This window comes from Lissotriton vulgaris, chromosome 6, assembly GCF_964263255.1.
Source record: "Lissotriton vulgaris chromosome 6, aLisVul1.2, whole genome shotgun sequence".
Taxonomy (NCBI): Eukaryota; Metazoa; Chordata; class Amphibia; order Caudata; family Salamandridae; genus Lissotriton; species Lissotriton vulgaris.
Window position 1 is genome coordinate 1,257,802,326 of NC_141694.1, and position 288,358 is coordinate 1,258,090,683.

The window sequence follows — 288,358 nt, forward strand, 5'->3', positions numbered from 1 at the left end:
AGTCAAAACAGTACTACATCCAGCAAAAAGTGGGGGTAACCATAAGAAGCAGATCCTACTTTCCTACAGTTGCCCCCACTTTTTGCCTGTTGCTAAGCTGTTATTTGACTAGTCTGACTAGGATCCTGCAAATCAGGACCCAGTCTATCTGCTTTCTCCATTAAATTGTTGTGTTAGTACTTGGTACATCCCAGATTGGATGCTGTAGTACCCTCATCAGTCCCTCGTATATGGTACTAAGGTACCCAGGGCATAGGTACCCCAGAGGTCCCCATGGGCTAAAGCATGCATTATGCAACCCATGGAAGACCATTCCAAATGGAGCTACAAGCCTGCTGTGCTAGCACCCTTACTAAAGATATAGGTTTCCTTTATCTAGGGACACTCAGCCACATGCATCAAGCTAAAAACCGGTCGCAAACGGGCAGATTCTCAGAATCTGCCCCTTTACGACCGGTGTTTTTGCATTTGGGATGCATCATCCCAAATGCAAAAATCGCAATTTAAGGAATCTCTAAATTGAGATTCCTTAAAATGCAATTGCATTTAAGGAATCCCAAATTGAGATTCCTTAAATGCAATGCATCAAAGTAAAACAATTAGCAATTTCGCTAATAGGAGTAGCAAATTACCATGAAGTTGAACTTCATGGTAATTTGCAAAAACTTTGAGAAATGCACTTTTGTGCATTTTTCAAAGTTTCATGTTGCACACACACATGCCCTTAGGGCATGTGTGTGTGCAACAAATGTGTGCAACAGGGTATCATTTTGACACCCTTGTACCCTTGAAATTGCATGAGCAATTTGCGAGTACCTACTGGTACTCGCAAATTGCTCATGCAATCTCCAATTCATTCCTATGGGCCTGGAGGCCCGTAGGAATGAATGGGACAGCATTCCATAATTGCGACTCGCAATTTGCTTAAAAATCGCTATTTAGGAATCGCAATCGCTTCTGTTGATGCATGTGGCTGACTGTGCTTAAAACCTATAAGTCACCCCTATTGCAGGCCTTAGCAATCCTGAAGGCACAGTGTGTGGTTCTAAGTGTGAAGGTACCCCTGCATGAGCAAGACATCCATACAGCCTATGGAGTCCATTCTCCCAGATTGTAAGAGAAGCAGCCATATACCATATAGAGGGGCACCGCGTAATTACACGATGACCATCTCAAAACTGGCTGCAACAAATCGATCACATTTGGAAAAGCCCTCCATTAGGCTCGCAGTGCTCCTGGTGCCAGCCTTCTTTACCCAGACAGCACAAAATGGTTGATGCCAACCAGAGACACAATTCTGTCCTACTGCTGCTGAGCGAAGCTGAAGCAGGGGAAGGCAGAACAATAGGCTTCCTGTCAAAGGGAGGTGTGACCACCTCCCAGACAGGATTTAGTGTATTGGGGCTGGGTGGGTGCACTTGCCAGCGCCACGCAATCTGCAGGTGGGGCACATTTGGTGTCCCCATGCATTGTCCAGTTCAAGCAAAGCTCTGGCGCAAAACTGGACAAAGGACTTGGGAGTAACTTCCCCCCGGTCCAAACCCTCCCCTGGGACGGGCCCCTGAATCATCCCAACCCTTTCCCTAGGATACTTAAGGGCTTACCTGTGGGTGGGTCCCTGGATTCGTCAAATTGATTCAGATTGGACACCACTTCTTCTTCTACCAACTGGCTACTCTGGACTTAGCTGGACTTCCTTTAGGCTCGACTTTGTCTACCTTCCAGTCTGCTGGATTATCTGTGCCTCTGCACCATACAGGAACCTTCCAAGGCTTGTGGGCATCAAAGACACCTGAAGGAATCTCTCTTGAAATGAATGAGCCACTTCCCTGCATTCACAGGCACCACAACTAAGTCGACCTGTCTGCTGATCCTGAGCTCCTCCGGACTCCAAGAGGTTCTGCAACACAGGTGGTGGTTCTCCACAACTCTTGAGGCCTGCCCTGCCCTCTCACAAAGTTTGAAGCCAGAATCCCTCGTGGGGGCTGTAATACCTAAACCCCTATGCACCACATCAACTTGCAGTTCTAAAGGCTTGTTGGCTTCCTTCAGAGAAGATCTTCGGGCTCCAAGTAGCTCCAACCTCGAGTGACCAAAATCTTTAGCCAGACTGTTTTGTGTGCATTGTGGCCTGCATCTTTTGGTAAGCTGCTTGAGGTCCTCTCGTGACACCAGTGCATTCTGCCTGTGGATTGATATGAGGGTCACCTTTGCTTCTTTTGGGCTCTCCTGATTGCTCCTGGCCTGCCTTGACTCCCCTGCTTGTGGTGAGTCCCCTGGTCCTTGCTGGTTCCAACATTGCACCTTCTTCGACTTTTGCATTGTTGCTTTTTCCAAGGCTTGTTGGTGCTCCCACCGGACACCAACCCCTCAGCACTCGACATCCGACAAGGGACAGCTTGTGCATGGCTCCTGGTCTTCCTTAGCATTGCCTGGTCCTCACAGCTGCAGAGTCAAGGTCATTGTCATCTTCCCTGTAACATCCGACATCGGAGGGCCTTCGTCTTCCAAGTCTCCTGGTCACTCCTGAGTAACATAGACTCTGTCCCCTCTGCTTGCAGGTACCTCTCATCTAGAATCTTCGTATTCCACCGGACACTTTCTCCTTCTTCAGCAGCGGTACTTTCCTGAAGTCCTCCATTATGTTAAATTTTGGTTTCAGACACCAATTCGAACCTTGGTGCAGGTAACATGGGTACTAGGGTATCCACAGGTGCGGTGGCTCTCCAACCTTCTGTATTCTATGGGGTTTCTTCAGGGCCCACTGGGAAGGGTCTTTAATCTCTAAAAATCCAACCAAGACTTACACGTAGACTCGTACCGAGCACGGGGTCGTGTTACCACACTTCACATGCTCTCCATGGGGTTCCCTGTCACTAACCTTGGGTGGTTCCTTGGGTCCCCAGCACTTCTTCGTCCTCTCAACATTATCTTGACCTGAGTCGTGGTTCTTATACCACTTTCTTAGTATATAGATAAGCCCCCCCCAGGGCCCACTGTGTAGTCTGTGCGATTTGCAGTAGTTCTATGCAAAGTATTGTTTGCATTGTGTTTATCTCCGGGTAGGAGATATCTAAACAGGTTAGAGAGTATTATATAATAAATACCTTGTGTGGTTCTTTTTCACTTAATTAATACTATAAGATTGCATTCTGTTAAAACAAGCTGCTTTATACTCCAGATGGACTATGCCTGAAGGCTGCTCTCCACAGCTACCACTTAGAGAGCTTTCTAAGGTTGTCTAAGACCTCTTAACCCTTTCACTGCGGCGGCTATTCCGCCGCAGTGCTAAGGGGCAGGGGGGGCGCACGGCGCTCCCGCGCTGGTGACGGAACCGCTCCGTCACGCCCCCTGGGGTGAGCTGTGCTGGTGACGGAACGGTTCCGTCACGGCCTAGCCCGCTCAATAGAACGCGCCGCACAGGCGCGAAATCAGCGCCGCGCAGGCGCGGCGAGCGGGCCGTGTCGGAACGGTTCCGTCACCAGCACAGCCCACCCGAGGGGCGTGACGGAACGGTTCCGTCACAAGCGTGGGAGGGGTTAAATCACCATAAGGGTTGTCTGGAATGGTGCAGGGTGCCCACTTACATAAGTGGACATCATATACCAGGCCAGCTTCTCACACTGTGGGATTCTAGACATTGACTGGAGTCCCTTGGGACCCTGCCCACCCTGTCTCCTCTGGTGAAAAATCTGGGCATTCTCAAGGATATTAAACTCCCCATGAAATCAGGACTAGAGTCACTCCTATGTGCTTTGCAGTTCTCAGATGGCTGAAAAAGATTCTTTGGCTGATCCCTTTAGCAGCGCAAAGAACCAATCCAGGCCCTATTCGTTTCCAGACTATTGTAATATGTTGTACCTAGGCGCTAACATGATTTCTGGTTCAGCGACCTTCAGGTGGTGCAAAATGCTGCAGATAGGCTGCTCTTCCACTTACCAAAATCTGCCTCAGTCTCCCATCTGCTTCGGGAATTGCATTGGTTGAGGATCATTAAGCGCATTGAGTTTAAAGCATTGTGCTTTATGTTTAAAGCAAAACATGGCCAGGCCCGGACCGGGAACGCAAACCAGCCCTGGCAATTATGTCGGACCAGCCTGGGGTGGGGAGGGGGTGCTGGTGGGAAACACTGGTGCTGTGCTTTTGTTACAGGGGGTGATTTTGCAGCACTGCTGCAAAACTGGCTCCCAGTAACAAAAAAGACCCTCACCGGTCCAAAACCAGCCCAAACCTCTCCAGCTCACTAGGAAAATGCCCGCTACGGCTAGTCGGCCCTGGACATGGCTTAGGACCTCAATACATCCCTACCAGCCGACTCGTTCCTTAAGATCTTCAAATCAAACACTGTTCTCTGTACCGAGGTTTCGTCTAACCCACATGAAAGTCCGCTCCTTTGCATATCTAGGCCCTAAACCAGAGGTCTTCAAACTTTTGGATGCCGAGACCCCCCTGTCATAATTTTCAGGCGTAAGGACCCCCTCCTGACAAAACTTTCGAAACTTGTAGGCGGGGCTACTGGAAATATGAGGCAGGTGAGGACCATATTATGCAACAGGCTTGACGAAATTGTGTGGAATGGAAATGTAAATAATGTTCTATGATGCCGCATATTTTGGGATAGCATTGCTTTATTATTTTGAAATTTTTTAAACACATTAACACTGAGGAAAGATTTTACCCCATCATTACCACTTTATAACCAAAATACAGCAATTAACATCAGAAAGATGTCTAGTCAACCTTTGTGAAGGGCCTCCCACTCCGCAAGGAATACGTGCTGCCACATTAGAAGCTCACCTGGCCCTGGCCAGGAGCAGCAAGGGTCCCTTCAAACCTTGGCGGTCTTATGCAGAGTTAAGCAGTTTACCCATGCCCATTTCCTCTCACCCCCTACCCTCCATCCCTCTCTTCTCTCCTCTCCCAACCCCAGATCACTCTCTCACTTTGCAGGCCATTTTCTTTCACCCCTTTTTACAACTTCTGAACTCTCCCCATTCAACCTCTCACTTCACCTTTTATCACCTCTTGCCATTCTGTTTTTTCACTACCCTCATCTCTAACAGCCTTTCGCATTTATCTCATGGCCTCTCTAGCCCCGTCATCTCCCATGCACCTCAGCACTTCTCATTCACCTCAAGTCTCTCCATTCAAATTTTTGTCTATTTGTATCTTACACCTCTCCAGTCCCCCCATTCATCTTTCACATCTCCCCTTTGTTCTTCCACACCTTCTTGAACCAACGTCCCTCTCCCCCGTTACCTCAGCACCAGTGCCTAATTTGAGCAGGTGGTTTCGGCACACTGTGTGCTCCGCACACTGGCACTATGAAAGTCTTCCACTTGGTGGCTCTGTCTGTGTAATTTAGAGATGAGCAGAACAGCTGTTTATTAATTCAATATACACTAAAATTGATAAACTCCTGACACTCATGCTTAAGTTTTGGGGGCTTGAAATAGTCTGAATAGTCACACTTGTACAAGTGTTAGGGCTGGTAGTTTCATAGGTATTGTCCTTGACTGTGCAGGCAAGGCACAGGGTGGGTGTTTAAAATGCAATGGCCTACTGGTGAGGGCCATGGTGTATGTTGTATTACAAATTAATCACTGCTCAGCTCCCACCCCAGTACTCCCTCTCTTCCCCTATCACTGCTGTCCCTCACCCATGTCGCATCAAATTATCTTTTTAGGTTACAGATCATCTCTCAGCTATCTTATCTCACAGTCTAACAGTAGCCCTTACCTTTTGCTCACACTCATTTCTTGCGTGTCCACACTTCCCTTTGGCACTTCACATTTCAACTCATCCCAGACCTCTTCAATCAAATTCTCCCCCTCCCTTGCTGTCCTCTCATCTCTCCTCACTGAGCATACGGGTCGGACTCGAATACGGGTCCCGTATGCTCCTCTCGGCCTGTGTCACTCTGCTCCTTGTTCCCTAAGTCAGGAAGGCATGAATTGTCTATCTCGCAGTTTTGGTGAGGGCAACGCAGTTATGGAACTTGCACCCTCCTTGGCTTTGCTCCACCAAGAATCTATTATCCTTTAGGAAGATATAAAAACCTGGCTCTTTGCTCTGTAGGTTACCCAAATTGTCTGGCTCGCCTTCCCCTTCTGTGTGTTTCTCGTTTGCCTTCTGCAGCAGATGGTTATTAGCCTCAGGACACCTTTTGGTAACAGTAGCGCATTATAAATGTAAATATTAATAGGCAGAAGAAAGGGATCCACTAGACCCGAACTGCGAGGGGGGGTGCTAACACTCCAAGCCAGGGCTGGCCCTAGCACTGGTCGCACACGGTGCCACAGGCTTTTTTGGTGCTCCCCCGTTTCCTCCTCGATGAATTCCCTCACTACTATTCACCAACAATACACCTCATCTCTCTATAGCACCCGTCTGACCAACATTTCATTTTTTTAGTGCTACTCATAGTTTACTCACACTCCATGTGAGCGCACGGTGAGCGATGCAACAGTGTGAAAGTAGGGTTAAAGGAGTGATTACGGGGTGAGTGAGGTGACCATATCAATTTGGGTGTGGATGTAAGTGCAGAGTGGGATGAATTAATGCATAGTTAGTGATGGCCTTGTTTGAGTGAGCTACAGATTGAGTAGTGAGGGGGTACAGGTGAGTAAAGTGTCACATGAGTGCAGCGTGAGTAGTGTGCTCGTGTGCCTGCAGGGTGAGGTACAGGGTGAACAACGCAAGCGCATTGCTAGTGCAGAGTGATCACTGTGAGTGCAGGGTGAGCGGGTGAATGGTGTGAGTGCATGGTGATCAGTGTGAGTACATTGTGATCGCTGTGAGTGCAGGATGAGCGTGAAAGTGAAGGGTGAGAATGAGGAGTGAGTTGTCTGAATGCAGGGTGCATTCCCAGACACCTGAAGCATAGTGCTTCAGATGTAAGTTAAACTATTGCTATTATGGCATTAATCAGGGATCGAGGGTGGAGAAAATAAATAATGTGCTGATCCTGCAACAAACTTCCAGTCTTATGATTAAGGTTATCTGCTCATTATTTTGAAGGCCCAGACGGTACAAAAATAAGCAGTCACCTAAAGCTGTATTTTTAGCACTTATCTGTCCATACGTAGAACAGCACATATGAATAGAAAGCACTTTTAATTGTGTTCTAGGGCTGCCTGAATGATCCATGACTGATAATTAAAGTCTAGAAAGACAGAAAGTCACATTACAAATCAATACATACTCTATTTATAACCCTATTTGGTGTCAAGACTTTAAACAATACACAGCAGGCATTTTTCTTTTGGCAACCCAACTTTATATTCCTTTTCATTAAATGCATTCTCACACTACAGCAGTAAATGAAAAAAGTACAAATGCAAGGAATAGGCAGAGGGCCCAGGGGGTACTGGAACCAGAAAAAAAGCTAAGCCTCGGTAACAAGTTTACAAAGGCATGTAAATATGCAACTGGTCTTTAACCCCTTCGATGCGTGTGACAAGGTCAACTCGTCATGGGCGTTACCTGCATTGTGCGTGTGACGAGCTGACCTTGTCACGTAACGCGGGATTTTTGAAATCGCAGCGCTCAGCGGGAAAACCGCTAGCGCGCATGCAGTTAAAGACCTGTGAACAACTCTGGCGTGCTGTAGATAAGACTCCTGACACTGTCCAGCCGAGCCCCGAGCAGCTCGAGCTGCACTGCAGCAGCCCGGGCTGAGACACAAGAAGGGGGAGGAGGGGGGCTGAAGCCCCGTAGGCCTGGGCAGAAGTGTGACTGGGAATGCGCGACCCCCTTCACATCCCTCCATGGCCCCCTGGGGGTCGCGCCCCATAGTTTGAAGACTCCTGCCCTAAACTGCGGAGCTCTCTCCCCTCCGCTTTAAGGAATTGTAATCCTCTCCTGAGCTTTCATAAGGGTCTGAAAACCTGGTTATTTTAGCTTATCACATCGGACCTATGCATTATCCTGTGCCTGTAAACACTCTCGGATAGCTGCATGCATTACAAATTGCATAATAATAATAAGGATTGGAAGGATAATATAGGAAGATTCATTTAACCAAGTTTCTGTGATGAATGTGATGTCAGGGTTGTTGTTCAGGATGGTTTTTGCCAGCTCTGTGCATGCTTGATGGCCGATCTACAGTTTATGAGCATGCAGTTTGAATTGCTGCTGCTTTTGGGCTTCTGGGAGAGGGGTACCATCGGTATTTTGATGTACTGTGCTGATGGCCTGGCAAACTGAGGAGGGTTAAGGTCTCATTCTACACCAGAAATCACCTGTATCTTGAAGGTGGGGGTGTCCAGAGATGTTGTAGGGTTGTATGTTTTTGCTAGATCCATCGTCTCCCTTAGAAACATCATGCGGCTTGATATTTCGGCCTGTGAAATTGGTTATCGAGGGGAATTGTGTGCCAGCTGTTCATCTGGGTCGGAGGTAAACATAGGGGTTGCCTGGTGATGTTGGAGAATGGTCGGTTTGATTGTCAATCATATGCAGGGTGGGTTTTAAGAATCTTACTGATGTTGTTCATACCCTTTGATACTGTAGCGGGTTGACTCTCCAAGTGAATTAAACGATCAGTTATGCCGATTGTGGATATATAGTTCGATGGAGATAGTAATTCGAGTTGACTTTCCATGCCGAGTTAGGCATTTTTTCATGTCTCTTGAGGGTTATTTTTCAGTGGCGAGAGTATGGAGGTGTTGAGGGTCGAATTGTCATCTCTGTGGGGATCTAGGCTCCAATTCCCTTAGAAGCACAAGGGGCAAGAGATAAGTGCAATTTTCAGATGTTTCAGAATATGGTTTGCCCCCTACACTGATAACACATGTTTATCATATAAGGTGGCACGACTAGTTCTCCACCGTTTAATGTAATTAGATGCTTCTAAGTAACACATTTGCAAACATTGTGATAGTCTCTACCCGATTATCTAAATTCAGGAACTTTCTGACTTTACACTTTCTTTTCAGAGATACGGGGCATTTAGCTCACCACAGGAGCACCATGAGTTAGACATGATTAGAATACCTAGACGAGGGATGTGCAGCAGTTCTCATTAGTTTCAATTAAGGTCGAATGTTACTGCTGATTATTCATACATCCATGTTACACTGGTCAGAGCATTTATTAATGCATTGATAGGGTATAAAACATATCTAAAGTAGGCTAGCTGCATAAAAGATTGTATGAAATATTAACTACAGAAATATTTGCTACTAGAATATCATAGCAAAAATATAAAAAAAGCAAATATTGTGGAAGTATAAATAGGTAAGTGCGGATTTACTATTAATTCAACATTCATGTACAGTAAAGATACAAATGTCATAGGTACGTGTATGTGGAGTTTAACAAAGCTGAAATAATCTATAGTTATACCTTTATATACTTGTGTTCTGGCTGTCAATTCGTGCAACAAGTTTGCAATGCATAGAAATGGTCAGGTGGACGTTTTGCAGGCTCACCTACATCTAGACCTGTGTCAGCCACTTTGAGGTTCCCCTCGTCAAGGACATTATAGATAATAAGCTTCACTGTCTAGGATAAGTGAACTAACTTACTACTCTTAAAAAGAGACAAACAAAAAACCCAGAAACAACTGCTCAAGTCGTTTCTGCAATCCTTCAGGTGACAAGATACCTTCCCCCTCAACTATCCCTCCTCCACATCCCAGACGCTGCAGTGGGCTCATTGATCACTTGTTTGACAAGCATCCCCTTTTCGAGGTGTAGCAAGGAGAGATGATGAGTGTAGTGAGGAGTGTAGTGAGGAGTGTAGTGAGGAGTAGCATTCCTGACCATCTCAATCTTGTTTACAGGATTCTTTCCCTCATAAAGAATAAGCCCACTGAATTAGTAAAAAAGGCAAATGTCTTGATTCTCAGGTAGATTATATAATATTCCTAGATCTTATGATGTTCCTTCCTCAGCACTCGGGCACATATCACTTACTAAGTGATGTGTGAACACTTGATCTGAGTAATTTTGTGGTATGCTTTGAGTGCACCTGTGAAACATCTTATTAAATAATATCCTAATTGCTCATCGCTGCAATGTGTTACTCCAATGCTATGTGCTTTGGTCTGCATAGACCATCTATCTTCAAACACACACTGCACTCATTTCAGTATTGCAGTGCAGTTACTCCATGCAACACACACATACATGCATTGTGCCTTGGGCTACTCAGGCCTTCTACCTTCTGTCACTATATTCAAGGTTTACTGATGATGGTCTCCCAACTGTAGTCATAGACATCATATTCAGGGATTTTTGGCACTGCAGTTAGGGGGATCTCTTTAAAAAGTCACGCAGAGCAGCCCGCAGCGAGGCTGCACTACGTTGCATGACAGAGAGGGAGCAGGAGAGGGGCTCTCTCCCCCCTTTCCCTTGTGCCGGCGCTAATTTCAGCAGCTGCGCACCATGCACACACCTTAGCGCTGCAGCGCTAGGGTGCGTGCATGAGTGTAGCATACGTTTTGTACAGAAAGGGTACCCTTCCTGTACAAAATACTATGCTAGGCATGATGCAAAGCTTTTCCCACTTTGCAGATGTGCAGCATGCATGGAAAGTTGGAAAAGCGTAGAGAAATGAGAGCATTTCTCCTGTTAGCGCCTCCTTTGAAGGGGTGTTAACTTTTGGTGCAAAACCATGTCTACAAATCTATGTAAATATGGTTTTGCCCCAAAAGGCTTGGGTGGTTGCATGGGAACACCCATGTACCACTCATGTAATGCCCCCTCAGTGCACAGTAATGCAAAGCGGAGCTTTGCGCTGATTTGCGCTACTTATAGGGTGGTTTCCAGCACAAATCAAGTTTTGCGCTGGAAAGAAAATAGCAAAAAAAAGTATTCACGCTGGTTAGCACCTCTTTTGTGGCGCAAAATGTTTGAAATTCTCCCTCTTAGTATTTGACAACAGCTATGTTCCCAGCCTCAAGTTTAGATATTACATTCTACAGAATTAAAGATTATGGTCTGCCGGTTTGATACTAGGGATTGTTTTTTTCTTAAAAGTAGTCGGTCTTCATTGCTAACTGATCTCCCATAATCTTGAACAGCTGTCTGAGTTCACAGACGTGGAGAAAGTTGGATGCAGAGTGATGGTGGAGCTTGCTCGCTGGCTTCCCAGCGTGGTACTTAGGAACATCCTGGATCTTTTTGACATGGAGACCATCCCACATCCATATGTTGCGTTGTGCCTCAAACAAGTCATTCACGGTCACGGTAAGTTGCCTGGCATTTGAGAGATCCTTGCATCAGGGAAGACCATGCTAAGTGAAGTGGGAAATGGATTAAGTTCTGTTGGACACTATTGGTACAATGATCACACAATCCAAGATAGACAATATTCAAAGCACAATGGGGTAGTGATAGCTACAGACATGGGTCTCCGGTTAGGAGAGTACAGCACTGTGAAATTTCAACATCAGTAATTCTGGCAGTTACGCTTAGAACCATAGGGTTTAACAGCAGATAAAGACTGTTGGGCCGTCAGCCTGCTTACTGCCTGCTTCTCGGAAATGTATAATCCAATCTGGTTCTCAGCTTCAGCTTTTCCACTTAGTACTTTTCTTTACTTGTCTCACTTAAACATTTTAGATTAAGTTACTGATCCATACAATTTCTGGCAGAATTTTACTCCGCATATTTGGTACTCTCTCTGTGATATCATTGTTACTCGTTACGCCCTCCCCCTTCCACTTCAGTTTTACTTTCTGACTCTAGTTTTGGGGAAATTGATGCTCCCAGGTTCAGGGCATAGGGAATTCATGAGCAACCCTTCTAACAAGTATGGCCTCTTGTACTTGAAATACTAGTAGCCAGATACTACTGTGAGATCACAGAATAAAAAGATACTCCTTTTAGACTTTGACTCTCAGGGAATTGGCTGTCTTTTTCCCAGAATCTCCTACAAGGAAACACAGCCAGTCTCCAGAAAGGACCTAAGCAAATACTCTTCTAAATCTTTGTGTGCCGCCTGTGTCAGATCAAAGGAAGCCCAAAGGCTGCACCGTCTCTCTGTTGGGCCACCCATCTCACTTCAATGTACACCCCAAGGCTCTCCCTTTATATTGTCCCACCCATGTAAGTTCAAAGTACATATATTGGATCCAAATGGGGAAGGACCATATCACTCCCATGTACTTATGCTATTTCAATTGGTGTTATGGTCGTTGGTGTAAATTGGTAAATCCTCCTGAGTATGAGGATGATTTCAATGAATGGTTTCCGTTGCTCCCTGGGCGGGAGGGGGTCACCAATTGCACTCCTTTGGGCATGATAAGGCATTAAAGTATAAAAAGAACACATCTTTGTATTACTGAAGAAAGTAATATGACACAATGGAATAAAAAGCAGCAAATAATAAAATTGATTTGGAAAATAATTTAAAAGAGTGAATAATTTATTGAAATGTAAAAGAGTGCAATTTGAGACTTCCTTCCGCCCAGGGAGCAACGCAAACCATTCAGTTCAAAGTACATCCCAGTCCTAAGGTCTATTTGTGGTATGTTTCAGTTTGAAGGGCACTACTGGACTCCCATCTCCGCTGTGTCACCTGTGTACACCCGGGCACCACCGGCTTTTACCTCCTCTATGCAACCAGTCTGAGCTGTGTTTTTTGTTGTCACCTCACAGTGTCCACAATGAAGTATTCTGAGGGTTTAATCCTTGAACGCTTTCTACCCATCATGAAGAAAGCAAGAACTTTCACTCACTGTTGGTATTTCTGCCGTGGTAAGTATAAACTAGTATTAGGAAGCTTCTCAGAAACTGGATGGAGTGAGTACCCACTACAAGAATACTTGCAATTTTTCAGAAAAAGCCAGGGATAATTTTATATAATTGTATGTTTCATTTTAATCAACAGCTGCAGAGTTTGTCTGAGAATTTTTCCAAAATCTTCTGAGTGTTGAATTTATCTCTGAGAAATTATTTCGCTTTTCTTCATAAAATGAACAGATTCTGTACATTGTATGTAAAATTGATATGCTCTGTATTATTTTGAGCAACAGCTGAGGTATTAGAGTGTGTTAAAAGTCATTAAAAACTGCCCACCCTCCCCTTGATTTTTATGAACCACAAGCATGTATTCTGGGGAAGGGGAAAGTTGGTAGGGTTAAGGGTGTATATAGAGAGAGCATAAGTGGGCTTTTGGACAGAACTGATTTGTATTTTCTCTGCAGCCTTTGAATCCTTAACTTGGGCATTTGCCCAGAGCACAGACGCAAAGCTTGTTCCACAATATTTGAAGGGCTATGTTATCTGCAAGGTCTATCTTGACATACCATGCATGAACACCAAGGAAAAGTGCAAGGTAAGTTTTCAAGTCAGAATGGATTCTTGAGAGAGACAAAGCATGCTACTATTATCTACTGAGACACCAGTACCACATACTTTACAAAAATATGCAAAAGTCCCAAATGTAATATCCCTTTTATCACTGTGGATCATTTGAGGAAGGGGCCATGATTCACAAAAGACAGAGCCTTGTGAGGATCATGATGCCCCTCTCTCTGCATGAACAGTAGCAATAAATAGCATGCAGCTGTCACTGAGTGAGCATCTATGGTGCTTCACTGAGAAACACTAAACAGGTCTTGGCTGCTACTACTGGAAGATGGCTCAGACTGATACCTTGCTGTTGGTTACTTTCTGTCTTTAGTAGCAAAGTCAACAAAAGACTTTGGACTTGAATTCAATCCCAATTAATTACCAATGGGTTAGATTAAACCTAGCACTCCATTCATCACTTTTTTTCTAAGTGAGACGGCCTAAGTGCTTATCATGATGGCTGCATAAAAATGGGGACGCCCTAGTCCATTGTGCCATAGGCCATATTCAGAGCAGCACTAATGGGGCCCAGTCAGTCATACATTGGTCTGAATTTTCATATACTGACATTCAGTGCAAACATTGAACAAATGAAATGTTCCTATTGTAGAAGGACCGAGAATGATTTGCAAACTGTTGATCATTATCTGTGGTGGCAAACTGAGCAAAAGAGTGATGGATTAGAATGCAACCAAAAGTACAAATGATTTAGGTTAATCCATTCTACCCAGCACATCTGAATTTACTCATAGGCATATGCCATGCTGTCTTTCTTGTGTAGAAGTTGTCAAAATACTATTTAACCATACCAGAAAGTAAGACTTTAACTGGCACATGCATCAAGGTAGGCTTTTGCGATTCCTTAATTGCGATTATTAAGGAATCGCAATTAAGGAATCGCAAAAGCCTAGGCATGTAGGAATTGCTATAAAAATAGCGATTCCTAAACATTCCTCAATTACTACTCGCAAATTGCGAGTCGCAATTAAGGAATGGTTTCCCATTCATTCCTATGGGCCTACAGGCCCATGGGAATGAATGGGAAATTGTGCATGCAATTACAAGGGTGCAAGGGTTTCAAAAGGACACGCTGTTGCACCCCTGAAGTTGATCTGTGCACACATGTTGCGCACACACATGCCCCAAGGACATGTGTGTGTGTAACCTACAACTTTGAAAAATGCACTTTAGTGCATTTTTCAAAGTTTTCGCTATTTACCATCTGGTATAATTTCTCTGTAACTAGCGGACCCAAATAGCTAAATCGCTATTTTGGGCCAAAAAGGGGGGCAGCACAGACCACAGACTAGCTTGTTGGTGTGAAAAAGGCCGCTTTATTGGAAACAGGTGCACCTTACATACAAGTTCCCTTGGCCTGTGCCGTACAAAACTAAACCTCACTTCCTACTTTACCCCCCACCCACTCCCCTAAACATGTTCCCCCCTGCAACAATTATAAACATAACTTGCAATTTATTAACCTTTCTACAACTACCTAACTAGGTAAACTTCTTATGTTCTTTCATAACTGTAACTGTACATCATTATACCACAACTGACCTAGGAAAAACGCCCCAAAGAAACATAGCGCACCACACCAGCACCTGTTCCAGCGACAACCCCAATACAAAATTCCCCCCGTTGCACCTGCTCCCAAGAAAACTACCTAGCTGAAAAAGTAATGAGCTATCCAACAACAAACCCCGCAAAAACCAGCTGGAAGCTCGTTCCCTAGGGAGGGAGGGCGGGACAAAGCTAAACTGCCCAGTGTCCTCCCTGACAGGCTGTTGTGTCACAAACACCAAAATGGAGGCTAGTGACACAAGATGGCCGGTTATAAAACTCCAAAGCCCAAAACTAGCCCAACCCAAGCCCAACAAGCCCAACGCCAGGTCAATGGAGCCCAACCAGCCCAAAAGGCTCTGGCTGCCCCGGGCCCAAAACCCCCCGGGGGGACAGGCCTACCGCTGGTTGGACACCACCCCAAAGCCCTATTGGGCCAAAAAGGGGGGCAGCACAGACCACAGACCAGCTTGATGGTGTGAAAAATGCAGCTTTATTGGAAACAGGTGCACCTTACATACAAGTTCCCTTGGCCTGTGCCGTACAAACCTAAACCTAACTAAATATTGTCTTCCTACTTTATCCCCCACCCCCTCCCATAAACGTGTTCCCCCCTGCAAGAATTATAAACACAACTTGCAATTTCCTATCCTTTCTACAACTAGCTAACTAGGTAAACTTCTTATGTTCTTTCATAACTGTAACTATACATCATTATACCACAACTGACCAGAAAAAAAGCCACCCGGAAAGTCGACCCCGGTGGCTTTCCAACCCCCCCACTAGGACTCTGATGCTTCGGGTATCTGCACACCCCTATCGCTCTGTCCAAAGCCTTCTTCAACTGCACTATATACAATTCCATGCCATAGCGGGACATATGCAACCCATCTTCCCTGAAGAAATACACTGCCGCATAGCGCAGCTCTGGATGTTCCCTCCTTCCAAACCCTTCTTTGTCACAAAAAACTCTCATGACCCCATAAATCTTTCTTCACGCCCGTTCAGCCTCTCTCCAACATCTCTTCAGTATAAACTCAGACCATATCACATGACAGCCAGACCATTGTAGCTGAATCTCCAGCAAATCCTGCTTCATTTGTTTCAGCAAGCCTTTTCCCCTAAATGAATAACCAGAACATCCGGGCAAACTCCCCCCTTAACTACTTTACTCAGGGCTGGAATTAACTCATGCCACCTCATGCCCATCTTCCCTTGCCAGTAACAACGAAAAGCCTAGGATCCAATGCTAGATTCAAATTCCTGGTCTTGTCCCATTCATATCGCTCCACTTGTTTCATGAAAGAGTGTCCTAAGATGAGGATGGACAATCCTGCTATGGTCGGTTCCGCCTCCGCACCTGAAAAGACACATATGTGAGACAAGCAAGAACAAATCAAGCCTTCTCCTCCCTGAAACCCCACATCCTGATGTATGTCTTATAACAGTCCGATTTCCAGCACCCCAGTTGCATCAAATCCTCCCTCCCCACCCCTTCTTTGCCGCGTCTGTTGTTGCGCCTATACGAAAGGAGTGTGCCCAAACAGTCTGGTGTTCTCACCCATAGCGCGAAGGGCATGCTGCAGAACCCAAAGCAGTTGCGCCGCTGACATTGGCACAATGGAAAGCTTGGGTCTCACACAAAGAGTCAGGGGCCCCACTCATCGTGCAGGCCACTCTCTTGACCTAATCTTTACTAGTAGTCCTAAAATTCATATGGAAGATCCCCTCCCCATGATCTGGACGGACCATTATCTCTTAAAGTTTAGCTTTTCATATAATATTTTAATTCCCCCCGTGAACAATGTCAGAGTACGGATTCGTCCATGGCATAAACTTACACCGCAAGTATTCCAAGCCTATTTTAAACCTGAAGATTGCCCTTTTTCTTCTTTAGAGCAAATGGTAACTAAGTTGGAGTCCTCTATTCTACAAGCCTTAGACCAAGCCATTCCGGAAACTACCGTTAAAGTAAAATCGACAGCATCTCCATGGTTTACGGCCAGTTTAAAAAACGAAAAACTGGCTAGTAGAGCTGCTGAACGACACTGGCGGACTTCTAGAATGGAAACGGACAAAGCTAAGTACAAGCGGCTCCATCTTAGCTATATGAAAAATATAAAAATGGCGAAGAAGAATTACCTGACGCAGCGAATAAACACTGCAGCGAGTTCTAGTAAGGAGCTATATAAGATATTAAAGGAATGTCTGTCCCCCCGCGTTGAGAAATCTTCGTTTAGCCCTTCCATAGAATGGGTTGAGTCAATGGCGAATTTCTTCGAGAATAAAATCAAAAAAATATATTCTGCATTCCCTATTTCAGACTCGAATCAACTCCCGTTACATAGGAATCCGGTAACGTCCTGCTTGCAGCCAAGCCTTCCATTTAACTGAATTTGCCCCCATCACCGTTGATGAAACCCTGAAAGGTTTAAGTAAAATAAAGTCAGGATCGCCTATGGACCCATTCCCTCCCCGCCGTGGTACAAAAATAATGCCCCTGCTTGCAGAACCCCTTACAGCCATATTCAATGCTTCGCTTGAGCAAGCGCACGTCCCCACTAAATGGAAGCACGCCCAAGTAAAGCCCATTTTGAAGAAACCCTCGGATGATCCCACTCTACCATCCCGTTATCGGCCAATATCGCTGTTACCTTTCTTTGGCAAAGTGTTGGAGCTTCTTATTAACAACCGACTGACGGCCTATATAGAAGCGTGTGGTGCTCTTGACCCTTCTCAGTCCGGTTTTCGGGCCGCCCATAGTACTGAGATGGCTGTCGTTGAGATAGTGGATAACATCAGACTTGCGGTGGATGGGGGCGATTCGGCCATCCTCATCCTCCGGGATCTCTCCGCGGCCTTTGACACCATTTCCCACAGCATTTTGGGCATTTTGAAACATCGGCTGTGGGAGATAGGTGTCAGAGGGGGGGCCTTGGGGTGGATTGAGGACTACCTTACCGATCGTCTCACCACCGTTCGAGTCGATTCCCTGGTCTCCGGCAGTCGCTCTGTGACTGTGGGGGTGCCCCAAGGGTCGATTTTGAGCCCGCTGCTCTTCAACCTATACCTGACTCCTCTGGCTAAAATCATTAAATCATTTGGCTTTAAAACTATGTCATATGCTGATGACACCCAGCTGCTGATCACGTGTGGTGCAGATTCTATAGACACCTGCACTCGCTTTAAAAACTGCATGGGTGAGATCAGCAGCTGGATGCGAGATAACAAGCTCCAACTAAACGTTGATAAGACAGAAATCCTCCTGTTTGGCAAGGCTGAGAAGTGCTGGACCCGGGAATGGTGGCCCGCCGAATTGGGGATATGTCCCGCCCCCAAGACGGCTGTCCGCAACCTGGGAATAATTATTGACAGCACTCTGTCTATGAAAAATCATGTAGCCAAGATGACGGGCACCTGCTATGGAATAATGCATCGCCTCAGGAAAATCTTTAGGTGGCTCCCCATTGAGGCAAGAAAACCTTTGGTGCAGGGCCTTATCATTAGTCGTCTTGACTATGGTAATGCCCTGTACCATGGCCTGAATGGGGATTTACTGGCAAAGCTGCAGATTCTGCAGAATACTGCCGCCAGACTAGTGTTGGACATGCCACCTAGGACAGCTTTTTCGCCGTGCCTGGAAAAATTGCACTGGCTTCCCGTCCAGCAAAGAAGCAAATTTAAGATCTTGAGCTTGGCCCACAACGCACTATACAGTAAAGGGCCTCGCTACCTTAAAAAAAAACGTACTTGGTATGTTCCGAAAAAACCTTTAAGGTCTGGCAATAATTTTCTGCTGACACAACCCCGTGTGCGCTCTTCCAGGTACGGCCAACGCTCGTTCTCCTACCTTGCCCCCACACTCTGGAACAAACTGCCTACTCACCTACTTTCCATCGTGGAGCACCAGAAATTCCGTAAAGCACTGAAACTGAAAACCTAGGACCCCCTGTGCTGTTTAATCTCTTTTTTCTTCTGTTTGTCATCTTCTTTCCGGTTCCTTGTGCTGCAAGCGCCTTGAGACCTTACGGTGATAAGCTGCGCTATATAAGAAACTCTGACATTGACATTGACATTGACACCCAGCTACCCTCGGCCCGTTCAAAAACCTCACCCGCCTCATCACTCGCCCTGGACGCCAGCATCTCACCCCGCACCGCGGGGCACACCGCCCGATCCGCCACACGTCCCATGACAACCCACTTCCCCACTCCCCGTTGATCAGTCTTCGAGCGCCGCAATTAAACCGCCACCTCCATGGTCCGCAACTCCACCTCCCCCCACCATACCCCCTGTTTCCCTCTTGTCCCCAGGGGCTTTGACACCCGAAAAGCCCCAAAATACATCCACAACATTAGCGTGGGAAACAGAATAGCTTCCTCTCTTTTGCGGCAAATCTCCGGAATGAGCCTTATCAAGCCGACAAGAATCCCCGCCGTAACGGGCGTCGCTGTGAGGCATTGGCGCCTCATTCCCGCGCCAATCCTTCCAATAAACATGCACCCAGTTCACCCGCCGACGGTGCATAGCCTTACCACAATTTTCCCATGAATGCTATGGCCGACTGCTTGCCAGCGATCGTCACCTTGGACATTCCTTTGTCCATCATTGCCAAAATGAAGTGCACCACCTGCTCACCACTCACCCCATGACTGTCTAGCCGCGTCGCCCCACTGTCCAAAAAGTCCCGCCAAGCCTGCTCGTACGCCCTCCACGCTGAAACGGCCACTGACCCTTTTACCGGTTGAGCAACTCTTTCTCTCCTACTGATAACATCCCTGTCGGCACCGGCATCTTGCATTCGTCCGCCTCCGTGGCTAGCCCATGGAACCTCTGCCACTGTGAACAAGACAAAGCATCCGCTATGCCATTGTCCACCCCCGGCACATGCCGGGCTTGAAACAAAATGTCCTATTCCAAACATTGCAGCACAAATACCCTAAACAACTTGAGCACCTGTGGGTCCCTGGCCGACTGATTATTCACGACATGTACCACTGACATGTTATCCACCTTAAAAATCACCTTTTTGTGTGCCAGCTCCCCTGCCAACACCGTCACCGCCACCATCAGGGGAGACTGTTCCAAAAATGCAATGCTCCTTCCCCCGTTCTGCCACTGTGGGGGCCAAACCTCAGCGCACCACTTCCCCTGCCAATACAGTCCAAAACCACCCACTCCACCGCATCCAAGGAGATGGTCGCGTCCGATTCCCACTCCTCTGGGGGGGCCAAGGGAATACCATTAAATCATTCCAAGAACGCACGCCACATGCGCAGGTCTTCCTTGGTACCCACCGACAGGCGCAGATGATGGTGCGGTAGTGTCAAAGTGGACAGGGACATGCCTAGACATCTGCAAAAGGTTTGCCCCGCTCGCACCACCCGGCAAGCAAAGTTCAAGTGCCCTAAGAGAACCTGCACTTCCCGTACCGTTACCTTCTGCTTGGCCAACATGGTGTCAATCAACAACAGCATATGCACCTTCTTATCTCCCAGCAAACGGGTCTCCATGGCTACAGAGTCTAGTTCTATACCCAGAAATGACAGCCCCGTGCTTGGACCTTGAGCCTTCTCTGGTGCCAGGGGCACACCCAGGTAGCCCATGAGCTCTGTAAAACTGTCCAGCTGCTGCTGGCAGTCCACCGAACCAGGCAGTCCCACCAGGAAAAGTCATCCAGGTAGTGCGTCACCGTCTCTTTGCCCATGTGCCACGAAAAAAGCCATAGGCATAGCCATTCTTGGGGAGCCGCCTCTCTCATCATGTCCCCTCATACCCCCTCCCCTGCCCCTTCCCCCTCCTCCGTGCTGTCAATAAGCAAGGGGGAAGACCCCCCGCTGTTCACCATGGTGGGCGCGTCCCCCCCGCTCCACCCCTGTTCTGGGACCACAGCACCTCTCTTATTGCCACGTTTCCTCTTGTGGGCGCCACCCCCCCTCGCCCACTTCACCGCCACGTCCCCTGCCCCTTCCTGGGCCGTGTCTCCCCCTCCCTAAACACCAAGGTAGGCTACGCAACAGCGCCCCACTTCCCACCCCGCAGGCGTTTGACAGGCGATTGCCACTCCCTGCGCTCCTAGAGGGTCTCACCATCACGTCGGGCCGCAGCATGTCAGTGCGGTCCGCATCCTCTAAGAGTTGGATGGTCTCTCGGACACGCAGATCCTCCAAGCGCACTATCCCTCTCTGTCAATGGGCCCCGTGCAGAGACGCTCCTCAGATCTCCTTGCTGAACACCATTCACCGTCCCTCACAGCTGGTGACCAACGGCTCCCGCTGCCACTATCACGAGAAACGCACAACAGAACGCCACCACACCCACCACACCCACCACAAAGCTAAACAAAGCTAAAGTCAACAAAGCTAAACTGCCCAGTGTCCTCCGTGACCGGCTGTTCAATCAGTCATTTGTTACATGCACTACATACCCGCGAGGGTCTGAAAGGTGCTGGGGGTCGCTACTGATTGAACAGCCAGGTCTTTAGAGTCCTCCTGAAGGTCAGCAGGTCTTGGGTCTGTCGTAGTCTCAGTGGGATGGTGTTTCATGTCTTGGCGGCGAGGTGGGAGAAGGATCTCCCGCCGATGGTGGTTCTTCAGATGCGCGGGACAGTGGCGAGTGAGAAGTCGGCTGAGAGTAGCTGGCGGTTGGGGGTGTAGAAGGAGAGCCATCTGTTGAGGTAGGCTGGGCCAGTCTTGTGGAGGGCCTTGTGTGCGTGGATGAGGCGCTTGAAGGATATCCTCTTGTTGACGGGGATCCAGTGCAGGTTTATCAGGTGGGGGTATGTGGTGATGTGGCCGTGTCATGGTACATCGAGGATCAGTCGTGCCGAGGCGTTTTGGATGCGTTGTAGTCGATTGATGAGCTTGGTTGGGGCTCCCGCATAGAAAGCGTTTCCGTAGTCGAGTCTGCTGCTGACGAGGGCCTGGGTGACTGTCTTTCTTGTATCTGTCGGGATCCATTAGTAGATCTTGCGGAGCATGCGGAGGGTGTTGAAGTAGGAGGAGGAGACATCGTTGACTTGCTTGGTCATTGAAAGTGTTGAGTCGAGAATGATTCCCAGGTTGCGTGCGTGGTCGGTGGGGGTCGGGCTGCCCCCAGTGGCGTTGGCCACCAGGAGTCGTTCCAGGCTGACGGGTTAGAGCCGAGGATGAGGACCTCCATCTTGTCCGAGTTCAGCTTCAGACGGCTGATCTTCATCCAGTCGGCGACGTCCTTCCTTCCTTCATGGAGTTTGGCTTTGGCGTTGAAGGGGTCTTTGGTGAGGGAGAGAACCAGTTGAGTGTTGTCGGCGTAGGAGATTATGTTGAGGTTGTGCTGTCGGGCGACGTGTGAAAGCGGGGCCATGTAACTGTTGAACAGTGTCGGGCTGAGGGAGGATCCTTGGGGTACGCCGCAGATGATCTCGGAGGCTTCGGAACGGAACTGGGGGAGGCGGACGCTCTGGGTTCTGCCGGAGAGGAAGGAGGTGGTCCATTCCAGAGCCTTGTCTTGGATCCCTGCGGCATTGAGCCGTTTGCTTAGTGTGCGGTGGCAGACGGTGTCGAAGGCGGCGGAGAGGTCTAGGAGGATGAGTGCTGCAGTCTCCCCATTGTCTAGCAGGGTCCTGATGTCGTCGGTGGAAGCGATGAGGGCGTTCTCGGTGCTGTGGTTGCTGCAGAACCCTGACTGGGAAGGGTCCAGGATTCTGTTCTCTTCGAGGTATCGGGCTAGCTGTCTGTTAACGATTTCCTCAATGACCTTGGCCAGGAAGGGGAGCAGAGAGATGGGTCGGATGTTCTTGAGGTCTCTTGGGTCTGCCTTGGGTTTTTTGAGTAGGGTGTTGATCTCAGCATGTTTCCAGCTCTCTGGGAAGGTCGCGGTCCCAAGGGAGAGCTTGATGACATTGCTTAGGTGGGGTGCGATGGAGTTGACTGCTTTGTTGAAGACGTGTTGCGGGAATGGGTCCGACGGAGAGCCGGAGTGGATTGTGCTCATGGTCTTGATGGTGTCATTAACGCTCACGCTGGCCCAGGCTAGCAAGGGTACGTGGTCGATGGTGTGCGGAGGGTCTATTGTGTTGCTGTCAGTTGGGGATGTCTGGGTGTTGAAGCTGTCGTGGATGTCTGCTATCTTGCGGTGGAAGAAGGTGGTGAGGGAGTCGCACAGGGCTTGCAACGGCAGGATGTAGTTGGTGTTGGAGCTGGAGTTGGAGAGTTCCTTCACGATGTTGAAGAGCTCCTTGCTGTCGTGTGCGTTGTTGTCGAGGTGGTCTTTGAAGGAGGTCTTTATGGCAGCCCTGCTGAGGTGGTGGTGGTTGCGGATGGCGTACTTGTGTGCTGCGTGGCTGTCCAGAGTTTGTTCACTGTGCCATTTCTTCTCTAGTTTCCGACAGGCTTGCTTGGAATCTAGGAGTTCTGCGGTGAACCAGCTGGCCCTCTTGCTGGTTTCTCTGTGGGGGTTTTCTTCAGCGGGGCGAGGGTGTTGGTGCAGTCCTCGATCCAGCGTCTGAGGTTGTGGGCAGCGACGTCAGTGTTGGAGGGTTCTGTGGGGGGGGCTGAGAGCGAGGTTTGCATGTAGTTGGCCTTCGGTGATTTTGCTCCAGCGGTGCCGGGGGATCTGTTGGGTGCGGTGGTGTGTGGTGGGTTTCTGGAAGGTGAAGTGGATGCAGAGGTGGTCAGTCCAGAGGAGTGGCTGACGGAGACATGCGGGCTTGAGGAGAAGATGGGGTCGAGCGTCTGGCCGGCGGAGTGGGTGGGTGTTGTGACGAGTTGTCTCAGTCCGAGGTTGGCGAGGTTATCCATCAGGGTTGTGGACGTGTTGTTGTTCTCAAGGTGAAAGTTCAGGTCTCCGAGGAGGATGTAGTCGGTGGAGGTCAGGGTGGAGGTGGTTGAGGTCTTTCATGCCGGGTGGTTCGCCGGCACTGTGGCTGGTGTAGCTGCAGTTCCGGCAGGTGAAGGGACCGTGTGTGCGTTTTGGGGCGGCCTTGAAGCAGTTGTGGGTCTGTCCGGGGTTGAGAGCGTGCAGAGTGCTGGCGTCGTAGTGGTGGCGGTCGTCATGGTGGGTGCGGGGGCCAGGGGTTCAGGGACTGGGCGCGGTCCAGGCACGAACAGGTGCAGCAAGCCAGTGGCATGTATGGAGAGGTGGGAGTGAAGCAGCTGGGAGGCAGGGCAGCGAATAGGCAGTCAGGGGGGCGGAGCCGCAGGGGATGCAGCAGCGGGGGCGGTGAGGGGTGACAAAGGAAACAGAAGGCAAAAGGGCACAACAATTGAGGGGGAAAAGAGTGGCACAGGGGGCAGAGGGGTCACAAAAAGGGCAAAAAGGTCACAAGAATACAGGGGGAAACGAGTGGCACAGAAGGCAAAAGGTCACAAGAAGGGCAAAAAGGTCACAGAAAAAGAGGGGAAACAAGTGGCACAGAAGGCAGAAATGTCACAGTAATGCAGGGGCAGCTAAGCAACAGAAGGCAAAAACTGGCAGAGAGACACGGGGGCCGCGAGGGGACCAGAAGGAAAAACCGGGCAGAGAGACATGGGGGCAGTGAGGGGAGCAGAAGGGAAACCAGGGAGAGAGACACGGGGGCAGCGAGGGGAACAGAGGGAGAGAACGGGCACAGACCACATACAGGCAGCGGGGAAGACAGACAACAGCAGTCACAGACAACAATGAAAATGCAGTCACTACAACGGGAGCAATGAAAGAAAATACAGGCAATACAATGGAGGATGAGCATACCTTCGGCCTACCACTGGTCACCAGGGATCAGGCGCAAGTGGTAGCCTGCGGGTGGAGGAGGGCCTCGAACTTCTTCAGCAGCGGCAGCTGGGCAGGGAGGCACAAGCGGTGCTGTGCGGAGGGGGATGCAGGGGCAGCTGAGCAACAGAAGGCAAAAACGGGCAGAGAGACATGGGGCAGCGAGGGGTGCAGAAGTGAAACCGGGGAGAGAGACACGGGGGCAGCGAGGGGAACAGAGGGAGAGAACGGGCAAAGCCACGTACAGGCAGCAGGGGAGACAGACAACAGCAGTCACAGAAACAACAATGAAAATGCAGTCACTACAACTGGAGCAATGAAAGAAGATACAGGCAATACAATGGAGGATGAGCAAACCTACAGCCTACCACTGGCTACCAGGGATGAGGCGCAGGTGGTAGCCTGTGGGTGGAGGAGGGCCTAAAACCTCCTCAGCAGCGGCTGCTGGGCAGGGAGGCACAGGCGGTGCTGTGCGGAGGGTGAGCGACCTACCTGGAAGGGTCAAGGGTCGCTGTTGTGTCATAAACACCAAAATGGTGGCTAATGACACAAGATAGTTACAATAGAAGTGGTCAGAGTCTATCGGTTGATGAGAACAATAAATGTTCATCAGACAATTAATCATATATGAAACAAAACAATGTCATATCACAAAGTGTGCTTATGCTATTTATTTCTGAATTCAGCACAATGTAGAACAAGTACCTGGTTCGCTTCCAGAGGTACCTAAACACAAGAGATATCTTTACATGCAGACACAGGGACTACAATATTCAATTACGTCATTGAATCATATGTACACCAATAGGTATTATTCTCATATTGAGTACACCGCTTATGAGCTTCATATAGAAAGAACAAACATATTACACCAATTATTTATATGAATGTCGCGCTCAAAGTGATAGAAATAGGGAAACAGTTAGGTGGGATAGGTGTGATAGGAAACATGTGAGGACTGGGTAAAGGTGGTTGTGACTAAAAACAATCACAGTGGGATAAAATAAACCCTTTACAGTCTATGAAACGATCTGAAGTTCCAATATACACATATACATAGGATTCGTGTTAATCCGTTGATTGATCCTATGATTGGCGATTGGTTGTGATATGGTCTACGTTTCGACCCCCAGGTTTAAAGGGTAGGTTTGATCCTCATAGTGGGGTCTTCATCAGGACAGGACAAAACGGGAGCACTTTAGCAGAGGCCCTTACGTGGCCATCATGGGGTTCTTTCTTTCGGAATGATTACTCCACCTTCGTTGGGATAAAAGCCTTCCATCCAAAAGGTTGTTTCTTATTTCCAAAGTTCACGGTTAAAACACCGATTGTGTGCTCATGATTCTCGCACCACACGCGATTCGTTAAGTTCGGACAGCAGTGGCTGTCTGTCAAGTGCTTCTCGCTCGTTTGCCGGCTGTGTCTGATCAATTTTCTCAGACACGGCCGGCAAACGAGCGAGAAGCACTTGACAGACAGCCACTGCTGTCCGAACTTAACGAATCGCGTGTGGTGCGAGAATCATGAGCACACAATCGGTGTTTTAACCGTGAACTTTGGAAATAAGAAACAACCTTTTGGATGGAAGGCTTTTATCCCAACGAAGGTGGAGTAATCATTCCGAAAGAAAGAAACCCATGATGGCCACGTAAGGGCCTCTGCTAAAGCGCTCCCGTTTTGTCCTGTCCTGATGAAGACCCCACTATGAGGATCAAACCTACCCTTTAAACCTGGGGGTCGAAACGTAGACCATATCACAACCAATCGCCAATCATAGGATCAATCAACGGATTAACACGAATCCTATGTATATGTGTATATTGGAACTTCAGATCGTTTCATAGACTGTAAAGGGTTTATTTTATCCCACTGTGATTGTTTTTAGTCACAACCACCTTTACCCAGTCCTCACATGTTTCCTATCACACCTATCCCACCTAACTGTTTCCCTATTTCTATCACTTTGAGCGGGACATTCATATAAATAATTGGTGTAATATGTTTGTTCTTTCTATATGAAGCTCATAAGCGGTGTACTCAATATGAGAATAATACCTATTGGTGTACATATGATTCAATGACGTAATTGAATATTGTAGTCCCTGTGTCTGCATGTAAAGATATCTCTTGTGTTTAGGTACCTCTGGAAGCGAACCAGGTACTTGTTCTACATTGTGCTGAATTCAGAAATAAATAGCATAAGCACACTTTGTGATATGACATTGTTTTGTTTCATATATGATTAATTGTCTGATGAACATTTATTGTTCTCATCAATCGATAGACTCTGACCACTTCTATTGTAACTACCTATACTGACCCGGGTCAGAGATTTCTTAGGGTGTACCCCATTGAAATTTACTAATGACACAAGATGGCTGGTTATAAAACCCCCAAGCCGAAACTAAAATAACCCAAGCCCAACAAGCCAAATGCCAGCCCAATGGAGCCCAACCAGCCCAATGAGCTCTAGCTGCCAAGCCCAAACCTAGCCCAACCCCAAGCCCAACAAGCCCAACACCAGCCCAATGGAGCCCAACCAGCCCAATGGGCTCTGGCTACCCCCCCCGGCCCAAAAACCCCCGAGGGGGCAGGCCTCCCGCTGGTCGGACGCCCCCCCCCCCCCCCCCCCCAAAGCCCCATTAAAAGGCATCTTGCATTGCATTCAAGGCATCGCAATTTGCGATTCCTTAAGTGCAATTGCATTTTCCTATTTTTGCATTTGGGATGATGCATACCAAATGCAAAAATAACGGGCGCAAAGGGGCAGATTCTGAGATCTGCCCGTTTGCAACCGGGTTTTCCTTTGATGGATGTGGGCCTAAATCCGGACATGGGAGCAAATCAAATTGCGTGGGTCTTGTAAGTATGGGGCAACCTGGCTTCCTCTGCAAAGTGATTGTAACATGGGATAAATAAAACAAGAAACTGTGACTTCTTCAATTAGGAAATAACTGTTACATTCTGACTATGGTAAGAACTTCCTGAATGCAGGCACATGAGTACAAGTTAACCCATGCCATGACTTTTTTTTATGACAATGCATAAACATGCATCTCCACCACAAGTATTTTGCCATACAAAAACAATCAGTGTCCCCTTGCTTCACATATACAGAGGTCAGAGGCATGTACTCTCTTCTGTGTTACTTCCTGTAGATCCGTGAACAGGTGTTACTGACACTTGGCCCAATGGCGACTCTGCTTCCCCCAAACCAGCTGGCTTTGGAACTACCAGGGGTGTTCCGAGAGATATTATACCTCCAGGCAAGCCTGCCGAAAGAGAACACCTTTGGCCTGATAAAGGTATGTCTGGGGCAAATGTACCCCTCAGAAATATCTACTGTATGCTTGAATGAATTATGTCCATGGTGTATCGAAGAGAATCATAAGGGGGTGTCTAGTGAGAAAATGTTGTGTTTGGGGGTATTCTCTGCTTGTCTTTCAGATCTCTGCTGGATTTTTCTGTAGCTTTCAACACATCTGACCTAGAGCCCAGATCTGAGTGGTCATTATCTGGGTCTTCTCTTTTTTTCACCAGGGATATCATAGTTGGGCCTTCATTACAAGTGACACAATAATTCTGATTGTACAGGTCTCTTTGGAATCATGAGGTTTGGAGGAATATGGCAGCTCTGCTGTGTTTCCTCAAAAGCCCAGGGAAAAACAAGTACAGTAAATGAAATGTGACGCCCATATGTTATTGCTCCCAAAATTTGAGTCCTTGTTATTTGCCATTCCTGGACTCACAGTGAAATAGCAGATTATGATAGGTCACTCATAATGAGGGTCACAGTAATGCAGATGGAATCTAAGGAATTACAGAAATTATTTACACTGGTGCATTATTTTTTAAAACCCTTTCATTTTCAATTTTCTTGGGAGAAACTGCCTTTTTGTGTGGCCAGTGCACCACTACATAGAAGAAAGTATTGCTTTTGGAGATTCATTGTGTCAAAAAAGTAAAACTTTGAATCAAGACCATGTCATTTTTTCTTCCTTCACTTTATTAGCCTTCCAGCCTCACTAGGAGTTAAAACAAACTTGTTCACAACTTTTTAATGTATAACTTATTTTTACTTTTTCTATAACCCCCATATTCAGACAGAAACAATAACCAACAGGTTTTATTGTTACAATTGTACTTGATACCACCCATAAGAATTGTAATCATTGGCCCCTTCTAGGGATCCGGATCACTTCTTCCCTTTAACCTCCATCGTTGGACCAACACCTACCTTATTTTTCATGAGTTGGTTTATATACTTTGGAAAAGGTTTTCACATTTTTTTAAATCTGTCCTTGTATGTTTTCTTAATAGCTATAGTTCACATGTGCCTCATAAATGTCCTATAGAAAACATCTAAAAGCTTGGGAACTTACCATATACACTTTGTAACATCCAATTTCACCCTCCCCCCAAGAGTAGCCTCATCAACAACTTCTATCTTAAGATTCTTATCAACTCTCCCCTCTGAGAATTCTGATCACCTCTCCTCTCCCTTTTGGGTATTTGCATCAAATCTCTAGGGATCCTGAACTTCACTTGCCACAGAAGATCAAACTCTCCTACCTCTTGAGGATTCTCACCCTGTAAAGCGTCTGATCACTTCTTCCTTTGTGGTGATACTGATCACCTCTCCCCAGTCAACCACTGACCACCTTGAGAGTGTGGATCGCCTGGCCGCCACAAGGATCTTGATTACTTCAATCCCCTTGACTGCCTTGAACTCCTTTCCTAAAAATGGAGCTTGATCCTTTCCTCTAATTTTTAAAGTGATGCCTCTTCATCACTGGGAAGGGCCATGTCCCAAGTGGTGTCAGATGGCTGTGATTTCGTTGCTTAGTTGGTCAAGATCTGTTGTTTATGTGCAGTAATCATTTAATATAGTTGGAAATGAATGTGATAAATGAAATTGAAAGCCATATGGATGAGTGATCTCTTTCTAAAGGCTCCTCCCTTACTAATTTCATGTTCTTTTCCATTCAGCCTCTCGAACATTTCCTTAGGGCTGGTGTCACAAAAGCTTGCAAGGAGGCTTCTTTACCGGAAGGGTTTGCAGCACTGCACAATATGGTAGGGGATTTTTTGAGTAGACTCTTCGATCATGAAATCACTGTATCTTCTGAACAATAAAGATGATCAGCTGGTGTGATGGACACAAATCCTGATTAGATAGTAGAGATGTGGATTCCACTCCTGCCCATTCACTGACACCTCTCATGAGAGAGCACTAAAAAAAGTACCCTGTTATCTTTATCACAGAAGGCTGAAAATGCCACCCATTGTCTTTAAAAACCAAAGGAAATGATGGATGGAGCGTTGACAATACAAGCACTCACCCCCAGTCAACGGATCTGGGTTTAATCCATCACCCTTCTTTAGCCCACTCTGCCACCCCAGTTCAGACATGGCCATGTGCAAATCAGTCTGACCCTGTGCCTCATGGGAACAGTCCAGCCCGAACTGCCAAGCCTGCCTTTCCTGGACCAGAAACAAGCTACCGAGGACCGGTTTCTGGCATTTCAGCCGTCTTCAGCCTGGCTTGCTTGAATCCAGTGGCAAAGTGAGCAAGGGACTCACGTCTGAGCATACCCTGCTAACTTATGGCGAACAAAGAAAAAACAAAGGAAATGATGGACGGAGCGTTGACAATACAAGCACTCACCCCGAGTCAACTGATCTGGGTTTAATCCATCACCGTTCTTTAGCCCACTATGCCTTCCCAGTTCAGACATGGCCATGCGCAAATCAGACTGACCCTGTGCCTCATGGGAACAGTCCAGCCTGAACTGCCAAGCCATGCCTTCCCTGGACCGGAAACAAGCTACTGAGGACCGGTTTCTGGCATTTCAGCAGTCTTCAGCCCGGCTTGCTTGAATACAGTGGCAAAGTGAGCAAGGGACTCACGTCTGAGCATACCCTGCCAACTTATAGCGAACAAAGGAAAACCAAAGGTAATGATGGACGGAGCGTTGACAATACAAGCACTCACCCCCAGTCAACTGATCTGGGTTTAATCCATCACCGTTCTTTAGCCCACTCTGCCACCCCAGATCAGACATGGCCATGTGCAAATCAGTCTGACCCTGTGCCTCATGGGAACAGTCCAGCCCGAACTGCCAAGCCATGCCTTCCCTGGACCGGAAACAAGCTACCGAGGACCGGTTTCTGGCATTTCAGCCGTCTTCAGCCCGGCTTGCTTGACTCCAGTGGCAAAGTGAGCAAGGGACTCAAGTCTGAGCATACCGTGCCAATTTATGGTATGATTCGGTATTTAAGAGTAGGTAAATCGAGATTACCACAAAAACAACTAGAGAGTGAAAGAACAAACCACACTTAAAAAGAAATTAAGGTGTAAAGCAAGAGATAGACAGAAGGTGAAGGAGAACCAAAAAGGTTTTGTAAGAACCCTCACTCACCACCTAGTGGTGACATGCTTCATCACTGGTTTGTTCTTTCACTCTCTAGTTGTTTTTCTAGTAATCTCTTGGGGGTACAAGAGTGATCTACTATACCCTTACTCTCTCTTTGTTTAATAGTGAAATCGAGATTACCTACATCTGGACCCGAATCCTTATTTTAAGGAATCAGTAAATTACTGAATCCTTAAAACCTATGTAGGTAGCGCTCAAGTGAGTGCATTTTTGCTTTAGGATTCGTTATTTACCATCAACTACAAGTTGGTAGTAAATACCGAATACCTTTAAAAAAACAATAATTTGCTTTTTTCAAGGTGCCATGTGGCAGACATACATGCCCCTAGGGCATGTATGTGTGCCACATGTGCACACATGCACGATTCAAGGGTACAACAGGGTGTCAGTGTGACACCCTGCTACCCTTGAATATGCTCCCACTATTACCGATTCTGTAAATACCGAATCGGTAATAGTTAATGGCTTCCCATTCATTCCTATGGGCCTCCTGCTCCATAGGAATGAATGGGAAGGTATTTCTCATTACCTAATCGGTATTACCAAATCGGTAATAAGAAATATTACCAAATCGGTAAATTTTACCGATTCATTACCTACATCATATTTACCAATTCCTAAATACCGAATCTGTAAAATTCTGTATTTAGGAATCGGTAAAATGAGATTACCTACATCTAGCCCTGAGTTCCCAATTTATAATCATAATATCCTGTTCAGTCTTTGTAATGATTGCTGTCACTGTAATGTTAATCATGAAATGTTGACTTTCAATAAAGATCTATTCCTTTCTAACTGGAAAAAGGCCAATGCTATCATAAAGAAGGGGACGTGAGTACTGATACCTCTGGAAACACTGTTCACAATTCGCAGTCTGCGATTCACTCTCATAAGAAGCGATGGGTTAATGTTGTGCTAATGGCCAGGATCTGAATACCCATCCACTTACCAGATTTGTATGGCCATTACCATACTGCTCACAATCAATATCTGATCCCAATCACTATAAGATGATGACCAGAGGGGAACTTAAAAAAGGCATTAACACATGAATATTAAAATTTTCAGTGTTCATATTGAGAGGTTTTGCCTAAAACCGGTTTGCCTACTAGTTTAAGGTTAGGTTTTTGATAGAAGTTGCAACCCCACATGTGCTAATGAGACTGGGTCAACAGCTTGGTGTGCAGGAAGGAAAGATCTTGATAATGATGTCATATAGTCTGCCTAGATGTCTTACTTGCTGAGGAAGTTGACATGAGGTCCAACAAGGGCAAAAACTCAATTTTGCTAGCAGAGGTGTTAGACTTCTGCATAAATTAGCTTTATCGGGGGAACGCCTATGTATGTTGCTGAGGAATGCTCCTAATGGTGGTCAAGTCACTCACGGTAGAGACTGGCCTGTGTTCTATGCCAAGCAGATGAACAATAGTGTGTACTGTGAAATGACAGATGGAGGGTAACTTACCGAGGTGAAAAAAGCAAGGGTTTACACAGAAAGGTAAGTGCACACCTGGCAGAGTTAGCACTCAGTCCACCCGTACAAGGAGGTTGATCATGGGAAGTCTCAGCAAAGAGGTAAAAATACTTTTTTTTCATATTCTGGGACAGCTTGTCTGAACTCCTTGGGCTGTCAGGTATTTCCATGAATAGAAGGTCTGCAGCAGAGCAGAGCAGGAGAGCTCATCAGTTGGCCTCAGCTCTACATTCACAAAGGTACTAGCACCAGGTGCGACCGGCACAGGTAAGTGCGGTGGGACGGGCAGGTAAGGGGGGAAGTGGGCAGATGACGGGATAGAGAAAATAAAATAAATAAATAAAACCACCTCGATGAGGTGATGCGGCAAGCGCAAGGTAAGCAGTTTTATTGATTTATTTATTTATTAATTTTACTTTCACTATTCCGTTGTCTGTTCTCTTCCCCTCTCGACCGCCTGCTTCCACACCACTGCCCCACCGCCCCACCACGGTTACCTGTGCCGGCTGCACCTGAATAACACAGCCTTGTTGAGGTGCGACTCTTGAGATGGAGGGAGCCTCCATAATATATGCACATTCAATGGCAATTGCACAGCAGCATTTTTAACATTAAAAGTATTTACTCTGCCATTGCCTGAGATCAGCTTTTAAAAAACAGTGGCACACACACATCACACTCACAGATGTATTTTCACCAAAATGCTCAGGGGTAGTGTTTTTGACATCTCAAACCCTTTGATCGCCCAACGTAATGATTGGGTTGTTTATTTGTTTAAGCCTCAGCCCCTAAGCTGCCTTCTATTTTCCACTGTGGCCTCATTATGAGCTGGCTGCAAATTGGTTTGAGGATACTGGTTCCCGGAATCTATAATTCTTGACTGTTATCCCGCTTCAAATGCTGGCTATCCTGAGTTTTCACTAGAATGAGAATAACAACTTGGACCCAAAGTTACCAAAATATTTGGGATAATAAATATGCATTTCGGCTCCTAAAAGAGAGCTGGGATTGTGAGGAAGGTCTTAAGTACACACAGCTCTGTTATCCACAGTATCAGAGATCCTCTTGTTCTGCACATTACAGTTTAACCCCTTAAAATGTTCTGGAAAGTCGGGGGTCGTCTTATACGCCGGGTGTGAAATTTGAGAGTATGTTTTCATGCGTTTTTACATAGCGCGGACTTCACCCGAAGGTGTCAGACCGCTTCTCAATAGGAAATGGTGCATTACAGGAGGAAAAAGTGACATGTGTGCAAGTAGAGGTACGGTATAATACTGCAATAAATGGAGGGCACTCAAACACAAGAACTAACGTTACGTAGGCGATGGGGGCACTGTGGAAGTATCAAAAGCAAACCCACTGAAAGCGGATCTGAAAGAGGGAAATAAATTACAGTTACGGTACCGGTACCGGTAATCTAACAATACTAATGTGGATAATGGCAATGTACAACACAGGGAAGTGGGGGGCACATCTGGTGAGGACATTCTATGATCCAATATGACAGAATTCACATTACATTTTGAATTGATTTTGGATGAAATGCCAAAGAAAGGATATCAAGTACCGTAAACCAAATATCAGAAAGAATGCTTTGGGTGCAAATCTTATGCACAATTCTCCAAATGGCTATGCAGGACTGCGTTGGAAGTGGGGGTAGTCTTATACGGCGAGTACAGCACTAAACCTACATTTTATCAAGAAAAGTAGGGGGTCGTCTTATACGCCGGGTCGTCTTTTACGCCGGAAAATACGGTATGTGGGACCATAAATGATAATCGCCCCCTCACTAAATATTGTCTTCCTTTCTTTGGCAGATCTCTGCCCAGGAACCTCTGTCTCACAAAGGGCGAGCAGCTAAACAGACAGCAAATGAGCTCCTCCTTCTGCTTGGTGAGTACAGGATTGGTAAATCCTCAAACCCCATTTATTTTTTAGTCTAAAAATGTAATTGTAATTGAAAGAGTGAACTTGTACTATTCACTTTTGCTTCTGGCTGTGCCCTCCCCACATATCTCTATATTGCCTCCTTTGCCAATGCTTGTGCATTTCTAGTTCCACCCATGCCCTTACCACTGCTATTGCCAGTTTCTATCCAATGCTTGCTGATAAATCACATGAGTGCATCTCCACTGTCCATGGATCCTCTGAACATAACCTTCGCTCTTGTCTCCAAGCTCATTCTGTTACTCATAACTTTCCTCAGAACCTTGCAAATGCTTTCTCTGTCGATGCATCTTCTACTCACGCTGCTTTAGTTCCTTTCTCTCTGCTTCCTCTGCCACGCCTCATCAGTAAACATTAATCCCCTCCTCACACCCTGTGGCCATACATCTTCCTATTTTCTCATCCCTTCTTTCCTCTTGCCTGCAAACTGCCCTTGTTCCTACACAATACCTCCAACAATGGCTGTTTATAGACGCCTCCTTTGGTCATGTCTTCTCTCCTCATGCATGTGCCCATACATTCTCTGTTATTGCCTTCACTGCCTTACTCTTTACTATATCTGTTCAGTTGTATTTTTTAACAAGTATGATTTCCATCACAACTAGATTTTGAGGCTAAACAGGAAAGTGGTTGCCAAAATTCAGTGCAATACAACAAGTAAATCTTTATTTGTAGTACTTTGTCAAATGTGATGATGGTGAACATATTCTCAAACACTTATGACAAGGGAGGGCTTTGGACTGCTATTGGTTATCAGCCTGAATTTAGAGACCAAAATCTGATCTTTGTTGGCAGTCTGGTATAGATCTGGGAAGCCTAAATTTAGAATCTTTATTCTCTACCTCTAGCCTCGTCGATCCAGTCTTTGGATTCCTATTTACATGCACCTCAGTTTAAACCTAGATTTTACCCTGTCAACGAGCATCCTGGTTGCAGGCCTCAATACTCATGTTTTGCATCTTGGCAATATATTTGTGAACATCAAGCAATAGGCTTAGGCTATGTTATGTTAATATGATTTAATATCGCGCACAAGTCATCCCAGGGCTTCATCATCATTCAATTATTTTTTCCAGATTGAGTGTCCAATGTTTTTTAAACTTTTGGAACCATAGAATAGGCATAGACTACCAGGCAGGAAATGATCTAGATTTGAATACCAGAAAACTGACTAACAGGATGTTTTTCAGTTCAAACAGTTGCTAAAACATTTCTGTAGGTCTAGGTCCACTTGTCCTAGCGAGAGGTTGTCTCTTGAATGTACCTTAGGTTCTCGACTTTGAGAACTGAAAGAAATCTTGCTATGTATGGATATGCCCTTGCTGGTATGATGTTCCTGAAATTATGGCTTCTGGTTTACAAACTGATTTCTGATTCAGCCTCTTGGCGTGATCAGCACTCGCTGCCCTTGTGTTTCCAACTCCTGTTGGTGAGCATTCTGCCCTCCTCTTTTCTTTTTGAGGGTTTCTTATCATGCTACTGATCTCTGCCTCTAGGTTTGTTTGGCCAGCAAATATGCTCTTTATAATATTCCGACTGTGAATTGGGCCGTGATCTCCTTAAAAAGACTAGGGTGCAATAGGGAGAAGACACTTCTCTGGATGCATGCCGCATCTTTATGACACTCATCTTGTTGCACTGCTATTCCAGGTCTCACGAGCTATTGTGTTTTATAGTAAACACAGAAGACATTTATATAGTATGAATATTAGAGTTATTGTGAACAGGTGAGAAACATTTCCATTTATTGTTCACAGCTTGTTTTACATTAAACCCTATAATTGGTGATAATCTGAAACCAAAGACAATAATTCAATAAAACAGTCTGATAGATCAAGGGCCTATCATCTGGTTAGAAAAGTAATTGCTAATTTTAAATATCTTTTGCCTCTCTCTAGAGACAACTCAAAATAAACTACTGGATGCCGGAGCCCAAGCGTCTGGTATTGAGGTAAGCAGTATAAGGCTGTGTCTCCAGAGAGCCTGTGCCACAGGTTAACATTTAGGGGAAGGCGCAGCAGTTTACAACATGCTTATCAGGATCTAAGATGCCTAATTTGTTTCATTTAGAGTGCTAATTTCCCGGTTAGCACAAGGGTTATGTAGAGAGACAAACTGAATAGTTTGTTAGAGTTTCTATGGTGTATTAATGTTATGGAAAAAGCTCTAGAGCGTGAGTGTGAAATGCTTTCATGAGTACTCTCTTGACCATGCAGGTATTACAAGGCAGGTTTCTTTGTGTTTGGGATACCAACTGATACATGGATGAAAGCAGAAAGGAGTAACAATGTCAACACACCATGTGGCAACTAAAGAGGGATTCTGGGACAGCCCTTTGCCTGTGTGGGAGAGCTTCCTTTAGGTATTGGCCTGATGAAATGTTTGTCATGTTTTGGTATCAGTCCAATGCATTTTGTGGTTGTGTATATTTCCTGCTGTTCGAAATTGTTTTGGAGAGTGTTTAAATAAAAAAATCTTTTGTTTTGCTCTTTTAATGCTGCCATCATTATGGAGTGCATAAAGCTGCGCTAGATCTTGAGAGTGGTTGATTGAGGGGTAAAGTGTCAATTGCTTTGCTCAGTAAGTTTTTTAACCCCTTGGGTGCGGCCGCGATTCTGCACCTGTGCGGCCGTTTTTAAGAGTTGGCGGGTTCATGACTGCTCCCAGCCGTCATCAGCACACGAGCACCGTGATGCATGACGGCTGGAGGTCGTCATCAGCGTGGAAGGGGTTATTAAACTGCAAACACTTGCAGTGTTCAGAGTTTGGCTTTTCTATTCTGACTTTATTATATGACTTTTGAGAGCCCTCTTTCCAGGAGGAGCTGCCTGAGGGAACCTAAGGCCCTTTCATACATGACTGTGATGTTTCAGTGCAAAACCAAGCGTCTTTTTAATGCATTGCCAACGTTTCAACTTGGCCGTGTGCCTATTGCATTGTATTGTAATTGCATTTGTATAGCGCTTACTACCCTGATGAGGCGTCAAAGTGCTTTTTCGACGAGTAGCACGCTACTCCGGGAACCATAGAGGATTAGTGTTGAATTAGTATTGTGAAACATGCAAGTAAATTTTAAGTGGTGGATAGGTTAAGCAGTTATTTGTTTTCGGAAGAATAGCAGAAGGATAGAAGAGGAAAAAGGGGTTTATATTTATATAGCGCATGCTACTCCTGAAACCCATAAAGGATTAGTGGTGAATTAGTATGGTGAAATATAAGAGTAATTTGAGTGGTGGATATTACTCAGTTATTTGCTGTGTGAAGGATAGCCGAGGGATAGAAGGGGAAGAAAGGTTTGCATTCATATAGCACCTGTTACCCCTGATGCAGTTTTTAAGCACCTTTTTGGCAAGTGGCATGCTACTCTGGAACCCATAAGGATTAGTGTTGAAAGTTAGTATGGTGAAACAGGAAATTTATTTGAGTGGTAGATATGTTAGTCAGTTATTTGGATTGGGAAGGGTTGGGGAGGGGTTAAAAAGGGGAACAGGTTTGCATTTTTATAGCACTTGTAACCCTGATGGGGTGTTGATACGCTTTATTGCCGAGTAGCACACTATTCTAGAACCCATAAAGGATTAGTGGTGAATTAGTATAGTGGATATGAAATTTGAGCAGTGAACATGTTAGTCTGTTATTTTGATTGAAAAGGATTGGAGGGATAGAAGAGTGAAGGACTTTTTTCTTCTTCTTTTGTTTTTGGTCATAGCAGTAGGAGGAGGCTTTTGGATGAGTAAAAAGGGCTTTTGGAGGGGAAGAGTCAGAGGGAAGAGTTTAGAAAGGTTTGTTTTGGGGGATCGGTATAGTAAAAGAGGTGTCAGATTATGCAAGGAGGGGTAGAGTAGGAGAGAGTCTAGAAAGGTTTATTTTGGGGATCATTGTAGTGATATGGGGTTTGGGATAAATGGGAGAGTGGATGTAGAGGATATATTGATAGATTTATAGGGTGAGAGATAAGGTAGTGCATTGGAAAGAGTAGTAGAAAGTTTGAGATGAGTCAGAAAGTTGGCCTAGAAGATATATTGAGAGAAGTGTAGGCTGAGAAATAGGGTAGTGCATTTATTTTTCTAACAACATAATTATTCTACATGTTTATACAAAGCAATACACAAAGATAGGTACATAACTACAGTGAACATAAATGCTTATATACAGAGGGATATACTGTAAATTTCTGTTTGCTTATGGTGCTTTTGTGGGTAAGACTCAATTCTTGAGTACTTTTCTGAAGATAAGATGGTTGTGGGTGGATCTTATGTTGGGGGGTAATGAGTTCCATAGCTTTGCTGCTTAAACAAAGAAGGATGTGCCACCCATGTTTTCTTTTCTTGTATCTTGGGATTTTGAGGCGAGATGCCTCTTTAGAGAGGAGGTTCCTTTGTTGTAAGTGTTTGGTGATTATATTCCTGATGAAAAACGGTTCCATTCCATATATTGCTTTGTGGGTGATACTAAGTAGCTTGAACGTGGATCTTCGCGCAACCGGTAACCAATGCAGGTCTTTCAAGGCAGGTGAGATGTGGTCTCGCAATTTGATAAGCAAGAGTAGCCTGGCAGCCGAGTTCTGAATTCGTTGTAGTCTTTTCATGGTCGTTAAAGGTGATCCGTGGTAGAAGCTATTGGCTTAGTCGAGTTTCGACAGAAAAAGGGAGAGAGTAGCTTGGATTTTGTGTGGAAATCCCAAATGAGGGTAACTTTGTCGCAGCTTGATCTTGCTAGTTTATCCACTTGGGCATTCATCGATAGCATTGAGTGCTTGGTAATTCCTAGGTTTCTTACTTCCTTTAATACGTTAGGCGGTGATCCTCGTTCATCAGGCCAGGCGGCTATGTATTCTTCCAAGTCTTCATATACTTTTCAGACAGCACAGCTCAGAAACTGAAAGGTGTAACCTTTGCTCACTGCCAACTATAAATGATGCTGTGAGACATGCTGAGTTATTGATATACATTGTACACAGTGCAAAATGCATATAAGCAGACGCCTCCAGTGTCGAAACGCGTGTCGAAGAAACCATCGTTATTTGTACCAAATTGTTGATTTTGCAATGAATTTTAAATGTATTAATGAAAATCATCGACTGCTGTTTTTAAATGTCAACATCATTTGCTGAAATAATTAAAATGTATGATTTTTTTAATAATTTTTTCTTGAACTTTTTCTTCACATTGCTTTTGTCCCATATTGCCTGGGAATGTTGTTTTTCATATTAATAAGAGGCAGCGCCAGAATTAAGACCAGGGAAAACCTGGTCTTACCCTTGCGCAATGTGGAGAAAAGCTTTATTTCTCCTCGTCTTTGCTGTTTCCATATGTGCTGCCTTGTGCAGCACACATAGAAACAGCAAAATGCAATTGATTGTGTATGTGCAGGAAGGTGTGCCTTCCTGCACATAAACAATCATTGAAAAAAAAGACTTTTTGCAACTTCTATGTGTGCTGCATTAAGCAGCATACATAGAAGTTTCAAAACCCCATGAATGAGTGTTTATCTGCAGGAAGGCCTCCCTTCCTGCACATAACAATCATTAACATTTATTATGCACTATGGTACAAGGGTGCGTGCATTGGCGCTAGGCAGCTGCACTCAGCACCAGCACTAAGGAATACGCAGGGGTGCACCGCATTCTTGTGAATACGGCGCATCCCCGTGTTTTCAGAATGAAGAAGCGTGGCTTTAGCAATATTTGCTTAATGCCATGCTTCTCCATTCTGTTGTAATTATGCCCTGAGTCTCTTGTTCTCTTTGAATTGTTTGCCAGCAGATCACTGTGGCGGAAAGGGGCATATTTACAGGATGTCATTAAGCCATGTTGAGTGGCTCAGCGCCACCTTATAAATATGAAAATGGAGTTAGGCCACTGTAGCGTCCACAAAAGTGACGCTCTGGTGGCTATAGGGCTTGTACATATGCTCCTAAGTGTCTTACTGAAAAATAGGTTTACATTCCCATGCAACATGCAGGAAATCCCTCTTTGGTATTCTGTGTCCCTGGTGTCACTCATCTCTCCTGGCACAGCATTCTTGATAAAATATTTCTCCTGGCATTGTGTTTAGATGTGCATTATTTCTGTGGAACAATGTCGTATATTGGCACAATTATTCTAGTACACTGAGTTATCACCAATCAAGTTTGTGGTATTTAGCCATTTTAGTGTGCAGCTACAGTTTATAATTGACAAAAATAATCATTATGGTCTCATAAAAACCTTTGTTGTGACGCACAAAAATATCCTGAGGGTATTCATGTACTTCTGATCGTTACTTGCGTGACTTTTCAGCACACAGCTCTCTGGAATACTGTGGGAAATCTAGTAGTTGCAGAGTTCTATCTCTACTGCAGAGTAGAGTAAGCTCTTGCTTGATAAGAGCTCAGGCAAAAACTATGGTCTTGATAAATAAACTCAGGGAATCTTGATGTATTTTTAAGATGAGACAAATCCTAAAACTACTGTGCTCTCAATACAACTTTTCAAAGTTGTTAACTATGTTTGAACTATATAACAGTACATGCATTTCATTCCCATTTTCTTTATGTCAGTGTACAGGTGAAAGGCCACCAGTCTAACTCAATAGGTCTGGTTATAACTGAAAATGGTGCTCAGACCTCTTGGCTTTGCCAATGTTTGTTAAACTTGTATTTGTTGTTCATAAAACTAAAGCTGTGTGTGGGTTGTCCCCACAGTTTCTCAAGGGAAATGCTGCCTGACTATATGATTTTTCAGCCTTGGTTCCGCCTCCTTTTCTGCATTCAAGAGGCAATGTTGGGTGTCCCTGCTTTATGATTCCGTCTCAAATCACTTAGAAAAGATTTCTAGAACAACTTTCTCTCATCAAAGGTTTCTGCAACAACTTAAGACTTGGTTGTTCTACAGTGTTGAATTTCCTTTGATTTCCAACATGCAGGATTCTGTTACATGACAACCCTGTAAAAACATGGCATGGTATTTAAAATGGTAACATATTTGTGTAGTGCCTATTTGCTTAGTAAAGTATATAACAAAACGTAACATAAAATTACATTGGATTGAAATTTAGGAGACATACACTCATGGGAGCTTACAACTTAGGGGGCTTAAAATCACAAGTTCTACGTGGCCCAGGGTGGTGATAGGTATGACTGCTGGATGCTTCATGGGGTCATATATTGCCTATGTGATGTAGCCATTATACTTCTCTCATGCGCCACTGTCTCCAATAATGCTGTTTGGGCCAAAAAGGGGGGCAGCACAGACCACAGACTAGCTTGTTGGTGTGAAAAAGGCTGCTTTATTGGAAACAGGTGCACCATACATACAAGTTCCCTTGACCTGTGCCGTACAAAACAAAACCTCACTAAATATTGTCTTCCTACTTTACCCCCACCCCCTCCCCTAAACATTTTCCCCCTGCAACAATTATAAACACAACTTGCAATTTCCTGACCCCTTCTACAACTACCTAACTAGGTAAACTTCTTATGTTCTTTCATAACTGTAACTATACATCATTATACCACAACTGACCTACGAAAAATGCCCCAAAGAAACATAGCGCACAAATCCAGCACTTGTTCCAGCAACAACACCAATACAAAATCCCCCCCCCGATGCACCTGCTCCCAAGAAAACTACTTAGCTGAAAAAGTAATAAGCTATCCAACAACAAACCCTGCAAAAAACAGCCGGAAGTTCGTTCTCTAGGGAGGGAGGGCGGGACAAAGCTAAACTGTCCAGTGTCCTCCCTGACCGGCTGTTGTGTCACAAACACCAAAACGGTGGCTTGTGACACAAGATGACCGGTTATAAAACCCTCAAGTGCAAAACTAGCCCAACCCAAGCCCAACAAGCCGAAAGCAAGCCCAATGGAGCCCAACCAGCCCATTGGGCTCTGGCTGCCAAGCCCAAAACTAGCCCAGTCCCAAGCCCAACAAGCTCAACGCCAGCCCAATGGAGCCCAACCAGCCCAGCGGGCTCTGCCAGCCCCCGGCCCAAAAACCCCTGTAAAATCTGATTGACTCTGACATGTTTATCTCCCTTGATTTGCTTTCAGCACTTTAAATTGGTTGCTTGGAGCAAGCTATTTTTATTAGGGAAGGGTTGAAACTGCAGCTGTTTGTAGTACCTATTATTACCAATTCTTCAAAATATACATAGGGTAGATGTTGGCTTCACCCAATAGAGTACTTCTCTTACACCTCAGAGTATAGTTGTTTAGTGTATTTTTCTGCTTCCTATGCAGTGTTGAGTGTTTTACATCTCAAACATGCACTATATCGTGCACTGGCAGCCGGCATGGATCGGGGGGAGAAGGAAGGGGAATGTAAAAAAATGTAAATATAAACCAGTAACCTTATCGCTGCATCCCACGTCTCTGCTCCGTATCTGTCTGTTGCAACAGGGACCAGGAAGCACACCCAGGCTTCCCTGACCAATCACAATGCAGCATTGCAGCATTGTGATTGGTAAGCACCTAGGCTCCCCTGACCATCATAATACTGCAATGCAGAGTTGGGATTGGTCTGATTGCCGTGGTTCGGCACTCAGACATGGACTAGTGGCCTGGGAATATTCTTCATCCAGGCTGTAATGCAGCGTGGACGGAAAACATGGAAAGTGCGCATGACTGTTTGGACCAGCCCCAGAATGCCAGCCAAAGTATCATGCACCCTTCAGTGTGCCCACCACTCATCCCGTGCCATGCTCTTACAGCAGAGCAGGCCCGACCACCCGCTCGCAGAGCAGCTGTAACAAATAAAATGATAATAACATTCAGTTACTATCATTTTATTTTTCCTTTAGTCACACTGCTTTTAAAAGCAGTGGGGTGGAGCTCCTCCGCCTTGGCGAAGCAGCCCCCACTGAACTCATGATACATTGAATTCTTTATCACATAAATCCATTGTATATCAAAGCAGGCCTTTAAAAAATATTTTATTCAGGATTCAAAATGCAAGCCAAACCTAATGGCTATATCATTGTTCGTTTAGCTTCCTTAACAAAACTATATTCAAATGGGCTGGAAAAATAAACATTGCTATTAAATGTATCATTCCTAATGACTATGATGAATATCCATAGTCTCTGATGAACTTACTTCTCAGGTAGAGTATCCATGGGACTCTAGAACAATTATAGGAGATACATTTTCTGTCTTGCGGAAGGGAGTGTGGTATATGGTGGTCCCTCGATTGGATCCTCCAGTGTTGAATGATTGACTGATGCCCTCTTTTGGTATCCTCACAGAAGCCGCTGGGATCTGCACAGGATACAATCCAAAATAGATGTCTTGTACCTTATGGTGGCCAACCTGAAAGGGTAAGTGGAAGGGGGTGTGAGTGAATGGGGGATGCGAGTAATTAACAAACCGACACTATTGTCCTCTGCTAGTAGACCCACTATAAGCTCAATGTCATCCTTAGTCCTTGGGTCAAGCTTCATAACAAAAGAGCCTAGTTTCCAAAGTTATCATTTGCATGCATCCTCAACATGGCTTCAATGCCTTTTTATTATCAAATCAAATTCAAATTTAAAAAACATTATTTTTCCCAGATCATCCTCCTATCTACTAGCACATTCCCTGCAGATGTCACATTGATCCTTCCTAACCATATAGGCGTGCTTCATACTTAGGCCATGCCTCCCACTGCTCCTTGTTAGCCAACTACTACCTTTTCCTGTTTTTTCCCGTCATTTCTGGACGTAAGGTACAGTTATCCCTCTCCAAATCCTCTCTCATCTACCGCGCCTTATTCCTCACATCTTCACCGAAATGGATGTAGAATAGAACAGATTAATCAAACAGCAACTATTGGTGATGGTGACTCTGAGTTCCATTTTACCATCAAGAGAGGATATTTGTACCATAAATCTACAGAATGTATATTTGGAAAACCAGGCTCCTGAGCACTCAAGAGGATTTCTCAGATCTAGTTTGGTCACAGAGCATTAATTGAAAGTTCTCTCTTTTGGCCTGTGATTGACGCGTACAGTTCTCTTGATAGAGACAGTGCATGTACTTGTGAAAGGATACCTTATCTACAATGTCAAAATGGCTGTCTATTTAGAGAAAGATCAAGCAAAACGTTCTAGTGCACCCTAATGTGCCTGGGTTGTAATTAACTTGTGATCTCTAATAATACCACCTCCATTTGAAGCACTGTTAAAGATGTTCTTTTTGAAAACAATACAATTGCATATGAATCAACAGTTTAAAAGATAATGAAGCATAGTGCCATAGATATAATATCCCTCCGATGACCCTATTACAGAGAGGGAGCTCTTTTCCTTTCAGTAGGTGTGCCGCGCACAAACAGGAAAAGTGTGCCCTTTTATGAAGGGACAGCGGTGAACTTGTGGTGCAGTGGGGGCAGCACATTCAAGTGAAATACAGAGTAGCTGTTTAAACGTTGCTCCCTGTTTCACTTGCAGGTGGCAAACCACCTGCACGTTTAAGAGGGATTATATATCCCTTTGTAGAGAGCCCCTTGAAGGCGGGTGCCGTGAGGGACTGCACCCACTTGCAAGGGGTTGACAAGGAGGGGCCCATAGGAGAGTGCGCCACTGTTTTGTGGCGCACTTTCAGTGTGCCTCCTGACAGCTTCTTTTCCTTTGTGTCTGTGTATATAATGCGGCATCGGTGCAAAGATAAAGAGATTCCCTCATTTGCATGGGGTCCACACCCCAATACACATGAGGGATCGCCCTCTAGAGATAGCACTGCCGCTACATGTACGCAGGCACTATCGGTATTATGGAAGGAACCGAACAAGCATCTGCCGCCCCTATGAAATACCAAATTGCCCTGGGGGTGCACAAAGCGTATGCGCAAGCCCGTTGCACCAAGGGGCTGCTTTATGGAACACGGCTCATGGTAGTAATAATCCAAAACCGATAAATATATATGCAGATAAGCATTTAGTTTCCCTCAATTGAATTAAGCTGCTAAATTAAGTTAAAAAACACAGAGTAGTCAAATTCAGAGAGCATGGAACACAGCAAAGACCTGAGGTTGACAGAGCAGCACAAACGAAATATAAGTATTTATTGCAAAAGCCCCAAAGTGTTTAAAAATGAAAAATTCTGATTGAGCATATATAAGTAAAGTATTAGCAATTGTGGAGGAGAAAGAACTGTATCTTTGCCCCAAAACTAAGGTAAAATGTGGTTAGGAGGTATATGGGAGGATTATTAAGGGGAACAGGAGGGAAGGAAAGAAAAGGATAGAATAGGTGTGAACAGGGCTTCAAGTGGGACGAAAAAGCTGGGGGGTCTCTTATAGGGGCGTGATTGCCGTAATTAAGGGCGTGGCTTAAAACACTTAAGCTAAAAATCTGTGCTCAGCATAGTGTGCTGCCCCACTGGTATTTTGCTGCTTCTGTCCATTCATCCAGATATATAACACAACAAGTAGCATTACACCTACAACAAGCCAGGACTATCGACATTGTCAATGGTTGTAAATTGCATAAGATAAATCACCAACAACTATGACTTTGTTGTATATAATATTTAAAATGCTACTGATCTTGTGGGTGAGGTTGCGGCGTAAGTCTAGAGCTGCTGACTTTATAGCTGAGAAAGTGGGTTCGAGCCTGACGTTGGCGCAATATCCTCTGATTCAACAAAGGAATATGTCCTTGTGTAATGTAACTGGTACTCATGTAAAGTGCTCCACGTTTGTGCTGTATACAACTGAAAACTTAGTTTCCTTGAAGTTACATCAAAAGCAGTGATGGCTAGTAATATTGCAGAGTTAAGTTATTTTATCTTCCACCCTGAGGGTAAAAATGGAGAGCCCGATAGGGACCTGTCTTGGCACTTGCTTTTAAGAACTGTCAGTGCTGAGCACTAGCAGGACCCAGCCCACTTAAAGCCCTGGGTGTGAAGGAGGGTGGGAGGAGTGATGTAGGAAGGCCGGGCGGTGGTGATAAAAATGGGTGGCAAGATCTTGTGGTAGCACAGGCATCTCACTAGAGTCTGTGGGCAACCAGCGCAAGGATGTATTATCCTACAGTGGAAATCTGGGACACATCGTTTTAGGAAGAAACTCCTAAGGAATATTATACAATATGCAAAGCATTATCGGCGACCCTGCCTCAAGAATTCACACAGAATTCAAAAGAAAAATTATTAACTGAAGATGAGCAGCAGATCTCAGAAAACAGAGCGCATCTGAGTCCAACACTATCAAGTGAAATCTCTCTCTCTCTCTCACTATATATATATATATAAATATATCCGAGCAATCCTGGCCGCTATCGGCGTGTACTCAAACAGGCGCGGACCTCTTCTCCTTGAATTCAGCTATTTTAATAAAGCGCCATCACACCGTCAGTCGTGTCAGCAGTGGTGTTAGCAGCGGTGATTTTAATGTTAGCAATCACGGAGCCAGTGCTCTCCTCGACGCGTTTCGCTCCACAGGCGGAGCTTGGTCACATGACGCGCCAAAAGTAGGTGTTGCATTATAAAGTGTTTTAAAAGCACAATCACCCATAAAAAAAGGATGAAATGCAAAAATAAACATAATGTCATAGTAGCAGCTGTACAAACAATCATGACAAGTTGTATAAAATACAGACAAGATAAAGTGCAAAACAGCAGTGAGAGCAAAGTGCTCCTATCTCAGTTTGATAGTGTGGCCAAAAAGAATTCTCGCATGATGGCAAGTGCCTGATCGCAGAGATTAACAAAAGCGAAATTATCAATAACAGGTTAATAGCAGTACAAACAAATTATCACCAGAATACAGTGCAAGTGCATCATTCAATGGAAAAATATACAGAGGATACACTAAAAACAGAGTTCATAAAAAGGTAAAGTGCAAATGCATTCATTATGGCCACCAAACTTCAAATCTGAATTGCCAGATAGAGAACAATGCACAGAAGCTGCTACATGCCACTTCCACTAAAGTGCTAGTGTCTAATGGGTGAAAAAATAATTAACTATAAAAAAAAGTGACTTAGGCGGCTGAGACACAAAATTATTCGACCTACCAATTCGTAGCAGAATGTGTGCGCCTAACAATCAAGAATTTCAAGGAACTTTCATTTTCAAGTAGGACCAACAAAAGGAAATGACACTACAGAAATATATATATATTCTTCCAACAGTAAATAAAACGATCATTCCGAGGTATTTAACGCCACCAGATGCCACAGCAGGTTATATATGTGGATATGTGTATAGGTATAGGTACCTATATACACACACACACACACACACACACACATATATATATATAAATATATATATATATATATATGTATATGTATATATATATACACACACAGGAGATAGAGCCACTGGAGACCAGTCTTAGAAAGGTCACGTTGCCTTTCCCTCTCTAGCTCCTCAGGGTCTATTTCAGCATTTATAGAAGGATCATAAGCAGAGAAAGGGAAAAGGAAAAGAGATAAAGATTATGGAAGAGCACAGACAGAAAGACTTTGGAGAGAAATTAGAGTGGGTGGGTACAGAGAAGACAAAAAAATGGAGGTGGAAGGAAAGAGAGGAAGAGGAGAGGAACCGGGCTAGTCTGAAAATATTTGCCTGTGCAGCTTTTAATTTCCAATCCAATCATGCGACCGGTGCCAGTAAGCTGTGATATGTTAAGGATTGTGGCACAGATCAAGAGAACAAAATGTTCAATGGAGTAAATTGCTCCTATATTGGCCATACATTTTCCATCCTAGCAGTTCCACATGCATTGTTTGCTCCCTATAATCAAAACATGCTGATGAAACACAAGGGGAAAAGTTGTCTCTAACTCTATTGTCTCACATCGCAGGGGCACGGTTCTTTGAACTATAGTTGTCTGGCATGAAGAGTGTGAAAAGTATAAGACAAGTAAAACAAGAGCAATATTAGGTATGATTGAAATGGAGAATTGCCATTATTGCATGCAAATAAGATAGTGCTCTAAACAGACTAGAAACCTATGGGATTAAAACCTGGACATTGCTCTTTGGTTAGTCATCCATCATATGCCTTAGGTGGGCAAACCCTTCCAAGATATTCGGGCATGAATTGGCAAATTTTGTGGCACAATCATGGAAATTGTTTTGCACATTTTGCAGCACCTTATTTTGTTATTCTGCATATAATAATACCCCCCTTTGGGCTGTTGTTTGCCCCATGGGTGGTGGGCCCTAGATTGCAATCGGTAAGTACTGAATTCTGCTCCATTTTAGATGTGATAATAAGGAAGCTATCAAAAGTAGAGAGGGAGGAGGAGGAATAACTAGATTCGGCGTCCTTAATTATACAATTTTAGCAAAACAAAGAACCCAGTAAATTCAGAGAGGAAAGCGATGGACATACCCTCCACAATAAGAGAAAAATACTGTTTTTCTTAAAGACCCCTCACCCACCAGGGTAGCTCCTTGGTGGCATGCTTCGTCCTTGGGGATCTTCCCGATCCGCTGCGGATCGAGGCGTGCTTCAACCAGACGGAATACGTAGGAAGCACTTTTTTGGTTTTTGTTTATGATGAAAACAATGTTGTGGGAGGGGAGTAGAGTGCAGGTGCTAAACAAATTTAAAAACACCTGACTAGTAGGGCACCATTATTTTATTCCCACCTCTAGATTTAAAATCAAGGGAAAAGAAAAAGAAGGAAACGGATATCAATGAATCTATTTCTTGCTTATCTGGTCAACATGTTTCGAGCCTTGCCTCTATTGGCTCTTCATCAGGACCTAAGGATCCTAGTTCCTATCGGTACCACAGCTCTAAAAGTTTCTTAATAGGAACGTATCAAGTTACAAAACCGCAAATCACACAACCTACATATGATTTTATTCCCAGGATAATGTCACTGCATTACCATAAAAACGAGAAAGAGGGTAGAGTTTCAAAACATTAGCTGTGGCTGACACAAAATAATGTTCAAAGCAGTGAATATACGAAACACCCAGGTGTACTTATGCGTCCAAAATGCGCAAAAATCAGTGGTTATACTGTAGGTAGTGCGGAACAACCTTTAGCCTAAATGACTAACGAAAATACTTAACAATAAGATGAACACAGTGAAAAAACATACGAAAAAAACATACATTTTAAACGCTGTTCTCTGGCTTCATGATCCCACTGGGGAGGACGATGCCTGTAGTCAAACCCTGCAAGACAGGAGGTAAAATGTCATCAAAACATTTAACGTGTATTTCCAAACAAAGGAGGCTGGGTCTGTTCGAGCTGTTGACCCTGTTGTGCAGTGTCCTATTAGAAATCCTTTTAGTGCCCAAACTGGGAGCTAACCTGCTACACTTCGTCAAGGCTGCCCCTTGCCACTGCATCTGAATCGGCTCACCGGGGACCGCATCCTGCTGGTGTGCATTCCAGAAATGGTGTTTTGTGCCGGCAGGTAGCGGAGGACTTCCACATACGTGTTTGAATTGCGGAACACTATACAGCTTGTGTCACTTTAAAACTGCATGTCAACTTTGGATCAGAATCAGATCCATGTTGGAAAACTTAAGTGCTCATACACTTTTCTATATTCTCAAAAGCTACAAAACAGGCCATCTTGGGATAAATAAATGGCTACCAGCATTGCGAAAACATGAAAAAGATTCAGTGGACAAATAGTCAAGGAGTGAGATTTTGTGCATTAAAGAAATCTTCAAAACAAAAAGGGGGGCAGAAGGTTGGGGAGACAGTCCGGGGGGGGAGGGAGAGAGAATTGAATCAAAAAAACCTTGTGAAAGTCTTATTACCAGGTTACAAAAAAACGTCTTTATTGATCTAAATAGAGGATATTTCATCAACGGTCTCAAAGAAGAAAGGAGCTTATGGGTAAGGTGTTTAAAAAAAAAATTCTACTTTGGTTCTATGTATCTTCATTGTACACCAATAGCTTAGGGAAGGTAAAAGTTGCGCTACACTTCTAGAGTTATTGGCCCCATGAGATGTTATCGTTGAGGTGCCGTGTGTCTGTATTGAGTTTGAACATCCACGTTGTTCCTTTTGGAGGATTCTCCTTTCCAGAATGTCTGTGTCTTTTATACATTCCGGGACTATCCATTTCAAATCACTGGGTGTGTGTTTTAGTTCAAGATAGTGTGATTAGATTTTTGTAGTAAGCCGTTGGCATCGTAAGTTTCTGCAGTGTTCGTAGATCCTTTTTCTGACTTTTTGAGTGGCCATGCCCACGTAGTACAAATTGCAAGGGCAAGTAATCAGATAGACCACCCTAGAAGTATTGCAATTTGTTAAGTTTCAGAGTTGCCCAATCATTATATTGTTAAAAGATACTGTTTTAGTTGCCTCAGTGAAACAGCACACAATGCAATTCCCACATGCATAATGGCCAATGGTTACCATCTAAGGGATGTTATTTACAGTACATTTATAGAGAAAGTCTTTGGCCCGCACTCCTTGTTTCTATTCCTTTTTATCAATGGTAATCTCTTTGGGGGAGCAATCCTGCTTTGCGCTACGTCCTGAAGCGCTGGGTAAACAACATCGCCATCGCTGATATGGGTAATATCAGTCCCAGGATGCATCTCGCCATGTAAGATTAAAGAATCATCGCAAGCTAATTTAATCAATGTTCCATGACTTTTATTGTTCGTGAGTTGTAGTTCCAGAACGAGGTAATTTCAATTTTCAAATGTGTGCATTATGCTCAATATGCCCATATCAGCGATGGCTATGTTATTTACAGTACATTGCAAGTGTGTACTAACATGTCCCTCAAGCTCTTTATTTTTCTGTGGGAGAACACAAGTTTAGGCATAGACACATTTCCACTATTCGGAATACACCAGTGTTTCTGGATAATTTGGGGGACCAGATTAGAAGCTATGCTATAGGTTGTGATACAGATAGGTTGTGATTCTTGATTTTTCTGTATAAAGCGTGTTTCCAGCAGGGCATCTCTATGGTTGTTTATGGTTGTTTAATGCTCATTTTTTAGCTTGGGCCACCATTCATCTGGGTAGTTCCTGGCTATCAATTTTTCAGTTAGTTGTTCTGCTTGTTTCCTGCAGTCTTTTTGTTCGGTACAGTACCTGATCCTCAGGAACTGTCCGAATGGTAGATTTAAATGCCTGGGGTGAAAGCTATCAAATAAAAGGAAGCAGTTTTTTGTTGTGGGTTTCAAATTTGCATTGGTCTTCAAAGTGCTGTTTTATACAAAAATATTCAGATCCAAAAATACCAACTCCTTTTTTTCCCATGGTGTGTGTGAACTTCAAAAAAGTATTTTGATCATTTAGCCATAATAGGAAAGCATTGCCTGTAGTCTGGTTGCCTTCCCAAATTAGTAAAATGTCATCAATATAGCTCTTCCACAGTTTGATATGTTGAAGAAAGGGGTTTGCTTGATTGAGGATTCTATGAGTTTCGAGATGATGTACATAGACGCCCGCTACACTGGGGACGAAGATCTCCCCATACTGGTTCCATGCTGTTGGAGGAATAGAATATCCTTGAAACAAACTTATGAGAAAGATTCAACTAACTGCACCTTGTTATAACCTGTCAGTGGCATAACGCAAAATGAAGGCCCCCCTGCAGAATGTGATGAAGGGCCCCTGAGTCTCCCCTATCCCACCAATATTAATTGCTCTTTGGCTGAATGGAGGAAGGCAGAAGGCCTGGGGCCTCCTGCACCGCATGGGCCGTCGGGGCCTGTGTTTTGGCCATGGCTGTGGCTGAGAATGAATGAGCGTGGGAGTACACTTATGTTGTCCACACTACAAAAAACTGATCTCTTCGAGAAATTACTCCAGACAGGTTCATGCAAATCTCACAACACTAATGATGCTTAGCTCAGTGGTGGCCAACCAAATAAACCTCACTCGCTATGGCCACTAAACGAGGACTCTAAATTGTCCAGAGGACACCCAAATCACTCCTGGAGCCTTTAATCTCCACTTCCTGTCTTCTAGCACAATAACTCTCTTCCAGAGACGCGTGCTCATTTCGCTTTACCTTCGTTTTAATTCCTTTCTCTTTAAAAAAGTAGGACCTACTGTTCACCTTTCATTTATGTTTTCACAACCTTTTGTCAGCCTCTTCACTCAAAAAAAAACATCAGATCACATTCCCCAAATGTAGTGGGCACTTTTGTAAAATGAACAGCCTTTTTACAAAACTGCAGATTTTGCGACTTTTTTGCGAAACGCAAAATCCTGGAGGGTCTTGTTGAGTATTTTAAAAGTTTATAAACTTCAAATATTCTTTCAGCAAGGAAGCAAAAGCCACTGCTCCATCTTTTACATAGAGGAATATTTACAATGCATATTGTACAAGATAGTCTTCCTATTAGAGGTCACTTCAGGAAGAACATTTGAAGAGATTGATTAGTGACAAAATCAGAAACACAAATAGAGTGTGGACAGACTATTTTGTCAAAAATATCGATGACAAGAATATCGAGTAGGTAAGTGCAAGTAGGTAAATGTAAATTTACTATTCTTAACTCCAGATCTACGTACCTTGAAGATTTATAGATATATCGTCAAGGTACATATATGAGGAGTTATATGTAGCAAAACTTTACTTACCCTTAGAAACTGACATATATGATATTCTTGTCCTCTATATTTTTGACATGATATTCTGTCCCACAATATTTGTGTTTCCGATATTTTGTCCAAATACCGAAGAGGTGCGAGCACTTTCTAGGGTCAGGCCTGTACAAAGAAGTGCCATATGAACATAACTCTGTGTATAGGTACCGTAGTGATATCTACATCTTAAAGGAGTGTAGGTGTTAGAATAAGAATAAGTCATCTAAATTAAATTTTCTATACTTAATTATCAATATTTCAGTTAATAGTTTTTCTACAATAATATGGTAGCGCAATATTAAAATTGTTATATTCTGACAAACAAAGTTAAGGGTGTTTATTTGTGGGTATAGAGGAAGTGTGGGTCTCATTACTAAAGGCGGGGCTTGGCCTTGATCTTGTCTGAAATGCTTTTTGTCTTCTTGTCAGCTTCCTGTATTGCCTTCTGGAACCACCATGAGACAGAGAAGCTTCTCACTGTTATACAACCCCACACGCCATATTGCTGGGAGAAGATTGGTAAGAGTAAGGGTATTTTAATGGATATAAAGGAGCTGTGTATCTGAGCCTTTCAGTAGCCATCCTTGAATGTTATTTGCAGTTCTCTTACATTGAATCTTTTTTTTTTTTAGATAACTATATTTCGGTCAAAGACCATAAAAGTGCAAGTAAAATACATACAAAAGAGGACGAGTCAGTAAAACAATAAATAGAAGACAGGTCAATATTAAAAATAGATTAAACTAGATAGTTATCAAGACCTGAAAGATAAAAATTCAAAATTGGACACAATTAAACACAAGAATTTATCCAAAACTTTTCCTTCTTTCCACATGCCAAATAGAAAACGAGATACAGCAAAAACAATGGGGGTGGGGTGAGTATCATACGTTAAGACCCTACATGCCTGAATACAATATCTGAACCCTGGATTTCTACATAACAGAATCAGCCAGCATTTCCTTATAGTTTCATACACAGGGCAAAAAAATATAACATGGCAAACATCTTCGCACTTACAGTTACATGCCGGGCAGGCTATATTTTCTGATTTTGCCCATTTACAGGTGAATGCTCTGAGTGGTAGACTGCCATGCCTTAACTGGATGTAAAGCTTCCTCGCAAGGGGTGGATAAATTACATCTAAGAATTCCTCCGCTCACAATTCAGTTTTCACCAGGAGGAACTCTGCTGACCGTCTTCCTAGGGAACCTGATCTCTGTAAGGCTAATGAGTTCTGCTGCCTCAGCTGACTTTTGAGTTCCAATTTGGATATCCCCGGGCAACACACCTCCGGGGTCTCCCAGAGCTCAGACAGACCAATCCGGATGCTAAGAGTCTTGATGTGGTGAAACCATGGAATATTCTTGCCTTTTAGAAGAGCCCAGACCTCTAAAAATTCCTCTATATGGAGCCAGTTCAGGCACTGACCAAAGTCTCTTCCAGTAGAGCATGGGCCGTGCTGCTACTAGTTCTTCTATTGATTCCAGCCCCAGGTCAAGTCGTAGAGGAATGAGTGGTGTGCTTGGTGGCAAGCCCAAAAGGCTCCTCATAAAGCCCTGCTCGACACTCAGGAGATTAGATGTATTTTTATGGCCCCAAAGTTCTGCACCATACGTCGAGGCCATTCTAGCCTGGAGTCGATATATTTCAATGACCGGGGCTGCCGGCTTAAAATCCGAAAATCTGTGGACTTTGCTAATGCCCCCCATTACTTGGGATTACCTAAGAGCTGATTTGGAACTTTGGGAACCCCAGTCAAAATTTTCCGTCAAGGTAATGGCCAGATAGACAAAAGTCTTAACTCTTTCTAAGGTAGAACCATTGAGAATGGGGTTCGGGCGGGTTTCTTTGGGAGATTGAAAATCATAAACTTGGCCTTGTCCAAGTTTATCTACAATCCTCGTGAAGCATAGAATGCTGCAAAGTTGTCCAGAGTGCGCAGGATGCCCGATGATGTTTTAGATAGCAACAAGGTGTCAGCCTAGGGGCGTCATTGTCAATTACACCAATTAAATGGTCCACAAGGCCATTGATGTAAAGACAAAATAACGTTGGCGCCAAGACGCACCCCTGGCGTACTCCCTTCGAAATGGGGAAACGTGCTGAGAGATCCCCGTGACTCCCACACCTAACTTGGGCATACTTTCTAGTGTGAAGCCTAATAAGGAAGTTCAATAGATAGGATGGGAGACCCAGTTCTGCTAAGACTTTCCATAATTTTTCCCTTGGAACTAGGTCGAAAGCGGCCCGCAGGTCAACAAAGTTGAGATAGAGGCTGCCACCCTCCACTATCACCGTTTTCCAAAATAAGACCTGCAGCCGAAATAATTGATCCAAAGTTGAAATACCCATCCTAAACCCGGCCTGGAGTGTGGTCAGTATCTAATTTTTTTCCATCCACCCCTGGATCCTATCAAGGATGATCCTGCCCATTAGTTTCTGTGCGGTGTCTATGAGACTAATAGGCCTATAGTTTGATGGGGTTAATGGGCAGCCTTTCTTAAAGATAGGGACGATCTGGGCTCCAAGCCAAGAATATGGCGGGTCAATACCCCTAGGATTTGCATTATACAAAACCACCAGATACGGTGCCCATATTTTGGGTTGGGATCGGAATAAATCCCCGGGGATTTTATCTAGGACGGGGCCTTGTTAGGTAATAGTCTTGCTATTGCAAACTCAACCTCCTTCAGAGTAATTTCTTCAGGCTGTTCTAGATGATACACATCCCCAACAAGCCGGGAATCCTGCCTCCGATCACCATCCAAGGACCCCACCAGTCGATACTCGTGGCTTGGCCCGGGGACGGCCAACAGGGGACATGCCACAGTTTCCCTTAAGACCAAATCTTTCGTCCCCACCGGTGTATGCTCCCGGAGAGGATCGGGATTGGGAGGGAGTATGGTCTCTTCACCCGAATTGGCATTTAGCGGACCGAAGTGCCATTCCCACACTGCGGGTGCTATATTCGGGGTTGTAGCCATTCCTCACCCGCTCACACCAGAACTCACAATAGTCCAAAACGACTTGGAGTCCTTTTGTGAGAGTGCAGATCTAAGCTCCTCCTAACTGTTCTCCTCCCATTGCTTCTTTCCCCTGATAATGGCCTTTTTATAGTCCCGGCGGAATTTCTTCATGTTAATTCTATCTTTATTATTTATTGCAGAAAGCAAATCTTTTTTTGCTTTCCTACAGGCTGCGTCTTACCAGGGATGTGTCCTGGCCTGGTGGGATTTTTCCCTTCCCACAGGACTAAACACATCCACAAGCCTGACAGCCAGCTGTTTGTGAATTTACACAGCTCTACCCTGGGAGTCTAGATCCAAATTGTCAATGCCTATATCCCCCATATCTGTTAGCAGCGGTATTGCTATCTGGTATATTTCAGCGAGTTTCATGGGGGAGTCCTGGAGGTAGGGCCATTTAACCCTCCGCCTGTTGTTAGAAATCAAAAGTGGCAACAGCGGACTGTTAGAATCAGGAGCATGGTTTGTTAGCCCAAAACTCCCAGGTTTGAGTGTTAAGACAAGGGCATTGTGGTCACTATCTTGTCGTGGGTAGACCCTAAATTCCAACAATTTATCCCAATGTCTGGCTTCCATCATTATATAGTCGATGATAGAAGTTTGCCCCAGTCTGTTAAACGTGACTGATCCCGGTCTGTCGGGCTCTAATCTCCCATTACACGCCCGCAGAGACGTTGAGAGGGAGAAAGACATAATTTGAAGGACCAATGGGGTCCATGCTCTGACAGTAGGGATCTGCGGATCGGGAACATGCCAGAACCGGTCCTCATCATCCAGCTCTCCCATATCTGAAATCACGAGGGGCTCACACTGGCAGTTGAAGTCGCCTCCAACTATTAGGGCGACTAAGGGGTCGAGTGAATCTATAACCTGCTTTAATGTTTCAATAGTATCGGATTCTTGACCACTCTTAAGAGGTCTTGAATAGATGTTTAATATGGCCGCCGGGGACCTATCTTGAGGTGTTAAAAGAATGCATTGGACATCAAGCGAGTTAGTTGATATTTGAACTGCCTGGACACCCAAATGCGTGCCCATCCATATTGACAGGCCACCCGAGGGTCTCCCCCTACCCTTAGTTGTTGCCAGGATATCAAAAGTGGCAAAGCCGGCCCTTACACTCTCCTCCAGTGCCCATGTTTCATGCATCAGGCAAATGTCGTGCATTGCCATAAAAGAGCCCCATTCAGGTAAAGCCAGTTTCTTTTTCATTCCGGCCACATTCCAGGACAATATTTATATACCTCTATCAACTGGCCTGATGTTAATTGATGGTTCACCCTTACTTTGGTCCGGCCCAGAACTACACAATTAGACCTTGGGCTGTGGTGCCTTTTCCCTTGCCTCACCTCTTAGCATTTCCTCGGAGGAAGGACAGACCCACACATTTGTAGTGCCTGCCCCCGATTCCATCCCTCCCTCTGTGATGTTGTTATATGTTGTTAGGTTCTCAGGGATACTACTGTCACCATTACCCACCAAAATCGCTGTTTGGATGCCCAGACTGCTACGTATTTGGGGTAAGGGACTCTGCCTCACAGGGCGTCAGTCGACCTTTTCCAACAAGCTAAACCTATTTCTTTGAGGGAATAGTGAAAGTAAGGGAATATACGTCTGACAGCCCTCCCAGGATGTTATTCCCTGTTGAATTCTGGGTGGTAAGATGTTCAGGCCCCCCTCTTGTCGCATACCTCTATTCTGTCCAGTTCTCCGCTGGGGAGTGGGATAGAAATATGACACGTGGAGGGGGGAAAATGTGGGCGTTAGACCAGGATGGCGACCTGCTGCAGATGTATTCTACAGAGCGTTTGTTCCTAAAGTTAATCACAACACAGTTTCCCGCAATAGTTTTAGGTCCAGTCCCAATCCAGTCTACTCTTCTAACACACAATATTTCTCCAGAGACATTAGGGGGGAGAGGTCTGTTGGAGTTAAGCCATTGTATACATTTGTTTTTTAATTCAAAATGATCCTCACTTTTTCCCTGGCTTAAAGGAGGAACTCCAGCAAGGACCACAACATATGGTAGAGACTCAGGAGGGAGATCAAGGGAGGACAGGACAGCTGGAGACCCCTCCTCTGAAGTATTTCTGCTAGCTTGGGCTTGTTGGTCCAATAAGTTTGCTCTGACTTCAGTGGCCCCCCTCGGCACTGTTGTATTTCCAGTGTCTACTTTTCCAACCCTGGGCAGAGGTAGAATAGTGTAAGGGGTTGAATTGCCAGTTACCCGAGCCGGTACAGCTGGTATATTTTTACTGGCTGGTAGAATTTTAGGGTTGGAAGTGGAAGTGGGCTTAATAGTTCTAGGATTCCCCGATGGACTAATCGGCTGGGTTCTCCCTAGACCTATATTGTTGATGGTGGAAACTAATCTATCAAGCCTAGATGTCAGTGATTTAAAATGTGAACCAATAATCTGTTCCATATGAGCTTCGAAATCAGATAATAGATGAGTGACCCAAACAGGAGTTCCCACAGAGGACAGAGAAGGACCAGCAGCAACCTGTGCACAGTCAGGTAGGGTCGTGGATCTTTTAGTTAAGTTTTTTACAAGTTTAATTTTCTTACTATTAGGGCGCAGTTTGGGGGCCTTTCTGGCTACAGGGTGTGGAGGGGAATTGGCAACCTCTGGGGTATCATTTACATCAAGAACAATCTGTGCACAGGGCAGCTCTGCAAAAGAGCACATAAGGGAAGAACTGTAGTCAGGGGGATTAACAGTAACAGATGAAAAATTCCCTACAGACTGGAGAGGGGTTATGGCCGGAGTAATTGATAACCGCCTCTCAGGATTCTCTATGGCAGATGCCACTACCCCGATCGTCTTCTGTAGCATCTTATCAAAGGCAGTGAGGCTTGGGAGAGGTTGTGCCGTGGCAGCCTGGTGCCTAGTCATGGGGCGAGAGGTAGCAGGCTTAGTATTTTTACCCTTGGCGGTCATTCTTACAACCGGGTGGACAAACCCCACAATGCACAATACTTAATACTTCCGCCCCACAATATTCAAAAAGGACTGATAGCAAAAAAAAAAATTTGCATTGACGGTCCTGCGGCGAAAAGTTTTAGAGTAATTAAATGAAATGTCCAAGATGGAGTGATTTTTAAAAGTACCTTTGGGTATAAATCAATTCCAGGGAAAATAGTGGAGATGTTAAGGGGGAGGTCCAGCCCAGCCTCCTCTGGCCTCTGACGGGCGCAGACGGCCCCGCCCTTATCCTGGGCTTCTCCCGGCGCGTCCCGCGCGCATCTCCCGTGGCGAGGATTCAAATTCTCCTTTATACGCCTCCTGGCGCTTGGTACTGCCGTTTTGCGAGATTGCTGGGAGGTGTAGTCAGAGTGTTTGGCGGAGCCAGGCCCGGCCAGTTGGAGAGCAGAGCAAAGCCCGGCCTGGAATACAGCCCCCAACCAGGATGCAGTCACTCGGCGGAGCCAAGCCCGGCCAGGGAAGCAGCGGAGGGAGACCCAGCCCAGAGCACAATCCCCAAGCAGAATACAATGCACAGGGGACTCGGCTGAGCCAGGCCTGGCCAGAAGCAGTAGTGAAGCAGTGTCCAGCCTGCTGCTCAGCCCCAAAGAAAATAGCAGGTACACAGGGAACTCGGCCCCAAATTCTCCTTTACACACCTCCTGGCGCTTGGTACTGGCGATCTGCGAGATTGCTGGGAGGTGTAGTCAGAGTGTTTGGCGGAGCCAGGCCCAGCCAGTTGGAGAGCGGAGCAAAGCCCGGCCTGGAATACAGCCCCCAACCAGGTTGCAGTCACTCGGCAGAGCCAGGCCCGGCCAGAAGCAGTAGTGAAGCAGTGTCCAGCCTGCGGCCAGCCCCAAAGAAAATAGCAGGTACACCCCCCTGCAGAATGTGATAAAGGGCCCCTGAGTCTCCCTTATCCCATCAATATTAATTGCTCTTTGGCTGAATGGAGGAAGGCAGAAGGCCTGCGGCCTCCTGCACCGCATGGGCCGTCGGGGCCTGTGTTTTGGCCCTGGCTGTGGCTGAGAATTAATGAAAGTAGGAGTACACTTATGATGTCCACACTACAAAAAACTGATCTCTTTGAGAAATTACTCCACACAGGTTCATGCAAATCTCACAACACTAATGATGCTTAGCTCAGTGGTAGCCAACCATATAAACCTCGCTCGCTATGGCCACTAAATGAGGAGTGTAAATTGTCCAGAGGACACCCAAATCACTCCTGGAGCCTTTAATCTCCACTTCCTGACTTCTAGCACATCTCTTCCAGAGACGCGTGCTCATTTCACTTTCCCTTGGTTTTGATTCCTTTCTCTTTAAAAAAGTACGACCTACTGTTCACCTTTGAACTTTATAATGGAGATACTTTGAAAACAATTACCATCCCTGGCCACATGATGTCCTAGTTTCCAAAAAGTTGGGAATTGAGAGACGAAAATATCTGTAAGTTATGTTTTCACGACCCTTTCAATTATGTTTTCACAACCTTTTGTCAGCCTCTTCACTCAAAAAAAACATCAGATCACATTCCCCAAATGTAGTGGGCAGTTTGGTAAAAAGAACAGCCTTTTTACAAAACTGCAGATTTTGCGACTTTTTTGCAAAACGCAAAATCCTGGAGGGTCTTGTTGAGTATTTCAAAAGTTTATAAACTTCAAATATTCTTTCAGCAAGGTAGCAAAAGCCACTGCTCCATCCTTTACATAGAGGAATATTTACAATGCATATTTTACAAGATACTCTTCCTATTAGAGGTCACTTCAGGAAGAACATTTGAAGAGATTGATTAGTGACAAAATCAGAAACACAAATAGAGTGTGGACAGACTATTGTGTCAAAAATATCGAGGACAAGAATATAGAGTAGGTAAGTGCAACTAGGTAAATGTAAAATTTACTGTTCTTAACTCCAGATCTACGTACCTTGAAGATTTATAGATATATCGTCAAGGTACATATATGAGGAGTTATATGTAGCAAAACTTTACTTACCCTTAGAAACTGACATACATGATATTCTTGTCCTCTATATTTTTGACATGATATTCTGTCCCACAATATTTGTGTTTCCGATATTTTGTCCAAATACCGAAGAGATGCGAGCACTTTCTAGGGTCAGGCCTGTACAAAGAAGTGCCATATGAACATAACTCTGTGTATTGGTACCGTAGTGATATCTACATCTTAAAGGAGTGTCGGTGTTAGAATTATAATGTCATCTAAATTAAATTTTATATACTTAATTATCAATATTTTAGTTAATAGTTTTTCTACAATATTATGGTAGCGCAATATTAAAATTGTTATATTCTGACAAACAAAGTTAAGGGTGTTTATTTGTGGGCATAGAGGAAGTGTGGGTCTCATTACTAAAAGCTGGGCTTGGCCTTGATCTTGTCTGAAATCCTTTTTGTCTTCTTGTCAGCTTCCTGTATTGCCTTCTGGAACCACCATGAGACAGAGAAGCTTCTCACTGTTATACAACCCCACACACCATATTGCTGGGAGAAGATTGGTAAGAGTAAGGGTATTTTAATGGATATAAAGGAGCTGTGTATCTGAGCCTTTCAGTAGCCATCCTTGAATGTTATTTGCAGTTCTCTTACATTGAGTCTTTTTTTTTTTAGATAACTTTATTTCGGTCAAAGACCTTAAAAGTGCAAGTAAAATACATACAAAAGAGCACAAGTCAATAAAACAATAAATAGAAGACAGGTCAATATTAAAAATAGATTAAACTAGATGGTTATCAAGACCTGAAAGTTTAAAATTCATAATTGGACACAATTAAACACAAGAGTTTATCCAAAACTTTTCCTTCTACGCCACATGCCAAATAGAAGACGAGATACAGCAAAAACAATGGGGGGAGGGGGGGGGTGTGAGTATCATACGTTAAGAACCCTACATGCCTGAATACAATACCTGAACACTGGATTCCTACATAACGGAATCAGCCAGCATTTCCTTATAGTTTCATATGCAGGGCAAAAAAACATAACATGGCAAACATCTTCGCACTTATAGTTACATGCCGGGCAGGCTATATTTTCTGATTTTGCCCATTTACAGGTAAATGCTCTGAGTGGTAGACTGCCATGCCTTAACTGGATGTAAAGCTTCCTCGCAAGGGGTGGATAGATTACATCTAAGAATTCCTCCGCTCGCAATTCAGTTTTCACCAGGAGGAACTCTGCTGACAGTCTTCCTAGGGAACCTGATCTCTGTAAGGCTAATGAGTTCTGCTGCCTCAGCTGACTTTTAAGTTCCAATTTGGATATCCCCGGGCAACACACCTCCGGGGTCTCCCAGAGCTCAGACAGACCAATCTGTATGCTAAGAGTCTTGATGTTGTTGTGCTTCTATCTAGGATCCTAATTCGATATTCCCGATTCATGCCCTTATGTGGTTATAACAAATAATATCCTTATAAAGGCATAAGAATCATATCCATATTTAGTAATAGCCTATGCAGTCCACATACGGCAATGCTACTCCCATAGACTTCTAGAAAGTACAACGCGTTCTTTAAACAAACCAAGCCTCCAGCAGCCCGGGAAAACCCCCTGCTTTTGTTTTGATTTGCACAAGAACTCCTGGAGTCCAGAAAGAACTGTTAGTTCTTAGTGACGTCTTATGTCCAACCTTACGTCAAACCAGGCACCTTTCAGGTATAAATATACCAACGTTGCCTTAAGCAAACACACGGTGGTTGGGAGCAGAGCGACGTTCTACTTGCCCGGGAGCCCAGCTGTTGCGAGAGCCGAAGGAAACCGCCCCTCCCTTTGACGCACTGAGAGAGACGCTGTCTTTTTCTCCAGCCGAGAAAATCCATCTCCGGTGTTCCCAAGTCACCCTCGCGGGTTGCTGGGAGATCGAGTCCTGAGAAACGAGATACAAGACCTCCTTCATTCTATAACCAAGGTACGGAGCTGATTAAAACCTTAGAGAGAATTCTTCATTCAGATTCTTGGCAAAAAACCTAACTTAACTCAAAACTGCAACTTACTTACTCCTTCCCACGTATTAGGCTTAGGTCAGGTACACCGGGGAAGGCGTATCTTAGAAGCACCAGTTGAGTTCGTTAGTCAATGTTTTTATTTATGTATATATTTTATCCATTTTAAAGTATCATATGGCTAAGAAACCATATCAATGCTTTTACAGTATTATTTCATAATACTACTTTTACTGTACGTACTTTACTTTATGATAAGTATTGCAATTGTGGCAATTCATTTCTCTTGCATGAGAAAGAAGACTGCTCAATAAAATAACACCTTTTATTGAAAACGCCCGTCTCTCTATTTCTCAGCACTCTGGTGAAATTAAGCATGCACCATTGACTGAGTGAAATAGTGGTCTATTGTTTTCACACAACTCTGGAGATATACTCTTTATTCTGAGGGAGCAAAGTTGTCATGTTATATGGTTGTCAGAAGCTAATCCCTTCTTGTCTAGATCAGGGAAGTTAACCCCTCCCTATTCATTTGAGAAAGTTTCTAGTGACCTCTGAGCTAGCTGGCAAAACTAATTAAGTCTAACATAGTCGGTAGAGACCTAGATGACCTCAGTCCTACGTCTACACTGCTGTTTATGTTATTCCAATGCGCAGAGCCTATTGGGAATATAGGAACTACACTACAATGTGGTGCTGCCACGAATTGTTCTTGCCTTTTAGAAGAGCCCAGACCTCTAAAAATTCCTCTGTATGGAGCCAGTTCAGGCACTGACCAAAGTCTCTTCCAGTAGAGCATGGGCCGTGCTGCTACTAGTTCTTCTATTGATTCCAGCCCCAGGTCAAGTTGTAGAGGAATGAGTGGTGTGCTTGGTGGCAAGCCCAAAAGGCTCCTCATAAAGCCCTGCTCGATCCTCAGGAGATTAGATGTATTTTGTATGGCCCCAAAGTTCTGCACCATACCTCGAGGCCATTCTAGCCTGGAGTCGATATATTTCAATGACCGGGGCTGCCGGCTTGAAATACGAAAATCTGTGGACTTTGCTAATGCCCCTCATTACTTGGGATAACTTAAGAGCTGATTTGGAAATTTGGGAACCCCAGTTAAAATTTTCCTTCAAGGTAATGCCCAGATAGACAAAAGTCTTAACTCTTTCTAAGGCAGAACCATTGAGAATGGGGTTTGGCCGGGTCTGCTTTGGGGGATTGAAAATCATAAACTTGGTTTTGTCCAAGTTTATCTCCAATCCTCGTGAAGCACAGAATGCTGCAAAGCCGTCCAGGGTGCGCTGGATGCCTGATGATGTTTTAGATAGCAACAAGGTGTCAGCCTAAGGGCGTCATTGTCAATTACACCAATTAAATGGTCCACAAGGCCATTGATGTAAAGACAAAATAACGTTGGCGCCAAGACGCACGCCTGGCGTACACCCTTCGAAACGGGGAAACGTGCCGAGAGATCTCCGTGCCTCCCACATCTAACTTGGGCATAGTTTCTAGTGTGAAGCCTAATTAGGATGTTCAATAGATAGGATGCAAGACCCAGTTCTGCTAAGACTTTCCATAATTTTTCCCTTGGAACTAGGTCGAAAGCGGCCCGCAGGTCAACAAAGATGAGATAGAGGCTGCCACCCTCCACTTTCACCGTTTTCTGAAATAAGACAAGCAGCCGAAATATTTGATCTAAAGTTGAAATACCCGTCCTAAACCCGGCCTGGAGTGTGGTCAGTATCTAATTTTCTTCCATCCACCCCTGGATCCTATCTAGGATGATCCTGCTCATTACTTTCTGTGTGGTGTCTATGAGACTAATAGGCCTATAGTTTGATTGATTAATGGGCAGCCTTTCTTAAAGATAGGAACGATCTCGGCTCCAAGCCAAGTATCTGGCGGGGCAATACCCCTAAGAATTGCATTATACAAAACCACCAGATACGGTGCTCATATTTTGGGTTGGGATAGGAATAAATCCCCAGGGATTTTATCTAGGCCGGGGGCCTTGTTAGGTAATAGTCTTGCTATTGCACACTCAACCTCCTTCAGAGTAATTTCTTCAGGCCGTTCTAGATGATACACGTCCCCAACAAGCCGGGAATCCTGCCTCCGATCACCATCCAAGGACCCCACCAATCGATACTCGTGGCTGGGCCCCGGGACCGCCAACAGGGGACATGCCACAGTTTCCCTTAAGACCAAATCTTCCGTCCCCACCGGTGCATGCTCCTGGAGAGGATCGGGATTGGGAGGGAGTATGGTCTCTTCGCCCGAATTGGCATATAGCGCACCGAAGTGCGCTTCCCACACAGCGGGTGCTATATTCGGGGTTGTAGCCATTCCTCCCCCGCTCACACCAGAACTCACAATAGTCCAAAACAACTTGGAGTCCTTTCGTGAGAGTGCAGATCTAAGCTCCTCCTAACTGTTCTCCTCCCATTTCTTCTTTCCCCTGATAATGGCCTTTTTATAGTCCAGGCGGAATTTCTTAATGTTAATTCTATCTTTATTATTTATTGCAGAAAGCAAATCGTTTTTTGCTTTCCTACAGGCGGCGTCATACCAGGGATGTGTCCTGGCCTGGTAGGATTTTTCCCTTCCCACAGGACTAAACACATCCACAAGCCTGACAGCCAGCTGTTTGTGAATTTCCACAGCTCTACCCTGGGAGTCTAGATCCAAATTGTCAATGCCTATATCCCCCATATCTGTTAGCAGCGGTATTGCTATCTGGTATATTTCAGCGAGTTTCATGGGGGAGTCCTGGAGGTAGGGCCATTTACCCTCCGCCTGTGGCAACAGCGGACCGTTAGAATCAGGAGCGGGTTTTTTAGCCCAAAACTCCCAGGTTTGAGTGTTAAGACAAGGGCATTGTGGTCACTATCTTGTCGTGGGTAGACCCTAAATTCCAACAATTTATCCCAATGTCTGGCTTCCATCATTATATAGTCGATGATAGAAGTTTGCCCCAGTCTGTTAAAAGAGACTGATCCCGGCCTGTCGGGCTCCAATCTCCCATTACACGCCCGCAGAGACGTTGAGAGGGAGAAAGACTTAATTTGAAGGACCAATGGGGTCCATGCTCTGACAGTAGGGATCTGCGGATCGGGAACCGGTCCTCATCATCCAGCTCTCCCATATCTGAAATCACGAGGGGCTCAAACTGGCAGTTGAAGTCGCCTCCAACTAATAGGGCGACTAAAGGGTTGAGTGAATGTATAACCTGCTTTAAGGTTTCAATAGTATCGGATTCTTGACCACTCTTAAGATGTCTTGAATAGATGTTTAATATGGGCACCTGGGGCCTATCTTGAGGTGTTAAAAGAACGCATTGGACATCAAGCGAGTTAGTTGATATTTGAACTGCCTGGACACCCAAATGCGTGCCCACCCATATTGACAGGCCACCCGAGGGTCTCCCCTACCCCTAGTTGTCGCCAGGATATCAAAAGTGGCAAAGCCGGCCCTTACACACTCCTCCAGTGCCCATGTTTCATGCATCAGGCAAATGTCATGCATTGCCATAAAAGATCCCAATTCAGGTAAAGCCAGTTTCTTTTTCATCCCGGCCACATTCCAGGACAATATTTGTATACCTCTATCAACTGGCCTGATTCCTGGTTCACCCTTACTTTGGTCAGGCCCAGAACTACACAATAAGACCTTGAGGTCTGGTGTCTTTTCCCTTGCCTCACCTCTTAGCATTTCCTCGGAGGAAGGACAGACCCCCACATGCGTAGTACCTGCCTCCGATTCCATCCCACCCTCTGTGATGTTGTTATATGTTGTTAGGTTCTCAGAGATACTACTGTCACCATTACCCACCGATATCGCTGTTTGGATGCCCAGACTGCTACGTATTTGGGGTAAGGGACTCTGCCTCACATGGCGTCGGTCGACCTGTTCCAACATGCTAAACCTATTTCTTTGAGGGAATAGTGAAAGTAAGGGAATATCCGTCTGACAGCCCTCCCAGGATGTTATTCCCTGTTGGATTCTGGGTGGTAAGATGTTCTGGCCCCCCTCTTGTCGCACACCTCTATTCTGTCCAGTTCTCCGCTGGGGAGTGGGATAGAAATATGACAAGTGTAGGGTGAAAATTTGGGTGTTAGACCAGGATGGCGACCTGCTGCAGATGTATTCTACAGAGCGCGTGTTCCTAAAGTTAATCACAACACAGTTTCCCGCAATAGTTTTTGGTGCAGCCCCAATCCAGTCTACTCTTCTAACACACAATATTTCTCCAGAGACATTAGGGGGGAGAGGCCTGTTGGAGTTAAGCCATTGTATACTGTAGGAGAGTAGGGTCTGCTATCCTATGGTCACCCCAAATCTTTGCTTTTTGCTTCACTGGTTTTCGACTTAATGTGGCTGTGGGCCTGCTAATCAGACCCACAGCCTGCTGTTCTCTCTCTAAATTCATATACATGTACTATAGGTACATAACCCAATTGGAACTGGACACTTTGGCCGCCCCTGTACCATGCACTATAGGTGCTCAGGGCATAGGTGCCACCAAGGCCTACCAGGGGCTGCAGCATATCTTTTGCTACCCCTGGCTGGCACTTAAATCGACACAACTGGCTGATCACTCAGCTGGGGCAAGGTGGTGTAATCACCCGTTGCTTAGATATAGTATACCTATATCTAAACCTAAAACTGGACACATATATACCTATCAGTCACTCCTATGGCAGGCCTTAACAATCCTGGAGGCAGAGTGCTTGGTTTTATGTGAGATGGTGCTCTAGCATGAGCTGAGCCTGTCTGCAGCTGTCGGGACCAACTCCCTTAGCTGTTCCGGGATAATGCCATTCCATATACTCTTAAGTGCATTATAATCCTCGCGGTTATGTGCTAACTTTGGTTTGGCTTTATCAAAACATGTCATGTTTGGTGTCATACAACTTGGAATACTACCCCCTCGCCAGTCCTGGCGACGGGGGTAGCATTCCACCCTTCTAGAGGGAAATGACATGTTACTTTACTAAAACGCGGTTACTCCTTACCAGATCCCCAGCATCACAAAATAGATGCTGTTGCCACAGACATGAGTCTGACCTCCTGCTGCTGACCGAACTTGGCAGAGGAAGCCTGGACAAAGGGTTTCCTGTCACAGGGAGGTGTCACATCACCCCAGACAGGAGATAGTGGATTTTAGCAGGGAGGGTTAAAAGAAACTAGACACTGCCTGGGGAGCACAAGGCTTCCCCTTGCATAATAAGGTCAAACCGGTTCTGGGGCACACCAGCCCCAGTCCCAGCGTGACTCTGGACAAAGGGAAAGGGGTGTAACCCCCCCCTTCCTGGGTCCCTCCCATAGGAGGGACCTAGCAGGTAATCCAGCCCCCCAGTTTGGAATAAAGGTGGGAGCAGTGCCCAAGCACTCAGATTATCCTGACTGAAACCTATGAAACGAAACTCTGGACCCTTCGACATCCTACTCAACGTAGAAGACTGAAGAATCTCCCTTGTGGTCAAGGAGTGACCACCCTGTGCAAACAGGCACCATCCAGCACCTTGACGTTTGCTTTGTTGCAGTTCCCGCCAGAACTCGAGCGACAGAGATCTACAAAACCCAGCGTGCCTGCCTTCTGACAGCCCGATCCACAATCCCTGCAGAGCTGAGACCCGTGGAGGCGACCTGAAGCGTGGGGCCGGCCATCTTAGAAAAACTACGAAGCGCTGACCGTGCAGCTCCCGAGGCTCCCTTGAAGCTGTGCATTGGGGTTTGAGAAGCCCCAACCCGAGCAGCTACTGCATTAAAGCTGACCCCTCCACACTCTCCGAGTGCTGCATGGGGCCCTTCTGCATTTTCCTGCTCAACGCGTTGGTCCGGTCGCTTGCCCGTTGGCTTGTGGCCCCAGTACCAACGAACCTTTGAATTTACACTAGTCTGGTTACTCCAGACTGGCTCTCGCTCCCCTGAAAAGGAGCGCCTGCTCAGACCTTGCTGGTCCGAGTAAGAAGCGATCTTTGAATCCTGCGTGGGTTACCTTTGCTACGGCTTGCTAGCTCCAATCTGGAAGCCGATGCCGCCGACAGCGAGAGCCTTCGTGGCCCAGCTCGTGATCCACTCCAGGACATCCTCGGTGCCCCAGAGTCCACGTGGCAGCGGAGACAAGCTTCTTAACAACCACCTGATTGCGCCCAACATCGCCTGGTTCCTTCCTGGTTCCTTCCTGGTCACTGGCTAGTGACCCAGACTCTGTCCCCTCTGCTTTCAGGTACTCTACATCTTCGATCCACCCTTGGATCACACCGGACACTTCCCTCCTGGACACCTGCAGCATCTTCATCTCCAGGCACCATCGAACTGCGTGACAAAACTCGACACTCTTTGGCACCTATGCACCCACTTCCTGTGGGTGAGGTAACTTATGAACGCCGGTGTTCTTACATTGGTACACACCTCTAGTGTCTAAGTCTAAAGTTTGGTAATCCTAGTCCAGTCGGAAGACTCCTAAAACAGTAACTTTATAACTTTTACGCACCATTGACTTTGCATTGGTGCATGCGTGTGCTTTTAGCGCTGCACCTGAGACCTGCGGGCTTCTCCCGACTTCATCACTACTAGTCCCGAGTACTCCCAGCGATTCCCCAGGCCCTAGGCCTGACCACTGTTCGTAAAGGGGTACTTATACCACTTTTTTGATATATGGTTTGAGTGGCCACCCGGCCTCATCCTTAATTGTACAACTTTCATATGTTTTACTGTGCTTTTGTTTAAACGCTTGTGCTTCTTTACTCATAAAGAGTACTGAGGATTATTCTCAGAATAAATACATATATTTTTATAATATATAACTTGTGTGGTGTCCTTTCATTTGATAATACAGGATTGCATATGGTAAAACAGCTGGCTTCACATGCCCTCTTGAGGTAAGCCTATAAGGCTGCTTAGTCCATGCTACCCCTAGGATAGCTTGTCTATAAGGTTGACTTACAACCACCACCATAAGGGATAGTTTGGACTGATACAAGGTGCCCCGAGAATTGGAGACATCATACATCAGGCCAACTTCTCCACATTGGTGTGCAGCGGTGCGGATTTGAGCTTGCTGTTGTTTTACCATTGCAATCTTTTTATCAAATTGAAGGATCACATTAAGTACCTAGGTACATATAAACAAAGCTTACATATTTAAGTTCTACTGAACTTAGTAGTTGTAGATCAAAGGGCTTAGCACACCCTGCCTACAACTCACTAGCAAGGTACAGTAGGAAAACACTTAGTGTAGGTAAGTGCACCACTTACACCTCACTAGCAGTCATGTCTGGCACAGGTGAAGCACCCAGCACCCTGCCTGTGTTGGTTGAACATACCAAGACTCCTTCCAGCTATAACAACCTCAGCCATAAGGACTTGAGTGCCTTGTGCACTTCAAGGGGGCTGAGAAAGGGTCACAACCCTACCATTCCCATCCTGATAGCCATCCTGGAGAAGGATGATCTAGAGAAGGCGAGTGCAGCTCCCTTAGATACAGGAGATGGAGTGAACCCCCCAGATACTGAGAACACCCCAGAGATAGAGGAGGAACCTGAATCAGATGCTAATGAAGATTCAGATCAGGATCAAGGGACCAACCAGGTACAAATTGGTAGGCTTAACCAGGCCAACTTGGACCTACATGGGAATGGAGAGGGCCAGCACCTCCCCAGATCCTATAACATAATTCCCCCAGGTAATAGAAGAGTGAGATCTCCCTCCAGGGACTCTCACATTTCTAGTGCCTCAAGGGAATCTTAAAGGGGAATGACTTCCCCCCCAGAGAAAAGAGCATAGGGCCAGAATGAGGTCTGTCCAACTCCAGATAGAGGAGAGGGAAGAGGTAGCCCTGGCTCAAGCTAAACTTGCTTTAGCAAGAGAACAAAAGTTGTGTGGATTAGATTCCACTGGTGGCAGCAATATTCCTAGAGAGAAAGACAGGTCACAAGATACTAGAAACCTGACAAAGATTGTAGCCCCCTACAAAGAAGGGGACGACATCCATAAATGGATGACTGCTCTGGAGAGAGCCTGCATGGTACAGCAGGTTCCTCAAGAACAGTGGGCTGCAATTTTATGATACTCATTTTCTGAGAAAGGGGGGGATAGGCTCCTCACAGTTAGACCTGAGGATGCCAAAAACTACTTTGTCCTGAAGAGTGCTCTTATTGAGGGGTTTGGCCTAACTACTGAGCAATACAGGTTGTTGTTCAGAGATACCCAAAAAGCTCATACTCAGGACTGGACTGATTTTGTTGATTGTGCCACTAAGGCTCTGGAGGGTTGGCTGCAGGGAAGTAAAGTCTCAGACTATACAGGATTGTACAATCTTATAATGAGAGAACAGATCCTTAATAATTGTCAGAACCAGCTATTGCATCAATACCTTATTGACTCAGATCTGACCTCTCCCCAAGAATTGGGAAAGAAGGCAGACAAGTGGGTCAGAACAAGGATTAAGCAGAAACCCCAGAACCATGGAGGTGATCAGAAGAAAGCAGACCAGAAGGGTGGGGATAAGAAAGAAAAAGAAAAAGACCAGAAGTCTTCAGGCCCCAAAATAATTCTAATAAGGAGGGTGGTTCCCAAAATGGAAACAAGAAAAAGAAGAATGATGGCCCAAAGAAACCTTGGTGTAATACCTGCAAATCAGTTTCACACTGGGACAGTGAATGCACTAAGAAAAATCCAGTCCCTACCACTGCAGCTCCTAAAGCAACTGCACCCCCTAGTACAGTCAGCAGTGGTAGTACACAGCCAAAGGGTTTAGTAGGGTTGACCCTGGGTACTGAGATGGAGTCTGGCTTAGTCAGAATCCCTACTCAGGCAGTTCTGCTCTATGATGTGGACATAGCCATGGCCACTACTAAAAGTCCCAATACTTTGGGCAAGTATCGGCAGACGCCTTTAATTAATGAGAAACTGTCACAGGCCTACAGGGACACATGTGCCAGTGTCACTATGGTGACACCTAACTTTGTGGACCCTGGACAAATCATACTAGGTGAGAACTACCTAGTGACCAATGCTAGCAATGCCACTACTACACATAGTGTGGCTGTTGTTAAATTATCCTGGGGAGGGTAACTGGCCTCAAAAGAGTTGTTGTGAGTGCAGACCTCCCAGGTGACTGTCTTTTGGGCAATGATCTTGAGGAATCCTTGTGGTCAGAAGTGGAGTACAGGACCCATGCAGAAATGCTTGGGATATCAGCACATGTCCTTGCTGTAACCAGGACACAGGCCAAGAAGTGCCTACCTGAACCTGTGGTGGATCTTGAAACAATAGACCAACCACAACCCAAGAAGAAGAGCAAGAGGGTTAAGGCAGTCCCTTCCCACTTGCCCCAGGTTGAGGATCAGATCTCACAGAAGGCTGATTCTGAGATCCAAGAGGAGACTGTCCCTGAAAAGCTTGAACCTGATCAGGTTGCGTTTCTGGGGACAGGGGGACCCTCAAGGGCAGACCTGGGGCAGGCTAAGTTAACTTGTCCTTCTCTTGAACCCCTCAGACAGCAGGCTGCTGCTGAGGCTGCTGGGAATGCTCAAGGTACCCATAGAGTGTATTGGGATGATGGGCTCCTTTATTCAGAGGCTTGAGACCCCAAGCCTGGTGCTACCAGGAGGTTGGTCATACCTCTGCAATTTAGGGACTTCCTTCTTACCTTGGCCCATGATATTCGCCTTGCAGGACACTTAGGCCAGAACAAGACTTGGGACAGGCTTGTCCCTCACTTTCACTGGCCTCATATGTCAGAAGATACCAAGGAGTTTTGTCGCTCCTGTGTCACTTGCCAAGGCAGTGGTAAGTCAGGTGGCACAACAAAGGCCCCACTGATACCACTACCTGTGGTGGGGGTACCCTTTGAGAGAGTTGGAATCCACATTAAGGGTCCCATGGATCCACAAACAGCATCTGGGCACAGATTTATACTGGTGGTAGTGGATCATGCCACCAGGTATCCAGAGGCAATTCCCCTGAGGACCACAACAGCTCCTGTTGTGGCAAGGGCCCTTCTTGCAGTATTCTCAAGAGTGGGCTTTCCAAAGAATGGTTCTTTCAGACAGAGGTACCAACTTCATGTCTGGATTCTTAAAAGCAATGTTGAAGGAGTGTGGAGTAAACTACAAGTTTACCAGACCCTATCATCCACATTGCAATGGGCTTGTTGAAAGGTTCAACAAGACCCTAAAGGGAATGATAAAAGGGTTACCAGAAAAGCTTAGGCGAAGATGGGACATCCTTTTACCCTGCTTGCTCTTTGCCTACAGAGAGGTCCCACAGAAGGGGGTTGGCTACAGCCGTTTTTAACTTTTGTTTGGCCACCCTGTAAGGGGTCCATTGTGTCTTGTGAAGGAAGGATGGGAGTTACCTCTCAACAATCCTAAGCTTGATATTGTGGACTATGTACTTGGTCTCTGCTCCAGGATGGCAGAGTACATGGAGAGAGCATCCAAAAACCTGGAGGCCAGCCAAGAATTACAGAAAGCTTGGCATGACCAAAAGGCTGTTCTGGTTGAGTACCAGCCAGGGCAGAAGGTGTGGGTGTTGGAGCCAGTGGCCCCAGCAGCTCTCCAGGACAAATGGACTGGACCCTACCCTATTGTTGAGAAAAAGGGAGAAGTCACCTATGTGGTTGACTTTGGAACCCCTAGGAGCCCCCACAGGGTGCTCCATGTAAACAGATTGAAAGCATTTGTTGAGAGGGAAGGCATGGGTTTACTCATGGCTACAGATGGGGCACAAGAGGAAGAGAGTGACCCTCTCCCAGACCTGCTTTCCCAAAACCTTGATGATGGCTCAGTTGATGGAGTAGCCTTGGCAGGCAGCCTCACTGACCAGCAACAGATGGACTGCAGACAGGTGTTGCAGGCCCATAGACACATGTTTTCACTCACACCCAGTCAAACTAACTGGTGCACCCATGAGGTGGACACCAGTGACAGTCTGCCTGTGAAGAATACAATCTACAGGCAACCTGACCATGTCAGGGATTGTATAAAGGCTGAGGTGCAGAAAATGCTTGAACTTGGAGTGATTGAGCCATCAGAGAGCCCATGGGCCAGCCCAGTAGTCCTTGTGCCAAAACCCCATACCCAAGATGGAAAGAGAGAAATGAGGTTTTGTGTGGACTACAGAGGTCTCAATGCTGTCACTAGGACAGATGCTTATCCCATTCCAAGGGCAGATGAGCTCATAGATAAATTGGCTTCTGCCAAGTTTCTGAGCACATTTGATTTGACAGCTGGCTATTGGTAAATCAGGTTAGCTGAGGAGTCTAAAGCCAAAACAGCTTTCTCTACCCCCAGTGGGCATTATCAGTTTGTGGTGATGCCCTTTGGTTTGATGAATGCACCTGCCACTTTCCAAAGGTTGGTGAATCAAGTCCTTGCTGGGTTGGATGACTTTTGTGCAGCATATCTAGATGATATTGCTGTCTTCAGCTCCACCTGGGAGGATCACCTGATCCACCTGAAAAAAGTTCTGGAGGCCCTGCAAAAAGGCAGGCCTGCCTATCAATATCAAGGCTACCAAGTGCCAGATAGGGCAGAGCAAGGTTGTGTACCTGGGCCACCTAGTAGGTGGGGGTCAGGTTCAACCACTGGAGAGCAAGATCCAGACCATATAGGACTGGGCTCCTCCAACTACCCAGACACAAGTCAGAGCCTTCTTGGGCCTGACTGGGTATTAAAGGAAATTTGTAAAGAACTATCGGTCCATTGTGACACCATTAAATGACTTGACATCCAAGAAGATGCCAAAAAAGGTTCAGTGGACAGTTAGCTGTCAAAAGGCATTCGATGACCTGAAGAAGGCCATGTGCTCTGCACCTATCCGGAAGAGTCCTGACTACTCCAAACAGTTCATTGTTCAAACAGATGCTTTTGAGGAGTTGGGGGTGGGAGCTGTGCTTTCACAACTTAATATAGATGGTCAAGACCAGCCCATTGCTTTTATTAGCAAAAGGCTGACGCCCAGGGAGAAACGTTGGTCAGCTATTGAGAGGGAAGCCTTTGCTGTGGTTTGGGCCCTGAAGAAGTTGAGACCATACTTGTTTGCCACTCACTTCCTAATTCAGACAGACCATAAGCCCCTCTTGTGGCTAAATCAGATGAAGGGTGAAAATCCCAAACTGCTCAGGTGGTCCATTTCCCTACAGGGGATGGACTTTACAGTAGAGCACAGACCAGGGACTGACCATGGCAATGCAGATGGTCTCTCCAGGTATTTCCATTTAGAACATGAAGACTTATCTGGTCAAGGTTAAGTTTAATGTCCCTGCATTTGGGGGGGGGGGGGTTATGTAGGAGAGTAGGGTCTGCTATCCTATGGTCACCCCACATTTTTGCTTTTTCCTTCACTGGTTTTCGACTTAATGTGGCTGTGGGCCTGCTAATCAGACCCACAGCCTGCTGTTCTCTCTCTAAATTCACATACATGTACTATAGGTACATAACCCAATTGGAACCGGACACCTTGTCAGCCCCTGTACCATGCACTATAGGTGCTCAGGGCATAGGTGCCACCAAGGCCTACCAGGGCTGCAGCATATCTTTTGCCATCCCTGGCTGGTACTTAAATCAACACAACTGGCTGATCACTCAGCTGGGGCAAGGTAGTGTAATCATCCCTTGCTTAGATATAGTGTACCTATATCTAAACCTAAAACTGGACACATATATACCTATCAGTCACTCCTATGGCAGGCCTTAACAATCCTGGAGGCAGAGTGCTTGGTTTTATGTGAGATGGTGCTCTAGCATGAGCTGAGCCTGTCTGCAGCTGTCGGGACCAACTCCCTTAGCTGTTCTGGGATAATGCCATACCATATACTCTTAAGTGCATTATAATCCTTGCGGTTATGTGCTAACTTTGGTTTGGCTTTATCAAAACAGTTGTGCTTGGTGTCATACAACTTGGAATACTACCTTCTTGCCAGTCCAGGCGACGGGGGTAGCATCCCACCCTTCTAGAGGGAGAAGACATGTTACTTTACTAAAATGCGGTTAATCCTAACCAGAGCCCCAGCATCACAAAATGGATGCTGCTACCACAGACGCGAGTCTGACCTCCTACTGCTGACCGAAACTTGGCAGAGGAAGCCTGGACAAAGGGTTTCTTGTCACAGGGAGGTGTCACACCACCCCAGACAGGAGATAGTGGATTGTAGCAGGGAGGGTTGAAAGAAACTAGACACTGCCTGGGGAGCACAAGGCTTCCCCTTGCATAATCCGGTCAAACCGGTCCTGGGGCACACCAGCCCCAGTCCCAGCGTAACTCTGGACAAAAGGAAAGGGGTGTAACCACCCCCTTCCTGGGTCCCACCCATAGGAGGGAACTTACAGGTAATCCAGCCCCCCAGTTTGGAATAAAGGTGGGAGCAGTGCCCAAGCACTTAGATTATCCTAACTGAAACTTATGAAACAAAACTCTGGACCCTTCGACATCCTACTCGACGTAGAAGACTGAAGAATCTCCCTTGTGGTCAAGGAGTGACCACCCTGTGCAAACCGGCACCATCCAGCACCTCAACATTTGCTTTGTTGCAGTTCCCGCCGGAACTCGAGCGACAGAGATCGACAAGACCCAGTGTGCCTGCCTTCTAACAGCCCGATCCACAGTCCCTGCAGAGCTGAGACCTCTGGAGGCGACCTGAAGCGTGGGGCCGCCCATCTTGGAAAAACTACAAAGCGCTCACCGTGCAGCTCCCGAGGCTCCCGAGAAGCTGTGCATTGGGGTTTGAGAAGCCCCAGCCCCGAGCAGCTCTTGCATCAAAGCTCACCCCTCCACACTCTCTGAGTGCTGCGTGGGGCCCTTCTACATTTTCCTGCTCGACGCGTTGGTCCGGTCGCTTGCACGTTGGCTTGTGGCCCCAGTACCGACGAACCTTTGAATTTACACTGCTCGTCTGGTTGCTCCAGACTGGCCCTCTCTCCCCTGAAAAGAAGCACCCGCTCAGACCTTGCTGGTCCGAGTAAGAAGCGATCTTTGAATCCAAGGCTTGTTATCTCCAATCCGGAAGCCGACACCGCCGACAGCGAGAGCCTTCGTGGGACAGCTCGTGATCCACTCCAGGACATCCTCGGTGCCCCAGAGTCCACGTGGCAGCGGAGACAAGCTTCTCGACAACCACCTGGTTGCGCCCGACATCGCCTGGTTCCTTCCTGGTTCTTTCCTGGTCACTGGCTAGTGACCCAGACTCTGTCCTCTCTGCTTTCAGGTACTCTACATCTTCGATCCACCCTTGGATCACACCGGACACTTCCCTCCTGGACGCCTGCAGCATCTTCATCTCCAGGCACCATCGAACTGAGTGACGAAACCCGACACTCTTTGGCACCTATGCACCCGCTTCCTGTGGGTGAGGTAACTTATGAACACCGGTGTTCTTACACTGGTACACAACTCTAGTGTCTAAGTCTAAAGTTTGGTAATCCCAGTCCAGTCGGAAGACTCCTAAAACAGTAACTTTATAACTTTTACGCACCATTGACTTTGCATCGGTGCATGCGTGTGCTTTTAGCGCTACACCCGAGTCCCGCGGGCTTCTCCCGACTTCATCACTGCTAGTCCCGAGTAGTCCCAGCGACTCCCCAGGCCCTAGGCCTGACCACTGTTCGTAAAGGGGTACTTTACCACTTTTTTGATATATGGTTTGAGTGGCCACCCGGCCTCATCCATAATTGTGCAACTTTCATATGTTTTACTGTGCTTTTGTTTAAACGCTTGGGCTTCTTTACTCATAAAGAGTACTGAGGATTATTCTGAGAATAAATACATACATTTTTATAATATATAACTTGTGTGGTGTCCTTTAATTTGATATTACCGGATTGCATATGGTAAAACAGCTGGCTTCACATGCCCTCTTGAGCTACGCCTATAAGGCTGCTTAGACCATGTTACCCCTTGGATAGCTTGTCTATAAGGTTGACTTACAACCACCACCATAAGGGATAGTTTGGACTGATACAAGGTGCCCCCAGAATTGGAGACATCATATATCAGGCCAACTTCTCACATATACATTTATTTTTTAATTCAAAATGGGTGGTAATATGTGCTGGCCCCCCTCTTGTCGCATACCTCTATTCTGTCCAGTTCTCCGCTGGGGAGTGGGATAGAAATATGACACGTGTAGGGGGGAAAATGTGGGCGTTAGACCAGGATGGCGACCTGCTGCAGATGTATTCTACAGAGCGTGTGTTCCTAAAGTTAATCACAACACAGTTTCCCGCAATAGTTTTTGGTCCAGTCCCAATCCAGTCTACTCTTCTAACACACAATATTTCTCCAGAGAAATTAGGGAGGAGAGCCCTGTTGGAGTTAAGCCATTGTATACATTTGTTTTTTAATTCAAAATGATCCTCACTTTTTCCCTGGCTTAAAGGAGGAACCCCAGCAAGGACCACAACATATGGTAGAGACTCAGGAGGGAGATCAAGGGAGGGCAGGACAGCTGGAGACCCCTCCTCTGAAGTATTTCTGCTAGCTTGGGCTTGTTGGTCCAGTAAGTTTGCTCTGACTTCAGTGTCCCCCCTCGGCACTGTTGTATTTCCAGTGTCTACTTTTCCAACCCTGGGCAGAGGTAGAATAGTGTCAGGGGTAGAATTGCCAGTTACCCGAGCCGGTACAGCTGGTATATTTTTACTGGCTGGTAGAATTTTAGGGTTGGAAGTGGAAGTGGGCTTAATACTTCTAGGATTCCCCGATGGACTAATCGGCTGGGTTCTCCCTAGACCTATATTGTTGATAGTGGAAACTAATCTATCAAGCCTAGATGTCAGTGATTTAAAATGTGAACCAATAATCTGTTCCATATGAGCTTCGAAATCAGATAATAGATGAGTGACCCAAACAGGAGTTCCCACAGAGGACAGAGAAGGACCAGCAGCAACCTGTGCACAGTCAGGTAGGGTCGTGGATCTTTTAGCTAAGGTTTTTTACAAGTTTAATTTTCTTACTTCTAGGGCGCGGTTTGGGGGCCTTTCTGACTACAGGGTGTGGAGGGGAATTGGCAACCTCTGGGGTATCATTTACATCAAGAACAATCTGTGCACATGGCAGCTCTGCAAAAGAGCACATAAGGGAAGAACTGTAGTCAGGGGGATTAACAGTAACAGATGAAAAATTCCCTACAGACTGGAGAGGGGGGATGGCCAGAGTAATTGATAACCGCCTCTCAGTATTCTCTATGGCAGATGCCACTACCCCAATCGTCTTCTGTAGCATCTTATCAATGGCAGTGAGGCTTGGGAGAGGTTGTGCCGTGGCAGCCTGGTGCCTAGTCATGGGGCAGGCTTAGTATTTTTACCCTTGGCGCTCATTCTTACAACCGGGTGGACAAATCCCACAATGCACAATACTTAATACTTCCGCCCCACAATATTCAAAAAGGACTGATAGCAAGAAAAAATATTTGCATTGACGGTCCTGCGGCGAAAAGTTTTAGAGTAATTAAATGAAATGTCCAAGATGGAGTGATTTTTAAAAGTACCTTTGGGTATGAATCAATTCCAGGGAAAATAGTAGAGATGTTAAGGGGGTGGCCCAGCCCAGCCTCCTCTGGCCCCTGCAGACGGCCCCCCCATTATCCCAGGCTTCTCCCGGCACGTCCCGCGCGGGTCTCCCATGGCGAGGATCCAAATTCTCCTTTATACGCCTCCTGGCGCTTGGTACTGCCTTTTGCGAGATTGCTGGGAGGTGTAGTCAGAGTGTTTGGCGGAGCCAGGCCCGGCCAGTTGGAGAGCGGAGCAAAGCCCGGCCCGGAATATACCCCCCAACCACGATGCAGTCACTCAGCGGAGCCAAGCCCGACCAGGGAAGCAGCGGGGCGAGACCCAGCCCAGAGCACAATCCCCAAGCAGAATACAATGCACAGGGGACTCGGCGGAGCCAGGCCCGGCCAGAAGCAGTAGTGAAGCAGTGTCCAGCCCGCGGCTCAGCCCCAAAGAAAATAGCAGGTACACATGGAACTCGGCCCCAAATTCTCCTTTATACGCCTCCTGGCGCTCGGTACTGGCGTTTTGCGAGATTGCTGGGAGATGTAGTCAGAGTGTTTGGCGGAGCCAGGCCCGGCCAGTTGGAGAGCGGAGCAAAGCCCGGCCCGGAATACAGCCCCCAACCAGGATGTAGTCACTCAGCGGAGCCAAGCCCGGCCAGGGAAGCAGCGGAGCGAGACTTAGCCCAGAGCACAATCCCCAAGCAGAATACAATGCACAGGGGACTTGGCAGAGCCAGGCCCGGCCAGAAGCAGTAGTGAAGCAGTGTCCAGCCTGCGGATCAGCCCCAACGAAAATAGCATGTACACAGGGAACTCGGCCCCAAATTCCCCTTTATACGCCTCCTGGCTCTTGGTACTAGCATTTTGCGAGATTGCTGGGAGGTGTAGTCAGAGTGTTTGGCGGAGCAAGGCCCGGCCAGTTGGAGAGCGGAGCAAAGCCCGGCCTGGAATACAGCCCCCAAGCAGGATGCAGTCACTCGGCGGAGCCAGGCCCGGCCAGAATCAGTAGTGAAGCAGTGTCCAGCCTGCGGCCAGCCCCAAAGAAAATAGCAGGTACACCCCCCTGCAGAATGTGATGAAGGGCCCCTAAGTCTCCCTTATCCCACCAATATTAATTGCTCTTTGGCTGAATGGAGGAAGGCAGAGGCCTGGGGCCTCCTGCACCGCATGGGCCGTCGGGCCTGTGTTTTGGCCCTGGCTGTGGCTGAGAATTAATTAAAGTAGGAGTACACTTATGATGTCCACACTACAAAAAACTGATCTCTTCGAGAAATTACTCCCCACAGGTTCATGCAAATCTCACAACACTAATGATGCTTAGCTCAGTGGTGCTCAACCATATAAACTTCGCTCGCTATGGCCACTAAATGAGGAGTGTAAATTGTCCAAAGGACACCCAAATCACCCCTGGAGCCTTTAATCTCCACTTCCTGCCTTCTAGCACATCTCTTCCAGATTCTTTTCTCTTTAAAAAAGTACGACCTACTGTTCACCTTTGAACTTTATAATGGAGATATTTTGAAAACAATTACCATTCCAGGCCACAAGATGTCCTAGTTTCCAAAAAGTTGGGAATGGAGAGACGAAAATATCTGCAAGTTATGTTTTCACGACCCTTTCAATTATGTTTTCACAACCTTTTGTCAGCTTCTTCACTCAAAAAAAACATCAGATCACATTCCCCAAATGTAGTGGGCAGTTTGGTAAAAAGAACAGCCTTTTTACAAAACTGCAGATTTTGCGACTTTTTTGCAAAACGCAAATTCCTGGAGGGTCTTGTTGAGTATTTCAAAAGTTTATAAACTTCAAATATTCTTTCAGCAAGGTAGCATAAGCCACTGCTCCATCCTTTACATAGAGGAATATTTACAATGCATATTTTACAAGATAGTCTTCATATTAGAGGTCACTTCAGGAAGAACATTTGAAGAGATTGATTAGTGACAAAATCAGAAACACAAATAGAGTGTGGACAGACTATTGTGTCAAAAATATAGAGGACAAGAATATCGAGTAGGTAAGTGCAACTAGGTAAATGTAAATGTACTGTTCTTAACTCCAGTTCTACGTACCTTGAAGATTTATAGATATATCGTCAAGGTACATATATGAGGAGTTATATGTAGCAAAACTTTACTTACCCCTAGAAACTGACATACATGATATTCTTGTCCTCTATATTTTTTACATTATATTCTGTCCCATAATTTTTGTGTTTCCGATATTTTGTCCAAATACCGAAGAGATGTGAGCACTTTCTAGGGTCAGGCCTGTACAAAGAAGTGCCATATGAACATAACTCCGTGTATAGGTACCATAGTTATATCTACATCTTAAAGGAGTGTAGGTGTTAGAATAATAATAAGTGATCTAAATTAAATTTTATATACCTAATTATCAATATTTTAGTTAATAGTTTTTCTACAATAATATGGTAGCGCAATATTAAAATTGTTATATTCTGACAAAGTTATGGGTGTTTATTTGTGGGCATAGAGGAAGTGTGGGTCTCATTACTAAACGCTGGGCTTGGCCTTGATCTTGTCTGAAATCCTTTTTGTCTTCTTGTCAGCTTCCTGTATTGCCTTCTGGAACCACTATGAGACAGAGAAGCTTCTCACTGTTATACAACCCCATACACAATATTGCTGGGAGAAGATTGGTAAGAGTAAGGGTGTTTTAATGAATATAAAGGAGCTGTGTATCTGAGCCTTTCAGTAGCCATCCTTGAATGTTATTTTAAGTTCTCTTACATTTAATCTTTTTTTTTTTAGATAACTTTATTTCGGTCAAAGACCATAAAAGTGCAAGTAAAATACATACAAAAGAGCACAAGTCAGTAAAACAATAAATAGAAGACAGGTCAACATTAAAAATTGATTAAACTAGATAGTTATCAAGACCTGAAAGATTAAAATTCCTAATTGAACACAATTAAACACAAGAATGTATCCAAAACTTTTCCTTCTATGCCACATGCCAAGTAGAAAACGAGATACAGCAAAAACAATGGGGGGGCGGGGTGAGTATCATACGTTAAGACCCTACATGCCTGCCTGCATACAATATCTGAACTCTGGATTCCTACATAACGGAATCAGCCAACATTTCCTTATAGTTTCATACGCAGGGCAAAAAAACATAACATGGCAAACATCTTCGCACTTATAGTTACATGCCGGGCAGGCTATATTTTCTAATTTTGCCCATTTACAGGTGAATGCTCTGAGTGGTAGACTGCCATGCCTTAACTGGATGTAAAGCTTCCTCACAAGGGGTGGATAGATTATATGTAAGAATTCCTTCGTTCACAATTCAGTTTTCACCAGGAGGAACTCTGCTGACAGTCTTCCTAGGGAACCTGATCTCTGTAAGGCTAATGAGTTCTGCTGCCTCAGCTGACTTTTGAGTTCCAATTTGGATGTCCCCGGGCAACACACCTCCGGGGTCTCCCAGAGCTCAGACAGACCAATCCGGATGCTAAGAGTCTTGATGTGGTGCAGCCACGGAATGTTCTTGCCTTTTTGAAGAGCCCAGACCTCTAAAAATTCCTCTATATGGAGCCAGTTCAGGCACTGACCAAAGTCTCTTCCAGTAGAGCATGGGCCGTGCTGCTACTAGTTCTTCTATTGATTCCAGCCCCAGGTCAAGTTGTAGAGGAATGAGTGGTTTGCTCGGTGGCAAGCCCAAAAGGCTCCTCATAAAGCCCTGCTCGACCCTCAGGAGATTACATGTATTTTTATGGCCCCAAAGTTCTGCACCATACGTCGAGGCCATTCTAGCCTGGAGTCGATATATTTAAATGACCGGGGCTGCTGGCTTGAAATCCGAAAATCTGTGGACTTTGCTAATGCCCCCCATTACTTGGGATAACCTAAGAGCTGATTTGGAAATTTGGGAACCCCTGTCAAAATTTTATATCAAGGTAATGCCCAGATAGACAAAAGTCTTAACTCTTTCTAAGGCAGAACCATTGGGAATGGGGTTCGGACGGGTTTGCTTTGGGGGATTGAAAATCATAAACTTGGTCTTGTCCAAGTTTATCTCCAATCCTCGTGAAGCACAGAATGCTGCAAAGCCGTCCAGGGTGTGCTGGATGCCCCATGATCTTTTAGATAGCAACAAGGTGTCATCTGCAAACATCAGAGCGGGCACCCGCCCGGTGGCCAGCCTAGGGGCGTCATTGTCAATTATACCAATTAAATGTTCCACAAGGCCATTGGTGTAAAGACAAAATAACGTTGGCGCCAAGACGCACCCCTGGCGTACACCCTTTGAAACAGGGAAACGTGCCAAGAGATCCCCGTGCCTCCCACACCTAACTTGGGCATAGTTTCTAGTGTGAAGCCTAATTAGGATGTTCAATAGATAGGATGGGAGACCCAGTTCTGCTAAGACTTTCCATAATTTTTCCCTTGGAACTAGGCCGAAAGCGGCCCGCAGGTCAACAAAGATGAGATAGAGGCTGCCACCCTCCACTCTCACCGTTTTCCAAAATAAGACCTGCAGCTGAAATATTTGATCCAAAGTTGAAATACCCATCCTAAACCCAGCCTGGAGTGTGGTCAGTATCTCATTTTCTTCCATCCACCCCTGGATCCTATATGGATGATCCTGCCCATTAGTTTCTGTGCGGTGTCTATGAGACTAATAGGCCTATAGATTGCTGGGGTTAATGGGCAGCCTTTCTTAAAGATAGGGACGATCTCGGCTCCAAGCCAAATATCTGGCGGGTTAATCCCCCTAAGAATTGCATTAAACAAAACCACCAGATACGGTGCCCATATTTTGGGTTGGGATCGGAATAAATCCCCGGGGATTTTATCTAGGCCGGGGGCCTTGTTAGGTAATAGTCTTGCTATTGCAGACTCAACCTCCTTCAGAGTAATTTCTTCAGGCCGTTCTAGATGATACACGTCCCCAACAAGCCGGGAATCTTGCCTCCGATCTCCATCCAAGGACCCCACAAGTCGGGACGGCCAACAGGGGACATGCCACAGTTTCCCTTAAGACCAAATCTTCCGTCCCCACCGGTGTATGCTCCCGGAGAGGATCGGGATTGTATTGTATTGTATTGTATATTGAATTTATGTAGCGCTTATCACCCAGGGGTCTCTAAGCGCTTGCCTTGGGAACCCGTCCTGGCTTTTCCCTGTGAGATAGCCCCTAAAGGGCATCCCCAAGGTGAAAGCCAGGCATCCCGCCGCTGTGGGCCGTTGTGGAGGTTAAGCAAGCTTAATGCCCAGAGTTGCAGAGTGTGAACCCATGATTAGGTCAGGCACCGAAGCGAGAATTATCGAGTCCGTGGACATTTGGGCTCAAGACCCTGCCGCGTCAGGAATTGAACCCTGGTCTGGGTCTGACCTCTGCTTCAGGGTCTGCCTGCTCTAACCAGTGAGCCACACTTCACTTGGGAGGGAGTATGGTCTCTTCGCCCGAATTGGCATATAGTGCACCGAAGTGTGCTTCCCACACTGCAGGTGCTATATTCGGGGTTGTAGCCATTCCTCCCCCGCTCACACCAGAACTCACAATAGTCCAAAACGACTTGGAGTCCTTTCGTGAGAGTGCAGATCTAAGCTCCTCCCATTTGTTCTCCTCCCATTGGTTCTTTCCCCTGATAATGGCCTTTTTATAGTCCAGGCGGAATTTTTTAATGTTAATTCTATCTTTATTATTTATTGCAGAAAGCAAATCTTTTTTTGCTTTCCTACAGGTGGCGTCACACCAGGGATGTGTCCTGGATTGGTGGGATTTTTCCGTTCCCACAGGACCTAACACATCCACAAGCCTGACAGCCAGCTGTTTGTGAATTTCCACAGCTCTACCCTGGGAGTCTAGATCCAAATTGTCAATGCCTATATCCCCCATATCTGTTATCAGCGGTATTGCTATCTGGTATATTTCAGCGAGTTTCATGGGGGAGTCCTGGAGGTAGGGCCATTTAACCCTCCGCCTGTTGTTAGAAATCAAAAGTGGCAACAGCGGACCGTTACAATCAGGAGCATGGTTTGTTAGCCCAAAACTCCCAGGTTTGAGTGTTAAGACAAGGACATTGTGGTCACTATCTCGTCGTGGGTAGACCCTAAATTCCAACAATTTATCCCAATGTCTGGCTTCCATCATTATATAATCGATGATAGAAGTTTTCCCCAGTCTGTTAAACGTGTCTGATCCCGGTCTGTCGGGCTCCAATCTCCCATTACACGCCCGCAGAGACGTTGAGAGGGAGAAAGACTTAATTTGAAGGACCAATGGGGTCCATGCTCTGACAGTAGGAATCTGCAGATCAGGAACATGCCAGAACCGGTCCTCATCATCCAGCTCTCCCATATCTGAAATCACGAGGGGCTCAAACTGGCAGTTGAAGTCGCCTCCAACTATTAGGGTGACTAAAGGGTCGAGTGAATGTATAACCTGCTTTAATATTTCAATAGTATCGGATTCTTGACCACTCTTCAGAGGTCTTGAATAGATGTTTAATATAACCACCTGGGGCCTATCTTGAGGTGTTAAAAGAATGTATTGGACATCAAGCGAGTTAGTTGATATTTGGACTGCCTGGACACCCAAATGCGTGCCCATCCATATTGACAGGCCACCCGAGGGTCTCCCCCTACCCCTAGTTGTCGCCAGGATATCAAAAGTGGCAAAGCCGGCCCTTACACTCTCCTCCTTTGCTCATGTTTCATGCATCAGGCAAATGTCGTGCAATGCCATAAAAGAGCCCCATTCAGGTAAAGCTAGTTTCTTTTTCATCCCGGGCACATTCCATGACAGTGTTTATATACCTCTATGAACTGGCCTGATGTTAATTGATAGTTCCCCCTTACATTGGTCAGGCCCAGTACTACACAATAAGATCTTGGGCTCTGCACATGCATAGTACCTGCCCCCGATTCCATCCTACCCTCTGTGATGTTGTTATATGTTGATAGGTTCTCAGGGATACTACTGTCACCATTACCCACCAATATCGCTGTTTGGATGCCCAGACTGCTACGTATTTGGGGTAAGGGACTCTGCTTCACAGGGCGTCAGTCGACCTGTTCCATCATGCTAAACCTATTTATTTGAGGGAATAGTGAAAGTAAGGGAATATACGTCTGATAGCCCTCCCAGGATGTTATTCCCTGTTGGATTCTGGGTGGTAAGATGCTCTGGTCCCCCTCTTGTCGCATACCTCTATTCTGTCAAGTTCTCCGCTGGGGGGTGGGATAGGAATATGACAAGTGTAGGGGGAAAATGTGGGCGTTAGACCAGTATGGCGACCTGCTGCAGATGTATTCTACAGAGCGTGTGTTCCTAAAGTTAATCACAACACAGTTTCCCGCAATAGTTTTAGGTCTAGTCCCAATCCAGTCTACTCTTCTAACACTCAATATTTCTCCATAGACTTTAGGGGGGAGAGGCCTGTTGGAGTTAAGCCATTGTATACATTTGTTTTTTAATTCAAAATGATCCTCACTTTTTCCCTGGCTTAAAGGTGGAACCCCAGCAAGGACCACAACATATGGTAGAGACTCAGGAGGGAGATCAAGGGAGGGCAGGACAGCTGGAGACCCCTCCTCTGAAGTATTTCTGCTAGCTTGGGCTTGTTGGTCCAGTAAGTTTGCTCAGTGGCCCCCCCTCGGCACTGTTGTATTTCCAGTGTCTACTTTTCCAACCCTGGGCAGAGGTAGAATAGTGTCAGGGGTAGAATTGCCAGTTACCCGAGCCGGTACAGCTGGTATATTTTTACTGGCTGGTAGAATTTTAGGGTTGGAAGTGGAAGTGGGCTTAATAGTTCTAGGATTCCCAGATGGACTAATCGGCTGGGTTCTCCCTAGACCTATATTGTTGATGGTGGAAACTAATCTATCAAGCCTAGATGTCAGTGATTTAAAATGTGAACCAATAATCTGTTCCATATGAGCTTCGACATCAGATAATAGATGAGTGACCCAAACAGGAGTTCCCACAGAGGACAGAGAAGGACCAGCAGCAACCTGTGCACAGTCAGGTAGGGTTGTGGATCTTTTCGCTAATTTTTTTACAAGTTTAATTTTCTTACTCCTCAGGCGGGGTTTGGGGGCTTTTCTGGCTACAGGGTGTGGAGGGGAATTGGCAACCTCTGGGGTATCATTTACATCAAGAACAATCTGTGCACAGGGCAGCTCTGCAAAAGAGCACATAAGGGAAGAACTGTAGTCAGGGGGATTAACAGCAACAGCTGAAAAATCCCCTACAGACTGGAGAGGGGGGATGGCCGGAGTAAAACAGTACCAACCCAGCAGAAACCTTCGATCTAGCCAGGCCGGTATGGCTATAGTTCCGAGAATAAAAAAGGCAAGGGCGGCGGCAGGACGTTCACCTATAATGCCGCCAAGACCTGGAACTCACTTCCTCTTCATCTTAGATCCAACCCTAACCTCTCCTCATTTCGAAAACAGCTGAAGACTTTTTTGTTTAACCCCCCTCAGTAATTTCAGCAAGTTACCTCTGTCAATCAATTTCTATTCTGGTCTCTAGCGCTTGGACGCCTCTGGGCAGCAACCGCGCTCTATGAATCTACTATTCATTTCATTTCATTTCATAATCGCCTCTCAGTATTCTCTATGGCAGATTCCACTACCCCGATCGTCTTCTGTAGCATCTTATCAATGGCAGTGAGGCTTGGGAGAGGTTGTGCCGTGGCAGCCTGGTGCCTAGTCATGGGGCGAGAGGTAGCAGGCTTAGTATTTTTACCCTTGTCGCTCATTCTTACAACCGGGTGGACAAATCCCACAATGCACAATACTTAATACTTCCGCCCCACAATATTAAAAAAGGACTGATAGCAAGAAAAAATATTTGCATTGACGGTCCTGCGGCAAAAAGTTTTAGAGTAATTAAATGAAATGTCCAAGATGGAGTGATTTTTAAAAGTACCTTTGGGTATGAATCAATTCCAGGGAAAATAGTAGAGATGTTAAGGGGGTGGCCCAGCCCAGCCTCCTCTGGCCTCTGACGGCCGCAGACGGCCCCGCCCTTGTCCTGGCGCGTCCCGCGCGTGTCTCGCGTGGCGAGGATCCAAATTCTCCTTTATACGCCTCCTGGTGCTTGGTACTGCCATTTTGCGCGATTGCTGGGAGGTGTAGTCAGTGTTAGGGTTGGTCGGATTTGACCTCATCCATAAGTGTTCAATATAGATTCCACAGGGCTGTGTAGAATGCTCAGTTATACTAACCTTCTGGTGTCCCTGTGAGACTTTTGTACCTTTCCCTTAAAACCTCTTACTGAGTAGTCATGGTATTTTGAGACGCTCCCTAGGTAGCTGAAAAGGGAAGCTCACCCGCGAATCATTGCTTGGCTTACTGTTTGGTTAGTGACCACGCCCCCTCTACTCAGCGTCCTGCTCCGTGTGGTTCCCGTAGTGTTCTGAGATCCTGCTGATTCCTATTGATCCCGTTTGCGCTCTTATCCAGCTCCTGAGATTTCTGCCTTTGGGTCACGGTATTTTCTGTTCTTGTTCTGTGTCCTGCCTGCTGTTTTTCCTCCCGCCCTGCTCCGTTACCTTTTCTCTTCTCGGCACGCCCTTCACCGGTGCCTAGCGTCCCCTTCCGCCTGGATCCCCCGCCTGCCTTTCTCTCCTCTTTGGTGTCAGTTCCGAACTGGCAATTTATCACAGTGTTTAGACTCCGCGGTCATTCTTATGACCGAAGGTGTTTTTGTGTATGTTTGTGTTTGCGCTCTACTCCGTCTTGAGTTTACGAGTGGAGTGTGTCTGGTCTAACGCGTCTTGTTGTAGGTACCCCCACTCCGTTCTGCTCTTCAGTTTCTAGTCAGACGGGGTGTGTCTATTGTCCGTGTTTTATGTTGTTTGTTCCCTTCCTCCGCTCTGTCTTAAGCTTATGAGCTGGAAGAGGGGATTGTCTGTGTTATGTGTTTTGTTACTCACTCCACGCTGTCTTTAGTTTATGTGCTGGAAGTGAGAATTTCTGTATCACTTTGTCTTTAGCTCTATAAGTGTAGTGTGGCTCACTGGTTAGAGGTGGCAGACCCGAGAGCAGAGGACGGCCCGGGACCATGGTTCGATTCCCGGCGCGGCAGGTTTCTGGACCAGGGTCAGCGGACTCGATAATTCTCTCGCCTCGGTGCCCACTCTGATCAGCGATCACACTCGGCAACTCTGGGCATTAGCTTGCCTCATCTTCACTAACGGCCCCACCAGACCGCCGGGGATGCCTGGTCTCACCCTGGAGATACCCATTAAGGGACCATCTCTCAGGGAAGCCAGGAAGGGTTTCGCAGCGGTCGAAGCGCCTTGGGACCCTACGGGTAAGTAGTGCGCTATATAAATGCCTATACATTTACATTTACATTTACATCAGCTGCACTTGTGGCCCCCAGTCCTGCTCTGTCTTCAGTTTATGAGTAGGACGGGAATTGGTGCATTCTACTTTGGAGATTTTCTTGCTAGTTGTCCCCCAGGTTCTCTGCTGTATCTCCTGGTTCTTGCCTGGACTTCTAGCTTAAAGCCCTGTCACTCACCTGTGAGGTAAGTGGAATAGTATGTTGAACACTTGTATAGCAGCCCTGTAAAGTACTGGTGAGGTTAGTATTGTTGTATATTCATTTTCCAGTCTCCTGCCATCAAGACTGCAGCTACGTCACCTGCCTGAGGGAGAGTGGTATACCCCCTGGGAAAATTCCCCCCACACTTTTTGGTAGCAGCTGCCTTATAGCGAAGTTATACCTTCTCGCTTTAGTAGTTGTTGTCTGGAAGTGTGTGGGACATTCATCTTTGCTCCTGTGGACGAACATCCTCCTCTCTCGGGGGGGACCCTTGACAGAAAGCCAAGCCCAAGTATTCTAGTTCACCCGAGCAAAGATGAATGTAGACCCGAGTGCGGGTTCTACAGAACATACTCCTTCAATGGAAGAGATCAATGCCGAAGTTACCAGTTTACAACAGGAAGTGGCAATGTTAAGAACAGAGAACCTTAAGTTACAGGCAGATGTAGCCCATTTACAAGCTCAAGACACCGGGCTGTAGGTGGGACTAATGCAGGAGCGGTTCCCAAGAGAAATTATATTCAACCCGCCAGGTTCTCTGTACAATCACCCACTGTTAGTCCACCTGTTGAAGCGGCAAACGTAAGCCCTCCTGTACAAGTTACGGTGCACACACCTAGTCCTGTTCCTTTAGCCATGCCAGAGAGATTCACAGGAGATAGTGGCAAGTTTAACAGTTTTATGACTCAGTGTCATCTTCAATTTAAGTGTAAGCCGGCAGCCTTTCCAGATGATGCATCAAAAGTGGCGTTTATTCTTTCCTACTTGGGAGGAAATGCTTCAGAATGGGCTGTCCTTTTGGTAGAAACCGATGATCCCTTGTTGTATAATTACAACAACTTTCAGCTCAAGTTTAGAAGTCTGTTTGCCAAGCACGCTTATATGCAAGCCAGTGACAATGCCCTGCTTAATCTTAAACAGGGGTCCAAAGATCTTCTCACATATATAACTCAGTTTAACCGGCTGCTGGCCGAAACATATTGGCCTGAAGATAAGAGAACATCCTTATTCTACCGAGGATTGTATGATGAGTTGAAGGACATACTAGCTCAAATAGTTAATCCGCCTGAAGATTGTCCCTCATTCATTGAACTTACAGTCAAATTAAATCATAGACTGCAAGAGAGAAGAGGTGAAAAGAGTCGTATCGGATTCCCTAGGTTGGTCCTACAGAAAACAGACAAAAAGGAGATAAAGGATGTACCTGAGCCCATGCAAATTGGAGGAATGAGAGGTCCCATCTCAGATGAGGAGAAAGCTAGAAGAAGGAAGAATATTTTGTGTTTATACTGTGGCAAGAGTGGACATTATGCCAAAGACTGTCCCAACCGTCCTTCTACTACGCCCAAGAAAATCGCTGGTGTTCAGGAAAACTAAAGAGCTTGAAGAATGAGGAGATCGATTCTTCAAGTACATGCCTTTGTCAGATCTCTCAAAATCAGAAGACATTCATAAGACCTGCGAAACATTTTCTATTGAATATCACATTAGTGGTCAGCAATCAAGATAGACATCATATGTCTCTTCTTTTAGATTCTGGAGCAACTGGTAATTTACTTGACATACAATTAGCCCGTAAGATGAACATAACTTTCGTGGAAAAGGACAAGCCTGAACCTGTCAAGTCGGTAGATGGCTCTGAACTTTCATCAGGTATGATTAGTCATCAAACATCTCCTCTGCTCCTGGTTTGTGGTAACGGGCATTCAGAACATATCGTCTTTGACTTGATTGATACTCCTACTTTTGGAGCAATATTAGGAGTTCCCTGGCTCCAAACTCATAATCCAAAGATTGACTGGATAGACAGAACAGTGACGTTAAAGTCACCCTATTGCATGACCCATTGCTATCAGGAAGCCAGTGACAGTTTGCATCCATTATGTTGCTCAGTCCAGTCATTAGCTGTGGCTTCAAAGATACCCGACATTTATGCTGAATTTCAGTCAGTATTTAATGAAGAAGAGGCCACTAAATTGCCCCCACATCGTACTTACGACTGCCGCATTGATTTAATACCTGGTGCTGAACTTCCTAATAGTAGGATATACGCGCTAACTTCTGATGAAACCGAATACTTAAAGAACTATCTAGATGACATGCTACAAAAAGGGTTCATCAGACATTCAACGTCTCAAGTATCCTCGCCCCTGTTTTTTATACCAAAAAGAGAAGGTGGCTTGAGAGCATGCCTGGACTATAGGGCTTTAAATAAGATTACTATAAAGAACAAATATCCATTGCTGCTCATCCCTGTGCTGTTGGATCAAGTACGAGGTGCAAAGATATTCACGAAGATAGACTTAAGAGGAGCCTATCATCTAATCCGGATTAAAGCAGGAGACGAATGGAAGACGGCGTTCCGCACCAAATTCGGTTTATATGAATATTGCGTGATGCCCTTCGGGTTATGCAACGCGCCTGCAGCTTTTCAATACTTTATCAATGAAGTGCTCCAAGAATACCTTGATGTTTTTGTCATCGTGTACATTGATGACATTTTAATATATTCTCAAAATGAAGAAGAACATGTGGTACACGTTAAAAGAGTTTTACAGAAATTGCAAGAGAATTCCTTGTTTGCCAAGTTGGATAAAACCACCTTTCACACTGATACCATCGACTTTTTGGGTTATGTCATTTCTCCTCAAGGTATTCTTATGGATCCTAAGAAGACAAAGGCATTGATGGATTGGCCTATTCCCACCACGGTCAAGGAAGTACAATCCTTTCTAGGATTTGCTAATTTCTATAGGAGATTCATAGACCACTTTTCAGAAACCATTCTTCCTATAACGAAGTTACTCAAGAAAGGAATCAAGTTCGCTTAGAATGAAGAAGCAGAACAGGCCTTTTGCAAGCTCAAGAAGAAATTTATGTCTGCCCCCATCATTCGGCACGTTGACAACACTTTGCCATTTTTTCTGGAAGCTGACGCTTCACAAGCAGCGGTTGGTGCGGTCTTGTCGCAGAGGGATCCAGGAAATGGACAGCTTCATCCTGTGGCCTACTTTTCTAAGACGTTGCTCCCTGCTGAACAAAATTATACCATCGGTGAAAGAGAACTCCTTGCCATCAAGTTATCCTTTCAGGAATGGAGACATTATTTATTAGGATCTCCACATGTTATCACAATATTTTCGGATCATCGAAATTTACAGTTCTTTAAATCTGCAAAAGCTTTTACACCTAGACAGATGCGTTGAGTATCCTTCTTTAGTGAATATGATTTTATAATCACTTATAGACCTGCAGCCCAACATGGCAAGGCTGATGCTCTCTCAAGAATTAACAGCACTAGCATGGCACATCTGAATAGCACACCTCCTATCATCCCAGAACATAAAATCATTGGAGCCGAAGAACATCATTCTCAATGCTTTTTTGATATCTTAAAAGAACAATATGCCTTGATAAACAGACAATAATGGATAAAGAATCCTTTGAATACAGTCAAAGAGGAATTATATTTCCATGATAACCGATTGTACATACCTTGTTCCCCCTTACAAACTCAAGTATTGGAACGGTGTCACAATAGTGTTCTTGCTGGACACCCAGGAGTAGCCAAGACTGTTAGTCTTTGTCAGAGATGGTTCTGGTGGGATAATATCATTAAAGACACGACGACTTATGTCAAAGCTTGTTCAGTATGTGCTAGGCAAAAGTCTTCGCATTGGGCCCCCACAGGGTTGTTGAAGATAATACCAGCTCCTCCCAAACCATGGCATACCATCAGTATGGATTTTATCACCGAACTGTCTTGTAGTAAAGGGTATAATACCATACTGGTAGTAGTGGACATGCTGTCCAAAATGGCTCATTTTGTTCCACTTAAAAAGATACCATCATCACAAGAATTGGTACACATTTTTCTAGAGCAGATAATTCGCCTCCATGGTACTCCGGCAGTGATATTTTCAGATAGGGGCCCTCAATTTGTTTCCAAATTCTGGAAAGGAGTATGTTCAGTGTTACAAATGGACCATAGATTGTCCACTGCCTACCATCCTCAAACGGATGGTCAAACGGAAAGGACTAATCAAACACTAGAACAGTATTTGCGTTGTCTACTGACCCATTTGCCATCCACTTGGTTGGAAGCATTACCTTTGGCAGAGTTTGCTTATAACAATTCAATACATTCCGCCATAGGAGTGTCTCCTTTTTACTTCAATCATGGTCAACATCCTGGGTTCCTTCCTATTCCCTTCCCTACTGATCTCGACAAAATACCTGCATTAAAGGAGCATCATCAACACATAAAGGTTGTATGGGAAAAGGCCATTCAAGAACTGAACAAAGCCAAAGAAAATATGAAGTATCAAGCAGATAAACATCGCAGAGAGGAACCTCAGTATAATGTAGGGGAAAAAGTATGGTTATCCACCAAGAATCTCAGACTCCCTGGGTCCAAGAAATTACAGCCTCGCTTCATAGGTCCCTAGCCCATTCTTAAAGTCATAACCCCAGTGACTCTCAAATTGCAGTTACCCCCACACATCAAAATTCACCCTGTGTTTCATTGTTCCCTTCTTAAGAAATACATTCCCCCATTGACCTCTGAATCACCACCTCCTCCTGTGGTGATCGAAGGCGAAGAAGAGTTTGAGGTACAACAGATCCGAGACTCTAGAAGGTATAGAGGCAAACTCCAATACCTTATAGATTGGGTGGGATATCCCCCAGAAGACAGAACTTGGGAATCTGCTGAGGATGTACATGCTCCTAGACTGATTAGGAGGTTCCATAGATTACATCCTAGGAAACCTGGCCCGGCCTCGGGAGGGGTTTTGAGGGGGAGAACTGTTAGGGGTGGTTGGATCTGACCTCATCCATAAGTGTTCAATATAGATTCCACAGGGCTGTGTAGAATGCTCAGTTATACTAACCTTCTGGTGTCCCTGTGAGACTTTTGTACCTTTCCCTTAAAACCTCTTACTGAGTAGTCATGGTATTTTGAGATGCTCCCTAGATAGCTGAAAAGGGAAGCTCACCCGCGAATCATTGCTTGGCTTACTGTTTGGTTAGTGACCACGCCCCCTCTACTCAGCGTCCTGCTCCGTGAGGTTCCCGTAGTGTTCTGAGATCCTGCTGATTCCTATTCATCCCGTTTGTGCTCTTTTCCAGCTCCTGAGATTTCTGCCTTTGGGTCACGGTATTTTCTGTTCCTGTTCTGTGTCCTGCCTGCTGTTTTTCCTCCCGCCCTGCTCCGTTACCTTTTCTCTTCTCGGCACGCCCTTCACCGGTGCCTAGCGTCCCCTTCCGCCTGGATCCCCCGCCTGCCTTTCTCTCTTCTTTGGTGTCAGTTCTGAACTGGCAATTTATCACAGTGTTTAGACTCCGCGGTCATTCTTATGATCGAAGGGGTTTTTGTGTATGTTTGTGTTTGCGCTCTACTCCGTCTTGAGTTTACGAGTGGAGTGTGTCTGGTCTAACGCGCCTTGTTGTAGGTACGCCCACTCCGTTCTGCTCTTCAGTTTCTAGTCAGACGGGGTGTGTCTATTGTCCGTGTTTTATGTTGTTTGTTCCCTTCCTCCGCTCTGTCTTAAGCTTATGAGCTGGAAGAGGGGATTGTCTGTGTTATGTGTTTTGTTACTCGCTCCACGCTGTCTTTAGTTTATGCGCTGGAAGTGAGAATTTCTGTATCACTTTGTCTTTAGCTCTATAAGTGATACTAGTGTTATCAGATGCACTTGTGGCCCCCAGTCCTGCTCTGTCTTCAGTTTATGAGTAGGACGGGAATTGGTGCATTCTATTTTGGAGATTTCCTTGCTAGTTGTCCCCCAGGTTCTCTGCTGTATCTCCTGGTTCTTGCCTGGACTTCTAGCTTAAAGCCCTGTCACTCACCTGTGAGGTAAGTGGAATGGTATGTTGAACACTTGTATATCAGCCCTGTAAAGTACTGGTAAGGTTAGTATTGTTGTATATTTATTTTCCAGTCTCCTGCCATCAAGACTGCAGCTACGTCACCTGGCTGGAGGAGAGTGGTATACTCCCTGGGAAAATTTCCCCCACACTTTTTGGTAGCAGCTGCCTTATAGCGAAGTTATACCTTCTCGCTTTGGTAGTTGTTGTCTGGAAGTGTGTGGGACATTCATATTTGCTCCTGTGGACGAACATCCTCCTCTCTCGAGGGGGACCCTCGACAGTCAGAGTGTTTGGCGGAGCCAGGCCCGGCCAGTTGGAGAGCGGAGCAAAGCCTGGCCCGGAATACAGCCCCCAACCAGGATGCAGTCACTCGGCAGAGCCAAGCCTGGCCAGGGAAGCAGGGGGGCGAGACCCAGTCCAGAGCACAATCCCCAAGCAGAATACAATGCACAGGGGACTCGGCAGAGCCAAGCCCGGCCAGAAGCAGTGTCCAGCCCGCGGATCAGCCCCAAAGAAAATAGCAGGTACACAGGGAACTCTGCCCCAAATTCCCCTTTATACGCCTCCTGGCTCTTGGTACTAGCGTTTTGCGAGATTCCTGGGAGGTGTAGTCAGAGTGTTTGGCGGAGCCAGGCCTGGCCAGTTGGAGAGCGGAGCAAAGCCCGGCCTGGTATAGAGCCCCCAACCAGGATGCAGTCACTCGGCGGAGCCAAGCCCGGCCAGGGAAGCAGCGGAGCGAGACCCAGCCCAGAGCACAATCCCCAAGCAGAATACAATGCACAGGGGACTCGGCGGAGTCAGGCCTGGCCAGAAGCAGTAGTGACGCAGTGCCCAGCCCGCGGCTCTGCCCCAAAGAAAATAGCAGGTACACCCCCCTGCAGAATGTGATGAAGGGCCCCTGAGTCTCCCTTATCCCACCAATATTAATTGCTCTTTTCTCTGTACATCAACAGGGTTATCGCCTACTACAGGGATTTTCCTACGTATGCACCCAAGCTCTGTAGTGAGTCTACACCCCTGTTGATGTTCGCAGATGACACTCTTTTAATATCCAAGACCCAACAAGGGCTCCAGAGAGCAATCGGGCAGTTTGAGACCTTCTGTAGCGACTATGGCCTTACCATCAATGTGTCTAAAACCAAATTTATGGTAATGAATAGGTATAAGCAAGTGAAAGGAAGAGCAATAATGAATGGGGGGTTGCTAGAGCAAACCCATTCGTTCTCATACTTGGGTATCACACTGGGTTCAAGGCTGGATTGGAAACCACACATTAATCAACTAGCTACTAGACAATGCCCAGCTGGCGGGGGTTCTCTTGAGAGAACTGCGCTCTTCGGCCACCCAACCCATAGCTCCGGCACTAAAAATCTATGACACAAAAATACGAGCATCTATATTGTATGGGGCCGAACTATGGGGGTCATGTAACATCTCTGAACTGACAAATGCCCAAAATAAATTTGTAAGAGGAATAGCGAGGCTCCCACCATTTACCCCGCTTTTGCCACTCTATATTGACCTGGGCTGCCAGAGAATAGAGGATGTAGTGCGCTTTAGACCCATAGCATACTGGCCGAGGATCTGAGTTACCCCAGAGCTCTCCCACTATGCCCAAGCACTCCTTGAAGTTAGGAACATGGACACAGCCAATAGAATAAAATGGTTTAGTGAATCCAAGGCTATTTATAATGCCATGGGCTTGGCTGAGCTATGGGATAACCAAGCACACAATATTTTTCCATCACGCAAGATTCTTAGGGAACTATACTGGTCGATGGTCACAACACAAAAATTCCAAAGACGTTCCACCTCTTCACTACATAGGGAGTTTCTTGAGCTTAAACTCTTACCAGCTTATGAACCATATTGTGATTTTATTACAATCCCTGAGGACCGGAAACGTTTCCATCAATATAGGGTGGGTACCCTGCCGATTAATACCTTTGCAAGTAAATGGTCCTCTGGTAGGGATGCTATGTGTCCCTTTTGTAGTTCACAACTGGAAAGTCTAACTCATATATTGTTTATATGCCCTGTGTACAAACTGCCGCGGCTTAGGTGGCTTAGGTCAGTATGTCTTCAAAAATGTATCAAAAAAGGAACTGAGGCCCTACGGATTTTTAAAACAGACTGTTCAGAAAGCCTAATTATTGCTGTGTCTAAATTTCTCAATTGGATGTGGGCAATTCGAAGGACCAAACTAAAATCAGTTGTTGTCCCAAATGTTTGAATGTCTCCTCATTATTATGTAAAATGAATTGTCCTTTATTTTTTTTATTTTTTTTTTAGATTTTTTGATAAAATGTCATATTTATTACTTTTAAAGTGAATTTCGACCTTTTTAATTATTGATAAAGAATAATCAGAGGACAGATTTAGCCAGTAGGTTACGTGAAAAGCCCTTATTTATGTATAATTGTCAATGAATCAGCTGTGCTTAATGTACTTTTAAGGTATTGATGATGTATTTTTTTATGTTGTCTTTTATGACATGATGTCGAAATAGAGACTTATCTGATACTAAAAAAATTGCTCTTTGGCTGAATGGAGGAAGGCAGAAGGCATGGGGCCTCCTGCACCGCATGGGCCGTCGGGGCCTGTGTTTTGGCCCTGGCTGTGGCTGAGAATGAATGTAAGTAGGAGTGCACTTATGATGTCCACACTACAAAAAACTGATCTCTTAGAGAAATTACTCCACACAGGTTCATGCAAATCTCACAACACTAATGATGCTTAGCTCAGTGGTGGCCAACCAAATAAACCTCACTCGCTATGGCCACTAAATGAGGAGTGTAAATTGTCCAGAGGACACCCAAATCACTCCTGGAGCCTTTAATCTCCACTTCCTGACTTCTAGCACATTAACTCTCTTCCAGAGACGCGTACTCATTTAACTTTCCCTTCGTTTTAATTCCTTTCTCTTTCAAAAAGTACGACCTACTGTTCACCTTTGAACTTTATAATGGAGATATTTTGAAAACAATTACCATCCCTGGCCACAAGATGGCCTAGTTTCCAAAAAGTTGGGAATTGAGAGACGAAAATACCTGTAAGTTATGTTTTCACGACCCTTTCAATTATGTTTTCACAACCTTTTGTCAGCCTCTTCACTCAAAAAAAACATCAGATCACATTCCCCAAATGTAGTGGGCACTTTTGTAAAAAGAACAGCCTTTTTAAAAAACTGCAGATTTTGCGACTTTTTTGCAAAATGCAAAATCCTGGAGGGTCTAGTTGAGTATTTCAAAAGTTTATAAACTCCTGACATACATGATATTCTTGTCCTCTATATTTTTGACATGATATTCTGTCCCACAATATTTGTGTTTCTGATCTTTTGTCCAAATACCGAAGAGATGCGAGCACTTTCTAGGGTCAGGCCTGTACAAAGGACATGTGAACATTACTCCGTGTATAGGTACCGTAGTGATATCTACATCTTAAAGGAGTGTAGGTGTTAGAATAATAATAAGTCATCTAAATTAAATGTTATATACTTAATTTTCAATATTTTAATTAATAGTTTTTCTTCAATATTATGGTAGCGCAATATTAAAATTATTATATTCTGACAATCAAAGTTAAGGGTGTTTATTTGTGGGCATAGAGGAAGTGTGGGTCTCATTACTAAAGGCTGGGCTTGGCCTTTATCTTGTCTGAAATCCATTTTGTCTTCTTGTCAGCTTCCTGTATTGGCTTCTGGAACCACCATAAGACAGAGAAGCTTCTCACTGTTATACAACCCCCCACACCATATTGCCGGGAGAAGATTGGTAAGAGTAAGGGTATTTTAATGGATATAAAGGAGCTGTGTATCTGAGCCTTTCAGTAGCCATCCTTGAATGTTATTTGCCGTTCTCTTACATTGAATCTTTCCTAAGTACAATCTCATCTCCCAACCCTTGCTTCCAATCCATAACTAAACAGTCCAGTCTCTACACAATCCCTTTTCTATAATTTCTTGTAAGCCCATAATACCGCACCAATGCACTAAGATTTCCTACCAGTATTTACCCTTTTCCTCTTTCGCATATTTGGTAGGTCAGAAACCGCTTTGTTTCTGCTTCCTTAATTATCTCTCCCATTGCATTCTTCACTTCCCCTACCTACCATTTTAGAGGGAATAAGTTTAGTAAAAGTGACAACTTCTGATGGTGATTTTGCGATGCCTTCAAGGACAATCAAGTCAACAGGGTCATTATATAGGTTTGCAGTCAACCTTGCCATAAACCCCTCAAGGACATTTTAGGAGGGCTCAATATGCTTTGGCTAACTTAATTTACCAAATGAACATTTTACGATTTATATGCACATGCTCCTCATACTCTTCATGAGACTGTATTGGGTAGATAATATTGCCAGTTAAAAGACATTATGTTTGTGTTTGATCTCAATGGCATCAACATTACCAACATCCTCGACAGCATGAACAACATCTAACTCACCCAACTCGCTCATGACCCCATGCACACCGCAGGCCTCACACTAGACCCAATCTTCATCTCCAGTGACAACATCAGGTACAGCCACACCACTGAACTCACCTGGACTGACCACTCCATCATTCACTTCAACATCACCAGCTCACGGACTGCTCCCCCCAGTCTACCCAATCTCCCACTACAGCTGAAGCAAAGTCTTAAAGGACACATGGATCAATACCCTCAACACCACCCGCCTCATGTCCTCCAACAACCTAGACCAGAACATCAGAAACTGCACCAACAGCTTTGCTTCCATTGGCAACAACCCACAGAAAGTTCACTAAGTAGGCTAGCTGGGACACTGAAGACCTCCGAACAACTAAACAGCACCGTAAACAACTGGAAAGGAGATGCGCACCAACAAGGACACAACCAACAAGACCAACTTCAACACAACCCTCGCCTCAACCTCTACTTCAGACAGTTGAGAGAATTGAAGAAAAAGGCCTCACCCTCATGCATTGAATCAAGCTTTAATAACAGCAAACAACTCTTCAACAGCGTCAAAGAATTCTCCAACCCCTCTGCTGCAACTAACAACATTACCCCCGCACAGGAATTCTGCAACAACCTTGCAACGTCTACAGATACTTTAAACCCTAGCCCAAGGCCAGTGACTTCTTTCAGCAACACAACAACCCCGCTATCACCAGAGACATCCGACTAACTGAATGGGGACAGCTCCCCCCACAGGACACTGCCTCCATCATGAACTCGGTCCAATCAGGGACCCCAGCTGGCTTTTGACCTCACCTCATCTTTAACCTAGGCGAAGCCAGAATAGCGATTCTCCAATCAACATACAAGAAGAATTTTGATTCCATTAAAGACAATCGAGGTTTACATCATGCAATGACCTTCTATTGCTTCCGCAACATGCAGCCCTTTAAAGACCAAAAATACATCATAAAGCAATAGAATGTCCAGACAATGTGTATATCCAGGGCACACAGTCATCATCATCTTTAAGCTACGACAAAACAGGACAACATCTTCATTTTCTGTCAAGCTTTATAATAAGTTGTCTGCAAATAGAATTCAAGCAAAGTCAAAAGAAATTCTTTATTTCAGCCTTTGAGGACATAAAAGCACAAATAAAAAGTACTGACATTGTAATGCACATGTACTTTATATCTGGGAAATTAAAATGCGTGAATTGTGCTGTACTTTTTTTGTGCAAAAAAAATGAATTCACAAGTACTTGATGCTATAACACTATCAATTATAAACCTGATAACAAACTTAAATAATACCTTTATCCTAGTCATTCTTTTTGTTTTTACATTTTTTTTTATTTTCTCCTCGTAGGGTGAGGAGGAAGGGATAATGTTAGCCTCTGAAGGCTACCATTTTGCAAGTTTAAAGCCATCCAGTGGCCACAGGTCTTAAATAACATTTTGCAAAAGTATTCGCATTAGATCAATCTGCTACTTTTAAAATATTTGTTAGCAAACTACCTGCCCAGAAAACCTTACTAGCCTTTGCACTTCTGAGGAATAGGCACCATATCTGGAAAGGTCTACTCTTACCTCACTTATTACTACTCTCGCCCGATTAGCTAAAGTGGCTATGGAGACTTCCTTATAGGGTTTGACGTTAGACAGTAACAACTGTTCCTCACCATCTGCCCTAAACTCCAGCACCTTACTCTCATACATTTTACCACACATAGCTTTTCACACTCATGGAAAAAAAGGATACAAAACAGGCTCAGACATTATTTTAGTCCTTTTCCATATGTTACAATGTACCCCTTCAGGAGAATAGAATCTATTTGAAGTCTCCAACGCTTGAACGTCAGAAACCCTTCTAAAAGAAATTAGACAAAATAAAGTTGCTAACTTCAGAAAGAGGAGAGACCTCTTGGCAGCCTACGTAGTGGCTCCCACCACACACTTATTACAAGACTGCATAACAGAGGCATCCAAGGAGCTGCTCTCAGATGGATCGCCTCTCCTCAACAGAAGAATGCAAAAAGTAATTTTACCCTTCACCTTCGAACCAAAGAAATCATCTGTGGACTAGGATCCTCGGTCATCCCCACCCTTTTTAAAACGTATATGACACTTCTGCCCAGCATCATAAAAGAAAAACCATGGACTGGTATCATATGCTATGCTGATGACACATAACTCATTCTCTCCCTCTCCGAAGATACCACCAAACACCAAGACTGACTTCAACAACTGCATTACAAACATTGCCAAATAGATGAACGACAACTGCCTGAATCTCAACACAGACAAGATAGAGGGACAGATCTTTGGAAACAAAAGCTCCCCCATGGATGCATCCTGGTGGCCCTCTTAACTCAGACCCCCAATGAGCATGCTACAAATCGACTACAGACCATGCAGAACACAGAAGGCAGACTCGCCATGGATCTCGTTAGACAAACCCACATCACCCCCTACCTCAGGGAAATCAACTGGCTCCCTGTACAGATGTAAATGTAAATGTATAGGCATTTATATAGCGCACTACTTACCCGTAGGGTCCCAAGGCGCTTCGACCGCTGCGAAACCCTTCCTGGCTTCCCTGAGAGATGGTCCCTTAATGGGTATCTCCAGGGTGAGACCAGGCATCCCCGGCGGTCTGGTGGGGCCGTTAGTGAAGATGAGGCAAGCTAATGCCCAGAGTTGCCGAGTGTGATCGCTGATCAGAGTAGGCACCGAGGCGAGAGAATTATCGAGTCCGCTGACCCTGGTCCAGAAACCTGCCGCGCCAGGAATCGAACCCTGGTCCCAGGCCGTCCTCTGCTCTCGGGTCTGCCGCCTCTAACCAGTGAGCCACACTACTTCACTGGGTATCAAGCTCCTGGCCCCCGCATACAAGGCCCTACACAACTGTGCACCCACCTACTTGAACCATCGCCTGACCTTCCATCAGCCCATCAGACATCTCCACTCCACTTCCGTCTCTAACCTTCAACCACGCATCTTATGTAGCAGATGCAGAGGTCGCTCCTTCTCCCACCTAGCAAGGAAGACATGGATTGAGCTACCCCATTATCTCCGGACCGCCCCATCTGTTCCAGAGTTTTGAAGAGATGGGGAGCCCCTGAAGACCTGGCTATTCAGCTAATCAACTGGACAGTGCCATCAGCTGTATACCCTCACGGGTGACAAGAAGTGCTCTACAAATCTAGTGATTAATTGATGCTGAGAGGCCGTATGGAGTGAATTTCTATTGTTCGTGGCAACACATTTGAGGGGAATCTATGTCTAGCTAATTTGAGGAACATCAAAGTAAATATATTAATGCACCCTGTATGAACGTTGGTTGTTTTTTTTCCTTAGAATAGTAATTGAAAGAGCGTGCCTAGAAATATCCATTAGCAAAATTTAATTTTCTATACATGTCTTATCCCCTCACATACATAGTAGTCAATTAATGGGTTATGCTCTCAGTATATGGTATTAACTAATGTTAACAAACTTTGCACTGGGCAATAGTGGATAATACCTTAAAATCAGCTCTAGAGAAGAACTCTCAGGGCACTCTTAATCATTAGTGAACCCATGAATATGGGCAGTGAGATCATAGTGCAATTACAAAAAAACAAAAAGATGCATGAATGTAGTACCAATAAATAGTACACACTGCATAGCCAGACTAATGTTTAGGAAAACGTGCCTCACTTTGCACATGTCAAGATATACCTCACCTTTCTCTGCAAAATTATGTGACTTTCATTAATCTTACAAGTTTACAGTTGTTGTTTTGAATTAGTATATTTCACTAGGGTCCACCTCTTTCCATTGGCTATGAACCGGCCCAGTCCCTTACATACTAACAAGGTGAACATGTATCCTTGCTGCCAGAAAAATACTTTATACAGTCTATTTATACTCATGGAATGTCTATAGGCAAACTAGCCAAATACACTGCTCTGACACAGGTCTTTAAAGCCTTTAAACCCTTAAGGGTACCATGGCTAAAGATATGACTTTACAGCAAAATCATTTTGTCAGCTCCTTTGTTACATGTTTTACTTGAAACTAGGTTGCTGGCAACAATCTCTGTGTGATCATGGTCCTACTTAAACTTGGGTGCCACTAAAAGGTTTAATGAGAGTCTTTCGTTGTGGTCATGGAGGGGGAGTTTGGAGTGGAAAGTGAAAATGGGTCTTAAAGTATATTTTGCCTAATGCAATTTTTACTTTTACAGCAGCCACAGTGGTTCCCCACAGGCACAATAATGAGCGAGAGCCGAAGCCTCCTTCCTTATTCTGGCGAAAGGGTGAGACGGGACATCAAAGGCCACCATGTGTTTGAGCATTTCCTTCACCATGTGTTTGAGTGTTTTCTTTGCATCAGTACATTTTATTTTTTGGTTTTCTATCAATGTGTAGTCGAAAAAAACAGTAATTTCTTGCCATGGTATACAATCTGCTCGATGATGAAGCATGCCACCAACTAGGTTGGTGGGTGAGGGCTTTCAAAAGACACCCAAGAGGTGCCATTGCCACCCGGCAAAATACTGAGTCGCTACATAACTAATATTAATCTACCATAACCGTGCCAGATTAATCCATTCTAGAGCTAGTCTCCTATTGATACCGATACATATAAACCGGGGATCTGGACTAGCTTTCTGGTCCTCTCTCTCCCTCTTGATTCTCGCCATACAATCTGCTCTATCATACATTGCCTTATCTTACTGCCGCATCCCTCAATGGATTTTACCCAACAGTGATTACATCTTTCTCTGCCACATGCATCAACATTTGGATTTGCGATCCCTAAATAGTGATTTTTGAGGAATTGCTATTTTGGAATCGCAAATCCCTATGCATATAGGAATCTCAAAATAAATTGTGATTCCTTAACATCATCTAATAGCGATTTGCAAATTGTGAAACGCTATTAGGGAATGTTACTCCATTCATTCCTATGAGCCTACAGGCTATTTTAAAAGGGTAAAAGCAATGTCTACTAGGTGCAATCTACTTATATTCCATAAAAACTACCCATTGTGGGGGATCCCACTTTTCCTGAGGTATTTAGGGATCAAGCAGGTAAAATTTGGGCAAACTATGGAGTAAACTGCTTTGGCGATTTATATAATGATAGAGGTATTAAATCATTTGAAAATTTAAGACTGGCCTATAAACTTCCGGGCCATTTTTTAACAATATTTGCAGATTAGGGATTATCTTGCTTCTAATGTGGCCGTAAAAGAAATAAAACATTCAACAGTCTGGGATTGTATTTATAGGGAGAAGTCTAAATCTCTCATTGGCTCAATGTATGCTCTTCTACATAGTTTCAGACCATTGGGCAATGAGAAATTAGCAGAACGTTGGACTCAAACCTTGGGGACAATGCTCTCACCTAGAATGATAGAACAGGTATTAGGCTATGTTAAGGACTCTGCCCATTCTGTTAGCTAACAGCTCCAGCAAACACGTATTACTTGCATGATGTGTTACACTCCCAAATGTGGACTGTATGCTGCTAACTGAAAATATATGTTTATGGAATGTCCAGAATTGAATAGGTACTGGAGGAAAATCGAGCAAATACTTTATTCTAAAATAGGATTGGATCACCCACTCACGGATCTTGAAATTATGTTGGGATATAAAGATGGTAATCCGGCAGTAGCGGGTCTCTTTACGATTCTAATGGCTGCAGCTAGGCTGGCTATTGCCATGGCATGGGTCTCTACTACACCACCGGTGGCAGAGGATTGGTGGGCGATTATCAGAGATACTTATGGTGTAGAGGCAACTCTGGCAAAGGCAAGTGGCATCAAATCGTTAGTTAAATTAGAGGTGCTGTGGGGGCCATTGGCCCTGGATGGCTTAAGGTAGCTGGATTTGGCTAAATATGAAATAAGAAGTGTTTCCCCCCCAAAAACATTTTGCTTACATATGCTATGTTACTGTGAAATTTCAATTTGTTTCCTCTCTTTTGTTTCTCACTATTCTCTTGCCTATGTATTAATATGTTTGCTTATTCATATTAATTTATTTGTTTATCCCCTTCGCTGCGGGGGTAATTCCCCCGCTGTGCTGGGGGGGAGCTGAGCTCGTCATGAGCTACAGTGCTCCTGTGCTCATGACGAGCTTAGCTCGTCACAGGTGCATTGGTTCCCATGGAACGCTCAGCACAGCAGGGGAATTCTCCCCGCACCTGAGCGTACCACGGCCCATGACGAGCTGAGCTCGTCATGAGCACCGGAGCACCGTGCCTCATGACGAGCTCAGCTCGTCATGAGCATGGAAAAGTTTATGTCAACTGTATGAACATGCACTATCTGATGGAAAGTAAAAAGTTTATTTAAAAAAAAGGAATCATTTTAGAAGAGAAAGCAGAAAGACTGGGGCCCTGAATAGAAGGATCCAAGCCAAACTAAGTCAAAAACCATCAAAACACCAGAAAAAAGTGGGGGCAACCATGTAGTCAGATTCCACCTTCCTGCAGTAAGGAGTGGTGAACTTATAAGTTACTCCACACTCCTGTCACAGGGACTTCATATACTTAGAAATGAAGTTTGTACCACGGTCTGACACCACCTCTCTGGGAAACCCCACATGGAAGAGAATACCCATCAGTGCACGTCTCACCACGGGGGCCGTCAATGTCCTGAGAGGGATGGCTTCCGGGTACCGGGTAGCATGATCCACCAAGACCAGGATAAAACTGTTGCCCATGGCTGACTTGGGGTCCAGAGGCCCCTCAATGTCAACACCCACCCATCCAAAGGGGTTGCTGATCACAGGGAAGGGCTGGAGAGGAGCTGTGTGCTTCCTCCCACTCTTCCCACTTGCCTGGCAAGTTTGACAAGTCCTAAAATGAGTATCTGAACTCTTGCACATCTGGGGCAAATAAAAGTGGGTGACAAGCTTTTCAACAGTCTTTTCCTACCCCAGATGTCCAGCTAACGGTACATCATGAGCCAAACCCAGAAGGAAGGCTCTGAAGCGCTGGGGTACCACCAGCATACGGGCTGACCCAGGCTCAGCAGCATTAGGCTCGCTATACAGTAGGTCATTCTCCCAGAAGATCCAATGTGATCCAGACTGATCACCTGCTGCCTGGCTTGAAGCCAACCCACAAGAGATGGGCACTTCTTCTGTTCTGCACAGAATTCCTCCCTGGGTCAGCTCAGAAGGTCCCTCAGTTCTGCAACTTGCTCCCCTGTCAGTTCCAGGGCATCCCCCTCAAGGTATGCCTCCTCCTGGACCGTGGGAACAATGTGGGCTGGTTTCTCGCACCTCCTACCTCTTCTCTTTAAGGCAGGTACCTGGGCCATAATTTCAGGCTCTAGGACCTCTTGAGCACCCCTACTGGCTGCCATAGACCGAGTGGTCACACACTCCCACTCAGGCAAACCCAACATCTCTAAATGAAACCTTCTCTCCACCTTAGCCTAAGGAGAGCTGTCTAAATCATTGCCCAACAGACAATCCACATGCATGGCTGGCCTTACAGTTACTTGGAGAGTACCTGAAACCCCCCCACTCAAAGGAAACCTGAGCCACCTTGCAGTGGCTCTCTGTGTTGTCAGCGGCAACAACAGGGTAACATGCATTTGGGACCACCTGCTCTTCATACACCAGCTGACTACTGACAGCTGTCAAACTGGCCTCGGTGTCTCTCAGAGCCTTCTCCCTATGGCCATTCGTGGTCACCCACTGCCTGTACTTTTTGGTGTTATCAGGCAGCTGGGTTCTGGGGACCACCTCACAATCTTTTAAAGAGACAAGGGACATTTCTGCGTGACCCCACCCACCTTGGGCACCCATCTCTTCCCCTCCCAGGGCTACACTCGCCACCTGACGGGGTGGTGTACAGGGTGGTGCATTGTGATCCTTCTGGGGTCACTGAGGATCATACCAGCGGTTGCCCACTTGTTTACACTGAAAGCATGTAGGGGGCCCCCTGTGAACAGGTTTACCTGTCAGGGGCTCAACCTCTTCTCAGGCGGAGGCTGGGAACCCTTACCTTGGTTCCCTTGGGAATTACTTTGGGGCCCTTTCTGGAACTTCCTCTGTTTACCCTTGTCCCACCCACTCTTCTGCTTGGGACACTTTACCAACCTTGGTGGAGTCTCCCACATGACCCTTATGGTCCTGGGTATTCACCCAACGGTCCGCCTCCTCAGCAAGCTTCCTAGGGTTAGTTAGCTTGCTATAAATTAGGTGCTCGCGTAGCTCTGGAAAACAATTACCAGACAAGTGCTCCCATGCAAATAAATCATAGAGTTCCTCAAAAGTACTCACTTTGCTACCCTTCACCCAACCATCCATAGCTCTGCAAAATAAAGACACATATTCTACCCAGGTGGTAGCCTCCAGCTTGTTACAATTCCTGAACCTCTATCTATAGAGTTCTGGGCTCAATCCATACCTTGTCATCAGGGCTTCCTTCATGTGGGTATAAAGCATCCTACTCTCACTGGGCAGGTCTTACAATGTATCCCTCCCATCACTAACAAAGCGTCCCCACATTCCTGCTCCCCAATCCTTCTCAGGGACCCGGTGGCCCAACATTGCAATTTCATAGGCTGCAAACCACTGCCCAATATCTTCATGCTTATGGAAATCTTTGATGACATTCTTTGGGAAATATACCCTGCCTTCTGCAGGCACAGATGATGCGCTGCCACCAGAGGGACTCAATTCGAAACTTTTAGCCTTAAGCTTCAATTCCCTCAAAAATCTTTCATGTACTAATTTCTCTTTTTCCCTTTCAAAAGCTATTCTGTTATTCTAAAGCTCCAACTTCTTACTCTCTAGGTCCTTTTGACTCTCCAACTTTAGCTTGGCCATCTCCATTCTATGCAATCTATTTCTCTCTCTGTCCTCCAGCTGTCCTGGGGACATGCCCTTGGAAGAAACACTGCTGCTTATGGGGGAATACACTCTCTCCCTGGCTGGACCCAATGGCCAATCCAGCTGCCGTTCTGCATTCTCAGCCTCCTCTGTAGGCTCTTCCACATGCTCAGAGGCATTTCTTGCTTCCACCCAGGCCCTCAGCGCCTCTTGGAACTCATTCTTCTTGGTGAGGCCTGGAGTAGCAACTTTAAATTTTCTACAGAAGGCTTTCAGCTGTTTTACATTGTAGGCCTCCAACCTTTCTTCCTCAAAATCTATATCCATCAATACAAACCGGCAGTCTTTAGTAAAAATAACAGTTCCAAGGAAAAATAATTCTACCCAAAAAATGTATATGGTTGCGTTTGGTCTGCACTCACTAGTAGTGCACACCAATCACTGTATATGAGTCACAAATGGAAGTCCAAATCATCACCGCTGATCACAAATGTTAGAACTGGGTGTCTTTAGTTGGCAATGGCTTATACCTTTGTCCAAATAGGGACTCTTGCTTCTAGTTAGAGTAAGGGGCTACACTCCTAAAATAACCCCTGCTCAACCCTGTGGGAGCTTGGCACGAGCAGGAAGGCTTATCTCAGAGGCACTGTGTAAAGCATTTGTGAACACACACAGTAATACAGTGAAAATCCTACAGATGGACACAATACAGGTTTTATAAGAATAAGTATTCTTTATATAGACATAACACAAGACCCAAACAACAAAAATCCACAGTACAGAAGTAAGAAAATGACTTTAAGATGGTAGAAATACCTCAGTTCACTTTAGATGGTAAATGCGACACATTTCTCACAAAGTACCTTTGGATGCATCACGCAAGATAAACAAAAGGTTTACAGGGAGAATGATGCATCTGTTCCTTGCTTCGAGGTAGGTGATGCGTCTGTTCCTCACTGTTTGCGCGAAGTATGCGATGCGTCTGTTCCTTACCGGAGAGGTGGAGATGCGACGATCTTGTGGTGCGTCCCGGTTGCGATGCAACAAGATGGCGCCTTGATGCGATGCAACGATCCGGTTCAATGCAGGAAGATGGTGCCCTTGATGCGATGCGACGACGTGAAGACGATGCGTGCATTCCCGACGGCCGTGAGGCGACTCTGTAACTTTAGGGAGCCACGACAGGCCCTGCGACACGCTTCTCCGGTGATGCGACGGCGACCCTTGCAGTAGCGACACACTTCTCCAGTGATGTGACGACACACAGCTGCGACTGAGACATGCTTCTCCTGTGATCTGACCCTTGTGGTGGCAGCATGCTTTTTTAATGATGCAACAGCTGCGGATGCAACATGCTTCTTCTCGTTGAGTCGCACTTCCAGCTCCCAACAACACGCAGGCTTCTGCAGACATAATTCCCAGCAAGGAAATTCAGGGGGGGAGCTGGTGGTGAAGTCTTGTATCCCTGAGACTTCAGCAGGAGGAAAGCACAGTTCAAGCCCTTGGAGATTCTTCTTCAAGATGATAAACGTTGCAAATAAAAGTCTGTCTCATTTCCTTGGCAATAAAAAAACCACTGCAGGCCACCCCCAGCAATTACATCTAAAGTTCGGGGTCTGGGCCCCCTTTTTTATACACACAAATCCTTTGTCTCTGAAGGCAGAGAGTTTCTGTACCTGGTCCAAACCAGTTCTGGGTGCATTCTGCCAGGCCACAACTTCTTCCTTTGTTAGTGTGGGCCAGGGTTATCAGACTCACCACAGGAGGTGGAACCAGCATTGTGGAAGGCAGACACAGCCCAATTCAGGCCCAGGTGCTACTCCTCCCACCACTCCCAATGCAGATAGGTCTATTTAGCCTTGTGCTGACTCACCCAGCCCCTGTCACTCACAAACCAGACATGGAATACACAACCTAGCAGAGGGAGGCTTGGATGGTTAGGCAAGAAAATACCTACTTTCTAAAAGTGCTATTTTCAAACACAAAATCAACTTCACTAAAAGATGTATTTTATCATTCTGAGTTCAGGTATACTAAATGTGTCTTTCTACCATGTTCCCTGGGACAGTTAGGATTATAAGATGTTATAATCAAACTGCCCATTCTGGCCTATGGGGACAGGTAGCCATGCAATAGTGAACACGAGATTGGCTATAATTCACTATCAGGACATGCCACACACATCAGGGCATGTCCTACCTTTCCCACATATTGCAACCTGCCCTAGGGCCTACCTTAGGGGAATCTAACATGTAGAAAAGGGAAGGGTTAGGGACTGGTTAGTGGGTGGACTTACCAAGTCGACATGGCAGTACTAGACTGCACACAGGCTCCGCAATGGCAGGCCTGAGACACACTTTACAAGCTGTTTCTGCGGGTGGCACAATCAGTGCTGCAAGCCCACTAGCAGCATTTGATCCAAATGCCGTGGGCACACACAGTGCACTGTACTAGGGTCTGACAAGTAAATCAAATAAGCCAATCATGGAGTCACTAATACATTACAACAACAATTTACAATAGGGAGCACTTGCACTGTGGCACTGAATAGCAGTGACACAGTGCCCAAAGCATCTAAAACCAGCAAAAACATAAAGGGAGACTCACTCCAATAGTACCAGGTCTAACTATATATATATATTCGGTTTTGTCGCAAAAAATGAGGATTAAATCTTGGCGTGCTCCGCCGAGAGTGTACGCCAATTCCCTCGGGGCCTTTCAGGCATAGAGTGACACATAACAAAACACATTGGTTCAGCACTCCACACTAAGTAATATTAAGTCAATTACTTTTGATGAATCCGCTTAGTAGGGCTTAAAATTCTTTTATTCTGATTTCTTGATACATTTCTAGATGTATCAAGAAATCAGAATAAAAGAATTTTAAGCCCTACTAAGCGGATTCATCAAAAGTTATTGACTTACTATTACTTATTGTGGAGTGCTGAACCATTGTGTTTCGTTGTGGAATTTGGGGTGAATACCCTGGGGAGCCTAGGGGTATGTGGCTTCAGGTTCTTGGCACCCATATTTAGTGTACACAGGGGACCTAATTGTAGATAGGTGAAGTCATATTGCCTTGTACCCTTGGAGCTTTTTTTTTGTTGTTGTTGATAGAGTGACGCATACATTATGCATGAAAGAAGAAGTTTAGGTGGAAAGCAGATCCTGTTAGAGCACTCTCAACACCAGCGACACTCTAGAACTGCTCACTTCAAATGTCTGTTTTTCCATCAAAGTTTTTAAGCATAGGATTAGCACAGTGCTATCCACGCCGAGATAGAAAATGACAAAGTCTTTTGCCATTTATACAGCAAAGTCTTTAAGCATAGGACTAGTACAGTGCTGTCCTTGCCGAGCTGTAAAATGACAAAAGCCATTTATCACTCCAGCCACAATATTACAGCTTTGAATTGGTAAAATACCAACTTAAGCCAACCTGAAATGAGAAAAAGAAACACCTGACACAGTGTTTCGCTCTAATTAGAGCTCTTCAGAGAGTGATAGCTCTGTCCAGACAAAAGGGAGCACCCAGTATTAAGTCAAAACAAAACCCTTTCAGGCATAGAGTGACACATACATTATGCAAAAAAGAAGGAGAGAACTCTGGGTAGTTTCCAAGTTTAGGTGGAAAGCAGCTCCTGTTAGAGCACTCTCAACACCAGCGACACTCTAGATCTGCTCACCTCAAATGTCTGTTTTTCTATCAAAGTTTTTAAGCATAGGATTAGCACAGTGCTATCCACGCCGAGACAGAAAATGACAAAGTCTTTTGCCATTTATACAGCAAAGTCTTTAAGCATAGGACTAGTACAGTGCTGTCCTTGCCGAGCTGTAAAATGACAAAAGCCATTTATCACTCCAGGCACAATATTACAGCTTTGAATTGGTAAAATACCAACTCAAGCCAACCTGAAATGAGTAAAAGCAACACCTGACACAGTGTTTCGCTCTAATTAGAGCTCTTCAGAGAGGTATCGCTTTGTCCAGACACAAGGGAGCACCCAGTATTAAGTCAAAACAAAAACCCTTTCAGGCATAGAGTGACACATGCATTATGCAAAAAAGAAGGAGAGAACTCTGGTTAGTTCCCAAGTTTAGGTGGAAAGCAGCTCCTGTTAGATCACTCTCAACACCAGCGACACTCTAGATCTGCTCACCTCAAATGTCTGTTTTTCTATCAAAGTTTTAAGCATAGGATTAGCACAGTGCTATCCACGCCGAGATAGAAAATGACAAAGTCTTTTGCCATTTATACAGCAAAGTCTTTAAGCATAGGACTAGTACAGTGCTGTCCTTGCCGAGCTGTAGAATGACAAAAGCTATTTATCACTCCAGGCACAATATTACATATTTGAATTGGTAAAATACCAACTCAAGCCAACTTGAAATGAGTAAAAGCAACCCCTGACACAGTGTTTCGCTCTAATTAGAGCTCTTCAGAGAGGTATAACTTTGTCCAGACACAAAGGAGCACCCAGTATTAAGTCAAAACAAAACCCTTTCAGGCATAGAGTGACGCATACATTATGCAAAAAAGGAGAGAACTCTGGGTAGTTTCCAAGTTTAGGTGGAAAGCAGCTCCTGTTAGAGCACTCTCAACACCAGCGACACTCTAGATCTGCTCACCTCAAATGTCTGTTTTTCTATCAAAGTTTTTAAGCATAGGATTAGCACAGTGATATCCAAGAAACTCCTCCAAAAAGAAGAAGAGGCCACAGCAGGGGAAACATGAGTTGCATCTTTATTCAAATCCACAAGGCATGGCGATTCAAAACACCCATTGTGGCGAATGCATTTCAGCATCTGTGCCTTCTTCAGCACCGTGGGTGTAGCTAAACAAGAAGCAGGCGTGTTTCCCGGATTAAGTATCCAGCCCCCTCCTCATTGATGAAGAGCTGCTCCGCCCCCAAGGTAAGTGCCAATCGCCTTATACCTCCTTCTAGCCGCCTCGTGGATGGCGCCTACAGGTCCCAGCATGCAATGTTCAATACTGGCAGGTATTGCGGGGAGTGGATCAGTGCTCAGATGTTGGGGAACCCCAAAGTCCATGTGACCTTAAAACAAAGTGCCCCCTCGAGTCCCCAGACCGCATCAACCCCCATGCCACAGGAATCCTTTCGGCGGGGGCAAGGCAGGGAATCCACCTAGCCCAGCGTGATGTCGAATGACTTTAACACCGCCCCATCTCCTCCCTGGCCTGGAGGTGGGCCAAGGTCGTTCTAGTACCCTGGATTCCAACGACAATCAACCGAAGCGGAGACCAGCAAGTCCAAGGCCTCTTGAAGATACGGGGGCCTCTTAAGCACGACACTGGAGCTCGCACTGTAAAATGTCCAAGAAACTCCTCCAAAAAGAAGAAGAGGCCACAGCAGGGGAAACGTGAGATGCATCTTTATTCAAAACCACAAGCCATGGCGATTCAAAACACCCATTGTGGCGAATGCATTTCGGCGTCTGTGCCTTCTTCAGCGCCGAGGGTGTAGCAAAACAAGAAGCAGGCGTGTATACCGGATTAAGTATCCAGCCCCCTCCTGATTGATGAAGAGCTGCTCCGCCCCCATATATATATATATATATATACATATATATATATATATCAAGACAATAAAGATGCTCCGTCTTTCGTTGCGATTGCTTCTGCCAAACAGAAATTCACGAACCACCGGAGATGTAGGAAATCTATTCTTTTATTGTCCTCAAACAAAAAAAGACCGAGAGACAGAAAGAGAGAGAGAGAAAGAGAGAAAGAGAGAGACAGAGAGAGATTGAGATCAATTTAGATATATCTCAAGCAAGAGATAGTGTGTAGTCTTCTCATTAGATTTTGTAGATATTCAAACTACCGGAAATTATAAAAGCTGCCTTTTCTAGACAAATCACAATACAGGTAAAAACTATTCCATTTTTTAACGCCCAGTGATTATCTTTCTACCTATCCAAGATTTGGGTCTCTAGACTGATCTTAGAGGAGACAGGTTTGTTATATCCTGTTACTTTTAAGTGCCTATGTTATTTATGCTTGTACCACTTTAACTGCATGAGCCATGCTGTGTTTCCTTTTAACTCTGCATTCTTAACAGAGCTTTGCTCATACAGCATTCTCCACTGTTAGTCAGTTGTAACCTGTGTCCTGCTGTGTCAGGACTGGATGCTGTGCTGCTCAATAAATCATCTTTAACTACAACTGCTTTCTTGGATCCTTACAAAATTGGCGACGAGGATAACCTTACTCCAGCCATCTACAGCACAGGAGCGGAGTTTGAACTCATTTTGGATGTTTTTACCTATTTTACAAAATTTTTACTGAACTGCCTGCCTTGAAGATACCAAGACATCCTGTACTACTTGCTTCTTTGTACCAACGTTTCCCTGCAATTTGGATTTCTTTTTTGAGACTTTTATTTCTGTTTCTGACCTGTAAAACTTGCTTGGCATCTTTCAATTTGGTATTTTACAGCGCGATCTTTTCTCGAGCGCTCCTGCTGTCTTGACAACGCGACGTTTCTGCTGCCTTGACAACGCTTTGGTTGCCCAGCCCACACGTCATCATATCGAATTTGTAGCAGTGACGCGCTGACGCCTTGAACTTCTTTGGAGCCTTTTCAGCTTTCAGCGCAATCCTTAGCAACACGCTACTATTTGGCTGTAGCTCCTAACAACGCCTCCGCGTCATCACTCAACAACGCCTCCGCGTCATCACCCTGGGTTACCAATCACGCTACCTGCTTGCTCCGTCAAACAACGTCTTCGCGTCATCACGCACGCATTGTTTGGACGTCTGCACGCCGTGCCTCCATTTTGTTTCTCCGTTGCTAAGCAACTTCACACGGCGATCAACTTTCACGAAGGAACCCTTTCCAGTGATCGTTTTCCTTCGTTTCTTTTGCGTTTTATCTATTTTTAGCCCACAATATTAGCGCTTATTTTATTTGCAATTTATACAATTTACTTTCCTCGCCAGATTCTCCACAACCATTCTCAAAGCCACAGCTTCGCCTTTTACTCCACTGACAAGCTACTGACTACGCTGACTTCAACTGGCATAAGTACTGTTATATTTTACCTTTTCTACATATTTACATTCTGTATTTTTTTTATTTATTTATATTATTTATTTATTAATTTATATTTCATTTCACTATTAACAACATGCAGTTTGACCCTCCTGCAAAGTTTTTACAAGTCAAGGGCGATCCACCTTTGCCTTGGTCAAGGTGGAAAGAGGAGTTTTTTAATTATATGAAAGCTATTGATGGAGAACGTATGGGTGCAGAAAGAAAAAAAAGCATTCTGTTACATTGTTTGGGCTCTGAGGGTCAGGAAATCTTTAGAACTTTGCCTCAATTTTCTGTACCTAGTGGTAGTGGTGACTCTGTAAATGTTTACACTGAAGCTCTTGGTAGGTTAGAAAAACGTTTTAAGCCTACTGCTAACATTGCGTTAAATCGTTTTAAATTCTATACCAGAGCACAAAAACAAGAGGAATCCTTTGATGATTTTCTTACCGCCTTAAGAGCATTAACCTTACATTGCAATTTTGGTGCTATGGCAGATGAAATGATTCGTGATCAGATTATTGTCCATGTCAAAAACAAAAAAATTCAAGATAAGCTATGGTGTATAGGTGATCCCAATCTAGAAGAAACTATAGCTATTGCTAAGTCTACAGAAATGTCTGAGAAATGGATGAATATTGTAGTTAAACAAACATCCAATCCTCACTCTGTTAAATCCAACACTGAAGAAGAAGTGTGTATTGTTAAACCCAAAATTGATGAAAAAAGTGTTGTTCCTTTCCAATCTAAATTTAAAAATACTGTGGGTATTAACAATAGAAGATTTGATTCTAATAATTCATCATTTTTATGCTACAGATGTGGGAGTAGATCACATATAGCCTCTTTTCAGGGCTGTCCTGCCATAAACAGAACTTGTAATATTTGTAACAAGGTAGGACATTTTAGCAATGTATGTAGAGAAAGAAGATACATTTCTCAACCTCGTTCTGGACGATCTGTCACTCCCTCTTCCACAAAGGTATCTTCCGTTGGGGTTGTTGAAGTACAACATGAAGTTGAACGTGGTTATGTTGTTTCTATTCTTGGATCAACTACTAAGAAATCTCCCAAATGTACTTTTCATGTCTCAGGTATTGCTATTGAACTCATGGTAGATTCAGGATCTCCATGGACAATTATTACCAAAGAATATTTTAACGAAAAGTTAACAAGTGTTTGCAATATTTCTGATTTACAACCTTCAGACATTTTAGCTGAAAGTTTCAATGGAAATATTATCGATATTGAAGGTTTCTTTGATGTTCTTTTATGTTTCAGAGGAAGATCAGCTCAAATTAAGCTTTATATAGCTATCAAAGGAGTCAATGTTCTGGGTTGGCATGATCAATGGGAACTTGGCATCACGTTAAATCCACGTGCCAAGGATCCCATCTCTCTTTGTAGTGAACAAGATATGATTAACTCTGTTACTGATGTTAATGGGAAGGATGATGTAATTATTTCATGGAGTGAAAAATTCAATAAAGTTTTCTGTGACCGTTTAGGAAGATTGGAAAATTTTGCACACAAAATTGTTCTCAAGGAGGGTGCTGTCCCAGTCAAACAAAAGCTTAGGGGAGTTCCTTTAAATGTTAGGGATGAGCTAAAAGAAATGTTGGATGACCTACTCAAGGACAGTATTATAGAGCCCATTGAGTCATCAGAGTGGGTTTCGCCCATCGTTTTGGTGCGCAAACCTGACCAGAAATTGAGGGTCTGCATTGATTTGAGGGCTTTAAACTCTAATATTGTTATAGACTGTCATCCACTCCCTAATATTAATGAGCTGGTTTCCTTGTTTGATGGTGCGCAGATCTTTTCCACCTTGGACCTTAGATCTGCGTATCATCAAATTGAGCTTACTGAAGATTCCAAGAAATATACAGCCTTCATTACCCCTATGGGACTGTTTCAATATAGAAGGATGCCGTTTGGATTAGCATCCGCTGCCTCCGTGTTCCAACGTATTATGTTCCAAATCTTTAGGGACCTTGATAAATTCGTAAAATGCTTTCAGGATGACATTTTAATTTTTTCAAAAAATGAGGCCGAACATAGTTCACATTTAAGTATTGTATGCAAAAGATTAGAAAAATCAGGTCTTACCCTCAAAGCACACAAGTGCAAACTTTTTAGGAAGTCGGTGGAATACTTAGGTCACACTTTGTCGGGGGAAGGTCTTGTTCCTAAAAAATCTAATGTTGAGGCCATCCTCTGTGCTCCAGCCCCAAAGAATAAGGAACAACTTCTCTCTTTCTCCGGGATGTGTGAATACTATAGTAAATTTGTTGTGAATTTTGCCACCAAGATGGAACCCCTAAGAAAACTGTTAAAGACAGTGCAACGATTTTGTATGGGAAACTGAACAGGAAAAAGCTTTTACAGATATCAAACATGATATTGTTAATTCCCCGACTTTGAAACCATTTAGAATTGGAAAGAAATGCATCATCACCACTGATGCAAGTTTGTACGGTCTTGGGTGTGTGCTATCTCAGACTGATAATGTTGCAGAATGGAACGTAGCTTTCTCCTCCAGAACTTTGAGTGAGACTGAACGCAGATATGCGGTTATTGAACGTGAGTTGCTTTCTTGTGTGTGGGCCATCGAACACTATAGAATTTACATTTGGGGCAGTGAGTTTATTCTAAGAACGGACCACAAACCTTTGGTGCATATCCTATCAGCCGGGGGTGGTTGGAATTCGACAGCTAGGATTGCACGTCTTTCATCCAAGCTACAGGAGTACAATTTTAAGGTTGAATATATTCCAGGGAAGAAAAATGTCACTGCTGACTGTTTGTCACGTCTTCCGTGTGAAAGTAAAGTAGACAATGTGAATAGTCTTTCTGAAGTTGATTTTGTGTTAGGGTTGACAGATTTAGTATCTCCCCAGTATCAAGATATTTCTGAACAGTTTTGGTTAGAATGCCAGAATAAGGATGAGAAATTTGTTAAGCTGAAGAAATACCTTCTAGAAGGTTGGCCCAGCAAGAATAACGTTGAATATGATCTGCTACCATTTTACAACATAGCAGAAGAGTTATGGTGTGAAGGTGATTTGTTTTTCAAATCCGAAAAATGTATTCCACCAAGTGGGGTGCAAGAACTTATTCTCAAATTAGCACACAAGACCCATCCGGGAATCTCGGCCATGAAACGTATTATAAGGTTACATTTCTGGTGGCCTGGAATGGATAGATTCATAGACCGTACTGTCAGAGAATGCAATGAGTGCTGTAACAGTGACAAGATGTTAAAATTACATGTTCCACCCCTTAAGACAGTGAAATGGCCAGAATTTCCGTGGAGCAAGATAGCATTTGATATTTCAGGACCTTTCCAAGTGTTGCCAGAAAGTTCACGTTTTGCATTGGTCATCGTAGATTACCACTCTAAGTGGCCAGAAGTGAAATTTGTAGCCAAAATCACTTCTGAAGTTGTCATTTCTTTTTTTAAAGAAGTTTTCGCCAGGGAAGGCTGTCCTTCGGTATTGGTCTCTGATAATGGGGTGCAGTTAGTCTCCGCTGAAATGAAATAGTTTTTACAATCCTGTAACATCAAACACATGTGTACATCCCTTTACGAGCCACATGAGAACGGGCAGGTTGAGCGTTTCAACCGTGTTTTAAAGGGTTTTGTCTCTGATGCCATCAAAGAGAAAGGGGATTGGTTAAACCGTATCAGACAGAAACTTTGGACTTATCGTATAACTCCTCATAGCACTACTGAGATTAGTCCGTTCAAACTACTCAAAGGTAGGGATCCTGCGTCAGACACGTGCCCTTGGTGGTTCAAGGAAAAATGTGAAGCTCTGGTACAAAATAATGTAGACGTCAAAGAAGTTGCAAAGAGAGTAAGTGGGAAACAAAGTAAATCTGAAGTTTGGTACAATAAGAAGTGGAAAACAAGAGAGCATGATTTGTGTGTTGGTGATTGGGTAAGAATCTTAAAACCTTTCTTAGTCACCAAAGGTACGAGTAAGTTTGGCAGACCTATTCAAATCAAAAGAGTTTTCAGTAACTCGGTTGTTACTCAGGATGGCAAGGTTTGGAATTCAAGCAGGGTTGCTAAATGTCCTACTCAAGATGTGTCTAAATTCCAACCTCATGCCATTACTGATAGAGGTTACATTTCTGATGGTGGGTCTGATTCCTTTTCTGATTCTGTAGCTTCAAGGATCAAAGACGATAGGCGAATCAGAAGAAGACCTGTTTCTTTGCAAGATTTTGTATAGCTGTTTTTTTTCTTTCTTTTGTTTTGGTCTGTAGCTCTTCCAGCCTTACACCTGTTACTTTCATTTAATGAGGGAGGTGTGTTATATCCTGTTACTTTTAAGTGCCTATGTTATTTATGCTTGTACCACTTTAACTGCATGAGCCATGCTGTGTTTCCTTTTAACTCTGCATTCTTAACAGAGCTTTGCTCATACAGCATTCTCCACTGTTAGTCAGTTGTAACCTGTGTCCTGCTGTGTCAGGACTGGATGCTGTGCTGCTCAATAAATCATCTTTAACTACAACTGCTTTCTTGGATCCTTACAAGGTTGTAATAAAGTTTAGTGCAGTCAGCTTTTGAAGTCTTTTTTTCCTAATGCCTGTTTTTTGGTATCTTTCGCGCTACCCATTTGGCCTGCCACAGGTGGAATGACACATGGGAGCACCCAAATGGTTACGCACATACATCATGCTGCTGGGGGAGTAATGGTAGGTGAGAGGAGATGCTAGTAATTGAGTTGGAACTATGTCTTGAATGTTTCCCTTGTCCTTCCATGCTAGCGATGAAGAAATGGCCTTTAGAGTAGTTATTCAGCATGACACCTAACATTCACCTATTCCTTGTCTTGACCAAAAGTCACTCATTGCTATTCATGCTCACTTATCTTGGGACACATTTTTCAAAGAACATTTGTTCCGGTGACCTTGCAGTACTTTCTCCCCCAAACAATAGAAATTTACATTGGATTCAATAAGCCTGTAAGAGTTCTGTTTTGCCTTGAACTTTATGTTGGCCGTTTTAAATGTTCCTGTCCCTAGTGACCCCACATAAAGGGGACAAATGGAATGCCATGTTTGTCCTGGTAATACCATACCTTCTAGGATGCACTGAATGTTGCAGAACTGAAGATGACTGCAAAGTGATAACCTTGTGCCCTCTGCATATTTTGCAAATTGGAGCTTCAGTAACTTCTCCCTTGAAGGTACTGCTTTAAAGTGCAAAGGTCAACATAAGTGTGTTATATCTAGATGATGTAGGATTCTCTTCTAATGTTAAGATCTATTCAAAGTGAGTGAATCTTTAAAGATTCCTGATGCCAATAGCATTCCAGGTAAATGTTATTTCATCTACTATTCTGCTTGAAATCATATAGACAACCTTGATGATTATGTAGCTATTCCTTACTTAAGCTGAGTGATTTGGGAAGTGTGGTCTATTGATAGGAGAGGGATAATTTGTGGAGGGCAGAGATGGCGGTTACTGAAGGTGGGCCTTGTACTGGGTTGTGCCTGGCTCTCTTTTTTGTGTATTTACAGCTAAGAGTCTGGACATTCCAAGCCCGAATTACACAGAGGAGCAGCTACATGATGTTCAGTGTCATACTATACAATTCTGAAGGAGACTGGGTAAGTAAGATGGGACGTCAGAGGGGGGAATTACTTATACATTTCTGTGTTTCCTTTATCCTCCATGGATGTATTTCTGTCACATGTTAGTTGTGTGAGACACATTTAAAGCTGAAATCTGAAGGACAATCGTCCAATTTTGATTATGCAATTCAGGATGCTGAGATCCACTATGATGAAATATCTTGAAGCTGAACATTCACAAAGTAAACTGCTGCCACAACAATTTAGAGATACGCAGAAATACTGAGATGCTTTGATGAGCGAAAAGTCCGGTAGCAGGATAGCCATTTACATCTTATGCAGAAGAGTGGCAAGATGCTTGCTCTTCATGAATTAAAATACAAGCAATTTTAACCCAAAATAAATATATAAGATTCTCTTGTGAAAAAGGGTATCCTCTAAGCCGAGCAAAGAGTTGTAGCATGACCAGTCTACAGAGCTTCTTTTTTGGGCAGCACATCTGTATTCTGTCTGATTACTGGTGATACAAAATCAGTTGTAAATAAACAAACTCTGATTAGCTATGAAATACAACTGATCCATCGTAAACAAAAGCAACATATTTCAATTTTATTCGCTAAAATACATGATTAGATTTACATGTATTCATATGATCTGTCATAACGGGCAGGCTATAAGGTGTTATTTCAACTTTCCTTTTTTCTTTAAAAATTCAAAATGAGTCAATCATAATCTTCCAACACGTGCGCCATAAATGTCCATTTTAGCATTAACTTTCATTCAAGGGCCTCCTTGTGCCTCAGGGACATGGGGTGCATGCAGGGAGCACTACATGTGCCCCCTGTGTGCATGCACCCCATTTCCTGCGCGTCATTGTCATTGCATGCCATACCGTGCAGGAACTGTTTTTGACGTTCCCATTGTGGTGCCCACTTTCGCAGGAACTGCAATGAGAACGTCAAATAATAGTTTTAAAATTTGAGAGTGACCCCTTAGCACACCAGGGGAATAGAGTACTTTAAACAGTAAAAAAGGGGGATTTCTTCCCTTGGCGAGCAACTGAAGTTACACAGACATAATAGTTGTCTAGGTCAACTAAACACAGTTAAATAGGTTTTGTACGCTATAATGCACCCACACAGTAACAGTATAGTTTTGTCATTTATTTAGTAAAAAATGTTTCTATATATTACATTGCTTAAAAACAAGCCATTGCGCGCCTTTTGAGTCGTAAAAAGAGGAGCACACAAGATTCAAGGCTATCGGGAGTGGGAGACTTTTTGGACTGTTTATCATTAGAAAAACGAGACCCATGCCATAAGAAGAACCCACCCCGCGATAGTTTTACTCTTACCCTTATAGAATCGAGATTGAGATTTGGCAAACAGTTACATTTTGGGGCAACTAATAAGGATTAACAGACAGCCCGTATATACAAAAGTTAAAGGAAGAATCGCTGAGGGCAGTGTCCATTTAAAAAAATAAGTAATAAGGTGAAACCTACAGTCAAAGAAAGAGCGGCTTCTAGGAGAAGCGATTTTAAAATTAAGAAGGAACGCTTTAAGACTCAAAAGATGACGCGAGAGAAATCCTAGAGATACAACTTAGGGTGATGTAACCAGGAAATCTCTTTGCAAGTGGCAACCAACCAGTGCCCAGAAGCAGGAGAGACTGATCATTTAGTCTTGAAAAAGATGGCAGAGTATCAATAAAGGCCATCGAAACGCGTCAACGCCATTGTTGCACAATCAAGAAACCAAATCTATCCTGTAGACAAGATATACAATGGGTCCAGGTTTAGATTCTGTGAATACCAGGTTTCCAGATGTGCTAAATATAAAGACCTATAAGAAGTGTCTGTTTGTATCTCCCCCAATGTGTTTCTTGTTTCTCTTTAATCAATTCATGTTGATGAAAATTATTTGTGATTTAATGTGTTTTTAACTATTATGTGTATAAAATGATGTTAATGTAATTGTAAACTGTTTGTATAAAGGCGCGCAATGGCTTGTTTTTAAGCAATGTAATATATAGAAACATTTTTTACTAAATAAATAACAAAACTATACTGTTACTGTGTGGGTGCATTATAGCGTACAAAACCTATTTACTGTGTTCAGTTGACCTAGACAAATATTATGTCTGTGTAACTTCAGTTGCTCGCCAAGGGAAGAAATCCCCCTTTTTTAACCTCAAATAATAGCCCGCCAAACACAAGAAATACTTGTAATCGGGCGGGTGGCCTGACCACGGGTTTGGTGGTGCGGCTGCAGGGCAAAACCGACGCTGCACTGCCAAACTCGTATCTGGCCCCACAATGGGACATAAGAGCTTGGCTAGCAGGGAACATATATATCAGAGAAAAAGATTTACGAGAGGCAGGAAAATATGTAAACCCATGTTCTGCCATCTGAGAATATCGGCAGACATATCCACCAGAGCATAAGATCTCATTACATGCAACAAAACAGCCCTAGCTATTTCCTTTTAGCTACAGGTGCTTCTTGAAGAAGAAGAGTTTAGCTCTTGAATACTAAAAGATGAGTCTATCCACGGGTTAAGGATGATGTTGAAGTCCACGCAAATCATCAATAGTTCTGACCATTGATGTAGCTTAGAAAACTGACAATTAAAGACCACAGGATCATCAGTGTTGGCCCAGTTGAGTACACATTGCATAGTGCATAATAGGCCCCTGTTGTCTGTTGCTATGAGCCATCATCCACCTATCCTGAGCCAGTAGGGCAATCCCTCTCCGAGAGAAGTGAAGCAAGCTGAGGATAGAACTTCATCCCGGAAATCAATAAGAGGGGAGGCGTGTTTATTCAAGAACTGAGTTTACTGTAGGCCAACTAAATGTGGATGAAGATAGCGTAGAACCTCTTTAATTAATTTTTGCTTATTAGATGCTTACATTTAATTGATATTCCACAAAAGAATATGAAGATGCTGGTCAGGACCACACCCCAGGCTAAACCTTGACATTCTTGATTGAATAACTTGCACACCCTGAAAGAGAACAACAGCACAGAATAATTCTTGGTCCTAACGTTACCATCCACAACCATAAGGCCTCATTTTTTCCCCAACAACCTGACCAAACATTCCAACAAAAAAATCAGTATAAAGACAAAAGTGACCCAGACCCTGGCCCCGCCACCCACCCCGGACCCCAGCCTTCCCCCAACCCTATCTCTTCCATGCAAGTCCCAGAAAAAGGGCTGACCAACCCTGGTCAAAAGAATACCACTAGCACTGCAGTAGACATGAGTATATAAAGTCCCCTACCCCCCAGAGCACCGCAGAGCAAGGATGGATGTGGGAAAAAGAACTAAAGGGGTAGGGCAGTGACCGCCCGTGACACCCGTGCAAAGGACCAAAAATGTTTTTACCCAGAGCCATAATTAATAAATGAAGAACCCTCATGAAACCTTCATGAAATCTAACCTAGGTGTCAGCTGACCCTGCAGACCTAAAGCTTCCATTAACAGAGAGAAATAAAAAAAAGAAAAGAGGGAAGGCGTACCCGAGAAACTAAGTTAACCACTCTGTAACAACCTACAAGGAAAAAGAATCAAGAAGAAAAAGACAAACGAGAATCAACCAGATCCATTGGTCTCCTTATTTCCCTCCACTGACTTGGTCAAGAGCTCCTCACCCCAGGCTGTTTAATACATGAATACATTTGCTCCTCATATTGGATGCACAGGTTTGCTGGCTCCAGTAATGAAACCGAAGTTCCAAGCTTTTGAAGTTCCGGAATATGCTCTCTCAACTTCCAATGCCAAACTACAGTCTCATGAGAGAAATCTGATCGAACAAAAAAGTCCAATCCTGCCGCTTCACTGGTGATCCTGGATGAGCATCCATGTTTATCTACTGAGGGAGGAGGAAGTTACCCACATATATCAGGATGGCTTGTGAATAACGAGGATATGAGAATGGATAGCGATGGGCTCTCTGAATCATGCTGTCCATGTCCAGCACTCCAGTGTCGAAAAGGCTTCCCTAAACAACCAAAATATATAGCCTCTAGGATTGGTCCTCTGATCCCTCGAGATCCTCAATATCTTGAGGTTATTCTGGTGAGACCTAGTCTCCAAATCTTAAACGCTTGATTAGAGCATGGTCATTGGAACTACATGTCATGGGATCTGGCTCTTGACTGCTCTCAAGAGAGTTTTATGGCTTTTCTGAACCTTCTGAACTTGCACAAGTTGTGAGTTGAGGGTGTCCATATTTGCAGAGAGTTTCCATTAATCCTAGGGTTATCTCAGATCACAATTCTTTATCGAAGAAATGGGCTGAGTGTTATCTTTCCGGTTCTGTTATAGTGCTAATGAAGCTGCAATTTCTGGGATCAAGGACTCTCAAGGGACTATTGTGAAAAATCCTGCCCTTATCCAAGAGGAGTTCCACAGCATTTATCAGAAGTTGTGTGACTAGGAATTGGTCCTTTCCACAGACCAGATCATCCAGTTTCTTCGGGTCCACCATCATCGGAAACTGTCTGCTACAAAATAGCTTAAGCAAGAAGGTCAAATATCAGTCTTTGAAGTGTAAAACGCTATTGGCTAGGTGGTGCGAGGTAAGGCCTATGGCACCGATCAACTTCCATTGAATTTCTATGTTAGATTGTCACATCTTATATTACCAGTTCTCCATGCTCTATTCAACTCTTTTGAATTACTTGCAAAATTTAAAAAAATAGACCCACATCGTCATCCTTCCTAAGACAGGGAAAGATCCCTTTCTCAGTGGTTCATATCAGCCTATTTCTTTGATTAATGCTGATCCCAAGATGTATACTTAAATTTTAGGAAACAAGCTTTAGCAATGGTTATTTCTGATCTTTTTGATGAAAATCAACATGGTTTTGTTCCAGGGAGGTAAAACACTGCCCATGTCAATATTGTTATCACTGCATTTGAGGCAGGCTGTGCTCAGGGAAATCAGGGCAGAGCAATCATGTTGGACCCTGAAAAGGCCTTTGACTGGGGTTCATGACCTTTTCTTAGGGCCATTATGGCTGTGTAAGGCTTTGGGCCGCGCTTTATTGCTTTGATTCAACAGCTTGACCAGAATCTTAAGGCTTGGGTTTAATGTTCAGGGTCTTCTACCAACCTAATTTAGATAAATCGTGGCACCCATAACTTGATGTCCACTTTCACCTTTGCTCTTTGTGCATTATATAGAACCTTAAATTCAAGCCCTCATGAGCCTGAGAAATACTGCTTTGCTGTGGATCAATGTGAGCTCAAAGTGCTTGCCTGTGCGGACGACATTACCACCATGACCTTTGCCCCAGAGGATTCTCAGGCAGCTTTTGAAAAATTGGCTAATGAGTGTGGGGCTAACTCTGGGTACAAACTAAACTTTGATAAGACCCTGCTCCTCACCATCACAGTCCCTTCTTGGGATGATAGGCGATTGATCAATTCGGTGACCTACCTGGGGACCGAAGTCTCTGTGAAAATGGAGGATGTAAGGGAATCTAATTATGGCGTACTATCCGGCAGAACACAGGAGAGATTGAGTAAGTGGCATCATTTTCACATTGGTATAATCTGTCAATGCAACCTAATCACAGTGATAATTCTCCCTTGCTACCTATACCTTTTTCTGGCACACCATTATATTTAGCCAAATAGTTTTTACACAGAGAGAAGCTATCTGGCAAAAGTTCATTTGGGGGTATAAAAAGCCTAGGGCTAACATACATATGTTACAGCAACCATGACTGGAGGGTGGACTTTAATTACCAGATTTACGTTTCTACTTTCTAGCAGCATTCATGTCCAGACTAGTAAAAGCATTGTGGTGCGAACCAGCTAGGCGGATTGTTTCCAGAATTCCTCTCTTTCGGGGAACCAATATCACCCCACACTTTGGCATTATCGATAGTGTCTATTTGAAGCAAACTCGTTTTGAGATTGACTCTATTTGGGCCTATCCGAAAATGCAGATGTTGGTGATTACATTATTTAACACATTTTGTTATATAGGTTCTAATCCTAACTTTACCCGTCAACTGCACGGATATTGGATCGACTGCTGTCAGAAATCCTGCATACTTACTTTACGCTCTTTCTTTGCGGGTGAGTGTCTTCTCTCTTTCGAGATAATATCACAGCGATTTCTCTTCCTTGCTTGCTGTATCAAGTTGCATTGTTGATGAACTAAGCCATGCTGATCATGAAGCTGTACTGATGAAAATCGAACCGGCGCTGGTAGACGGGCGGTGTCAGGGCAGCAGTGGCGGGAACAGGGGAAGCGCGAGAGAGCAGGCACAGATGAGGAGGGAATTAGAATAATTAACAATAAAACAAAATAAAGATAAAAACAAAGACAGATGCTGGAGAGTGGCAGAAACAGATTAGCAACAAGTAAACAAACGCAATTAGACCAGGATCGCAAAATCTCGGAGGCAGCAGCCTCGAACACACAGGGCCAGGGGCTCCGCAGGCAGCGACGAAGAGCAGGAGCTGCAGGGAGAGTGCAGGTCTATGACCGAAGTCAAGAAGAGTGCCAATGAGGGAGAAAAGGTTCCGTTTTGGGGAAAGAACACTGGTCTGCGTACCTGATTAGTAGGAGCCCAGGGCACACTTAGTCAAGAAGCATCAAACATCAGGCAAAAAGTAGGGGGCACCCATTCAAAAAGGGGATCTTTCCTACACAGCCCCCCAACAAAAGAGGAGGAGACTAACCTTTCATTAGCAAGCCTTAATTGTCACTAAAAGACACTAGTAAGACGTGCTTTCACTTTTTTTCTTTCACGCTTAAATATTTGTAAAGTATATTTCATTCCTGTGCACTTTTTAACTTTTTAAAACTATGATTGGGGGTTGATTGTTGCTCTTGATACTCGCTCCCACTGCAACTAGGGAGCATCTTACCTCCTATATTTTCTGCCTGACTCTCTGGTTCGCCACGGGTTCTTCCGTTTTTACAGAGAGAGTTCCTTTTTCTCTTCTCTTTGTTCCTTTGCTGGCAGCTATTTTGGGTGGGTGATGGTCTAGCATTTTTATTTTTTCCCGTACCTGGGGGCTTCTTAAGCAGATGCCGGGCCTGGCGCGCAGCTGGCGCGCTACTGGTGTGCCGTAGGTAAGCCCACCTGCACCCACCCAAGCTCGGACTGCACTCAGCGCCAGCCCCCTGTTAGTTTGGCCTCAGAAATTAAGGGACCTATTATCTATTCTAGGGATTCCCTGTTTTCTTATCAATGCCTTATGTAGGCATTGCCTGGGTCTTCAGTTAGACCCTCACTGCTGCACAAGTGGCCCAAAATGCTTGGTTTGCGATTTCTTCCTCACTAACTTTCATTGTACCTCTTTAGCTTCTACTAAATTGCCAGAGGCACCCTCTAAACAATTGAAAATAAGTCGTAGTTGTACCCTTAGCAATACCAGATTGCTTGTTAGGCATGCACTAAATTTCGCGGTCTTTATGGAGAGTCAGAATATTGATCTGGCCTTTATCACTGAAACCTGGGCAGATTCATCATCTGATGAGACCGAATATCTGCATTAACCACGGGGTTCAGAATATTTAGACATGACGGCCCACTAAAAAAGGGCGGAGGGCTTCCAATCATATCCAGAGATAATTGAAAACTATTTTCAATATCATTCCTCATAGGTCACTCTGTGAATCTATACATTCTAAAATTGAACTTAATGGTCACTATTCTTTCAATGGACTTCTCAGTTATCGACCACCTGGGTCTAGAACAGCCTTTACAAAATCAATTGGTAGTCTTCTAGAATTAAAAGCTAACGCCAAAGATTTTACTATTCTAGGCGATTTTACTTTCCATATGGAAAACCCGTTTGATTCAGAGTCTCTGAACTTAATGGTTAATATGGATGGTGCAGTACTAACACAAATTGTCCAGGGCTCCTCACACAAAGCTGGGCATCTTCTTGATGGCATTGTCATGGACAATCCACAGCTCATCTGGACATCTTCCCTTCCCTTGACATGGGCTGACCATAAGGTGAGCATGTTTGAGCTAAATGGCCTATCTGAGGCAAAAAAAATAATGCCCACAAATTGGAAGTTCTACTCGACGCCTATGGAGTACTATTGATGCTGGTCAGTTTAATTCAGCTCTTATTCATTAAACTCCATTGGTCAGCCTATCATCAATGGCTGGACGTATCACTAACTCAGTTAGCTCCAGCAAAGAACCTTCATAGCCATAAGACTAATCCCTCTGAACCCTGGTTTACCGGAGATACTAGATGGAAAAAGCAGGAAAGTAAGCGATCAGAACATAAATGGAGACTTGAGTATACACCAGAAGATAAAGAGAGATATAAAGTCAATTTACAGATCTACAAAAAAATGATTCTAATTGAGAAAAAGAAATTCTTTGAAGCAAAAATAGAAGGAAATGTGAAATCCTCTAAGGAATTATTCTCAAACAGTTAAAAAACTTCCAGATCCAAAGAATCCTAATAATAATCAACAATTCTGTAACAAACTAGCACTTCACTTCCAAGACAAAGTTAAATCTCTCTATAGGTCTTTTCTAGATAATAGTCAAACTGTCAATTTAAACAGACCAGCGAAGGACGAGCATAATGTGAGTACCCTATCCCATTTTGGGTCTCTGACGGTGGATCAGACACAAAAGACACTGATGCAGATTAAATTGGGCTCACCACAGGACCCATATCTGGCCAAGATACTTCACTTGGTCCCAGGGGTGATAGCTCACACCTCACGGCCATGTTAAACAACCTCTTTGAAGCAGGATATTTTCCAATAGACTGGAAGATAGGGTCTATTCTTCCTTTATTAAAAAAAATATCTTAGATACTGCTGACCCCAACAATTATCGACCAATTACTCGATTACCTTTGCCTGCCAAATTGGTTAAAAAAAATCGTCAACCAGGAATTAACTGCCTTTTTAGACAAAACAAAGAGTCTTGATATCACACAGTTCGGATTTCGTAGTTATCATAGTACCGAACTGGTGTTGATTTCAGCCACGGAAGAAATCAGGCAGATGATACATAGTGGAGGAAATGCGGCTCTGCTCCTCTTGGATCTTTCAGCCGCATATGATAAGGTTAATCCCTATTTTAATTGATCACCTTGAATCAATTAGGATCAAAGACAATGCATTCAAGTTCATCACCTCTTTTCTGGCTGACCGTATCCAGACAGTCTCTCACTGTGATTTTAACTCATCAACCTTCTCTTTGCCCTGTGGGGTCCCTCAGGCCTAACCCCTGAGCCCCACTCTATTTAAAGTCTATGTTACCCCACTTGCAACTCCAATCAGCTCATTTGGTTTCTCTCTGGTTTCACATGCAGATGACACACAGATTGTTGTATCTGTCACTGATAATCCTGAAGTCACAGCAGTTCAGTTTCACAACTGTATGCTTCATATCAGGAAGTGGATGAGCAGCAACTGCCTAAAATGAAATTCCTCAAAGACTGGTATCCTGTTGTTTGGTAATAACCCCTCTTTTTCGTCGAACACCTGATGGCCCCAGGATCCCCAGTGGTAAAGTAAAAAACCTTGGAGTAATTATTGAAACTTAGCTATCTTTTGAGGGACAAATCAATCACATTACTTCCTTGTCTTTTTTCATTTTGAAAACTCTAAGAAAAGTGTTGCCTTTCATTCCATTGAGCTTTCAAAAGATGTTCGTTACAACTCTTATTTCATCCAAAGTAGACTACTGCAACAAGCTTTTTATTATTATTCAAAATCAATTTTTACATAATTTACAAACGCTGCAGAATGCCGCAGCACGGTTACATCTCAAGCATTGATCCAATTAGACTGGCTCCTAATAGGTAAACCAATCGAGTGTAAGACACTCTGTATTGCCTTCAATTCACAACAAGGTGTAGGCCCTCAATATTTGATACAGCGTTTTCAACGCTATATCCCAGCACGCTCCCTATGCTCATCCACCAGTAGAAACCTTGTAATCCACAGATTTAAAAAAGCCCACTGGGATGGTAGCAGATTCATCTCATGCACAATAAGGCTGTGGAACTCACTCCCGACTAAACTATTAAGACAGATCTACTGGCATTCAGGCAGAATCTAAAAACTTGGCTATTTAGAAAATAATTTTGATATCTTCCAGATTTTTATCCTGTCTGTGTCTGCTAGTGCCTAGGTAGCCCTAGGAAATTGTGTCGCTTTATAAATGTTATTTTAATTTCATAAGTGGAAGACCCTGGAAAGTTCATCTGCATTGGAATGGGCAGTCCCAGGTCAGTGTTCAACTGTAAAGTCTGTTCCCTGTAGGAAGATGGACCACCTCAAAAGTTTGGGATTCTCATCTTTCATTTGCATTATTCATTTGAGAGGTCTGTGGTCAGTTTGAACTGTGAAGTGAGATCCAAACAGGTATGGTCTCAACTTCTTTAGGTACTAAACCAGAGCATAGGCCTCCCTCTCAATGACACTTCAAAGCTGCTCCTTGATGAGTAACCTCCTGCTAATAAAAGCAACAGGCTGGTCTTGGCCATCCTCATTGGTCTGGGATAGAACTGCTCCTATCCCTAGCTCAGAGGCATCAGTCTGCACAATGAACTGCTTGGTGTAGTCTGGAGCTTTGAGAATTGGTGCTGAGCACATTGCCTCTTTCAGGGTGTCAAAAGCGTTTTGACATAACTGTCGAGTTTACTTTCTGGGGAATTTTCTAGAAGGCGAGTTCTGTGAGTGGTGCCAAAATGAATCCATACCCTTTCAAAAACCTCCTATGATACACAGTCAAGCCAAGGAATGCCTTGACTTTGTTCTAGGTTGTTGGACCCTCCCAGTCCAGAATAGCTTAGATCTTAGGTTGTAAGAGTTGCACTTGTCCTCCACCAACACTGCCAGGCAACCTGCCTGAAATCTCCAATTGAGGTTTTCTTGTCATCTTTTACATTCAAATACTTACCTGATCTCAGACCCGAAGCTTCTGCAATCGCCCCCCTCCCAAAGCAGGGAAAAATGGCAGTGTGAATTGCTGTGGGCCATTAACCGCACTGAGGAGCAAGTGGTGTTACAGCTCGAAAGCCGGCACTGAAATAGAAGCAGTCTGACCATTGGCGAAGAAGCCGATCAGGGACCAAGAGGCCGGATAATGCATGCTGGGCCCTCGTGTTACACGACGAATATACTCAGCCAAATGGTCAGCGATCTTTCGAGCAGGAATTGACACAAGTCAAACAACTATTGACACAATATTACACAGAGGTTAAACTAAGTTCCCTAAAATCTTACCAGGCTAAACTATAAATTGGAAGGGCAGTCCCAAGCTATGACTAAAGACTAGATATGATCTTTAACAGCAATCAATACATAGCAACAATCAATCAATCATGGTATTTGTAAAGCGCACTACTTACCTGTGAGGGTCTCAAGGCGCTGGGGAGGGAAATGCTGCTACTGCTTGAAAAGCCAGATCTTGAAGAGTCTTCTGAAGGTTAGCAGGTCTTGGGTCTGCCGTAGGAGGGTGGGTAGTGTGTTCCAGGTCTTGTCGGCAAGGTGGGTGAATGATTTGCCACCTGAGGTCGCTCTTCAGATGCGGGGGACTGTGGCGAGGGCGAGGTCAGCGGAGAGGAGCTGGCGGTGTAGAAGCTGAGTCGGCTGTTGAGGTACTCTGGTCTGGTGTTGTGGAGTGCCTTGTGTGTGTGGATGAGGAGCTTGAAGGTTATCCTATTGTTGACAGGGAGCCAGTGCAGGTCTCTCAGGTGGGATGTGACGTGGCTGCGGCGAGTGATGTCAAGGACCAGGCGTGCAGAGGCTTTCTGGATGCGTTGGAGCCGTTTCAGGAGTCTGGCCGAGGCTCCTGCGTAGAGGGCGTTTCGGTATTCCAACCTGCTGCTGATGAGGGCCTGGGTGACCGTTCTTCTCAATTCAGTGGGGATTCACTTGTAGACCTTGCGAAGCATGCAGAGGGTGTTGAAGCAGGAGGAAGAAACAGCATTGATCTGCTTGGTCATGGAGAGGGTGGAGTCGAGGATGACCCCCGTGTTGTGTTCGTGGCGGTGGGTGTTGGAGCTGTTCCCAATGCGGTTGGCCACCAGGAGTCGTTCCAGGCTGAAGAGGTGGATCCGAGGATGAGGACCTACGTCTTGTCCGAGTTCAGTTTCAGTCGGCTGTTCCTTCTCTATTCGGCAACGGCCTTCATTCCTTCGTGGAGGTTGGTTTTGGCGGTGTGGGGGTCCTTGGTGATAGAGAGGATCAGCTGGGTGTCGTCGTCGTTGGAGATGATGTGGAGGTCGTGCAGTCGGACGACGTGGGCTAGAGGTGCCATGTAGATTTTGAACAGCGTAGGGAAGGGGGATGAGCCCTGGGGTACGCCGCAGATGATCTCGGAGGCTTTGGAGCCGAAGGGGGGTGTGGGGGGCGCTCTGTGTTCTACTGGAGAGGAAGGAGGTGGTCCAGTCCAGGGCCTTCTCTTGGATCCCGGCGTCGTGGAGGCATGTTCGTAGTGTGCAGTGGCAGACAGTGTCGAATGCGGTTGACAGGTCCAGGAGATGAGGGCCATGGTTGCTGTCTCGAAGGAGATGTTGATGGCTTTCCGGAGGTGGGTTGCGATGTTGGTGCTGGCTCTGTTGAAGATGTGGTGTGGGCATGGGTCTGGCGGAGATCTGGAGTGGACAGTGTTCATGATCTTGATGGTGTCATTGTCATTGATGTTGTCCAGGAGAGCAGGCAATTGGTGCAAATTGTGGTCGTGGGGGCGGCGGTATCAGTGGTTGTCGGGGCGGTCATGGCATTGAAGCTGTCGTGGATGTCTGCGATCTTGCGATGGAAGAAGGTGGCGAGCGAGTCGCACAGGTTTTGCGAAGGTGGGATGTCGTTGGTGTTGGTGTTGGAGCTGGGGTTGGAGAGTTCCTTCACGATGTTGAAGAGCTCTTTGCTGTTGTGTGCGTTGTTGTCTAGGCGGTCTTTGAAGGAGGCCCTTTTGGCGGATCTGATGAGGTGATGGTGTCTGCGGGTGGCGTTCTTGTGGACTGCGTAGCTGTCCGGTGTTCGTACACGGAGCCACTTTTTCTCCAACTTTCGGCTGGTTTGCTTGGAGGCCTGGAGGTCTTCAGTGAACCAGCTGGCTCTCTTGCTGTTGTCTGTTGTTGTTGTCTAGGTGGTCTTTGAAGGAGGCCCTTTTGGCGGATCTGATGAGGTGATGGTGTCTGCGGGTGGCGTTCTTGTGGACTGCGTAGCTGTCCGGTGTTCGTTCACGGAACCACTTCTTCTCCAGCTTTCGGCTGGTTTGCTTGGAGGCCTGGAGGTCTTCAGTGAACCAGCTTGCTTTCTTACTGGTGTGACTGTTGGAGGATTTCATGACCGGGGCGAGGGTGATGGCTCAGTTGTCGATCCACTGTCTGAGAATGTGGGCGGCGATGTCGGCGTCGGTGGGGTCGGTGGGTAAGCTGTGGGCAAGGGTGGTGGTTAGCTGGTCTTCGGTGACTTTGTTCCAGCAGCGGCGAGGCATCAGTTGGGTGAGGTGGTGCATGGTGGGTTTCCGGAAGGTTAAGTGGATGCAGTGATGGCCGGTCCAGTGGAGTTCGGTGGTGTGGTTGAAGGAGACGTGGGGGCTTGTGGCGAAGATGGGGTCAAGCGTGTGGCTGGCGGAGTGAGTGGGTGTAGTGATGAGTTGTCTGAGTCCGAGTTTGGCTAGGTTGTCGATCAGGGTGGTGGAGTTGTTGTCGTTGTTCTCGAGGTAGAAGTTCAGGTCCTCAAGGAGGATGTAGTCTATGGAGGCGAGCGCGTGTGAGCTGATGAAGTCGGAGATGGAGTCGCTGAACTGTGGTCGGGGTCCAGGGGGTCTGTAGATGAGGGTTCCTCTGAGGGTGGTGTTGGGGTCGGTGTGGATCTGGTAGTGTAGGTGTTCGGCGATGTTGAGGGTGTCGTCGGTGCTGGTCTAGGCTCTGAGGGTGTTCCTGTGGACAATGGCGATTACTACTCCTACTCCGTTGGTGCGGTCCCTGCGGGAAATTTTATAGCCGTCCGGGATAGCTATAGCGATGTCGGGTGCAGAGTAGGGGTTCAGCCAGGTCTCTGTCAGGAAGGTGACGTCTGGGGAGGTTGAGTAGAGAAGGTCCCAGAGTACTACGGCGTGTTTGCGTGCGGAGCGAGTGTTGAGAAGAATGCATCTGAGCTAGTTGGGTTCTTTCCTGGTGGGTGGGCTGGCGGGTCGTGTGCTGGTGAAGCTGCAGTTCCGGCAGGAAAAGGGCCCTTGGATGCGCTTTGGGGTGGCCAGGCAGTATGTGAGTTCTTGTCCGGTGTTGAGTGCGTGGATGGGGTTGGCGTCGTATCGGTGTTGGGACTCGCGGGGGCCAGGGGTTCAGGTGCTGAGCGCGGTCCAGGCATGGACGGGTGCAGATGGGCTTGCCTTTGGAAGGAGAGGTGGGAGGGAGGAGCAGCTGGGAGGTGGGAGCGGGCGAATGGGAGAGCAGGGGGGTGGGGGCGCAGGGGACGCAGCGGCAGGACCTGGGGGGCAGAACAGCAGGGATACCGAAAGGAAAAGGGACACAGTAATGGCACAGCTGGGAAGGGGGCACAAGGGCAAAAACACACAGTGAGCTGACAAATAATACAATTCACAATGAAAATAAAAATACCAGAAACAGGGGCAAGAGCAGGGAGGGCCTCGAATCCCAGACAGCAGCAGCGGCAGCTGGGCTAAGGCAAGGGCACACAGGCAGTACTGTGCAGTGTGGGGAGCGACCTACCAAGGACAAAACACAGAAGTACTTATCTGTAATGAAGGAGCAAATAAAAGAGGATGATGACTCTGGACATGCATATTGTCTGGACATTCTATTGCTTTATGATGTATTATTGTTCTTTAAAGGGCTGAATGTTGGGGCTGCCAAAAAAGGTTATTGTAAATGGTAGCATCCGGTCTTGTAATAAAATCAGCCACCTTCTCATTGCCTTGTTCAACATCTCAATAGCAACAGCCACCTGCCTCAAAGACTGGAAACAGGCAAAAGTCAATCCCCTACTAAAGAAACCATTAGCAGATCCCAGTGAATTCCAGAACTGACAACCGATCTCCCTGCTCCCATTCCCTGCCAAAGTATTAGAAAAAGTAATCAACCAATAACTCTCCTCACAACTGGAACAGAACTACTCGATTCCTCTCAATCTGGATTCCGCAGCAACCACAACACAAAGACAGTCATCATGGCAGGTACCGATGACATCTAAGACCTACACGACTGCGGAGAGACTGTGGCTCTGATTCTCATAGACCTCTTGGCAGCCTATGATACGGCTCCCACCCCACATTCATCACAAGGCTGCACAACAGAGGCATCCAAGAAGCTGCTCTCAGATGGATCGCCTCTCCTCACCAGAAGAATGCAAAAAGTCAGTCTACCCTCACTTCGAACCAAAGAAAATCATCTGCATTACAGACATTGCCAACTGGATGAGGGACAACTGCCTGAAACTCAACCCAGACAAGACAGAGGTACTGCACTTCAGAAACAAAAGCTCTCCCTTGGACGCATCTTGGCGGCCCTCTTAACTCAGACCCCCACTGACCAAGCCTACGAACAGACTACAGACAATACAGAACACAGCAGTCAGACTCGCCCTGGAACTCCCTAGACTAATTCACATCACCCCCTACCTCAGGGAAATGAACGTGTCTCCCTGTACAGAAAAGCTCCTGGCCCACGCATACAAGGTCCTACATAACTGCGGACCGCCTACTTTAACCATCGACTGCACTTGCATCAGCCCACCATACATCTCTGCTCCACTTCCGTCTCTAACCTTCACCCCCGCATCTGACATAGCAGATGCAGAGGCCGTTCCTTCTACCTAGCAACAAAAACATGGAATGAGCTACCCCTTTATCTCCGTACATCCCCATCTCTTCCAGAGTTCTGAAAGTCCCGGAAGACTTAGATGTTTGGCTTATCAACTGGACTCTGCCATCGCCTGTAAACCTTCACGTGTGACATGAAGTGCTATACAAATCTACTGATTGATTGATGCTGAGAGGCAGAATTGAGTGAATGATTGTTGTTCATGGCAACACATTTGAAGGGAATCTATTTCTAGCTAATTAAAGGAACATAGAAGTAGAGCTTTTTGTGCACCCTGTATGAATGTTGGTTGTTTTTATTCCTTAGTATAATCAGTGAAAGAGAGTTCATAGATATTAAACTTACCAAAAATACATTTTCTATGTGTGGTATCAAATGCTCAAGATTTTCATATTCAGATATTGTTCCAAAGTATGGCCATTTTTTGATTATTATACTTATTAGAATGATCTCTGAAATCGTGAAACTGGCTCAGCTAGTCCAAGGCAGTAGAATGATCACACTAAGTATTCTTATTTGCCTGTGTTCCAGGTTCAATGAAGGTCTGGAAGCCAGCAGGTGCAATTGGCTTTTTTGGCCTTCCTATAAGGGTGTTCATAGATGTATTCTCCACATGCTCAGTAGTAAAAGCTCTTAATTGCCTGTTCTTCTTGTCATATCCACTCACATACAAGGTAGTCAATTAATGGGTTATGCTCTCAGCACATGGTATTAACTAATCATAACACACTTTGCAGTTGGCAATAGTGGATAATACCTTACAATCAGCTCTAGATGAGAACTCTCAGGACACTCTTCATCATTAGTGAACACATGCCTATGGGCAGTGAGATCAGAGTGCAATTACAAAAAATAATAAGGATGTATCAGTGTAGTACCAATGAATAGCACAGACTGCATAGGCAGGCTGATGTTTAGGAAAGCATCACTTGCACATGTAACGATAATCCTCACCTTTCTCTGCAAAATTATGTAACTTTCATTAATCTTATGAGTTTACGTTTGTTGTTTTGAATTAGTATATTTTACTAAGATTCACCTCTTTCCATTGGCTATGAACTTGTCCACTCCCTTACATCCTAACAAGGTGAACATGCATCCTTGCTGTTATTTCTCTTTAAACATATTTGCGTGTATTATTTGTCTGCCAGAAAAATACCTCATGCAGTCTATTTATACTCATGGAATGTTTATAGGCAAACTAGCCAAATACACTGCTCTGACACATATCTTTAAAGCCTTTAAACCCTTAAGGGTACCATGGCTAAAGATATGACTTTACAGCAAAATAATATTGTCATCTCCTACTTCACATGATTTACTAGAAACAAGGTTGCTGGCAACAAACTGTGTGTGATCATGGTCCTACTTAAACCTCGGTGCCAATGAAAAGTTTGGTGAGAGTCTTTCATTGTAGTCATGGAGGTGGAGTTTGGTGTGGAAAGTGAAAGTTGGCCTTAAAGTATGTTTTGCCTAAAGCAATTTTTACCTTTACAGCAGCCACAGTGGTTCCCGGCAGACACAATAATTAGAGGGAGCCGAAGCCTCCTACCTTATTCTGGCGAAAGGGTAAGACGGGGCACCAAAGGCCACCATGTGTTTAGACATTTCCTTCACCATGTTTTGGAGTATTTCCTTTGCCTCAGAACATTTTATTTTTTGGTTTCTATGAATACGTAGTAAAAAAACAGTCATTTCTTGCCACCTGTCCCTCTCTATAACTGGCTAAACAATCTTCTCTATCATACATTGTCTTATCTTACTGCCTCACCCTTCAAAGGATTTTACCCAACAGTGATTACATTATTATGTTCTTTGAGTTTTGACAATAATGTTTCCGAAGGTTTGTTGACTTAAAATGAATGCTGTTTCATCAAGGTTAATAAAGGCTACAAATTTATTCTTTAAATAGATAACTGTTTACAATGTATGTTTCTCAAGACAGTGTAGTTTATACAATACTACCATATACACATAGCCAAAATGTATGAGGAAGATTTTATGTGAATCACTGCTGTTTCTTTCTTTTTTGATTCCAACATTACCAGCTGAACTAGCCATTCAAACTCTAAATATAAAAGACACCAGGATCTTCTGGATAAATGATAAATTCCATGCAAACCTTTGAAACTGTTTATCTCATCACCACCTGAAAGCAAACTTTCTCTTAATGAAGTAGACCCAGAGCCACCAAACTCTTTCCTCACTCTTACCATGATCTACTGACTTCATTTTAATCTTTGTACTCCTTAATGATAAGACCAGGACATGGTATTGACAGACCTGAAATGTGTCACAGACTCGATTGGTAGGAAGGTCGAGAATCAAGATTGCATTGTTGAAGCTTAGCAGCCAAAGCTGCCATAATAAATGGATAATAAATGGAACTACTCTGCCAGAGTAACTTTTAATGCATGATAAATATTCCTTGGTACATAAGAATCCTCATCCATCTCTGCTGACTTAGGCCCAGTCACTCAAGGAGCTTGTGGAATCCTGCAAGCTTCATAAGCTGTCGCTGGACTACCAAGGTCTTAGAGGAATGCTAGAGCCATCTTAGGGAAAAAAAACACATGCACATACCATGCAGTGTGTATCTAGTCTGTGGACTTTTGAAAACTCTTACATTATCATATTCAGAGGACTTTAGTAACTGTTTTAACTTCACAAATTCTGAATACACATTCAGGTGCAAGAGAACACCTGACATGGGATTCAGTGAGCTTCTGTAGCTCACTACCTCTGACGTTCCCCCGACGCGATGTCGACTCATCAAAATCTGCAAAACTAAAAACGTTTATGTGGACTTCATTATTTCCCAGGGAAGTTTTCAAAAAATGTCTTTTGAACAGAAGGATACACAACTCAAAAGAAAGGGCCATACTGAGTGAATATTTGGCTAGCCGCTGCATCCGCATGTACCAAGGCAAAAAATAAATATATTTCAAAATATTTCTATATATAAATGTATATATACATATATATGTGTGTATGTGTGTGTGTGTATAACTTGATGATATACACATACTATAAATATATTCAAGCATGTTTCTGTTATAAAATGGTAGGAAAATATTATTATTTTGATATCCTCAAATACAAAGTAGTGGGCTGAGAAGGAACGTGAGCCTCATTAGTGTAGGCTGGAGTTGGCCGTAATCTTTGCTGAAGTCATTTTTGGATTCTTTACAGATTCCTGTATGCCTTTCAAGACACCGCATGGGACAGAGGAATTTTCCATTGATTCTGCGCATCCCACTTCATATTGCTGGAAGAGTATGGGTAAGTGAAAAATTATTTTAATGGAGGAATAGGAGCCAGGTATTTGGGTGTTTCATTTGCCCTCCATGCATGTTCTTTAACAATGGATCCACTATAAATGTTATTTCACACACCCTACTCCCAATCCATAACTAACTTGACCTTCTTCTAAACAAAGCTGTTCCTAGCATTCTCACCAAACAATAATACCTCTAAACCTTAGACTATCTTCACTTGTTGCACTGTCATTAAGCCCACTTCACTATTCCACTATGCCACTTTTCTGGCAAATTCTTTCCCCTTTCCTCTTCGTTCCCCATATGTCTGGATTAGACATCACTCTACTTTTAGCTTCCCCATTTCATTCTCTGGCACTTCCTCCCTCACCTACACACCCTAAAAATAAAGTTTAATTAAATTCAACAGGTATAGATCTTCAGACACATTGGATATTTTTTGGCTCGCTAGTTTTAACCACATCCATATTTCTACATTTACATGCTTTTCATGCAATTTATGAGATTGCATCAGGTAGATAAACTCACCTTCTTAAATGTGGGTGGTGCTAAACACTTTGATGAGGGTTTTTCAAATGGTGTTGTGTGGATAATGGAAGTGGGCTTAGGAGTATTTTTTGCCTCATGCTATTTCTTACCTCTTCAACAGCCACGTTGGCCCACCACAGAAGCAATGATGAGGCTGAACAACAGCTTAATACTTTACACTGGTGAAAGGGTAAGTGACATATGATTTCAAAGGCACCATGTTTTTTAGTATTGTCTTTGTCCCAGCACATTTTATCTAGTTGGCTTCTAGCAATGGTGGATGGTCTACAAAGCCAATCTCATCCCTGGCACTCTGCCCCCATCCAAAGCAAAACTGTTAATCTCTTCTTTACAGCATCCTAATCATATTGGCCTCTGGGTTTTGAAATGACTGTTTCTTTAAGTTTATCAATGCCAAATTAACTCTGTTTTTGCAAGGATTAATAAAGGCCACCAATTATTCTTTACATATATGAATATTTACAATGCACAATTTGCAAAGCAGTCTATCTCTCATCCTTTCTTTCACTCCTCCAAACTACCCCACACTCCCTTCACATCCCTTTCCTGCACCTACACAGAGTAAACATATTTTTCAAATCACAACCACTTTTCAAGGTTATTGTCTAGATCTGCAGACCGTGTATATCCACATCACCATTTACAAGTGCCTAAGACCTCATCTGACAGTTGGCTCTCTTAAATATGTTACAAACAGACTCCAAGTCGTACAGAATGCAGCTGCATGGCTGCTGTTGAATATACCCAGACATCAATCAGCCAGATCCTCCTTGAGGGAGCTTCATTGGCTCCCGGTCCAAGCCAGGATCAAATTTAAGTCCATAAGCTTGGCTCACAGAGCCATGTATGGGAGAGGCCCCACCCTGATACAAAAGTTGGTCTCACATTATTCTCCCCTTCGCCACCTCAGGTCAAGCTCTAACTTTCTGATGAATCCCACCAGCTTCAAGAGAGCCAGGTGGGGTGGAATGTCTTTCGCCCACCTGGTACCTAAACTGTGGAGCAGTATGGATCCGAAACTCCGACTGATTTAAAACAAAGCGTCCTTCAAAAAAAGACTCAAAACATGGCTTTTCCCCTAAATTCATGCGCAAACAACTGCCTGTACTATCTCACCTCAGCGCTGGGATGCCCAAGGGTAGCTATGCGCTTTCAAAATCCCCTAAACCTAAATCGACTGTTCACAATCCATTACAAAATAAAAGTATTCCCTTTTTGTTTTTTTGTAAATAGTGACAGCACTTTTGACATAACAGGGACACCATATTTTCCAGTCCAGTGGGGAGTGGCAATCCAATTTCAGACTCAAACTCATTGTTTGGTGTTTGCAGAGCATTTGCCCTCCCTCCCTTCTTCGTATATGACGTCACCAGAACTCCTCTATAGCCAGTGGACCATATTACAGGTTACCTTTTATGTATTTTCTTATTTTACATACTTACTTTGGGGTAATAAACTTGAAAAGATTGATTTCAAACAGACAAATGTTATTGGCAATAGTAAGTAAAATATTAGATCATACCGTTTAGTTGCCTGCAGTGAAATAAAAAGTAATGCTTGATTATGCTGAATATGGAATTTTAGAAAACACATTCTTCTTATACGAGTAAGGGATTGTCCAAGCTGTTCTCTCAAAGGGTCAGCTAGCAATGACATTTATTGGATTTAGAATAATTACCTTTTTCAACTCTCTTCTTAACTTTTTTTGTCCTGTACAGAACTGTACACAGTTTGGCATGGTGGAAATTATCATGCCAAATTTGTTGCAGGGTCCAAGGTCTTGGTGGAATCTAAAAAAGATTTTTCAATGGAGCATTTGCCTAAACTGCTCCATTTTGTAACTACATCATTGTGACTGCATTGTGTGCTATACATGTGTGTGCGTGTATATGAACATATATACATATATATATATATATATATATATATATATATATATATATATATATATATATATATATATATATATATATATATATATATATATCACTGAAAAAACCATAGGTTATAGACTATATATAGTTAGGGATTAGCATTTAAAAAACCTTATTTTATTTGCACAAAACCATTGAAATTCCATATATAGTTAGTTGCACTAACTATATATCGCGGACCCGCAATCCACTGCTAATGATGTCACATATTACATCATTCCTGACATGCTCAATGACATCACTGATCACATCACTGATGACATCTCAAATGACATCACTGATGACATCACTGATGACATCATTGATGACAACACCCAGTGACTGTATGTTTCTGTAAAGTCAAAATATGTCTTACATATTGAAGAATGAGTGGATGTATAAGTGTCTGGATGAAGGATTTAGTAGGTGCATAACTGACTGTATGAGAGAATGATTAAATGTGTCTCACTGAGTGTATGGGTTAGTGATTAAAGTGTCTTAATTTGGCAATCATTATTTATGTTGTTCTGTAAACTGCTGCATGTTTAAATCAGTAGCTATATCAGTAACTATATGGGTTATTGAATGGTTGCCCAAGTATTTGTATGGGAGACTGGGTATGTGTGTGGGTGGCTGGGAGGTGTATAACTCTGTGCATAGATGTGTGAGCAGTTGATTCCCTAGGTGTATGGGTTCAAAAGTGCATGTAGAAACAGCTGTATGGACAGTTGACTGTGTGCATGAGTATATTGGTGAGTGAATGGATATCTCAGTGCTACATGTCAAAGTAAGTACATATGTAAAACACACTCCATGTGAGAGTTGACATATATAAATAACTGAACATAAGAGCCAGTGAATGTGTGAGTGGCTGTATGAATCTTTGTGAACTTGTATCAAGGATTGTATAAGAGAGTAAATATGTGTTACTATATGTTTGAATAAGTAAGGTGTGTATAACTGTATAGTTGAGGAAATGGAGATGTGATTGATTCTTTGCATGACTGACTAGTTGTGTGAGTAACTCCATGGATGTGTGACAGTCTGTGAGTGCCTGTTTACACTGAGTGTATCTAAGGTTATATTAGAGTCTGAAGATGTATTATCACATAAATGATATCATCAGTGATGTAATCAGTAATGTCAAATGAGATGTCAGTGATGTCATCAGTGATGTCATTTGAGATGTCATCAGTGATGTCATCAGTGAAGTCATTTGAGATGTCATCAGTGATGTCACTGACCATGTCATGAATGATGTAATATGTGACATCATTAGCAGTGGATTGCGGGTCCGCGATATATAGTTAGTGCAACTAACTATATATGGAATTTCAATGGTTTTGTGCAAATAAAATAAGGTTTTGTAAATGCAAATTCCTAACTATATATGGTCTATAACCTATGGTTTTTTCTGTGAATTTCATTGGTTTTTTAAAAGCTAATATCTATAGCTGTAAAATATATTCTTTATTAAGTGACGTATCACGTAGCCCGTGAGACGCCTCATGATGCATCGCATAACCGTGACGTATCGTCTCTGCAGCGCAAACCAAACCCAAAACGTAAGCGCGCCAGAACACGCTTAAAGATATATATATATTTTTTTTAACCTTAATTAGACAAAATCCACACGTGCACATATCACAAACGTTCAAAAAACACAATATGTCGGACTCCCGTTACGCTGCCGGTTAGCTGCCCGGTTAACGTACCAGGAAGCACCTTTACCGCGAAAAATCGCAATTTTTTTTTCTTATGCCCCGCAGGGAACTTTAATATCCCCCTCATCAATCCTAGGGGTTCAGGAGGGGTCTGCCTTACCCCTTTCATTCATTTACACCTTTTTTTTTTCCACCTCTTGTCTCTCGATCCTAACGAGAGACAAGATGGCGGCCGCTCCGGACTGTTTACAATGTTGACAGCCAATCAGCTACTCCTCAGACTCCCGTTACACTGCGGTTAGCTTCCCGGTTAGCTGCCCGGTTAGCTGCCCGGTTCGCGTACCAAGACGCGTCTCTACGGCAAAAAAAATCTGATTTTTTTTTTTTGGGGCCCCCCGTGGCTTTATAATATCCCCCTCATCAATCCTATGGGGTCAGAAGGGGTCTACCTCGCCCTCTTTCCTTCATTTCCCCCTTTGTTTTGGTCTCCTCTTGTCTCTCGATCCTACCGAGAGACAAGATGGCGGCCGCTCCGGACTGTTTATAATGTCGACTGCCAATCAGCTACTCCTCAGACTCCCGTTACACTGCCGGTTAGCTTCCCGGTTAGCTGCCCGGTTAGCTGCCCGGTTCGCGTACCAAGACGCGTCTCTACGGCAAAAAAATTGGATTTTTTTTTTTTTTTGGGGCCCCGCGTGGCTCTATAATATCCCCCTCATCAATCCTAGGGGGTCAGAAGGGGTCTACCTTGCCCCCTTTCCTTCATTTCCCCCTTTGTTTTGGCCTCCTCTTGTCTCTCGATCCTACCGAGAGACAAGATGGCGGCCGCTCCGGACTGTTTAGAATGTTGACAGACACCGGAGAGCCAATCAGCTTCGCTTCGCAAAGTTCCGATACGCGAAAAGTACGCGAACCGGAGCGCAGCCCGGAGCGCTGTTACAGATATATATCTTGTTTTAAACGTTAATTTCTCAAAATCCACTGAAGCACATATATTGAGACCTAGCAAAGGCACATCGGGCTAACAGTCCCTACAATTTTGCCAAGTTTCGTGGAAATCCATTCAGCCGTTCGGGCTAAAAGTGAGGCCAACCGCCCTATGGAAATTAACATGGGAAAAACGCGTTTTGGGACCCCCCTTTTTTCTCGGCCCCCCCTTGACGAACTCCCCCCAAATTTCCAGGAGCTGCTCAGAAACAAAATGTGCCATTTTCCTGAAAATTTCAGCCAATTCCGTCCACAAACGCCAAAGTTATTAGGCATAGAATTTTCAAAAGTTCCATAGAGAAAAATCCTAACTATATATACCTACTGGCTATCGCCAGTAGGTAATATATATATATATATATATATATATATATATATATATATATTTATATATATATATATATATATATATATATATATATATATATATATATATATATATATATATATATAGAGAGAGAGAGAGAGATAGAGATTGAGATAAATGTTTGAGATACATTTGGATATATCTTGAGCGAGCAAGTGATAGGCTGTAGTTTTCTCCAGACATTTGTGCATATTCAAACAACAAGAAATGAAAAAAAAGCCTTTTCTAGACAAATCACATTACAGGTAAAAACAATTCAGTTTTCTAACGTCCTGTGATTATCTTTCCACCTATCTGAGAGTTGGGTCTGTAGACTGATCTGAGAGGAGAGGGGTTGTAATAATGTTTAGTGCAGTCAGCTTCTGAAGTCTTTTTGCCTGATGCCTTTTTTTTATATGTTTCCCAGCTACCCATTTGGCCTACCACAGGTGTAATGGCACGTTGGAGCACCCAAAAGGTTACGCCCCTTCATCATAATGCTGGAAGAGAAATGGTAGGTGATAAGAGATGCTAGTAAGTGAGTTGGAACCTTGTATTGAATGTTTCCCTTGTCTTTCCATGCTAGCAATGTCGAAATGGTCTCTAGTGTAGTTATTCAGCATGACACCAAAGATTGCACTATTCCTTGTCTTTCTAATAATGCCTTGACCAAGAATCACTCATTGCTCTTCATGCTCACTTATCTTAGGGCAGGAAAGCAAAAGACACACAATTGATGGACGGAGTGCAGAACAAATCAAAACACTCACCCCCAGTCAAGAGATCTGGGTTAAATCCATCATTCTTTTGCTCACCATTCCACCCCAGTTTAAACCTGGCCATATGCAAATCAGTCTTGACCATGTGCCTCATGGGAACAGTCCACCCCGAACTGCCAAGCCAGGTCCTCACTGGACCAGAAACAAGCATCCTAGGACCGGTTTCGGGGTTTCCCCCTCTTCAGCCAGGATAGCTTGATTCCAATGGCACAGTGAGCCCAGGACGCACATCTGGGCATACCTGGTGCACTTAGGATGAGAAAGCAAAAGACACACAATTGATAGACAGAATGCAGAACAAATCAAAACATTCAGCCCCAGTCAAGAGAACTGGGTTAAATCCATCATTCTTTTGCTCACCATGCCATCCCAGTTTAGACCTGGCCGTATGCAAATCAGTCTTAACCCTGTGCCTCATTGGAACAGTCCAGCCCGAACTGCCAAGCCAGGTCCTCTCTGGCCCGGAAATAAGCATCCTAGGACCGGTTTCGGGTTTCACCCGTCTTCAGTCAGGATAGCTTGATTCCAGTGGCACAGTGAGCCCAGGACACATGTCTGGGCATACCTGGGGTAAAAAGGACGAGAAAGCAAAAGACACATAATTGATAGATGGACTGCAGAACAAATCAAAACATTCACCCCCAGTCAAGAGATCTGGGTTAAATCCATCATTCTTTTGCACACCATGCCAACCCAGTTTATAGCTGGCCATATGCAAATCAGTCTTGACCCTGTGCCTCATGGGAACAGTCCAGCCCGAACTGCCAAGCCAGGTCCTCCCTGGACCGGAAACAAGCATCCTAGGACTGGTTTAGGGGTTTCACCCCTCTTCAGCCAGGGTAGCTTGATTCCAGTGGCACAGTGAGCCCAGGACTCACATCTGGGCATACCTGGCGCACTTTGGGTGAGAAAGCAAAATACACATAATTGATAGACGGAATGCAGAACAAATCAAAACATTCACCCCCAGTCAAGAGATCTGGGTTAAATCCATCATTCTTTTGCACACCGTGCCAACCCAGTTTATAGCTGGCTAAATGCAAATCAGTCTTGACCCTGTGCCTCATGGGAACAGTCCAGCCCGAACTGCCAAGCCAGGTCCTCCCTGGACCGGAAACAAGCATCCTAGGACTGGTTTAGGGGTTTCACCCCTCTTCAGACAGGGTAGCTTGATTCCAGTGGCACAGTGAGCCCAGGACTCACGTCCGGGCATACCTGAAGCACTTTGGGTGAGAAAGTAAAAGACACACAATTGATGGATGGAATGCAGAACAAATCAAAACATTCCCCCCAGTCAAGAGATCTCAGTTAAATCCAACATTCTTTTGTTCACTATGCCACCCCAGTTTAGACCTGGCCATTTGCAAATTAGTCTTGACCCTGTGCCTGAATTGGCATGGTGAGTACAAAAACTATGGATTTAGGTCCAGATCTCTGTACTTGGGTGAATGTATGACATTGTTCTGTGTTCTGTCCATCAATTGTTCTTTTTGCATTTGTCCCCCGAGTGGACAGGTATGCTCAGACGTGAGGCCCTTGCTCTACATGCCTCTGCAGTCAAGCTATCCTGGGTGATGAGGGCTGAAATCCCGAAACCGGTCGTAGGTTGCTTGTTCCCAGTCCAGTGTGAACCAAGCCTGGCAGTTCAGGCTGGACTGTTCCCATTGGGCACAGGGTCAGGACTGATTTGCATATGGCTTGGTCCAAACTGGAATGGCATGGTGAGCAAAAAAACAACGAATTTAAGCCCAGATGTCTGTACTGGCCTGAATGTATGACATTGTTCTGCATTCTGTCCATCAATTGTTCTTTTTGCATTTGTCACCGGTCGGGTATGCTCAGACCTGAGTCCCGTGCTCTCCGTGCCCTTGGAGTCAAGCTATCCTGGCTGAAAACCCAAAACTGGTCATAGGATGCTTGTTTCCAGTCCAGGGAGGACCTGGGCTGGCAATTCGGGCTGGCCTGTTCCCATTGGGCACAAGGTGCATGACTAATTTGCATATGGCTGGGTCCAAACGGGAATGGCATGGTGAGCAAAAAAACGATGGATTCAGGCCCAGATCTCTGTACTGGGGTTAATGTATGACATTGTTCTGCATTCTGTCCATCAATTGTTCTTTTTGCACTTATCTTGGTACACATTTTTCAAACAACATTTTTTCAGTTACCTTGCAATACTTTTACCTGAAACATAACATTTGGCTTGATTGCTTAATTTTTCAACAAAGTCGATATTTTCATATCACCTGCAGCAGTGCCCCACCCAATAGAAATTTGTGTTAAATTCGATAAGCTTCTAAGAATTCTGTTTGGCCTTGAACTTTATGTTGGCCGTTTTAAACGTACCTGTCCCTAGTGACACCACATATAAGGGGACAAATGGAATGCCTTGTTTGTCCTGGTAATATCCATACCCTCTAGGATACTCTTACCACATGGCAATTCCTGGAAAGTCCTACTCCTACCTTTAACATCTACATAATAGACATCATAACAAATATAAAATAGACATTTTTCAGAACATACTAAAGAACATGTTTAGCCAATCCCTCTCAGTCACATTCTAGTTCCATTTTCTATGGCAGACCCATCAGACCATGGCACTTCTCAATATGTCAAGAATATCCAGCATTCTCTAAGACTATTGTTATGCTAGAGATTTGCACCATCACGGATGCCCAAGAATTTCCAAGATTCATTGTCCCAGGGCCGTTATAGGACTAGGGGATAGACCACTACAAGTTGCAAAGAAATATTGCCATTATGGTAGGGCCAGTATTTTACCATGGGTGGGCAATGTGAATCCTCTAATGAAAGTAACTGGTAGCCAAGAATCATCAACACCAGTGCCTCCGACACATTGATTTTTTTCCCCATGCAATACATACTAGCTGTAGGAACACTTTTTTAACCAATTTATGTTCAGGGAGCATGTTTCTTTCATCTCCCTAAAAAGAGCCCCAAAAAAGTCAAATGTAAATAAGCAGGATTAATCTGCACAAAAAAAAATCATACACAAGCATGCACACTCACACACATGCACACATTAAAGTAGAATGAAACCCAGAAGGAAAACAAGTAGAAAACATATAACTCCTGATTTCTTTTTAACTAAAAAGCCATACTTATTTTCCAGTTGTGGCCATCTTTCTCCACCGACGTAGCATCGCCCTACAGACATAGAAAGTACAATGGTCTTTTGAAGGCTTTTGAACTGTTCAGCACCACATTTGGTTTGCTCAAATCTATTCTGTAGATTAGGGTCTTGTAGAAGGTTGACATAAATCGGTCGGCTAAACTATGAAGAAATAAGCAAGAGCCTTCATTCCCTACAGCATTCCTTTCATCTTCCTGAATGATTGGTGGCAAGTACCAAAATACTTGAATCTAACTCTGTGGATTGGTGGATCTCATGGGTCAAAATAAAGATTCGACCAGGGGTAATAACAGATCACTTTCTCCATAGACTTAATGGTCTATTTGAACTGCCTTCAATGGCTTCTCCATCTAATGCATACTGAATGCTCCATTAAGAATCCTTAAGGATAGCAGTAATTGTGCTAGGAGTTCTGATACATGCCAGTGTGTACGGAGAAGAAGGAACCTCCGAATGTTGCAGAACTGAAGATATAGCTGCAAAGTGATAACCTTGTGCTCTCTGCATATTTTGCAACTTGTAGCTTCAGTAACATCTCCCTTGAAGGTACTGCTATGAAGTACAAAGGCCAACATACTCTTCTAATGTTCAGATCTATTCAAAGTGAGTGAATCTTTAAAGATTACTGATGCCAATAGCATTTCAGGTAAATGCTATTTCATCCTCCATTCCACATGATGTCATAAAGACTATTTTGATGATTATGTAGCCATTACTTACTTAAGCTTAGTGATTTGGGAAGTGTGGCCTAGTGATATGAGAGGGTCATTTGTGGAGGGCAGAGATGTCGGTTACTGAAGGTGGGCCTTGTACTGGGTTGTGCCTGGCTCTCTTTTTGTGTATTTACGGCTATCAGTCTGGCCATTCCGAGACAGTATTACACAGTGGAGCAGCTCTGTGATGTTCAGTGTCGTACTGCACAATGATGAGGGAGACTGCGTAAGTAAGAGGGGATGTCAGTGAGGGGAATTATTTATACAATTTTGTGTTTCCTTTATCCTCCATGGATGTATTTCTGTTACGTTATTTGTGTGAGACACATTTAAAGCTGAAATCTGAAGGAAAACTGAACAATTTAGATTATGCAATTCAGGATGCTGAGCTCTGCTATGATGAAATATCTTCAAGCTAAACATTCACAAAGTAACTGCTGCCACAACAATTTAGAGATACGCAGAAATAATGAGATCCTTTGATGAACGAAAAGTCCTGTAGCAGGATAGCCATTCACATCTTTGCTATGTGCATGCAGAAGAGTGGCAAGATCCTTGCTCTTTATAAATTAAACCCAAGCATGCATTGACAATTTTAACTCAAAATAAATATATAAGATTCTCTCATGAAAAAATGTATCCTGTAAGCCGGGCAAAGAGCCCGAGCATGACCAGTCTACAGAGCTTCTTATTTGAGCAGCACATCTGTATTCAGTCTGATTACTGGAGATTCCAAATCAGTTGTAAATAAAGAGACTCTGATTAACTATGAATTGCAACTGATCGATCGTAAACAAAAGCAATATATTTAAATTTTATTCTCTAAAATACTTCAACATGATTAGATTTAAATTTATTCAGATGATCTGTCATAACTGGCAGGCTATAAGGAGTAATTTCAACTTTCCATTTTTCTCTAAAAATACAATATGAACCAATCATAATCTTCCAACACATGTGCCATAAATGTCCATTTTAGCATTTCATTTTATGTAAGTCAGGGTGTGTTTTGTACTGAATTTCAAAATGGATTACTATGCTACTTTCATTTCTCGACCACTAGATACTGACATTTTTTCAAATAGATGAGGGATTCATTATCTTCCTTCTATAACAAATGATGGCAAAACTAATGACTAACTGGGTGTCACTAACTTTGAAGTTTCCAATAATGACCATCAAAATATTGGCATGAACTGGTCTGCACTAATGACAACAAAGCTCACCAACTTATATCTTCAATGTCAAATTCCCTATGCTGGAGATGCTTACATTTGTTTATATCCCAATTTGTCAGGATGGACAAAAGAGTGAAGAAACCAAGAACTGTGATCAGGTATAACCCCAGGGTTAAAGGAGATACCAATGGGCTTATTAAAAGTCTGGCGGTCCATGGACCGCCAGACTCGCAGGAATGCAGTGGTCTTCCGAGCGCCCTGTTACAATTATAGTGGTCAGACCGCCAATGGCCTCCAGCAGCAGCCAGGGAACCACTGTTCCACGGCAGTGCTGCGATGGTCTTGAGGCCACAATATGCCTAAAGGAACCGCTGCAGTCCTGCCAAGCATATTGCAAGTTTCTTCTCTGCCACATTGTTCATGGTGGTTCCTCCTCCTTGAAAACTGTGCTGGAGGGGAAACAAAGCAGGCCCTCTATAGGGACTCCTTTTGCCTCAGGGCCATGGTGTGCATGCAGGGGGCACTACATGTGCCCCCCGTGTGCATGCACCCCAGTTCCTGCACAACATGGTCAATACATGCCATACCGCGCAGGAACTGTTTTTGCCGTTCCCATTGTTGTGCTCATTTTCTGAGGCACTGCCATGAGTACGTCAAATAAAAGCCCGCCAGACACAAGAATTACTCGCAATCTGGCGAGTGACCTGACCACGGGATTGGCGGTGCGGCTGCAGGGCAGAACAGGCGCGGCACTGACAAACTTGTAATCAGGCCCCAGAATGTGACATAAGACCTTCGCTAGCAAGGAACATATCTATCTGAGATTTTTTTTACGAGAGGAGGGAAAATATGTAAACCCATGTTCTGTCATCTGAGAATATCGCCAGACATTCACCAGAGCATAAGATTCCATTACTTGTATTACAAAGAAGCCCTGGCCATTTCATTTGAGCTGTAGGTGCTTCTCAAAGAAGAATTTAGCCCTCGACAACTAAAAGAGGAGTCTATCCATGGGTTAAGGACGATGTTGAAGTCCCCTCAAATAATCAATTGTTTTGACCGCTGATGTAGCTCTGAAAGCAGACTATTAAAGACCACAGGATAATCATGTCATAATGCGTAATTGGCCCCTCTTGACTGTTGCTATGAGCCATCGTCCACCCAAATCTATATAGTGGTTGATGAGTGTCTAGCTCTTATCCCGAGCCAGTAGGGCAATCCCTCTCTGAGAGAAGTGAAACAAGCTGAGGATAGGACTTGATCCCAGCAATCATCCAGAAGAGAGGCCTGTTTATTCAAGAGCTAAGTTTCCTGTAGGCCAACTAAATGTGGATGAAGATAGTGTAGCACCTCTTCAAATATTTTTCGCTTATAAGAAGCCTATATTTCATTGATATTCCATGAAAAAGTATGAAGATGCTGGTCAGTACCACACCCCAGGCGAAACCTTGGCATTCTTGATCGAATAACTAGCACACATTGAAAGAGAACAACAGCACAGAATAATTATTTGTCCTAACTTTACCGTCCACAACCATAAGACATTCTTTTTTCCAACAACCCGACCCCCAGCCTTCCCCTAACCCTATCCCTTCCATGCAAGGCCCAGAAAAAGGGCTGACTACCCCAGGTCAAAAGAATACCATTAGCACTGTAATATACATGAGCACATAAATTCCCCTCCACCCGGAGCACCCCAGACCGAGGATGGATGTGGGAAAAAGAACTAAAGGGGCAGGGCAGAGACCTCACAAGACAACCGCTCAAAGGACCCAAAATGTTTTCCCCCAGAGCCATAATTAATTAATAAAGAACCCTAATGAAACCTTCATGAAATCAAATCTAAGTGTCAGCTGACCCTGCAGACCTTAAGCTTCCATTAGCAGAGAGAAAGAAAAAAAGAAAAAAGGGAAAACATGCCCAAGAAACTAAATAAACCACTCTGTAACAACCTACCAGGAAAAAGAATCAAGAAGAAAAAGACAAAACAGAATCAGCCAGATCCATTAGTCTCCTGATTTTCCACCACCGACTTGGTCAAGAGCTACTCAACCTCAGGGTGTTCAAAAAATGAATACATATGCTCCTTATATTGGATGCACAGGATTGAATTGCTGGCTCCAGTAATGAAACCGAATCTCCAAGCTTTTGAAGTGCCGAGATATGCTCTCTCAGCTGCCAACGCCGAACTACAGTCTTATGAGAGAACTCTGATTGAACAAAAAAAGTCTACTCCAGCCTCTTTCACTGGTGATCTTGGAGGAGCCGCCCTGTTTATCTCCTAACGGAGGAGGACGTTACCCACATATATCAGGATGGCCCGTGAATACCGAGGAAGTGAGAATGGATAGCAATGGGTTCTCTGAATCATGCTCTTCCATGTCCCAGCCCCACAGTGTAAGAAAGGCTTCCCTAAACAACAAAACTATATAGTGTCTAGTATTGTTCCTCTGACCCCTCGGGGATCCCCAATATCCTAAGGTTATTCCTGCAAGATCTATTTGCCAAATATCAGACCCTTGATGAGAGAATGGTCATGAGATCTGGGTCTTGAGAAGACCGTTTGAAGGCTTTCCTGAACCTTCTCAACTTGCATAAGTTGTGAGTTTGGGGTGTCCATATTTGTTGAGAGCTTCCTTTAATCCTGCCACCCTCTGTTTTACCCATGCCACCCTCTGGTACATCAATGCCACCCTCTGGTTCATCATCACTGTAGATCACAATTCTTTATCAAAGAAATGGGCTGTTGCCTTTCTGGGTCTATGATAGATCTAATGCATCTGCTATTTCTGGGATTAAGAACTCTCACTGTGCTATTGTGATCAATCCTGCCCTTATGCAAGAGGAGTTCCACAGCATTCATCATAAGTGGTATGACTAGGTATTGGTCCCTCCCACAGACCAGATCATTCAGTTTCTTCGGGTCCACCATCATCGGAAACTGTCTACTACACAGTAGCACAAGCAAGAAGGACAAATATCGGCCTCCAAAGTGTAAGACACAATTGGCTAGCTGGCACAAGGCTAGGCCTGTGGCACCGATCAACTTCCATTGGATTTCTATGTTAGTTTGTCACATCTTGTACTACCGGTTCTCCGTGATCTATTCAACTCTTTTGAATTACTTGGGCAGCTTCCTGGATCATGGACTGAGACCAACATCGTCATCTTTCCCAAGAAAAGGAAAGATCCCTTTCTCGGTGGTTCATATCAGCCTATTTCTTTGATTAATGCTGATTCCAAGATTTATACTTAGATTTTAGTAAACAGGCTTCCTACGGTTATTTCTGATCTTGTTGATGAGAATTAAGCATGGGTGAATTTTGCGAATCTGGCGTTCGCGAATTTGCGTATTTGCGAACTCGCAATCCGCAAAACCCACGAATTCTCGCGAATTTGCGGATTTTTTTTTGTGTTTGCAAGGGTTTCTGCCAGTTCGCGAGGTTTTTGTACCAGTTCGCAATTGCGATCTTACTTGTCGGCTCGCAACGGTCGCGACTATGTTGTTTCTACGTCTGGTTCATCATCACAGGTTCCCAGCACCCTCTGTTTCACCACTGCCACCCTCTGTTTCACCCATGCCACCCTCTGGTACATCAATGCCACCCTCTGGTTCATCATCACTGTAGATTATGTGGGGGAAAAGCAAGCACACCTGCCCTGCTTCAACTGACATGAATTAATTTGGGGTTAGTTTATTAATGTGTCACTGTTTTAAAATTCCAGTCTGGCTCCTGCTTCCTTATCTGTAATTTGCTTTCTGTTGCAGTGCAATTTTTTTCCAGGACCTTTGTGGCCTACTTGTAGCTATTCTATGAGCCTGCTGTGAGGGTCAGAGCAGGGTCATACAATTGTTGCAACTAGCAACTGAACTCTGGAGGGGCCCCAGTCAGGAAGCACTACAGGGAATGGTTACTATCACTAATGATGAGTTTGAACTTTTGCACCTGCTGAACAGAAAGTAATGCCCCAAACAAACATAGGCAACTGAACTCTGGAGGGGGCCCTCAGGAAGTACTACAGGGAATGGTTACTAATGATGAGTGAACTTTTGCACCTGCTGAGTGCTTTCTGCAGAACAGCAACTGTAATGCCCCATACAAACTTACTTATGAAAGTTGATTTCTAATCCAAAAGTGATCCAAAGAGAGGCAAAAGGCCTCAAATCCCAAAAAGTGCAGGCAAATGTCAACCTGAGGAGTTATTCTGATAAAAATCATGATTTTCAGAAGGTCTATGCTGCTTGCTAGTGGATTTTTTGTGCAGAATTGCAAATTTTGTAATTTCGCGAGTGCAAGATTGTTGCTGCCCGCCGCACCTACTTGTTCGCAATTGCGAACTCTCGCGATGCGTCGCCAAACTCCTGCGGGATCCCGCAGCAAGATCCAAAATGGCGCAGCACTTGCAAAATATCGAGAAAAACAACTCGGCAAACGCTGAATGACGGTAAGTGAACGCCGCACGCCGCAAAATTGTATCACCAAGAAAAAAAAATCCGTTGCGTGCGAATATGCGGTTTTTCGGTAAATTCGCGAACGCTCGCGGATTGCGAATTTACCGAAAATCCACGAGCAGAACGGATTTTCCGCCCATGCTTAATGAGAATCAACATGGTTATATTTCACAGCGGGATAAAACCGCCAATCTCAATATTGTTATCACTGCTCTTGAGGCAGACTATTCTCGAGGAAATCTGGTTAGAGCAATAACGTTAGACTCTGAAAAGGCCTTCAAAAGGGGCTCATGACCTTTTCCTAGGGCCATAATGGCTGTGTAAGAGATTGGGCCGCGCTTTATTGCTTTGATTCAACAGCTTTATCAGAATCTTAAGGCTAGCGTTTTATGTTCAGGGTCTTCTACCAACCTAATTTAGATACGTTGTGCACCTGTAAAGTGATGTCCACTTTCACCTTTGATCTTTGCGCACTATATAGAACCTTAAATTCAAGCCCTCAAGAGCCTGAGGAATACAGCTTTGCTGCAGATCCATCAACTTGAGCTCAAACTGCTTGCCTGTGCAGCAACCATCACCATCATGTCCTCTGCCCCAGAGGATTCTCTGGCAGCTATTGAAAAATTAGCTAATGAGTGTGAGTCTATCTCTGTGTACAAACTAAACCTTGATAAGACCCTAGTCCTTACCAGCACTGTCCCTTCTTGGGATGATAGGCGATTAGTCAATTCGGTGACCTACCTGGGGATCTAAGTCTCTGTGAAAATGGAGGATGTAAGGGAATCTAATTATGGCATAGTATCTGGCAGAACGCAGGAGATATTTAGTAAGTTGTTGTATATGAATTTGGGACCCTAGTGTAATTTTCCCGATTCATGCCCATATATAGGTATAAATCACCCTATCCTTATATAGGCATAGAGCGATTTCTTGGAAAAACCCGCCTTCAGCAGACAGGGACTTCCCCTTTCTTGAATATTGATTTATCTAAGACCTCATGGAGTTTTCAAAAGAACTGAGTCTTTGATGACGTTATTATGTCCAATCTTACGTCAAACTTGGCACCTTCAAGGTATAAATATGCCCACACTTGCCCAGGCAAACACACTGTGGTTTGGAGCAGTTCGACTATCTACTTGCCTGACGCAGCTCGCTGCAGCAAGTGCAGAAGGAAACCGACCCTCCAGCAGATGCACTGAAAGAGACGCTGTCTTTTCTCTTGCCGAGAAATCCAACTCCAGTGCTTCCAAGCTACCCTTGTGGGTTGTTGGGAAATCGAGTCCTGAGAGAGAGATACCAGACCTCTTTCATTCTAAAACCAAGGTACGGAGCTGATTAGACCCTTAGAGAAATCTTGGATAGGTTCTTAGCAAAAGAATACTGAAACTAGGCTACAACTCACTTACTTCTTCCTTGTACTAGACCTAGGTTAGGTACACCGGGGTAGGCATATTTTAGAAGCACAAGTTGAGTACTTTTAGTCTTTATTTATTAATGTACATATTCTATGTATCTTATGGTTTTTACAGTATTATTTTATAATACTCTTCGTACTGTAGGCATTGTACTTTGCAACCAGTATTACAATTGTAGCAGTTCATTTCCTCTGCATGAGAAAGAAGACTGTTTGTTAAATACTTTTATTGAAAACGCCCGTCTCTCTATTTCTCTGTACCTCTGGTGAAACAAAGCATGCACGATTGACTGAGTGAAATAACTATCTATTGTTTCAGCGACTCTGAAGATAAGTTTTTATCTCGGGAAACAAAGTTGTCATGTTTTAAGCGGTTGTCAGAAACGAATCCCTTCTTGTTTATTTGAGAAAGTTTCTAGTGACCTCTGAGCTAACTGGCACTCACAATTAAGTCTAATATATTCGATAGAGACCTAGTCGACCTCAGTCCTACGTCTAATCTATAGTATATGTTTTTCCAATGAGCAGAGCCTATTGGGAATATAGGAACTACACTACAAAGCGGCATAATTTCACAATGGTCTAATCTGTCAATGCAAGTTAATCAAGATGATTACTCTCCCTTGCTACCTATACATCTTTCTGGCATACTTTTGTATTTAGCCAAAGGTTTTTTTACACAAACAGAGGCTATCTAGCAAATATTTATCTGAGGTATAAAAAGCCTAGGGCTTATATCCTTATGTTACAGCAAACACAACTGGAGGGTGGACTTTAATTACCACATTTACGTTTCTACTTTTCTAGCAGCATGTACGTCCAAACTAGTAAAAGCATTGGGATACAAACCAAGGGGGCTTGTTTCCAGAATTCCTCTCTTGGGGAAACCAATATCTCCCCAAACCTTGGAATTATCGATACTGTCTGTAAGAAGTTGGCCTGGTATATACTGTCCACAAATTAAAGTGGGCACCTTGCACCAGTCCAAACGACCCTTATGATGTATGAGGTCAAAGAAAACCTTTTGTAAGCTATCCCAGTAGTAGCTGTGAAGAGCAGCCTTCAGGCTTAATCGTGAAGGAATGTAAAGCAGCTTATTTTACCAGAATGTCACCTTTAGTATTGATTAAATGAAAGGGAACCACACAGTAGTTATAGAAATATGTATTTCTTTATATAACACTCTCTAGTATCCTCTACACAAGGATACAGCACAAAGAACATAATACTGTAGCACAGAATCAATGGTAAGTAGCAATAATGCACAGTGGGCCCAGAGGGGGACCAAACCATGTACTAAAATAGGGGTATAAGAACCACGACTCAAGTCAAGACCAAGTCCAGAAGGTGTATAATCTCTGGGACCCTAAGGAACCACCCAAAGTGAGTACTTAGGGACCCCACGGAGGACGGATGCAGTGTGCGTACACAACCGCTTGTGCCGGACAATTCAATAGGAGAGTTGTGGTTGCACTTTTACAGTTTACAGTTTAAGGACCCTTCCGAAAGCACTAGGAAGAAACCCCGTGGAAGTTAGGAGGCTGGAGAGCTACACCACCTGTGGATATTGTCATACCCAAGTTACCTATCCCAGGGGAGCAGGGTGGGTAGGTCTGAAGTGGCGTCGGAAACCGCAGTCGATCTCCATGGGAGTCTTCCATAAACAGTCACTGCAGGGAAGGAGAAAAGTGTCTGGTGTAATCCAAATGTGGCTTCAGGATGAAGAGAACCTAAAAGCGGGGGGGACAGAGTCTGGGTCATTGGGAGTGACCAGGTGCTCATAAGCAGATGCCCACCAATGTGAGATGAAGGTTTTCTTGACTCTGCAGCCAGGGGGACCTGACAATGTTGAAGACAACCAGGAGCTGGATGCGAGCTGTCCCACGAAGGATGTTGAGTGCTGAGGGGTTGGTGTCCGGCGGGAGCACCAACAAGCCTTGGCACCGGCAACCCACGCAGAAGGTCAAGAAAGGTTGCGGAGTGAACCAGCAAGGTCCAGGGGACTCACCAATTGAAGTGGAATCAGGTTAATCATGGAGCAACTAGGTAGGCCACAAGAAAGTAAAATTGACCTTCACAGAGACCCACGGGCCGGAGCCATAGAAGTCGCGAGGTGCCCTCGGGCAGTTTCAAAGAAGAACAGCTTGCAGGGCACAGAGTCAATGGAGGCCTGAGTTCTTGATTGGAAATGTGCACAGAGGTGGGGGCGATCAACAGCCCAGTGCACAAAGTTCGGGAACTCCAGCAAGCATATGCACTTGCAAAAGTATGCGGTGCACATGGGTTCAAGTTATGCAGTCCCCATGAGGAATACTGGCCTCAAACTTGGTGAGATGGCAGCTGAGCCTCAAGGAATGTCAGGACCCACCTCCAGTGTTGCTGGAATCTTTGGAGTACTCAGGAGCTCTGGAGCAGCAAACCAGTCAGATGTGGTGCCTGCAGATGCTGGGGAGTGACTCCTGCACTCCAAGGGAGATACTTTTGTTGTCTTTGATGCTCCACAAGTCATGCACGGAGCCTGTATGGTGTACAGGTACAGACCAAGCTTTGGTCGGAGTGGGAGATAAAGTCGGTCCTAGCCAAAGTCCAGCTAAGTCCAGAGTGTCCAGACTGTTGAAGGTCAGTGGTTTCTTCTTGTTGAATCTTGTGCACATCGAAACTAATGTCTCAAGGTCAGGTAAGACCTTTTGTACTCACGGGAGAGGGTTGGACAGATCCAGGGGACCCACCCAGAGGAGGGTCTGGACAATGGAGAGGATACTCCCCTGTCCTTTGTCCCGTTTTGCGCCAGAGCAGGAGCCAACGGCTCCCAGAACTGGTTTGAACTGGACTATGCACAAGGACACCAAGTGGGCCCCCCGTGCAGCCTTTCAGGCACTTTGGAAGTGCACCCACCTAGTCCCAATACACTACATCCTGTCTTGGAGGTGGTAACTCCTCCCTGTGACAGGATGCTTAGTGTACTGCCTTCCCTGCTCGAGCTTGGCTCAGCAGCAGGAGGGCAGAAATATGTCTCTGGTCGGCTGCATCCATTTTGTGCTGACCGGGTCAAGAAGGCTGGTACCGAGAAGACGAGGGACGCCACGAGGCTTGTTTCAGAAGGGTGGAATATTACCTCCCACACCAGTTAAGAATGTGTAGGTATGATTCCAAGGTGTTTTATACCAGACAGACACAACATGTTTTGTTTCAGCCGTTTTCAAGATAGCATTTACTGCGAAGTTATAATTAGGGCTTCCGGTTTTATGGTATTTATCTTTTTTAACATTTCCGTCTGTATTTATCCATATTTATTTTTTACCCATCTTATTGGAATTTATCCATATTTAGTTTGTGAATTGCGAATATATGGAGTCATTAAATGGGATGGTTCCTCATTTATTTAACTGATAAACATGCACTCATATTTTTGCTGCCTGTCGCGTTGTAGCAATTTAAGCAGCCAAATATAGTGCAAAACACTACACCTTCAGGTAAATATGAGCATTATAATACAAATATATGTTACCATAAACCTGCATTTTGGGAAATCTCAACCTATTTTTAGCTTCTCATGTTGCTTATCTGCTCAGCTGTTATCTTAGAAATCACAAAAAATAGCATGGAGACTCACCCACAAAAAGCCCACTTTTCTGCATATATCCGCTTTTACAAATAAATACAGACAGTAAACACTTTGTTTTCTGTCTGTAATTATCTGTAAACATCCATAAAAACTGAAAAGCAGGAGCCTTAGTTATAATGCACCTCTACCTATAAGTCTGGCTGTGTCACAGACAACCTGGGAGAATGGTCCCCGAAGTATGCAGAAGGGCTCTGATCATGCAGGAGCACCCTCTCCCTTAAAACCTAGCACCTTGCCTTCAGGATTGTTAAGGCTGCTATAGGGGGGACTTATAAGTTTTAATTGTAGTGACCTGTAGATATAGTGAACCTATATCTTTCGTAAGTGGTGCAAGCACCAACTTACAGAGGCTACAGTAGCTAGCCTGTAGGTCCATTTTGCATGGTATCTCATGGGTTGTATAATACATGCTTCAGCCCATGGGAGGCCTCTGGGGTATCTATGCCCTGGGTAAATGTGTACCATATACTAGGGTCTGACAAGAGTACCTCGGTATCCAATCTGTAGTGTACCTAGTGCACACCATAACCAATTTAAGGAGAAAGCAGGTAGACTGGGGTCCTGGGTAGCAGGAATCTAGTCAGGCTATTCAAAACAGTGTAACATCAAGCAAAAAATGATGGTAACCATAGATAGCAGAATCTACTTTCCTATACAACCGCCCCCCTCCACCCCCCAATGTAAGGAGATGAGACTAATCTTGCCCAGTTGAGTCTTCATTTTCTAAGTTGAAATATCTGGAGAGTCCATCTGCATTGGCATGGTTAGTCCCAGGCCTATGTTCCACTGTATAGTCCATCCCCTGTAGGGAAATGGATGCCTCAAAAGTTTGGGGTTTTCACTCTTCATCTGTTTTATCCATAAGAGGGGCTTTTGGCCTGTCTGAACAATGAAGTGAGTGCCAAACAGGAATGGCCTCAACTTCTTCAGAGCCCAAACCACAGCAAAGGCTTCCCTCTGTATGGCTGACCAACGTTTCTCTGTGGGGTCAACCTTCTGCTAATAAAAGCTACTGGTTGATCCTGATCCTCTGCATTAAGTTGTGACAACACAGCCCATACCCCAACTCAGAAGCATCTGTTTGGACAATTAATTGTTTAGAATAGTCAGGACTTTGTAGAATGGGAGCAGTGCACATGGCCTGCTTAAGGTCATCAAATGCCTTCTGACAGCTAACTACCCACTGAACTTTCTTGGGCATTCTTTTTGATGTGTGATCCTTCAAGGGAGTCACTATAGACCCATTTCCTTTAACAAATCTCCTGTAATACCCAGTCAAGCCCAAGAAAGCTTTGATCTGAGTCTGCATAATGGTAGCAACCCAGTCCATGATGGTCTGAATTTTGCTCTGCAATGGTTGAAATTGACCTCCACCCACAAGGTGGCACAGGTACACAACCTTACTCAGCCCTATCTGGCCCTTAGTAGCCTTGATAGTGAGGCCTTCTTTTTTCAGAGCCTCCAAAACATTCTTTAGGTGGACCAGGTGATCCTCCCATGTGGAGCTAAAGACAGCTATACCATCTAGATATGCTGCACTATAGGCTTCCAGGCCTGTGAGAACTTTATTCACCAACCTTTGGAATGTGGCAGGTGCATTTGTCAACCCAAAGGGCATTACCACAAATTGATGGTGCCCACTAGGGGCTGACAATGCTGTTTGGGGTTTGACATCCTCAGCTAGTCTGATTTGCCAATAACCAGCAGTGAGGTTAAATGTGCTTAAGAACTTAGCTGAGGCCAAAGTATAAATAAGCTCATCTGCCCTAGGAATAGGGTGAGCATCAGTCCTAGTGACTGCATTGAGTCCCCTGTAGTAAACACAAAACCTAATTTCTCTCTTACCACCCTACGTATGAGGTTTTGGTACCAGGACCACTGGACTAGCCAAAGGGTTATCTGAGGGCTCAATCACTCCCGATTCCAGCATCTTTTGGACCTCAGTCCTGATGCAATCTATGACATTGTCAGGCTGCCTGTACATTTTGTTCTTCACAGGTAAGCTCTCCCCTTTGTCCACTTCATGGGTATACCAGGTGGTCTGACTGGGAGCCGAAGAGAACATGTGCCTGTATTGATTGAGCACCTTCCTACAATCAGTCTGTTGCTGCTCAGTGAGGCTGCCTGCCAAAGCTACGCCATCAACTAAGCCATTGTCAGGCTTCTGTGAGAGGAGGTCAGGGAGTGGGTCACTCTCCTCCTCCTTCCCCCTCATCAGTAGCCATGAGCAAGCCCATGTCTTGTCTGCCCTGTCTAAATATGACTTGAGCCTGTTCACATGGAGCACCCTGTGGGGCTCCTGGGAGTTCCCAGGTCCACTAAGTAAGTGACCTCTCCCTTGTGCTCAAGAATGGTATGGGGTCCATTTCACTTGTCCTGGAGAGCTGCTGGGACCACAGGCACCAACACCCATACCTTCTATCCTGGCTGATAAACAGCCAGTACAGCCTTTTGGTCATGCCAAGCTTTCTGTAATTCTAGACTTGCCTCAAGGTTTTTACTTGCCTTCTACATGTATTCAGGCATCCAGAAGCGGAGACGTAGTACATAGTCCACTATGTCTTGCTTACGTGGATTGAGAGGTAACTCCCATCCCTCCTTCACTAAACACAAGGGACCTCTAACAGGATACCAAAATAGAAGTTCAAAAGGGCTGTAGCCAACACCCTTCTGTGGGACCTCTCTGTGGGCAAAGAGAAGACAGGGCAACAGAACATCCCATTTTCGCCTGAGCTTTTCTAGGAGTCCAATTATAATTCACTTCAGGTTTTTTTTTTAACCTTTCAACTAACCCATTTCATTGTGGGTGATAGGGTGTGGTGAACTTGTAGTTCACTCCACACTCCTTCCACATTGCAGTAAAATAACTGGACATTAAGTTTGCACCTCTGTCAGTTAAGACCTCCTTAGGGAAACCCACCCTGGAAAAGATTCCCAGGAGGGCCCTTGCCACCACGGGAGCTGTGGTGGTCCTAAGGGGACTTGCTTATGGGTATCTAGTGGCATGGTCCACCACCACTAGAATAAAACTGTGCCCAAAGGTAGTTGGAGGGTTCATGGGGCCAATGATATAAATCCCATCCCTTTCAAAGGAGACCCCAAACACTGAAAGTGGAATCAAGCGGGCCTTTGTGGTTCTACCTGCCTTACCACTGGCTTGACGGGTAAGACAGGAGCGACAATACTCCTTGGTGTCCACATGTGAGGCCAGTGAAAGTGAGGGATACGTCTGTCCCAAGTTTTACTTTGGCCTAGGTGTCCTGCCAAGGGAATGTCATATGCAAGGTGGAGTAGGAAGCCCCAAAACTTCAGAGGCATAACCAACCTCCAGGTGGTACCAAGTTTGGGGTCTCTACCCTCCGGATATAGGAGTCCCTCATCCCAGTAGATCCTGTGGGACCCACTGACACGCCCAGCAGCCTCAGCTGCAGCTTGCTGTCTGAGGGGTTCAAGAGAAGGGCAGGTTTGCTGTTCCAAACTCAGGTCTGCCCTAGAAGGGTCCCCTGCCCCCAAGAACTCACCTGCTCTGGTTCAAGCTCATGAGGGGTAGTTCCTTCACAGGGACTAGGACTATCTCAATCTGGAGAATGATCCTCACTCTTTGTTTGGGGGGAAGACACAGCCTTGCCCCTCCTGTTCCTTCTCTTGGAAAGCACCTGGTCCATTGTTCCAGGATCCAGGGCCTGTTCAGTATTTGTCTTCTTGGCCTGTGACCTGGACACAGCACACACACCTGCAGTGATGCCCAGCATTGCTGCATGCGTCCTTAATTCCACATCAGCCCAAGCGGATGTCTCCAAATCATTGCCCAACAAGCATTTCACAGGAAGGTCTAAGCTAACCACAACTTTTCTTTGGGCCAGTTACCCCTCCCCAGCTGAAATTAACAACTGCCAAGGAATGGTTTGTCCTGACATTGTTAGCATTGGACACTTGGTAATTTTCACCAAGTATGATCTGGCCTGGGTCCACAAGATCTTTTCTCACCATAGGGACACTTGCTCCTGCGTCCCAGTATGGCATGGCCTCCATACCATTAATTAAAGGCTGCTGCCTGTATTTGCCCAGGTTACTGGGACTGACAAATAAGGTGGCAAGATCCCTGCCACCATCACAGACAAGTACAGCCTGAGCTGGAGTTCTGACTATGCCAGACCCCACCTCAAAGCCCAAGCTTAACCCTATTAATCCCTTGTTCTCTGTACCACCACTTGAAACTGTACTGGGGGGCGCAGTTGCCTTCGGGACAGTAGTGGTTGGAGTTGAATCCTTGGCCTTGGGACACATGGCATATTTTGTCCAATGGGCCTTTTCCTTATATAAATAGCACCAAGGTTTATGTTTGCTTTTACCCTTGTTGGACCGTGACTCCTCCCCAGATGCAGGTTTTTAGGTCCCTGATGAAGACTTTGATCTTTACCCTAGTCCCCACCCTTATCTGAAGTTTTAGCATCTTGCTTCTTAGGATCACCACCAGTGTTCTGTTTGTTCTGCTTCACTCTGATTCTGACCCACTTATCTGCCTTCTTTCACAATTCTTGGGGAGAATGCAGATCAGAGTCAACCAGATATTGATGCAACAATTGAGTTTGGCCATTATTAGGGATCTGCTCCCTCATAATCAAATTGTACAATCCCTTGAAATCATTCACTTTGCTGTCAAGTAACCAGCCTTCCAGAGCCTTGATAGCACAGTCCACAAAGTATACCCAGTCCTGATTCTATGCCTTCTGGGTGTCTCTGAACTTAAACCTGTATTGTTCAGTGGTTAAGCCAAACCCATCAATGAGATCACTCTTCAGGATCGAATACTTATCAACATCCTCTTCTCTAACAGTGAGGAGCTTATCCCTACCTTTGTCAGCAAAGGAGAGCCAAAAGATAGCTGCCCAATGCTCCTGAGGGTCCCTCTGAACTTTACAGGCCCTCTCTAAAACAGTTATCCATTTGTGGATGCCATCCCCAACATGGTAGGGAGGTACACTCTTTTCTCAGGTTCCTATTGTCAAAAGAATGTTCCTTAACTCTAGAGACACTTTTGCTGCCACCGTGGGACTTGAGTCCCAATTTCTTCCTAGCCTTCTGGACTTCCAGGGACTCCTTATCAAAGGCCAACTGCTCTTGCCTGAGGCTAAAACTGGCTTTCTTAAGCTCAAGTAATTGGTATTCCCTATCCAAGGAGTGGTCCCTCCTACCTGATGCAGGAGTCCCTAGTGACTGTCCTGAATGGTTAGACTCTGCAGAGGGAGATCTAGATCTCCTGCGGAAACTCTGCACTCTTCCAGTAGGGGTGAAGAAGGGGCCATCTTGGCCCTTATCTTCATTCTTTTCCTGAACATCTGAGTTGTCCAGGGAGACCCATCTTGGTGCTCCTGGCCAGAGTTTGAGTCTAAGTCATAGAAAGTTTCCTGTCCTGACCTGTCCTCATTCCCTGTCCCACCCACTCTATCCAATTCCTCTGACCCAGGGTTCTCCCTGAGGTAATCTAGGATTAACACCTCTATCAGGCTTTGAGTGTTGGCATTTCTCCCTGCCTTCAGCTTTCTGGAGGCACACAGGACTTTCGAGTTCTTGGAATGAAAGCTCACTGTATCTAGAGGGCAGAGAGCTACTGACATATCCTTTATAAGACTTACTAAGTAATGTGTGGTGTGTGCACCTACCTAACCTAGGGGGAAACTAAACTCTCTTAGGTTGAAGAAAGGGTGTCCTAAACCCTTGATTTACCCAACCCCAAGTTCAGTAGAACTTACTTATCCAAGCTAGTATTATCTGTACCTATATACTAATGGTTTTCAGTTAATCAATTCAAAGTTCTATCTGGTAAAACAATGCAGGCTTGAATCCCAACTGCTGCACACCAATGTGAGAAGTTGGCCTGGTATATGCTGTCCACTAATTAAAGTGGACACCTTGCACCAGTCCAAACGACCCTTATGATGTATAAGGTCAAAGATAACCTTTAGAAAGCTATCCTAGTGGTAGCTGTGGAGAGCAGCCTTCAGGCTCAATCTTGAAGGAAGGTAAAGCAGCTTGTTTTACCAGAATGTCACCTTTAGTATTAATTAAATGAAAGTAGACCCACACACTAGTTATAAAAATATGTATTTATTTATATAACAGTCTATAGTATCCTCTGCACAAGGATACAAAGCACACAATACTGTAGCACAGAATCAATCGTAAGTAGCAAAAATACACAGTGGGCCCAGAGGGGGACCAAACCATAAACCAAAATAGTGGTATAAGAACCCCGACTTGAGTCAAGACCAAGTCTAGAAGGTGTATAATCGCTGGGACCCCAAGGAACCACCCAAGGTGAGTACGTAGGGACCCGACGGAGGACAGGTGCAGTGTGAGTACACAACCGCGTGCGCCGTACAATTCAATGGGAGAGTTGTGATTGCACTTTTACAGTTTAGGGACGCTTCCCAAAGGACTAGGACGAAGCCCTAGAGAGCCGCCCCACTCGTGGATACTATGGTACCCAAGTTACCTATCCCAGGGGAGCCGGGTGCATAGGTCTGAAGTAGAGTTGGACACCACCGTCGATCTCAATGGGAGTCTCCAATCAACAGTCACTGCAGGGAAGGAGAAAAGCATCCAGCGGAATTAAATGTGGATTCAGGATGAAGAGAACCTGAAAGCAGAGGGAACAGAGTTTGTGTCACCTGGAGTGACAGGGCTCAGTAAGCAGATGCCCATCAATGTCGGATGTTTCAGGTAAGATGAAGGGTTTCTTGACTCAGCAGCCACGGTGTCCCACGAAGGATGTCGAGTGCTGAGGGGTTTGGAGTCCGGCGGGTGCAGCAGCAAGACTTGGCAACGGCAACCCACGCAAAAGGTCAAAAAAGGTTGCGGAGTAGACCAGCAAGGTCCAGGGGACTCACCAATTGCAGGGGAGTCAGGGCAAGCCTGGGCCAACAAAGGAAGCCACAAGAAAGTAAAGTTGACCCACACAGGGACCCACAGGCCGGAGCCATAGGAGTCGTGAGGGGACCTCAGGCAGTTTCAAAGAGCAACAGCTTGCAGGGCACAGAGTGCGTGGAGGCCAAAGTTCTTGGTAGGAAATGTGCTCAGAAGTGGAGGCTATTGACAGCCCAGTGCACAAAGTTGGGAAACGCCAACAAGCATATGCACTTGCAAAAGTACACAGTGCACAGGGGTTCAGGTTATGTAGTCCCCACGAGGAATACTGGCCTCAAACTTGGTGAGATGTCAGCTTAGGCTCAAGGAACATCGTAACCCACCTCCTGTGTTGCTGGAATCTTTTGGAGACCTCAGGAGCAGCAAACCAGTCAGATGCATTGGGGTGCCTACAGATGCAGGGGAGTGACTTCTTTACTCCAAGGGAGACACTTCTGTTGTCTTTGATGCTCCACAGGCCCTGCATGGAGCCTGTATGGTGCATGGGCACAGACCAAGATTAGGACAGAGAAGGAGACAAAGTCGGACCCAGTCGAAGCCCAGCGAAGTCCAGAGTGTCCAGATGGTTGGTCAGTGGTTACTTCTTGTTAAATCTTGTCAACGTCAAATCTAATGTCTCACAGCCAGGTAAGACCTTTTGTACCCACGGAAGAGGGTTGGACCCACCCAGAGGACGGTCTGGACAATGGGGAGGATACTCCCCTGTCATATGTCCAGTTTCCCTCCAGAGCAGGAGCCAACGGCTTACAGAACTGGTTTGAAGTGGACTATGCACAAGGACACCAAGTAAACCCCTCGTGCAGACTTTCAGGCACTTTGGAAGTGCATCCACCTAGCCCCAATACACTAATTCCTGTCTGGGAGGTTGTCACAGCTCCCTGTGACAGGATACCTATTGTTCTGCCTTCCCCTGCTCGTGCTTGGGTCCGCATCAGGAGGGCAGAAATGTGTCTCTGGTCGGCAGCATCCATTTTGTGCTAACCGGGTCCAGAAGGCTGGTACTGAGAAGACTAGGGACCCCACGTAGCTTGCTTCAGGAGGGTAGAATCATACCTCTCACACCGGTTACCAGGTCGAGCTTTGATTTCAAGGCGTTTGATAGCAAACATGATATGTTATGTTATGTTATGTTATGTTATGTTATGTTATGTTATGTTATGTTATGTTATGTTATGCTATGTTATGTTATGTTATGTTATGTTATGTGATTTATAAAGCGCACAGCTGCCCCAGTAAAGTGGCGTTCCGGCGCTAATCCTGAGTAAAACGAAACTGAGAACAAAAGGACACAAAGATTATTTTAAGGAAATAGATGAGTTTTGATGGCTTTCCTGAATTGATACAGCTCCTTTATTTCTCGAATATGGACTGGTAGAGTATTCCATAATTTTGCTGCTAAGAAACGGAAGGAATGTCCACTGGCTCTGCATCGCTTGAACCTGAGGATCTCAACCAGATTCTGGCCAGCTGAACGTAGAGCCCGTGTAGGTGCATACATCTTCAGCAATAGCCCCAGAATTTTAGGGGTCGACTGTTTTAAGATTTTAAATGAGATACATAAGACCTTAAACTGTATCCGCTGGGCTACAGGAAGCCAGTGGAGTTTCCTAATAGTTCTGGAGGTAGAACTGAAACGAGGCAGGCCTATTAAGGCTTTAGTAGCCGCATTTTGAATGCGTTGCAGACGGGCAATTTCCACTTTATTAGCTCCCAGGAGCAGAGAGGAGGCATAGTCCAATCTGGACGACAACACCGTAGATTGAACAATTAGTTGTCTGGTAGCAGGGTCAAAAAGTTTCAAGACTGCTTTCAAACTGCGTAGTATGTCGAAACAAGTAGCGGCGACTTTTTTTGTTTGGGTGCTGAAGCTTAATGCTGAATCTAACCAGACTCCCAAGTTCTTTACTTCTGACTGGTATAGGAGCTTTCCCCAGAGTAGAAGGCGACCAATGGTCTCCCCATAATTCCGTATTTCTACCCTATATGTTTTGTTGCAGCCGTTCTCGAGATAGCATTTACCGCAAGTCTGGCTGCATCACAGACAACCCGGGAGAATGGTCTCCGAAGGCCACAGAAGGGCTCTGTTCTCTCACTTAAAACTCAGCACCCTGCCTTCAGGATTGTTAAGGGCTGCTATAGGGGTGACTTATACGTTTTAAGTGTAGTGGCATAAATATAGTCAACCTATGTCTTTCGTAAGTGGTGCAAGCACCAACTTATACAGACTGCAGTAGCAGGCTGTAGTTCCATTTTGCATGGCCTCTCCTGGGTGGCATAATACATGTTTCAGGCCATGGGAGTCCTCTGGGATACTTATGTCCTGGGTACATGTGTACCATATACTAGGGACTGACAAGAGTACATCAGTATCAAATCTAGAGTGTACCTAGTACACAACATACCCAATTTAAGGAGAAAGCAGATAGACTAGGGTCCTGATTAACAGGATCCCAGTCAGACTAGTCAAAACAGTGTAATATCAAGCAAAAAGTGGTGGTAACCATAAGAAGCAGATCCTACTTTCCTACACTGTTTATTTGAAGCAGAGTCGTTTTAAGACTCTGGGGGTTCTTAGACTCTCTTTGGGCCTATCCGAAAATGCAGATGTCGGGGATTACATTATTTAATGCATAGTCTTATATAGGTTATAATCCTAACTTTTCCCTTCAACTGCACGAAAATGTGATCAACTGCTGGCAGGCATCCTGCATACTTACTTTAGGCGGCTCTTTCTTTGAGGGTGACTGTCTTCTCTCTTTTTCGAGATAATATCACTGCGATTTTCTCTTCCATGCTTGTTTTCTTCTCGAGGGTGGAAGACGTTAATTGTTCCTTCACCGCCTTTTTAGAATACTTGAGGCAAGTCCTACCTAAGAAGGGTATTAGTTGGGTGTATCAAATGAAACTGCCAAAAGAGATCCAGTAACGGGCTGACATTTTTCAGACATTAATGAACAATCGATTGGCAACAAGCATAGAAAAAGACAACAGGCATTCAGCCAACAGTATTGGGAGGTAGTTGTACTGCAGTAATGATGGTGCTACCAGGTGAGGAGGGGTCCTTTGCCAATTCCATTCCAAAAGTCCCTTCAATGAAAAGAGTAGGAAATCTATACAAATCCTCTCTCAGCACACATTAAGTAATAGATGGTCAAGAACAGTCTCAAAGTCGCCAATATTCTAGTCCACTTTTAATCCATAGACATCCGTTCAGGGACATGATTCAACTCATAATTGATATTCATCCATACAACTTCATCAACAGCATGGCTTAGTTCATCAACAATAAAACTTGTTACAGTTGATTCATCAACAATGCAGTTTCCTCTAGCCAACATGTGCTTTGTTGTGTGTTATCTCACACCTTGACTTCTTCAGGGCTGCAATTCCAAATACACAGTGTCACAAGAGTTATCACAAGTCTCGAGACAAAACCGACACCCATTAGTGTATCATGCAAAGTGAAGTCTCCTACCATAAAGGAAAAAAGCTCCCGATAGTGTAATTGTGATCAAAAGAGACAGAACCGTCACCCAACATAGTGACAGACTATGTATAGTAATAAAGGTTTCAAAAGAATAAGCCAAGGAAACACATACATAACACAGTAATGGTTGTGTTCTTTATGTGTTTCCTTGGCTTATTAGTATAGTTGATGAATTAATTGTATCAAGTTGCCTTGTTGATGAACTAAGCCATGCTCTTGATGAAGCTGTATTTATGAAAATCGAATATGGATTGAATTATGTCCCTGAACTGATATCTAAGGATAAAAAGTGGACTAGAATATTGGATACTTTGAGACTGTTATTGATCATCTATTACTTAATGTGTGCTGGGAGAGGATTTGTATATATTTTTCAAACATTGGCTGATAAGTGAAGCCGATATCTTGGGGTCAAAGTTATTCCTGATGAAATGAGACATACAAATATTTGATCAAATTCAGTTCTGAATGTCTCCCGGGTTAAAACTTATCAGTTCAAATGTATCAATGACTTCTATTATACACCTTATTATTTATTTATTATGAATTTGAGGCAGGACTCAAAGTGTTTTCGATGTTCTGGCGATTGGGCAGACTCAGTTCATATCCTTGTCACTAGTCTTGCTATTTTTCACTACTGGCAGACCGTATTTGTTAAGCTGAATATGCTTTGAATAACTATCATGATGGTGGGACCCTAAATTAATTGTATTGGGTCATTCACCTTGTGTACCAGCTCACCTAAGTAGTATTTATTTCTATGCTATCTCTTTTGCTCGACTGGATCTGGCCTGACATTGGTTGCTGGCCCAGGGTCCAACCTTATGCTCTGGTGGCATGAATCGACCAATATAGGCCTCTTGGAGAGCCTGATTAACCCTAATGATGATGGCGTGCTTGCCTTAGGAAGATATGGGCACCGTTTAGGGGCAGTTTAGCGATATTGGAGGCAGGTCGTGACCACCCATCTCCACAGCTTATACTTTCCTTGGGGCATATTATCAAGAACAGCATTAAAATTATTGCCGGCTTAGCGGCAGAAAACTGCTGCTATAGCGGCGATAATGGGTTTGATAATATGCCCTGGAGAATTCCAATAGAAGTACATGTTCACACCAGAACATGGACTTCTATTGGAATTCTTAAGGGCATATTATCAAGCCCTTTATCTCTGTTTTAGCGGCTAAACCAGGGATAATTTTTAACGCCGTTCTTGATAATTTGCCCCTTAGTTTTTTCTGTCCTTGATCATACTCCTTTTTTTATGTGACCAGTTACATTGTCTCTATGATTGTTCGATTGTTATGTCCAACAACTTTCGTACCACCAACTGATGGATTTGTTTTGTAATGTGTTATTTTGTGTCTTACTTATGACCTTAATAAAAATATCTAAAAAAAAAGCCAAAAGAGTGTGCTTGGGTTTTGCTGCTGGTAAATGAGTGGCAACAGATTTTCTGCTGCTTTAAAATAATGGCACAAGCGTATTTGCTTTGACGAATGTAGCCTGATAAGTCATTGCGAGAGCCATGAAAAATACTCCGGCCCCAATAATAATGGAATTTCTGCCTAAAAAAAACACAGTGGAACAGTTGAAGTACTCTATTGCCATGAACATAGAAAAATCAAAATGCTACAATATGCAATTGAGTTTTTCGGAATGTCTGAGCTCAAGAACATAATTGTTAACTCTTTCTTTCAAGCGTAACTTCACAACTGGGCGTACACTCTCTAGATTATCAGTTAGAACATCTCAAGTAGGTTCACTCCATCCTTGTTCAACGGATGAACTCCTCTTTTTAAAATAATTGTTCTAGTTATTTCTTGTGTTTATTCATATCCTGGTATTTGTTTAATTCTTTTCAACTCTGTTGGAGATAGCAAGTTAGAGCTCATTGAGTGAATAAAAGAAAGGAAGATACAACAAATCATGGGTGCCTCTCCAGCTCAGTGATGTTATCAAATGTCAACAGCTTGGATGATGCCATTACCTCTTTCATAAGTCCGAGTTATTCTGTGCAAATTAAAAGTCTTCTCCTCAGACCTTCAGCACATTCAGAGAAATCGAGGAGTGACAGCACATTTGAGTGACCAAGAATGTCTACCCATATTTAGATGACTGAATTTTTTATTCACGTGACCATCAGATATGATCAATCAGACTGATTTTCTATACACTGTATCAAAGTCTCAGGAAATGAGTATTCTCTGTTGTTTGAACACGTAGATATATTTATGCAGAGGGCCCAAACGGGGTTAATGACAGATACTACAAATAGTAAGATAGTTTGTCACCCTACAGGAGTTGTTCAGGTCTTATATTACATTAATACTATACCATTGAGCCTGAACATAATCTTTGCAGGAAGTTTGAACCTTCAATTGACAAAAGGACCTGGTCAGCAGGGCGAGAGATTAACACTCATACAACATTCCAAAAATGCGTTAAAGTGTAGTGTACTAGCAATAGATTTGTGCCCGTGGTGATCCCCAGCATTTCTGGGACCCAGGACTCTGTTTTTTCATGATCAGACTTTCGCTCGGAGTGAGAGACAGGGAAAGGAGGAAGAGAACGATAGGAAACTGAAACAAGGAGAGAAGGAATAGATGGAAAAATACCTTCAGAGTGATGTAAAGATAGAGGAAGAAAAGGTTCAGTTTTTGGGAAAGAACATAGGTCCTGGGTACCTGATTAGCAGGAGGCCAGGGCACACTTAGTCAAGAAGCATCAAACATCAGGCAAAAAGTGGGGAGCAACTGTGCAAAAAGGGGCACTTTCCTTACACAAGCCCCCAAACGAAAGACGATGAGGCTAACCTTTCCCTAGAGAGCCATAATTGTCACTAATAGACACTAGTAAGATGCACTTTCACTTTTTCTGTGCACTTTTTAACTTTTTAAAACTATTATTGGGGGTTGGTTGTTGCTCTTGATACTCACTCCCACTGCAACTAGGGAGCATCTTACCTCCTATATTTTCTGCCTGACTCTCTGGGCCGCTGCAGGTTCTCCCTTTCGCATGTGCAGCGAGAGTTCCTCTTTCTCTTCTCTTTGTTCCTTTGCTGGCCACCATTTTGGGTGTGTGACAGTCTAGCATTTGTATATTTCTGGTACCTGGGGGCTTCTAAAGCAGATGGAGCACAGAAAGCAAGCATGTCTGCACCCATCCAAGCTTGGACCACGGTCAGCGCCAGGCCCCTGTTTGACCTTAGAAATTAAGGGACCTATTACCTATTCTAGTGACTCCCTGTTTTTTTTTTATCAACGCCTCATGTAAGCCTTGTCTGGGTCCCCAGTTAGACGCTCACTGCTACACAAATGGCTCAAAATGCTTGTTTTGTGATTTCTTCCTCACTATCTTTCATTGTACCTCTTTTGCTGCTACTAAATTGCCAGAGGCACCCCCTAAACAATTTAAAATAAGTTGTAGTTGTACCCTTAGCAATACCAGATTGCTTGTGTAGCGTGTACTAGAGTTTGCGGTGTTCATAGAGAGTCAGAATATTGATCTGGCCTTTACCACTGAAACCTGGGCAGATTCATCATCTGACCCAGACCTATTATCGGCATTACTCACGGGATTCAGGATACTTAGACATGACCACCCACTAAAAAAGGGTGGAGGGCTTGCATTCATATCCAGCGATCATCATAAAACTATTTTCAATATCTTTCCTAAGAGGTCACTCTGTGAAATTATACATTTTAAAATTGAACTTAATAGTCCCTATTCTTCTAATGGACTTCTCATTTATCGCCAGCCTGGGTCTAGAAAAGCCTTTACCGAATCCATTGGTAGTCTCATAGAATTAAAAGCTGACGCCACAGATTTTGCTATTCTAGGTGATTTTACTTTCCATATGGCTAACCCGTTTGATCCAGAGTCTATTAACTTAATGGAGCATATGTATGGTGCAGGTCTAACACAAATTGTACAGGGCTCCTCACACAAAGCTAGGCATCTTCTTGATGGTATTTTCACAGACAATCCACAGCTCATCTGGACATCCTCGCTCCCCTTGACATGGTCTGACCATAAGGCGATCATGTTCGAGATAAATGGCTATCTGAGGCAATAAAATCATGCCCACAAACTGGAAGTACTACTAGACGCCTATGAAGTACTATTGATGCTGGTCAGTTTAGTTCATCTCTTATTCATTCAACTCCATCGGTCAGCCCTGATTCAGATACAGCTGTTCGTAACTACCATCAATGGCTGGACGTATAACTAACTCAGTTATCTCCAGATAAGAACCTTCGTAGCCATAAGACTAATATCTCTGAACCTGGTTTTACCGATGATCTTAGATGGAAAAAGCAGGAATGTAGGGGATCAGAATGTAAATGGAGACTTGAGTATAAACCAGAAGATAAAGAGAAATATAAAATCAATTTTCAGAGCTACAAAAAATTAGTCTAATTGAGAAAAATAAATAATTTGAGGCAAAAATAGAAGGATCTGTTAAACCTCTAAGGAAATATCGCAACAGTTAAAAAACGATAAAAACTTCCAGATCCAAAGAATCCTAATATTAATCAACAATTTTGTAACAAACTAGCCCTTCACTTCCAAGACAAAGTTAAATCTGTCTATGAGTCTTTTCTAGATATTAGTCAAACTGTTGATTTAAACAACAGACTGGCGAAAGACACACATAACATCAGTACCCTATCACATTTTGGGCCTCTTATGGTGGATCAGACACAAAAGACACTGATGCAGATTAAATGGGGCTCACAACAGGACCCATGTCTGGCCAAGATACTGCACTTGGTCCCAGAGGTGATAGCCACACACCTCATGGCCATGTTCAACAACCTATTTGAAGCAGGATATTTTCCAATAGACTAGAAGATAGGGTCTATTCTTCCATTATTAAAAAAAAACTTAGATACTGAGGACCCCAACAATTATTGACCAATTAATCAATTGCCTTTTCCTGCCAAATTGGTCACAAAAATAATCAACCAGGACTTAACCACCTTTCTAGACAAAACAAAGAGTCTTGATGCCACACAGTTCGGATTTCGGAGTCATCGTAGTACCGAACTTGTGTTGATTACAGCCACAGAAGAAATCAGGCAGATGATAGATAGTGGAGTGAATGCGGCTCTGATCCTCTTGGATCTTTGAGCCGCATTTGATACGATTAATCACGCTCTTTTAAATGGTCACCTTGAATCAATTGGAATCAAAGACATGGCACTCAAGTTTATAACCTCTTTTCTGGCTGCCCGTATCCAGACAGTCTCTCTCTCTGATTTTATCTCACCAGCCTTCTCTTTGCCCTCTGGGGTCCCTCAGGGCTCATATCTGAGCCCCCCTCTATTTAATCTCTGTGTTACCCAACTTGAAGCTCTAATCAGAATCTTTGGCTTTTCTCTGGTTTCGTATGCGGATGACATGCAAGACTGAGATCCTATTGTTTGGTAATAACCCCTCTTTTTAGTCGAACAAATGGTGGCCTCAGGAACTGGGGATTCTACTGATCCCCAGTGGTAAAGTAAACAACTTTGGAGTAATTATTGATAGTAAGCTATCTTGTGAGGGACAAATAAATCACATCACTTCCTCATGTTTTTTATTTTGAAAACTCTAAGGAAAGTGTTGCTTTTCATTCCATTGAGCCTACAAAAGATGGTATTTACCACTCTTATTTCATCCAAAGTGGACTACTGCAACAAGCTTTTTATTAATATTCAAAAGCAATATTTACATAAGTTACAAACGCAGCAGAATGCCGCAGTACAGTTACTGCTAGGCATCCCCGAAATATAAATCCACATCTCAAGCATTGATCCATTAACACTGGCTCCTAATAAGTAAACGCATCCAGTTTAAGACACTCTGTATTGCCTTCAGGTCACAGAAAGGTGCTGGCCCTGAATATATGATACAGAGTTTTCAACGCTATATCCCAACATGCTCCCTATGCTCATCCACCAGTGGAACCCTTGTAATCCCCAGATTTAAGAAAGCCAACTGGGGTGGTAGAGGATTCATCTCAAGCACAGCAAGGCTGTGGAACTCACTCCTGACAGAACTAAAACTTTAGACAGATCTACTGGAATTCATGAAGAATCTAAAAACTTGGCTATTTAGTCAATAATCTTGATATCTGCTAGATTTTTAGCTTGTCCGTGCCTGCTAATGCCTAGATACCCCATGGTGATTGTCACGTTTTATACATTTTATTTTCATTTCGTAAGTAGAAGAACCTGGAAAGTCAATCTGTATTGGCATGGGCAGACCAAGGTCAGTGTTCTACTGTAAAGTCTGTGCCTTTTTTTTGTTTTTTTTAAAATGTATTTTTATACATTTTCATAACCCAGTTCACATTGGTACATAGAGCTGAATATACATCACAAACGTGGCTGGCAACAATTGCTGTCACACAACATAATAGCATTATAGCATTTTAATGTTACAGTCAGGGTGTGCACAGTGGGATACAATAATCTAGAACCATACTATGACAGTCTGCAGAGTTCACTATTCTGAGTGCAAGCGATTACATGTAGGATATTAGGCTGTCATAATCTGTTAATCCGAGACTCATATGGCTTATTATTATTCTTTTTTTGGGGGGGGGGGGCAACCTCGTACAACATACATTCAGTCATTATCCCCAATATCAGCTTGTTTCGCCAACAAATATTGCGCATATAGACCCCAAAACCTTGTAAAAGAGTAAACTCATGGAGACCAGTCTCCTGACTTTCTTATTCAGAGTCTTCGTGTACCCCAAAAGCATTAGTAAAGGATCAGGTGAGAGGGATTGAACTGTAATCCCATGTAATATATGAAAAATGTGTTTCCAAAAGTCCGCCACTGGTTGGCATAACCATGCCACATGCAACAAGCCTGCCTTTGCCTTCCCACAGCGTTCGCAGCAGTCTGTATCCCTAAGCCCATATCAAAATAATCTCAGCGGTGTATAGTGTACCCTATTGAGATACTTGAAATGGACCAGTCTGTGCCGTCCATTAAGTGAAATCTTTGAAGGCTTCACAGCAGTAACGCCAGATATCATCAGTGAGGTCAACCCCTATATCATGTTGCCACTCCAGTCGAACCTTGGCTTATTGCGTATGCTTAAATGCTTGTGACTTGGCATAAATGTTCAAAACTAGCTTGAGGGGGGATTCTGAGCGTATCACCAGCGAGTGAGAGGCTAACTCCAGAGGTTATTGCAGTTTGTCTCCAAGTAAGGCTCTCAGTGCATGACGAACTCTAAAAAAATGAAATTGTGTGAGAGGGGTAAGGTCAGGTATGCCTTCCACTGCCTCCTCCCAAGTGCACATTCTTCCTTCCACAAACAAATTGCCCATCAAGAGTATCCGTAAAGCTCCCAGCGAGCGGCGCACCCCTCTCTCAGCTCTAATGCTAAGCCAATGGCACCATTCCACCGGCATTAGCGGGGAAATATTCACCTGCCTGTTTTCTTAGCAAAACGTGCCAGACTTGAATAGTAGAGTTAACTGAGTCCAGCACACTGCAGCGCCTAATTGGTGCCTGAAAAACACAACAAGGGAAAGGGTCAGGGCTTGCAGCTACCTTCTCTATTTGAAGATGTGGCAAGTTATGTGGGCCGTGGATCCAAGTGTGAGATAATATAGCTCCAGGTCTGGTGGCCCCAGGCCCCCCACAGAATAAGGCAAAGTAAGTATATCCAGTTTAACACAGAGAGTTTTACCAGCCCAAGCCAATTTACTCAACAGGGTCCTTAGTGTTTAAAAAATTGTTTGGGGTACCACCACCAGAATATTAACAAAAAGAAAAAGGAATCTGGGTAGTATTATCATTCTCATCAGTGACACACGCCACACAAGTGAGAGAGGAGGGTCTATATCTTCCTCTAATTTAGTGATGGCCCTGCCATAATTTGCCCTGAGTACTTGTTCCGCATCGGAGCGGACCTGTATACCCAGGTATCGGACCAGGTCCGACGTCCATTGAAGGGGATAATCTAAGGCTATCTGCACTGTGGCCCAGGTCAAAGAGAATATAATAGATTTATCCCAATACATTTTTAGACCCAATATGCTGCCAAATCGCAACACCTCTCGGATAACTGGAGAAAGATTAGTGTCCGGATGCCGTATGTACAGTAGCATGTCATCCGCGTAAGCAGAGACAATAAGATTATAGTTCTGGAAACAAATTCCCCTATTGCTGTGATACTCACGAAAAGCGCAGATCAAGGGTTCCGCAGCCATGGCGTACAGCAATGGTGACAAGGGGCACCCTTGTCTTGTGCCTCTAGAAATCTGTATGGGGAGGAAACAGTATTCCCAAACACACACGAGCTGTGGGGGGGGGGGGTATGTACTTCCACTCAACGAAATCAAAGGCTTTTTCAGCTTCTGCCGCCTTGACACCTGGTTTAACATGCTGTAGAGCCGCAAAAACTGTTATCATATTGTAGGCTACTGTACGGCCTCGTACAAGGCCCGCCTGCTCAGGATCCACCTAAATAGCCAAAAGCGGGGTCAGTTTGTTGGCCAATATTTTAGCTAAAATTTTAGTGTCGACATTTAGCAATGATAGTGGTCTATAAGAGGAGCACTCTTGGGGAGCCTTGTCAGGCATCAATATGGTTGTCATCAGTGCTTCACGCCTGGGGGGCGTGGCTAGAGCGCCGATGGTGGAGGTCACCTGAGCGTTCGGCTCCGCGATCGAGCCGCCATTAATCCTGTTTTCCGGGCACTAGGGGCTCCCCAACCCACGAATTGTTGAGAGTGGAGGGACGCTGAGCCGGGAGGCAACATCGGAGAGCTGCGGCGACCGAGTGCCGACGGATCGGATGGCGCCGAGCTCAAAATGGCGCCCGTCCCGTCTTGGTGCTTTTGAGGTGGCCTGCGACCTTGGGCAGCCGGGGATACCGGCAAAATCTTCCTCCCCCTTTCCCCCTTGAGACGAGGTGACACACGCACAGGCTACTTGGGCGGCCGGCAGCATTCGTGAACTTTTAAGCGGAGCCAGTCGGCGACACTGCCCGGTCGGACCCCTGAGACGCTGGGTGACGCGGTGTCAGGGAGAGCGGAGGAAGCCGACCGGAGCTCTATCGGACCCCTGACGCCATTGGCCTCCGCCGCTCCGAGACTCGAGCGGGCTGTTCCGCCACTCCGGGTGCTGCGGGATGTCCTTGTGGTCCCCCGGGGGGACGCCTCCCTTGAAGTCCAAGAGATAGGATTGGCGCTGGATCCCGGAGGTGCATCTGGCCGCTACGGCCCATGAGTGGGGACTGATGACCCACGCCGATGAGGTGCCTTGCGGGGAGTGTCGAGCCCACCCTGCACACGCTGCGCGATTGCTGGGCCTGGAGTGGAGGGCTGGAGATCGAACGTGGTGGCGGGATCGACTGGCCTGGCCTTAGGGGCCTACGCGGCCCAACGTGGGTGACGGAGGAGGCCTGCTGTTGGAGACAAGGGTGGAGGTGGAACGAGGGGGTCGCGGCCTCCGGCGGAACACTGCAGGTTGGTGGTAGCCCTTCCCCCCCTTCCCCGATTTCCTTCCCGCCCGAGTCCGACCCTTGGGGAATTGAAGCCGCCCCACGCTTGGGGCCCCTGCCGTCGCAGGCCATCAAGGAGACGATCCAGGAGGGCCCAGAACACGTGATAATCGCAGCGGGCGCCACTGCTAACTGATCCGAACACTCCTGGCGGATCCTCCACAGACCCGGCGACAAGCAGTAGTGGACCCCAGACACAACTAGGAGCGGAGCAACTGGAGGGGGCGCTGCCCTGACTCGGGGTCCCCGGAACATGGGCACAGTGACCTAGTGGTGGGATCCCTCCCCACCGCCACGCCAGGAGCTGGCTAAAGGGAGGCCGCAGAGGAGACTCATTGGGATGCGTCGACCCAAGATCTGAGGTGGGACTTGCTGAAGCCTGACTGAAGTTCCCCAACTGGGCGCTCACCCGAGTCAACGTCAGACACCACGGACACCATGGGAAAGCCAAAAGGAGCCAAGGGCAATGCGCAGGCTACCTCAGACGCGGAGATGCCAGACAAAGAGGACCAACTAGACCCTGAGACGTCACGGAACCCGCACCTCCAACACCAACTAGACAAGATCCTGGCGGCGATAACTGATACGAGATCGGCGCTCCAACAGGATATAGCACAAGTCGCGACAGGCCTGGGACTGCTTAGGGCCGATAATGGTAAGCTCTCGGACAGAGTCAAGGAAGTGGAGAGCTCGGTTAGTACCCTGGAGCCGGCGCAAAAAACACTCTCTGCTGCCATGAAAGACGCTCTGAATCGGATTGACGCACTGGAGAAGAGGGCAGAGGACGCGGAAGGACGCAATAGACGGAACAACATCAGAATAGTGGGACTGCCGGAAAAAATTGAAGATGGGGACATGGTCGCTTATCTGGAAGAGTGGCTTTGGACTCCCATCCAGACCACCTCAACAGGGGCGACCTCCGCGCCCGGTGGTTGCGCGGCTGCTGCACTTCCGGGACAGGGACTCACTTCTTAACAATGCTAGACTGAATGGACCCTTCCAGGTGGAGAACAGTAGGGTTAATATCTTCCTGGATTATACCTACGAGACCCAGCGCAAGAGGGCCTCTTTCCTAGCAATAAAGCGTGAACTGAGAAGCGGGAGTATACAGTACTCATTTCTGTTCCCGGCGAGGCTCAGAATCATACTTGACGGCACCACCAAATTTTTTGACACCCCTGACGAAGCGTGTAGCTGGTTGGAACTGTATAGAGCTGGCAAGGACGGCCCTGGATCACTTTTTCCAATGGCTCCGAGAGAGAGGCCACGGCGGAGATCTAGGAGTATCTGGAATGGCCGTAGTAGACTTGGACGGCCCTTGACTTTGGAGACAACGGCGGAACGGCGAGGGGTCTTGGAGATGGTGTCCAGTATGTCGGGGTCCCAAGGAGGGCCCATAATAGAAGACACAGAGCCTGGCGGGCTGGAAGACCGCACGGACACAGAGGAATCTGAGACTGACAGTGTACACCTGCCTACGGTTACCCCGGAGACGGCGGAAGGACTGCTGGATGGTCAGGGGTGATTCCGGGTGAGCCGATTTCAATAAAGGAACGGGCAATGGGAGTGGGGATGGTGTTTCACAGGGAGTGTTTGCTAACATGATAATTGAAGGGTTGTGGGGTAAGACCTACAATAGCCCTAGGTTACTATGGCTCGATCGCACTTCGATAGCTCGGGCAAAGGGCGGCTTCCTGTTGGTGCTCGACCCCCACATTGCCCTTTAGGCAAGCCTGCGGTGACTACCGTCTGGATAGTCTACGTTTTTCTGGGGACAGTTTGGATGGGAACTAGATCGCGATCTTTGGGACCTGTTCTGGGGAGGGTGGGTTGGGGAGGAGCGGGCTGGGGTTGTTAAGTTTTGTTGGGGGGTGGGCACGCCATCAGTGCAAGGCATCCACTGTGTTTGGGCTGTATAGAGCTCGAATGGAGGGGAAGATGCAGGACATTATGGGACAATGGTTGAACTATCTAACTTAAAATGTATTACCTGGAACGTGCGCGGGCTGCATACTATGTCAAGACGTCACAAGATACATGCTTATTTAGTCCGCAGGGGAGTGCAAATAGCGCTATTGCAGGAAACGCACCTCACGAAAGCAGAGGGACTGGCACTACAGCGCAGGTGGAGGGGACAACTATACAACACCACATACTCAGCTTATGCTAGAGGCCTGTTGATTTGGATAAGAGCTGCCGTCCCTTTCCAGGTGACGAAACATACAGTAGATCCGGAAGGGAGGTTTGTGGCCATAGCGGGTAAATTGGGAGGTAAAGACATAAACATCTGCAGCGTTTACGCGCCTAATGTGGATCAACTGGCCTTCTTCCCGACAATGTCGGGTTCCTTGGCCCACTATTTAGTGGGGCCACTCCTGTTGGGAGGGGACTTTAACTCGGTGGTGGACATAGACCTTGACAGATCACACCCCCCTCTAGCGGATTCCCCAACATGCCGAGTAGCCAAGGGTAGACTGGAATGGCAGACTAAGTGGGGACTGACGGACATCTGGCGAGCCCAACACCCACATGCCCGGGACTACTCTCATTTCTCGGGCATGCACGAATTACATGTGAGGCTGGATAGGATCTTGTGCTCGGCGGAACTGGTATCCTCGGCCGTGAGATCCGAGTACTTGGCGAGGACGATCTCCGATCACAACCCGTTATTGGCAGACTTCAGATGTTTCCCGGGCGCTTCCTGTGTCCCAACCTGGAGATTACGCCCTGAAATGTTGGAAGACCCAATATTCCGGAGCGAACTAGAAGATAGGATCACTGATTATTTCGCTGAGAATGAGGGCACGACTGGGGAGAGAGCAACAGAGTGGGACACCTTCAAAGTAATAGTGAGAGGCTATTGTATAGCTAAGAAAGTGGAGATGCGCAGGGTACTTCTGGAAGACCTCGATAAGGCGGATCGTAAACTTTGTGAGTTGGACCTCTTACGACCCGGCCGCCCGGAGCTGCAACACCAGACCGCAGCGGCGAAAGAAGCTATAGCCGTCGAAGTGGAAAGACTGCGTAGTTTCGACTACAAGACTTACTTGACCAGGTCGCTCACGGAGGGAGACAAGTTGGGGGCGCTGTTGGCTTGGTTAGCCAATCCCACTAGGCGCAGCTCTCCCACGGTCTCCATGCGTGACTCTGAGGGCGTGGAGGTCGGCACCCAACCCAAAATTCTCCGCTGTTTCATGAGCTACTATGAGGATCTATATCAAAGTAAGGTGATGGCGGACTCCGCTCCCATTGATATTTTCTTACGAGACCTACCTATCCCTAAACTAGAACCCGAACAGACAAAGGACTTGGGTAAGGACATAGAAATAGGGGAGATCCGCAATGCCATAAAACGTATGGCACGCAACAAAACCCCAGGATTAGACGGGCTACCAGTAGAATTCTATGCCACCTATATCGACCTGTTGGCCCCACAGCTACTGGTAGTATATAAAGAAGCGAAATGCCTGGGGTGCCTCCCGGGCACGATGCGTAAGGCCTTGGTGATCCCCCTGCTTAAACCCGACAAAGAGAGCGGTGACCCGACGTCCTATAGGCCATTATCGATGCTCACAGTTGATTACAAAATATTAAGTAGTATCCTTGCTTCTAGATTACTGGAACACATGGGCACTGTAGTACATAAAGATCAAGCGGGGTTCATTCCCAAACGTAACACCGCTATGAACATACGCCAGCTAATTCGCCTGTTGGAGGAAGACCACAAGGATGCCCCCATCCCGTGATACTGTCGATCGACCTGGAAAAGGCTTTTGATAGTCTAGAGTGAGAGTACCTTCGTAGAGTGCTCAGTTGCTACGGGGTAGGAGAGGGATACTTGCGGTGGACGGCAGTGCTCTACGCTTCTGCGATGGCAAGGGTAAAGTCGGGAGTGTTAATATCCCAGCAATATCCGGTGGAAAGAGGGACGAGACAGGGCTGCTCGCTGTCCCCGTTGCTTTTTGCGCTGGCGGTGGAGCCCCTAGCACTATCGATCCACACGGGGCCCACTACGGAGGACTGAGGACATTATCGGGGCAACAGTTTATTTCCCTTTATGCCGACGACCTGTTGCTCTTCCTGGAGGATGCTGAGGGGACTTTGGCTGGTGCCGATGCCGTACTCACTTGCTTTGGTGAAATATCAGGCCTCAGAGTGAACTGGTCGAAAACGTGCCTATTCCCAGTTCGTAAGGGAGAACCTCAGCCCGACACGCCCAAAGCAATCAGATGGGCACCCAGCTGCCTGAAATACCTAGGCGTTTACATTTATCACTGTCCAGCTGATGTACTGGAGGGTAATATCTCCTGTTGCATTAGAGCGCTGAAGGGAAGTATGTCCTTTTGGGCCACCCTACCGCTGTCAGTGGCGGGACCTATTGAGCTGCTTAAGATGGTGGCGCTTTCCAGGCTACTTTATTATTTTAAGACGCTCCCGATTTGGATCCCTCCCGCCGTATTCCGAAACTTGAGGTCACTGATTGTAGCTTTCCTCTGGGGATCGGGCCATCGCAGAGTGACGCTCACGACTTTGATGAGGCATAAGGCTGAGGGGGTGCTGGCTGTCCCTGACTTCGAGGTGTACTACTTGGCAGCCCAGCTGCAGGTCTACGCTCAGGAGGTAGCACAGGAGTTCCGTGGTCCAAAAGAGGAGCGGGGACTGGGAATACCCAGGCACGTACTCTCTTACATCGCAATGCAGCAGAGGCTGGCCCTAAGGGATCTCACACAGGAGGAACGTACTATTAGATCGTGTTGGAACCGCATGCAGCGAAAGACAGGAACGAACCACCCCTACGCCCCCGAAATACCGGTGGGAATGCTTACAGCATTACCGCATGGCAGGGATTGGTGGCAATTACAAACCTAGGAGGACGCAGGTATACACGTAATAGGTGACCTATACGAGGACGGGGCGCTGTTGCCCTTCCAGGAAATTTCGGACTGCTTCGACATACCCTGGGGCGATTTTCTGTTACACGCGGCGATCATGAGGGCAATCCAAGCACACTGGCAGAGTGGACTTGAGGAGCTGCAGACGTCCATGGCATGCCAATATGTCATGATGGCAGCAGGGACGAGTAAAGCAGTGACGTGCTTATACTTCAGGATGATTAACGAGGGACTGCCTCCGCTAGAGGCGCTCAAGGCCAAATGGGAGGCAGACATAGGTAGGGAAATTCCAGAGACCATATGGGCCCAGCTGATGTGCCGAGCTTGGAAGAGCACGCGCAGCGCGCGGTTCCAATTGGTCCACTTTTACATCCTACACCGAGCATGTCTGACCCCAGAGAAGATACAAAAATACTTTGCTTCAGATACTGCGGCCTGGCCTAGATGCCGGGCGGAACGGAGCAGACCTAGGCCATATGCTATGGACTTGCCCTGCTCTGACCTCTTACTGGAAAATGATAGGAGATACTCTTAACGGGGTGACGGAACAAACTCTGCAGTATGACATGGCAGTGGAGATCATTTATTGGTTTCCGCATACCCCTAAAACGAAAATCACCAGCAAATGTATAGATATGGGTTTGCTTTTAGCGAAACGGGAAATCACGCGGCACAGGAAGGCACGAGTTGGTCCAACGGGCGCTAAGTGGCGCAGTGAGTTCCTGAAATGGGCTGAGGGAGAGAGAACCTTGCGATTCCAGCTAGCGCGGCGGCAACAGAATGAGAGGGCACTGGAATCTGCGCAAGCATGGGAGGTTTTGGTGCAGGCTTTACGCGACCACGACACGCACAGTGACACGGACAATGAAGACAACGAGCAGCCTACAACCCCGTAGCACGACAGGTATAATGCATATTGTCCCGACTGCTGAGAGAAAGACTCCTACCTCATACTTTCTGACATACCAATAATGCACCAATGGCATGGGGGGGGGGGGGGTAGGGGGGGTGGAGAAGGGGAGGAGGGAGGACTTTCAAGCTTCATAATAACTTCTTGAGGATCCGATATTGCTGATCTGCTGCTAGGCCTCTGGGATAGTTCTGTTGGGTTGTTTGGGGTATCAGTTCTTTCAGAAAAGCAGACACAAACCATCATTCATAACTGGTCATGACTAGCTGAGCACAGAACCCACCTGTACAGTTGGATCGATATTTGCCGCCCGACCTCCGGGTTGTGGGCTGAATGGCTGTGTAACCGTGGTACCATAGTCTTGTCGCTACCAATGCAGATTGCACTGTTAATGACCGACGTATAACTGTGAATGACTATCTGCAATAAAAACATATTAAAAAAAAAAAAAAAAAAAAAAATCAGTGCTTCACGCATGGAGGGGGCATTATGCCAGGTTCTTCCATCTCCTGGAAGAGTGATCAAGTATGGTCCTTATAAAAGGCCATGGTGAGCCCATCTTGGCCAAGTGCACTTCCATCCCGCATGGAGTTGAGTGCCATACGGATCTCAACAGCATCAAGAGGTCTCATGAGATACTCTCTGTGGCTATCCATCAGCCAGAGTACTTGTATGTATTTCAGGTATTTCACTCTATTTTCGTTGTCTGGGGTAACTTTGGAACTGTACAGGTTCTGATAATATTGGCCAAATCTATTTACTATTTCCGCCTGCTCTTTCAGGGCAGTTCCCTTCTCATCTAATAATTCTTGGGTGACTCCAGATTCATACCGTCAGCGGACAATCGCCGCCAGCACTGAGCCCGGCCTGTCTCCCTCACCATAGGATCTGGCCAATGTGTATTTCCCCATGTGCTTGATTTCGCTGTCAGCTTCCCCGTGGCACTCTTCCAACATTATTTGCAATGGTTCTAAAATCTGAGGGTCTCTTCGATCGATCAAGCGCGAGTCCAACACGCAGTTAAGATCCCCACCCCAAATTAGTGGCAATGGGTGGCAGCCCCTAATGTATGTTAAAAGTGAATGGTAGAACTGAGGGTCATCATAGTCAGGCCTGTATGTGTTTAGAATTTGAAAGTCAGCCCCCTACCATGACATCTTGAGATTACAAATCTACCAGCAGGATCAGTCTTGCATGCTTCAAGTTGTATGCCTGATTTGGGATTAACCAAGGTAATTACACCCCTGGAGTGTCAGGTGAAGCCGCCTGCATGGAATGGCCCTGCTAGGTTACACCTCGTGAGCATAGCGCTATTAGGGGCAAGATGCGTCTCTTGCAGCAGCGCAATGTCTACCTCCTTTCTGTTCAAGTACACCAGAATTTTACACAATTTTCTATGGTCATTTAAGCTCCTCATGTTCCATGTCATTAATCACAGGCTTCTTCTATACCCCTCCCCATGTCCACTGTGCGTCATTCTTCACTTTCACATGTTCTGACAATCCTAGCTGCTATAATAAATGTGGTGCCGTAATCACTCACGCCCAGTGTGACCATGTGAACTGTAACAAAAGTACCAACACCCCCCCACCCACGCCATGCCAACCCCAACTAGGCATAAGCGGCTCATTTCCCCCTCACTAGCAATTACTAGTATATATAGCAAGAAAACTACAATTGTTTAGTAATAAGCACTATTTAACTTGTGACGGTTGAGCGTAAAACGCATTGGGGCAGATGTTACCGGCCATCACTTCTGTGGGGTCCCAAAGGAGGTACTAAGTCTCTCAGGGAGCCTCGTAAACAACTATTGATGGATAGCATCTCTCACTCAATATGATGCTGACTTGCTGTACCAATAAGCCTGGCCTATGCGAGTAAGGGTCCGCAGAATCATACATTTCAGCATAAAGTTATATTTCACAGTAAGGAGGCACTCCCTGAAAGCTAAAGGTCCGATCACCCCAATCCTGCACAGATTATCTACTCACGGGGAAAATCATCATAAAAGTCTGCCGTGCAGTGTTTCTCATCAGTCATTTTCATCAAGTTGTCCATCCGCTCTGTCAGCTCGATCGTCCACCATCTCGTCTTTCCTGCACTTTCGGTGGTTACCAACCACCTGCCTGTATATATCAACAATTGATGTTGAACATTGATACACAATCCTCGATCTGGTATTCTGGGATGAATATACCCCACTTCATGTCATGAAGGAGTGGCGCAGCTCTGTCTCTCAAAGTTCTGACTGATATCTTCCTTTACAAAATATTTTATGGTTATCTTCTTGAAAGTCCTGGAGATTGTACATTATATACCCATTTTCAAGACCCATTAAAAAGAACTTTTACTGTGGCCCAGTTCGACAACTTCAACATTGAGGACTCACTGACAAGATTGCTTGAATCCATAATCGCCTCAAAGAAGTCCCTAGTAAGGGACGAAACCCGTCTGCTGTACTTTCTACCACATTTTGGAATAAAAAAGAAAATCAAAATTGAAGAACTTCACTCCTGTGAAAATTAAATTTCTGATTTCTGTGCTGTGCACCTGTGCTTCTTTTTCTTTTAGTATTGTTAAAGTTCTTTTGAACTAGCATTGTGATGGTGGGTGCTTATCAGTGTGCACGCAAGTCCCGAAGCTAATATAAAAGGGATGATAAGACAAAGAGTCATTTAGGTTAGATGCTGCGATCAGGAAGGTTCCACTGTCGCTCTTGTCTTAAGCAGTAGAATGATCACACTAAGTAATCTTATTTGCCTGTGTTCCAGGTTCAGTGAAGACTAGAAGCCAGCAGTTGCAATCAGCTTTTTGGCCTTGCTAAAGGGGTGCTAATAGATGTATTCTCCACATGTTTAGTAGTAAAAGCTCCTAATTACCTGTTCTTCTTGTCATATCCCCTCACATACATGGTAGTCAATTAATGGGTTATGCTCTCAGCACATGGTATTACCTAATGTTAACACACTTTGCAGTAGGCAATAGTGGATAATACCTTACAATCAGCTCTAGATGAGAATTCTTAGGACACTCTTCATCATTAGTGAACACATGCATATGGGCAGTGAGATCAGAGTGCAATTACAAAAAAGAATAAGGATGCATGAGTGTAGTACAGATAAATAGCACACAGCGCATAGGCAGGCTGATCTTTAGGAAAACATCACTTGCATATATAAAGATAATCCTCACCTTTATCTGCAAAATTATGTAACTTTCATTAATCTTATAAGTTTACGTTTGTTGTTTTGAATTAGTATATTTTACTAGGATCCACCTCTTTCCATTGGCTATGAACTTGTCCACTCCCTTACATCCTAACAAGGTGAACATGCATCCTTGCTGTTATTTCTCTTTAAACATATTTGTGTGTATTACTTGTCTGCCAGAAAAATACTTCATGCAGTCTATTTATACTCATGAAATGTCTATTGGCAAACTAGCCAAATACACTGCTCTGACACTGGAGATATTAAAAACCTTTAAACCCTTAAGGGTGCTGTGGCTAAAGATACTTTACAGCTTAATAATATTGTCATCTCCTACTTCACATGATTTACTAGAAACAAGGATGCTGGCAACAAACTCTGTGTGATCAATGTTCCTACTTATGCTTGGGTGCCACTGAAAAGTTTGATGAGAGTCTTTCATTGTGGTCATGGAAGGGGAGTTTGGAGTGGAAAGTGAAAATGGACCTTAAAGTATGTTTTGCCTAATGCAATTTTTATCTTTACAGCAGCCACAGTGGTTCCCGGCAGACACAATAATGAGCGAGAGCCGAAGCCTCCTACCTTATTCTGGCGAAAGGGTGAGACGGGGCACCAAAGGCCACCATGTGTTTGAGCATTTCCTTCACCATGTGTTTGAGCATTTCCTGTGCCTCAGAATATTTAATCTTTTGGTTTCTATGAATGTGTAGTCGACAAAACCAGCCAAAACCAGTTTCTTGCCACCTGTCTCTCTATAACTAACTACACACTCTGCTCTATCATACATTGTCTTATCTTACTGCCTACTGAAGTTTGTTGACTTCAAATGAATGCTGTTTCATCAAGGTTAATAAAGGCTTCTAATACATTCTTTAAATAGATGACTATTTACAAAGTACATTTCTCAAGACAGCGTAGTTTATGCAATACTACCATATACTCATAGCCAAAATGTATAAGGAAGATTGTATGTGAATCACTGCTGTTTCGTTTTTGATTCTAACATTACCAGCTGAACTCACCATTCACACTCTCAATATAAAAGACACCACAATCTTCTAGATAAATTATAAATTCCAAGCAAACCTTTGAAACTGTTTATCTCATCACCACCAGAAAGCAAACTTTCTCTTAATGAAGTTGACCCAGACTGATGGCTTGTACAAACTTCAACTGAGCAAAAGTAAATAGACTTTGCCTGGCTTTGTAAATGCATATTTAATGGCAGCACACATCTTAATGTCATTCTCAAGTAGAAATATGGTGTCCTTTACATATATTTCACAAACAAGTCTAAGAGAATTATGATGCCTTTTATAATACAAGATTTGGAATACAACATTTTCAGAAATATCTGCAGTTAATTGATGCCCTCTGCCAGAGCCACTAAACTCTTTCATCACTCTTACCATGATCTACCGACTTCATTTTAATCTTTGTACTCCTTAGTGATAAGACTAGGACAAGGTATTGACAAACCAGAAATGTGTCACGGACTAGTTTGGTAGGAGGATCGAGAATCAAGATTGCATTGTTGAAGCTTAGCACCCAAAGCCGCCATAATACATGGAATTACTCTGCCAGAGTAACTTTTAATGCATGATGAATATTCTTTAGTACATGAGAAGCCTCCTCCATCTCTGCTGACTTAGGCCCAGTCACTCAAGGAGCTTGTGGAATCCTGCAAGCTTCATAAGATGTTGCTGGACTACCAAGGTCTTAGAGGAATGCTAGAGACATCTTAGGGGAAACACACACATACGCACACCATGCAATGTGTATCTATTCTGTAGTCTTTTGGAACACTTAGATTATCATATTCAGAAGACTTTAGTGACTGTTGCAGCTTCACACATTCTGAATACACATTCAGGTGCAAGAAAACACCTGAAATGAGATTCACTGAGCTTCGACTCATCAAAACCTGCACAACTAAAAAGGTTTATGTGGACTTCATTATTTCCCAGGGGAGTTTTCCAAAGATGTATTTTGAACAGAGGGATACACAACCCAAAAGAAAGGGACATACTGAGTGAATAGTTGGCTAGCTTCTGTACCCACATGTACCCAGGCATGTATACATATATTTCAAAATATATCTATATATAAATGTATATATGTTATATACATTTATGTATGTGTCTGTGTGTGTATAACTTGATGATATACACATAATACATATATATTCAAGCATGTTTTTGTTATAAAATGGTAGGACAATATTACAAATGTTACATCCTCAAATACAAAGTTGTGGGCAGAGCAGGAATGTGATTCTCATTAGTGGAGTCTGGAGTTGGCCTTAATCTTTGTTGAAATCATTTTTGGATTCTTTACAGCTTCCTGTACGCCTTTCTAGACACCGCATGGGACAGAGGAGTTTTCCATTGATTCTGCGCATCCCACATCATATTGCTGGAAGAGTATGCGTAAGTTAAAAACAATTTTAATGGAGGAATAGGAGCCAGGTATTTGGGTGTTTCAGTTGCCCTCCATGCATGTTCTCTAACATTGGATCCACTATAAATGTTATTTCCCACATCCTGCTCTCAATCTATAACTAACCTGACCAGCCTCTAAACAAAGCTGTTCCTAGCATTTCTCACCAACCAATAATACCTCTAAAATTTGGACCATCGTCTTAGTATCTCCACTTGTTGTGCTGTCATTAAGCCCACTTCACTATTCCACAATGCTTCTTTTCTGGCAAATTCTTTCCCCTTTTCTCTTCTTTCCCCTTATGGCTGGATTAGACGTCACTCTTCTATTAGCTTCCCCATTCGATTCTCTGGTACTTCCTCCCTCACCTACCCAACCTACAAATCTAGGGGCCGATTATGATCGCGGACAGACTTGCGTCCGTCCGCGATCATTGAGGAGGAGGGGACGTCCGCATGGGCTGCGGAGTCCCCTCCTGTGCGATTAGGATGTGACCGCCAGGGTGGCGGTCACATCCTCTATTTTTAACATTGCGGCGGGTGCGGCTTCAAGCTGCACCCGCGGCAATGTTAAAAATGCACACATTGCATTTGCATGCAGAAAGAGGCAGGCACTGCGCGGTGCCTGCCGCTTTCTGCCGCTTTCTGCATACATATACATGTGCACCCCCCACCCCCCCTTCACCTAGGGGGCCCGCAACGGGCCCCCGCAGTGAAGTTACACATGCTTTTCCACGGCGGAAAAGCCGCCGCGGAATAGCATGTTTGCAGGCACCTACTAATCTGGCGGACGGTGTCTGAGAGACACCGTCACCAGATTAGTGCTTTTCCTCCGCGGTTGTAAGCCAACCGCGGAGGAAAAGCTGCGGACGGAAACCAGGACCCACCAGCCATCCTAATGTGGCGGTGGGTCTTTGGTGGGTCCGCTGCGGATTTTCCGCATCCTCCAGGCAGGATGCGGAAAATCCGCAATCATAATGAGCCCCAAAGTGTAGATAAGTTCAATAGGCATAGATCTTCATACACATTGGATATTTGTTGGCTCGCCAGTTTTAACCACAACCATATTTCTACATTTACATTCACTTGCTTGTCATACAATTTATGAGATTGCATCCAGTAGATAAAATCACCTTCTTAAACGTGGGTGCTGCTAAACACTTTGATGAGGGTTTTTCTTTATGGGCATGGTGTTGTGTAGATAATGGAAGTGGGCCTTGGAGAACGTTTTGCCTCATGCAACTTTTTACCACTTCAGCAGCCACGCTGGCCCACCACAGAGGCAATGATGAGGCAGAATAACAGCTTGATGCTTTACTCTGGCGAAAGGGTAAGTGACAAAGGATTTTCAAAGGCCACCATGTTTTTGTGTATTTTCTTTGTCCTAGTACATTTTATCTAGTTGGCTTCTAGCAATGGTGGATGGTCTAAAAGGCCACCATGTTTTTGTGTATTTTATTTGCCCTAGTACATTTTATCTAGTTGGCTTCTAGCAATGGTGTATGGTCTAAAAAGCCAATCTCATCCCTTGCCCTCAGCCCCCATCTAAAGCAAAACTGTACAACCTCTTCTTTACAGCATCCTAATCTTATTGGCCTCTGTGTTTTGAAATGACTGTTTCTGAAGGTTTATCAATGGCAAATAAATGCTGTTTTTACTAGGATTAATAAAGGTCACCAATCAATTCTTTACATGAATGAATATTTACAATGCACAATTTGCAAGGCAGTCTGTCTCTCATCCTTTCTTTCACTCCTCCAAATTATCCCACACTCCCTTCACATCCCTTTTCTGCACCTTCGCTGAGTAAACATATGTATGTAATCACAACGACTTTTCAAGGTAAACTTGCAACTATTCTGCCATTGATACAGAGATTATATTTATTTTTACTTGCTAGATCTGCACAACGTGTATATCCACATTACCATTTACAAGTGCCTAAGACATTTGACTGTTGTACTGTTCACAATCCAGTACCCTCTTTTTCTGTGACAGCACTTTTGACATAACAGAGACACCATGTTTTCCAGTCCAATTGGGAGTGGCAATCCAATTTCAGGCACAAACTTATTTTTTGATGTTTGCAGAGCACTTGCCCCCCCCCCCCCCCCCCCCACCCTTCTTGGTATATGACGTCAAAGCAACCCCTCTATAATCTATTGGGCCATATTCAATGTTAATTTTTATGTATTTTTTATTTTACATATTTACTTTGGGTTAATAAACTTGAAAAGATTGATTTCAAACAGACAAATGTTTATTGACAATAGTAAGTAAAATATTGGATTATCCTATTTAGTTGCCTCCAGTGAAAGAAAAAGTAGTGCTTGATTATGTTGAATATGGAATTTTAGAAAAAAACACTGGGGCATATTATCAAGGACGGCGTTAGAATTATCGCTGGTTTAGCGGCAGAAAACTGGTGCTAAAACGGCAATAAAGGGCTTGATATTATGCCTGGAGAATTCCAATAGAAGCCCAGGTTCACACCAGCACATGGACTTCTATTGGAATTCTCAAGGGCATATTATCAAGCCCATTATCGTCGCTTTAGCGGCAGTTTTCTGCCACTAAACCAGCGATAATTTTTAACGTCCTCCTTGATAATATGCCCCAGAGTCTGTTAATAAACACATTCTTCTTGTACGAGTAAGGGATTGTCCAAGCTGTTCTCTCAAATGGTCAGCTAACAATGGCATTTATTGGATTTAGAATATTTAAGTTTTTCAACTCGCCTCTTAACTTTTTTCCCCTTTACAGAACTGTACACATTTTGGCATGGTGGAAAGTATCTTGTCCAATTTGTTGCATGGTCCAAGGTCTTAGTGCAATCTGAGAAAGCATTTTCAATGGGGCATTTGACTAAACCATAATTACATAATGGTGATTGCATTGTGTGCTATTCATGCTCACTTATCTTGGGACAAATTTTTCAAACAACTTTTTTTCCAGTAACCTTGCAGTACTTTCTACCTGAAACATAATATTTGGCTTGATTGCTCAACAACATAATTATTTTCATATCACCTGCAGCAGTGCCCCAAACGATAGACATTTGTGTTGGATACAATAAGCTTCTAAGATTTCTGTTTTGACTTGAACTTTATGTTGGCCGTTTTAAACATTCCTGTCCCTAGTGACACCACACATAAGTGGACACATGGAATGCCTTGTTTGTCCCGGTAATATCCATACCCTCTGGGATACTCTGACCACATGGCAAATCCTGGAAACTCATAGTCCTACCTTTAACATCTACAGAATAGACATCTTAACAAACATAATATAGAAATACTTAAGAACATACTAAAGAAAACGTTTAGCCAATCCCTCTCAGCCACATACTGGTTTCATTTTCTATGGCAGACCGATCAGACCATGGCACTTTTTAATTTGTCAAGAATACCCAGCATTCTCCAAGGACTATTGTTATGCCAGAGATTTGCACCATCACAGATGCCCAAAACATGCCAGGATTTATTGTCCCAGGGCTGTTATGTTACTAGGGGGTAGACCACAAATTGCCAAGAAATATTACCATTATTGGAGAGCAGTATTTTACCATGAGTGGCAATGTGAATTCTCTAATTGAAGTAACAAGTTTGCCAAGAATCATCAACACAAGTGCCTTCGACAGATTGATTCCCCCCCATGCTAGAAATGCCAGCTCTAGAAACACTTTTTTAACCATTTGTTGTTCAGGCAGCATGTTTCTTTCATATACCAGTGTTAAAAAATGCAAATGTAAATAAGCTGGATTAATTTGCAAAAAATAAAAACTCACATTAATACAGAAGCATGCACACTCACACACAAGCACACATTAAAGTACAATGAAATCCAGAAGGAAAACAAGTAGAAAACATAACTCCTGTTTTTTTTAAACTAAAATTCCTACTAATTCTCCAGTTGTGGGTGTCTTTCTCCATAGCATAGCATCGCCCTACTGACATAGAAAGTACATTTGTCTTTTGAAGTTTCTTAAACTGTTCAGTACCGCATTTGAATTGCTCAAATCTACTCTGCAGAGTAGGGTCTTGTAAAAGTCTGACAAAAATTGGTCCAATAAACTATAAAGAAATACGCAAAACCCTTCCCTCCAGCATTCCTTGCATCTCTCTGAATGATATGAGGCATGTACCAAAATACTTGAATCAACCTCAGTGGATTGGTTGATCTCATGGGTCAAAAGAAAGATTCGACCAGGAGTAATACCAGATCACTTTCTCCATAGACGTATTGGTCTATTTGAACTGACTTTAATGGCTTCCCAATCTAGTACATACTGAAAGCTCCATTAAATATTCTTAAGGATAACAGTAATTGTATAGGGGCTCTGATACATGCCAGTGTGTAGACGGGAGATGGAACCTCTGAATGCTGCAGAACTGCAGGAATGGCTGTAAAGTGATAACACTGTGCCCGCTGCATGTTTTGCCACTTGTAGCTTCAGTGAGAACTCCCTTGAAGGGACTTCTTTTAAGTGCAAAGGTCAACATAGGTGTGTCATCTCTAGGTGGAATAGGATTCTCTTCTAATGTTGAGTTCTATACAAAGCGAGTGAATCTTTAAAGATTGCTGATGACAATAGCATTCCAGGTAAACGCTAGTTATTCCACACACTGTCTTAAAGACTACTTTAGTGATTATGTAGCCACTTCTTACTTGAGCTGAGTGATTTGGGAAGTGTGGTCTAGTGATAGGAGAGGGATCATTTGTGGAGAGCAGAGATGGCGGTTACTGAAGGTGGGCCTTTTACTGGGTTGTGCCTGGCTCTCTTTTTTGTGTATTTAGGGCTATCAGTCTGGCCATTCATAGACAGAATTACACAGGGGAACAGAACTGCGATGTTCAGTGTCACCCTGTACAATGCTGAGGGAGACTGGTTAAGTAAGAGGGGATGTCAGTGGGGGAGATTATTGGATTATGTATACATTTGTGTGTTTCCTTTAACCTCCATGGATGTATTTCTGTTACATTGTATTTGTGTGAGACACCTCCAAAGCTGAAATCTGAATGAAACTCATCCAATTTAGATTATGCAATTCAGGATGCCGTGCCCCGCAACAGTGAAATATTTTTAAGCTAAACATTCACAAAGTAAACTGCTTCCACAACAATTTAGAGATACACAGAAATACTGAGATGCTTTGATGAGCGAAAAGTCCTGTAGCAGGATAGCCATTCACATCTTTGCTATGCATATGCAGAAGGGTGGCAATATGCTTGCTCTTCATAAATTAAAAAACAAGCATGAATTGACAATTTTAACTCAAAATAAATATATATAAGATTCTCTTGTGGAACAACATATCCTCTAAACCGGGCAACAAGGCCTAGTATGACCAGTCTACAGAGCTTCTTTTTTGGGCAGCACATCTGTATTCTTTCCAATTACTGGTGATATTGCATCAGTTGTGAGTAAAAAAACTCTGATTAACTATGAAATGCAACTGATTCATCATAAACAAAAGCAATATATTTTTTAAAAAATCGCTAAAGTACTTCAATATGATTAGATGTACATTTATTCAGATGATCTATCATAACCGACTGGCTATATGAATATTTTCAACGTTCCTTGTTCCTCTACAAATACAATATGAGCCAATCATAATCTTCCAACACAAGCGCCATAAATATCCATTTTAGCATTTCATTTAAATAAGTCAGGATGTGTTTTTACAGAATTTCAAAATGGATTTCTATACTATTTTCATTCCTCAACCACTGGATACTGGCATTTTTACAACTAAATAGATGAGGAATTCGTTATCTTCCTTTCATTATGGCAACACTAAGGGCTAACTGGGTGTCACTAACTTTGAAGTTTTTAACACTGACCATCAAAATATTGGCATCAAATGGTGTACACTAAGGAGCACATTTAAGAATGACAGTAAAGCTCATCAACTTATATCTTCAATTCCTATGATGGACATGCTTACATCTGTTTATGTCCCAATTTGTCAGGATGGACGAAAGAGAGAAGAGAAAAAGAATTGTGATCTGATATAACCCTAGGGTACAAGGAGATACCAAGGGGCTTAATAAGAGTCTGGCAGTCCACAGACCGCCAAACTCGCGGGGATGCGGCGGTCTTCCGACCACCTTATTACAAGTAGGGTGGTCAGACTGCCAATGCCCCTGCTCCCTGGCAGTGTTGTGGTGGTCTTGAGGCTGTAATATGCTTGGAGCAACTGCTGCGATACCACCAAACATATTACAAGTTTCCTCTCTGCCACATTTTTCATGGTGGTTCCTCCTCCATGAAAACTGTGGTGGAGAGGAAACAGAGGGGGCCCGATAAGTCCCCCTTGTGTCTCAGGGCCATGGGGTGCATGCAGAGGGGCCCTATATGTGCCCCCCTGTGTACATGCACCCCTGTTCCTGCACGGCATGGTCTTTGTGGAGAAGCGTGGCTCAATGGTTAGACCGGCAGACCCTGATGCAGAGGTCTGGCCTGGGACCAGGGTTCAATTCCCGCCCCGGCGTCTCTTGGACTCAATCTCTCCCAACCTGATAATTCTCGCCTCGGTGCCTACTCTAATCATGGGTCCCACTCTCTGACTCTGGGCAATAGCTTGCTTAATCTCCACAACGGCCCCAGCAGCGCTTGGATGCCTGGCTTCACCTTGGGGGTGCCCAGGAGTGGACATCTCACAGGAAAGCCAGGAAGGGTTCCACAGCGGTATGAAAAAAGCGCTACGAGACCTGTGGGTAGAAGGCGCTATATAAATACAAACACATTTACATTTACATTACATGCCATACCATGCAGGAACTGTTTTTGGCGTTCCCATTGTGGTGCCCATTTTCTGAGTCACTGCCTTGAGAACGTCGAATAATAGCCCGCCAAACACAAGAAATACTCGTTATCTGGCAGGCGATCTGACCATGGATTTGGCGCTGCAGCAGCAGGGCAGATCCAGTGACGCACTGCCAACTTCGTAATCAGGCCCCAAGATGGGGCATAAGAGCTTGGTAGGAAGGAACATGTCTATCCGAGAAAAAGATTTACGAGAGGCGAAAAAATATGTAAACCCTTTTTTGTCATCAGAGAATATCGTCAGACATCCACCAAAGCATAAGATTCCATTACTTGCAACAAAGCAACCCTAGCCATTTCCTTTGAGCTATAGGAGGTTCTCGAAGAAGAGTTTAGCCCTCAACTACTAAAAGAGGATTCTATCCATGGTTTAAGGATGATGTTGAAGTCCCCGCAAATAATCAATGGTTCTGACCATTGATGTAGCTCAGAAATCAGACTATTAACGACCACAGGATCATCAGTGTTGGCCCCACAGAGCACACATGGCATAATGCTTAGTTGGCTTCTCTTGACTGTTGCTATGAGCCATCGTCTACCCACATCTGTACAGTTGTTGGTGAGTGTCTAGCTCTTATACCGAGCCAATAGGGTAATCCCTATCTGAGAGAAGTGAAACAAGCTGAGGATAAGGACTTGATATGATAAGTCATCCAGAAGAGAGGCCGATTTATTCAAGAGCTGAGTTTCCTGTAGGCCAGCTAAATGTAGATGAAGATAGTGTAGCACCTCTTTAATAAGTTTTTGCTTATAAGGTGCCTACATTCCATTGATATTCCACTAAATAATATGAAGATGCTGGTCACTGGACCACATCCCTGGCTAAATCTTGACATTCTTGATCGAACAACCAGCACACAGGGAAAGAGAACAACAGCACAGAATCATTCTTGGTCCCAAATTTATCGTCCACGACCATAAGGCCTCAATTTTTGTCCAGCAACCTGCCTAAACATGCTAAAATACAAAATAATTATAAAGACAAAGTGACCCCAAACCCTGGCCCCACCACCCGCCCACCCCCAGCCTTCCCCCAACGTGTTCTTTTCATGCAAGGCCCAGAAAAAGGGCTTACCACCTCCTGTCCAAAATAATATCACTAGCACGGGCAGTAGACATGAGTACATTAACTTCCTGCCCCTCCCCCCCGTAGCACCCCAGACGAAGGATGAATTTGGGGAAAAGAACTAAAGGGGCAGGGCAGACACCACCCGAGACACCCGCCAAAATGACCCAAAATGTTTTCCCCCAGACCCATAATTACTAAGTGAAAAATCCTCATTAAACATTCCTGAAATCAAAGCTAGGTGCCTGCTGGCCCTGCAGATCTAAAGCTTCCATTCGCAAAGAGAAATAAAAAAAGAAAAGAGGGAAGGAGTACCCAAGAGACTGAGTAAACAACTGTAAAAACCTATAAGGAAAAAGAATCAAGAAGAAAAAGACAAAGAAATCAGGCAGATCCACTATCCTCCTTATCCCCCCCCTCACCAACTTGGTTAAGCGCTCCTCACTCCCAGGCTGTTCAAAACATTAATACATTTGTTCCTCGTATTGGATGCACAGGATTGCTGGCTCCTGTAATAAAACCAAAGCTCCAAGCTTTTGCAGTGCCAGGACTACATTCTCATGAGAGAAATCTGATTGAACAAAAAAGTCCAGGCCAGCCGCTTTCACTGGTGATCTTGGACTAGCAGCCCTGTTTATCTCCTAACGGAGGAGAAAGTAACCCACATATATCGGGTTGGCCCATGAATAACGAGGATGTTAGCCCTCAGGGGAGGCCGAAATGGATAGGGATGGGTTCTCTGAATTATGCTGTCCATGTCCCAGCCCTGCAGTGTAGTAAAGGCTTAACTAAACAACCAAACTATATAGCATCTAGGATTGTTCTTCTGACCCCTCTGGGATCCCCAGTACCCTGAGGTTATTCCGGCGAGACCTATTCTCCAAATCTTCGACTCTTGATGAGAGCATGGTCATCTGAACTTCCTGTCATGAGATCTGGGTCTTGACTGCTCCCACAGCAGTTTGAAGGCTTTCCTGAACCTTCTTGACTTTCTACAAGTTGTGGGTTTAGGGTGTCCATATTTGTAGAGAGCTTCCCTAAATCCTAGGGTTATATCAGATCACAATTCTTTATCAAAGAAATGGGCTGAGTGTTATCTTTCTGGGTCCCTGATAGCGCTAATGCATCTGCTATTGCTGGGATTAAGAACCCTCAAGGGGCTATTGTGACCAATCCTGCCCTCATGCATGAGGAGTTCAACAGCTTTTATCAGAAGTTTTATGACAAAGAAGTGGTCCCTTCCACGGACCAGATCTTTCAGTTTCTTCGGGTCCACCATCATTGGAAACTGTCTTCTACACAATAGCGTAAGATAGAAGGTCAAAAATCGCCATCCGAAGTGTAAGACGCTGTTGGCTAGCTGGCACGAGGCAAGGCCTGGGGCACCGATCAACTTCCATTGGTATTCTATGTTAGTTTGTCACATCTTGTAGTGCCGGTTCTCCATGATCTATTCAACTCTTTTGAATTACTTGGGGAGGTTCCTGGGTTATGGACTGAGACCAACATCGTCATCTTGCTTAAGAAAGGGAAAGCTCCCTTTCTTAGTGATTCATATCAGCCTGTTTCTTTGACTAATTCTGATGTATACTAAGATTTAGTAAAAAGACTTGCTACCATTATTTCTGATTTTTTTTATGAGAATCAACATGGTTTTTTTCAAGGCCGGGATAACACCGCTCATGTCAACATTGTTATCACTGCTCTTGAGGCAGGCTGTGCTCAGAGATATCCGGTAGGAGCAATAATGTTAGACGCTGAAAAGGCTTTCGACTGCGGCTCAAGGCCTTTTCTTAGGGCATTATGGCTGTGCAAGGGTTTGTGCCATGTTTTATTGCTTTGGTTCAAAAGCTTTACCAGAATCTTAAGGCAAGGGTTTTATGTTCAGGGTCTTCTAACAACCTAATTTAGATAAATCGTGGAATCCGTAAAGGGATGTCCACTTTCACCTTGCTCTTTGCCCACTAAATTGAACCTTAAATTCAAGCCCTCAAGACCTTGAGGAATATTGCTTTTCTGCGTATCCATCAACTTGAGCTCCAAGTGCTTGTGTATACAGACGACATTACTATCATGACCTCTGCCACAGAGGATTCTCTGGCAGGTATTGCAAAAATTGGCTAATGAGTGTGGGGCATTCTATGGGTGCAAACTAAACCTTGATAAGACCCTAGTCCTCACCAGCATTGTCCTTTCTTGGGATGATAGGCGATGAGTCAAATGGGCACCTACCTGGGGATCGAAGTCTCTGTAAAAATGGAGAATGTAAGGGAATCTGATGATGGCGTACTATACAGTAGAACGCAGACGATATTGATTAAGTGGCATTATTTTCACATTTTTCTAATCATTCCATGCAACTTAATCAAGATGATTATTCTCCCTTTCTACCTATACCTCTTGCGGGCATACCTTTTCATTTAGCTAAAGGCTTTTTTCCACAGACTGAGGCTATGTGGTGTGAGAAGTTGGCCTGATGTATGATGTCCACAATTCTGTGGGCACTCTGTATCGGTCCAAACAATCCCTTATGGTGGTGGTTGTAAAGTCAACGTTATAGACAAGCTATCCTAGGGGTAGCATGGACTAAGCAGTCTTAGGCTAAACTCAAGAGGGCATGTGAAGCCAGCTGTTATACCATATGCAATCTTGTAATATCAAATGAAAGGACACCACACAAGTTATATATTATAAAAATATATGTATTTATTACTAGAATAATCCTCTGTACTTTTTATGACTGCAGAGGCACAAGCGTTTGAACAAAAGCACAGTTAAACATTCAAAAGTTGCACAATTTTGGATAGGCCTGGTGGCCACTCAAACCATATACTAAAATAGTGGTATAAGTACCACCTCTCGAACAATGGTAAGGCCTAGGGCGTTGTGAATCGCTGGGAATACTCGGGACTAGCAGTGATGAAGTCGGGAGAGGCCCGTGGAACACGGGTGCAGTGCCTAAAGCACACGCAGGCACCAATGCAAAGTCAGTGGCGCGTAAAAGTTAAAGAGTTACTGTTTTGGAAGTCTTCCGACTGGAATAGAATTACCCCACTTCAAACTAGGACACTAGAGGTGTAAACCACTACAGGAGCACCGGTGTTAGTTCGTTACCTCATCCACAGGAAGCGGGTGCATAGGTGCCAAAGTGTGTCGGGTTTCGTCGTGGAGATCTATGGAGCCTGGAGATGAAGATGCTGCAGGCGGCCAGGAGAGAAGAGTCCGGTTGGATCCAAGGGTGGATCGAAGATGTAGAGTACCTGAAAGCAGAGGGGACAGAGTCTGGGTCCCTAGCCAGTGACCAGGATGGAACCAGGAAGGAACCAGGCAATGTCGGGCGCAATCAGGTGGTTGTTGTGAAGCTTGTCTCCGCTGCCACGTGGACTCCGGGGCATTGACGATGACCAGGAGTGGAGCACGAGCTGTCCCACAAAGGTTCTCGCTGTCGGCGATGTCGGATTCTGGATCGGAGTTAACAGGCCTTGGCAAATGCAACCCACGCAGGATTGGAAGATTGCTTCTTACTCGGACCAGCAAGGTCAGAGCGGTGGCTCCTTTTCAGGGGAGCGAGGACCAGTCTGAAGCAACCAGACTAGCAGTGTAAATTTAAAGGTTTGTCGGTTCTGGGGCCACTAGCCAACAGGCAAGAGACCGGACCAACGCATCAAGCAGAAAAATGCAAAAGGGCCCAACGCAGCACTCGAGGAGTGTGAAGGGGAGATCTTTGGTGCACGAGCTGCTCGGGGCTGGGGCTTTTCAAACCCAAATGCACAGCTTTGAGGGTGCCTCGGGAGCTGCGCGGTCAGTACTTCGCAGTCTTTCCAAGAGGGCCGGCTCCACGCTTCACGTCGCTTCCACGGGTCTTAGATTCACTGGGACTGTGGATCGGGCTGTTAAAAGTCAGGGAAGCTGGGTCTTGTCGATCTCTGTTACTCGAGTTCCGGCAGGAACTGCAACAAAGCAAACTGTTGGGCGCTGGATGGTGCCTGTTTGCACAGGGTGGTCACTCTATGACCACAAGGGAGATTCTTCAGTCTTCCACGTCGAGTGGGATGTCGAAGGGTCCAGAGTTCTGTATCAAAGTTTCTGTCAGGATAATCTAATGCTCCTGGGCACAGCTCCTACCTTTATTCCAAATCAAGGGGCTGGATTACCTGCTAGGTCCATCCTATGGGTGGAACCCAGGAAGGGGGTGGTTACACCCCTTTCCCTTTGTCCAGTTTCGCGCCAGAGCTGGGACTGGAGTGTCCCAGCACCGGTTTGAACAGGACTATGCAATGGGAAGCCTTGTGCTCCACAGGCAGTGCCTAGTTTCATTCAACCCTCCCTGCTACAATCCAATATCTCATGTCTGGGGTGGTGTAACACCTCCCTGTGACAGGATATCTATTGTCCAGGCCTCCCCTGCCAGAGTTTCGGTCAGCAGCAGGAGGCCAGACTCGTGTCTGTGGCAGCAGCATCCATTTTGTGATGCTGGAGCTTTGGTTAGATTTTACCACGTTTAAGCAAAGTAACATGTCTTCTCCCTCTAGAAGGGTGGAATGCTACCCCCGTCGATAGGACTGGTGAGGGGGTAGTATTCAAAAGCGTATGACACTTACACGACATGTTTTGATAAAGCAAAACCAAAGTTAGCAAATAACCGCGAGGATTATAATGCACTTAAGAGTATATGGTATGGCAATATCCTGGAACAGCTAAGGGAGTTGGTCCCGACAGCTGCAGACAGGCTCAGCTCATGCCTGAGCACCATCTCACATAAACCAAGCACTCTACCTCCAGGATTGTTAAGGCCTGCCATAGGAGTGACTTATAGGTATATATATGTCCAGATATAGGTTTAGATATAGGTATACTATTTCTAAGCAAGGGTTGATTACACAACCTTGCCCCAGCTGAGGGATCAGCCAGTTGTGTCAGTTTGGATAGCCAGCCAGGGGTGGCAAAAGATATGCTGTAGCCCCTGGTAGGCCTTGGATACACCTATGCCCTGGGTACCTATAGTACACTGTACAGGGGCTGATAAGGTGAACCAATGTCCAATTGGGTATGTACCTAAAGTACATGGAGTCCATTTTACAGAGAGAGCAGATAGCCTGGGGCCCTGATTAGCAGGGTCCCAGGCCAACTAAGTCGAAAACCAGCTAAACACTAGGCAAAAAATCTGGGGTAACCATAGTCAGGTATCCACCTTCCTACATGTGGCAAAAAATCATATGGGGGTATAAAAAGCCTAAGGTTAACATACATATGTTACAGTTAACCGTGGGCTGAGAACTCCGCTCTGCCCGCAGAGTGTGCGGAAATTTGCCTACTCGGCGTTCCGCGGAGAACGCGAAGTAGGGAAATCCCCACACACTCTGCGACGGAGCAGAGTTGGTCAGCCCCCGCCACACACCACCCTATTAATAATTGGTACAAACGTTTTAAAAAAGAGTTAAAAGTAAATAAAAACTGCTACCTCAGCTGCTGCGTCCCCAGGCTGCCCTCTTCCTCTTCATCACGTTCTTGGTGAAAAGTGCACATGCCCAAGCACACGCGGATGGGCTGTTTTTACCAAGAACATGATGAAGAGGAAGAGGGCAGTCCGGTGACGGCGCAGCTAAGGTAAGGCGTTTTTATTTACTTTTAACTCTTTTCAAAAAAGTTTTTACCAATTGTTAATAGGGCAGGTGGGAGGCGGGTGGCGTAGCGGAGCTACGCAGACTTTCTTGGAGCTTGTTCTCAACTCCGTGGCGCTCTGCATAGCCACACTCCACCCACTACATCCAGGGTTAGTTACAGTGACGATGACTGGAGGGCGTAATTTAATAACTAGATTTACGTATCTACTTTCTAGCAGCGTTTATGTCCCGACTAGTAAAAGTATTGGGATGCAAACCATGGGGGGCTAGATGTTTTGTTTCCAGAATTACTCTCTTGGGGAGCCAAGATCAGCCCACACTTTGGCATTATCAATACTGTCTATTTTGAGAATACTCGTTTTAAGGCTCTGGGGGATCTTTGACTTTCTTTTGGCCTATCCAAAAACGGCGATATTGGTGATTACATTATTTAATTGATATTCTTATATAGGTCATAATCTCCGACATCATGGCTACCACAGATTTCTTCCATCACTGCCAGCCAAGCAGATTCGGTGCTGTGGCGAGATCTGAAACCGTTTTGCGAGTGATCTAAGATTTAATTTTGCTCGATAAACTCTGTAAGCATAGTATTTACATGAGATTCTACCGCCTTTGCCAGGAATGGCAGCTGGGATATAGGACTTGTAATTACCCAGCTCAGATGGATCTAGTGACGGTTTCTTCAGGAGAGGTATAACTTTAGTGCGCTTTGACGCAGATTGTATGGACGCTGTGGTTAAAGATAGATTAACCAAGTCCCTAGTCACTGGTCTGATGAGGGTATGAAACTTACGAAAGTGAATGGGTTTCAAAGGGTCGGCAGGGGAGCCTGATTTAATTTTCAGACAGAGGAACTGAAATTCAGTGAGAGACAGCAGGGGGAAAGACGAAAGTGCTCGGACCACAGTGGATCCAATATCCCCATGCCTTTCCATAAGGTCAGTGATGCCAGTGACCGGTGGGAAACTCTTATATATCTTTTCCACCTTATTCAAAAAGTAACTTGCCAGGTCGTCACACTGGTGATTTGAGATGACAGGTGAGTCAACCTTCAACCCAGAACTCTTCATAACCTTGAGCAGGGTGCAGAGTGTATTAGAGGTGTTATTGCTTGCCGAGATGTTACCGGCCATAAACTCTGCTCTGGCTCTCCGGGCCATTTTATGATAGAGCTTCATAGATGCTCGGTTTTATTTTTTGCTTCAACATCATAAGCGTGCCTCCCGGTGCACTCAAGTTGTTTGCAGTGTTTTTTAGCTTTAATCAGTGATTCATTAAACCAGGGATTAGACTGACTTCTTTTTTTAACACTCAGATTGGCAGGGATACAACTGACCAAAACTTGAGTCAGCCAATCCCGTAAAAGCGTATTTGCATCATCAATGTCAGGTGGAAGCTGAGGCTTGTGGCTTAACAGTAAATCCAAGAAATGATTTATGTTAACTTGTGCCAAGGTTGTTTTAAAACTGGTAAGGAGCAGTTCAATGTAGGCTTTCCTTGCCACCACAGGGAAAAAGTTATGAGAAAATGATCTGTCCAGACCACAGGGATTGGCGACAGAACCTTTAAGAAACTTATGTTCGAAAATATAGGGTCCAACAGGTGGCCTTTTACTATTAAAGACACATTGAGCCAATTGACAGGCCTCTAAATCTGCCAGGAAACTGTTGATCTCCGATTTGCCATTGTTTTCAAGATGTAAGTTGAGGTCATCTAAAATAGTAAAATTCGCCGCTTTGCTGGCGAAGAAGATAACTTTATTCAGCAGTTCTTCCCTAAACACTTTAGATGGCCCTGGCGGTTGATAAAAAAGAAGACCAGCAACAGTGAGATTGTAGTTTAATGTTATTTTGAAAAGGGCGCTTTTGCAGTCATGGATGTCCTCCTTTAAAAAACTGCAGTGATAAGACTCCTTGTGAATTACTGCAATGCTACCCCCCCCATTACCTGATCTGTTAACTTTATTCATGATAACGCCTTGAGGGAGAGCCAACCAAGATTAAGAATAATACATCTGGAGACTCATCTATTAGTAAGTCGAAGACCTCAGCATGGTGCTTAGCCAGCGACCGGCAATTAAGACTTAGAAACTTAAACTCAACTAAATACGGAGGGAGTGAGACTAACCTATCTATTTGGAGTTGAAAAGGGCATTGCTTGCACTTAAAGGAACCAGCTGGGGGAATCCAGGCAGGAGTAGAGTATTTAGTGTCGAAAGACAGAAGCACAGCATGTGAATACTTGCGTGGGGCAACTGTAGATTGAGCAGAGGGTCTGGCATCTGGCGGCGGTGTGGACGGGCGCAGACGGGCTTGCCTTCGGCGTGCCAACGAAATGCCCCCTGCGTGTGTGCGCTGCGCTGCGCATTCGTCTCACCACGTCCGTATGTAGTGTCAGGGGTTGAAAACCAGCCCGCTGACCTACATTAACCCCAAAATGGAGGTCCCGCTCCAAACAATCATGGAGACTACCGTGGACACCCCCCCCCCCCCCCCCCAAGCAACAGCCTCTAATACAACACGAGCAGGCTAAAATACTATTAAAATACGAGCAGATTACAAAAGAGCAAAGACGCTGTGTTCCGCTCCTGGCTCAAGCCTCAGGAGTCTATGGCATCAGTGTGGGTTTAATGGGCTGAGAAGTTTGATACTAAACTTTTCGGTCTTCATTAAAGCCATCATGGAGCTGTGGAGTTCGGGGTGCCAAACTTCCAGCCCATGGTCTAAAATGGCTTCACTGCACTTGCAAACACCTGTAAATGGCACAGGTACTGTAGGGGCCGAGGGCTCATGCAACTGTGCCCTCACTTGTGGTATAGTGCACCCTGCCTAAGGGCTGTAAGGCCTACTAGAGGCAGTGTTTTGGTGGGTGTGGCACACATTGATTTGTGTCATGTTGACCTGTAGCTTTAGGCTCTCCACCTGGCACACAGACTGCAGTGGCAGTGTGTATGGATCAGGAGTTCCTGAGGGTGGCAAAATATATGATTAAGCCCTGTGAGACTATCTCAGGTTCCAAGGCCCTTGGAGCCCCTGGCACCTTTTACTTGGGACTTACATGTAAGCCAGTGGAGTGCCAATGTGGGAGCAAGGGTCCAGTTTTGGGGAAAGAACATAGGCACTGGGTACCTTATTAGTAGGTACCCAGGGCACACTTAGTCAAGACGCATCAAACATCAGGCAAAAAGTGGGGGCAACCATGCAAAAAGGGACACTTTCCTACACCTATCATATGGGAGTGGGAGGAAGGTATGAATTAGTGTATGGGAGCAGAAAAACTGGTGTACCAGGCAAGAGGATGCCCATGCAAATTCGAGAAGATCAGCGATCCCTGGAGAGAAGTGAGGAAAGAGAGACAGTGAGGAAAAGTTGGAGATTCTTAGCTGATGGAGGGTGGAATGGGCTTGATCCACAAGTTGAACTGGTGGGTTTTCATGTTGATGCGAACAATGAAAGGAAAAAGACTGCGTTGGCATTATGCTCCGGCCCAGGCCTCAGGAAGACCTATGTATTAATTGATGCATGTTCCGCTCAAAGTCCTTGACAGTTGGGGGATATGTTATCTTGTTTGTTTGCCTCTGTGAAAATTGAATGAAGAGATATAAAAAAAAAGAATAGTAATTTCACAGTATATGGTCTATAGTGGTATCCTGCACTCGATGTTGCAGATTGATATTTTGTCGCTTAACAATGTGATATAGATCACATTCACAGGCAATCAATACCTAGTAGGATAAAGGTCACCTTTTGCTCAAACTTTGGAACTGTTTATCTTATTTGGTTCTGCAAACAAAAGACAGGCCAGCTCTGAATAAAGTATAGAGAGATGGGCAATAAGGCTGAACACTCCTTGAGAGGGAAAGTAAATATACCATAATATATACAATAACACACCTGGTTGCAACATGTGAAAGGGTTCATATGGTGGTCTGTGTGTACATTGTTGTGTAACTTACAGTGCCCTGATGCAGGAATGTGAAAACGGCATGCTGACTATATGCAGTTCCTCAGACCTCCAAACCCACCTTTCAAACACCATGCCTTCCTTCAGTATTTGAAGCGAATAAAAAAACAATGCTTAAAGAATAAATGTAAAACTGCACTTCTATAATATTATCAGCAGTAGCAGCATTATATTTCATGCACCTTCTTTAACCTGGAAGCTTGTATACCCTTTGGCCTATGACCTGCCTTATGACAATAGCAACCATTGCAGAGCATAATTCTGTATCTCACTGGGAAGAAAAGGGAGTAGGGTAGATCGTGTCTGTACACAATGATGCAATGAGAACAAAGTGTGGCCACTTTGGTTTAAAGAAGCTAAGAAGAGACATGAAAGCACACTTTCTTTGCCTGAGTACCATAAGATTCCATTGCAGGTGACACCGCCTATATAATGACTAAGTGCTGGTGGTTAACTCTGCTCCGCCAAAGAAGTTTGCAGAGTTTTAGTAACTCTGCACTCCGTTTGGCGTGCTGCATTTTCCAAAACGCCGCAATCGCAGCGGAGTGGAGTTCACTGGTGTAGGGAGACTTACCTTACTTCCAAATCGTTGCCCTGCTCCTACTGCTGTGCCTGGCTCCACTTCCGCTGCCCCGGTTGAATTACAGGAAGAACTGTAGTGCGCATGGCGTACTAAGTGAAGACATGCCTGACCCTATCAAATCCTAGGATCGGGTCAGACATGTCTTCACTCAGTACGCCATGCACATTGCAGTTCTTCCTGTAATTCAACCGGAGCAGCGGAAGCAGAGTGGATCCAGGCCCTGAAGCAGGAGCAGGACACTGATTTGGGAGGAAGGTAGGTCTCTACTCTTTTTCATCTTTTAGGCCTTACTACGTAGGAGGGAGGGCGGGGGCAGAGGTTTAGCGGGAGGGATGCGGGGGTCCCGGGTGCTTAGCGGGAGGGAGGGCCGGGTGTTTAGAGGGAGTGGAGGGCCGGGGGGCTTTAGCTGGAGGAGGGCGGTTGGCCTGGGCTTCAGCAGGGGTGCAGGGGGGCACTCTGCCAGGCCACAGAACTACGCAATCTCCACCTACCCCTGATAATGACATAGAATCATTAACCATTATTATCATGGAGTGGATCTTACTCAGGGCCTCTGGAATGGGGTGTGAAGCTCGTGGTGGGAAACACTTGTTCACCTCTCACCTCTCTCATCTCAGGCCCCAGTTACCTAAAGCTAGAAATAATGTGCTATAGATTTCTCACCTCTCAAAGAATGGTTCTAAGTGGTTAGAAGGTAGACTAGTCTATCCTCCAAAGCCCACTCTCACTAGCCACTAGGATATCATTCCAGCCATATGCTGAACCTATTCCATCCACAAGAGTAAAATTAAAGCCTATTGAGTAGTGCTTAATTTGCAAACGAATAAATACAGGGACCCAAAGTTTTTCTTGGAATCCCACCAACAGCGCTACCAATTGATTTGTAGTAAATTGTATATTGATACTTGTATAGCGCACACTACTCACCCGCAAGGGTCTCAAGGCGCTTGTACAAATACCACTGTGGAACCCATCCTGGCTTTTCCTGTGAGGCGTCCACTCCTGGGCACCCCCAGGGTGGAGGCCAGGCATTCTTAGCGTTGTGGGGGCCGTTGTGGAGATTAAGCAAGCTATTGCCCAGAGTTGCAGAGTGGGACTCTATGATTAGAATAGGCACCAAGGCGAGAATTATCAGGTTTGTGGAATTTTGAGCCCAAGACCCGCCGAGACGGGGAATTGAACCCTGGTCCCGGGATAGACCTCTGCATCAGGGTCTGCCGCTCTAACCATTGAGCCACACTTCTCCTTGACTTGATGCCTTTTTCATCCACTGCCATCTATTTCCTGCCCTTTTATCTAAAGCTTGCTGGTTCTTTTTCATCCCTGATTTCTTCATTTATCAGCTGTTCACCGTTATTGTTCCTCCTTACTCCCCTTTTCTGCTTCTCTCTCTTATTCTGGGTCAGTTTGATGAGCATAAACAAGTGCCAGTCCCAAAATAGGAGTGCCATTGGGCCCCACATGTAACTATCGGCTCAAATTAAGCCCTGCCTGTGAGGGAGCAAAGTATGAGCTTTTGAGGCAATAGCAGTGGTATGCCTGATTCATCAGTTGCTGCAGGTGCACTGAACTTACTATAGGTTTCACGAGCCCTGAATGAGGACCTCTAGAAACCAAGAATAGACTTTTCCTATTACATTTAGTCAACTACCCAAGGGCCAGGTAGGAGGTTGCCCAAGGTTCTATATCACAGCAAGAGGATTTCTAGCCCACTGCAGTGGACTGAACACACCAACCACTAACTGTAACACTTCCCATATTTGTTACATTTATTTGCTCAATGGAGCTCAGTAAGCTTGCCCTGCTCCGCCCACACTTCACTGGCTGCGAATACGTAAAAGAAAACAATTGAAAGCACTTTGCATTCCACATCGTGCAAAACACAAGGTTAGTCTGCATATCCCTCAGCACCTTATTAATACCTACAGTGCCAACAGAGAATTGAGATCCAACAATTTATCCTCACCATCCCCAGAATCAAGGGAGCCAGAGGCGGTGGTCGCTCGTTTGACTATCTTGTTCTAAAACTTTGGAATTCTCTACCCATCAGCCTTAAGACAAACGACAAGTGGGTGGGCACTCAAAACCCATTTATTTGCCTAAACAGCCCACTACCTGCAAAGCCTGTCAGTGCTGGAAAGCCCGTCTTTGGTAGCCATATGCTCTATAAAAACCCTTGAAACTAATTTAATTGGATCCTAGGTTATTTCTGTGGCAGGCTGGAACCAGTCCTTAGCAGCAGATCATCTGTTATCAACTAAGATAGACTGAGTGCCCATCCATTGACAATACTACTGTAGCAGTTACCAGTGTCAGCTCTCCACCCTATGCACACTTCATCCCATTCCTCTAAGAGTGAGTCAAACTTTCAAAACACTCTCTGATCAGACAGATCTTAGCCATTACTAGACAATATCACTTGCACTTCGTACATGCCGATAGTCAGTCCCTCCGAGGCTCTAAGGCAATATGTACTCCCCTTTTTTCAATTGAATTCCTGCAGTTATCCCTCCATCTGCAGGCAAGTAGAGCACTGATCTAAATGGTACCATTAGGGGCCAGGCCTACAGGACACTTTCATCTCCTAACCAAGATCGCTTTTCAAAAGAGTACAATAGCACTTGCAAAGAAATGTATGTATACTTTATGCAGTTTACTTACTTTGTTAATGTCTGCCTCACTTGCTGTGCCTCACACAATCTAAAATGGCCTCTGTAGCGTCAGTGATATGACTGCTCACGTAAGGCGACATTGATGGACTGCTAAAGTAAACTCTGATGTCAGTTCATATATGGTGCATGGTCTTTGTCTGATAATAGATATTCAAAGCAGGTCAATCTGTGAAAGATACTAATGTTTTAGAATAGTGCATATAATTAACCCTTTCGATGCTCATGACAGAATGGTTCTGTCATGAGCACCAGTGCTCCTGTGCCCATGATGGGACCATTCCGTAATGTGCACAGGCACACTAAATCTCTCTGCTGCAAACAGCAGAGGGATTTCCTTCTTTTTGGGGGCCTCGGGAGGTGAGGAAGAGCTTCTCCAACCTCCTGAGGCTTGTTGGAAAGGGGAGAGTCTCCCTAGTGGAACCCTGCTTGTGGGATTGCCCCAGGAGGGTATCCCCAAGCAGGGTTCCACCCACTAGCCACCAGGGAGGGGGGAGCGGCCCATTGGGCATGGGCCTTTGCTCTCCACATTTTATTTTGCCCTAACCACTCTTTCTGCCCCCCCCCCCGGGACTGAAAGCACCCTAGATGCCAGGGTTTATTTTTTTTTATAGGTCACCTGATCTGATTGCCGGGGGCGGGGTGGCAAAAAGCCCCCTAGGCACCAGGGATTATTTATTTTGTGTATTCGTAGGGGTGGGGGCTGCCCAGACTGGGCATGCCAATGCCCCACCCCAAAAACCACACTCTTTCTGCCCCCCTGGGAGGCGGATGGGGCAAAAGCCCCTTATCTGCCCCCCCCCCCCCTCGCGAGGGGGCAGAAAGTCCACTAGGCACCAGGGATTTTTTTTCTTCAAAGTTCAGGTTGGGGATGCCCAGAACAGGCATGTCAATGCCCCCCCCCCCCCCCCCCCAAAAAAAAGCCACAGTCATTCTACGCCCCACCAGAGGAAGATGGGACAGTAGCCCCTGATCTGCCCCCTGGGAGGACAGAAAGCCCACTAGGCACCAGGGAATTTTTTTTATTACATAGGGGTGGGGGCTGCACAGAATGGGCATGCCAATACCCCTACCCCAAAACAAATTGGAACAGTCTTTCTGCACCTTGGGAGGCAGGTGGGGGCAATAGCCCCTCATGTGCCTCCATGGGCGGGGCTGGAAACCCACCAGGCAATGCAATATTTTTTTCAATGGTCAGGGGTGGGGGCTGTCCAGAATGGGCATGCCAATGCCCCCACACCCTCAAAAAATGCCAAATTCTTTCTGCCCCTCCAGGAGGCAGTTGGGGTCAATAGCCCTTGATCTTCTCCCCAGGCACCAGGGATTACGCTGGCATTTTTGTATGTAGGAGTGGGGGTCGCACAGAATTGGCATGCCAATGCCCCCCCTAAATTTGAGGTTTGCAGGGGATTTTGGATAGGAAATCGTTGGGGTGTCCATACAAGCCATACCTCCATGAACTCCCACAGGTGTCTAGTTTTCAAAGATGTCTGGGTTTGGTAGGATTCCCTAGATGGCCACAGAGTGTGGGGCCAAAAACCCAGGTGAGCCCCTGTGCAAAACCATGTGTTTTGTGATAGGTAATTTTGAAATCTCCACAATGCCCTTCACTGCAGCAGGTTCTTGGCCCACCCACACAAGTGAGGTACCATTATGTATCTAAAGAATGCGGGTGGGTGGAAGTTAGTGGCTCCACGTAGATTCCAGCACTTTATCACAGAAATGTGGAGAGAATTTTTTTTTTTTTGCAAAGTTTGAGGTTTGCAAGGGATTTTTGGTAATAGAATCTGGTGAGAGCCACACAAGTCAACCCATCCTGGATTCTCCTGAGTGTCTAGTTTTTAAAAAAGTATAGGGTTGGTAGGTTTCCCTAGGTGCCAGCAGAGCTAAGGTTCACAATCCACAGGGACTTTGCCAAAAAATTGTCAGTTTTCACTGTAAAAATGTGGTGTGTCCACTTTGCGTTTTGGCCATTTTCTTGTCTCAGGCACTAGGCCTACCCACACAAGTTTGGTACCATTTTTATTGGGAGACATTGGGAAATGCGGGGTGGGTGGAATTTTGTGGAGCCACACAGATTCCAAAACTTTCCATCACAGAAATGTTAGTAAAATGTATTTTTTTTACATAATTTCAATCAATCAATCAGGGGTTTATATAGCGTGCTACTCACCCATGAGGGTCTCAAGCAGTTGTAGAGCCAAGTCTTGAGGTTCATCCTGAACGTGTGCAGGGTCGGGGAACTTCTGATGTTCACCGGGAGCTTGTTCCAGGTCTTGGCTGCGATGTAGGAAAAGGCTCTTCCTCCGGTTTTGTTTCTGCGGGGGACCTCTGCCAGGGCGAGGTTGGTAAAGCGAAGATTTCTCTTGGGTGCGTGGAAGCAGGCTCTCTGGTTGAGGTATTTGGGTCGGATGTTGTTGTAGGAGTGAGTGATGAGTTTGAAAGTGACTCTCTTCTTGACAGGGAGCCAGTGGAGGGTGCGTAGGTGTTGGGACATGTGCTTGAGCCATGGAGTTCCGAGGACGAGTCTGGCTGTGGCGTTCTGGATGGTTTGGAGTCAGTGTAGAAGAGTTCTGTTGATTCCGGCCTAGAGGGCGTTGCCGTAGTCAAGTCTGCTGGTTATGAGTGAGTGGGTGGCGGTCCTTTTGCAGTCAGAGGGGATCCATTTGAAGGACTTATGGAGGATGCGAAGGCAGTGGAAACTGGTGGAGGCAACAGCGTTGATCTGGCGGTTCATGGACAGGAAGGATTCGAGGATGATGCTGAGGTTCTGGGTGTGGTCAGTGGGGGTGGGTGGGATCCCAAGGACAGGTAGCCACCAGGTGTTCTCCCAGTCAGTGGAGCAAGGTCCATGGATGAGGACCTCGGTTGTCTCTGAGTTGAGCTTCAGACAGCTGTCCTTAATCCAGGTTGCCACGTTCTTCATTCCTTCCTGAAAGCAGAGGCTGGTGTCTTCGGGATTTTTCGTGAGGGACAGGATGAGCGTGTATTGTTGGTGTAGGATGCGATGCTGAGCCCATGCTGTCTGTCGATGGTGGCGAGGGGGGCCATGTAGATGTTGAAGAGCGTAGGGCTGAGAGATGATCCTTGGGATACCCTGTAGGTGATATCGGTGGGTTCGGAGCGGAAGGGTGGGAGTCTGATCCTCTGGGTTCAGCCGGAGAAGAAGGATTGGATCCAGTTTAGGGCGGCTCCTTGTATCCCTGCATCGTGAAGTCTGTCTGTGAGTGTGCGGTGTGACACAGTGTCGAAGGCCACTGAGTGGTCTAGCAGGACGAGGGCAGCCATGTGTCACTGCTCCAGTAGCATGCGGATGTCATCAGTGGTGGCTAGAAGGGTGGTCTCAGTGCTGTGGTTGCTGTGGAATTCAGACTGGGAGGCATCTAGGATGGAGTTATATTCGACAAAGGCGGTCAGTTGGGTGTTCACGAGTCTCTCTGTGACTTTGGCAGCGAAGGGGAGGAGCGAGATGAGCCAGTAGTTTTTCAGGTCTGCAAGGGATTCTGGGTAACAGAACCTGGTGACAGCCACACAAGTCACCCCCTCCTGTGTTCCCTTGTGAGTCTAGTTTGAAAAAATGTATAGGTTTGCTAGGTTTCCCTAGGTGCCTGCAGAGCTAGGGTTCAAAATCCACAGCTAGGCACTTTTCAAAAAAGTAACGTTGATACGGGCGGACCTCCAGAAAATGAATGAGAGAGTCAAGCAGGTCGAAGTGGTCACTAAATCTCTAGTAGTGGATGTCTCCGAACTGCAAACGGCAATGGAGCGATTACAAACAGACAACAGACTGCTCAGAGACAAACTGGATGACCAGGAAGGCCGTTCCCGGCGCAACAATGTCCGAATTTTAGGTGTGCCGGAATCGGAAGACACGGGGGCGATGGATCTCTATGTGGAGGACCTGATCAAAAACCGACTCCAGCCCAAGGGACTCTCGAATTTCTTCTCCGTGGAGAGGGCCCACCAAGTTCCGGGTGGAAAACCGAAGACGGGGGGCTCGCCCCGACCAATCTTGGCTAGACTGTTTAACTTCAGGGACCGAGATGCAATACTACAGGCCGCGAGAGTGGCGCCGGCCATTCAAATTCAGAACTCAAGGATTGCCTTCTTCCCGGATTACACAGCCGAAGTCTCCAGGAAGAGAAGGACGTTCCTGGAAGTCAAAAAAACGCTGAGGGAGAAGGAACTACCATACTCGATGATCTTCCCGGCTCGGCTGAGAGTCGTAGCGGATAAAAAAGTGTGTTTTTTTGACTCCCCAGATACTGCCCGGGACAGGCTGGAAGGGTGGCACACTGTTGGCCGACAACGTAGAACTCATAGACCGGATCACGACACCGCAGGACACGGCAAAAATGGCTCACAAACATCAGGCCGTGGAGAGGGAGCGGAGAGATCTCCCTCCCGCGGATTTGCGGGTGCAGAAGGAGGGGAATGATTCCCAATCTGGGATCTGTATTAATGATAATTACTGATCATTGACTTCACATTTTGACTGCTGCACATGGACTCTGGCATGGCTACCCCAGAAGCACGCAGGGATGCAGCCTGCCCGGGGAGACACTCTCCCCCCTAAACGCAAGTACTCTGGTTGTGGGATGGGTTAAGCACTCTGCTCAGTTGGGGGGGCGGGCAGTAGAGAGTCCGTTAGGCAGGGATGCAGGGAGGGGGGGAAGGGTTGTTTTTTTACTGTTAGGAATTTGTATGTTAGGTCGCAGGAAAAAACGAAATGTTCACCTGAGCTAATCCCAGAAGTAGAGAAAGAAGTGAGGTATCCAACCTCCATGAGGACACTCACCGTCCTCCCTCACAACCACACACCCGCCATAAGTGCCACACCTCCCCACCGACACCCTACGGAACCCACAGGTCCAAATGGCTGACATCCCAGCGACTGACGGGGGGAATGTAGACCCCGAGATTCAATGCCCCTCACTACGATTACTGTCTTGGAATGTAAGAGGGCTGGGGGATAAGGTGAAAAGGGGACTAGTACTCACCGCGCTTAAGAGACAAAAATCCACCGTAGCGCTATTGCAAGAAATGCACTCAACAGGGGGGGCTACCAAGGCCTTGAATAGAAGAGGATACAAAATGGTGGTCCACTCGGATTTCACGTCCGGTTCCAGGGGGACCGGAATTCAAATGCGCAAAAACACACGGTTTCTCCCCCTACAAACCAAAACAGATGATCAAGGCTGTTTTGCAGCGCTGCAAGGGCAATGGGAAGGGAGACTCATCAACCTAGTTTCAGTATACATCCCACCGGCACTTCACTCGGTACACCTCCCTAAACTGGGCGACTTTATCCTATCTCTCCCGGAGGGGGAAGTAAGTCTCGGGGGAGACTTTAACGCAGTTCTGAATACACAACTTGACAGGTTCCCGACACCAGCTTCCACGGGAGGGGTCCCCTGCCTTCAGCAATTTTGGACAGCCATGGGACTGGTTGATATTTGGAGACACCTCCACCCCGCTGTGCAGCAATATACTTTCCATTCTGCTGTACATGGCAGTCTGTCTAGAATCGATCACTTCCTGACCCTGGGAGACGGGCTCCATTATATAGACGCAATGGAGATTCATCCTCGAGGGATATCGGATCACTCCCCACTAACTCTCACACTCTCCTCACAGACACGTGCACGTAAACGCATTTACCCCATACATGCTGCATACATCAAGATCCCCCAAGTTCGCAAAGCTCTCAAAAAAACAACAACACAATACTACACTGAGAATACGCACTCGGTGCGTTCCGTCGAGGTACTCTGGGAGGCATATAAAACGGTCCTAAGGGGTCAAGCCATAAATTCCATCACGGGCTTCAAAAGACAACGGTCTCAGGAACTGGTTGACCTGGAATTGACTCTACAAACACTGACTACGGCTCATGAACAACATCCCACTCCATCCACCCTGCACACACTCACATTACAACAGCAGATGTACAAAGATCACCTGGGCGCACATGTCAGGGAAAGCCTATCCAACACCCAGAATAGGGTCTATGAAGTGGGCGATAAGGCCGGGAAAATGCTGGCTTGGCTCGATAAAAGAGAAGGGAACTCGAGGGGGATTCAAAGACTGAAGGATGAGCGTGGGGAGACACACACTAACCCAGGACACATTGTAGAACTACTCGCAGACCACTTCGAACGGGTGTACACCTCTGAATGCACTGTGACACCCGAGATGGCCAGAGACGTGTTGGCCCCAATTGAGGTCAATACGTTAACCCAGGAAATAACAGAGGAGTTAGAAGCAGACATAACCGCTGACGAAATCCAACTGGCGATCCGTGCTTTAAACCCGGGTAAGGCACTGGGGCCAAACGGGATACCCGTGGAATGGTATCAGGCGATGCCTGAGACCCTCAGTACATATCTGCTCGAGATGTTCAAGGAATGTTTGGGGAAGGGTACACTCCCACCAGATCAGAGAGTGGCGACAATAGTGGCCATCTCTAAGCCAGGCAGACCACCCGAAGCTTGCTCTTCGTACCGCCCCATATCGCTGCTTAATGCAGAAGCCAAAATCTTGGCGAAACTCCTAGCAATGAGAATATTGCCCCATTTACCATCTCTTATACATCAGGACCAGTCCGGATTCATGCCCCACCGCAACACAGCCCTAAATTTGTGCAGATTGCATGGAGTACTGGCACAGGCAGATTCATTGAAAACTCAAGCAGTGATTCTGGCACTCGATGCTAAGATGGCCTTTGACCTTGTGGAATGGGCCTACTTATTTGAGACGCTATCACGCTTGGGATTCGGACCCCGCTTTATCGCGTGGGTGAGATTGCTGTACACTGACCCGATGGCGCAGGTAGTGGCCAATGGCCATATCTCACGAGAGTTTCCCTTGGGCAGGGGCACAAGACAGGGCTGCCCCCTGTCGCCATTGTTGTTCGCGATTTCACTAGAGCCCCTTGCAACTCTGATCAGAACTTCGCCCCAACTCCAGGGTATATGCTGGAAGGAGGGTTGGGAGGATCGACTGTCCCTATATGCGGACGACATGCTAGTATACTTAACCAATCCGGATACGGGAATCCCCGCTCTCTTACACCTTTGCGATACTCATGGTAAGATATTCGGCTACACACTAAACTGGGGCAAATCTGAATTGTACGTCCTGAAGGGTCAGGCCCCGGTCCTTGACTCAGACTGCCCTTTACAAATAGCCGGTGCCTCATTCAAATACCTAGGCATTCAGATCACCAGAGACCCAGTAGAATTCATGGACAAAAATCTGAAACCCCACTTGGACAGACTCAAACATGACGTCCAATTTTGGTCAGGACTCCCGCTGATACTTCTGGGGCGAGCTGCACTTTACAAGATGATGGCCTTGCCCCAATTCCTATATGTTTTTGAAAATACACCCTATCAGGTGGCCCCCAGGTTCTTCCAAAAGGTGACAGCGTTAGTGTCTAACCTCCTATGGGGGAAACTCCCCGCACGTATCGCACAGTCCAAATTACACAGGGGGTGGTATGATGGTGGTATTGCTTTACCCAATCTAAAATTGTACTATTGGGCAGCGCACCTTAAACCCATCAACCAATGGATCCATACTTCACAAACCGAGCCGGCATTCCAGGCAGATAGGGCACAACTTGGTACTGACAGTTTGCTAGCCCCATTATATGACCAACGCAAAACTCGCATGTTGATAGGACCCACCAGACTTACGGTAGCAATCTGGCACACCGCGACGACGGCCCTGGGTTGGAAAGGAAGAATTACCAAGCTTACTCCGCTGTGGGACTCTCGAGTCCTCGGCAACATGAGGAACAGCAAGGGCTTCTCACACTGGGACGCAATAGGCATTTCCACAGTGGGCGATCTTTGGGAGAGGGGTGGGGTGATACCCTTCCAGAGACTGAAAGAACTGCACGACCTCAATGACAGGGAGCTCTACAGATATGTCCAGATTCACCACGCACTAGTGACGGCTTTGCCCGCAGACACTGACCTGCCCGAGTCCTCCCCGCTGGAGGACCGCCTCCTTACTGATTTCATGGTCGAACGTGCTACATCCCTTACATATCGCAAACTACTCAATAATCTACCGGACCCAACACTGTCCTTGAAGGCGAAATGGGAGTGGGACACCAGTGAGATGGACGAGCAGGAGTGGAATGAAGCACTAGCTTCACCTAAGGAAGTGGGCATCTCAGCGCGGCTGCGATTAGTTCAATTAAAAATATTACACAGGGTGTACTACACCAGAACAATGCTACATCGTATTCAACGGACACAACACCCCTATTGCTTGCGTGGGTGTGGGGAGGAAGGTACATTCTTTCACACCATATGGGACTGCCCCCGGATTCAGGAATACTGGAGACAAATACTGCAAACGATTTCACAAACACTAGAAACATCATTGTTGCCAGAACCGAAAAGATGCCTTTTGAATGTGTGGGAGCCTACAGATATCTCTAGACATGGACAACTCTGGGTCACAGTGGGGTTGAATATAGCGAAACGGGATATTGCACAGAGATGGGGAGTGGCGGAGGTACCAACCAAGTCAGAATGGTGTCGAAATATGGATAGAGTAATGATAACAGAACGAGCGGTATACTCCAACCATGCCTGCCCGGGGAAGTGGAACAAAATCTGGACCAAATGGAATGTATATAGGGGGGAGATTTGTGATCCTTTGCCAGAAGACGATCATGATGACTCAGACGAGGAAGAGGCAGATGGCTAGTACATCACACATCTTAGGGGAGGAGGGAGCCGGAGGCGGGGTGAAGGCATTCAGCCACTTTGGAGTGCACAATAATCACAAGTGGCCCTCGGGGGTCACTCCTTGAGAGAGAAGTACATAAAGACACATGATGGAAACCGGGGTCAACTGGCGGGACTGGGAGGGACTCATGTGAAGGATATTTCGGAGAGATGGCTACGATAGCACAATATCGATAAATGCATGACCGCATTGATATTCCTAACAGTTATTTCGTTTTCTTGTTGTTCAGGGGAGGGAGAGGGAGAAAAAACAGAAAAATACACCAAAAACCAATTACTTTTACAAAGACATATGCATATGCTGCACCTTTTCCTTCTGGCAGCTGTCCTACTGTTTGTGTTTCGGAAAAATAGACTACTGTATCTACACTGTTGCCATGTGATTTACGGACTACTATAGCGGCCGGCCCACTGGGTTGTAGGCGTTCCGCTGTGTAATTGGATGGTGCAATAAAGGTTTTTGCAAAAAAAAAAAATTTAGTATGTCCAAGTTTCGTTTTGGGCCGTTTCCTGTTGCGAGCACTAGGCCTACCCACACAAGTGAGGTACTATTTTTATTGGGAGACTAACGGGAATGCGGGGTGGGTGGAATTTTCTGGGCCCACGTGGATTCCAACACTTTCCAGGAACATATGTTTTATGTGACAAAGTTTGAGGTTTGCAAGGGATTCTGAGTTACAGGACCTGGTGAGAGCCACACAAGCCACCCTCTCCTGAATTCCCCTGGGTGTCTAGTTTTCAAAAATGTATAGGTTTACCACGTTTCCCCAGGTTAAAAATCCACAGCTAGGCACTTTGAAAAAAAAGAGTCAGTTTTCACTGTAAAAATGGGGTGTGTCCACGTTACGTTTTGGCATGTTTCCTGTCGTGGCACTAGGCCTACCCACACAAGTGAGGTACGATTTCTATCAGAAGACTTTGGGGAATGTGAGGTGGGTGGAATTTTGTGGATCCACGTAGATTCCAGAAATTTTCCACACAGAAATGTCCGGAAATTGTATTTTTTTGCGACAGATTTTGAGGTTTGCAAGAGATTCTGGGTAACAAAACCTGGTGATAGCCACACAAGTCAACCCTCCTGGATTTCCCTAGGTGTCTAGTTTTAAAAAATGTATGGGTTTGCTAGGTTTCCCTAGGTGTTGGCAGACCTATGGGTCAAAATTCACAGCTAAGCACTTTGAGAAAAAAGGGTCATTTTCACTCAAAAAATTTGATGTGTTTCTACGTTGCATTTTGGCCTGTTTCCTGTGGCGGGAACTAGGCCTACCCACATGAGTGAGGTACCATTTTTATTGGAAGGCTTTGGGGAATTCGGGGTGCATGGAATTTTGTAGATCCATGTAGATTCCAGAACTTCCCATCACAGAAATGTGAGGAAATTTGTTTTTTTTTCAAAGTGTGAGGTTTGGAAGGGATACTGGGTAACCGAACCTGGTGAGAGCTGCACAAGTCTCCCCTTCCTGGATTCCACTGGATGTCTACTTTTTAAAACTGTACAGGTATGCTAGATTTCCCTAGGTTCCAGCAGAGCTAGGTTTCAAAATCCACAGCTAAACACTGTAAAAAAGGGTCCATTTTTTTCTGTAAAAATGTGGTGTGTCCACATTGCATTTTGGCCCGTTTCCTGACGCGGGCACTAATCCTACCCCCACAAGTGAGGTCCCATTTTTATGGGGAAACTTAGAGGAACACAAATCTGAAGAGCAACTGATATTCCGTATTGAGTTAGCATGCATTTTTGCCTTTCAAATGTAAGACAATGTCACTTTGAAAAATGTCCTATAATTCACATGCTAGTATGGGTTTCCACAGTTTCGGAGATGTGCAAATGGCTCCTGCTTCTAAACTCTATATTTTGTTCCCATTTTGGAAATACATAGGTGTCCTTGATACCTATTTCTCACTCTTTATATTTTACTAAATGAATTGCTATATGCCCGGTACACAATGAAAAACCACTCAAAGACCCAGCTCAATTATTGGCTCTGGGTTCCTCTGGTTCTTGGTGAATGTTGGAACTGGCCCTTTTTGCAGGGTTATCCCCAAACCTTTTGCTTCTTCCTCCCTTATTTTTCCTGACCTGTGGATTTTGGCAATAGGACTCTGGGCACTTTACCACTGCTGATCAGTGCTAAAGTGCATATGCTCTCTGTGTTAATTTTCTCCTTTCTGGTGAAGAATTGGCTTGGTAGTTTAGTCTGCCCTGTTCCCATGATGCACTGGGCCAGGGACAGACTGATTTGCATATAGCCAGGTTCTGAGCTGGGCTGGGGCAGTGAGATAAATAACGGTGATGGATCAAGCCCTGATCTTTGGACTGGGTAAGAGTGGTCTGTTTAACTCAGACACTCTGTTCATCACCACCCCCTTTTCTAAATCGTTTTGGCCACTATAGGTGTGGCAGGGTATACTCAGACATGAGTCCCTTTCTCACTGCTTCATCAGGATTCAAGCAAGCCGGGCCGAAGAAGGCTGAAATGCCAGAAACCGGTCCCCGGTAGCTTGTCTCCTTTCTGGTGAAGAATTGGCTTGGTAGTTTAGTCTGCCCTGTTCCCATGATGCACTGGGCCAGGGACAGACTGATTTGCATATAGCCAGGTTCTGAGCTGGGATGGGGCAGTGAGATAAATAACGGTGATGGATCAAGCCCTGATCTTTGGACTGGGTAAGAGTGGTCTGTTTAACTCAGACACTCTGTTCATCACCACCCCCTTTTCTAAATCGATCAGTCCTAAAGTGCATATGCTCTCTGTGTTAATTGTTATTGTGATTGGATATACATGATTGGCATATTTGTATTACCAAGAAGTCCCAAGTAAAGTGCACTGAGTGTGCCAGGGATGCTGATGACAAATGCTACTTGTGGGCCTGCAGCACTGATTGTGCCACCCACATAAGTAGCCCTAAAATGGTGTCTCAGGCCTGCTACCGCAGTGCCTGTATGCAGTCTGTGAACTGCCATGTCCTCCTGGTCAGTGTCCCCACTGACCAGGCCTAACCCTTCCCTTTCTGTGCACATTGGTCACTCTTATGGAAGGCCCAAGGTACCCCCTTGGGCAGGGTGCAGTGTATGAGAAAGGTAGAGCATGTGCTTGTGCAGGTGACATGCTCTGGTAGTGAATTACAGCCGTTTTCGTTTTTCACAGCTGCAAGGCTATCTTGCTCCATAGGCTATCATGGGGGATGCTGGCTACAGTGGCTACCAGCATATCTTCCCATAGGAACAAGATAGGACATAAAAGTCTAGTATCCCTGAACTCAGAATTTAATAACACATCTTTTAGGAAAGGTTGTTTTTAAATCCTGTTTTTGAGAACAGCACTTTTAGAAAGTTGCTGATCTCTTGTCTGACCTTTCTGTGTGCCTTGGCCTGTTTGTGAATTGACTGTCTGGTTTGAAAGTGACAGGGGCTGGGGATTCCCCAGGAGGCTGGCTGAGTCAGCCCTAGGCTGAATGACTGCATTTGGAACTTGAGTGGTGGGAGGAGATAGCACCTGGGCCTGAATAGGGCTGTGCCTACCTTCCACAATGCTGGCTCCACCTTCTGCTGGGCGGCTGACGACCCTGCCGCTCACTCTGAAAGGAAAGGAGAAGTCAGGAAAACAAAGTGCTAGAGGAACACCCAGAACTGTTTCAGACCGACTCAGGGCCCACATGCACAAAGACTTTTAGGGGTATAAGTACAGGACCCCTGACAACAGAAAATTATATCATCCTGGAATCAAGAAGGAACCTCTGCCAAGGAAAAAGCTGAAACTGAAGAAGGAAGACTGTCCTGCTGTTGCTCTTCTGGACTGACCTGCTGTTGCTTTGCTGCCAAGAAGAGGGGAAGGACTTTGCTTTGTGCTGTGTCCCCTGTCTTGAAGGAATCTCCAAGGGCCTGAGAAGAGCTGGCTCCCTGTTCTGAAGTCCCAGGAACAAAAGGACTTCACCCCCAGCTTCCCTGAACTCTACTGAGAGAGTTCTGTCCTTCCTTGAGTGTGTGTCCCATGTGTGGTGCCTCTAGAAGTTGTACTTGTGTTGGGAAGCTGGAAACCAAGCTTTTAAAGACTTTCTGCAAGTTTTGTCGCATCGCTCGCTTGCAGAGCGCATCCCCGACAGTGCGAGGAAATTCCCACCGCTATGAAGGTCGAGATCGTCGCAGCGCCTGTTGCCGCTGCCAGAGCAGTCGCATCCTTTGTTTGCAGGACGCACCAGACCGGTGCGGGAAGATTACCATCGCTGCGAGAGTCATCGCAGAGCCTGTCGTCGTTGGGTGAGATTGCCGCACCGCTTGCTTGCGGACCGCATCACGTCGCTGGGAGTGTCGTCGCAGAAGCCATCGCATCCAGGAGCTGCGAGAGAGAGATCACCGCTGGTCCGTGCATCATCGCCCTGGAGATCATCGCAACTCCAAAGATCATCGCATCGTGCCTGTGCGAGAGAAAACTTCCCACGGAACCTACGCACCGGAATCCATACATGTCTGCCTTCCTCCCCATACAGACTGGATTCGTAGCAACTCACCCGCTGCTGCAGCGGGGTTGTCGCATTGCCTCCCCAGGGTCTCAGGTGCAACGCATCACTTATTTTCCACTGCACCAGCTTCTGCTTTGGAACTTTGTCATATTCAAAAGGTACTATTGGCTAAACGTGACGCAACTGTGAACTTTTCATGCAACTGTGGATTATTTTATCGCAACCTTAAGAACTCTTTTGCAACCATATTTTTGAACTGGGTATGTTGGATTTTTGTTGTTTTGGTCTTGTGTAGTTCAGATTAAATACCTTTATTTTTCTAAACTGTTGTGGAGTCAGTTTGTGGTGTTTTCACTGTGTTACTGTGAGTGTTGGTACAAATAATTTACAAATTGCTTTTGGATAAGCCTGACTGCTTGTGCCAAGCTACCAAGGGGGTGAGCAGAGGTTATCTAAAGAGTGTTTCCTCCTTACCTTGACTAGAAGCATGGGTCCCTATTTGGACAGTGGTACCAACCTCTGCCAACTAGAGACCCCCAGTTCTAACAGTGAACCTACAAGTCCTATATATCCCCACAACCAGAAGGGTCCATTGGATTTGACGGTATATTGCTGTAAAGAAATCTGAAATACATAGAAGATGTTACAGGGAAAACGTCGGCACAAATAGCTGTTTTTTTATCTCATTTTCCATTTTTCTTATTTTCAACTATTAGTTTCTATTAAAAAAAACCTTGAAGGATCTACATAAATGACCCCTAGCTGAATTCAGAAATGTGTCTACTTCAGAAATGTATAGTTTTTCAGGATCCATTTTTGCTTCAAATTCCATTTTTACCACTAACTGGAAGGAGGTTGGTGCGCAAAAAGTAGCAACAATAGGCTATGTCCCAGTAAAATGCCCAAACTGTTAAAACATATGGGTTTTCTGACAAAATTCTGTCTGTTCCTCATAGCTGGGAAGATGGAGATTTGAGTATTACAATCTCTTTGATGATACCATGTGCAGGGGAAAAACGGATGTTTTCTTCTGCAGCACTTTTCCCCCACTTTTCCACAAAAAAAAGAAATGTGCTTTGCTGTCTTTTGGCTAATTTTTGGGACCCCTCCAGGGGAATCCACCAACCCTGGGTATCTTTAAAATTCCAATGATGTTGGAAGAAAAGGACGCAAATTTGGCGTGGATACCTTATGTTGACAAAAAGTTACAGGGGCCTAAGCGTGAGCTACCCCAAATAGTCAAAAAAAGGCTTATAACCAGGAGGATGGTGGGGAAGACCGATAGCTAAGAGGTTAAGGCTTTTGTCTGCCATCACTTGTGATTTCCTCAAAACAATATTGATGGTACTGGAGCATTTATGATCACCTTTTGACTTAGGCAGAGTGCCATGGGTGACTGAAGAGGTTTGAAATAGAATGCAAATGCTGCTGTGGGGTGACATTAAAATGTTACAACTGCATTGCACCACATGGATGCTTTACTGTCCAGGCATTTTCAAAGGAAGAACATTTTAAGTGAATTAATGCACATATCAGTAGAGGAAAAAGCTGCATAGTACACCCTCAGCACCCCTCTTTCTCACTTGCCATCAATATGTTGATGTTACCTACGTCCTCCAAAGAGCTAGGCTTTTCTTCTTCACAGCATGATTCTCACTACCCACGAACCCTTTCCTAGTCTTTACCTTTATTTCTGGCTCAATGGGCTTCTCACATACCATCAGTCTATTTTCTATTCTAAATCTATTCACAGTAAACAAATTAATTAGGCTGCATTTTACTCAAAATATTTTTTTAGATTGTGCCAGATTTGCTATAAGTAATCACTGGTTTTCTCCTCCAAAAATAGTCAGGTGTCTTCTTACACATGGATCATTACTTCTTTAATCTAGATCCTTGTTTATGTGCCAAAGGAAATGATAAAGCTAAAGGGAAAAAGACATGTACATCAGCTAAAAAAATCCATTTTTTTTCTTTGTGATTTACATATTTTCCTAATCATTGCCTTCATACCTTCCAAGTTAGTTAAGTATATAACACACTCTGCTGGGCCTGCCAGCCTTTCTGCTGGAGAAGTTGCAAAGCCAAATCTTGCAGTCAGGCAGTACCATATGGGGCAGACAGAACGGTGGAATTTGATTTTGTGTAATTCTGTGGGATTACATGAAAATTCTGCGGAATTCAGCAATGGAGCGGAGTGTGCATGTGCTGCTATTTTCTTAGTGCCAAATGCACCCTCGCAACCAAAAATGGATGTGAGGTTGCTCTAAGAAATAGCGCTGCCAAATACCAAATTCACTGCAGTACCTTCCCATCGGTGCCACTGTGAAATACTCGGAGTACATAAGCCTTAAATACTCTGAGTATGTAAGGGCACCAAGGGGTATACACATCACGGAAGTCGGTGGTTTTTAAACAGGAGCAGAGGAGGGAGCTGTCCCTCTATGTTTAAAAATAACTGCAGATTAAAGTTTGACTGCTGATCATTAAACATAAAAGGAGACTAAATTGAAGTTAGTGCTTGGTTGGTTGAAGAGTAACTGAGTCCATGGATAGGTGGTTCGATGAAAGTACATGCATATGAATGGACGAAGAGGCTAGTGCCGTGTGTTGGATAAGTAAGTCTGAGGTTGAATGTGGCAGTGTGCAGGGGCATGGGTAGGCTGCGATGAAGTGGGAGCCCAATTGTATGGAGACATCTGGGTGGAGGAATCAGAGCTTAAAGAGGAAGTTGTGGTGGTAAAGTAGGAGAAGGCTGCACAAAATCACTGCATGATGGAACACTGAGCAAAGAAGGGAGCACCTTACCTGGTTGAAGTGATACTGAGGGGTTGGGCAGCTGGTCATCTTTTGCTGCTGGGCCATGTAGCCCCAGACCAAATTTCTTATCTGCACCAGTTCTTCAGCTGCAGTGTAATTGAGGCTTTTTCCCTTGCTGCATGATTATCGCTGACCTGGAACACCCTTCTTTGTCTTTCCCTTGATGTCTGGATAAATGGTTACTCATTACTCATGTTACCTTCCCCGGAAATGTTTCTTCCGGCATACCAACAATGTAATTTCCATTTTTAACCTGTTCACACTAAATACATTAATTGGGCTACACATTACCCAAACTATTTTTTAGGCATTGTGCCAAATTTGCTAGAAGTAATCATTGATCATCTCACAAAGTGGTCAGACTTAAACATAAGCTGTCTTCCCACTTAGACGATCACCTGTAGGCTGCACACCAGTAAAAAGCAAAATGTCTTTCATTGTGGAGCTAGAGAGACTGTATTTATGTGAATAGAGGAGATTGTCCTTGAACTGAATCTTGCCTAAGCTTTTTTGGTATCTTCACAACAAGAACCCAGCCCTGCCACACTTGAAGTGGAATAGACCAGGGGCCAGATGTATGACATTTTTTAGGGGCCCCAAACGCGGAAACGGACCGCTTGTGACAGCAAAAAAAGGTGGTGGTATGTACAAACGCTATTTTGCGAGTCAGTGACTCGCAAAATAGTGTTTGTAAGTTGCTATTAGGAAAGGGCATGCCAAGGGCGTCCCTTCCTAATAGCGAGTCATAATGGTATGTACCATTGTTTTCCAACTGCATTTGTGTTTGCAAAACACTTGCAGTTTACAGCCTACTTCAAGTAGGTGGTAAGCCACTCCCAAATGGACTGAATTTTGAAAAAAAAGTTGCTTATTAAAAAGTCAAACACAGACATTGGGGTCTTCTATCCCCAACAGATGAGGACTTTGGGACGAGAGAGGGAGATATGTGTTCAAGGAAGAGAACCGAACGGGACTCAGCAATTTGAGCACTTAGCGGTAAAATCATTGCCTCTGGCACTCCTGTTATCATCGTGGACACTTGACATCACTTATAACGTTTTGTGATCCTAGCCCATAATTTATTCAGCAATGCAGATAATGACACATAGGTGGCTAGAACCGGCAAAGATAGTCGACCCGCCCCTGTTAACTACATTTCCCATGATACTGAATACGTTGCACGGGCAGAGCGCACCACGTCAGGACACTGACAATGTGGTCACGTGGGTCGCGGAACTCTGTAGATGGCTTTAAGAACTTTTCACCGACACCGCGCTTACTAACTGCGCGGTGTCACGGATTGCAGGCTATCAGGAGACGGTGTGCCTACGGAACAGTAAGGAGGGGGCTCAAGAGGTGAATACATAGGCAGCATTCAACAGAAGGGACCCGATGGCGGCACCTGAGCGCTCGATACATGGAGGGCGCATTAGACCTTTGGTGTGCCTCGGGATACGGGAGAACAAAAGGTAACATCTCCACCTGTATTACTGTATTACAGGTTGTGTTCTCTGGCGACCTCCCTGCCGGACACCAGTTCGGGTTTATGGATCTCATAAACTCGGTGAGTAAGCAATACGGAAGAACACATTAATGAGGATTTTGACAGGCAATTTATTTATGATGCGAGATATGAGTGTGTAGGCAGGCTCTCTTGCACATAGAGAGGGGGGTCCAGAAGATGCGCGAATGCATACGGTGGTAATGATGTTGAAAACATTGAGGCAATGGACGAACAGTTGTGTTCGCTTCATATACCCAGGGGGGCATGTCCCAGTAATGGGCAGCGAACCATGAGCAGGTGCTTGGGTACATTGCCTAACCTGTAATCATTTGACGTAGGCTTATTTTAAGGAGGCTAATAGTAGATGGACAGGAAGAGAGTAGAAAATTAATTGGTTGTTTCTATCATCTCCTCTTGTGCTCCTGCAGTGAATGTATTCCCGCACTTCAGGGATCAGTCTCCACACATAACTTAGGAAGGGCACGGATCTAGTGGACCTGCCTGTTCCTTGGGATCCATCATCCGAATTACGGGAGGACCCAGAGTAGCACTGATTGCGACGGTCCTTAAGAAGACCGGAGTGACCTATAGAGGCACACAAGAAGCGGTCGAAACATGTTGACTTTAGCAGTGGTAGGAGGGAAGCCTTGAGATTCCTAATTTTCTGCTTAAGGCATTTCCCATCCTTTTCCTATTTTTAATCCTGATAGGGGTACCAAGGAAAGTTTAATAAAGATACTTGTTTGGTTTGCACCCCTAATCAGTTTTAAGCACTTCCCTTGAACTGCACTTTTGGTCGCACATTCAGTTTTGGTCACTGGGTGTTTGCACGGCTCTCACCGCAATTCATGTTATGTGTTGTATTATGTTGAACTACTCTGGTTGTACGTCTTGTTAAGTGGAATTTATTATTTTTTCCCCCTCCCTTATGCTCCGCCCTGAGTGTGGCTACACCAGGGCATATTGTAAGCAGGCCCAATGATGAAGCGTGTTACATACATCGGTATGTGAGTGAGGGCAGTTTTTCCAAACGGAGCAATTTGCCTGATTGGGGTGTTTGTGTTTTGTTTGTGTGGTCTACTCTATACACCCCCTGTGTGTGTACATCCCCAACAGACCACCATCCCTCTGTTTGCAGGCCATTCCCAATGATTCACAAATTGTGACCTGCCTCTTGAATATTAATGAGGCAGGTACTTTGCGACCCAATTGAAAATAGCAAATAGTGTCACAGACACTGTTGTATATTCCATTTTGTGAGTCGCAAAACTTTGCAATTTGCGATTCGCTAAAGAGAATGGTCGTACATCTGGCCCCACAAGCCTTGTCCCTTATGATAGTGAAAGTCAAAGAATAAGTGAGAGGTAATCAGTGGATAGGGAATTAACTTGTTTTTTAAATGTTTCCATGCTAGCTGTAATGGAATGGCCTAGATCAATATGTTTTAAAAATATTTCACCACTGGTTATTCTAAAACCGCATTATCCCTCATCTCATCTTTTTTCCATAAGGGTAACTATAGAGTGATCAAAGAAGCCAGTTTTAGGCACCCAGATCAGATTTCAAATCCATGGCCAACTTAAGCCACCTACAGTTGCCACATTGATGTCATCTCCACCCCTCCTAGCCCACTCTGGGTGCTTCATCTTTATGCCATGATTGCAAATGGTCAGGAATCACCTCTTTTGTGTCTTTCCATCTTAACTCCTGCATCTTCTTTATGGTTCTTTGCACAGAAGGAAACAGTGTCTGAGTTTTCCCTACAAATAGCAAAGACATATTTTGCTTGACCACTCCCCAGACACTTCAAAAAACTCAATTTTCAGGTTGAATTCGATAGATGGGCATTCTAAAGCTTTCTTGCCATGCATTAAAGCATCAGCCCTATGCACAGAAAACAGCTTTACGAAACTGAATTCCGTTCTCTACTTAATTATTCATTCCTCTCTGATAGTTTCAAGAATATGCTTTGGTCCCGAAGTACATCTATAGGTTGTTATTTCGAAATTAGATAACATTACAATAGGAGAACTACAGCTAGGTAAAAATAAAGGGCTCTGTTTTGGCTGTTAGGAGTTATCTTGCCTGATTCTTTTTTCGGACTCTTCACAGTTGCCGGACTTACGCACCTCAGATGGAAAACAAGAGAGCAGTATCGCATTGGTGTGTCGCCTTATAAATCACACTTCAGGAAGGCAGAGGGTAAGTGATCAGTGGACATGCCCATGTGTAAGTGTTTCCTTTTTCCCCACCCAGTGCATGCTGTTACAATTCTCTATCAGTGAATTGTCTTTAACCCCTTGTATGCTGATGACGGAACCGCTCCGTCATCAGCTCCGGTGGTGCTGTGCTGATGACGGAGAGGTTCCGTCATGGCCCGCCCGCCGCTCATGCGCTGCGCGAATTCCGCGCCTGCGCTGAGCGTTCTATTGAGCGGGCGGGGCCATGACGGAAACGCTCCGTCATAAGCACAGCGCAACCGACGCTGGTGACGGAGCGGTTCCGTCACCAGCATACGCCCGCCGCTCTTCCACCCCGCCCCCTTAGCACTGCGGCGGAATAGCCGCCGCAGTGAAGGGGTTAAATCTTCTGCAAACTTTTATACCCTCCCCCCCAAATGATCAAATCTCTAAACTATTCCTTTCTCATTCTGAAAATGCCATTAAGCTCTAAGAGGAAAATCTACTTTTCATGCAGCACAGAGCGACAAGCAAAGTTACTGTGGTGTGTTGCGTGGAAGGAAGAGAGCTGGACAGTGTCACAACTACACAGATAGTGCACTGCTGTCATTTTCCCAAGTTCTTGTTCTCCTTAAGGTTGCCTAGCACCATGCAGGAACTTTTGTACCAGAAGGTTTTGTACCAAAATGATTACCCTCCAGTACAAAATACTTTGCTTAGACTTACTTCTAAACTTTGCCACTTTGTACATGTTCTTTATACACGTGCAATGAGTGAACAGTTTGGAGAAAAAAGTATTTCTCCTACTTTGTGCCTTTCTCATGGAGGCATATTTTTTTTGTGTAAACCCCTGTTTACCTCCGTTAGTAGATGGGGCTCAGTGTTAAATTCCTTGGGTAATTACATGGGAACGCCCATGTACAACCCATGTAACACCCCTTGACATAAAGTAATGCAAAGTAACACAAACAGCTACTTTGCATTATTTTTAGTCAACCTTCCTCACAAATAAACGTTTGCACTGAAAATTGAAAACTTTATCAAGACTTTGCACCAGTGCTCATCTCTTTTTGTGACTTTGCACCAACACAAAGCCTTGATAAATCTGACCCTACATTCGTATTTTATCTAGCCCTAGATAACCACTTAATGTTGACACCATGATTTTAGAAAAACTTATATGTTTATTTGTTTAGTTAAGCACTCACTTCATGTCAACTGTTTCTAGGCTTCCGCAAGACACATGTTGTATAGGGATGACTGTTATTGCATGACATTCTTATTGTTTCTAATTGTATTGATAAGTGGTTGTGCAAGCACGAAATAATTTGATCAAGGTTAGTTTTGATTCTTGAAGGTCAGGTTACTAGTAGTATTATTAGTGTGTGGGCGGAGGATATTGAAAAATTGAAAGCCAGTGACTCTGAAGTGTGTTCTACAATTGGCTCCAGTAACCACTAAAAGGTTGATTGCTTTGAATCTTAGATGGTAAGCTGGTGGTGTATGATTTTATTCTGTAGGTATAAGGGTGTTGAACCTTAACCCTTTCCTTGCTGCCGTCGGCCATAGGCCGACGGCAGCACTACCTTCCCAGTGCTGCCGTCGGCCAATGCCCGACGCGGCCCCGCCCGCGCACGGAAACGCCTGCACCGCGGCGGAATTACCGCCGTGGTTAACAGGTTAAAGGCAGTTGAAGGTTAGGCAAAGTGAGACTATTTTATTGAGGCGTGATTGGTCTATGCTTTTGTATGTGGAAAAAGTGTGAATGGTAAACGTTGAACGGCAAGTTTCCGTTTTTCATAGCACTTTGGTTTGGCAGGGGGAGTGATGTACAGGAAATAGCCGTAGTCACATTTACTGATGTTTCTACCTCCAGAGGTGGTATTTTTTGGGATGAGGGGCAAGATTTTTTTGAGGCGCTATATTTACAGAAAGTGGTATTGGCCACTGCTTCTGTCAGTTGAGACTGGGGTTTGTGGCTATATAAAGACTATGACCCTGACTTTGGTTTTCATGGAACAATGTCTCCAAAGAAGGTTGGGAACCAGAGTGCCAGTATTTTGTAAGGGAGATGTGGTGTCTCAGCACCTGGATTTCTATTTTGGAGCCAGGGTGTGTCAGGCTTCTCGGAGTCATCCACATCTGTATTTGCTTTGAGGTCTTCTTTCACATTCATGAGTTGCTTCCTGTGACCTGCAAGTAAATCTACAAGTCATCATCTTAGGAGTGGAAGGTAAGGCTGTGTCTTTTAGGTCAGAATGAAGGATGATGCAGTACTCTTCATGTGACCTCGCAGGGTGGGAGATTTCAAATAACTGGAGCGCAGTGGTCAATGATATGCCCAACAGACCGGTGATAGTGTAGGAAGATGAGACAGAGTGGTTGAAATGCATCATCTTGCTTAGGAAGCCTTAGCTGAATCTCACAAGCTGACCCAGATATTCACTGGTGCAGTTTCTGTTCCATGTTTTAAGCAGGATTCAGATTTATTGTAAAGGAAAAATGAATTCCTTACTCATTTTAAATAATGGGAAAGGTTGTCAGTTTTTGCCCACATATTTTGTTGCAGAGGGTGTTGCATTAATGAGCCCCCGGTTACTGAATGAGTCTTAATTTTCCTTGTTAGTGTGATTGCTTATCAATTATGTAAGATAATATCGCTCTTGCATCAGAATGATCATTTCCGAAGGTGAAAAATCAATGGAAAGAGTTGAAAAGACTAAACACCGAAGGAAAACATGCAATTGCTTCTGAGTGGGGCTTTCATTGCCTGTAAGGAAGAATACCATTCTACAGTGGTACATTAGTGCCTAGGGTGTTATAGGTTTCAGTGTGAGCATGTAATTGGTTGGTGACAGCTTGTCCAGCAATGGTATCTTCCATCCCTTTAATTTCCAACTACTGGCCTACCCACAAGGCTGGGTCCAAGCTCGGGTGGTGTGGTGACCAAAATAACGATCGATTTAACACAGATCTTTGTGACTGAGGGTGAATGTTTGCATTGTTCAGCATTCCGTCAATCATTTGTTCCTTTTGCCTACCCAATTAAGCAATCTTAGGAATGCTTATGTGCTAGAAACTCAACTGGCATTGTACCGGTTTACTTCACTACATACAATCTAAAGTGGGTTCTGGAAACAAAATGGTAACAGAGAGTCTACGGGAGCCTACAATTCTTCTGCAGCTGATGCAGAGCAAACCGGGGAGACTAGAAAAAAGAGAAAGTGATGTTTGGGGTGGGTAACATGCTTATTGACAGGGGCACAATACTTTGACTGAGTGTTTCCCTCATTCCCTTTTTTGTGTCTTCGCAGCACTCACTGTGGCATGGCACATCGGGAATGTTTCAGAGGAGCAGCCCTATACTTTTAAACCAGATCTATTACGTTTCTGAGAGAGAAAGGGTAAGCAACAGGGAATATCAATGGGGGGGTGGGAGCCATATGGTTGAGTATTTATTTGACCCCCACATGCATGGTTTGTTGTAGTCCTTCAAAATGGGTGTCCAATATCCATCTGCATCCTATACTGCCTGCCCCTCCCCCTACAGAACTGGTGTGTCTAATCTCAAAACTAAAATGGCTCCATGACAATCCTGTTACCCCCAATGACATCTCCTCCATCCTTCCAAGCCCTTTGTATTTAGCTCATCTTTACATCAGTTCTCGCCTTCCAGTGCCCATTTCTTCCCCATAATCCCACATGATAGAAGATTTACTGACTTTGCAGGTTATGTTGAGGTTTGTGTCCATATTACAGATGGACGGTGAAACCTTATTTTACATACGTATTGTTTATACATCACTTAAAAAGCACCAGAGAAAGTATAACTAATCTTAATCCATAATTGCCTTTTTGGAAAAAAAACCTATTTTAACACTATATGTGATACTACTATAATAAACTATGGAGCAAAATGGCTTTGTCTCAAACATACTGCAATAATTTCCATTAAAAAAGTTTAGAGAACATATGATCTTTACAAAGAGAAAAAATGTGTGGAATCAGTTTTCACTAGTGCAAATTTCTGTGGCATGGCACTGAGTCTTTAGCACTTTCTGAGATTAGAAAAGTAAGCTGCTGAATCGTGAGATCGGGTATCTCCGCCCATCCCAAACCTTTCAGGCCCTTCACACCCTGCCATTTCCTTGTAACTACCAAGAATCCTTGCTTCAGGCTTGACTAGCTACTCCGGTACAGGGTTTAGTCTTTGACTTCTGGGAAACGTATTCCTGGTTTTATGTGGATAAACAAGAACTACAAATCCTAGAGTGGAAAGTCAACACCCACACCATTGCAGTTAGTTATGCATGGATCTGGGAAACTTGTCAAGGAGCTCGGAAACCTGTGGAGCTCAGCTATGCAGGGTCTACACTGTAATAGCATAAACTTTGGTCCTGAGTTATTGTGCAACTGAGCACTTCATAACAATCATAAGAATTCAGGACAAATGTTAACACTTATCCTGTTTTTTACTTCTGCTGGAGGTGTACTGCAAGCCACATTAGTTATAATACCTGTATGTAATGTAATTGTTCAATGCAGTTTATGAATCACTATTGCTGTTTGGTCATGATTAGCTTATGTTTAGGGTTCGAGTTACCTATAAATGTAAAAATGTTTTCCATTTTTCTTTAACTCCCAACTGAAATGTATCTTTATATATGGTTATCTCTTTCTTTTCCAGGCAACACAGCCTTTTCTCCCCAAACTAGTCAACTTCTTGAAAAAGAATGCTACACAGATAACTAACACTATTGCCAATATTCTTTTCGGATAATAAAAATAAGACTGCCAAGTGCATATTGTAAATAAGAAAGAATGTCAAGGGCCTTATTGAAAAATAAAATAGTTTGTTGCTGTCTACATGTGATTTCTGCAGCAGATTCAATTTGGTGTATGACTTCATCTTGTGTCTTGTTGCCCACTCTAGCTGTGCACTGTACATACACTTACTCACAAAGTATTTGAATAAAGGAGAAATTTGATGAAAATTATTTATGCTTTTGAAGAACACTTTCGGTTAAACTATTGTTCCTGATATTTGCCAGATCCAGTAAGTGGAATGACAGCCAAAAGGCTGGGCATAGTTCCTTCTAAAATGACATATATTGTGTACAAACTGTGCTAGTACAACAGAAGATGGCTATCATTTGCTTGTGTGGCTATGTGCAGTGCATGGCTACTGCAAGTGTAGTACTCTTGCCTGAACCATGCTAACAAAATACCTCCACCAGGTGTTTTATTTATTTCAGGCATGTCAGACTTTTTTGTGGAGCCTGATTAACTCGTTTCATGCGTCGGACGGCCCCCAGCTGTCACGTTGGGTGTGCGCGTCGGACGGCTGGGGGGTGTCCAATTGCCGCACGCGTACAATACGCCTGCACAGTGGGGAAATTTGCACCGCAGCGAACGGGTTAAGCAAAATGAAGAGGAGCCCTTAGGACTAAGTTTAACATTTTTTTAAAGTTTTACAAATCTGTACTACATAGATAGAACAAACCCCAGGATTGAAAGTAAATTGGAAGAAATTATTGATATTTCACTCACAACATCCACCACGCCTACACAAACAGAATTCCCTTTAGTGTGGACCAATGAACCTAAGGATTCAGATACATACATACCCTGACATGGTAATAAGAGAGAATTATGGGAAAGCAGTGCAGCTTTTGACAGAGGTGATAGAGAGCTGGACACAGTTACCTTTCTCATTGATGGGCCGAATAGCTCTCATGAAAATAATTTTCTTGTTTGTCAATATACCGATACTATTATCAAAAAACGTGTTTTGCACTTTGCACACACTTATGACTCACTTGGCCTGGGCTGGGAAATTGCTGTGCCTGGGATGGGGAACATTAACCCTCCCTTATGTGATGGGCGGGCTGGATGCACCAGACCTTGAAATATACTATAGGGCATCGCAGATCATACATGCATATTATTGGATTCATGGGCCACCAGTTCTCCCACACTTGTACTGGGAGAGGGAAGCAGCTGACTCGTTATCGCTCCCATGCTACCTGCTAAGCATAGCACAGCGTAACTTCAGCACAATTGACCCTATAGTCTACGCGTTACCTACTTAAGAAACGGCATATGAAAGGTGGATTCCGCTACTGTATTCGCCAAAGCTACCAATAGAGTGGTTCACATGGTTTCCCTTAAGTTCAGATGGGGCAATAACACGGACACTGCAAAGGGTAAAAATACACAACATAGGAGACTTCTTCAAAGATGGAATCCTGATAACTTGGGAAGTGGTCCAAGACTCGATACCTGAGGCAACACTGATCGCCAGATGGAATTGCCATAGAGCATGTCAGTCACTGCAGGCGCTGTTGAGGTCAGACAGAGCAGAACTGTCTGAAAAAAAAGCCTGACATATTTGCTCCAGGCAACCTCCGTGGGATTTCAACACTATATAAACTTATGCGACATAGTGATGATCGACCAAATAGAAAAGCACGGCGGGAATGGCAGGAGGACTTGGGCGTAATAATAACAGACAAGCAATGGGCATGCTGGTGCTCAATCACTAAGAGCATATTGCAAAATGGCAGACATCGCCTGGTGCACTTTAAATATCTCAAAAGAGATACAGCCTGAGAGGTGATGAGAAATGTGTAAGATGCGGTGCTGAGAATGCTGGGTTTGGCCATCTTGCTTGGTCCTGTCCTGAGATACACACATTCTGGTTAAAAAGGGCAAATGAGCTGCAGGGGATGGTGAGGCAACCAGTTCCAGACTCTCCAATGCTAGCCTTACTGGGTCAAGACTGCGACGTACCAAAACAACATAGAAGGTTAGTGGCAACAGGTCTGCTGCTGGCAAACAGACAAGTTGCGATGCACTGGATGAGAGGCCCGGTGCTGACGATCCAGGAATGGTACGCCGATATGAGCTATTGTAATACCAATGCAGACATTTTTAACGCCTTGATGCTGATTCGTAGCAGACCACGTGACATATAGGTACCATTTAAGACTTACCTAGACAGTAGAGCAGAAACCCAGAACAATACGAATGTGTATCAATCAGAAGAATAGGAATGGTATGGGGGAGGCGAGGATAATAGATAAGGTAATTGGGGGGCATGCATGCTGCGATAGCAAGGCCACGGCAGTATTAAGGCCGGAAGTTTTATCCCATTAAACAGATTGTTTAAGAGACCCAGGCATGCACTGATGATGTACAATACCTGATATAGTTACGAGATGTATATGTCAAGATTATAGTTGCAACCCTAACAATGATTTTTCATAGATGCCTGTTTATGTCCCCATGGAGAAATGGGCTACCCCTATGCCTCATGTAAATACATGCTTTATATTTATACTGTAAATGGTGTCAACAGCAACGAACTGTACTTTATTTGAAAATGATAAATACTTTTTTATTTTTTTTAAAAACATAGATAGCGCTAACTCAGCACATCCAGCATCTGGCACCACTTAGTTGTATTAGCCGTATTTGCTGCCTCGTGATTAATAAACAAAGCTAATACATCTCGTTTTTATAAGGTAATTATTCAGCTACTTGCTTTGCAACTGCTGGTTTGTAAAGAATAGTTTCTAAAAGTAAAAGAAATGTTATGTTATGTTATGGATATTTGTAGAGAGCATGGCTACCCGAAGGTGTCCCAGCACTAGCCGAGAGAGAGGCAGGTCACAGCAGCTTAGTAGGAGGGGTTTTGAAAAAAACAAGTTTTCAGAAGTTTATGGAAGGGAAGGAGATTTGGTTCAGATCGTAGGTGGGGAGAAAGCGTGTTCCAGAGCTTGGCGGACGTAAAGCAGAAGGAACGACTACTACTTCTCTTCCTGTTGATTTTTGGGACCGCAGCTAGGTAGGGACTGGATGAACGAAGGAGTCTATTAGGGTGGTAAGGGAGACAATGGCTTGGAGGATGGGGGGCCTTTCTTCCAGAAAGATTTGTGGGCGATACATAAAGACTTGAATTTTATTCTGTCCGCAACCGGGAGCCAGTGCAGGGTTTTCAGAGCAGGCCTTGAGGTTTGGCTGTTGGGAGTCACAAAAAGCATCCATGCTGCACAATTCTAGATGGCTTGCAGTTTATTTGTGGTAACCCTAGGAGCTACTAAATACAGAGCATTTCCATAGTTGAGGCGAGAGAGGATTAAAGTCTGGATCATGAGTCTTCTTGCTGAAAAAGGGAGGAGCGGAAGGACTTTACCGAGCATCTGCAGTATGCCAAAGCAAGAGGTTGCCAGTTTAGTTGCCTGATGATCAAACATGAGTGACTGATCCAGCCACATGCCTAGACTTTTGATCTGATTTTTGGGTGTGGGTGGAGGGCCAAGAGAGCTTGGTCAAGCTAGGCCGATGCCAGAGATGGGTGAGTTGCCCAGCATCATAAGCTCTGTTTTATCTCCATTTAGTTAAAGGAAGGAGAGTGTCATCTATTTGGCGACTCTCTCCAGGCAGGGGCTTAGACTAGACAATGTGGTTCCTGGGTAGTTTAGGGCCACCACTAACTTGGTGTCAACGTCTATCCCGAAGGGGAAGACAATCTGTGCCAGTGGGCTCATGTAGACCTTGAACAACATCGGGTTCAGGGATGAGCCCTGAGGGACGCCTCAGCCAAGTGGGTTTTGATCTGACGAGTTATCCCCTTCAAATACTTGAAATCTCCTGTCCTTGAGGAAGGACTATAGCCAGGTGATGGCACTACCTGATAGACCAACATTCTTTAATTTGTGGATCAGGATGTCATAGTTAACAGTGTTGAAGGCGGCACTGAGGTCCAAGAGGATGATGGCCGTCGATTCTCCTTTGCTAGGATAATTTTGGCCTTTTCAACCACTGGGAGTGATGCAGTTTCAGTCCTGTGTTGGGGGCGAAATCCAGTTTGAAACGGTGGAGTATGTTATTAGATTCAAGAAAAGCAGAGATAACAGAGTTAACATGCTTTTCTAGCATTTTACTGATACCGGGAAGAGAAATAGGGCAATCATTTCCAAGTGTATCAGGGTCAAGACGGGTTTCTTCAATAGTGCTCTAACCATGGCATGTTTCCAGGGTGGGGGTACTAATCTAGTTGAAATGGAGGAGTTTATCAGCTTCAGCAACACTTGGTCGATTGTATCCCCAGCTTTACTAAAAAATTGTGAGGTGCTGGGTCATTGTGAGAGCCAGATTTTACTGAGGCACATGTATTTACTAGGGTGTCCATGTCTATAGGGGAATTTTCCTGAGAGAGTGCTCACTGGATATTGAGTGCTCCGTAAGCTGATGATAGATGGATGGTCCGGGGGGGAGAAGGAACTGTAGATATCCTTGATCGTATTAGAGAAGAACCCTGCAAGCTTGCCACAGTGTGCATTTGAGCTGTCTGGTGGAATATCCCTGACTGTTCGTTTTAGAAGATGCTTGCGAACTTAAAAATTTCACGTGGGGCGTTTGAGGTGGAGTTGATTCTTTCCTCATAGTATAGTGCCTGTGCCTCCTTCACTTTGGATTGGTAAATTTTAATGGAGTGCATGTAGATCTGTTTGCTTGTTGTATCGTAATTTCTTCTCCATTTCCTCTTGATTTTTTTTGCAGTTTTGTTTATACTCATGCAGTGTAGAGGAGTACCATGGAGAGGGGTTGTTCCTGTTTTTTTATGGATAGGTTTCTTAGGTATAACTAGGTCAAGGGAGGAGTTGATCCATTGGTTAAATTGGTCATTTGCAACCGTGGGGCAGGGATCTAGAGTAGGTATGTAATTTATCAGAGCTGAATTCCAGGAGTCCAATGGGATGTTGGAACAGGAACGTTTCCCGCTACTGGTCGTGCCAGTATTAAGGGGGGGGGGGGTTGATATATCCCAAGAGAAGGGGACCAGGAAGTGGTCGGACCATTGTACTGGGACTGGGTCTGCGACTTAAAGTTCATTGCAGTTGGAGAAAATGGGATCTAGAAGATGCCCTTTTTCATGGGTGAGGATCGTAACATTTTGCTTTATCCAGAGAGCCAACAGATTTTGGATTAGTTCAGTCGCTACTGGGTCTGAGGGGTCATCGAAATGCAAACTGAGATCCCCCAGTATAGTAAAGATAGAAGGGAAGCTTGCCAGGTTAGCACCAGCTTCTGGCAGGATTCTAAACAGTTGTCCAAGGGGACCGGGGGCGGTATATAAGGATACCTGAGAAGGTATGAGTTGAAGAAAGTTAGGAGTAGTTCTCGCAGTCAGAAAGGATATTGGGGATAATGCTGAATTCAAAACCTTCTTTTAGAATAATGGCAATGCCTCCTCCCCTCCCCTGTTCCGGATCTTTCCTCTGGATATGATAAACCGGTAGGAGACATTGGATTAGATCAGGTTCTGACTCAGTGTTGAGCCAGGTTTCCGTAAGAAATAGCGCGTCAGGAATTACCTCTTGGAGCAAGATAGAGATTGGCTTGGCATGTTTGGATAAGGATCTGCAATTAAGAGACATCATTTTGTAGACTAAGGAGGAGGCAGTAATCCGGCGGGGTTTAGGTGGTGGAGATAAAGAATAAGAACATTGAGGACAAGTCAAGATGTCCATAAGTGAACGAATGACGTGAAGGCAATTCTTACTGGGAGACATCCTCAATCTCATAAGTAACTCTGATGAGTATATGTGGCAGTGAGGACTGAAACCGGCAGGTGGGGTGGCCCCTGGCCCAGGCTGGATGCGGACAGGTGCAGACGGGCCTGCCTTTGGCGTGCCTTCGGCGCACCCTCTGTGCACGTTTGCTGTGCGTCAGCGCCATCGGCTAAGTTTATGCCAAGAAGCCCTGATGGGAGTTGGAGGAAGACTAGAGCATCTCACCTCCAAAATGGCCTCCATGTAGTGGCCCAAGGGAAATGGGAGAAACCCACTTCCTGGAAAGAAAGAGAGAACAACTCCCTCCTCTCAAACAGCAGCCTAGCTGTTGCGGTGGATCGGAGAGTGGAGCAACAGGGGACCGATGAAAGAGGTGAGCAGGTTAAAGTGCATGCGGCAGGGAAACAAACAGATACAATTTAAACAAAGCTAAAAGTTACCCCCAGTAATTGTTAGAAAGACAAGGTAAAAACAGGATAAAATAAGTTTTGAGCGCGTTTAAAACAGGAGCAAATGACACCAGCAGCACTCTGGGCACCACCTTCTCTGAGCTTATTCTGACAGTGGGAGAGTTAGAGAGGGTTGGTGGGTTGTTTGAGATGTACACTTTGAACGGTAATGGAATGCTGTTGCAATCAGATGTCTCTTTGTTTTGTTTCCTTGATTGTGTGTGCCATACTGCATACTCTAGTGCTGCTTTAATCTTACCTCTGAACGATGAGAGTTGCATTAATATACGCACCCATTGTACTGTGCATTTTGGTTTCCTTGTAATCAAAATAAAAAGAATTTAAACAAAATAAAAGAAAACATAAAACATTGGAGGAAAAGCTCATTCTTAACTTAAGGTATCTCAGAACTGAATTAATTATTTAAAATCTGTATAAATGTCATGGTTTATTTTTAGAATTCCACACAGAAAAATCAACACAATTCAAAACCTTATTGCATGTGACCAGCTTCAAGGAAAAGTTAAATCAATCAATCAATCAAACAATCAAGCAATCAACCAATCAGGGCTTTGTATAACATGGCTATTCTCCCATGAGGGTCTCAAGGCGCTGGGGTAGTGGGGCTGCTGGTCGGATAGGTGGAGGATCATTCGAAGAGCCAGGTCTTCAGGGCATTCTGGAATTGGGTCAGAGACGTAGACTTCCTGAGGTGGAGGGGCAGGGTGTTCCAGGGCTTGGCATTGAAGTAGGAGGACAACCTTCCTCTGGTTCTGGTGTTGTGGATCATGGGGACAGAGGCATGGGCGAGTTGGGAGGATCTGATTTGTCTGGCAGGTATGTGGAATGTGAGGCTGTAGTTCAGGTATGCTGGTCTTTTGTTGTGTAGAGCTATGTAGGTGTGAGTGAGGAGCTTTAAAGTGGTTCTCTTGTTGACTGGGAGCCAGTGCAGTTGTCAGAGGTGTTGTGTGATTTAGAAGTGGTGGGGGATATCGAGTACCAGTCTGGCTGTGGCGTTTTGGACGTTCTGCAGTTTCTTGAGCGGTTTCTGGGCGACGCCTACATAAAGTGCGTTTCCATAGTCAAGTCTGCTGGTGATGAGTGCGTGGGGGACTATCTTTCTGGATTCTGTGGGGATCCATCTGAATGTCTTTCATGTAGAAGCAGGCTGAGGAGACTGCGTTGATTTGGCAGTTCATGGTGAGCAATGAGTCCAGTATGATGCTGAGGTTGCGTGCATGGTCGGTCAGGTGGAGGGAATTCCCAGAGCGGGTGGCCACCAGGAGTCATCCCTAGCTGAAGGCGTGGGTCCCAGGATGAGTACTTTGCCTTGGCCTAGTTGAGCTTGAGGCAGTTATCTTTCATCCAGGTAGCAGCTGCCTTCATTCTACGGTGGAAGTTTGTTTTGGCGGTTGTGGGTTTGTTGGTGAGGGAGAGGATCAGCTGGGAGTCATTGGCGTAAGAGGGGATGTTGAGTCCGTGGCTTCTGACGATGGCTTCAGGAGGACCATGTAGATGTTGAAGAGGGTTGGGCTCAGGGACTAACCCTGAGGAATCCACAGCTGAACTCAGTTGGTTCTGAGAGGAACGGTTGTAGTCTGACTCACTGAGTCCAGCCGGTGAGGAAGGAGTGGATCCAGTCCAGAGCCGTGTCGCGGATGTCGGCGCTGTGGAGTCTCATGATTAGGGTGCGGAGGGAGAAGTTGTTAAAGACAGCCAAGAGATCTAGTAGGATGAGGGCTGAGGTCTCGCCCCGGTCGAGGATGGAGCAGATGTCATCATTGGCGGCGAGGAGTGCAGTCTCCGTGCCTTGATTGCTTCAGAAGCCAGATTGGGAGGTGTCCAGGATGTGACTCACTTCGATGAACGCGACAGTTAGGCGTTGATGGCCTTCTCGATGACCTTTGCTGGGAAGGGGACGGGGTGATGAGTCTGAAGTTCTTGAAGTCTGTCGGGTCAGAGGACGGCTTCTTCAGCAGGGGATTGATCTCAACGTGTTTCCAGTCATCAGGGAAGGTGGTAGTTTTACTGGAACAGTTGATGGTGCTGCAAAGCTTGGGGGAGATGCGGCGGCTGCACTGTGAAAGATGTGGTAGGGACAAGGATCCATCAGGGCTCCTGAGTGGATGCTCTTCATGGTCTTGAGCGTGTCCTCTGTTGTGAGGGGGGTCAAGCATGGTCTGTTGGGGTGCGGCTTGGTTGTATGCAATGGTGGTGGGCGTAGTGCCTGGGCCGAGGGTGTCGAAGCTGTCGTAGATCTTCCTAATCTTGTAGTGGAAGAAGGTGCCAGTTTGTTGCAGAGGTCTTGGGATGAGAGAGCATCTGTGGTTTCACTTTTGGGCATGGTGAACTCCTTAACGATGGCGAAGAGTTCTTTGCTGTTGTGTGCATTGGCAATGGGCCTCTCTTGGAGGACCGTTTTCTTTGTGGTTTTCAGGAGGCGATGGTGTGTGTTGATGGAGGGTTTGAAGGTTGCATGAGATTCTGGGGTTTTGTTGTTCCTCCATCTCTTCTCAAGTCTTCTGCTAGTGCGTCTGAACTCGTGGAGGGTGGGTGTGAACCAGCTGGCCTTCCTGAAGTGTTGCTTACCTGGTCTTTTCTTGTGGGATGCTAGGGTGTCAGCGGTGGAGGTTGTGTGCTGCAGAGTTGGCGTCCGTTGGTGTAATGGTTGTAATGAGGGAGTTGATGAGAAGTTCTTCGTGGCCTTGATCCAACTGTGGCGGAGGGGTGATGATGATTGTGGTGTGTGGTTGGCATGGTGAAGGCGTGATGCATGCAGTGATGTTCAGTCCTGGAGAGTTTGGTTGTGTGGTTGTAGCTGATATTCTCACAGGTGGAGAAGACGGGTCGAGGTGTGTCCAGCTGTGTAGGTCGGTGCAGTGACTAGCTGCTTAAGTCAAATATTGTGGAGGTTCTCCATTAGGGAGGCAGTGGTCTGGTCACTGGGGTTGTCCATGTGGAAGTTGAGGTCTCCGAGTAGGATGTAGTCTGTGTATGCGAGAGCCTGGGGTGCTGATGAGGTCTACGATAGCGTTGGTGAAGTGGGGTGAGGGGGCCTGTAGGCAAGGGTGCAGTGGAGGGTGGTGTTGTGGTTGGTTGGGTTGGATCTGGAAGTGGAGGTGTTCCATGGTCGATGTTGTGTTGTTGGAGTGCGTGGTCCTTGTGGGTGATTTTGTAGCCTTTGGGGATGGTAATGACGATGTCTGGTCCAAGAAGCAGGGGTTGGTCCAGATTTCCGTGAAGAAAGTGATGCCAGGAGAGGTGGCGTCAAGGAGGTCCCAGATTTTTGTGGTGTATTTATGGAGGGACCCCACGTTGAGAAGGATGTAGTTGAGCCGGACGGTGCCCTGTTGGTTGGCTGAGTGGCGAGAGGCGCTGGCATGTTGGCATTGCTGAAGGTGTGGTTTCAGTTGCAACAGGAGAAGGGTCCAAGGGTCTTCTTCGGTGATGTTAGATGGTGAGTGGAGTGGCGTCCCGGGTTGAGGTCAAGGAGGGCCCTGGCTTCGTAGCGGTGGCATGCAAGAGAAGCAGAGTCCATGTAGCTGGGCGCGTTCCAGGCCCAGACGGGCCTTGAATGGCTTGCCGTTGGCACTCCAAAGCGGCAAGCCTGCTGCACAGCTGCGCAGCAGCAGCCATTAAGTAGTGCTACTCGGCGGTCTAGACAGCTGGGAGGCAGGAAGGAACACTAGAGGGAGGCTGGGACGCGGGGGATCGCAGCAGCAGGGGACAGAAAGAAGGAGCATAAAAGAAAAAGCCAAAAGGCAGAGGCAGAAAAACAAAAAGAGAAAAGCAGAAAGAGGGACAGAAACAGCAGCAAAAGAGACAAAAGGGCAGTCAAGCAGCAGAGCAGCGATGCTCTACCACTGGACCACCAGAGATGAGGGGCAGTCAGGAGCCTGTGGGTAGAGGAAGGCCTTGAACTCCTGGCCTCTGGGTCAGTAGCAGCAGTAGATGGGGACAGCAGCAGCTGCTACCAGACGGCTTTGCGCTGTGGAAGGAGCAAGTCCACTAAAGGATAGTTGCAGGTAATTAATCGAAAATAACAGCTGTTTGGGGAAGTGTCAGTATTTAAAACAAACTGCTTGCCATTAATGACTAGGAAATGGAACAAATACTTCAGCCATTTTATGATGTGCAACAATCTGAAAAACATACATAATGGCCTCTGGCAGAAGACTAGTCACTTGTCTGTCTAAAACATTGCTGAATGGGTGCAGCTGTCTCACCCTCCACATAGCCATAATTCTGCATGTGTGTGCTATGGCCCTTGATGCAACATATGAAAGGTTAGAGATAAAAGAAAAACTAGTATCATAATGTCTGCCCTGTAACCAAATCTGGCAAAAATATACCTGTTGCTGTGCTTTTACAAACGAGCGAAGTGGTGGAAAGCAACATGGAGAGTCCCAGGGAGCAGGGATGTGAGGGGGAGACGGCACGCAGGGAGAGAAGAAAAAAATATGTAATTCTATGAGTGTCAGGAGCTTTTGATTTTTCTGCTTGTGCCTCCAATTGCATTTCTTCATCCAATTATATATACACGTTTCTCATGATAAATGAATATTTCAATAGGCACCATTTATACATGTTGTGTTCTAGATGGTGACAGTACCCCCATTATTCACATATGATGTGAAACGCAGAAAGTTTCAGTGTGTGTTAAGAAGAATTTGATTACCACTTCGATTTTAAATCACTGTTCATGGTGTCTGACTTATCATGACAGCAAGAAAAGTGTATCTAAGTCTGATGCAAAAGCATCTTTCCTGAGTGACACATAAAGACTTTTCTGGGTGCTCTGAGCAGACGACACTGTATAATGTAGATAGCTTAAGCTGATGGGCAAATGCTGATATTGGGAGACAGACTTCTCTGTATTTTCACAGTACGGAACAACCAAAACTCAGACAAGTTCCAATCTCGTTGCACAGGAGCAGACGTGTTGAAAACAATGTTATCATGGAGCGGTATGCAAAGAAGGCCCTTTGAAACTCCTCTTCGCATTTGGTGCCAACAAGATTTAACCAGAGACTTAAAGGGAAGGACGATTTACCATAGGATAGTTCGGTCAAACAATTTAATGAACATCACCTGATTTGTGGACATTATCTTTTATCTACAGTATTAATTTTTATAACCATTACGTTTATCTTTATATTAGTATCTTTCCTTAAAATCTACACAGGTTTAGGGCATTCATTTTAGTAAAGCTTTTTAATATGAATACATAAGATATATATCCGACCCTTAGCACATGATGACGACTTGCCTTCTATTTCACTGCTGGGGGGGCTTTGCCGTGTGTAGCGCCATACAACATTCCGATAACACCAGTGGCCGCGCGATGCACCAGACCGAGATATATATATATATATATATATATATATATATATATATATATATATATATATATATATATATATATATATATATATATATATATATATATATATATATATCTGCAAATACCTCGCAGCAGCGCTCCTTGCAAAGAGACTCGAGGCAAGGACCAACTTTCCTTCAGCATTCTTTATTCAGCCATTAGGTAGTGTGTCATGACGCGTTTCGGCCGTCCCAGCGGCCTTGGTCACATGGCGATACAGATTGCTTTTTGCCCATTTAAAGTGATAACGTGCAGTCACATGTCAAAAAATGTTGGACATAGAAAAAATACTATATGTTTAAATACATTTTGCATATACTTTCTCCTGGTACCAATACAAAAGTGAGAATAACTGTATGAATACATAAATAAGTCACAATTTGCATAATGTATCAAAAGATATAAAATTATACATATACTACTTCAATTCATTGTGCGAAGAGTACTAACAATTTGATAAAAATTGATTATAACTGCATAAATGCCTATAACTCTTCTAGATGGTGTTGAGAAAGAAGTATACCATATAGTCCATCAAATCTATTAGAAATTATTGTGCGAAAAATAGTGCTCACCCTTGTGTATTAAAGTATAATACCAAATTATACTATTGTTCACTGCTATTTAATGATAGTAGTGAAAGAAAAAGATCCAAAAAAAAGGAAAATTAATTTTATCTATATGGATCTCTTTTTTAAAAAAAAAGGGAAACAAGAAGAAATGAATTCATGACGTAAATTGTGCCAGCCAGATAAGGCTCAAAAGGAGAGAATATGGAGCCTTAACTTACTTCCGGTTCCATTATATCATTCTTATCTTTAGCTATGTTATTGCACTTATATTTAAAGTGACCTCGTGTCAATTGGAAAAAATTAAATATAATTTCTTCCTCTAAAGTGACATCGTGCAGTCAAAAGTGCAAATACAGTTAAAGTGGCTGGTGCTGGAGGTTATACAGTACTGAGGTAGAGGGGAAGGGAAGTCTAAACCCTATTAAAACAGAGCTTTGCTTCCATTTTCAAGACAAGATACTTACATACATCATCAATATTGCACATATAGAAAAAATCATCACACCATAAAAACAGTCTAAAAAAGAGGGAATCGGTAACCCTTAGCACATGATGACGACTTGCCTTCTATTTCACTGCTGGGGGGGCTTTGCCGTGTGTAGCGCCATACAACATTCCGATAACACCAGTGGCCGCGCGATGCACCAGACCGAGATATATATATATATATATATACGTGAAACCAATGGTGAGTGGTACAATCAAGCAACATGCAGGTGAGGAGGTAGCGGCTTAAAGGGCAAGGAACAAGAACGGCTCACGCCGATAGTTAAACATATAAATCCTTTCAGCAGCGAACATAATATGTCAGCAAGCCTGAAACGGGAACGCGAAGCGCGGCCGCAGAATAATTATTTGGCAATTTGCCGCATGCCAGCACTAGCACTAAAGCGTCAACATCAACTAGTGAAATAACCAATGCGAATCAGGATAGAAAGCAATTGTTAAAAGCCCTGGAGAAAAAAAAACAAATCAGAAATAACTAAGTGGTGGGAACACAAGTCGCTTACCAAATATGAAGAGGTAGAACGTTTGCCCAGAGGCTTAAGGATATTATTAGCGCCCAGTTTTGAAGACCCAAACCCCGCGATGTTGAAGGATGTTATGTTCCTGGAGGCACGCCCCCGACGCCCTGGGCGTGTGGCGCGCTAGTCATGTGACTCCCTATAATAAAAAGAGGTCTCGCACGCACGCAGGCATTCTGAGGCGCGCAGACCGAGCAACAAAGTTATTCCCAGTGTCCGACTGAGTTAATTCTAGGGCCACGTGTTAGGCCTAGTCAGGGTTAGATGCCCCGGAGTGTAGGTCCCAGATTGATACCCCTAGGGCACTCATTTCCCTACTACAGGACACAACAAAGGAGTGAGTGGGGAGAAAGTAATTTGTTGGCCTCAATGAACTTGGTTAAGATTTTAATTAAGTATGCTTTACTGGACCGTCGAACTTTATTGGAGGAAATTCCAAAGATCAATGATGAATTAGACAAAGTGGTTCAGGTAGAGCAGAAAGACTTAATTATGAAAACACGCAAAGAAATAAGTGAAAGGTTGCGCAAACACGAGGAAAAAATTTAAATACGCATGGTCCATACATTTTCGCAAGATCAGAAAGACTATGAACTTGGACAGATTTATACTTTTTCCCGCAAACCTGACCATGCAAAAAGATTAAGGTTTAATACTACCAATGCAAATAAAGCGCAACAACAAGGACAACGTAGCCAAGGGGGCAATGCAGTGGATTCAGATGTTAACACAATATCTGTGTCAAGTATGTCAAGCAGATCGGGCTCGGAGTCAAGCACAGCGGAAGAGTGCACAATAAACAAAATACTTAATCTGGGTGAGGAAATAGATTTTTTAGTGAAGGATCGTTTGCAAACTCTCCGTCCCAGAACGCGGAACAACAAAACAGGAACAACAAAACAGGAAAAGGTGCAACGCGAGGCGGAGAGCAAGGAGAAAATGCCGCAAAGCCACCACAACAAAATAAGAAACCGTGGTACAACAACAAAACAAGCAGGCAACAGGGGCACACAGAGGCACAAGCAGGCAACAGGGGCACACAGAGGCACAAGCAGGCAACAGGGGCACACAGAGGCACAAGCAGGCAACAGGGGCACACAGAGGCACAAGCAGACAACAGGGGCACACAGAGGCACAAGCAGGCAACAGGGGCACACAGAGGCACAAGCAGACAACAGGGGCACACAGAGGCACAAGCAGGCAACAGGGGCACACAAAGGCAACAGGGGCACACGGAGGCACAAGCAGGCAACAGGGGCACACGGAGGCACATGCAGGCAACAGGGGCACACGCAACAGGGGCACGAAAACGGAGGCACAAGCAGGCAACAGGGGCACGAAAACGGAGGCACAAGCAGGCAACAGGGGCACACGGAGGCACAAGCAGGCAACAGGGGCACACGGAGGTACAAGCAGGCAACAGGGGCACACGGAGGCACAAGCAGGCAACAGGGGCACGAAAACAAGCACAAGCAGGCAACAGGGGCCCAAGGAGGCACCAGCAGGCAACAGGGGCACACGGAGGCACAAGCAGGCATCAGGGGCACACGGAGGCACAAACAGGCAACAGGGGCGCACGGAGGCACAAGCAGGCAACAGGGGCACACGGAGGCACAAGCAGGCAACAGGGGCACAAAGAGGCACAAGCAGGCAACATGGGCACACGGAGGCACAAGCAGGCAACAGGGTCATGAAAACAAGCACAAGCAGGCAAAAGGGTCACAAGCATGAATTGTAATTTAGACGGGGCTGAAGTGGAGAACGGTCAGTAGGGAAGTAGTGCGGCTGGTGCAGTGGTACCAGGCCGAAAGGTGAGAGGGGCTGTCTGCACCCCAGTTTGGACAGTTTCCACTACCTAACAGGGATTGTTGGGAGGGGGGGGCGTACTTCTTGCTTGCTTTAGGGCTGTTACTTTGGGGACGCAGTGCACGCTACTGCCTGCTGCCGCCGGGACACGACAACAGGCAGGGAGAGGACAGGCTGGGAGAGGGCAGGGAGGAGACAGGCTGGGAGAGGGCAGGCTGGGAGAGGGAGGGGACAAGCTGGGAGAGGGCAGGCTGGGAGAGGGCAGGGAGGGGACAGGCTGGGAGAGGGCAGGTTGGGAGAGGGCAGGTTGGGAGAGGGCAGGCTGGGGGAGGGCAGGCTGGAAGTGGACAGGCTGGGAGAGGACAGGCTGGGAAAGGGCAGGCTGGGAAAGGGCAGGCTGAGAAAGGGCAGGCTGGGAAAGGGCAGGCTGGGAAAGGGCAGGCTGGGAAAGGGCAGGCTGGGAAAGGGCAGGCTGGAAGTGGACAGGCTGGGAAAGGGCAGGGAGGGGACAGGCTGGGAGTGGGCAGGCCGGGAGAGGACAGGCTGCGAGAGGACAGGCTGCGAGAGGACAGGCTGCGAGAGGACAGGCTGGGAGAGGGCAGGCTGGGAGAGGGCAGGCTGGGAGAGGGCAGGCTGGGAGAGGGCAGGCTGGGAAAGGGCAGGGAGGGGACAGGCTGGGAGGGGGCAGGCTGGGAGAGAACAGGCTTCGAGAGGACAGGCTGGGAGAGGACAGGCTGGGAGAGGACAGGCTGGGAGAGGACAGGCTGGGAGAGGGCAGGCTCAGAGAGCGCAGGCTGGGAGAGGGCAGGCTGAGAGAGGGCAGCAAACAGCTGGCCTGGGAAAACAGCACAGGGATCCTTGAAACCAACGCCCGTACTTCATAACTGTAACCAGTCCCTATAAGACCAGGGAAGCAGTGCTTGGATCCCTGAAACCAGAGGCAATTCTCTGTGTCTGAAGTCTGTCCGGAAACTTGCTACGACTTCACCAGTGCAGCTTTCACCTACAAACGCCTACACCTACACCTAACAACGCGTAAAATGTGCTTTATGAGCGAAATTTTGTGTATAACTAACTATACAGCAAAGAATGCCCAGTAAGGACTGTAATAATATTTAAACGCATTTACCAGAACTGATTTAAGAATGAAATAACAACGTACAATGCATTCTAAAACAGCTTCCAATAATCAATGTATCTGCCAGGTTACTCGCTATAAACAACACCCTGAAAAGCAAAATACATGGAGAGGGTTAACGAGTGGGGCAGGAAGAAAGTGACAGATAACTTTCAGACGTGCTGTTCCCCAGAAGCAGCCACTGTTGTTGAGAAAAGCTGATACATACAACACGTATGGGAAAGGGCAGGCGTGATGACAGCAGCAACTGGGGAAGTTTTCTGTCTTGTTGCGTTTCACCCTTTCTGGGTTTCTCACTAATTCACGTTTTAAGGAATATCACGGATTGTAAAGGCGCAGAAAACAGAGTGACAGGATCCGTAATACATGTTTGTGTAGGTTACTCACTCGTGTTACGTGTCAATTGTTAACGGGGCGGGAGTGCTGCCCGAGTACACACCTTGAAGCGTGACTGTGGCCTAGCTCTCCGGATTTCCTTATCCCAAGATCCTTCTCCTCGCCCAGTTCCTGTGGATCCAAGGGTGAGGAACAGGACAGGCAGTCACAAGAACCCCTATACTTCCTGAAACAAGGGGGCACGGGAAGGAGGGAGAGCTTACCTGCGTTATCCAAGCTCTGGGCCGGGGGTCACATAAGTTCCTCCTCCCGGGATCCTGCGTGCGGGGCAATCACAGCGTCGCAATCCAGGAAATGAAAAGGGAAAGCTCAGCCGAGCCAACACCGGGGGCGCGGGAAGGCGCTGCGCGGGCGGACGGGGCAGTCAGCTCATCGGATCCAGTTCCTGCCCGCCTCCTGCCCCTCCTCCTTTCACTCCCCTCTCCGGTGCGTGGTGCGCTGGCTCCCAGCTCCGCAGGAAGGACAGCGGGTCGAGCAGCTGCTCTCAGAAGGGGGTGGGGAGGTGTTAATGACATGACCCTCGGATCTGTGCACCACCCCGCACTGCAGAGAGCGGGACAAACCCTGAGCCCTGAACCACGGCGTTACGACGCTCTCTGCAGACACCCAGTGGTCTGCAGAGGAGACGGGTGGGGGGGCGGGAGGGGGGGGCGAGAACACGGACAGCGGGACGGGGGGCGGGAACACGGGGGAGCGTGCACTTTGTATTAATTAGTAGAGGTGGCATCTCCGTTCCACTCGGCCACCGGTCTGTTCACGTGGGGTCGGCTCTAAACACCAACAGGATCACAGAAATGACGGCGGCTGCAATGAGGGGGTTTTCATATAATAAGATTGTATAAATTAAAACAATAATTAAACGTTGAGCCAATCACAAAATATAAATCTTATAACTGCAAATCAAATTAGAGGCCAGCTCTTAAAAGTGCAATTGTTGAACTTCAGATCGAAGAGTTGTCTGCGTACCACTGCCGAAGAAGTTACTGGAAAATTAGCTGGCAGGCTTTCAAAAACATTCTGTGCTCGCCAGATAATGGTTTCAATTATTCTTGCGTAAAAAAGCAGAAGTCGTTGGCAGAGAGAGCTTCAGGATTCTCCAATGGACGTTTTGCGCAGCAAGAAACTTTTTTTTCTTTGTATTTCCGAATAATTCCAATCACACCGCTCACGGAGCAGGAAGGCAGGTGCCGGCAATGCCGGACCAGATTCTGGGGCGTTCCCGGCTTTTGGCTGACGTCACGTGACGTAGCCAAAAGCCAAAAATTCTCGGGAACGCCCCCGAATCTGGTCCGGCATTGACGGACAGGCCCATCTTCCAATGGCTAGCCTCCATTTATGGAGCTAGCCAATGAAAGACGGGGGCCGTTCCTGTCTCCCGTATTTATCTCAATAGGTTTTCGCCTGCGCGAAAAAGATGCGCAGAGCACATCTTTTCGCCAGGCAAAACCTAATAAGCAATAAATGATTGCACAAGTACAAACTTGTCTAATGAAACTTTAACGGTAGCTGAAGAACATCTTCTAGCCTTTGGGCTAAAATTCTGCCCTTAGAGTACTTGAGGCAGATTGATTACTAGCACGCTAGCGCTTGGGTGTGGATCGTTTTGCACTGTGTTAGGGACATTTTTAAAAACTGTGTTTTTAACCTGTGCACTTTTAAAATTGTAAAGTGTGTCACATAAATTGTTGTTACCTTGCCAGGCATAGCGCTGACTCCCCGGTCCACCGCAGCTACTTTATGCTGATTGAGTGGAGGGAGAAAGAGCGCTCCTACTTCCTGCTTGTCCCTCGGCGGGCGGCCATCTTTAGAGGGTGACGCTCTAGTCTTCTCTCCCTCCCTGACTATTTAGGGCTCTAAACAACCGCGCTCGTGCAGATTGATTACTAGCACGGTAGCGCTTGGGTGTGGATCGTTTTGCACTGTGTTAGGGACATTTTTAAAAACTGTGTGTTTTTAACCTGTGCGCTTTTAAAATTGTAAAGTGTGTCACATTAATTGTTGTTACCTTGCCAGGCATAGCGCAGACTCCCCGGTCCACCGCAGCTACTTTATGCTGATTGAGTGGAGGGAGAAAGAGCGCTCCTACTTCCTGCTTGTCCCTCGGCGGGCGGCCATCTTTAGAGGGTGACGCTCTAGTCTTCTCTCCCTCCCTGACTATTTAGGGCTCTAAACACTCGCGCTCGTGCAGATTGATTACTAGCACGGTAGCGCTTGGGTGTGGATCGTTTTGCACTGTGTTAGGGACATTTTTAAAAACTGTGTGTTTTTAACCTGTGCGCTTTTAAAATTGTAAAGTGTGTCACATAAATTGTTGTTACCTTGCCAGGCATAGCGCAGACTCCCCGGTCCACCGCAGCTACTTTATGCTGATTGAGTGGAGGGAGAAAGAGCGCTCCTACTTCCAGCTTGTCCCTCGGCGGGCGGCCATCTTTAGAGGGTGACGCTCTAGTCTTCCCTCCCTCCCTGACTATTTAGGGCTCTAAACACTCGCGCTCGTGCAGATTGATTACTAGCACGCTAGCGCTTGGGTGTGGATCGTGTTGCACTGTGTTAGGGACATTTTTAAAAACTGTGTGTTTTTAACCTGTGCGCTTTTAAAATTGTAAAGTGTGTCACATAAATTGTTGTTACCTTGCCAAGCATAGCGCTGACTCCCCGGTCCACCGCAGCTATGTTATGCTGATTGAGTGGAGGGAGAAAGAGCGCTCCTACTTCCTGCTTGTCCCTCGGCGGGCGGCCATCTTTAGAGGGTGACGCTCTAGTCTTCCCTCACCTCCCAATCTACATATGCCCTGCCTCTTCGCGCAGCGGTCACGTGCAGCGGGAGCGCCTTCGTTGCGCCTAAGAGGCGCCAAAGAGAAGCCAGTCTGCGCCAGTCCGCGTCCAGACGCGTCCTGCGTGTCCTGGCCCAGGACTTACATCATGGCAGGGACTTTCTCTTACAACTCCTCTTCGCTTCTCTCCCTACGACCCCCCACCAAGTCGCCTTGTAACCATTCATTCCTCCCAACCAACACTAAGTATCATTGTAAGGTCTGTGATTGGCGCCCACTTCCTTCACTCAGCTGTCATTCGTCCTTCGGACACAAATGGAGAATGTTTCTCCTTAACTGTCGGTCTTTACCGAAACACTTCACTGAACTGTACATGCTGATTGAAGAACTTAACCCCGATGCTATGTTTTTAACAGAAACTTGGCTCCAGTTAGACAAAGACCCTACTGCAGCATGGGTCACTCCCCAAGGATACACACTTAAAAGATCGGACCACCAGACTGGGAGAGGTGGTGGATTGGCTATTATATATAGGGACAGCTACAAGTGCCGCGTCACTCCAACCACCACACCAGTTTGCGAGAGTCTCCACTTCTCGTTAGAACTTTCTCCCACGACCACCTTCTCGGGCATCCTAGCATACTGCCCACCTGGCCCCCTTAATAACTTCATTACCAAGATAATAGATCTTGCGGCAAGCGTCGTCTTGACCTCACCCAATCTTACTCTGCTCGGTGACCTTAACCTATATCTAGACGACCCCCACAATTCATCGGCTAATCTCCGTTCCAACTTGCAAGCCATGGATTTATGCCAGAAGGGCTTCCATGCAACGCACAACAAAGGTCATCTTCTTGATCACATTTACAGTAACATAGATAACCTCATGGTGGAGACTCCGATTCCACTACCCTGGACCGACCATTTTTTAATTCCCTTCACTTGGTGTACTAACCCCCCCCCTCCTCTCATAACCTCACCAAGCATCGAGGTAGGAAATGGCCCTCTCTTCCCCTGCCTGACTGGGAAGCCGCCCTTGCCAGAGATCCACCTGAGAAGGCAACCAATCCCAGTATGGCCACTAATAACTTTAACAACTGGATTTCCAGCACCCTTGACCAGGTCCTTCCCAAACATGCCTGTAATTCTATAAGAAGACCTAAAGTTCCCCCATGGTATACTCCTGCCCTCAGACTCAGGAAATTAGCCTGCCGTAAACTTGAGAAAGCCTGGAGGCAGGACTATTCTCAACTCAGAAAATCTGAGTATAGGGCTGCCATAAAACTCTATAAAACGGAGATAAAGGCGGCACAAGTTCTCTTTTATGAAGGGAAAATCAATGCGGCGGCGAATGCCCCCAGGGAAATCTTCAAAATCGCTAAATCCCTTATTTCGCCCCCTGCTGAGCGTCCCTCTGTCGAAGGCGCCCAAAACCGCTGTAATGATCTGGCCGTCTTTTTCTCTCAAAAGATTCAGGCCATATACTCCTCATTTAATAACACCAAGGATGATTCGGAATCCCTCACCACCCCTGACCCCTTTGTCCCTTGTAAGCTGGACGAAATCCCACTCCTTGACACCCCCGGACTAGACAAACTGATCCCTAAGATCACCTCCGGCTCTCCCTACGACCCAGCACCTCCTCAGACCCTCATCAAGGTAATGGACGTCGTCCGTCCAGTCATCTTAGACGTTTTTACACTTCCATCTCTTCCAAATCTATTCCACCATCTTGGAAGTGTGCGATGGTGAAGGCCTTGTTAAAATAACCCAACCTCGACCAGAGCAACTGGGCAAACTATCGCCCTATCTCTCTTCTTCCGTGGCTGAGCAAATTGCTTGAGAGGCACGTGAACAACACCTTAATGGACTACTTAGAGTCCAATAGCCTGCTGCGTGCCTCTCAGACAGGGTTCCGTCCTCAGCACGGAACCGAAACCGCCCTCCTTGCGGTAACGGAAGAAGCAAGAGCCGTTCTGGACCGGGGAGGAAAAGTTGCCATCATTCTATTAGACCTCAGCACCGCGTTCGACACGGTTAACCATGCCACGCTATTACATCGACTGGCGGGCATGGGCGTGTCGGGCGCGGCCCTAGAATGGCTGACATCCTTCCTGGGTGAGCGATTCTTTCAGGTCTTCGAGGGTGAGGCGGTGTCTCCCAAACACCCACTTAGGTGCGGGGTCCCCCAGGGCTCCTCCCTAAGTCCTACTCTTTTTAATGCCTACATGAAACCTCTAGACAGGATAGTCCATCTCTTTGGTGTGCGCATTGTCACCTACGCGGACGATACCCAATTGGTGGTCTCTTTAGACCACTCTGAGGGATCGTCCCCCACCTTAGGCCCCTGTCTAGAGGCTGTTGCCAGATGGATGCAATCTTCCTGTCTGAAACTCAATGGGGAGAAGACAGATATCATCCTACTGGGCAACCCTTCCCCCTCTGCCCTTGCATCCATCTGGCCACCATGTTTAGGCCTGTCTCCCGTCCCTAAGTCCCAGATAAAGAGCCTTGGGATCTGGCTCGACAAAGCACTTGACTTCTCGGTCCAGGCTACCAAGACGGCCGCCACCTGTTTTGGGCTAATGAGGATGTTGCGGAGGGTGCTCCCTCTGCTCCCATTCCAGACGAGGAGGGTCATGGTCCAGGCCCTGATACTCTCCCGCCTGGACTATGGGAATGCTCTTTATACGGGAGTCCCGACCTCCGTCACTCAGAAGCTCCAAGTCACACAAAACAGTGCCGCTCGCCTACTCTACAACATCCCCCGCTGGCAGTCAGCTAAGAACGCCCTAAAGGAACTTCACTGGCTCCCTGTGGCGGCAAGAGTGCAATTTAAGGCTATGTGTATTTTACACAAATCGTTCCACCGAACGGGCCCCGCAATTCTACACCCTATGCTTACGCCATACGTCCCGTCCCGTTCCCTTCGCTCTTGCACCCTTCAGCTGGCAACGTCCATCAAATTCAAGAAAGCCCGCTGGGGAGGCTGCTCCTTCTCCCATACGGCGGCTAGACTCTGGAACTCCCTCCCGCTTTCTCTTCGAGAACACAGCAATCATATGTCTTTTAGGAAAGCCCTGAAAACGCACTTGTTTGCCAACACCTGCTGAACTACCCTGAGCCCGCACTAAGCAATCATTCACAAGCGCTGCGAGGCCTCCGGGTAGCTACGCGCTATACAAGTGCAATTTTTCATTTCATTTCATTTCATTTCAATTATACTAGCACGAGGGCAGATATTTTTTCCTTTATAAGAAAACTTACATTAATAAAGTGTTTTGCATTGAAATTAACCAATGTTGCAGAAGAAGATAGCAGTAATGTACGTGCAAAAACACAAAGCAAACCACCTTTAGCCGCAGCTGCGGATGCAAAATTGTTGTTCACTCTATGTGAATTGGGAAAAACAACTAGTACAGTGGTACAACCAGAGGCGATAGAAATATCAAGTACTCAGAGTGAGTTATAAGGAATAGACATTGTACAAAAAGGAGTGGGAGAAAGCCCTTTTAAAGTGAAAAGTATGTTTGTCCCTATGAGGTAGATATATTTCATGAATGTGTGGTCGAGGAACTAAAACAATTAAATCGGAAAGTGAAGAGTAACAAGCGCGTCCGAACCTACAATGAAGTCCAATATACGAACCTAATTGACAAACTCAGCAAAAATCATGAAATTGTAATCAATAAATCCGACAAAGGAGGGAACATTGTTCTCTGGCAAAAAAATGACTACATCGATGAGGCTATGAGACAGTTGGAAAATGCTGATTGCTATGTTAAAACGAATGGTCTGGAATATAAAAAAGCAAGGAATGTATTGAAAAAGTGCCTGACATCATATAAAAGGGAACATCTGATATCATCTACAGAGTTTGGCTTTCTCCATTCTGAAAACCCTGTGATGCCATGCATGTATTTAATACCTAAAATACATAAGATGAAATCTCCAACACCCGGAAGACCGATCATTTCGGCAATCAGCAGTATGAGTGAAAATATTTCCCGGTATTTTGATTTGTATTTGCCGGATCATGTGAAAAGTCTACCCAGTTATAATAAGGACACTGGAGATTTTTTAAACAAATTGAACTCAATCAAATGGCAAGATGACTGGTGTATGCTAACGTTGGACATAGAATCACTGTACACCTGTATTGATCACGATAAATGAGTAGAAGCCATAGAATACTATTTGGGACACAGATCCTGCGAATATTACAGTCACAACAAAATGTTATGTGAATTGATGAGCTGGTGTTTGCATAATAATTTCTTTATGTTCGGTAAAGATATTTGAAGACAAATCAAGGGTGTGGTGATGGGATCCTGCTTCTCCCCCAGCTATGCATGTTTACATGTAGGCTGGTGGGAGGAGCGCGATCTCATCGTCACCCCAGGTTTTAATCATGTACGGCATTGGATGCGATTCATAGATGATGTCTTTTGTGTGTGGGAGAGGGACGAATCTAGTGCTGAAAGTTTGTGAATTCATTGAATAAAGACAAGTATAACCTCTTTTTTACATCTAATGTAAGCACGATCAAATCTGAGTTTTTAGATGTACAGGTTATAATAGAAAACCACACCATTACAACATCCTTATTCCGTAAACCAACTGCTGGCAACAGCATTCTACATGCCAGCAGCGGACATCCGAGACACGCAATTGAAAGTATCCCTTATGGAGAACTTCTGCGTCTAATTTGCAGCACTCCTGAAAGCTTTGGTAAAGAAGCTAAAGAAATAGTAGGGCGTTTAAAAGCAAGGGGGTACAGTGATTCAACATTGGCAAAGGCTCTGTCTAAGACCCAGGAACGATCTAGGGAGTGTTTATTGGCAACAAAAAGTCCTACTGGGGTGGATGACGATGATGCTCCACGCTTGATAATGTCATTCATCAAGCAGGAGAGAAAGATAAAATCTATCATCAAAAAAAATTGGCCCATCATTATGACGGATGGAATCCTAGGTAGTAGATTACCCGATACCACGACCATCCCTTACAGGAGGGCAAGCAGCATGCGTAACAGGATAGTGAGAGCCAATCCAGAACTAGGTAGAGGCAGTACCTGGTTAAAAATGAAAGATGGGTTTTTTAAATGCTCAACCTGTCTGGCGTGCAAATTTGGGACGAACACAACCCATTTTGACAATCCTTTCTCCAATGTGCAAACTGCAATCAAAGGCAATTTTAGTTGTCGGACTGAGTATGCTGTGTATGTCCTGGCCTGCACCTGCGGCTTGCGATATGTGGGCAGCACCAAGCTGCAGGTGCATGTCAGGATTTTGCAGCATCTCAGGGCAATCGTGAATAATGATAATACTTATCCGGTTGCACGACATTTCAAATCTACACATGATAATAACTTAGCATGCCTTTCGTATTTTGTGATCGATGCAGTGGCCCCCCTTAAAAGAGGGGGAAACAGGGAAAAACTGTTAAGGAGAAAGGAGACAAGATATATAATAGAATTAGATAGTAAATATCCCAATGGGGTGAATACGACGGAAGATTTGCATAATTTTCTATAGATTGTATATGTCTTTTAGATTATCATCAATTTTAGCTAACTTTAACTGATACTGATTCTCTATATATGAAATGAAAAATTAGATGTTTAAACCTGATTCAATGCTATGTGGATAAAACATAGATGAAATTCATAAATATGGACATTGAGCAAGCCAGAAAAAATTCCCGATAAAACCTGACTTTGTATATATACACAAATACTTTTAAGGTATCACTTGTAAAATAATGTACATACACTTTTTCTTTGTGAGGTTTATTGTGAAAAGGTCTGTTTATTTTTGGTATAAGAAAGGCCTTGTAGATATAAATTTAAAGGGTATCACAGGTTATTACACTCGTAGTATAAGCACATGCCACATAAACTCATGGCCAGAAAAAGAGGAAGAGCAGGTTAAAAAGGGAGTAAACAATGTATTATAGCAATAATAGAGTCAATTGTGTGTATGTGGTAGATTTAAACTAAAGTATAGATCATGAATTTAGTAAATGGACGGTGCTAATTGAAATTCAAGGTGGTAGTAATAACTCGAGCAATGTCTGGACAGAGCTATACATTGTATATAGTACTGGCATTAAAGAAGTATGTTACATACTTTGTAATGATTCTATGTATTTCTACAATAAGAAATTACATTATACAATGCTAGAGTATTTGTTTTACAATTCTACAAAAAATCGTGTGATGCATTAAGCAGATATTATTAATTGCCACCTTTGGTTTTTAAATGCATTTTAAGATGTATATAGTGTATATAGATATTTATCATAAATATTTATTGCACCAGTCACTTTAATCAAGTATATCTATACTGGTATTAGCATTTAAGCGGCTTAAAATCAATTACCAGTTTTCTATTTTTACTATCAGGAAATACGCTCTATTTACACAATGTATCGACACAGGTAAAAGAACTCTTTTTAAGTAATAACATGTATATATTGCTTAATGTTTTTAAGAATGCTCTGCATAGTATTTTCTTAATGTCTATGGGTGTGGTCATGTGACTCACAGAAGGAGGTGGCATATGAAAACTTTAAAAAGTAGAGCTGACGCGGTGCTCGTTGTGTGATCAAGAACACTTGATGGTTGAAACACGTCATCTTTGAAAGGTTGCAATAATAAAATCATTGCCTTGCCTGAAGCCGTGGGGTCCGCCTCTTCATTTCGCCGTCCTGGAGATATTGAAGACTGTTGCTGATATATACAAAGTCCTGACCCTCCAGTTTCGAGGAGGGGCTGCAAGTTACAGACCACAACAGAGTTGATTTCCAAAGAAATACGAAGACAGGTTTCAAAGTTCCATGTTGTAATTAATTCACCCATAGTGATTCAGACAAGTGTCCGCCTCAGACGCGTTTTGATCGCCTCCGCGACATGACGCACTGATGCCGGGCCACCATTTTTAAATAAAGTGTATCCAATCAGACAAAGACAAATAGCGATGATGTGCAATAGACATAAAAAACACACAATGTCAGCAAAGGAGCGCTGAGTTAGAAAAAAGACTTATTTAAAAGAAACACATTCGAATGTTGTTTAAAAGCAGCCCATAAATTAGGTTGATAAAGTAGGTAAATAAATCCATATGGTTAAGTTAATCTCTTAAATGGCAACAGGGTAACCGTAAAAATGATGTAAAACTAAATATTAAGTAAACCAATCATGGCTAAAATAATGGCAAGTGCCTGATAGTGCCATATGACGGTTCTCTGTTAACTATATAAATATAGTTGAATAAAGCAATTATCAGTTCAGTTCAGTTCAAAAACTTTATTTCGGTTAGTTTTAACCATAAAAGCACATACAAATACATATGCAGCTTTCAAACATTTCAATAGTGTTTCAAAATCAATTCGTATCTAAAATACATTGTCTTAAATTGTCGAAGTGGGAAGAGGCAACATTATAAAAGCTTAAAACTTTAAATTAATCTACAGATAGTTAAAAATTGTAAGATATCTCTTAATGAACTCATGTATCCCCTACGTCTCTACAGTGGAACAGGGTGCAATATGTACCAATTTTAACTGAGCAATTTCCTTCGAGTGATCCACGTTGAAAACAGAAACTTAGCTACAGCGGCCACTATCACTGAATTAGTATCTGATTTCATGATCCTGAAGAAAGCGAGATAATTCTTATTATCCAAGTAGTTACACAATTGAATTATCCACTTTCTCCGGATATTGCCATAGGCCGGACAGAAAAGGGTAACATGAAGAGGGGTTTCATCCTCTATTCTACAGCCTGGGCATGGGCGTGCAGGACCCCCCGTCCACCTGTCAGTCATTGAATATAGAGGCAGTGTTCCATATCTAAATTGTAGATACAGCTTCTTCGCTAGGGTAGGTTAAATTACATCTATCTCCTGTTCGAAGCTATAATGTGACTTATGATCCAAGAAGGCATCAGTTAGACTAGTAGGTCTAACAGAACAATATGCCTTCCTAAGATTATAGTCTTTAATAGTATCAAACAAAGTTTTCTTAGAAATAGCTGAGCAGGAGGCCTCAGGATTTGACCATAAGTTAAGTTTTCATGCCCAATCAAGATAAAAGACTGCCTAACTAAGGATAACCATGGAATCCTGCCTGCGCCTAGAGAGGCCAACACCACCTTTAGTTCCTCCTTATAGCTCGCCAGCTCAGGGGTACTCCACAGCCTCCTCCAATAAAGGAGTGGGCGTGAGGCGATGGCGTCTGCAATCGGTCTAATGTTCGGATCCAGCCTGAGAGGGACAAGCGGGGTGTTTCTTGGCAAGGATAAAATTTGCCTAATGAAGTTGTTTTCTGTGAGGGACAGCTCGAAGGATGATAGGTGCCCCCAAAGTTCCACACCATAAAGGGATGATGACCTAGCTTGAACTTTGAATATTTCAAGTGGGGCACTAACTATTTTTTGTACACAGTTTATTTGGGCTTTTAAAATCCCCCCTGCAGTCTGGGTTAATCTTAAATTGGCCTTGGCCATTTGTGGGCCCCATCCCATTCTATCATTCAGGGATAGACCTAAATAGTCAAAAATTGAGACCCTTTCAAAGGGTCTGCCTTCCATCGTAGGATGGGGACAATTAATAGTACTAGCATTAAATACCATGCACTTGGTCTTGTCGATGTTAACCACCAGGTTTCTTTTATTACAAAAGTTGATGAACTGGTTCAACACCCGCTGCATGCCCATTGGCGATTTAGCAAGCAGCAAGGTGTCATCCGCAAACATGAGTGCGGGGAATCTCTGGGAAGCAAGTTTTGGGGAATCAATGTCTTTAATGGTAAGGAGACCTTCTATAAGCCCGTTAAGAAAGAGGGAGAAGAGGGTTGGGGCAAGCACACAGCCCTGCCTAACCCCCTTTTCTACCGGGAACGGCCCTGTTAGTTGGCCGTTCTTTCCAAAGCGTACTCTGGCAAAAATACTGTCGTGGAGAAGTTTGAATTGATGGCATAAGTATGGTGGAACCCCCATAGCTAGTAAGATGGTCCAGAGCTGGTTCCGATCCACCATATCAAATGCGGACTTCAAGTCCACAAAAGTTAGATATAGACTACCCCCATCCAGGACAATGTGCTTCCAGTGAAGGACCTGGAGCCGAAATAATTGGTCAGTTGTTGACGTTTTGGCCCTGAAGCGGGGTTGGAATATTATTATCATTGATCCAGTCCTGTAAACGTTGTAAAAGGAGCCTAGCATAGATTTTCTAGCTCACATCGATAAGGCTAATAGGCCTATAGTTTGAAGGGTCAAGCGGAGAACCCTTCTTAAACATGGGTATTATCTCCGCCCCCAACCAAGTACCTGGGAAAGGTAGACCCTGAAAAATTGCATTATATAATAATAAAAGGTATGGGACCCAGACTATTGGTTCCTCTCTGAAGAGGTCACCCGGGATCCTATCCAGCCCCGGGGCTTTATTAGGTTGCAGGCTAAATACAGCAGTTTGCACCTCAGCCAAAGTAAAAGGTGGTATACGCCACAAAGGATCCAGGGCCAGAAGGGTTAGAGGGGCCTCACTTCTTAATGTGGGGGGAATAGAGTAGAGCTCTTTAAAATGTAGAGACCAAGATTCTTCGGGGATGTTTGGGTCAATCGTGGTCTTGCCTTCTGGTTTCCCGGTGTGAACGAGATTACAGAAGGTCCTTAAATCTTTTGCCACGAGTGAAGATCTGATGGCGTGCCATGGATCTGCTTCTCACTCTGATTCTGCAATAAAAATAATTTGCTTGTATGCCAGCCTGGCTTCGGTAACTGAAATCAATGTGCCTTGTTTCAGTGCCGAAAGCAGTGCACGCTTCGCATCCCTGCAGCTCTCATTAAACCAAGGGTTTCTTTCGCCTTGCATTCTAGGTTTGATGGGGGCTGTTTTATAAAAACCAGTCCGCCAATAGTGCGGTTAGTTCCCTGTGTGTTCCAAAAAGGTCGCTTCCCACACCATTTTCAAAGGGGAGAGCAGTAGTTAAATTTGCCCTTTCTAGCAAGGGGATTAAACTCAGGTACATTTTGGCCATGTTTTCTGTGGACAGCTTCATGGTTGCCCATCAAATTCTCCTCCCTCCTTGAATTATTCTGATGTCACTAGTTCGGGGGGGTTCCCTGTCTTGGCCTTCGTCGGTCAGGTGTAAGTTCGTCTCTATGGCCAGGGGATTGTGGTCACTTTCCGTATGACTGGTTATGTGAAAATTGTGGATTTTAGGCCACAACGCCATTCTAACCATGAAGTAATCGATTACGGAGGTGTGCCCCATTCCATTGTAAGTTGACTGCCCTGGACTGTCCCCCTGAGATCGCCCATTACACGCTCTGATAGAAAAAGAGTAGGCGAGGGAGGTTAGCTGAAGTACCAGGGCTCACCAATATTTCACTGGATAGATATTCGGGGGCGGGACTAGCCAAGTTTCGTCCTCTTCCGTTGTAATCTGGGAAACACCGTTGAGTGGCTCGAAGTGACAATTGAAGTCTCCACTAATCAGCAGTGCAACGTCGCCCGGGAGGGAGTGTAGTAAAGTGGTCAGAGAGTCTAAAGTCTGGGTGGTGCCTCCTGTTGGAACTGGCTGCGAATAGATATTAATAAGTGCCAGTTTTGGTGTTTTGATAAGGGACAGTAGGATACATGTCAGATCAGAACTGTTGGTATCAATTCTTTTCATCGTGAATCCAAGGTGGGCACCTACCCATATGCACAGCCCCCCCAGATGGTCTGCCTCTTGGGCCCTTTATAGCTGGCTCCATATACGTGACATATCCCATTCTGTACGTGGGATTAAGAGCCCAAGTTTTCTGAAATAGGCAAATCCCATGAAGGTCTACAAAAGCGCACCAATCAGGGATTTCTAGGTTGGCAGCAAGTCCCGCTATATTCCAGGATAACATTTTTAAGGTCGCATTTTGAAGAAACGGCCTGCATTCCAAGTTATCCTGAAAACCCAAGCTATTAGATCCCCCTAATGCAATGTTGGGCCCGTTTTAGACTAGAACTGGATGTATAGACAAACTTTGAACAGGGGGTGCGGCATTATGGGATATTAGTGGAGTAACCACTGTCTCCCTCGTGGGAAAGGGTGATTTCCCCCGTCATGGAAACATCCTTCAATGGGGGGTGGGAGATCCAGAAGCCCTACTGTCCCCCCGTCTTTCCATCCCATAATCTGCTAGTAAGGGCAATACTTCGGAGATAGGGGACATTTGTGGTCAATCTACCTGATCCAATAGACTGAACCTGTCCTTGACAGTTGCTGCCCTCTGTGTTTTGACCTCTTAGCCCTGGCGCCGGGAAACCCTTTGTGGGTATCTGTGCGCATTACAAATGCAAAAAATAAATAAATAAATAAATAAATAGTATGGGTTGACTGGTGGATAGAAGTAGCTTAGCTTTAGGGTTTTGATAGCTGTACCTGAGCTATCAAAACGACTACTACACACTTGATCAGTTACCCTACTGTTCTGGAAATTTATTACAACACAATCCCCGACCATGTCTTTCGGTTTTAGACCCACCCACCCCACTCTTCTAACAAACAGAATCTTACTTTGAACACTATTTGGCAAAGGTCTATGTGTGTTCAACCAATTAGTTGTTTTGTTTTTAAGTTCCATAAATGATTCTAGTCTATTTGGGGTCAACTTAGGGACCCCAGTAAGGACGACCACGTAGGGAGCACTCTCAGGCGGTAGATCGATGCGTGGTAGGTCCAAGGAGCGATGGTTAACCCTTGGTTGATTTATAGGAGCTCTGCCCGTAGATTTTAACTTAGTTGGACTTGAAGATGGAACTTTACCAGCAGGAATGGGTGCAGTACTACTTAGGCTTTCACTGGGTCGTTGTGTGGTAGTCATAAAGCAATTATATAGACTGATACCAATAGTGGCCTACTACAAAAGCATATGAGCATAAATATATAAAAGGTTGCTAATGAATAAATAAGTACAAACATTGCTCCTAAAAGACAAATGTGAAGTATTGTGCAAATAATGATACTTAAAAACACCACAATAAATAAAGATAAAAAACAACTGCAAACGGTGGGGCTAGTGCAAAAGATGGCTGAATAGTTTAAAAAATGTGCAATAAAGTGCTAATATTTATGATAAAGCTGCCAATGAGAAGTACAAGAAATGAGGAAGATTACAGTATCAAAATCAATATCATTTTGGCAAAAAATAGTCACTTAACTGAGATTTAGTTCAAGGATAGTCACATTATGGGAAAACTCAAACTGTTGTTAATCATTAGTGATTACCAAATAAATACAGCTTGCAGAACAATTACTCATAATAGAGGCAATAATATTTACCTAAAAGACTATTTATAGAAAATTGTGGAGATCTTCACTGGTGTTAAGTCCTTTTGGTATTCTAGTATCTGGAAAAAGAATAAAGGAGGACTCCAACTGACGTAACTGTCTTTCCAGGTTGCCCCCTCGAACAGATGGAGGGAGAGCCCCTATTACAAAATAGCTTAGGTCACAGTCTTTGATTGAATGAATGGCTTTAAAGTGCCGGGCAACTGGGTAGTTAGAATCAGAGTAAATGATCACACGCAGATGTTGCAAAATGTGATTAAACACTGGCAACTTAGTACTGCTGATGTATTTGAGATGCCAAGTGCACTCAAGAACGTACACTGCAAAATCTGTATGGCATGTAAAGTGGCTTTTGATAGAGACTGGAATGTCACAAAAGGCTGTGCAGTACTCAGATACATTTATCCCAAATTTACAAGCTTAACAGGTTGAGCATTTGAAAAAGCCACATCTGCATAACCAAGTAGATTTAAGAGTAAGCTCTGGGCTGGATTTCACTAAGGCCACCCTTGTAGAAGGCGCTCTCCTAAAGGTTATGGTTGGAAGAGCAGGTAACAGAAAATTTAAGAGTAACGTCAGTTAAGAGGATAGGCCAGTGTTTATAGATGATCTTATGAATAGTTTTGTCTTGTCTGCAATAAGTGGTAAACAATCTAATGGTTTGCGAATCTTCTTTTGTGTTCTCACTTGTGTTGATTAAGTTGAGTTGTTGTTTGGTCACTAGGCATAACTCACAGGGACGGGCATTGGCTTTGTTTAGGGCTTTCTCTAGATCAAGCATTTTGTAACCACGAGCTAGGAAGCGATTGAATGCTTCATTCTGACATTGTTCTAAATCAAGTTCACAGCTGCATATGCGCCGTAAACGTAAGAATTCGCCATATGGTACGCTGCGAATCAGGTGAGGTGGATGTGCACTACTGGCATGCAATGTTGAGTTGCCAGCAGTGGACTTTTGGTGGAGTTTGGTTTCCATTTGATTTCCCAAAACATACACCTCCATATCAAAAAATTCTACCCTCTGGGAACTAATAGTGGCCGTAAACTGTAAATTCATGGCATTGTCATTGGTTGAAGTTATAAAAAGAGATGCCTCCTGTTCAGTGCCCTCCCATATGAAGAAAATATCATCAACGTATCTGCCATAATATTTGATGTGTAAATCCCAAGCTTCCTTGTGGGCCAACCTGAGGAGGTGCTCCTCCCACCAACCAACCAAGAGGCAGTCATAGGTTGGAGAGAAGCACGCCCCCATGGCAACCCCTCTCAGTTGTCGGTACAGAGTTTTGTCAAATAAGAAAACATTGTTGTTTAGGCACAGATCAATCATTTTGAAGAAGCATGCAGTTGTGGTCATATAGATTGATGGCACGAGAGTTAAGGAAGTGTTTGACGACTTCCAAACCTTGTGTATGTAGGATGCTAGTGTATAAGGAGGCTATATCGACGGTAACCAATATGTAGCTAGGCTTCCACTCTATAGCTTGCATTTTATTAAAAAAAATCACCTGTATCCTTAATAAAAGATGGCAGGGACATCATGTGTGGCTGGAAAAAGTAGTCAACATATTTAGACATAGCCTCCAAAAGATTATTCCTAGCTGAAATTATGGGTCTACCAGGTACACGAGAGATACCCTTATGAATCTTAGGAATAAAGTACATAACAGCTGTTGTAGGGAAGTCATTCTTTAGAAAGAGAAATTCGTTTTTGGACAAATGACCCTTTCTTTTCCATTGTAGCAGGTGACTCATTACAGTGGATTTAACCTGGCTCAAATAATCATGACCAACTGTACAATAGCAATCGGGATCTGTAAGATGGCATTGAGCCTCTTGAAGATACTCACATTTTGGCCACAAAACTATGTTTCCACCCTTATCAGCACTCATGATTACAATATAATTTTTATCACGCAGTTTTTTAATCAATGTCCAATAGCTTCTCATTCTGTGATTCTATCTACGACCTTGGGATTTAACAGATACATTTATTTTCTTTAAGTCCTCAGTGACCATTTCATTAAACACCTCCATAAAGTCTCTTGGCATAACTGGATAAAATGAAGAGGGGGGACGAAATGGACTGGCAGCCGCCATGCCCATATTAATTCCTTCAAGACCCCCAGAAACAGTGTCTGATACATCACAGTCCAGACTTTCTTTAGCCCGTGAATGCATGGTATGTAGCACATCAAGATCACAAACTTGTAAACTATCATGTGTGGTTCTTTCAATGTTCGTGACATTTGTTGATTTATTTAATTGGAAAAACTTTCTGAGCTCAATCTTTCGTATAAATTTGTATATGTCAATGCGCGACTGTTCATAGGAAAAATTGGACTCAGGGCAAAAAGACAAACCTAAAGCTAATAGTTGATTTTCAGCTTTGGTTAGTACTGTGTCAGTTAAATTAATAATGGTATTGTCCTGTGTGTAACGATTCCATCTTCGCCTCCCTTTTCCTCTGTTTGATGAGTTTGAGCCGTTGTCTACGCCTTTCCCTCCGGCGCTGACTGGTGCTGTCCTCATTTGGATTTGAGGGTTTCTGGGGCGGAGAGTTGCGCGCCTGTCCATGGTTAAAAAATGTAGCTCCTCTCCCAAGGTGTGTTTGGTCGTCACCCTGGTTTGATTTACTGCTGAGGGGCCCCTTCCATCATCCGAATCGCGACTTGTTAATTAATTCAAATCAGAATCCTCCTGAATTGTACTTGTGCTAGCGCCATCAGTTGTTACAATGGGTGGTAGTTGGCTGGTTAGAGCTTTTCTTTTGACGCTGTCATACTTTCATGAAAAGGTAAATACCCTTCCTGCTGCATAGTCATCGCGATCTCTGGCGAATTTAAAAGCTTTGCGAGTTTTGATAGTCTCTTCATGCTGTTTCAATTTGATCAGAATGTCTGCTCACCCCTTAGAGATAAGATCTTTTTGATCACTGGCGTCGAGAATGCAATTAAGTTCATCAATCTCTTTAAGAATTCTGCCTCTATCAATATCAGCGTATTCGATGAGGATATTGACCATATTCATGGACGCTTGAAGAATATTGGTGGCCCATTCTGAAAGCATATCAGGATGTGGATTTTCATAGGAAGATGCAATCATTACTCTCAAGCCACGAGGCACCCTTCCTACATCCCGATATTGTTCCAGGGATTTCCTTGCCCACCACTTGATAAGCTCATTTTTTTGTAGTTTTTCCAATTGTCCTAGTGTGCCCCCGATATCATTGGTATTGGTGTCATTAGGTTGCTTGTAGACTTCTGTATAAGCGATAGGCAAATTGTCAAGCAGCGCCTCAGCTGCAGCTTCTCGGTCACGCAGCGCGTCTTGGGCTGACATAATGGACGGTGAAAGATTGTGAAGTACGTGGAAACCCGCTAATCAAAAATGAAATAAAAGTTTCTGGAATCAACTCAATCACCCCACCCGTACTAATGCTCCTTGTGTAACTGCGGGCAGTCGTCGCTCCTTACCGGCGGTTGATGGCGAAATCTGGTGTCCTCCGACTCCAAACTACGACAGCCTCCAGCTCGATACACAGAGAAACAGGCACCCTTATATACAGTGCTTAGTTTGTAAAATATTAAGTGAAGGTGCTCCCATTTTTTTTAGGAGGCCACGCCCACTTGAGTCTTATAGCCCACGCCCATAAGCCTCAACACATCAGAGCTACCTCCTCACTTCTTGAGTTCCGCAAGAAGCTGAAACCCTGGCTCTTGACATAAGCACCTCAGCGGCCTTGCACATACATACCGGCCCAAGCATCTGGATACCCTCTTGAGTGATTAGTTTACTATACAAATCAATATGACATAACATAATATAACATATAGGAAGCCTATGACAACACCTTAAAAATGAACTCAAATTATAGAATGTGTGTAAATCTCAAAATGCAGCTTTAGGAAAGGCCATTTGAGGACTTGAAGCAGTTTTGCAAACTAAAAAGAATGTGCTTGCACTGCGCTGTTCAAAAGAAAGGAAGGGATGAAGGTAGGGATATAGTAAAGAAGGCAGCAACCAATGCAGGCACAAAGGAGAGTACTGGAGTGAGGAAACAAATAAGTAATGGATGAAAGAAGGAGAAAATAAGAAAAGAAAGTGCAAGGAAGAAATTAAGGAATAGTGCGAGAATAGAAGTGAACAATGTGTAATGGATGAATAGAAAGAAGAAAGAAAAGGAGGAAGAACAGCAGAAGGAAGGGTTGAGGATAAGAAAGGAAGAAATGAAAGAAGGAGTCGGGGAAAAAAAGAAAGTAAGGAATAAATGGAGGAAAAAATGCACCAAGGGAGGAAGTATGGGGAATGAATGAGGATATATGGAACCAAGAATGGAAAGAAGAAAGGAGGTATGGCTGGAGGTACGGAGGATGAGAAAAAGGAAAAAGATGGGATGAAGGAAAGAAAGGAGGTCAAGGGAATGGATGCAAGTTTGAAAGGTACTGGATGAAGCAGGGACAGAGGGAATAATGACAGTGTAATATTGCAAAGAAAATGTTGCTATCCAGCTCAATGGCACTCATTTTATCGACCCCAGAAAGATGAAAGACTGAGTAGCCACACCAAGATTTAAATGTATGAACCCGAAATCAAACACAGATTCCTGGAGTGGATATAAAGATATGTACAAGAAGGAAAAACATAAAAAGGGAAAGGGAGGAAGAAGGAGGGGTCTGAAGACAAGAATAGATACAAAGATACAAAGATAGACAAAAAATGTGGATAGAAGAAGGAATGCAGAGATTGGGAGTGCAAGATTAGAGTGAAACATGATGTCAATGAAAAGTGAAAAGAGGAGAAAGGCAAGGGAAGAAGGTGCAGACAGCGGGGAGCGCGTGAAAGGAGAGTGGGAATGAAAGATGAGAAATTAAAAGCAGTTAATGAGGGGAGGCAGAGATTAAGGGGAAAGGCGGACGTAGGGCAGAAAGAGAAGGAAGAATGGAGAGAAGCAAAGGAGTGAGGTGTGAATGGGGGAAGTAAATCAGATACCGAGGGAGATCCCCCTTTTCCGCTGCGCCTCCACAGTGTTGGTGTAGCTTTCCTGTGACTGCTCCACTAGGAGAGGACTAAGTGGACATGGAGTTATGTGCTTCTCCCTTTTTGGACTAAACCTTAAAGAAGGAGCATAGAGAGGTGGTGATCTTTAGACCTTTTGTTGGTTTACTTACTTCCTTTCCTCCAAAAATCCCGAGAGTTATAATTATCGCCAGACCAATTGGGTGGGAGCAGATACTAAACCTTGCGGGGTCGGAGATGGAAGCGCTGTAACCTTTCCCTTTCTGAGTTTATCTTCCTCTGTTCCACAAATGTTTTGAAAAGAAGGGGGGACCTGGGTTGGCTTTACCCAACTTGAGACCCTAGGCTTCCTTGTGGGAAACCAGTGGCACAAATTAAGCACTCAGAAGGGTGGAAGTAAATTGGCAGGGCTCTTGGGAGAGGCAGACATAAGACGGAAAAGGAAAAACATTGAATAAGAAGCAGGCAAAAGAGAATGACAGGAAGCCAATCAGTGACAATCAATGGGGGGGCTCTAAGCTCCTGTATGTTACAAGAGCCCACAATATGCCTCACAACAGCGCATGCACTGTTTGGGAGGCTCTACCTACAACGGACAAGGACACAGGCCTGGAGGCATAGAAACAAACAATTAAGCTGACCCATGGCCTTAAAGATAAGAAGACAGGCTAACACATATACAGAGAGACCACTGGATGTAAGGAGAGCTAATATAGGCCCTTAAAGATTTATACTTTGGAATGTATTACTTTAAAGCAAACACTGAAAGAATGACAGGCCAGCGAACTTAGTGAAGAGTGTGGAGGAATTCCATTACAGATGTCTTAATTTCACAATTATAAACCATGGTCCTTGTTCTGGCAGCCTTCTCTCCTTAATTAAGTGAAATGCATTTATTAAGTGTTGCTTGCTGAATCTCTAAAAAGCATATTCTCTCTGGTGTGCCACGCTAGAAAGGATTTCATATGCAATTGCTGAGTGATGCCATACATTGTTTGTCTTTGTTTGCTATGGCTGATCAGATATTTCAAAAGTAGACTTTAAAACATATGTACATGATCACAAAGGAAAAGAGCTCATCGGAGAACATTTGGCTTTTCACGGATTCATTGTCCCCGCTTATTTTTTCCCCAGAGTGGCATTTAATTACAAGAGCGTCATATCATGCATTACATTGTGTTGTGTCTGGGCTGGCTGATTGTGACACAGTACTAAAAAAGTATGTAAAACCAACTGCGCCTGGGGCAATTCTTATCACCAGGTTTGTGTAGTTGACATATGTTAACAAGTATTTAGATTCAAGAAGATAAGACTGAAAACATTGCAGAATAGCTGAATGTTCCGGAAGCCAGCTGGCTTTTGTAAAGATTGGTTGTATCAAGGCATATAGCGGCTTGACACGCTGGGCATATTCGGGAATGTATGTTCAATCGAAGTTAAAAAATCCCAGCAAAGATTGTCATTTTTTCAGGGTTGTTGGAGAACGCAAACGTGCACATTTCTCTAAGAAGTGAGACGCCAAGCCTCTACCTTCATTGTTGAGCTCATTGCCCAGAAACAACACTGTGTACTCTGCAATATGTGATTTTGCAAAGTTAAATTTATAACCGTAGTCGGCAAACAAAACTATGATGGGGTCCACATGACAGTGATACGGCCATAATTCGTCGCCGTGAGATAAATATCATCTACGTACGAGTACACATCAGGGTTTATGCCGTCTAACGAAGAGATGACACGTGCGGCAAAAACGCCTGGGCTGTTCTTGTAGCCCATGGCCAATGTTTTGACTTGTTTTTGTTAGCCGCCAGAAGTAAAGGCTGTCCATTGACTACTTATAGAGGACAGGTTATGACTAAAAAAGCCATTGGAAATGTTGAGTGTGGTTTTAAACCTGTAAAGTCTGTCTACGATTGCAGAACTATGGGTATTTTGTGCCGCACATGTTTGACAATGTGTGCTTAAATGTCGATAATCCAAAACTAAGCGGTACGACCCATCGGGTTTGGTTACAGTAAAAAGAGGAATATATATCGATGACACACATGTCTCAATCACTCCTTGATACTCTAATTGTTCTAGAATTTCAGAAACAGGAGCCTTTGCCTCCCGCCAGGGGGGATATTAGGGTTGTGGCTGTGGCATAGACCGTAATGGAATGTCATGTTTGGGTGAAAGTTTATCCCACCTAACCTGAGTATGGTAGGAAGCCCGTGCAAGCACCAAAGCCCACTCTTCCACGAAGTTCATAGCTTGCACTTTGGGCACTGTGTGTGAAAAACTAGGGAGGATTACCTCCCCCCCCTCGGAGTGGCCAAAACGAAAGGCGAGGGTCAATCTGTCTCAGCTAACAAGATGTCATATGAAGAAGTCAGATTCTCCCAAAAAATCCCTTTAACAACACGTTGGATATCACCTTCAATTAATAATACTATGTCAGATAGGCTGTCAGGGGGAGCCACTCGGGTGTTTAGCAGTTTCAACTGTGATTTAAGTGTCTGTTGCTGTCGCCTTCAGAAATGGACGCAGTGCTTGCAGCACTATTGTAACCTCCACTGCACTGTCTAGCAGCATTACTGCCCATGTAAGGTTGCGAAGTTGAGTTCTCATCGTCCGTGGCATATCTTGCTGTTAAAGCAGCAACTTTATTTTTCTAAAACAAAGGGCGATGACAAGGGAAATCGTCCTGCTTGCCTTTACCGTCAGTCTGACGAAGTTGCTTGCGTCCTTGCGGGGCACCTCGACATCTGCAGCGATCCTGGCGATCTCCTCCACCGGCTTGAGAGCCTGATGTTCCCTGTGAAGAATGAGGAGAACGCTGATCAGGGACCTGAAATCTATCAGGAGACCTAATTCTAGCGTGGTTGCGCAAATCATAAGTGCGCTCATTAGCAGGGACGGGCTAGGAACTGAAACAGCCCTGGCAAATTTTGACAGACCAGCCCCCGTCCGGCACGAAGCAAGCGAGCTCAGTGAGCGAGCCAACCGCTACTATGGAGGTTTGGGGGGGTTCTCCCTCAAAGAAAATTCTGGAAAAAGACAGCACAAAATGAAGAATTGTACAGCACATTTTTCATTACATATTCAATTGTATCAACTTTCAAGACACAATAAATAGTAGATAATGACCCTAAAGAACATCAGGCTACTTGCCCAGTCATATGTACCCAGAGACATTCTTTCAGAGCACCAAAAATAGACAAGTAGTGAATCAGGGAGAACAAAGTAAAAGTTAGACCAGCCCCCACATGGTGTGTAGCGAGCAAGCGCAGTGAGCAACCACTACTAGGGGGAGTTTGGGGGGGTTGTCCCCCCAAGAAAAGTTTGGAGACAGAAAGGCCAAAACAAAGGATTTACCAACACATTTTCTCTCCTAAACCGCACTGATGAAATCACCATGTCTGCAACGAATGAAGCAATTTCAATAATAATTGATCACGTCATCCATGTACTACTGAGCCAGTTCATAGGTATAATGAATGATTCCATCACAATGCCCTTGAGCCAGAGAATAATTAAAGATGTCATCTTTGTGCCATGGTCTCTCCTGGGCTGTAGTTTTGTTTTTCCAGTTATGGGCCTGGTTCTAGATTTTCATGCAAAGTGCTGAGGCTAAAAGGTCACGATGGGGTGAAAGCATCACACAGTGGTCAGGAGTCATTTTACAGTCTGTTTTTTCAAAGCGAATCACAATTTCATCAAACAGTGGTGAGAAAAATGAAGACAATAAATGTTTTTGACACAGTGTTTTGGCCACCTCATTAGCTACAACTCACTACACCTAATCTCTGAATGTGTGCCCACATACTTGGGTTTGAAGGGTACTACTGATATGACGCCAGTTACCAAGTGGCTTTTCCTGGTGCCATCAACTTTCTTTCCCATCTCCCTTCAGCAGCAGTGTGCCCCTGAACCAGCCGGCATCCCATGGTGGTACACACATTAGACTGCCCTTGCATGTGTGAGCACCCCTTAATATGTGGGTGCATCTCTCGCAGCACCCACTCCAAGCATCTTCGGTCACAAGGTTTGCTGGCCTGGCAGTGTGTGCGCACCAACCCAATGCCAACTGCTCTTCATCGTGGGGCATGTAGCATGCAGGGTGCCTAGTATGTTAAACCACTGAGACGTGCATAACCCCGAGAAACGGACGAATTCGGCTGTTTCCGACAGGTATTTGGCATCTTGAGATGTAGGGGGCCAGATTTTACAGATTCTGTAAATTTACCGAATCGGTAAAGTTAGAGAATCTGTAAAATACCGAATCGGTATTTTTACCGATTCGGTAATTCCCAGATGTAGGTGGGACTCTTCTGAGTCCCAAAGGCCCTACAAATTCGGTATTTTACCACCCAATCCAATTGGGTGTTAAAATACCGAATTCAGGTGTGCATGCACATATGTGCATGCACACCTAGCCATGTGACAGACAGACATGCCCTTAGGGCATGTCTGTGTGCCACATGGCGCACATGCCTATTTTTGGGGTGCCAGAGGGTGTCAAAGTGACACCCCCTGCACCCTTGCAAAATTCGGTATTTACCGATTCTGTAATTACAGAATCGGTATTGCCCATTGATTCCTATGGGCTTCATATTTACTGACTCTTAAATACCGAATCAGTAAAATTCGGTATTTAAGATTCAGTAAATATGAATTACCTAATCTGGCCCCAAGTTCCATAAAGTAATATCTCATGAGAAGGTATGATATAAAAAATTCATGTAATTTTGAGTTTCATTCTGGTTCTGTAAGTACCAGAGTAAAATCTATCAAGCACAGATATGCTACAAAAATACAAACTGTACATGTTGCTTTGATTTTCGTTTTATAAAGGCAGGAGTACAAGTACCAGAATGCAATATTCCTCCTAAGTGTATTATATATAGGGCTCCTGGTTTTCCGTTTAAACGGATTATTCCATATAAATACAGACGGAAAACAAGTTTTCCTTTATCTGTATTTATATGTAAAAACAGGAAAATACTAGTACAGTTTGCAACCATCTGCTGTCTCCCCCTTCTTAGAGGGTTAAGAGGTGTCATCCCGGGCTTAGACAGCACACACAGCCGCACCGAGTACTTCACAGGTCTTTGAAAGACCATTTGCATGTTAATGAGGCTTTGTTGTTCTTTCACCCCTTAGCCCCTGCCTCTTCACTCTACCGATTGCTCCAGCACCCGTCTTTTCCTCGCAGACTGGGTTTTAGGTCCAGAGCATTTTGCTCTCAACCCCGTCTCCAAGGTCCAGAGTGCAATATTTAACGTACATGCATGATATAAAACAATGCATCAAAAAATGTGGAGGTCGCACCAGGGATAAAGTCACAGACAGGCAAATGTAACCTTTATCAAAATTCTTTATTCTGGGGGGAGGCGTGGCTAGCAGCCAACGATGGCGGCCGCAGCTTAGAGAGGCTCCCGAGACGAGGCGGTTTCCCGCGACAATCCGTTCTACTTATCCTTGTTTTCACGAGCTTTAAGGGGAGGACCGGACCCAGAGTCCGTGCGGCCACCAACGCAGCAACTTTGGGGTCAGCGACGGCCCGAATTCGCATCGAAACACCAGACGGAGACCGGAGAGGAGAAAGGCCTATCGTCAGCCTGAAAGCAGCGGAGTCGCGGCAAGACTATACCCGGCCGGAAGTGGCCTGGTGATGGTGGTGAGGGGCAGGAAGTCCCGGCCCATCGGGCGCGTTGCTCAGAAAAATCTGCAGACCTCCCTCCGGCGGCCCGAAGACACGGGTGGAACCCCGCGACATCCATCAATACTTTACAAACCCACAGGACCTGGCCAGAGAAAGCCGCGGACTACAGACGCAACGCCGCCATTTTGCCCACTGCGCACATACTACCCCGCAGCCGTTCACACGGAGCAGCAACAACTGCAAGTGGACGACCCTACCCGACCTGTCCACTGGCCCACTGTAACTTCTGGCAAGGCTAACACAAACTGCACTATGTCAAACAGGGGCCCCAAGCACAGTACTACCCAGGTTAAGCTGGACAAATTCGCGTACGAAAGGCAGACGCCGCCCCAAGAACAACGCAAGAACGCCGGGAAAATGACGGAGACCGAGGGGGCGAAAAGGCCACACTTGAAGATGTCCTGGCGGCGTTAGCCCAGGTGCAGGCGACGGTGGGTGCTACGGCCACTGAAGTCACCTTGATACGGGCGGACCTCCAGAAAATGAATGAGAGAGTCAAGCAGGTCGAAGTGGTCACTAAATCTCTGGTCGAGGATGTTTCCGAACTACAAACGGCAATGGAGCGATTACAAACTGATAACAAACTGCTCAGAGGCAAACTGGATGACCAGGAAGGCCGTTCCCGGCAAAACAATGTCCGAATTTTAGGTGTGCCGGAATCGGAAGACACGGGGCAATGGATCTTTATGTGGAGGACCTGATTAAAATCCGACTCCAGCCCAAGGGACTCTCGAATTTCTTCTCCGTGGAGAGGGCCCACCGAGTTCCGGGGGGAAAACCGAAGACGGGAGGCTCGCCTCGACCAATACTGGCCAGACTGTTTAACTTCAGGGACCGAGATGCCATACTACAGGCCGCGAGAGTGGCGCCGGCCATTCAAATTCAGAACTCGAGGATTGCTTTCTTCCCGGACTATACAGCCGAGGTCTCCAGGAAGAGAAGGACGTTCCTGGAAGTGAAAAAAACGCTGAGGGAGAAAGAACTACCATACTCGATGATCTTCCCGGCTCGGCTGAGAGTAGTAGCGGACAAAAAGGTGTGGTTCTTCGACTCCCCGGACACTGCCCGGGACTGGCTGGAGGGTTGGCACACTGTTGGTCGACAGCGTAGAACTCATAGACCGGATCACGAACGCACAGGAAACAGCAAGAATGGCTCACAAACGTCTGGTCGTGGGGAGGGAGCGGAGAGCTCTCCCTCCCGCGGCTTTGCGGGGGCAGGTGGAGAGGAATAATTCCTAACCCGGGATCTGTATTAATGACAATCGCTGATCATTGACTTCACACTTCAACTGCTGCACATGGACACTGGCATGGCTACCCCAGAAGCACGCAGGGATGCCGCCTGCTCAGGGAGACACTCTCCCCCCTACACGCAAGTACTCTGGTTGTGGGATGGGTTAAGCACTCTGCTCAGTTGGGGGGGCGGGCAGTTGAAAGTCCGTTAGGCAGGGATGCAGGGAGGGGGGGAAGGGGGAAGGGTTGTGTTTCTACTGTTAGGAATTTGTATGTTAGGTCGCAGACAAAAACGAAACGTCCACCTGAGTTAATCCCAGAAGGGGAGAAAGAAGTGGGGAATTCAACCTCCATGAGAACACTCGCCATCCTCCTACACGACTACACACCCACCATGTATGCCACACTTCCCCACCGACACCCCGTGGGACCCGTAATGCCAAATGGCTGACACCCCAGCGACTGACGGAGAGAATGTAGACCCCGAGACACAATGCCACTCCCTACGTTTAATGACTTGGAACGTGAGAGGGCTGGGAGATAAGGTGAAAAGGGGGCTAGTACTAACCGCGCTTAAGAGGCAAAAACCCACCATAGCGCTACTGCAAGAAACCCACTTAACAGGGGGAGCTACCAAGGCCCTGAATAGAAGAGGGTACAAGATGATGTTCCACTCTGATTTCACATCCGGCTCCAGGGGGACCGGAATTCTAATGCATAAAAACACACGGTTTCTCCCCCTACAAACCAAGACAGATGATCAAGGCTGCTTTGCAGCACTGCAAGGGCAATGGGAAGGGAGACTCATCAACCTAGTTTCAGTATACATCCCACCGGCACTACACTCGGTGCACCTCCCTAAACTGGATGACTTTATTCTATCTCTCCCAGAGGGGGAGGTTATTCTCGGGGGAGACTTTAATGCAATTCTGAACACACAACTTGACAGATTCCCGACACCAGTCTCCACGGGAGGGGTCCCCGCCTTCAGCAGTTTCTGACAGCCATGGGACTGGTTGATATTTGGAGACACCTCCACCCCGCAGTGAAGCAATACACTTTCCATTCCGCAGTACATGGTAGTCTGTCCAGAATTGATCACTTCCTAACCCTGGGAGACGGTCTCCATTATATAGATGCAATGGAGATTCACCCTCGAGGGATCTCGGATCACTCCCCACTAACTCTCACACTCTCCTCACAGGAACGTACACGTAAACGCATATACCCCATACATGCTGCCTGCCTCAAGATCCCCCAAGTTCGCAAAGCTCTTAAAAAAACAACGACACAATACTACACTGAGAATATACACTCAGTGCACTCTGCCGAGGTACTATGGGAGGCATATAAAACGGTCCTAAGGGGTCAAGCCATAAATTCCATCACGGGCTACAAAAGACAACGGTCTCAGGAACTGGTTGACCTGGAATTAACTCTGCAGGCACTGACTACAACTCATGAACAACATCCCACTCCATCCACCCTACACGCACTTACATTACAACAGCAGATGTACAACGATCACCTGCGCGCACATGTCAAGGAAAGCCTAGCCGATACTCAGAATAGGATCTATGAGGTGGGCGATAAGCCCGGGAAAATGCTGGCGTGGCTCGATAAAAGAGAAGGGAACTCAAGGGGAATTCAAAGATTGAAAGGTGAACGCGGGGAGATACACACTAACCCGGGACACATTGTAGAACTACTCGCAGACCACTTTGAACGGGTGTACACCCCTGAATACACAGTAGCGCCCGAGATGGCCAGAGACGCATTAGCTCCAATTGGGGTCAGTACGTTAACCCCGGAAATATCAAAGAGTTGGAAGCAGACATAACCGCTGAAGAAATACAACTGGTGATCCGTGCTTTGAATCCGGGTAAGGCAATGGGGTCAAACGGAATACCTGTGGAGTGGTACCAGGCGATGCCTGAGACCCTCAGTACACATCTGCTCGAGATGTTCAAGGAATGTCTGGAGAAAGGTACGCTCCCACCGGATCAGAGGGCGGCGACAATAGTGGCCGTCTCCAAGCCAGGCAAACCACCTGAAGAATACTCTTCTTATCGCCCCATATCACTGCTTAATGCAGAAGCCAAAATTTTAGCCAAACTCCTAGCAACGAGAATTTTGCCCCACTTACCGTCTCTTATACATCCGGACCAGTCCGGATTTATGCCCCACCGCAACACAGCCCTAAATTTGCGCAGATTGCATGGAGTGCTGGCACGGGCAGATTCAGTGAAAACTCAAGCAGTGATCCTGGCACTTGATGCTAAGATGGCCTTTGACCTTGTGGAGTGGGCTTACTTGTTTGAGACCTTATCACGCTTGGGATTCGGGCCCCGCTTTATTGCATGGGTGAGATTGCTGTACACCGACCCGGTGGCGCGGGTGGTGGCCAATGGACATATATCACAGGAGTTTCCCTTGGGCAGGGGCACAAGACAGGGCTGCCCCCTGTCACCATTGTTGTTCGCGATCTCACTGGAGCCCCTTGCAACTCTAATTAGAACTTCACCCCAACTTCAGGGTATATGCTGGAAGGAGGGATGGGAGGATCGACTGTCCCTGTATGCGGACGACATGCTAGTATATCTAACCAATCCAGACACTGGAATCCCCGCTCTATTACACCTCTGTGATACTCATGGAAGGATATCCGGCTACACACCAAACTGGGGTAAATCAGAATTGTACGTCCTGAAGGGTCAGGCCCCGGTCCTTGACTCGGACTGCCCTTTACAGATAGCCGGTACATCGTTTAAATACCTAGGCATTCACATCACCAAAGACCCTGCAGAATTCATGGACAAAAATCTGAAACCCCACTAAGAAAGACTCAAGCATGACGTTCAATTTTGGTCGGGACTCCCGCTGACGCTTTTGGGGCGAGCTGCACTTTACAAGATGATGGCCTTGCCACGATTCCTATATGTCCTTGAAAATACACCCTACTCGGTGATCCCCAGGTTTTTCCAAAAGGTGGCAGCATTAGTATCTAACCTCCTATGGGGAAACCTCCCCGCTCGTATCGCACAGTCCAAACTACATAGAGGGTGGCATGGTGGTGGTATTGCTTTACCCAATCTCAAATTGTACTACTGGGCGGCACACCTTAAACCCATCAACCAATGGATTCATACTTCACAAACCGAGCCGGCATTCCAGGCAGACAGGGCGCAACTTGGCGTTAACAGTTTACTGGCCCCATTATATGACCAACGCAAAACTCGCACGTTAGTAGGACCCACCAGACTGACGGTAACAATTTGGCACACAGCGACGGCGGCCCTGGGTTGGAAGGGGAGAATTACCAAGCTAACCCCGCTGTGGGACTCTCAAGTCCTTGGCAACATGAGGAACAGCAAGGGATTCTCACACTGGGACACAATAGGAATTTCCACAGTGGGCGATCTTTGGGAGAGGGGTGGGGTGATACCCTTCCATAGACTGAAATAACTATACGAACTCAGTGACAGGGAGCTCTTGTCATGATCCCGCTGCATAGTCCCACTGTCGGCAAGGTCAAGAAACGAAAATGCCTGAACCAGAGATCATTTAATAAATATCCACACTGGTTACGTCAAGGGCCTACTTGGAAGACCACTCTGAAATCCATTCTCAGGGTTTTGAATCTGTCTTCAGTTGCGCCAGCTATGCCACGGCGAGAAGACAAAGGTTCTCGCTCTAGTCTTCCACAGCGCGAGATCAGTAACATCGAGTTGGCGCATGCGCGCCCAGGTAACTGCGCACTTCAACTGAGTAGATCGACGGAGAGAACAGCGTTTCCTCAGCGCGCCTGAATTCTAGTGCGCACCTTCAGAGTTTCAGAGCAGTTTTGTCCAGGAAAGTATTCAGAACTATTTCTAGAGTTACACTCGAGTTTTGTGGTAAATTGTTCTTTTCACAAATTCATCTTCAGAGTCCTTTGGTCGTCAGAGAACTGTATTTGTCAAGTACGGAGATAGTGCGAAGTCGAGGATATGAAATATGCTTAATTATTTGGAGGAACGCCTTCTGTGAAGAGAAGGTTTCCAATCTTCAGAACCAAGTAAGACTTTCAGTTTATAATTGAATACTGCGTCACCTCATCATTCTGTGAGGGTTTCAGTGACTGAGTTTCAACTGTCAAGAGACTTTTCAAATCCTCTTGCCTCAAGGAATTAAGTGCACTGAAGCACATATAGACTTGGTGTTCAATTAAGACTGCTCAACCTTTCGTGAGAATCGAACTTATAATTTCAACCTTCCTGTCACGAAAGCGAGAAAGAACTTTATTCCAACTCCATTCTTCAGTTCTTGAGCGGGAGCTGAAGCTCTTACAACTGATCAAAGAAAAGCTCAGGCAAACATAGAGTGGGGCAAAGTCATTGGTGAAAAAAGGTAATGAGAGTAATATCTAAAGAATAATTAGAGTCTGAATTCAATAGTTTTAGAATAGAGTTACATTATTGTCATTGTTACAGGTATTGCCAGAAGAGAATAACCGAAGAAAGACGAGTCTGGTTGATACCATCACCATTGAAGTCTCTCTTGTTTGTCTTCCACTTCCCCTTTCCCTTCTGATTGAATTAAGGAGATTAGTGTTTACAATCACTGTCTCCTGTGTTTGGTCAGGGGGTATTGGGGACTAGCGTCTGTTCCTGGGGAGGTCGCATTTGGTGTTCTGACAGATTGAAGTGCCTAGAGGCCTCTTTCTGAGGTGCACAGACCTCTCCCCGAGCAGACATGGCTGAAGGTTTAGATGTCAAGGCTTTGGCCACAGTCCTTGATAGTATGCAAAAACAATTAAATAATTCATTGGAAGACAATAAGAATCTCAGGGCAGAGATAGAAAGAACTAGTCAAGAAAATTTGCAAATAAAATTAAGATTAGATGAGTTGTTAGATGCAGGTCCAAGTTTTAAGTCATCGACGAGTCAAATTAGTAGCTCATCACTCTCAGATATCTCAACTCAAGTAATTCATGCAGTCTCGCCCATCATTCCATTAGCCTCTCCTGAGAGATTCAGCGGGGACCCTCAGAAAGCTCAATTCTTTCTCACACAATGTTCCTTACATTTTTTGTGCAGGCCCGTAATTTTTGCTAAGGATCAATCAAAGGTGGCTTTCATTCTGTCGTATCTGACTGGTGACGCAGCTGCGTGGTCCATGTCTCTAGTTACTAAGGACGACCCCATTTTGTACAAGTTTGAGGAATTTAAAGTGGAGTTTCTGAGAATCTTCGATAGACGTTCAGCGTCACAAGCTACAGATAACGAATTACTCGATCTAAAACAAGGCAATAGAGACTTGGTGGCATATTTAGCCCAATTCAATAAATTGATTGTGGAGACTCAATGGCCGGAAGCGAAGAGAGCTGCCATCTTTTATCGAGGGTTAAAAGATGAACTCAAGGACGCTCTAGCGCAGATTCCAAAAAGAAGTTTCCGAGCTTATTGATTTAGTTTTACAAATGGATCATAGGCTCAACGAGCGGAAGAGTGAAAAGAGGAGAGATTTTCGTCTTCCTCCACCTCGATTCGATCGCATGAAAACTGAGAGTCAAAGGGTCAACGAAAGTTCTCAGTCAGAGGAGCCCATGCAAATTGGATCTATCAGGGGGCCTTTATCCAAAGAAGAAAAAGAAAGAAGAAGAGCCGGGCAATTGTGTTTATACTGTGGATTATCGGGCCACTATGTCAAAGACTGTCCAAAGAGGCCAAATATGTCGCAGCAGGTAAAAGATCGGCTTCACCTGTAGTCGGAGCTGCACAGGTGGAAGCAGAACCAAAGTCAGCTTCAAATTCTCAACAGATTGTTAATACTCTTCAATCCTCTGCTCCTCATTTAGTAGTTTCATTTACCATCGAGTTTCGGAATTCCAAGATTAGTGAAGTCACTGTGATGATTGACTCGGGGGCAACGGGCAATTTTTGTGACATTAAGTATGCTCAACGGATTGGGATTCAATTCATTCGGAAGAAAGTTGTAGAGCCGGTGAGAGCCGTGGACGGAACAAATTTATCATCTGGCCCAATCACTCATGAAACTGAGAAGATTCAATTAACGGGGTTGAGGGGTCACACTGAAACCCTAATTTTTAACCTTATCGATGCTCCTCAATTTCAGCTTATATTGGGTCTTCCGTGGTTAACGGAGCACAATCCACGCATTGATTGGGAGAAGAGAACAGTGGATATGGACTCCATTTTTTGCAAGGAGAATTGTTTTTCTGAATCCCCCTCGGAAGAAGATGACTCCCCAGCACGAAAATTGGCCGATCATCCAGCTTTGATTTGTTCAATTGAAACCCAAGAGATTCCAGCGGAATACCGGGATTTATCTGCAGTTTTTGATAAGAGAGAGGCGGAAAAACTTCCTCCTCATCGCCCGTATGATTGCAAGATAGAAATTGAACCGGGAGCCGTGCTTCCGTGTAGTCGCATCTACGCATTGACAGAAGATGAGAACAAGTACTTAAAGACATATCTGGAGCAATATTTAGAGA

At 45.1% G+C, this 288,358-nt stretch overlaps 1 protein-coding gene across 1 annotated transcript; it reads left to right on the forward strand.

Moving 5' to 3' along the window:
• Positions 1-11,071: 11,071 nt before the first annotated feature.
• On the forward strand, positions 11,072-238,225 carry LOC147708723 (uncharacterized). The gene is made up of 21 exons (XM_086925769.1): positions 11,072-11,195; positions 12,609-12,707; positions 13,157-13,287; positions 27,755-27,901; positions 29,586-29,672; positions 34,325-34,400; positions 36,353-36,405; positions 43,678-43,749; positions 61,377-61,466; positions 104,460-104,531; positions 121,671-121,760; positions 139,040-139,108; positions 140,732-140,821; positions 141,467-141,535; positions 146,704-146,790; positions 191,065-191,136; positions 192,877-192,966; positions 194,234-194,305; positions 233,378-233,467; positions 236,760-236,849; positions 238,133-238,225. Exons 1-21 carry the CDS (start codon positions 11,072-11,074, stop codon positions 238,223-238,225), a joined length of 1,863 nt encoding a protein of 620 aa, XP_086781895.1.
• Positions 238,226-288,358: the final 50,133 nt, after the last annotated feature.

Coding starts and splice junctions, on each gene's coding strand:
- LOC147708723 (XM_086925769.1), top strand. CDS start 11,072: ATGGTGGAGCTTGCTCGCTGGCTTCCCAGCGTGGTACTTAGGAACATC. Junction 11,196..12,608: donor ACAAGTCATTCACGGTCACG/GTAAGTTGCCTG, acceptor GTCACCTCACAG/TGTCCACAATGAAGTATTCT. Junction 146,791..191,064: donor ATAATGCTGGAAGAGAAATG/GTAGGTGATAAG, acceptor TTATCTTTACAG/CAGCCACAGTGGTTCCCGGC.